The sequence below is a fragment of the Carettochelys insculpta genome, chromosome 3 (assembly GCF_033958435.1).
Source record: "Carettochelys insculpta isolate YL-2023 chromosome 3, ASM3395843v1, whole genome shotgun sequence".
In the NCBI taxonomy this organism is placed as follows: Eukaryota; Metazoa; Chordata; order Testudines; family Carettochelyidae; genus Carettochelys; species Carettochelys insculpta.
In genome coordinates this window covers 116,917,425-117,161,217 of record NC_134139.1, presented here as the reverse complement: position 1 = coordinate 117,161,217, position 243,793 = coordinate 116,917,425, and the positions used below count along the sequence as shown (strand labels likewise).

The 243,793-nt window shown below is 42.0% G+C and overlaps 1 protein-coding gene and 1 long non-coding RNA gene across 2 annotated transcripts; both read right to left on the bottom strand.

The window, feature by feature from the left end:
• Window positions 1–221: 221 nt before the first annotated feature.
• Window positions 222–193,423, bottom strand: MAN1A1 (mannosidase alpha class 1A member 1). Its single transcript, XM_074990664.1, has 12 exons — window positions 192,592–193,423; window positions 142,283–142,379; window positions 110,303–110,418; window positions 96,765–96,845; window positions 75,048–75,142; window positions 41,226–41,349; window positions 38,021–38,114; window positions 31,645–31,760; window positions 15,571–15,790; window positions 14,168–14,340; window positions 8,109–8,224; window positions 222–3,620 (listed from the first exon to the last, which is right to left on the bottom strand). The coding sequence occupies exons 1-12, from the start codon at window positions 193,168–193,170 to the stop codon at window positions 3,494–3,496; spliced, it is 1,938 nt and encodes a 645-aa protein (XP_074846765.1). The 5' UTR covers window positions 193,171–193,423; the 3' UTR covers window positions 222–3,493.
• Window positions 93,015–94,332, bottom strand: LOC142011346 (uncharacterized). The gene is made up of 3 exons (XR_012645057.1): window positions 94,198–94,332; window positions 93,595–93,704; window positions 93,015–93,041 (listed from the first exon to the last, which is right to left on the bottom strand). It is a non-coding gene; the product is annotated as an uncharacterized LOC142011346 (long non-coding RNA).
• Window positions 193,424–243,793: the final 50,370 nt, after the last annotated feature.

Sequence of the window (243,793 nt, the reverse complement as noted above, 5' to 3'; positions counted from 1 at the left end):
TTACAGAACCTTAACAAGTTATTAACAGTATTCTCCATTGATCGGAGCTACTGATCAGGATTCAGTGGAACAGTGTCCCAGTCAGGACTCTGAAGCATATTGCTTCATCTACTCCTGCACCTATTGCAGGTTGTTCAAATACTTATTGTAATTCTTTCAATATAGAGCACCTTCAGTCATTTAGTAAAACAAGGAATAAACTGTAACAAAATGAACCCATATATTAAAAGACTTTATTCACCATAGAGAAATGTTTACAAATATAGTTCTTAAAAATTTTGCATTTTCATCTGTGGTGTCCTATTACTTCAGAGATTTATATAAAGGTAGAACAGACTAAATGTACAAATAAAAAAAACAATTTTATGCACAGAAATGGATAATACATATGATGAAGTCACCATAGAAACAGTGAATCATTGGGTATTGTAGAACTGTCATACAACAAACATATGCAATATTTATTTCACAAAGTATCAAAACTGTTGTTTCTGCAACTTAAGTGCTATTTAAATTATTCACTGTTTAGAATTTAACATGTAAACTGAACTGAACAGTTATATGGTGAAAAGAGAGAGAGTTTAGGCAATGTCATCACAAACATATTTGTATACTGTTTACATTTTTTTCAAAATTCAGCAGTTTCCTTTCTATATGAATTATCAATTACATATACAGCGGTCTCTAAATCAGCAGTTTCCACACAGCAGATTTCGTATTGTAAGCACTAGCTATGTGGCAACTGTTGGTAAAAGCAGATTGATTAAATGGCACTCACTAGAAGGTTTCACACTTTGGTGTTTTGGGGTTCTTTTAGAAAAATCAATATTCCTCAATTTACAAAAAAGGGGTTTCTTACAGTTGGCAGATTCTACATGTTGTACAATCTTCTTGTCTACTTACATAGTTTACAAATAGTACAGTACAGTGTGTACACCTGAATACACTTTGTCAATAACAGAATCGCATCTCAACTTTGTGCTCTTCTGAATCATAATTCCCAAACCAGAAAAATTACACTCTTCAAAATTTCTCCAAGAAAATCAACATGAAAATTAAATATCTGAACACTTAGGATCCAATTAATACACCATTTTGCATTCTTTATTTTAATTTGCTTGGAGTAAAGGAAATTTGTATGTACAACAAATTCCACTCCCCCAATGTCCCAAGCTCCGTAGGACATAGTGGACACTGATCAAGAAAATGTAAAAACCAGGTTTATAAAACATATATCTCCAGAACACCATTTTTCTGACTTTACTGGTTATCTGACTCACAGAAATGAGACCCACAGAAGCGCGCACTCAGGCAGCTCAAGATGTTTATGGACTTCAAAGAACTGGATAAAATTCAATATTGCCTTTTTTGGAGTGGAGGGAAATGAAAAAAAAATCCTCAAATGGTACTGATCCTGGCCCACTGAAATCAAAAGGAGATTTACCACCGATTTTAATGGAGCCAGGGTTATCTAAGACAAGGTATGAAAATGTGGATACCTTGTCACCAATATTCGTTAAATGAACTAATACACATATGGATAATGAAGACTCAGATCCTGAGGATAGCACTGATTAAGAGTAGCCAGCCTGGACACTAGGCAGATGTATGTGTAGGCCACAAACTTCCTCATATACCCAAGCTTGCATGGCCCCCAGCAAGTGTTTTCTGTAGGCTTAGCCCAATGATGCATATCTTCACAAAGCCTGTATACTCCCATCGAACCCCAAAGATCCATCAGTCTTGCCTCCTCCATGAAGTACACAGGCTGCTTGTGTGTGATACACACCCTTTTCTGTAGCCAGTGGAATACCACGTGTGGCTGCAGAGGGAAGGATACTGATTTACTACCATTATGCCCTGCATTTTGGAGCAAGTTTCCTCTGTCCTTAACTTTTACCTGAAAATAAATCTAGATTGCAGCACTTCCAGTAAGAAGGGAACATAATCTTTTTCTTTAGAGAAAGATTTATACCTAATTACAGCTATGGAATCAAACTGCCCAAATATGCCTAAGCAAGACATTTGAGTCATCATATGAACTTTTTTAAAAGAAATGAGAATTACTGTTCTAAACCATATTGACTTCTTTGTAGTCACATCACCTAATAGTGTGCTTTTTCATGCTGGGAAGCTAGTGATCATATCCTACTCTGAACATACCACACAGTAACACTGTCTGCAAATCAAGTGTCTCTAATATCCATATCAATTACTCATGTAAACTATTCTAAAATACATTTAAATAGAAAAGTAATTGTGCCTGATTTCTTCCTTTGGTGGCTTCATTAAAATATATTTTCTTGGCTAAAGAATACATTTAAACATTATGTATTTTTGTAACTTTGGTCATCCTTGGAGGAAACTGTTCTGGTTCTTCCAAAATGTATTAGTTCTGGTCAATTTACATCTTCTAATGCAAACAATGATTTTTTTTTAAATGACAAGTATCCTTTGAACTATACAGAAGTCTTGTTCTAATTATATTAAATTACTTTGTTAAAGCTGAATGTCTTAGGCCACAATCTAAACCAAATGGAATTGGTGAAAAATAAGATAAAAATTCATTAAAAATCATCTCTCATTCTCTGACGGGAATAATTTGCAGCTTAACTACAGAAAGAATTTTGTAACATCTAATATATCAGACATCCAGCCAAATGAAAAAGCCAACAGATCATGTAAATAGGTATAAACAAGATATGATTCCATTTTTAAGAATTCAGTAATGCCAGTTTTGCTCATATCAAACTGATATAGAAGTGATTGTAATGCTGGTTAGAAAATGGAAGAAACAATTCAGTTTGCAGTGATGATAAAAACTAAGATCTGTCCATCAGCTAATATAATGGATTTGTATGAATGTTTAGGTTCATTTTGAAAGCACACTGCAGTTTTAAAACAGAATTGTGTCTGCGTGAGATGAAACTATTCCTACGTAGACTTCACTGATAATGAAAAAAATTAGGAGATATTTTACCAACGAACGATAGACCCGCATAAGAAGAGGCTGTCACAGTTACAAGATTTGTCTCAGATAACATACAGATAAAACAAATTAACAGAATGAAAAAGAAAAAAAGCTCTTCATACTTAATTCATTATGGCTTTTTGCAACATGGCAAAATATTACGGCTTTAAGCAGACATCTCCTCACAGAGGAGGAAAGAATTTTGCAGTCAAATCAAAAGTATAATAGGAAACAAGTAACATGCAGACCTCTCTATTCTATTTGGCAAAGATGACACTGCAGTTTAATGAAATCTAGAGATGTCAGAATTCTTAAAAAAAGTGGTTCAACTGGAAAAAAGTTAAAAGTTTTGCTGATATGAATTTAGGTTCATTTACAAATATTGACTGGCAAACACAACAGACTGCAAAACAGTTGACTTAAAACTTAAAATAACTCAGGAAACTAAGTAAAACTGCATTGTGTGCCCAATACTGGAAAGAAGCTTCTAAGGAATGAAACAAAACAAGATCTAACATTGTTTTATTTGTGTTTTTCTTCTTTCTTCTCATCATCTCTATGAAGAACTGGTAGAGGGTGAGCCTCGGTGTTGAAGACCCAATGTTCAAATGGAAGAAGATCATCTTCAGAAAACAATAAGTATAAGTACCTGACAAGAGAAAGCAGATAACATGGCAGCACCATTAAAATATTTTGGGTTCAAAAAAGAGAAGGATGGAATTAATTCTCTTTCACAGATGAATATTAATGCCCCCTTTCTACCAGTGATAATATTAGGTAGTAGAGCTAATGCAAAAATATTATCAATCAGTGACAATTACTAATGTTTTGGAACGAAGCATTGGGACTACTTAATAAAAATTGGCTTCAAGGATTGACAGTAGCAGGTGGCAATGTAAAAATGCCTCTTTTGATAAATAACCATGTGTAGGTTCTTAAAGTTAAATAGGACTTCCTTATGTGTTTCATCATTCATTATACATTTATTTCAGAAATAGAGTCAGAACAAGCTTTTTCTAAATGACCACATGGATCAAAAGAAAACTGATTACATATACTGCAGTTAAATCTTGTTTGCCTTACTCATGAGAGCATGTTTTAGTCCAAGTCATGATATCTGAATAAAAGAGAGATTGGAAAAATATCTTGGATAAAGGTTTACTAAATAGGACTATATTAATAGCAATATATTCATCACCATTAGCAAACATTTAGGACCTGTTACGCATAGATATTGGAGACAATATAGAACATTTGTAAATTTGTACAGTCCAACTCAAATACCTCTGCCTGGGAACTGGTAGAAAATGCTGATTAGTTTTTAATCATTACCATTCTTATTAACCTTTTAAAGTCCTTTTTTTCAAATTGCAAATTAGCTAGTTCTATAGCAAAATATAATCACAATAGTTTGTAGGCATCCCTGTGTCTTTCTTCACCCTTGTCATTCAGTGCATAGCACAGATACCATACTGGATGTGCCTACAGTAGTGTTTGGCTGAAAAAGTTTTCCAGGGTTAACACAGGTATAACTTCCCTGATGACAGGAACAGCATACACAAGGATGGCAAGGACCAAAAGGATCAGCGTAGAGTACTTGAAAACTGTTGGGTATGTTGTCTCATTTTAAAGCTTCTGGTTAAATAAACCAATGACTCTGTTTAGGTAAACAAAACCTTAAAAATGCATTACAAAACATTGGAATAGTTTTGGAACATTCTGATTTCAGTAACTTTCTAATAAAATGGAAAATTTATTCCCTTCTTGTCTGCAGTTTCTAGAGGCAACTCAAAGCTGTAGGATAGTCTGTGTTAGCCATGCCCCTTTCTCCAGCCTGCTGCCAGAGGATTCATTCCAAAGCTGTGTTTAAAAAAAAAAAGTTAAAATTCATTCCCATTCTAAAAAGTAAGTAGGTGCAGCAAGCCCTTTGTTATACTGCAACTATTCAAATAAAACTCACTTGGAGTCCATCCATGGTGAATAGAATGTGGGAGACACTGATAGCAGTGAAAAAAAAAAGATCAAGTTAAAAAAAAAATCCAGTTTTCAGCCCAGAATCTCACACTGTTCTGTTTTTTTGGCCAGTTTGTCTACTCTGAGAAACTTGGATAACTGAAGGTTTCTGCCAGAGTGACCAAGTGTCCTGCAAACAGTACATTTCTGAGGACTAACACATGGGCTGGTGTGAAGTCCCTTATCAATGCCTTCTTGAAGGATGTCCAGAATAACTGGAATCTCAGAATTACTTGCATTTTCTTCTATGCTTGACACCAAACTCTAGAAGAATAGGCTTTTAGTGAGGAAGCCCTCTTGGATGACAGCAGAGTATCTACCACTTTCGAAGGTAGAGAAATGTTAGCCACACTTGGCTTTTCAACAGCTATGCTGTCAGATGAAGACTGCCCAGGTGTGGAGGGAGAGAAGGCCCTGGTTAAAGGGTCTTTGGTCTCTGGTATTCACAGCGGTGGTTTCAACTTTAGTTCTCTTAGTCTGTAGAACCAGGGTCTCCTGAGCCACTAGCGTGCTCGTTTTGTCTCATGTGACCTTTTGGATCAGTATGCCTATGAGAGGGAACAGTGGGATATGCAAACAGCATGCCTTGAGGTCATCTGTGTGACAGAGCACCTGTCCCCATAGATTTGGGGTCTGCTACCCTGGTGAAGTATGTGGCCGCTTTGCCTTCTTGCGATGGACTGGCAATCACGACCGAAGGTAGACAAAGTTTGTGTAGTCAGATTGTAAATTCTTGTTTTTGGCACCGTTCTAAGTTTTTGACATCATAATGGCCAGTATATGTTTTAGTTCAGCTGCTCCCTTCTATGGACCATCTCCAGGAAAGGCTGTCTTTTCTGCCCCTTCTGTTATTTTCAATGCCTCTGAATGCAGAGCTTCATGTCTTGTCTCTCCTTGGGTGTTTTATGCCTGCCTCTGCTGTGCTGACTGGCTGGACCAGGGTGTGGTTCTCTTCCAGGTAACTCTGGATCTCAGAAGATTTAATTTGCTTGAAACTCCAAGACATTGATGATATGACATTTGCAAAACCGTACTTTGGCTTCTGCAGCTTGTAATAGCTGAGAACGTATCTGTTAACATGTTTATCCTTTTCAGAAGATTCCCCCTCTCCTAGATTACCCCCTCAAAGGATGCATGTAGGGGAATTGCTGCCTAAGATGATGATTTGGTAAGGAGGTATTTGCTCTAATGGTTGAAGGCAAGCTCAGGTTGAAACTGAATAATGGGATACAATCCTTTTTGCACAAGGCTTCAAACTTCTCAGTGGCCTGTGTGTGTGTTAAAACAGCTGCCTTTTTTTTTTTTGTGTGTGTGTGTCCAACTCCTAACCCCAGAGTCTGAAAATAGCTCTTCTTCCTCGACAAAGGTGGTTGTGTTTGGAATAAATACCTATTTATTTTTTGTAATTTTCTTTACCCTTTGATTTCTTTTGAATATATTTTTGATGGGCTTTGCAGGCACGGCTAGCAGGCTATACTCTGGATAGAGTCTTTTGTGGCTAGCCTTGTGCAGGGCCTTGAGTCTTCCAGAAATTTATCCCTTGGAGTCCTCCCATGTAGACTCACCCCCAGGTCAAGGGGTGGGTACAAGCTGAGAAGACTTGCCCTCTTTGCCATCTGAATGAAGTCCTCCTCATCCTTATGACCTCCTGCTATTCTTCCTTGTCTACCCTGTTCAGTCTTGTCTCTGGTGGAGTTGGATTCTCAAGGAGATGGGGTACTAACATGGTTGTCTGACTCAAAGCTGTGTGCCCTAGCAGCCGTAGGGCTGGCTGGCTGAATCAGAAGAGGAAAGGCATAACTTGCCCCTGTAAAACCTGTTCAAACTGTCTCATAAATGGAGCACTGTTTAGACTTAATCCCATACATGTGTCCTCTCTTTCAGGTATGGCACACCAGCCACCAGGTGGCTTTAGCCATGCACCACTACCTGGTTTGAGAAAAGGAGTGGAGAAAAGAACAAAGAAGAAGAGTTGTTGTTACAGCCCCAAAACAAAACTAAACAAAACAAAAAAACCTCAAAGGCAACGTCAGGAGGAAAGAGAACCTCCACTGACTGCTGTTGTGGAGGCAGATCTGACAGAAGGGCAGAAGGGTATATGGTTAGCACAGGCAGCAATGCAGCTTTGAACTGACTCCAGAGACAGGAAGAGAAGAGCTAGAGCCCTGCAAATCCAGGGCTCATTTTTGTGGACATGGATGCAGATGTAAATTTTGTATCTGCACAGGGCTCTAGGAATAACTCCCAGAAAGGAAAATTGTGTGTGATGCTGGACTTCAGAAAAAGTTGTTATCAGTCTCTTCCCTATGCATAGCACTGTCAAAAAGAGAGTTTACTGTTAAGTGTTTTCTTTGTGTTTTAATTCTTTCGCAAAAGCGTTTTGGAGCATGGTTTCAGGCTGGGTTATTACAACCACTGTAATCAGAACGCTGCTGGCTCAGTGACAGAATCTCCAAGAAGCCAACAATTTTGCCTAGTCAAAATCCTTACATGCTTGACTTGAGGCATTATATCATAGTGGCAGAATACTAATTTGTACACTGTTCTCTTATAAAAAAAAATCTCACATTAATAGATACAAAATTAAAAACCCACTAGGGAAATACACTTTCAGCAGAAACTGCATGAGTTCCTTGTTGCACAAGATGGAGTTGCAAAAAAAAGACTGATACAATATTTCCTTTATTTCGCTGAAAGCTGAGAAGAGACTGAACCCCCCCCTATTTTTGTTCCCTTCTCAAGGCTGTGTGAGTTTACCATAAAAGTTAGTTCCTTTCCTTTTGTTCCAAAACTGACTTGAATAGCATTCTGTACAGGAGGACAGTGTAGTAAAACAGAGGTGTTGGTATTGGCATGTATAACTAGAACTCGATCAAAGCTTTGAAATGTAATTTCTTAACAGTTAGTATCAATGTCTTTAACAGAGGTAAAGATAGTTCAAAAAGTCACAGAATTCAATTTATTTATAAAAACGCAACCTGTCTTCCTGCCATACAACAAAAGCTGCATACCGTTCCAGTCAGATTTTACATTACCTGAATGTCAACCCTAATGGTAAGTACTCATCTGTAAAGGAGATCTGTACAGGTTCATTAATAAAAACTGTGTCGCCTTGCTCACTTACTTGAGGGTCTCTGAAAGGAAGAAACTCTGCTGTACATCATCATGAGTTTGATGGCTGCTATAAACATCTCTAATTCCAGAATAGCCACCATCTACTCTGCAATGTTGTTCCAGGGCCTGAAATCAGGAGAGACAAAAAGAAGTTTAAGAAAATTAATCATCTGTCAAATTTTACTGTTAGTGTGCCAAATCCAATTATACTGCAGCTAAATGAGAGGAACCCTTTTGTCACAGTGTCCTTGGGAAAGATCTGAATTAGGGAAACTAGATAAACACATACAGAATTCCTGTATTTTTTACTTTTAATGTAGTGCATATATTGGCATAATTATACAATGAAGGGAAAAAATGCAGAAATGGAGGTTACTTACCCATACCAAGGGATTCTTTGAAATGGGTGGCCTCTATCTGTTTTACTTATGGGTACACATGTGCACTAGGTACCTGAGGCTAGGGCACCTTGCTTCACCTTGTCTGTGGATATAGAAGAGGGGCGTCTTGTCTGACTTTATCTAGACACACTGGGAATCATATGAATGGTAGGAATGTATTGCAGGCTGTGTTCCCTGTAAGCTGAACACTTCGCCACCCAGGAGGCATTCAAATGCCGCACAGCTGATTAGCAGAGGACCCACAGCCAGGAGCATGTGTTTCTAGTCGTGGCATGCACCTGCATGTGCCTCAGTGTGCATAAAATATATCTTGGATATGGATGGAAAAAGTTAGACAGAACACTGATGGCAGGCCTGTCTGACTGCCCTTAGTTTCAAGAGACTGATATCTGTTTTGGCCTTGGGAGGTGTCCACGTATTTTCTGACTGCTCATGTGGGCTCCCTGACCTGATGGAGGAATGCATCTGCGATTGTCATGTCTGGTTGGGGAGGCAAGAAAGGGACTCCAACACATGTTCCAGGATTGGCCTAAAGGCAAATGGGGCACTGATGATGATGAAAATTGCTGCTACCGTGTTTGTGCCATGTCTGCCTGGTGTAAATACTACCCAAAGCTGCGCTTGCCGACTGCAAAGATGTAGCCTGGTGAACAAAGATATTTAAGTGCATAAGGCCATGTGGCTTGGCAAAAAAGATGGACATGGACTGTTGTTCCAGGTTTGTCAGTGGACTTGCTTTTAAACAAGCTGCTCCTGATATGGAATTGGCCTGTGGTGAGGTAGGTCCTCACTGTGGTAGACTGCAGGGGTGACCCTATACATTTTCTGAGATGCTTGAGAATCAGAGTAGACTTCTTCATGTTTAGGCATGTACCCAAGGATGCCAGGAAGTGGAGCAAGGACAAGGTTGCCAACAACTTCCAGACTGGACATGTGTACTAGAAGCCAGTTGTTCAGATACAGAAAGATGTTGTAGTCATTCATCACATTTGTGCTGCCACCACATCTTCACATCGTCTTTGGGTACTGCTGCTAGCACAAATGGGAGTATTCTGAACTGTCATGTTCCTGTGCTATCAGAAAACTGATGAACCTTCAATGGGATGGATGAAAGCACCTTTCACATCAAGGGCTGCACACCACGTACCTTTCTCCAAGGAAGGAATTACTGATGCCAGCATAACCTTGCAGAACTTTAATTTTGGGGGAAAAAGAGTAACTGACATGGATTAAAAATGGGTTTCCATTCTCCTTTGGTCTTGGGAACTATGAAATAGTTGCATAAAACCCTTTTCTTTATACAGAGGTGGAACTTTTTCTATATCTCCATGAACAAGGAGAGAATCTACCTTCTGGTGGAATTGCTCTTTGTAAGAGTGGTCCTTGAAGAGGGGGTGGGAAGAGAGTTTTGTAGAAGGCAGGGAAAGAAACAATGGTGTAGCCAAAGTGGCTGATGCCTAGAGCAGTGGAGATGGAAGCGGCCAGAGCTGACAACCATGGGGCAATGCTGAATACATATGGGACACCTCTGGAAGCCAATAAATATCGACGTAAATAATTGCCATTTGCGCACTAGCATTAATCTGACCTTTTAAAGTTGGAATTATGCAGTTTTGCTTTGTGGATGTAATAATATCTACCCTAGGGCTCCCTAAAATCAACCTAATGGTATTCACAGGGTGTGTCTACACTAGGAGCTACCTTCAAAGTTAAGTGCTACATTAAAATAGCCAGCAGAGAGTCTACACGCAGTTTCCCTTACTTTGAAGTTAAAGGGAGCCCAACTTTGAAGTCCTTACTCCGTTCCCGGCAATGAAGCAGTGCCCCTACTTTGAAGTAAGGGTGTGTGTAGATGCTCTACTTCAAAGTAAGCAACTCTGTGAAGTTATTTTTGTCATGTAGACATAGCCACAGTAAGGACAGCAACATTGTAAAGTTGAGCTATTTGCCTTAACATTGACTTTATGACATAGTGGAGACATAGCCATATTGAGGAGAGCAATAAAAATGATTAATGGGTTTAGAAAAACATGAGCTCCAAGGAAAGAGTGCAGGGAAAAAAAAGGTTTGTTCAGTCTGGAGATGAGAAGACAGACGCAACAAGATCAGTATTCATGTACGTAGAGGATTGTTGTAATGGAAAGGGTGATACATTGTTCTTTACTACTGAGGACAGAAAAATAAGCAATGGGCTTAAAATGCAGCACAAAATGTTTAGGTTCAACTTCAGGAACATTAAACTTCCCAACTGTCAGAATACTTAAGAACTGGAACAATATTCCCCCGCCTTTTTTCACATCAGTGCTAAAAATTCCACAGACTGCTTATAGTGTGTGCATATGTATATATATTTACATAGAGAAAGCTGTTCCATTTGAAGTCACATACTCTGAAAAACAGAGGAAATACATTTGGCATGTCAACTAGTGAGCTGACAGAAGGAGCATTTCCAAGTGAGATATGTGAGTAAAAAAATCTGTCACTATTACCACAATATGTGTCCCCTCTACTCACTTCAGAGGTTGTTTAAGATCAATCTGTGTTTTGCTGCATGCGTGTAGGTCATAACTTATTTTTGTTAGAAATCCAAGCAAGCTATCTGCATATTGTTTTAGCTTATAAGTCATGCTCACACCATTTCATACCACAGTGCAAGATTATTTGTAGATTTAGAAAACACAGCAATGTATTTAAAATGAACAGTTAACCAGAAGAAAAATGTTGTAATGTAAACCTCAGCACACACCTATTTATATGTGTGTTTTTAATATATGACTTTTTTTCTGGCCAGTTTTCTATTTTGTGCATTGTTCCCTATCTACTTCAACCAGTAGTTAATTCAAAAATTAAGCTACATATGCCTGGACTTCCAATGCTGAAATTTTAATGCTAAAACATGATATTATGGCTTACAGGCCATAGTAGGAGAATCTGAATTGTGAGACACTAGGCTGTGATTCATGGGAACATCTGCATTAACATGGCAATTCAGAATACAAGCAGATCAATTTTTTTAAGTGTTCCTATTTCACAGTTGTTATTTCCCTCTTTAAGAGCAAGCATTATCACCAGTTTCAGCCCCACAAGGAAATTCTCACGAGTGCATCTCAAAATAGCTTATAATTCTGTCACTTGATAAACAGAATGGAGAAAGCCAAATTTGAGATAAGCAGTAGATGGGATTACTTAAAAAAAACCATGATGGTGATGAGATGCATTAAATTATGAAAAAGCTGGGTAACTGAGTGGTCTCAAAGTGTAAATGTAAATGAGGCATGCTCAGTACACAATAGGTCTTTTTGTAGTGGGGTCCTGCAGTGATTGGTTTTTGGTGCTATGCTTTTTATCATCGTCATCAATCTGGAAAACAAATAACATCAATACTGATAAAATTTGCAAAGGACACTAAAACTGGGTAAATAATGAAGAAGACAGTCACTGACAGAGCAATCTGGGGGTAAACAAACTATATGCATTTTAATAAGGCCAAAAGTAAACGTCTACAGCCAGAAATGAAAAATGTTGACCGTACTTATAAAATGAGGGACTCTACCCTGGGAAGCAGTGACTCTGACAAAGGTTGGAGACCAAGGGGGAAAATTACCTGAATGTGAGCTTTCACAGTGCAGTGATGTGGAAAAAAGAGCTAACATGATCCTTGCATATGTCAGCAGGGAGAGCACTGACCAGAGGAAGAGAGGTTATATATTACCTCTGTATTTGTTTTTTGTTACAACTCTTACTGGAATACTGGATCTAGTTCTCTTGTCCTCAAATCAAGGAGAGTATTTACAACTCTGAGGAGGAGCAAAAAACAACATGAATGATTAAAGGACTCGAAAACATGTCTTACAGGGAAAGACTTAAAAAGAATGCTAAGAAATGACTTCACAGCCTAGCATGGCTTTCTCTCTCTGTTACTACGAGAACTTAGATGGACAAATCTGTAGGAAGAAATATTGGATAACACAGGACTCTTCAGTCTAGAAGATGAAGCTAGAATGAGTTACAATGGTTGGAAGTTGAAGCTATACAACTTCAGAACAGAAATAAAATGTATTTTTTTTTAACCAGTGAAGGCAAATAACCATTGGAACTCTTACCAAAGGTTGTGATGGGTTCTTGCTGTCTTCAAAAAGACATGCTATAGTTCAAACAAGAATTAATTCAGGGAAGCCCAGTGACCTGTGTCCCACACAAGGTCAGGCCTGAAGATCAGCTTTGGGTGCTAGGAAACTGTAACTTATAGTGAATTTGTAACAAAGACAAGGAGAGCTTCTCCATATAGTGAGCTGGTAAGACTTCAAATTGTAAGACTCATCAAATTCATTTCAGTCATGACAGAATAAAGTGAACGCTACACCATCACTGCTACTAGATGAAGACAATAGCTAGGGAAGGAAGTTCTCAAAAAGAACATGGATAAGAAAGTGCAGGTGGTCAGTCAAACTTTGAGCAGCACTGAAAAGAAAATGTAAAAAACTCACATGCTGCATATATCTTGAGCTTCTGAAAGCTGTGAGAAAGTTGAAATCTATTTCCCAGTGACAAAAATGGTAAAAAAATAAAATCTAACAACTCATTCCTGCCCAGTGTCAGAGAGAGCTAGAGGTAAACACTGAAAATAAGTCAACACATTTGCGGGAGGAGATGTGAAATGGAGTCTTCAGACCCTTTCTTCTAATTTTCAGGGAACAATTTTCTAGGGTACTTGTACAAAGCTCCCCTCATCCTCAAATGCACCCCAGAGCTCAGAGTTTGAGAAGAGACCTCATTATATATTACAAATACTTTTTTGGGGACAACATAACAGGTACTAAATCTAGCTGATTTAACATGATGTAACAAGAATCAAAGGTGGAAAACTGAAACCAGACAAGTCATATAAGACATAAGGCACAAACTTAAACGAGTCTCTTGATGTCTTCAAATCAAGACTGGATGCCTTGCTGGAAGAGATACTTTAGCCCAACTCAAATTATGGTCAATAGTTATTTGACTTTAGTACACTGGTAACAAACACAGTGCCAGAAGTAAGACTAAATGATCTAATGGTTACTTTTGGCCTTACAAATATGAATTAAGACTATTTCTGAAGTGACTTCAGTTTTGAGACTCCTAAAACTCTGACCAAAATCTTCAGGCACTTTTGAAGTCTTGGTCAAAAATTACTTTCAGAAAGATCAAAAGAAACTTATACACTGTGTCATCAAAGTGCAATAATCAGATATTACTGACACAAAAGCTTTTGCTAAAACCTTTAATAATAAATTTTCCATGTAAAATCATTTTACTACATATTTTTGGTCATGCATTTGACTCTGATCAGATTTCCTCAATAAACCCTGCTTATGCATTCAAAACCAACTTGCAGAATTTCTGGCCTAAAAGGCAACTGAGAAAATGTGCGAGGTTTGTTTCTCATGTATATCACTGGCATGACTGGGTTTAGTGAAGCCAAAATTATCTGATTTCATCTAAACCTCTGGAGAGTATTTTACTGCATCACCTAGTGTTTTAGAAAAATAAATCACAAATTGAACATGTATTCCATTATAGAACAGTAGCAAAGTAAATTATTTATCCAGATGTTCAGTTGTAATAGTAAAAAAATCTCACAAAACAAAACGGAACAAAACCCCACTACACATTCCCACAAAACTGTTACCTCTACTGCTTCCCATCCCCACTGTCTGTACTTCGGATCATGAGTGAACCTCCACATATACATATAGGTCTCTATAACTTCAGGTCGCAAGATATAATATTTCTCATTTTGCCTTGTAGCAATGGCCTCTACACCGCCATCAAATCTGAAAGCTTCTGGTCCCAGTTTCATACCTAGACAGTAAAAATTAAAGGTGTAAACATGTTAGAGATGATTTTACATGCAGGATTTTAACTGGACATCTTCCAATGGTTTTAATATTTTTCTGCAGTAAATACAAATCACAACAGCTTATGTAAATTACTAACCATTAATCATACTGTCAGATTAACTTAATGATACTGTACCATATTGTCTACGCTTTAGCCATGGGTTTCCAAACTCCTAACAACTGTTATACTTTGGAAATTTCAATGCTCATGCAAAAAGAATATGCTGCTTCAATGCTTTAAACTGCAATTCTTCTCCAAAGAGTATCAGAGACGTAGCTGAGTTAGTCTGTATCTTCAAAAACAACAAGAAGTCCTGTGGCACCTTATAGACTAACAGATATTTTGGAGCTTAAGCTTTTGTGGGCAAAGACCCGCTTTGTCAGATGTGTCTCCAAAGAGTGACTATGAAACTTGCTGTGTGAGATATTTCATGTGTATTACCAATGAAGGGTCCTGTGGCACCTTATAGACTAACAGAAAAGTTTTGAGCATGAGCTCTCGCGAGCACAGACTCACTTCATGCAGCATCTGATGAAGTGAGTCTGTGCTCACGAAAGCTCATGCTCAAAACTTTTCTGTTAGTCTATAAGGTGCCACAGGACCCTTCGTTGCTGTTACAGATCCAGACTAACAGGGCTACCCCTCCGATACTTGACTTCATGTGTATTGTGGTTCTATGATTTTTTTTTTCCCAGTTCGCTCTACTGAAGTTGGATTCTTTTACCTTCTCATTTCTGCAAGTTCAAAAATGATCTCTAAGGACAAATTGCACACTCAGGCATCTTTATAACCCTACCGTGTAAATGTTACATAGGAGGAACTCTGAGCAAAATTTGTCTGCGTATTTAGAACTTCATTAGTAGATGAACGCACAAATAGTATATATATTCTCAAATTAACAGAATCCATCTCATTTGTGGTGCGCTCAACAAAACTGGAGGAGCATACCTTTGACACTAATGAAAGCAAATATGATGCAATAAACACAGACAGCATGTTGCTTGACAAAGGAGGACCCATTTTTAGAGCCGCTATCAGAGCAAAGCAGTTTAAAGGAAGGAACAAAAAAGTATTCTATGTTCATTTTATAGAACCCAGGCAATGCCTTCTGCACCTGTTTTGACTAGGACAGAACTACAGATCCAGATTAAAGCACAACTAATCTCTCAAAATTCATAATGCAGTACTTACTTGTTCGATCATAAGATTCATGACATGTGCGAGCAATTTCAGCAGCAAGTTCAATATGATGCCCTATTTTATCATTCGGTGCCCCATCTGCACCTAGGGCAAACATGCCTCCAGCAAAACAGGTCAGATGTCCCATTTTATGTTCGAGCAGGCCGCCCTTCCACTCAGCAATGTACGTCAGACCGCCACTAGATTTTCGGATCAGATGGGTTTCTATGGACTGCAGAAGGGCACATTTTCACATCAAATTTACTATTTAGTAAACCAGTGTGTGGAAAACACAGGCAAAATTGTACAAAATAGAAAAGTAATAATTACACAGCTATCCAACTTTTTGGTTTTCAGTTTTATCTTCAGTATAGCTTTTGCCTTGATTTTATTTGAGAATAATAATGCTAATTAACATCAAACCCAAAGAAAATGCAACTCTTCTTTACCAGCATGAATTGACATCCAATAAGATAATTTGCTGAGACTGCCTGTACCCTACTTGTTAAATTTTTCTAAAAAAATTGAAATAATTTAAAAGGTAAGAAAATACCATTTTATTATTAATTTCCACGTCAATTTTATGACAAACTTATTTTATGTACACAGGATATATTTTTAATGGCTTCAGTGATTTAGCTTAGAAATCTTCCATTTTACTCAAAGGACAGTTTTTGTATCAGACATAATTGTGCAGTAACAGCTAATATCAAGGAATTAACTGGGATACTCAGAAAACTGCTTCCTTCATCCTTAACTTTTTTTTATTAGTGCACATCTTCTCCTGCTGTTCGTTATATAGTTGAATGAACCAGCAGCAGGTCCCCAGACTGTACAATATAATTAAGGGTGTTTCTTGTGTGCTGAATGGGTCTCGTCACAAAACTAGCAACAAGGAAGAACATTAAAATGTTAATTCATGGCAAAACTGAGGAGTGTAATTCAGGAAATTAAGAGTGGCAGCATTATATTGAAAGAGAGGGCCACTACTTTCTCGCAAATGAAATTACTGATAAGCACAAAACAGAAAGCAATTTTCCACTGTGTCAGATAGTAAAACCCACTCTATTAAGGAGTTTGTTACAATCTCAGAAATCAAACGTAAAAGTTTAAATGACCTTCAAAAGATTTATCAGAGTATTACACACCAAACTCAACCATTATTAATGGTGAATAGTTACAGAGAGGTAGCCCTGTTAGTCTGTACGTTCACAAAATAAATCAGCAGTCCTGTAGCACATTAACGACTAATAAAATAATGTTTCAGATGATGAGCTTTCATGGGACACACCCACTTCTTCAGAATTTTCCAGAGTTAAATACAGTGGGTTCAGCAACTGTAATGAAGTAGTCTACCAACATGACAGTGAAAACAGGAGTGCGCCTCAGTGCCTACTGTGGAGGACCCATTGAGCAGGTAGGTACTGTGCTCATTCCTATAAAATATAAAATCCAAAAGAAAAAGTTACCAGCCCTAGTGGTCAAGGGACAAAGGCAAAACATGGGAGGCTGAGACTGGTTCCAAGAATTAAAACTAACTTTAGAAGAACTTTTCAAATGCGACTCTAGAAAAACACCATCATCCAAGGAAATCCTGGATTCTCACCCATCCACTTTTAAAGAAAAGTTAGGAACCCTGTATGGTGGAGAGGCCAGGATTTATATCCACGAAAGGATCATACCAAATACTTCAAGTACCATTCCTTAAGGTTTCAGAGACAAGACCAAAATGGAGTTACACACACTGGAAAAGAAAGTAATCATGTTACCAGTGTCGTTTCCTGAATGGGTCTCACCTACAGTGCCTGTGGTTAAACCCAAGACTGTTCACATCCATGGGAATTACAAAGTCAGGTTTGTCTAGTTTCCAGGTTAGACCACTACCACATTCCATGCACAGAGAACTTGCTAGCAGTGTATGGTGGAAGTTCAAAAATACAAAAAGGTGAACGTATTGCAAGATTCACTCTATGACTGACAAACTCATGTCAAATTTATAGTCCCCAGCCATTCAGAACACAACTGAGTTACAAACACACTTTGGTGCTGACAGAGGTACTTGAATGATACCCTGGTATTGCACACATGAAATCTTTGGCTTGCTGCTAGGCGTGGAGGCCAAAAATGGATGACGATCCAGAAAATAATAGTGACGGAATGTCAACCAAGGTCACATACACTAGCAGTCCGAGAGTCCTGGCTCTAGCAGCCTCTCACCTATGGGAATGGTCAGGACCCCAACAGCTTTGTGTACATCTAAACTTTGCAGGTCCATGCCTGGTAAAAATATTTCTAACTAAAATAGATGTGCATATGACTACCACATAACATCCACTGTTACCCGTGAAAAGATCAGACAGACCTTTATAAAGGTCAATAAAACTTCTCACAGGCAATGGAACACATTTATGAGAACAGAATTTAAAGACTTTGGCTGTATCTACACTAGTCCAAAACTGCGAAATGGCCATGCAAATGGCCATTTCGAAGTTTACTAATGAAGCCCTGAAATACATATTCAGCGCCTCATTAGAAAGCTGGAAGCCGTGGCACTTTGAAATTGACGCAGCTTGCCCAGACGGGGCTCCTTTTCGAAAGGACCCCGGCTACTTCGAAATCCCCTTATTCCTAATAGCAGATAGGAACAAGGGGATTTCTAAGTAGCCGAGGTCCTTTTGAAAAGGAGCCCTGTCTGGACGAGCTGTGCGGTGGCGAGTCGCGTCAATTTCGAAGTGCCGTGGCTGCCGGCGTTCTAATGAGGCACTGAACATGTATTTCAGGGCTTCATTAGTAAACTTCGAAATGGCCATTTGCACGGCCATTTCGAAGTTTTGGGCTAGTGTAGACACAGCTTTCATGTTTAATTCTATATTTGCTCAGTTACTAAATTGCCCCATATCATCCACCTTCCAATACTCTGCCAGAAAGAGCTATGAGGACTTTTGAAGACAGGATGGAAAAAAATGATTACCAGAAGCTTGGAAATAAAGCTGTCTTAATTTCTTCTGAAACACAGAACTAGTCCTTAAACTATGATGGACATAAGCCTGGTCCATAAGCCAGCTGTTGATGGAAGGAAGATGAAAACTCATTTGGACTTAAAATGTCCCATCATGGAGGAGGAGAAAAGTTAAGGACACTAGCTTCTCAAAAAAAACAATACAGGACTATCAAGCTAAAGACCAAGTTAAGCACATCAGAGCTACTCTATCAAGTTTCACTACTCACTACCATATGGATTCTGGATACTAACTCAGAGCAAAATGGACTCTTGTCTTATAATATCTATTTAAGTAGTGGTGGAATCACAAAACATCTTCAGGATTAGGCTCATGTCATGACCCTGGAGGTGGCCCCAGCTGTCAAAGAGAGGCATTATCCCATGAGAAAGATCGGTAGGCATAAAAAAAAATCTGAAAATGTAAGATGCCTTAGAAAAGCACAATCTCAGAGAATGTGATCCATGTGCTCTTGAAAGGGACTAAAGATGAATCACATTATTATATATTCAGTTGTCCAGCAAATGCTTGGCTTAGTCCATCATAATAATAAAATCAAAAAAGATGTCTGGAAGATAAATTAAAGTGAACAGAAACTTGATACTGTACACTACCCCCGCTTAAAAAAATAGCACAAGGAATCATTAGAGATGAAGAAAAAAGCAAAACTGAGCCATACATAGGAATTACTGATCATCGTTATTTGCTCCCTTTTAAATGCCTGGGTTGTTTTCAGTAGCCATAAAAGTCTTCAGTACCCTGTAATATCAGCAGAAGAATTCTTGATTAACTTTTACTGCATCTATCCATCTAGGTACTTATGCTGTGCTAGCTGAGCATCTTAAAAATATAACCAACAAATTCTGAAAACTAATTTTGCTCTCTCTCTCTTACGCCCAAGAACTTACCCAGTGACACTATTTGTCTATTTTTCTGGAATCATTTAGGCTACATCTACATACACTATGAGAAAAATCTGAATTTAAGGCAATTAGCTCAATATTACCATGTGACTGTCTTCATTGTAAATACCATGAGCTCTATTTAAGGAGCACTAATATCGAGATTACAATATCGTTGGTACTTGCTGGGTGTAGCATCAAGTTTGAATTCAAAAGGTTGATTAAATGCCAGTGTGGAAGCACCATTTCTTAAAATTGAATGTATTAGCTTCCAGACTCATCCCATATGTAACCCACAATGCCCATCGGTGCTCCACTCTGGTCGCTTCTCTCTAGGTGCACAGGGATTAGGTAATAGGAAGACTGTTAATTTCAAACAGGGACCAGGAAGCCTGTGGCTGTGGGGTCATGTTTGTATGAGAGCCTGAGAAATGTCTTTTTTTCTTTGCTATTAGCACTGTGAGTGCATCCACCCATTATAAATAGCCCCAGCACGGAGTTTGTGGTTCTGTCTATACACTTAGTATTTTTTTCTCCACTGCCTGGTGCCAGCCGCTGCCCTGCCACACCACATGGCAGAAAGACTGTTGTGGGGGTTGTGCTTGCATAAGAGGCCGAGAAACTTCTTCTCAGTGGATTACATTTGTGCATGCTCCCCCGTTGCCCCACAGGTGCCATGCAGTCGGGGTCTTTCCCATACTCAACCACATCAGGTGGCTAGCTCCTGGTCTAATAAAAGGATGAGCCTGCCGTTCAGTGCTGACCATGCTGTCACGCAGCACCACGTTCTGGCTTGCACTCAGTTAAGGCTCCAAGGGTGGGAAAGATTTTTGGAGGCTATCTGCCACTTGGGGGTGAAGTCTCCCCCAGCAGCTAAGATTTTTGAGGGCTTGCTGCTGCATGGGAGGCTACTTCAACTGTCCCCCCCGCACTGAAACCCTCCATGCCCCCTGCCCCAGCGAGGACCTAGAGGGTTTTCTGCCACCAGGGGGGAGTCTACCCTGGTAGCTAAGATTTTTGGCGGGCGGCTGACATCCACTGTGTTGGCAATGTCTATGTAGTGAAGAGGGAAGACAAATCTTTTTTCCTAGCTTTTTCTATCCTCCTTCTTCTAACTCCATCCCTTGATGCAGGGAAGAGTGAGTGGAGGGCCAACTGAGACTACAGACTGTGCACAGAAGCTGTATAATGAACAGGGAAGCCAAATACCCTCCCCTTCAGCAACTCTCTCTTTTCAACAACTTTACTATCAACTCTTTATTAGTACTTTTTATTGTCTCATTGTTATTTTCGGGGATCAGATGCAATCAAGGGAGGTGGGACAGTCAGTGGAGGGCCAGTTGAGAAGACGCACACTTGTTGACTTTTAATGAACTCTTTGATAATTCAGTTACAGAAACAAAAAGAGATTTCTGTTAACTTTCCCATCTTTGTTGATGCCCTACTTTTCCTTCCTTCCAACAGGAAAAATGGATGTTTGCTTACCATGGGAGTGGAATGAGGGCAATGCAATGTGGGAAGATGATATCAAAGACCAGTGAACATACCCAGAATGCTACAGGGATGAGGGAACTCTGGTGTAGGTTCTCAGTCACTGTTTGCTGATTGAGCATGGCAGGGCCTCTGACTTAGGAACTTTCGCAGTCCATTATTTCTCTTTTGTATTCCTTTGAATTCCCCTAGCCACTCTGGTTTCAGGCAATTCAGTTTCCCTCACAGGATACAGACCTTTGCTAAAAAACTACAACTGGTTAAAAACCTCTCATGTGCTGAGGAGAAGTGTGGCTTGGGAGCTGAAAATGTGGTGGGGTTTGGCAGATGAAAACTTCACCCCCTTTCACATGCCCCAACCCTCTGCCCCATACCTGACCCCACCCTCCCACTGTCCGAACCCCTTGATCCCAAGTCAGAACAACCTCCTGCACCTAAAACCCCTCATCCCTGGTGGTGCCCTGGAACCTGAAACCCCAGCGCAGAGCCTGTACCAATCTCCCACACATCAACAATTTCCCTCAGCCTGGAGGCCCCTCCTGCATCCCGAAATACAAAATTTCTGGGCCTGTCCCAGAGACCTCTCCCTCACCCTCTCCCACAATGCAGACCCCTGAGCCAGCCCAGTGAAAATAAATGAGGATGCGGAAAGCAAGTGATGGGAGCTGGGAATGGGGAAATGGCAAGAGCAGGGGCTGGGCCTTGGAGAAGGGGCAGGGCATGTCTGTTCAGTTTTGTGAGTAGAAAGTTAGCAGCCCTAATTTTAAGAACAAAATGACAGCTAATGTAAGACTGCAGTGATAGATGAAGAGAATATATGAACATACAGTTTTTGCCAGCCTTATTCAGAAAGTGAAATAAAATGCTCATAGGAATAAGGGGACTTCGAAGTAGGCAGGGTCCTTTCGAAAAGGAGCCCTGTCTGGACAAGCCACCTCAATTTCAAAGTGCTGCGGCTGCCCGCATGCTAACGAGGCGCTGAATATATATGTCAGAGCTTCATTAGTAAACTTCAAAATGGACATTTGCATGGCCGTTTTGAAGTTTTTGGCTAGTGCAGACATAGTCCTTGTATGCAGAGGAAGCTGTGGGTTAGAAGGCAGCTTAGAGTTGTCTCCTGTCTGTTCTTTCAAACTTCTCCACATTGATCTAACTTTTTGGAGAGCCAAAGGGAAGTAGCTCTTCTATGGCCCCCAACCGAAATAACTGTTGTGCCTCATGCATGAGCAGCAACTTGTGAGAGGGGTCCCTGAAAAGGGACGGGGAAAGGGAGTAGAGTTGGGGCTTGGAGGTAAACCAGATCACATAACCTGTCCGCACAATCTCCAGGACACATTGGTCATTCGTATGGCTCACCATGCAGGGAAGAATGCTGCTAGCCTTGAGCCGAAGATGGTGTGAGGCTCCATCTGGGGCCCATGATTTAAGGGGGCTGTCCAACTCTCAAACAAAACTTCAAAATGACTGGCATGAAGGGGCCTGGTGAGTCAGGGACTGGGTTGAAGACTGCCTCCTCCCAGGTTGTTTCTGGTGTCGCATATTATTGAACTGCCTGTTATTAAAGGCCGGTGCCCTGTATCTGCAGTTGGATTGTCTGTTTTGAGGGCACTCTGAGGTGCTCAAATGGAAGCCCAGAGTACGCAAGGTTACCCTTGATTCCTTGACTTAGTACAAAGTCTCATTAGTACTCTCGGCAAAGAGGTGAGACATCTCAAAGGGCAGGCTTCCCACTGCGGTCTGGACCTCTTTGGTGAACCCACACAGTTGTAGCCCGGACACTCGCCTCATGATTACTGCAAAAGCTAGGGACCAGGCTGCAGCATCTGCTGAGTCTAATGCAGAGTGCAGGGCTGCTTTTGCTTTTAGATAGCCTTTGCTCATGAATGCCTTGGTTGGCAGGGCCATATAACTTGCTCATTCAAAATGGCAGGCTGGATAAGGAATATGCTTTTTCTTTCCCATTGTGTCCAGTCTTTGTCCCCAAGGCTGACCCTGTAATTGTGTTGCCTTCCCCTCTGATTGACTGCATCCACTCTCAATGAGTTGCAGTGCAGGTGAGAGAAAAGAAATTCTGCACCTGAGGGGGCAACGTAGTATTTGTGCTCTAGCTTCTTTGAGGTAGGCAAAATCGAGGCTGGGGTATTCCAAAGGAGTATGGCTGGCTCGAGCAGAGCCTCATTAATTGGAATTGCCAGTCTGTTATGTATAGATGCCTGGCTTTTTTTTTTTTTCCTTTAGGTAAGGAGGGTTTGGACCTCTCCTTCTCTCCCACCTTGGGTGAGGACACCTGGGCTGCCCCCTGAACTGCAGGGAGGCTGGCAGTGTGGTGTTTTGAGGCAGTCCCTTGCGCTCTCGGGGGGACAGAGCCTGACAAGGCATATGACCTGTTCATGCCTCAGGGGATTTCCCCCTCTTTGTAGGGCTTGCCAGTGTCAGAGCCCTGTCAGTGCTCTCAACCCCAATGGGCTGCACCTGAGGGGGGAGTCCGTTTGCTCTGCAGGAGGCAAAACCTGCTCCATAAGCAAGATGTGGAGCTTCTGCTCTCTGCTTCTGCGGGATCGTTTTGAAAGGCTCCTGCAGTGAGGACAGCCTTCGGTTCTGTGCTGGTGTCCCAAGCACCGGACACAGCGAGAGGGGCCGTCTGACAGAGGAATTGAGATGGCAGAGGCAGAGCACTTTTTAAAGTCCGGGAAATGGGGCACGAGTAAGTGGCTGGCTGCCCTGTAAAGTGGAGCTGGCAAACGGCAGGGGCCTTTAAAGTAGAAGCTGCTTTAGCGGCTCTCCTTGTTGCCAGTTTTTCTTTCTTTCTTTTAAAGCTTTCGAAGTCTGTTTGATGTTCACTGACTATTTAAAGACTCTTCTTCTTATCTTAATGGATAGTTTGTCTGTTTGTTTTTCAGGTCTGAGGGTAAGAAAGTATAATGTGACGGGAGCCAGTGGCGAGAACAGAAGAACTGATATGACAGGCTGCCCACACATGCACAGTAGCTGTCACAGGTGTCTTAAGCCTGTGCTCTGTGCACGTGGGCAGCCAGCTGAGGGGCACTGCTAAGAAAATCTTTGGCCTCTGAGCACAGCGGTGCTGACACACCTTAGGTGAAGCAACCGCGGGGACTCTCAAAGAAGCAGTGGGGTTCCCGTGGCAGGGGCTGCAGGCGGGGTTCTGTGTCCTGCATAAGCATTTTGAAAATCTGGCAACCTTAGTCAGTATGAATGAAACAAAAGATTTTCAGAATCCACAAAAGAATTGTCCTTTTTCAAAATGGCCACCATAACCAACTGCTGTCAATAGGATGGAGGTCATAAGCTGTGCTTAGTGAAGATGGCCTTTGCCTCCTTTGGTTCCTAATGGGGGGGAAGCCCACCTTTCCTCTGTGAAGTAGACCTACACAGAGTCAGGGTACAAACGGGAATACTGCTAGGAGCAGCAAAGGGAGATGACCACCATATGCGCTGAAGGACGACCTGTGCCATCTTTCCACTGCCAATAAGAAGAAACAACAACTATTTTAAAAGAAGGCCTTTATTTTATGGGCCAATACTGAAGAATGAAGTTCAGTTCTGAATCATAAGATCAAAAAGTAACTTAACACTAAAAAGTAGCCTATGCACAAGATTTCAATGAATTAACTCCGTAGAAGGTTTGAAGACTATGCATTAGCAAGATATTTTTTGCATGTGGGAGAGGAAAGATGTCAAGAATGATACCATACATTTTAAAGAATCAATTTGAAATTAATTTCAAATTTAATTAATGTATTCACTAGTGAATTCTCATACCTAAAAGATTTTTAATTCCTGGCTTACATGCAAAACTCAATCCATCCTTACCTTATGAGATGCATGTGGCAGCTCCATATTGCTAGAACTCCCTATGCCAACCACGGCAAAAAAGTTCATTCTTGAATTAAAAAAACTGCATGTTAAATTAACAAAAATAATTAAATTATATCCTAATCAGCCACCAAGTTTCATTTAAAACATCTAAATTGAAATCTATGCACACTTGTCTGAGTCATTGAGACATGCTTATAGTGAATACATACTGCTACATTTCCTGAATGTCGGTTGACACTTATCTGGTCCCATACCATGAACCCTATGTCAAGCTTGAGACTGATGCGAAATAAGTTTTTTTTTTGTTTGTTTGTTTGTTTTTTTTAGCAGAGTTACATGGTTGTTTACAACAAAAGTACTGACATGCCTTTAAAAGATGATGTATAATAAATGACTGTTATTAAACTAAGTGATAAAGGCAGAAGCTATGTTTTTCTTACTTAGGAAAAGCAGCAATTTATTTTAGCCTAAAAATTAATTTATATTCTTCAGTAGAGCCCAGTAGCTGCCCACCAGAGCACTACCATAAGTAAGTTTATTAGCACCATGCATAAAATCATTAGTGGAATGCTATGGCAGAGACCTTCAGAGAGTAAAGTTAAGTACATCTACCATGAAGGGCTACTTCATGTTAAATGTACATTGATACAGATAACAATTTGGGCAACTGCCTTTGAGAGAGAATTAGCTCTATCTGGTGCATTATCAACCACAGCTGATCGATCTATCGCATATTAATGGTTTTGTCCTCAGCACAAGATGTGTTCCAGACCCCTCCCCTCACTACTATCTTGGTAGAACATCAGAAAGGAATAATGCTTAGTTGGGGGTAGAAATAGTGAACCCATGACTGAAAAGGGGAGGTACTGTGAGACCTTAATTTGTGACTTAGATCATCTGCATACGCAGCTTGACAAATGCAGAAAAGATATAGGATAGCTTAGTAAAAACTAATTTGCATATTGTTTTCTAAAATTTCCACAAATTTCAGCTGTCTCTGTCTTATGACTTGTCTTGTCACAAAGGTTGAACATTTTACTTTGGCATCTCCCATAACTTTTGTAAATTTTTTCTAAGTATGGCAGTTGGTTGTTGGTCAGCATAAGAGTTTGTGTAATCAAAATATAAGGCACATTTACACCATTAAAACAAAATACCCTATTATTCTCAATTAAGCTGATAGTCTCACGTTGTTGCTTGTCTTCATCAACCCATCCTTACTCTGGTATAAGAAGGTTTTTTTTTTAAGCTCATGTCACTTGGGAACATGTTTAAACTAAACCAAATGAAGTACCTTGCATGTAGATTAGTAACAGAGAAAAAGCCGTGCTAGTCCATATACTATGAAAAAAAAAGCAGTAAAGTAGCATTTTAAAGACTAACAAAATAATTTATTAGGTGAGCTTTGATTACTATTTTTGGTTCTCTATGCCTTAAATATTGTGTCTGTTCTGGTATGGCTATGGTCTGAAGAAGTGGGTCTGTTCCACGAAAGCCCACCTAATAAATTATGTTGTTAGTCTTTAAAGTGCTACTTTACTGCTTTTTTGTTTTTAAACCAAATGAAGCCACTTTTGTACCTGAACAAGTGTGGACACACTGGGGTTAAACTTGTATAACTACCTCAGTTTACCCAAACCAATATAACTATACTGACGTAGCTAGTTACACTTTCCTGTGTAGACAAGCTTTTGTTCAATACTTATGTAAGGCATGGGGAGACTGAAAGATGCTGTAAATTACAGGATCATTTCTATGCTAACTAATAGCTCTGCTTCACCATCTAGCACAGATGATGCCAGCTCCCCGTTACAATATCAGGAGCAAACAGAAATGTAAATGAAAAACAATTGCCTCATGCTCAGCTCAGAAGAAAATGGAAGTTAAATTGGTAGACAAAAGGAAACCTATTGAAAGATTAGAAGTATCTGAACCATAGCAAAAGCAGATGTGAAAACTAGGCTAGACCATATTTAGATCTGAAACAGAAGGACAGTGTCCTTGAATATCAACAAATCGACTGGCAGCTATTGTAAAGCATGGAGTAAATCGTGGTGCGTTTGTCAGCTTGTCTCACTATGGTTTCCTTTCTGAATCAGCTAGAGGCCAGAACTCCACTAGAAACTTTTGCTGGTAAATATTGTTGGTTTAGGGTGAGATTTTTTATATAGTTTTTCTCTAGGCAAAACTCCTAGTGTACTCAGTTACATTGGTAAAAAAAAAAAAGGCCTTTTGCCAATATAGCTTATTTTGTTATGGGTACTGGTATAAACTGTACTGATAAACATCAGAGAGGTAGCCATGTTAGTCTGTAGCTTTGAGAACAACAAGAAATCTTGTGGCACACCTTACAGACTAACAGATATTTTGGAGCATAAGCTTTCATGGGCAAAGACCCGCTTCATCAGATGCATGAGTCGGGGGCGGGGGGGTGGTTTCAGAGGGGCAGACTCTGACAAAGGCTCACATCTCCCTGTCTGATCTGACTTGTGTTTTACTCTTTTGATAAGCACTATTGATACTGGGCCATTTCCACCTTGCTGAATAGACCTTGTTAGCTCTGGCTCTCCCTCTTACTGGGACCCCACTCTTTAAATACCCCTCTGAAACGCCCCCCCGCATTCATGCATCTGATGAAGCAGGTGTTTGCCCACGAAAGCTTATGCTCCAAAATATCTGTTAGTCTGTAAGGTGCCACAAGACTTCTTGTTGTACTGATAAAAGCACACTTCTGTTGCTTGCGGACGTGTCTAAACTAGAAGGGCTTAGTTATACCTGTATACCCATACGGGCATTCCATGTCCAGTGAAGACTAGATCCTTGTCACTAAATGATTTTCAGAGTCAATCCCCAAATGTGGAATACATTGCAGTAACACACAATGAAGTGGCCATGACAACTGCATCTACGATCACATCCAGGAGAAAAACCATATACGTGCATAGCAAAACAGATCAATACATTCTAGCCACCAATGAAAGAGCCAGAGACTGCTCACCATCTGGATGAAAACAGTAGAACAAACGATTCTACATCCCGGCAGGAATGAGGCCTGAGGCAGGATCGTGTACTGCATGCAGAACTCCCTGAGCACTAGGTTTTTCTGGCAGAGGGGAGAACAACGACCACCACCCCCATCTACTGATATAAAACATGGTCATTGTGTTGCCCATTCGGCTTTGTACACATTTGCCCCTGAGGTGTTGCAGGAACACCTGGCATGCCACATGGACTTCCCGGAGTGCCTGCACATTGATGTGCAATGACTTTGCCTCCCTGGATCATAGGCCTTGGTATGCATGTCAAGTATGTGTCCAAGGCATCCATTATAAGAGTGACTGCCAGCTGTGGGACAGAGAAGGGAATCACCCCCCACAAGCCACCTGGGGCGGGAGCCACCAATGGAGACAGGCAGGCATCCCCATTGGGATCATCAGCACCCAGTCTGACTGGTCCCAGGATGGCCTGGACACTGACACTAGCTATGCCTGAAGTGGGTGGAGGTGAGGGTGGATGTGGTACCGTACCAGTGTGCAGGCCACCATACGCCTGAGTAGCCTCATTCAATTGTGTGCCATCATCACCATGCAGCACTGTAGGTCCTGTACGTGATTGTCCTTGGCAAGGAAGCGGGCCCTCTGGAGGGAGCCTGTCACCGATGGCAAGTCGAGCAGGGCCCCTATGAACTCTATTCTTTGCATTGGGATGAGGATGGATTTAGGTACAATGAGGATAAGGTTAAGCTGGGAGAAAGTAGCCATTGTGAAGTCCACATGATGAAGTATCTACTCCCTGGAATCACCCATAATTAGCCAGTTACCCAGCTAGGGGAATACTTGGATGTGCTGCCGGCATAAGAATGCTGCTACCACCACCACGCACTTTGTGAATATCCTGGGGGCTGTGGCCATCCCAAAGGGGAGTACCCTGAACTGATAACAGCTAAGCGGAGGACACACCTGTGGGCTGGGAATAAAGGAAATATGAAAGTATGTATCCTTAAGATGGAGGGTGGCAAAACTAGCCCATAGATCCAGGGAGGGGATAATAAGGGCCAGCAAGACCATCACAAAACGCAGCTTCTTTATAAACTCGTTGAGATTCTGAAGGTCTACGATGGGGTGGGAGGCCTCCTTTGGCCTTGGGTATAATGAAGTATCTGGAGTAGAACCCACTGCCTCAGAGTTTTTGAGAACTTCGTCTCTAGCCACGAGAGCGAGAAGGGACTGCACCTCCTGCAGGAGGAGCTGCTCTTGGGAGGGGTCTCTGAAGAGAGAAAGGGAGTGTGTTGGTAAGTAGGGAGGGCACAGAACTGGATGAAATATCCTCCCGTACTCAAGACCCTTCCACTCCTTCCATACTCAAGACCCAACCCTCTGAGGTAATATGGCTGCAAGAATGGACGGGAAGGCTCCCCGGCTGAGTCTGGTGCTCAGTCTATGGGCACACCCTCAGAAGTTCAGTTTAGGCCCTGGGGGCTGCTTGCCTTGGTGCTGCTGAGAGGAAAAGTGTTTATGGGTGCTTCTCCTATTATTATTTCTTGTGTCCCATGGTAGTCCTGGTCCTCCCTAAGCCTGAGAGTACCTAGGCAGCAGTAGCCAGTATTGCCATCACTGTGGGGCAGGAGTGTGAACTCCCAAGGACTTAAGAGTGACCATCAGCTGGATGGTCTGGAAAGAAAAGCTTGTCAGGTCAGATCCAGCCCCCAGGGCTGATTTTGCCCACCCTTGTTTGAGGAGCTCTCTCCAACACCGAGACGGAAAGAGAGTAAGGATAGCTAGAAGGGACAGCAAGACTTTGGAAGCAAGTTTTTGGAAGTGTCAGAATATGAACAGGAAGAGAGGACTGGTTGAGCACTAAGACCCAGGGAAGGCATTGCCTCCTCTTGCCTCTCAGACACGCAGCCCATCCATGGTTCTACAGCAGGATTTTTCAACAGAGGGCTCTTGGTTGTGGAATTCACTACCAAGAGCATCCAGACCACGTTTAGAGCATCATGAATGCTGCTGCTCTCTTGTTAAGCCTTCTGCTAAGAACTGTGTTAGAAATTAGCCTAACGGTGTGCTCAAGATAAAGTGAAGATTTATTCTTCTGAAAGATACAGCTCCTCTGTAGTAGGAAGTGAAGGGAACAGTGTTCCTCTTCATTGAGAGTTTCATACTTTTCCAAATTTGTGTAATAACAACCCACACATTACTGGGATACATGTATTATGACAGTAAAATCCCGAGTTATGCAGGGGTTGCATTCTTCGCAACCTTCGTGTAACTCAAATTTCGCATAAGTTGGGAGAGGTGGACCCCTCCTTGCCCCTGGGAGCCTGGACTGAGGTGCAGCAGCACCTGGTCATTTTCCAGGCTCCCGTGCCTTGTCAGTTTCCCAGCTCCCCGCTGCTTGCAGGAGCGGGGAAACTGATCAGGTGCTCCTGCACCTGCCTCCCGGCTCTCAAAAGGCTGAGTGCCTCCTCCCTCGCCTTCCTCCCCGCTCCCCTCCGAGCCCCCAGAAGCCAGGTGCAGCAGTGCCTGGTCAGTTTCTCCCCGCTCAGGAGCCAGGAAACTGACCAGGCGCTACTGTGCCTGGCTCCCAGCTCCCTGGGGGCTGGAAAGAGGAGAGGAGGGAAGCAGCGGAAAAGCACCTCAGCCCCAGGAAGCAGGGAGCCAGGTGCAGCAGTGCCTAGTCAGTTTCCTGGCTTCGCGCTACTTGCGAGAGCCAGGATCCTGACTAGGCGCTGCTGTACCTGGCTGCTGGCTCCGTGGTGCTGAGTGGCTTCCCCTGCTCCCTCCTCCCAGCAGTGGCATCCTCTGGCTTCCTCCAGTTGGGGTAAGCCAGGGGAAGCCATGAGGCTGCTCTTTTCAGGCCTTCACTACCAGCTCCAAGTGCTGTGCCTCCCCAGGCTCCAGCTGCCAGTGTCCCCCAGATGGGGCTGCAGGCAGCTGGCCCCTGGGATTTTGACATTCACATTAACAGAATCAATGCATATGTTGAAATTGTGTAAAACGGGGATTTACTGTACTTACTGACCATTAGAGACCCAGGCTACATAGGCATTGCGTACGTATACATATGCACAGTCAGAGAGAGTTCATGCCCAAAGAGCTCGTAATAATAAATATAAAAGGCACACAAAGGACTGACGAACAGATGCAGTGTTATTTCTATTTGACAGAGAGGAAACTGAGGCACAAAGAAATCAAATGCTTTGCCCAGGAACAGACACACATCTTATAGCAAAGATATGGAAAATTACACTTGTGCTCTAAGCACAAGACCACCCTTCCTTCCACATAAGGAATACTATCGGTTATCAAGCTACCAAATGAATACACAATCTAAGTAATGTGCTTATAAAACACTAATCCAATACTACAACTTCACCTATAATTATCCACAAACTGATTATATATTAAGACACTATTATGCCCATGTTCTCAATATTCTAGCACATTAAATATATGTTTGGGAATTAACACACATAGTAGAGGGTCTTTTTGTATCATAAACACAAATAAATGGATGGAAAAGCATCTAATTTATGTTATTGTGAGAAAAATTGGAATCCTAGTTGACACTGCTTGTAGATAAAGTTTTTTTTTAATTACATATTAATGCATACTTAATACACACTTAAATATTCAATAAATACTGTTATTTCAGTTCAGTTTTACATTCCCACACAGCACCTGCACTATTCTAAGATTTATATCTGATAAAGTCTGATAAAACAACTAGTTTTTTAAAAAAAACTTGTTCATTGTGGTAGCAAACGCATAAATCCCTCATTCTCCCCAGAGCCTGTTTCTTTAGGAATGTTATAGATTAGATTATGATGGCAAGGAAGATTTAAATATCTCATTTACCTGAACAGCATCATAATACATTTTCTTGCCTTCTTCATCTGTCTTGTCTGACATCATCCATGCCTTGAGCAAATACTCATAAAAACTATCTCCAAGCCCTCCAACAGAGACGTGATCTGAAAAGTGAGCAAGAGGATTCAACAAGAATTCTATCTTTAATCTGATCACTGTGAAACACACTGTTTGAAATGGTAATAAATAAAATTTCAGTATACTTCTCTATTACAATCATGTAATCAATATAACCCAAAGCCTCAGAAAAACAATTTGCACAGCATCATTGCAGTTCATGGTACTTTTCAGAAACGAAAAAAGTCAAGATCTCTTCACCAAATAAGTCCTTAAAGTATAAGCTAAAAAAAAGAGAAGTACCTGTTACAAGTGGTAACTTAAAACAAACAAATAAAAACAAAAAAACCAAAACCAAAACCAACCAACCAACCAAAAACAGAAAAATGCCCTGAATTCAATCTCACAAATGTGTTCCTCATCCTGCTGGAATTAGTAGTCAAGTATTTTGGGGTGAATATTTTACAACTGAGTTAAGGTGCACAGGTCCCATTGAATTTCACTAGGATTTCTGCTGCTAAATCTGTTCAGCACATTTGAAGATAGCTAATATTTTTAAATGTTAAAATGGCAATTTTAAAAGAATTACAACTTACCTTCAAGTATAAGGGGGTAGCCGTGTTAGTCTGGATCTGTAGCAGCAACGAAGGGTCCTGTGGCACCTTATAGACTAACAGAAAAGTTTAGAGCATGAGCTTTCGTGAGTTAACTCACTTCTTCAGATGCTGGTCTGAAGACACCAGCATCTGAAGAAGTGAGTTAACTCACGAAAGCTCATGCTCTAAACTTTTCTGTTAGTCTATAAGGTGCCACAGGACCCTTTGTTGCTGCTAACTTACCTTCAGGCATTTCTAAAATGGTTTCAGACGTAATTGTTCTGACCCTTAAAAATTTGCCAACTTCATCCAATGTATATACTTAGAATTAGCTCAGTACTTGCAATGTTCCTTTGTATTGTCACATACCTATGCCTTGATAAGATAAATACTGTGGCTGTCTAGCTATAAATACTTAAGATTTTGAGCATTTTTGCGATATGACTAATTTTACTCATGGGAATTTATCCTCTTGAAGGCAACTGGACTACTCACATGAATAAAGCTACTGACAATTCAGTTTGCAGGATCAGAGCCATATACAGTTATCTAAATTAACAGGTGAATTTTTAGAAGACCACCACTTCAGTTTAATGTATGCCTACTAAATAAATATTAAAATATCAAATATTTCTATAAAACAAAATTTCCTGTCAATTTTCCTTCCTAGTACACTTAAAAACAAGAGCACCAGATAGCGTTTTTTCTTTCACAAATAGTATTTTGTAATAAAACTACCATTATTCCCATTAGCAGTGAGGATTTCAAAGTGCTTTACAGATACTAATGAATTAAACCCAGCTAGGTTCACAGATTTGGGAATTGAGGTATACAGGAAGTCTGTGGTAGAGAGTCAATGAGTTAGACAGCCAATGGCTTGTTTACACCAGCCCCCCTGCTTCGAAGGGGGCATGTAAACGAGCCCGCTCAGTGAATAGCAAAGAGCTGCTGTGCTGTATATGCAGCACCTCATTAACCTAATTCCTGCCGCGCAAACTTTGAAGTTAGCTAGTTCGAAGCGCTGTCAAGCCATGTAGCTGCGGGCACTTTGAAGTACCTGTGCAACTTCAAAGTGCCCTTACTTGGGAGTGAGGGCACTTCAAAGTTCCACGGGTACTTCAAAGTGCCCATGGCTACATGGTGCATCGAAGTTGCTAACTTCAAAGCATATGCAGTGCAGCACCTCATTTCTGTTGCCTGATTTGGCTTGTTTACATGCCCCCTTGGAAGGAGGGGGCTACTGTAAACAACCCCAATGAGTCCCAAGTCCTTTTGCTTGGTCTTGACTCCCAGGCTACACTTCTTGATGCAACTGAACACAGCATTTTGAATTTTTTAAGAAATTACTAAATTCTATCCCCCATGATCACAAAATTCATACTTTTGCCCGCTTTGGGTATTGAAAAGCCATGCAAACACAGAATCTATATGTATTTACATTGTTACGCTGAAATTTTAATGTCTTTTCTCCATTGGCCTGTGACCTCCAGGGTCCCATTTAGGTCTCCAAAATGTTTCCTACTATCCCATCCCAAACAAATGTACTATGATGATGGCAAATCAGAATTATGAAGAGTGTTTAAAAAAATCAGACCTTTTAATTTTTGAAGAAAATATACCATATAATTAGCATTGAGGATCTAAAAAGGAAAAAAAAGGATTTAAAAAACAAACAAAGGGCAGTTTTTCTAAGATGGAGGACTTAGCAGTATTTAAGTGACCTTCACAGTTTCCTAAATAAAATTACCATAGAAACCCCTGACAATTGCAAACTAAATAGCACAAGCATAATCTCATCAATAATAAGTCTTATTATTATATACATTATTGTAAGAGACAAATTCAATTGATGAACATTGCAGCAAATCACTGTATGGTTACTGTCAAAATAAAAAGGACTAAATGAATTTACAAGAACAATGGCAGTGAACCAAGAACGTCCTTCAGAGATACAGCATTGTAAATAAAACACTAACATTCAAACGCTGGTTTATTTTTCCTTGGCTGATGTTGGAGAGATGAATACTTCTTAGTTGTTGCAATTAGTTTTTCATATTAGGCACTGGAAAAAAACTCAAAACATCCTTTTCTGATTTATTATATTTTGTTTTCATCCACTGTAAAAAAACCTGTGTTTGCAAACAAAAAGCATGGAATTGGAACAGAGGAAACATACGCAGATTTTATTTGCTGCGGCTTTTTCAACTTGCCCTCAATCGAACTGCATCAACAATTTTATTAATGGTCTGTATGGATAAGAAGTTAATTTCCATGTACAAATCATAAGCTACTGATAAGGAAAGATGGCTTTATAAACTATAAGCTCCTGGATACGTACCAGCGATTTGATACCAAAGAAGTTTCTATTATGTAAACATGAGAAACATCAAAAGCCCAAACAGCAGAATCAGAATTTGATTCACTTTTATGGATAGACAATGAAAGCACAAGATGGTGGCAGCTTTTAAACTGGGTGAGCGTAAGCACTTCTTTATTAGCTTGCAATTGTAGTTAAGTAAGTTCAATGCCAGAATAGTGATGCTTTAGTTTAGTCATATTTCTCATTCACTTTATCACCTCTCTTTCTGTACCTTTGGCAGTAAATATTATTCTTGTTTTAGTCAAGGGCAATTGTGTTTGAAGATGAATTCAGGGCAGCTGATAAACCCCAGATTATATGGGGCTGATAAATGTGAACAGGCAGAGGAGCAGGAATTATAATAGCTAAGCATAGGGTCACAGGCATGGAGAAGACCTGGTTACCCAACCATGCCCACTCTTTTAAAGTGTACATAGAGATAGATAGATGTAAGTCTTCTGCATGAATGTATGTGTGTGCATATTGCTGAGATTTAAAAAGCCCTGTAGTGCCAATGCATGTATACAATTACAAAAGCTTGTTGTTACCTTCACTTATACTTCGTAACAGAGGTTTTTCAACCCTTTTTTCATGTGCAGATTCATAAAATGTATCAAATGGATGTGTGGACCTCTTTGGAAATGTTAGTAATAAGTCTGTGGACCACAAGTTGAAAACTACTGTTTTATAATATCACTGATAAACGGTGGTACAAAAAGGGAATCAGAGGAATGCTATGCAATGAGTTTGTTCAGGCTAAAGCCTGGTATTAAAGAATCTTCCAAGAACTCTTATGAATTTACAAACTGCCACAACAACTGACTGGAAAGTTATTAAAATGGAGAGCTATTCCTACATTTAGAGGGTTTTTTAAACTAAAGACAAGTGTTAAGGGTATAATTAGGGTCCTCAAACTTTGGGCTTCCATTATTCAACAAAACAGTCTCTTCTTTTGCCTTTGAGGACATGTCTCCAATATATCCATGCTGTAAACAGAGCCGGGGTGGGGGGGTGGGGGGGGTTCCTGTTTGCTTAACTGACTGCATGCTCGTCAAGCTTTGACATTAACTGAGCTGCCTGATATAGTCAACATGATGGTAGAAGACAGAATAAGTAACCTGTTCCTCAGTTTAAAGACAAAAGGGTGGGGGGAGGGGAGAGAAGAAAAGAAAAAAGTGAAAGGATGAAAGATGACGAGATCATGCCAGCTCAGTGTTATGCTAGACTGAGAAAGAACGTGGGTGTCCAGAGAATAAAACCTATATGCTCATGCTGACTTGAAATTTTTCCTATTTTCCTTTTGTCCTTTAGTGTGCATGTAGGTCACTCATTTCAAAAGCAGAACCTTATTTTTGTTAGAGTGAAGTAAATATTAAATAGTTTATTTAAACATATTAACAGAGAGTTAGCCGTCTTAGTCTGTACTCCAAGAAAACAAAGCAGCAGAAATGTTGCACTTTAGAGACTAACAAAATGATTTGTTCAGTGATGAGCTTTCGTGGGACAGACCCACAAAAGCTCATCACTGAATAAATCATTTTGTTGGTCTTTAAAAAGTGCTACATTTCTGTATTTTATTTTCTTTAAAAATGCCGTTTCAAACTGGCAAGCGATTTTCTAAACCATGTCTCATTCCTTCTAAAATACTTTAAACATATTTTAAAAACAAAATGTTCCCCAAACAATTATTATTCCTTTCTATTCTATGGACTGGCACCTCAGAGGACAGTTTAGGTGCTGCAATGCCTAACTTTTATTCACCCTGAAAATCACTAGAATCCACAAGCTTGGGTCAGGGACTAAGGCTCCATATATGATGGATGTGCAGAGATGGGCACCTAAAAATCTGATTTATGAAAGCCAGCATAGTAGGTGGGTAGCTGCCTAAAATAGCCAATGGAAGGTCATTTCTTTAGATATGTAATTAGAGAGTCAACACAGCAGAGGGACTGGTAGCTGAGTCTCCGAATCTACAAGAGGTATCGCTAACCAATAGGGCAGAGAGCTGTTTTCAGTCACTCTTTCTGGCTCAATGACTATTTCAGCATCTATTCCAAGTGGCACAGTTTCAACAGGAGAGACAGAGACCCCCAGATTAGAATATCCCAAAATCCAGGGGGTTAGGACTCTATGCTTACAAAGGAATTGTACCCTTCTCCCTATCAGTCAGAGAGAAGAACTGAACCCAGATCTGGGATGAGTACTCTACATACTGGGCTTAAATTATATGGAGAGGCTTCACTATATCTCCCTCATTCTGCCATATTTTGAATGGGCCCCAATCCAGTAAAGATGCTCGGAGCATGCCTGATACTTCTGGTCCAGCAGGTGAGAAGGGCAGGGGAAAGCCTATCTTCACCAGGCTTGATTATCCAGCTAGGGCTCATGCATGACATAGGTACCTTTGAGGAGCACAGCATAAATATTTTTGTAAGTTCTATTTTGTTTCTTTTCAGTGGATGTATGGACTCAACTGTTCAGAAGAATTTCTATGATGGGATTGCAACACTAAAAGCAAACCCAAGTCCCTTTTATGTAAAAAACACACAAAACACAGCTATTTAATATTGTAACAGTATTAAAAAAGGGACTCTAGTAATTTCTAGTTCAACAACCCATGTCTTCAACATTCTATAGAAGTGCAAGAAACAGTGTGTGTGTGTGTGTGTGTGTGTGTGTGTGTATATATATGTAAAAAGCCCATGTCTCTGGAATGAAAGCCTGAGATACATATACCTAGCCTATGTCTACATGGGCAGTCTTTATCGACAAAACTGGGTTTTTGTCGACAAAGCTCGCCAAGCGTTTACGCAGTTCGAGCATTCTGTTGAGAATTTGTTGAGAAAACTCAGGTGTTCAGCCAGCAGTGTTATACCCCTCCCCAGTCAGGTACAACATGTCTATCAACAGTGCTTTGCTGACACAGTGTCTGTGTAGATACTTGTGTCAACGAAGAGGGCTTCTGGTTCCCTGGGCAGCCCTGTTTGCGTAGCTTCCAGATAGCTGGTCTGTCAAGAGAGGGCAGAGGAGTCCACCTGCTCTCTGCCAATGGAGTGTCTTGCTCTTTGGAGCACCTTTTATGTGTTGACGTGATCTGTCGACAAAGGTACTGCCAAGGTTTCTCTGTCGACAGAGGCTGCCTGTGTAGATGTAGCTTTAGACACATTCAAAAGCTTTCAACTAACAAATAAGCTAGAGGTCAGAGAAAAATATATAAACATACATGAGGTAGGCAGAAAAAATAAGTAAACGAGTCATCTCAGGTTTGTCCACTGGTAACAGTGAAAGAAACAATCAAGAGATTTTTTTTTCCTACAAGTTGTATGCAAAAATAGTTAACTGCCATACTTACGTTGACCCCATTGACCACTACTGGGATTCAGGTAATTAGGATAAAGCCCTTCTGGTTTATCAAGCCTGTTTAGAACTTTTCGAATGTTCATGACCTGTTACAGTATGAAGACAAGCAAACAATGAGCTCTTGATCTAGCCTTAAATTCCCATTAAATGCAAGTAACATCAGTGCATCCTTCTTTTATCAATATGCGTAAATATTCTAATGTAAAAATATTTATTCAACCTAGACAATGTCCCTATGAAAAGACCTCTATGCATAGATATATATTCATTTAAAAATGTGCCTAAGACTCCACAGAACAAACAGAGCTTCTCCAGTCAACTTCTCCCCCACAAAAGGTTCAAGGTAAAGAGATTTGCAGTACACCACTTAACTGATTTTGCTCTGTAGAACAAAAGAGGGAGACAAAATGGCGGAAATGAATTACAGAAAAAAGCCTTCCGCTGAAGCTGTTTTCCCACCCAGCCCACCAGATGTTCAGATCTTTGGCATGTGGGCACTTCTGTTAAACTGAGCCATTGTGGCATGACAGGAAGCTAGGCAGTTTCTCAGTCACCTGAATCATAAAGAGCTTTACACATTAAAACCAGTAATTTAAATTGTAGCCAGGAATTAACTTCAAGTTTGAACAGTTAATAGAGCATTGATGTAATGGATTGTATGTAAGAAGTCTCCAGTCTCCATCCAATAGTAAGCTGCACAGAGCTCTACTGGTATGGAGTTCCCTGCAGAACCACAAGACAGCAGCTATAGTCTACATTTGCTGAAGTCTGAGTGACCCTAAAGCATGGCTTATTGCAGACAGAGCACTTTTTAAATGGAATTTTAATGAAAGACACCAGATTAACTGCCTTGAAGAAAGATGATCATGATTTAGCCACAGAACAGAAAGAGCAAGGCAGGAACACTGGCAGCTTCTCCCTAAAACATTGTCAGTATGTCTCCAGATCTGATTTGGAGTTTCTACCTCTAGGATACAGAAAGTAGTTCCATTGAAAGGTTATTAAATCTTTGGCTTCTTTTCCAAGCTTATCAAATTGTACACTTTGATTAGATTTTTCTTTGTTCCTAATATTAGCTGAACTATCAATTTTTGAATGGTGTGGGGGGCGGGACTTAGGGAATTCTGATTTATTTGAAACTGCCATTAATGAATCTGTTTTTGCTGTGCATTTCACAGGTTAAAATAATTGTGTACCCTTTAACAAACTGTGTGAGCTTTAGAGTTTACAGCTTCCTTTGGATTTGTTATTAAGGAACCACAATTTAAACACAGAAGAGCCATTTTTAAATATGTATATTGTTGTACACGTCTTGCATATTTCTAATTCATAAACCACATTAAGTATGTAAACTAAGTTAATACAATATTCTTGTTGACATCTAAAATATTTCAAAACTCAGGAAATTAAAATATTATAACATCTATAATTTTACTTCATACACAGCAATATATATGAAACGTATTTACATGAAATGTTAAATGTAGATGAACTGCAGTTCTTTAGGAACCATCAATAATTTGATTTTAAGCACAGATTTGCAGTTTTTTGTGGTTAGTAATTCTGTTAAAAATAAAAATTTTGTTGAACACATTTAACACATCTACTTATATAAGATCCACACCACCATTTAATTTCCCTCTTTATCCCAAGAGAACCAAATATATAGACTTTCTGAGTATGCTGTGGGTCTCTTTAAATAGGCCTTTAAGGGAGATGTTTAATACACATAGTCTGGTTTGTGTGTGGAGTATCTTACTTCATATATTTTATCTGCACATTTGCAAAGAAGTTATAAGACAGGCACATTTTGAAAGAATAATCTGTTATTAAAATATACTTATGCTTATGGATAAAGAAACAATACACAGGGAACATTTTTATACATAACCAAGGTAATATTATAATTATTATAGTACATTTATTCAAATATTTAACTATTCTAATAAATACACCTGCATTAATTCATTGTAAATCTGAGTCAATAAATGGAACTGTGTATCTTAGTGTATTGGTAAAAACCTCAATAGAAAAAACCATATGCATCATAGGCTTTTTTAGAATGCGAAAAAACATTATTTCTGTGATGTTTTTCAAATATGTAAAAAAATCAAGTAAAAATTGAAGTTTTTAAAAGACTGTATATGTAGTTACCTAAATGTGAATACAGGGCTACCCACTACAATTTCTGAAGCCTGAACATATTATATTTTAAAGATAAAAATAATCGACAAGCAGAGGTTTACCAAGCTTGGAAACACACACAACTTTGGGCTGTGAACAAGTCTGTGAAATGTTGTATTAAAAGAGTACTTTTCTCAAAAAAAGTTATGAACACTTGACAGAGAGGAATATGGCATGGAAAAGAATCCTAATCCCTCATTTATAGTAGTGACACCCTGCATTTTAGAAACAATGCACTACTGTGATTCTAGAAGGCACAGTGCTTTGTGCTTCTGCATGAATACAGTATGGCCGTTTCTACATGGTAATACATGGCCCGAAATATGCTAATGAGGCATGGATGCAAATTCTCCACACATCATTAGCATACAGTCACGTGATTTGGAGTCCAGAAGGCTGTTCTTCCGGACTCCAAAACGCTGTGTAGAAGCGTGGCCACAGGGGAGCTTCCAGAAAGAAGTCCTTCTTCCGGAGGCCCCTTCTTCACGAAAATTTTTGGGAAGAAGGGGCCTCCAGAAGGACTTCCTTCCGGAAAACCCCCAGGGGGCTGTGCTTCTAAACGGTGTTTTGGAGTACAGAAGAACAGTGTTCCAGACTACAAATCACATGACCGTATGCTAATGAGGGGGCAGGGAATTTGCATCCATGCCTCATTAGCATATTTCGGGCCGTGTACTACGATGCCACTAGAAACGGCCTATATGATTTGAATATAAAATTCCTTTGTGGTTTTCATCCTAAAGAAACTTACATCAATTAAAATACATTGTGTTACAAATGTCCAATCTTCATTAATTTACCAATTAACCAAACTTCCAAATATTTTGTGGCCAGTAAGATCTTCAATAATTTTATATCAATGACAAAATGGATCTGTTCATTCAGCCATGTGCTTAGTGTTTATTGATATGGATTCTCCCAGAAATTATTCACCTACCTACTGTGGCATACAAACTACAGAAATTCCAATCTGTCAGACATTTTGAAAGGAATATTTTATGAAAGACTCTAACCTTCTCAGCAAACACTGGATTTCCAGATAAATGGCTCAAATGTATGAACTCCAGATGCAGAGTTCCAAATTCTGCCAGAATACTGCTTCCTCCAGAAGCCCAGGGCCAGTTTCGACCAATCCCACTAAAATGGAGGGAAAAGCCAGGAAAGGTCATTAGCGTCTATAAAGAAGTGCCAATAAAATATACCGCATAACTGGTATCTCCTCTCCAATGCATCTGACGAAGTGGGTCTTTGCCCACAAAAACTTATGCTCCAAAAAAATCTGTTGGTCTATAAATTGCCACAGGACATCTCGTTGTTTTTAACAGGTATAACAGGTAAATTGTAGCTACCAGAAGAGAAGTAATTTCAAAGCTTTTTAAGTGATAAAACAATAAAACTTGTGCAAGTAACGTCCTTACAAAGGCCACTCTCTTTTTATGAGATCATCCCAGAGTCATCCTTGTACGTTTGAGCACAATCTACTCTACTATTATTAAAACATTCCCTCTTTAAGCAAGTCAGTCACTGATGGACAACTTAAAGATTTATTGGTATTTATGTTTACATTACTACTGTTTATTCCTAAAATTAAATTATAAATCCTTTGGGGATTCATGGGTACTTGCTTGATGCTTAGCACAATGGGCTCCGATTCTGATTTGGATTCCCTGGGTTCTACTGTAATTTAAGTAAATTTATAAAGTGTCATTAAAAGATTTCACAAGACTTTATAAATCTGACCTAATACTGTAACATGCCTTGTCTTTGTGGCTGCTCTTTAAAGATGACGAACACTTTCAAAATAAATTCAGAGCTAAAGACACTTGACAAAATAAAATTTAATCTCTACAGACTGGAGCCTGAGCTCTGGGACTCTTCCACTTTACAGGCTGCAGCCTGAGTCTGAATGTCCACATTGCAATTAAATAGCTTCTGAATTGGAGCCCTGCTCGCCAAAATCAGCTGGCATGGGCCAGATGTGGGTGTTCAATTGCAGTTTAAACACACTCAAAGGAAGAAATGCCACCTTTTTACTATTCTCTGACCTGAGGCACTGGAGACATTTTTAACAGCTTCTCAATTGGTTTCATCGAGGAGTTTAAACACTGGATTATACTTTGCAAGAGGTGCTCACTGGTAAACTGAATTCCACTCAACTTTCCCCATCCGCTCCCCCCGGCCCCTGCTCACTCCCCCAGGGAGAAAAAAATTACCTCAGAATGGGACGAACAGCCAAAAAATCAATGTTTTTTTTCATGGAAGTTAAATTCTGCAATGTTGTGTTTAGGTAACACTGACCTATCTCTAGAGTGGGAACATTTTAGTGTGCCTGAAATAAAATATGGCCCACAACCTCAGTCCCCTAGGAACTTGAAGCCTTGGGAGCCCATAACTTCAGCAAACACACTGGGGAGCTGCTAAGGAGTCAACTAGAGCCGATGACAGGAAACCAAGTAGATTTCTATTGAAAGTTTCTGCAAAATAGTCACAGTCCCATGGAAGATTTCAAGTGTGACAAAGACATTTCTGACAGAAAATTTCCACTCAGCTTCATTGGCAAGGTTTCTAACACGTTGTGAATGATTCTTTAACACTGACAGGAGTATTGCAGATTTTAGGGAGCCTGACAGACCTTCCTTATCCAAGATTACATTACAAGGGCACAGGTCTCTACTTCTCCTCTACTAAAAGTAAATATCCAACTTCCAGACTTCAGATAGTATTCTTCCCCAAGAGCTCTTCTAAAGATCCTGGGAGAGTTGTATTTTTTGTTTCACAAAAGGAGGGAACAACAGCCACCAAAACTACACTTGATGGCTGTGTCTACACGTGCCCCAAACTTCGAAATGGCCATGCAAATGGCCATTTTGAAGTTCACTAATGAAGCGCTGAAATGCATATTCAGCGCTTCATTAGCATGCGGGCGGCAGCGGCGCTTCGAAATTGACGAGCCTTGCCGCCGCGCGGCGTGTCCAGACGGGGCTCCTTTTCGAAAGGGCCCCGCCTACTTCGAAGTCCCCTTATTCCCATGAGCTCATTTTAGTGAGCTCATTTGCATGGCCATTTCGAAGTTTGGGGCACGTGTAGACACAGCCATCAAGTGTAGTTTTGGTGGCTGTTGTTCCCTCCTTTTGTGAAACAAAAAATACAACTCTCCCAGGATCTTTAGAAGAGCTCTTGGGGAAGAATACTATCTGAAGTCTGGAAGTTGGATATTTACTTTTAGTAGAGGAGAAGTAGAGACCTGTGCCCTTGTAATGTAATCTTGGATAAGGAAGGTCTGTCAGGCTCCCTAAAATCTGCAATACTCCTGTCAGTGTTAAAGAATCATTCACAACGTGTTAGAAACCTTGCCTCACATTTTAGTGAGCTCATGGGAATAAGGGGACTTCGAAGTAGGCGGGGCCCTTTCGAAAAGGAGCCCCGTCTGGACACACTGCGCGGCGGCAAGGCTCGTCAATTTCGAAGCGCCGCTGCCGCCCGCATGCTAACGAAGCGCTGAATATGCATTTCAGCGCTTCATTAGTAAACTTCAAAATGGCCATTTGCATGGCCATTTCGAAGTTTGGGGCACGTGTAAACACAGCCAATGTGTCCTTTTGTCGGCTTGATCAAAAGAGTCTCTTAAAATAAGCACAGATGTATTTTTTCAACTATGCAAAGTAATTAAAAATAGCGTTTATCTGAAACACTACCTAGTTCTGGTTTTCATAGATGTCATGGGTCAAAACTGGCAAGTCTGTGCCAGCAGGTGGTACACCTGAAATTCAAACCAACTTTGGTATCTTCAGCAAATTGGCCAGATGGCATCTGTACTCATTCTGCTGCAGATACCGGACTTTGCCCACCTCTCCCCTCATATCATCTTCTTTCACAACAAAACCACCATATTCTTTCTATCCATTCAGATATTCAGGAACATCGACAACTTGCTGTCTCTAGTATTCAGCAGTACAATGCTGGTTTTAGTGAAATCTATCATTACTTCATCTAACTGAGGGGGAGAAAAACATGGATTCCAGAATGTATCACAGCTGAGAGTCAGTTGCATGAGAAGCAAGGGTTATCGGCTTTACAACACAAAAGTGGAAAATGTGGTATTGAAAGCAAAATTGCTGTGAGGAGCAGTTGATAGTGACAGTTTCCAAAAAGATAAAATAAATTTTTGGAAATTGTTGAAATACCCCTTTTCAATATTTTCTAAATGAAAATTTTTGGTTTATAAAAAAAGCCCAAACATTTCCATTTAAATTGTATAGTAAAAATTGGTTAAATGATTTTTTTCCTCTTTCCAGCTCAGGAAAATTTTCAAGATTTTCACTTTGTCTTGATTTGGGACTGAATAATTGTTCAAAATACCCAACGCTGTCAGATAAGAAAAGAGTTTTCTAATCAGTTGTATTTTGTGGTTCAAACTCGTCATCTTACTTTTAAAAATTCCATGTAAACAAACTGCTCAGGTTAATTAGAATGCTCTGATCTGTTGGTCCCAATACAAATTATCTGAAATTAAGGGCTTGTGCATATGGCTTCACAATTTGGGATGCAGGATGTTAATTGTAGGGAGCGCTAATTTCATAGCTATAAAGGCACCTACTCCATGATTACTTAGTGCTGTTTAACAAGCACTATGTGTAAGCAAAGTAAGTATTCGTTAGTTTGTTGTGTACACCATCCATATACAATTCACTGTCTCCATTGTTCAAACTATGGGGATGGTTTGAGAGACAGATAGGAGAGACATTTTTTCTTCTTTTAAAATCTCAGACTAAGTTTATTTAGATTGGTTTTGTTTTGCAAATAAAACTTGCAATAACGTTCATTATAATTTACCTGTATTGCTGTAGTGCCTAAGAGCTGGACCTATGGACTAGGACTTCACTGTGGTAGCTGCTCACGTAGTACTTACAACGTATGGTTTTTTAAAACAGTGAATCTTATGTGACTAACTAGTTACAGCTAGGCAGATGGTACAATACATTGCTCATTATAATGTTCTCTGTCTATGTTTCAAAAGTTAACATGATACATTATGAATGTGAAGTGCCACTATTACAAGTTAAATGTATTAGTTATCTTCCCTTATGTCTCTGTCCACAGGGAGAGGGTGGGGGGATCTCCATGGGTACTTTCCATTTAGTTTAAACTGACTGCTACCTCCATACAGGGATCTTCAGTATTGCAGAAAAAAGAGGTGCTGGTACTCAGCCAGCTCCCCACCCCCACTTTCAGCCAATCCCGTGGCTGGGGCTGCTCAGGCGCCAGCACTCAGTACTGGCAAATACTGGCAAAAGAAAAGCATTGTTTATGAGTCAATTCATAATGGCAATGCTAAAAAATAGCGCTCATACACTGTGTAAAAGTTCTCAAGGCTAGCTCTTGCCTGACGCAACCACTTTTTCAGGACAATATTTTATTAAGTGTAGTTCCTTAGCAGCCGTGAAAAAGGTTAACACTAATATAGGTCTTTGTATGTTCAATGCCCACCTCTTACATTTTAAAAAACTCACACCTGCCATATAACCAGATGGCATAAAACAAGCTAGTATTATAAACAGAACAACCATTTTAAACATTTTTATCAAATAAATGAAAGGAATCAATAGGGAACAAAAAGCATGTTCTAAACATTCATCGACACATATGCTGATACAAAAATATCTGTGAAGAAAATTCTCCCAAATGTGCTCTCTAGCTCAGTGGCTCCCAACCTTTTCAGTAACATGACACACTTCAATGAGACAATTGCACGGTATACCCAGCTGAACCAATTGCTCTTAAACATCACATTTACTTACATTTACTATGGTTACAGTCTTACTAGATATGCATTGCTATGCTGCAAACCTACAACAAGCTAAACAAGGATCAAATGCATTCATGTTTCAAAGCCACCACGGAATACACTGTCTTAGACACTCAGCACAGACACATTTGCAAACTCCGCTCAATGCCATGCTAGGGCTACTGAGTAAATGAGTACCTGTGAAAGCAGGTTCCTTTCTCCGACAGCCTGCTGGAGCCAGGCCATGGCATTTAAATTGTGTTCCAGCTCCAACAAACTCCTACCATTACTCCTTCCCCTTTGCCACAGCAGGGAGTGGGGTGGGCTCCCTGCCAGCTTGCTCATTTCAGCTGCCTTCCTGACACATACAAGGTCCTGCAGGGTTGGCATTTCCTCTCCCAGTGGCTGTGCAAATAGCCACTGGCTGGTGGGGGAGAGGGATTGAGGTGGGGGTGGGGGTGGGGAATTGATGAGCTCCAGCTGGTGTGGGGTTAATTTCCCTCCAGGGTGGCTCTACGAAGAGCCACAGCAAGGGGAAATTGATGAAGTTTCATGGCACAGGGCACACTGGTTGGAAAACATTGCTCTCGCTAACCATAAACATTCTGTTGGCCAGAGGCCTCCTGACAGACAACCAGTGACATGTCTGTATTAGGTTTGTTCACTTCACATATGACTGGAATGACTTAGTGGGGATTGATCCTGCTTGAAGGAGAGGGCTAGACTAGATGACCTCCTGAGGTCCCTTCCAGACCTATGACTCCATGTATTAGAGCATATTGCACAGTACCACCTCAGAAATGCTTCTGAGAGCATTTTAACCTCCCTGGGATCACAGGCTTGAAAGCTGCCATTCTGAAGCAAAAACACCTTCAAAAACAGCCTGCAATGTGAAACTGCTGAGCTGGAATTCATATGCAAATTTGAAATCATAGTGGGTCTAAACAGGAACTGGGGATAGCTCTCATTACAATAAGTAAATTAGGTTCTCTCAGTTTTCCTACCCACCCCCACCCCGACTGAACTAACTCTGGTATAACACCCCCATCTCTCTGTCCCAACCATCTGTTTCTTTTTTCCCCCTCCACTTCATTCATCTGATGAAATCAGCTACAATTCACAAAAGTTTATGACATAATGTAATTGTTAAGTCTTTAAGGTGCCACTAGATTCCTTGCCATATTATCAGGGCAACACAATACGCTCACTGGGCCACTCCTCGAGCAGTGCTGTTTAGGATTTTGGGGCCCCTTTTGAACACCTGGGTTTGGCAATACTGCACCTATTGATGCTGGTTAACTTTGAGGTTACTAATTAAAATAGCCAATATACACTCTTAATTAGGCTTAATTTTTTATCTCCATTCAGGTTGTTTATCCTTCTATTCCCTGTTAACCCTTTCTAGTCTTCCCTCATTGTTCAGAAGGGAACAATGTGAAAGTAGTACAGTAAAAACTTGATCATCTGGCGTCCCTGGGAAACAGGGATTGCTGGATAATCAAATTTGCTGGTTAGTCGAGTGGGGCCATTGGTCCTGCTTGGCTGACCCTGGGTTGGGGTGCACTGGTTGCAAGAACTAGTACGTGCAGTCGAGGGGAGGCAGCCCCCCATGTCAGCAGGCCCCAGCCTGGGGTAGTCAGTCCTGCTTAGCTGGCCCTGGCTCAGGGTGTGAGGGAGCCTCACTGCAGCAGCCAGCCCCATTTAGTTAGCCAGCCCCATTTAGTTGTTCCAGGCCGGGGTCAGCTCCATAGCAGCTGGTCCTGGCATGGCAGCCAGCCCTGGACAGCTGCCCTGAGTGCTGGTTATTTGTGTTCCGGATAACATGGCTTTTACTGTACATCTATTCATACTCAAGTGGACATTATTTTATACTTCCTTCATCTGGTTCTCTGTCCTAATACGATGACAATAGTAGTATCCTGAGGCCGGAGGACTAGAGGCCAGGAAGCACAAAGTACTCAACTAAAGCAGCATATTTAGATGTAAGCCTGTGCATGCGCATAGCAGAAAGAGACACACTCAAAAAGACAGACACATACAGGATAATGGGGTAGTACACAAAATTTAAACATTACTATTAGAAACAATAAGGTTTTGAAAGCAATTTGTCAAGGTTACAATTGAAAAACTACTCTAACATGTATTCATTAAAATTATTTTTAATAAAAATTAATCAATTTCACCACAGGTCTTAAATATGTTTCCTGTAATACACCAATGAATAAGCTAAACAGATAATGTTTCCTGTTATTTTATGCAATGATGATTTAATTAATCAATTTCCAAGAGCTAAAAAAGCAGTAGGGAATAGAATACATCAGAAAAGGGATAGCAGCAATACACGGTAGTGGGAATTACTTTCAATAGAATCCCCTAAAGAAAGGTGAACAGAAAATCAAAAATCATTAACAGGATTCTACAGTAATGCCACCCACTGAATAATAAGAAAGTCTGTAAAAGAAACAGCTATTAGAATAAAACTTGCTACTGTAACAACCTGTACAATTTGAGATGCTGAGTAGAGTCAGTATCAATACAGAAAAAAGTCTCAAAAACCAATGAAAACACCCTCTGAATTGAAAACTGACAAAAATTAATAAGAGTTTTGACAGTATCTATTAAAAAAATTCAAGCACACTCACACAAAATACAGATCAGTTACAGGGAGGTAGCTGTGTTAGTCTGTATCCTCACAAAAAGAGAACAGCAGTCATGTAGCACTTTACCTAATACATTATTTTGTTAGTCTTTAATGAGCTTTTGTAGGGCACACCCAGATCTGAAGTGGGTCTGTCCCACCAAAGCTCATCACCTAATAAATTGTTATATCCTACAGTACTCAGAGTAAATTAAATCTATTTGTCTTAGGCTGAAAAGCACCTCTGAACATCACGGTTAGTGCTTCAAAAGCACCACACTATGCCCTAGGCTGAATAAGATATGAATAATCAGGTTGGGTGCCACTTACATGTTCTTACAGGACTACTGTGGGTTCACTCTCTGCAGGGGGAATAAAAGGATACTAATCACATAATCACATTTCAGCAATCCGAGCAGGTGAAGTGGTTTTCCCCGCTCTGCTTCCACCATAAAAAGCCTGTTATTCACTCAATTATACATTGAGAAGCAGCATATTCTCTCTGGCAGTATCTTTTTGTGGTTGCTCTTCAGACAGAAGAAAGCAATCTAAGCCCTGCTCCTTTCAAGATATGATTCTACTATGAGAGAAGGATTACACACAAAAAAATTCAAACTACTTTATGGCCTCCTGCAAAGTCTGCACAGGAACGTGTTCAGGATTTACAAGGGAAACAAAAACATGAAAATATTCTGGGCTAATTATGCAGTTGAACTCATTTTATCAATTAAGAAGAGGACTCTTGATAGAAAACTGCCTCTAGTAACCTTATGTACATAAATGCTACTTAATTTATTCCCTCCATCCCCTCACCTAACGTTTGTTACGTTTGCTTGTTGTGCCTTCACTTAAATTACACAGAAGGCAATTTGAGGCAAAAAAATATATTTTCCTATGCATGAATGCAGCACCTACAACCGTTAACACTTCATTTCTGATCTGGGGTTTTGGGCACAACTACAGTCCAAGTATGATAATTTATGAAGTCCCACAGAAAGATCGTTTTACTCAGTGGTTGCTTTGTTATATCTAAAAGCTACAGGTATATGAGAGGCATTTATATGTGCCTTTTTTTTTTTTTGCCAGAAGCAGGCATTTGCTGAAACTAGCAATGCTGCCAAAAGGATTGTGGACTGGACTACTGGCTACTCTGAAGACTACAAAAGAGCACCTCCTTCAACTTGTCTAGTTCTTCTGGGCTGGACCGAGGGAGAAACTGATGCTTCTAAGAATTGGATGGCATATACCAGAGATGGGCAGGATACAGATCCAGCACACAGACTGCCTCAGGCACAGAACAGCCAAATGCTGCTTACACAGTGCTTCCTACTCCATGTAGCTCTCTGCTCCAAATGCTTGGGGGGGAGGGTGTGGGGGGCAGAAGGTTTGAGCACTGCCTCCCCCCACAAAAAAAAAAACCTCTCTCATCTCCTATTGGACAGTTTCTGGCCAATAGAAGCTGCAAGATTTTGCTGGGCAGGGAGGAGGCAGAGCACAAAGCCCTCCCTTCTCCTCATCGTCCTCAGCGCTAGCAGCAGTTTTCAGCTGAGACTGCAGCAAGCAGACACCCTGGCCTAAGAATCTTGCGGGGCTGCTGGCCAGGAGCTACCTAGGTAAGTTTCCTGACCAGAGTGTGCCTCTGGCACCCCACACCCTTCCTTCCTATAGTATTTTGCTCTTCCACCCTTGCACTCATATCCATTCCCAGACTCTGTCTCCTGTCACAGCCCCAACCCTCTGAGCCCCTCTGGCACCCCAGTCCTCTGCCCTACATTACAACTCTCACCTATCCTAGGTCACAGGCCAAACGCCTGAACATCAGTTCACTGCCCCAGGTCACAGCCCAAACCCTGCATCTCCTCCAGCATCCATGACCACCACCCCAGGTCACAACTGCCTCCTTCATCTAAAGTGCTTCTCAGACCCTGCACACCCTCCTGCCCCCCAATTGCTTATATAACCCATGTACCTAATAGTGAGCTCTTTTGTAAAGAGACCCCTGTGCGGAGAGATAAGTGTGTTACTGTTGCTGGGCAAATTTACCACTCCACCCAGAAGTTTCTGGAGTCGGGCCCAGTAGTTTGGGGTCAGATTTCATGAGCAAGCTGGCACGGCAGAAGCTTCTCGGAGGCCTGTGAGAGTGGGGAAGATGAGTCACAGCAGAAAGCAGACTGTTCCTCCTTCTGCAGCAGGGTTCCTTTAAGCCTGCTCACTTGTGAGTTAACTGACTAGTATAATCAGCGAACTGGCTGCCTAGCAGTGATTGACAGCAGAGGAAAAGGCTGCCCCGACTTCAGCTGAGGATTCCCTACAAGCAAGTGGAGAGACGGTTCAGACAGCATATGGTACGGTTCTGATGATCAGCAGCACAGACTGAGGACTGGTGAACTAGATCTCAGCTCTTGGGACCTCTGCCTTTTCTTACCGAGTTTGTGTGGACTCAACAGTTCAAATTTTACTTTTGGGTCACCCCCTGCACTCTTTTTTTTTTAAACTTATGTTTATTGTAATTCTGGATATTATCTCTGGGCTGTAAACTAGCTGTGTTCTGTTTTCAGAATTGAATTTGTTTCTTCATTAGATTTTATAAAGTTAATCAATTAATTTCTTTAGATTCTTCTGGAACTTCAATGTAGCAAGGCTGACACTGGGCAATCCTTGCTGGAATTCCCTACAGACCGAACTCTGGGTCTCCAGTACTGTATGGCTGTGGGAGTGGCGCTTTTTTTTTTTTTTAAAGCACTGGAAAAGGACAGTGAAGTCTAGCCCACCCAAGGTTACACTTACTCCAAGTTTCCTTCTGTACTCAACCTCCATCCCAGGCCCTGCGCCTCCTCCATTAAAATCATAGATTGTGAAATTATTTGCACAACGTGATAAATGATGGCATTCACACAATTGTCAGTGATGTTGTGGGGTCACCCTAAGAATTTGGAAAGTGGTCAAAGGCCAGTCTTATAAAGCACCATACCATAACCTTATAAAATTAAGATTTAACAGCCAAATTTAAGATGATTACTTTTATATTCTTTAAAGCATGTTTATTGTTTTTCACATGGGCATTTTGAATGTGGATTTTTATCCTTCATTTTTCTGAACTCATTTCATCATCTTGTGAGTCTCTCCTTAATCCTAATAAAAAAAAGCATATCAAAATATACTAAATTGATACCTCTGGAAGTTACAAATAATTAATGTCTTAAAATGATTCAACTATAATTCACATTTATTTTTCTTGGTATTTCACGACATGATTCATTTTTTGTTCTAGGAATTAAATTATTCTAACTGTGTAGTGCATTATTAAAACACATGGCACAAAGAAAGCTTTGAAAAATTATTTTAACACTTAGGGCAATCGTATTTTAACACTTAGGGCAAACAATCATATCAAGATGTACGCACCATCGTCATTTTGACCAACAACTGTTTTATTTCTTTTTAGACATAGCAACTATTTTCAGCCAAGGAGTTACTTGCAACTGTGACATGCATTATGGCATTAGTTTGTAAATGCCTTACCTTGTTTATTTTCATTATGCACACATTCATAAATATGAATATATAATTTAAACATGCCTAACATACAAGGGGCCTTTCTAATCCCCATTTTCTGAGATTCTAGGACACTTACATAAAGTAGTATTAAATGGAGAGTTTTAAAATCTTTTACTTTGCCATATTTTAAAATGTTTTGAGAAGTTAACATATTTATATAGACATATTCAAATACATTGACAAAGACAACACATCAGGAATACAGATTAAACAAATATTTACAGCTAAACTGTCCTGGGTGTAAAACAATTCCCTAACAGTCACACAGCTTTCCAGAAAAGGGGAGAAAGCAAAATGTTTTAAGAAAAATATGAAGTGTCCATTTCTCTCAGCCTGTCCCAATCTTCCTTTCCTCCTCCTACCCTTATTTTTCTTCCATAAACACATTTATCCTTGGATCATATGATTTTTGCTTTCAATTAGCAATTCTCATCAGCCATAATCCTGTGCTCAAAGTAAATGGTAAAGCTCACACTGACTATAATGGAGAAAGATCAGGCATTAACTGTTCCTTTGGTTAGCACTGAACATATTAATAGATAGGTAGCACAGAATGCCTTTCCTCAGGAAATTCCAAGTATACGAAAAATGGCGCAGAGATGGCTGCAGGGAAGAGGACAAACTGGGTATAAAGATAAAAATGGAAGTTTGTCATGTTTTTCAGACCAACCTGGATAAGCAGAGAGATACAGAGTTACACAGAGCCCTTAGGAGAGGTAAGATGCCTGAACCTGATGTGGTAGAAAAGGGGAAGAAAATAAAAGGGGTGTGTGTCAAAGCCCCTGATTCAGCAGAACACTTACTCATGGGATAAAGCACTTTGCTTTGCTGCACTAGAGCATTCAGTGCTAAAGATTAGAGTATTTCTAGTTAACTGTAAAAAAAAAAAAAAAAAAAAAAAAAAGGAACATAGCATTGCAAGGTCTTACACTGCAAAATTGTATAGGTTGACTACAACATAAAACTGTCACTGTATAAATATCTTGCATTAAGGCTGCTTGGGTTTGAGAAATAACTCTTTATAGCTATCAATAATACTTCATAAAAAATTAAGAATTTTGGTTCCTCTCCCCTCTACAGAGTATGTTTATACATTATGACTTTATCCTTCATTACCTACGTCTATTTCCTGATCAAGACGAAAATCAAAATCCTGTTAAAATGCATATTAACACACTTTTTACAGGCTCTCTTTTCCCACTACATACATTTTGAGCAGTATACTATTATCCAATAGAACCCAGTCAATTTACTGATAGATATTTTGCTTTTCAGAAGAGACATTTATAAGTGAAACCCTTCTGATATGCTGGAAGACACCCACGCTATTTATACTGGAAGAGATCTATGTTAATTGTGATTTTCTTTTTATTGTTGTTATTATTATTATTATTATTAGTGCTCTGCTTGTGCCTCCTGATACAGTATGGTACAAACTAACATACATTGACGGTGGGGGAATGATGCAATTTCACTGGGCTACAAGTTTATAAATGAAATTACCACACAATCCTAGAGACAAACAAAAATAAACAATAATGCCTGGCCTATGGCAAATTTTATTAATTAGCACTAGTTTAATTACACTTCACTAGAAATTAAACAGGAATATTTCTTTATTTATGTCGAGGGTACAGACTGAAAAGTGGCACATTTGTGAATAATGTGTGGCATGAGCCTGTCTTTCCCTCAGGTTTTACACATTTGGGCTTTGATAGAGTAATCTTATAAAGACACTGCAGTTTTCCCCAGGTACAAGACTTACAACCTATCATTTATGTTCTAGTGACCCTCTTCCCCACTCCCCCAACTATTTATGATTACTTTGTGGCAACCAACATTTTCACATAATGGGTAGCCACTTGACAGATGGCCAAAAGGTACTTTAAAAGAATCTAACTGAAACGTGATATACTAATTGTCTGAGGCAGTAAAGCTGCACCATGTTGTGACTCACTGGCTCCCATGTATTATAAAAGTTATAATCCATCACATTCTTCATCTGATTTTAGTGTAACTCACAAGTTTGTCTAAAACTTCCCAAGTATCCCTTTAAGATTAGGGTAATCCAAAGATGTTAAAAATCCCACCAACAAGCATACTGTGTCATAAAACATCTACTGCTAAGAGGATAGTTAAAATAATTATTTTGCCATTCATCAGTTACTACTGTTAATTAAGCTAGCTACATTAAAATTAAATTTGTTTAGCAGTCTTTTTGCAGTAATCTGTGATGTAAATTAGAAAATTAAACTCTGAAGCTGGAAATAGTCTAAGGAATTTTTTCCCTCCCTTTAAATTTAACCATCAGATGATTCACGAGAGCCAAAACAGGCAGAAAGGGCTACATCTCCACAGCATCGCAGAAAATAGGAGTATTTAAATAACATGTTGTAGAATTACCCTTTAACATGAACTCATTGAATTAACTCATTTAACTCACTGAATTACTTAAACTCTCGCACTCTGAGTGGAGCACAGGTCATCTACAAGTCCCCTCCACTTCACTGTTTCTAGACAAAACTTCTAGTTGACTCCACGAGTACCCCAGTTGCGGTCCTGCAATCTCAGTAGATCTTCTCCATGTTGTCCAAGGTCTTCCTCTTTTGCCTTTTCCTTGTAGGTTTCATGCGAGAGCTTGATAGACGATGCTGGTTTTCTGAAAGCACGGCCTAGCCATCCCCACTTTCTTCTCTTGAATGTTAAGTGGGTCTTGTCTTGCTCGGTTTCAAAGCTCCTCATTTGTGACAAACTATTCGCCATTTGATGCGAAGGATGTTTATGAATGTCTGTATCAATACCAGGATAACGAAAGCAACAGATGCATTTAAGACTCTTCATGCCATAGGAGTTCACAAATAAAAACTGGGAAGACAAAACTGCGGATCTTCAACACAAATGTGAAGTGTGGCTCTTGCATGGATGCGAGACCTGGCGTACTAAAAAAAATCTTCAAATCACAGGCTACAGACATTCATAAACAGATGCCTGAGGTACAATTCTCATTGCATGTATTAATATTTCTATTACTTCAGTTTATAAGGTTTTTAATTGATAACTGTTTAAAATAAACTAATAAACGTTAAATAAACTGTCGTCATCAAGTTTTAGATGAATTCTCTTATTAAAAGTGATTTTAATATGACATGAGAATTATATATACTCAATACAAAATACAGCATGCTCTCTGAACAATTTAGAGCAAATGATCAATCTTCTTCGAATCTGACCAGATTCAATACATACAATTTCCACACTGAGGACATATTAATATGCTACCTCTAATCAAACAATGCCATGTGTGTTTAACATATTAGCATCTGGTGTTTTTTTTTCTTTTTTTCTAGTGTTGATATAATCAGAGCTATAGTTTTTAAAATAGTTTATAACTAAGATTTTAATTTGCTACCAAACTAACTACACAGTATTTACAACTTCCAAGCCAGCAATTTTATACCTTTTTGGCTCCATTTTCCCAGCTGTAACAAGGTGCAAAATGAGCAGCTGCAGTTGTCTCACTTGACTGGTCATGCTGGTTCAACCCTAATTTGAATGACAACATACAGGGCTGAAAGATAGTTCGATCTTCATGTGTTTATCATGACATACTGAATATGGGTGCCAACCATGACAGCTGTTTCGGCAGCATGGCCAGCAGTCTTTGGGAAATGAGCCTGACCACCAATTCATTTCACATAAGCCATTAAACAGCTATCAAAAATTAGTTAAGACGATTCAGTGCAAGGCTCCAAAAATTCCAGCATCAAACCTTTAAAGTTTTGCAGACCTACTGCATGGGATCAGCTCATAATTCAAACACAGAAATTACAGTTGGTAAAAACTAAGCATCTGCTGTTTCATCAGTGTAGTGTCACTGCCTTTGCACTGCTGGAGTCTGTACCACCACAGGAGACCAACAATGGTCTAACTAATTACCTAGCCACCAAACACAAAGGAGATAGATCAATGGGTTTTAAGAAGTCACTGATCTTGTGATGCAAAAAAAGGTACTTCAACAAAGTCACAGGCAGTAAGAGGAAACTGAGGGGGGTGTTCGGCTGGTAACACCTAATATATCAATGTATGAGCAGGGCATTCAAGGGGACACTGCAGTCAACCCTACAGATACTGCTAAGGCAAACAGTCTCTGACAACTGTGCACAAAGGTGCGTGCACACACATGAACACACACAGACCTAGAATGGAACCAACATGAGCAAGTGGTTGAAGAACTATTTATACTTTATTATCTAGGCAGAAAATAATCATAGTCCCAGAGTTTGCCTCTCTCAGAAGTAAACCAGGGTGTATCTACCACTTGGATTAAAACCTTGGCTATCAGTCAAGCTTTATCACAATACATTAAGCACTGAAAAGAGTTCAAAGACTCAGAGAGCTGCCCAAGAGCCACATTTCACAAGGTGCAGTTTAAAACTATGAATCCATGTAAGCCAACACACTTATAAAGTCAGACAGGGGACTCAACAGACCAAACAGTTTCTGTACCAGATCTGCTAAACTCTCAAATGTGTTGTGTAGTTTGCTGAATGTACATTTGAAGATTTGCATCCCTCTGAAATATAACCAAAAATCAACTTAGGCGTGTTCTTTAAGGGGGCGTACTTCATGTTCTGTGTGCCCCAGTGTGCTGCACACCCTACAGAGTATGAAAAAACTGAAACGGACATCCAGAGAGACTGAGCAGAAGCCTGCCTGATGTATGGGTCTCTTTGAATAAGTTTTCCTTGGGGGCGGGGGGGAAGGTATTTAATAGGCACACATACCAAGATTATATACTCAATTAAAAGTCATCTACAACAAGGAGACTTTGACAGACTAATAATAAGAATGCCCTCTTTGCTATAGAGTGTAGAAATCACTTAAGGGCAAACATCAACACTAACCGCTTTATTGGGGGTACATTTATAAATGACTACCATTAAAATCCAATTATAATAAATATTTTCCACACTTATTCAATTATAATCCACTCTGGAGAAACACTGCAATAGTGTTTCAAAGGCATCAATGAGAAATAGTAGTCTTTCATTCTATTTGCTGAGGGACGATCTGCTTCTTCTGATTTGCTTCTCTCTAAGGAGGAGTTAACTTTCTAAAATAAATAACAATATAACTTTTTAACGTAAATTTAAACCTATGCAGAATAAATTCTGGAATAAACACAACTGTTTGAATGTCTTACCTGCCAGTATCAGTTATTCTATGAATGTCTCAATTTTCTTTTTAATCACTTTTAAATTGTCCTTCAGTTGCGCAGTTTCATTTCGTCCTTCCCTCTGGTGTCCCAGATGATGACTTATATTAGTGCCTCAACCATAGCTGCTAGTGGAATTCTATTACTGTTTGCCTTGCTGAGGGTGTATCATTTATCACTAAATGAATTAACTTTTGGAATATTAAGATAATTTAGCAACACTGACATGAAAAGACTATTCTCCTTCCCCAAACCTCTCAGGACAGAATAGGAGAAAGGACTCTTGGTGACACAGCCTTCGGTATTAGCATATGAGACACACCATGACTTCCTGCTCCATATTAGGCTTTCAAATGATATCCCTGAGGGGGCAAAAAAATCATGACGTACAATCCAGCTATTTCCAGTAATTGACCACACAGACTATTGATGAATAATAGGGAAAGATGACTTGCTGGTGGACACCCCATCTGGATCAGTTCACCTAGAGAACCAATCTGTAATGTCCCTGTGAGTTTTATGCCTTGCTCTGAAGTGACATGGCAGTTCTGGGAAAATGCATAGAGCTCAGAAGTACGGAGGCTGGTAGAACTCAGAACAAATCCTTCTTCCTCTTTATGAAGCCAATCGTATGCGATAAGGGAAATGTGTAACAGGCTGGATCGCTCAGGTCCCGCTCTGCTGGTCATGCCACTCACCACCACCCTGCAACCTGCCCGCTGGCCACACCACCCCATCCTACTGAGCCAAGCAACAGAGCTGTGGTAACAGCTCCCAGCAGAGCAACACAGGTGCTGAACCAGCTTAACTCTTGGAGGGCTCAGCTCTAAGTCCAATGATCGCACTCAGGCACACAGCCCAAAAGGGGACCGAAACACCAAATAAATCTGTTTTACTCTGTATGCAAATTTTCTCCAAAGAAAGCTTATACACTATGATTGCTTCCCTGGACCCTGGTAACAATTATTTACACAGGACTTAACAATAAACCAAGTGTTTTTATTCAGTATAAAAAGTAGGATTTAACTGACTGCAAGTGAAAAAGTAAGTTACTAAGCAAAAATGAACAAAACATGCCATTTAGTATCAACATACTATGAGAAATTGTTTCAAAGTATGTTCCTCCTCCCTTTTCCTTGGTTAGGGTAGAATCTTTCAAGATAGAGTTGCTCTTTCTGCCTGGCCTAGCTTGGCCTGGCCTGGACTACAGCTTTTGTAGAGTTCTCGAGAGTTCTTTGTTTTCAGGTTTCTTCATGTATCCTCTTAAAGTGGAGAGCATGGCCACATGACTTTCTGATACCAATCACGGCTTGGGCTTACAACCTCCCCCCTCCAATTTACAGATTGTTACCATGAGTACTGAGCCATTATGTTTCCTGAGTATCACTAATGGCCCAGATTAGCACATTTAGAATTAGAAACAGATTAACTCTTCACATTTCTAACTTCATATTTAAGAATGACACATGAAGAAAAATAGATTAGCAGATCATAACTTTAAAGTTTTTACACAATGCATTTTGTCTAAAGCATCGTCAAGTGACACATATTTTATAAGTTAATTTTCAAGAAGCATGGGGAAGGACATGACAGCATGTCCACTTGAAACTTTCTCACACTAGCTCAACTTTAAGCAGGGTCATTTCTCCGATCCCATTACTGGGGGAGAACAGAGGGTATTCTTAGGCTTCAGGATGTCACTAGTTAAAAACACAACCTTCTATGAGTCCAAGGGCTAGGTTGATCCTTGGGTAAACTTCACATTTTAAAGTGTGGTTAAAAAATGTAAAGTTGACTACTGTGTCAGTTATTTATATAAGGGTAATGACTATACATACTGCACATACATCCTGAAAAGAGATAAAAGTCCTTGAAGATCATCATGGGTGGGGGGCAAATGTCTCCTGGTTTTGCCTTCACATGAATATGAAGTTATAGAGAAACATGATCTCTGCAGACAGAACTGTTGGCAACAGATAATGGGAACAGTGGCTCAGAGAGTTAATCCTGAACTGTCTGATCAGATGTGGATTCTTTGGCAAGTGTGATTTCCTATCTAACAAGAGACTTCCCAGATCTAATCATAAATTTCTCTCCCTTAAGAATATGAAGAATCCTCAATATTATGCCAGCATTCCTACAACAGAAACCCAATAATATGGCACAATCTGGGGATATATTTCACAGTTATTTAAATTATTGGAAAAATAAAACAGGGCTAAGTAAAACTACACAACCCAGATGAAGTTCTTAAAAAAAAAAAGTCAACTGAAACTGACAATTCAGGCAAGCCTTGCTTTACTGGAAACAAAAATTCCAAATCTTTAAGGTACATTTTAATTGTGTTAAAAAGAAAAAAAGAAATGAACAACACCTGTGATAAGAATACATGGCTCACTCTCCTTTTGAATAACATCTTGTTTCGTATGAGCCATTTCAGTACTGAAACCACACACTGCAGCTGCACAGTTATGACTGAATTACAGCCTAGGAAATCATTTCAGACAATACATTATACAATATGACTCAGTCATCATTTTGTAACGTATAGTCAGTGTTAATCATCTTTCTATAGGATTTTGCAGTACATGAAAGTATCCTATGAAAATACTGCTGACGTAAGAGATGAAAGACAGAGTACAGTAGAAGATTAAGCAGAATAAAACAATTTTCTACATTACGGAAAAAGAAAGAATTTGGACAAGTTCTTTGGGGTCTTTTTGAAAATTCTTGGCTGTTTTTCACTTCAGAGGTAATTTACTCTATTTTTAATTCACCCTTGAATCAACATTTGTGGAAGCAAAGGTTTATTAGGATGAATGTTCAGGGTAACTGGTCACTCATACTACATTCTCTGCAATGGGTAATTTGATCAGTTGTAAAAATGAATACACATGACTGAAGTATGTAGGCATTTAAATGATACAGAATATCAACTAATCTACTAGAGAACCTTTAATGAAAATGTAAGGCAAAGTCACCTATGTATACAATTTAAGATTTAATTTGTAGGACTACATGAAATACCACCTGGCACCCTAATATCCCAGAATACAACCATAAGTTGGCTGTGAAGTGGCCTACTTGTAAGAGAACTAAGATTGTGCGTTCACAGAAATAGCCATATAAACCTCAAAGAGTTCCGCATTCATATTTACATACATTACTGTCTTAATACCGAAAGGTGCTCATACAGGAAGTGAAAACATCATAAGCTCTGCCCCTCTCCTAGTATTTTTTCCACTAAGTTAAAAAGTTCTCTTCCCTGACCCCAAGTGAGTTCCCCTGTGAAATTCCAAGTTACAGTGAGTAAAGCTTCAGGAAGTTCCTTTTAAAGCAAACAGAGAATAACCAAAGTTTTCATTTTGGTTTAAAGACTTGGGTTTGCTAATATGTATTTGTGCCTCCACCGTGTAGAGCAGCGCTAGTACTGGATGAAGATGCCTTTGTACAAGGCGCTATATGCGGAACAACAACATGGTCCTCTGCACCAAAGATCTCTAGTCAGACTATGACAGTAGTGTCTGTCTATTCCATCGGTGAGTGTGGCCTATAAAGCCTTGTTGTGCCTGCCAGCTGCAGCCATCAAGAATACATGGGATCTACTTCTTTTTAAATAAACACAATAAAATTATAACAAATAATAAAAGGGAAACATTACTTTGATTCTCAACAAACTCAGAAGTTAAGTTGATCCGATATGTGTTTTAATTAGAATTGGTTATTACATTTTTGGGGTTTTTCAGATGTTTCCAGGAGATCCAGTTTCTGCACATGGCGCACCACCTGACAGCGTTCTTTATGGATTTGCAGAAGTCCAGTCTGAGTTAATTCGGGTGGAAATTTTGATGAACCCCTTAAGATAGGAGTAGATGGTAGTATTTTGCCTTTACTGGAGGTTTTCATATTTCAAATCCCCCTTCCCCCCCTTTTTCTTTTTTTAAATATAATTTTGTTTTGGCCATCTGCAGTTTCTTGAAAAACACTACCATCAGCCAGTTACCTCATAGCTAGCAATCCTTTAAGCATTTGCAGGAAGCTTTGTGTGGTTAAGTAACCAACTTCAGACTTTTGAAGATTTGGGGTTATTTCAAACAGAACATATTTTACACAGTTGATACTATTAAGCTGCTAAATATAGTAGTGCCTCCTATGCTACTCTTGATTAGAAACGAGTTTAAACAGAGCAAACAACATTCAGTGTTATTACCTCTCACTCCTTAATGTGTCTTGTTGATTTTTTTGTGTCAATAAAGCAGTACCTTTATAATACTAGATCACTGCAACACTAAATTATTTTAGAATTATGGCACACAGTGTTCAGAGACTGATTTCAACAAATCCAAATCTAATACAACTAAGTAGTTTTTATTTTCTCCTTCTGGGGCAGAAAAAACAGGTCTATAGCTAAACTATGAAAAATGCATGTTGATAAAACCATTATAGTAATTGCATTGGTTGCATTTACTAATTTGTCAAAATTAAGTCAATAAGAGCTTTAGTAACAACCTTATATTACTTGATTAGTTTTGAAAGTGATTATCTGAAGAACTTTATTTAATTGGAAGCCTCTTGATTTACAAGGAACATTAAACTCTAAGTAGCATTTTAAAATTATTCAACATATGTAGGTCAATTACCAGTAATCACTGTTTTATACAAATGTTCTATAAAAACTACAGTGTGACACTGACAAAGAGGAAAAAAGAAAGTGCTTTAATTAATGCTGCTGAGCTTCAATTGACATTTTCAGAATGAATGGGCATCTCTAACTCCTTTACACATAAAGCTTTCCTGAAACTGATGCAGTTGCAAAATTCAGTAAAGATTAAAAAAAAAAAAAAAAATCCAACTCTTCCTTAAAACAGATGAAGATAATTTGTCATGACTGCTAAGTCACAAAACTGCACTAACTGTACTCATGCCCAGCTGCACTTTAATTTCCAGATTAGAAAATTACAATTAATTTCCTTAAATATTGCTATGCCACATTTCTTCTTCTAGTTAATAAAAATAGATTGCAATCAATCATTATTAACCCATGTTGCAGAACAGAAGTGCTGTACTTATTTCCTTATAAGACACTCTCTGGGAGCTTCATTTTATTTCTTCATTTCTTTACTTATTTTTAGCATTGTAAGAAAGTGTTAATAAGGGAAATAAAAATCCCTTGCTATGAAGTTGACTGTTTTTCTCAACAATTACTTTAAATCCAATTATAATTTAAGAGCCTTATAAGGGTGGAATGTGTCACTGAGGACCACAAAGTATTTTAACCCCTATTTCAGCTATATTTTGAGCATCTTTTTTAATTGGAATATGTTAAACGACTTAAGTACACTGCCAGGAATAATTAAAGACAGTATTCCTTTCTGAGATGATTTTTCTGGTATAGTAAGAAACTATTAAAATTATTCATTACCTGTCTGACTGTCAGTGCATGAACGGTGAAATTTACAAGAACTGAACTGAAGTGGTAAGGGGAGGAAATTGCTTTTTTAAAGATACAGACTAATGGTTTTGAACGCTTTGAGGAATTTCATTTAGAAATATTTTCAAGTGAATTGGAACAATGTTTCACTGCACAGCTTCTTCATGTGAGTCTGCATTAATATCAAAAGAAAGTTTTTATGGGAGGATATAGCGCATGGGAGTGGAGAGAAATAAGCAAAATGAAGTTATAGGCAATCTGAAAAAAAATGAAATGAGTCTCTGCCTTTTATTTATTTATAAATGCATAATGAAGTCCTGAAAAGATCTTGCTTCTACTTCTTTATTCAGCAGAAATTTCTTTCTTGTCTATCTTATTTTCTGCTGGAAGAGGAAGGATGTCTGGTGAGGTAGTAAGTATGTGACATTACAGTTTCCAAAGAAGAGGCATTTGATTGTCAGTGGAAGTGATTAATTTAGAACTCAACATATTCTCAGATATCTGAGAAATTGAGAGATTCAAAAACTATTAATAGCCGAGAAAGTTACCAGCATACTTAGATTTGGAAGGAGAGGTTACTCACCCTACGCAGTAACTGGAGTTCTTTGAGATGGTTGTCTCCATGGGTGCTTCACCTTAGGTGTGTCAGCACCACTGCGCTCACGAGCCAAAGACTTTCTTAGCAGTGCCCCTCAACTGGCTGCCTACATGCACAGAGCACAGGCTCGAGACACCTGTGACAGCTACTGCACATGCGTGGGCAGCCTGTCACCTTAGTTCTTCTCTGATCTGGACACCTAGATAAAAATCCAAAGCAGAGGGGAGATGGGTGGGTGGTGAAGCACCTACGGGGACAACCATCTCGAAGAACTCCAGTTACTGTGCAGGGTGAGTAACCTCTCCTTCAAGGGTCCCGCGGGTGCTCCACCTTAGGTGACTACAGAGCCGTTTCAAGGTTTGGAGGTGGGAGTTTAGGATCTCGTGTCAGCCGATAATAGTATGGAGAGGCCGAACTTGGTTTGAGAGTTTAGAGTAAGTCTGTATGGCATAGTGACATGTAAAAGGATGTGCAGAAGCCCAAACTGCTGCTCTGCATTTGTCTTCTGTGCATACGCACTGGTGAAAGGCGGTAGATGTGGCCATTGCCCGTGAGGAATGTGCCCGAAGATTTGCAGAAGGCTGTTTATTCGCGTTAGCATAGGTGAGTCTTATACATCCAGAAATCCAATTAGAGCATCTCTGCTTGAAAATGGGCATGCCATGGCACCTGTTTGCCATGGAAATGAACCATTGAGTTGTCTTACAGAAATCTTGTGCTCTTTGCAGGTAAAAGGCCAGTGCTTGCCATACCTTCAGGGTGTGCAGGAACCTGTGCTCGTCACTGGCATGTGGTTTGGGGAAGAATACCGGAAGACAGACTGGCTCATTACAATGGACGGAGGTGAGCACTTCCAGGAGGAATTTAGGGAGCATACATAGTACCCCTTTGTCTTTGTAAAAGGCTGCGTAGGGAGAGTGCTGATCTCTGCCACCCTGCGTGCTGATGTTATTGCCACAAGGAAAGCTACCTTAATGGAGAGATGTAGCAGGGAGCAGGTGGCCAATGGGTCAAAGGGTTTCCCCATGAGAGATGTGAGAACTAAACTGATGTTCCTAGCTGGTAAGGGTTCCTTAATGGGAGAAACAGGTTTTGAAGACCCCGACATATTGTTTGACTGAAGGGTGAGTAAAGACTGAATGGTCCTGAATTGGTGGGTGGAATGCTGATATGGCAGCTAGGTGGACCCTGAGGGTACTTATTGATAGGTTCATTTGTTACACAGGTGGGTCAGTTAGGTGAGTATTTGTGGAACCCCTGATTACATTGGGTCGCATGATTGTGATTGGCACCATGGTGTAAAATGCTGCCACTTGTGAGAATATGTCTTTCTTGTTGTCAGTCTTCTGCTGTTTTCCAGGATCATCTGAACCTGCACTGGGCATAGGAGCTCCAGACCCATCATCCAACCAGGTAGCATGCGTGCAGGTGGAGACGGTCAATGGCTAGGTGGCACACTGAGCCATTCTGCTGAGCGAGGAGCACTGGAACAGGAAGAAAGCAATAACAGAGACGCCTGGAGAAAAGCAGCAGGTCAGAGAACCTGGTTTGTCTGGGCCATCTGGGTGCTAGGAGGATGATCTGAATTCTATCCCACATTATCTTGACCATCACACCCTGAGTGAGGGGCATCAGTGGGAATGCATACATTAAAAGTACATTCCATGTGATGTTGAATGCATCCCCCAGAGAGTTGTGGCCTAATCCAAATCTGGAGCAAAATAGGGGGCAGAGTGTTGATAGCTGTGGCAAACGGGTCCATCATCAGGAAGCTCCACTTGTGGAAAACGTGGTGGACGGAGGACTTATTGATTTCCCACTCATGGTCTGTTGAGAAAATGCAACTGATATTGTTTGTCAGTATGTTGTTCTTGCCCGGGATGTAAGCTGCAACCATCTGGAGCTGCCAGAGGACACAGCACTCCAAGAGTAGTACTGTTTCCTGGCACAGTTGTTTTGAGTGTACCCCGCCCTGCTTGTTTATATAATGCATGGCTGTCACATTGTCTGTTAGTACGCATACTGTTGCGTTAGACATCTGGGCAGAGAAGTGCATGCACACATATCAAACTGCTCTCAACTCTAGGAGACTGATGTGTTGCAGTTGCTCGCTTGGGGAACATGTACCCTGGACTACTTGGTCCCTGAGATGAGCACGCCATTCCATGAGGGAGGCATCTGGTGTGATTACGCACATGGGAGGGGTCTCTGGAAAGGCACCCCTATGCACACATTGCTGGGTTGTGTCCACCACGTGAGAGAGCTCCTGACCTTGGCTTGGATGCTCAGTGTCTTGTTCAGCAGGTGTACGTGGGACCTGAATACTGCTCTGAACCATGCCTGCATGGGTCTCATTCGTAAACATGCGTGTGGAACCACCAATATCGCTGGTGCCATGTGACCTAGTAGGCACAGGCATTGTCTGGCAGGTACGGTGGGTGAAAGCTGCTAACCAGTGACAAGGTCTTGTATTGCCTTCAGCCTGCATGATGGGAGTGAGGCTGCAGTAGCTTGGCAGTCTAGGGGTGCCCCTATGAATTCGAGTCTTGGGGTTGTTGTATGGGTGCACTTTTGAAGGTTTATGCCTAGGCTGAGGTTGTAGAAAAGAATCCTGGTGAACGACATTGCTTGCTCTTTTTGCACCCGGTATTGACCCCTTCTCAGGCAATTGTCTAGATAGGGAGAGATGGTTCCTCCCTTTTTTCTCAGGAAAGGGGACACCACTGCCAGGACCTTTGAAAAGATCCTCAGTGCTGTACAGAGGCCAAAGGGAAGCACCCCGTATTGGTAATGTTGATTTGCTATGGTGAACCTGAAGACTTCCTGTATGCTGGGTGACTAGATATATGGAAGTATACACCTTGTAGGTCCCGAGCGGACAGCCAGTCCCCTCTTTGCAGGGCGGGGATAATAGTGGCTAGCGTCACCATCTTGACTTTTTGATATCGAATGTGCCGATTTGGGTATACGAGGTCTAATATTGGTCTCCAGCCTGCTGACTTCTTCTCCATGAGGAAGTAACTTGAATAGAGTCCCATTCCCTTGTTCTCGGTGGGTACCTCTTCTATGGCCCCCAAGCAAAGTAATTGTTGTGCCCCATGCACGAGCAGCAACTCTTGAGAGAGGTCCCTGAAAAGGGACGGGGAAGGGGGATACAGTTGGGGGTTGGAGGTAAAACGGGGTCACATAACCTGTCTGCACAATCTCCATGACCCACTGGTTGTTCGTGATGGTTTGCCACGTAGAGAAGAATGCTGCTAGCCTTGAGCCGAGATGGTGTGCTGGTCTGGGGGGTCTGCCCCTCAGCACCAGGAATGGTTGTGGCAGGTACCGTGACCAAGGCTGTCGTCTGAATGCCCCCCACGGGTCCCAATAAAGCCAGCTGGGTGGTATAGGTGGGGGCATCCACTGCTGTTGCCAGTGTTGTGGCTGTGGTAGGTAAGCATGCCTCTGTGTGTGTTTCTCAGGAGGAATGTTTTCCTCTGAATCTGAGCAACTAGAAAAAACAGTTGCTGGGGTGTCACAACAGGAGAACCTCGGGCTATGTAAAGAGCTCTCAATTAGCAGAGGAATGGAGGAGGTAATAAACAGCTCCTCTGTCAAAGTCTAAGGAATAAGGCGGTGGAGGGAAATCAGTACCCCCTGCACTCTTAGTACCAAGAGGCACTTCCTTGGTACCGGCTTCCAGCGCTTCTCCCTGCAGGCTCTAGAGAAGTGAAAGCAGACGCAGGTGTGCTCTGGTCAATTACTGGCTTAAGTCTGCTGAACTGAGGCAGACTCGTCAGAGTCTCACCGCTCTAGGTAAGGAGGGTTTGGGCCTCTCCTCCTCTCCCCTCTTGGGTGAGGACACCTGGGCTGCCCCCTGAACTGCAGGGAGGCTGGCAATGTGGTGTTTTGAGGCAGTCCCTTGTGCTCTCGGGGACACAGAGCCTGACAAGGCATATGACCTGTTCATGCCTCAGGGGATTTCCCCCTCTTTGTAGGGCTTGCCAGTGTCAGAGCCCTGTCAGTGCTCTCAACCCCCTATGGGCTGCACCTGAGGGGGGAGTCCGTTTGCTCTGCAAGAGGCAAAACCTGCTCCATAAGCAAGATGGGGAGCTTCTGCTCTGCTTCTGCGGGATCGTTCTGAAAGGCTGCTGCAGTGAGGACAGCCTTCTGTTGTCAGTTTGTTTCTTTTTTTTAAACTTTCAAAGTCTGATGTTTACTGTTTAAAGACTGTTCTTCTTATCTTAATTGTTTGTCTGTTTTTCAGGTCTGAGGGCCCAAAAGTAAAATGCGATCAGAGCCAGTGGCGAGAAGAGGTGACAGGCTGCCTGCACATGCCCCATAGCATCTCAAGCCTGTGCTCTGTGCACGCGGGCAGCCAGCTGAGGGGCACTGCTAAGAAAATCTTCGGCCCATGAGCACAGTGGTGCTGATACACTTAAGGTGGAGCACTCATGGGGACCCTCGAAGAAGCAGCATGAGATTTTTATAAATGAATGTTGAATTCACCACCCATGTACACACTAATTGAAAAATACTTCTATTGTGTTAGATATTGTGTTCAGGTGAAGTAAGCTGAACAGTGCCTGGTGACTGTTACAGGTTAAGTATACTTACTTTGTATAATTTAATGCAATATTGACTGCTTTTATATTTGTAAAGTTTTTTGAATCTCAGCGTCTACTGACATTACATAAATCTCTTGCTTAACCCATAAATTTCCCCACCAACTGACTATTTAGCCTAGCCCAGTTAAGCCAACCCAGCAGTCAGTGTAGGTAAACCATCTCCTCAAGAGGTGGCAGCTAGGTCAATAGCAGATTTCCTACATAGAGTTAGCACTGCCTATACTAGGGATATGGTTTAACTATGCTGAGGTTAGGCACGGGTGTGGATTTTTCATCTCTCTGAGCAAAAGCTATTAATTTTCTAGCACAGACCAGGCATTATCTTGTCTTTCTGACAGTTGGACTCTTAGCGCTCCTACTGTTATACTCTCAACTAGTTCCAGCATTGCTATTGCTTTTAAATGAGGTGTTTGTCCTAGAATTCAGCAAGTAGGCAAAATAAATGTCCAGCTTTGGATGGGCTTTTTTAGGAATTTCATGCAGCTACTGAATAACTATGCACAACTTCCAAAATTAGGCAATAAGATAAAAGGACAAGTTTCATAAATGCATAACCCCCATATGGTCAGCAATAATAGTCTGAGTCGAAATTATGTGGCTGATGCTCTCAATACATGGGTCGCAATTAAATTTGTTAAGGGTCACCAGCAGCTCAGAGCTGCATGTGGCTCTTAAAGGAGCCATCTGTAGCTCCTTAACGCTGGCATGTCCAGCAGCTCTCTCTATCAATAGAGAAGCATTTATGCATTACAAAGAGAGCACCTCCACCTTTGCTATCCATAGCCATCCCAGGCAAGCCACTTAAAAGACTCTTGCAGTAAGTAATTTTCACCACACCACCTCCACCCTTCCCCGCCTTTTGCCCCCTTCTGTTCTATGTCGCTGATTTGTCAGTTTTCATTTTTGATTTGTATCTCCCCAGAGCCGGAGTGTAACTCCTCCAGCCTGGGTGTGACTTCCTCATAACTCCAACCCTGAATGTGAACTCCCCAGCCCATGAGTGTGATTCTCCCTCTCCCCCAGGCCCTCCAGACTGAGTGTGGAGTTTAAGCTGGGGGAGGGACGTTTGGAGCGGAGGGCCTTTCCCCCACCACAACTCAAATAAATTATAATAATAAAATAACAATTAACTATAATAAATGTATTATTAATGTATTTCCCCCTTTTCTATGAAATAACTACTATGAATATATAAACGTGAGGCTGAGGGGGTGGGATTTTGTATTCTTGCCTCAGGTACAAAATTAGCTAGTTGCAGCACTGCTCCCCCTGCCCCATTTTTGAGTTGGCTTGGGTCATTAAGTCCTCAAGTCTTCCTGAATTGTCAAAAAGGGTCCCCCTCTGGAAGAAGTTGGGAACTGCTGTTTAAGGTATGTACAATTAGAGGTTTTGTACAGTCAGCTAAACTAAACCAATTTCCCTTGAAATCTGTAGTTACCAGATTTTCTTTTGAAGTTTCTCTAGCAGTTAACACAATCCAGTTTCTGCAAATTTTATTTACTTCATTCTGAACTGGATGCTGTTTCACCAATTTCTAGCCGTCCATTTCTGAAATTCTTTGAACAATTTTCAGTGATGAACTGCTTGAGTCAACGAATAAGTTCAAAATGATTAAATCACTAACATAGATCCAGATAAAGAACAGTATATTCCATAGCAAGTGTGAGGCTTTGGAAAATGTTGTAAAGTCGTGCAACATTCATGCTTTCGGTATTCTGGATAATAAGTGAAATTGAGCCAACAAGGTTTCTGACTTACTGACTTCTCTCACTTTGATCCTCTTTCATATTTTTAAACTTGTTCTTACTCCCATTTATTCTTTAAATACTTGAACTATATGTAGATTCCCAAAAACGATGAATGTTTCTTTAAGATGAACAACATTTTTAAAGATTTCATTAAAGATTAAACATTTAAATTTAAATTAAATTTAAAGATTAAACATTTCACCTAATGAACTATTCTGCTAGCCTTTAAAGTGCTACTTGACTGCTTTTTGTTTTGATAGTGTATAGACTAGCACGGCTTCCTCTCTGTTACTATTCAACATTTTTAAAGGAATTTTGAATAAGTCAAGAAACAAAATGGGAAACATTTTAAATGCTAAAACCTACATCCTTCCTCAAGTAAGTAGAATGACAACTGAGAAAGACAAGGAGTCCAATTTCCAAAAACACCTAGGTCACTTTCTCTCCCTACCCACCCCAAAGTGATTGAACTTAAAAACTGGGTCTTCAGAACACTTGAAAATTTTACTCAAGGTAATTTAAGATCAGAATTCCAAACTTTTAGTTTCCATTCATTAGTTATATTCCTACTAAACTTGCCTTTAAAAGCACAAGGATTGATTTATGACCATGACCAAGGCGAGGATTTTGTGACCCTCCAAAACTGTATATAATTGACACCTTGCTTTTGTAGATTAAGATTAGGAAGTGAGCACATATAAAGTATCATTATATGAATCATCTGACTTTCGCTTTATCAATTTAAACTACATGATCTGTCATTACCATGATCTAAATCAGAGATTCTCAAGCTCCCCCCCATCACCTCCACTCTTCTCCCCCTTTCGCCCTCCCTTCTGTTCTACGTAGCTGATCTGTCAGTTTTAATTTTTTGTTTGTATCTCCCCCAGCCCGATTGTGACTCACCTAGCCCCTCCAGCCTCTGAATGACCCTCACCCCACACCCTGAGTGTGACTCTCCCCAGCCCGAGTGTGACCCCCCCAAGCCCCTCCAGCCCAAGTTTAATCCTCCCATCCTCCAGTCCATGCGTGTGGCTCCCCCCTCCCCAGTCCCTCCAGCTTCTGAGTTTAGGGTTTAAGATGGGGGAGCATTGGGGGGAACAGTTTAGGGATTAGGGTCTTTTCCTCACCACAACTCAGATCAATTATAATAAAATAATTAACTATAATAAACAGTGTTAGTTTATCATTAGTGTATTTTCCCTACTTCTATTAAATAAAGACTGAAGATATAAACATGAGGGGACGCAATTTTATGTTCTTGCCTCAGGCTCAAAATTTGCTAGTTATCGCACTGCCTCCCTCTCTTCCCCTCATTTTTGAATTGTTTTGGATCACCAAGTCTTCCTGAACTATCAAAATGGGTCCCTGTCTGGAAAAGGTTGGGAACTGCTGTAGTACTACAGTAGAAGCTTGATTATCTGGAATCCCTGGGGAACAGGGGTTGCCGGATAACCAAATTTTCAGGTTAGTTGAGCAGGGTTACTAGTCCCAATTGGCTGGCCCTGGCAGCGGGGCCGGCCCCTCTTCCGATGACTGGTGTGACACCCCATTGCTGCCAGTCCCATGGCAGCTGGCCCCAGCTAGGAAGCTGGCCCCTGGTTGGGCAGCTGTACCGATTGTCAGTTAATAGAATGTGCTCATTCATTCAGTGCCGGATAACATGGCTTTTACTGTATTAGTTGGAAGACTATGTTGCATGAGGACTTTTTTCAACTCGTTTTTGCTCTTGTAGACTGAGGAGGGAATTTATATAGTTTATGCTCTTAGTTTGGGATTTTGTGCTGTGCTTCCTATAGGAATATTGGCTATATGGGCCTTCTGTGTGCTCTCTTAACTCTGTGCTGCTTCAGGGATCGGACAGACCCGCAGCTGAGCTCAGACAGCCATGCTATACCGTATATGCTACTTAATGAAATATCAAAGACTACCTGCTATAAAAACATTATGGACACAGATGTTCACAATGCTCAAACAGCAGAAATGGTGTTTTAAGGGCACTTGCTTCCTCATTCAAAAAAAAAAAAATAGTCAGGTTTAGTCTTGAGAAAATACAACTGAGGCAGAGACCTGATAACAGTCTTCAAATATGCTATCAAGTAAGGACAGTAGATCAACTACCTGTTCCAGCTATAAAGATAAAGTAGTATTGGAACAGGTTACCCAGAAAGGTTGTGGAATCCCCGTCATTGGAGGCTTTAATGAATAATTAAGAAAAAAAATTGGCACAGGAGGTCTAGATATACTTGGTCCTAGCTCAGCACAGGGAGATGGAATAAATGACCTCTCAAGGTCCTTTCCACTCCTAGAATTCTATGATTTGAATACCTATTGTATCCACTTTGTTCACAGATAATTCAACCAGTCAAGTATTTGCTTTGTGGAGCAGAGAACTGAGAGTTCAGTTTAACTCCACTTCTAACTTGTGACAGATGTGAAAATGTAAAAATAAAGACATAACCGAATCTATTGTGCCCAGATGGTGTTTTCAACCTGCACTCAAAACACAGTCTATGTAGTGCCCTTTCCTGACATTTGAGTTTATTAAAAGAAAATTATACAACATACAGCTCAAATTTTGCTCTTATGGTTCTCATCTCTGGATTGTTCATCCCATCTCTTACACTCTTTCCTTAGTGCCCTGATATCCCTGATCGGTAATGAGTTCATGGAACTTAGACAACATTCACTCACAGGACAGACACTTGCTAGCAGCGTGGTGGATAGTTGGGGGTGAGTGTGAGGGGGCTTCTAACAAACACTGACAGCCTGTGCTAACTACCCAAGTGAAAATTGTATTTCGGCTTTTAAGTTTAGCTGAAAATTTTATTCATCTTAGGCTTTTAAGTTTACTTTCCCTGTGTTTTAAAATGTTACCATGTAATGAATTACACACAGTGAATTCATGTTACCATGTAGTGAATTACACAGCTAGTCAGGATGTTAACCATAATGTTACTCTAATTGGGAACAACTCAGTGGACTAGCAGTAATGTTACCTACTAACAAGTAGGTTCTTAAATAACCTCCAGAATTGCTTTCTCCAGACACAGTGGAGGCTGTGGAATCCCCATCATTGGAGGCTTTAATGAATAATTAAGAAAAAAAATTGGCATGGGAGGTCTAGATATACTTGGTCCTAGTGCAGCACAGGGGGATGGACTTCTAACTTGTAACAGATGTGAAAATGTAAAAAGACCAGACATTTCATGGAACTACAGATGTCTCACACCCTTTACTTCAGACAGGTGAAAATAATACTGGGATGTTTATGGAACAGTGGTAACATTGGCTTCATGGGAATAATACTGACAAAAATATCCAACCGAACTCGAATAAAGAGGAGGCCTGGGTCAGACTTTTGGAGACAATCAACATCCAAAAGAGAAAAGTATTGTATAGGAATCTGTCTCCAGGGACAGAGATTTACCCAACAGGACAAAGGTGACCCAAACTTCTTTTTACGCGTCATAGTTTGCTTCTTGCCCAAAAGCGTCAGTCCCATTCACAATCTCCCTTTCAAATGTTATAAACACTCATCTTCTTTGAAGCAAAGAAGGTAAAGGAGATCGTGTCTACTTATGCTACAGCTGTGCAGTCCACTGATTTTTCTGTTTGGCTAGCAAGAGAGTGCAGTTCTGACAACATTCAGAATTGGTCAAATCTGGGGGAATGGAAGGCACCAGACAACTTGGTGCTGAATCCACTGAATCCTTTATGCACTAGCCCAGGAATCAGATTGATTTTCAATACCCAAGACAGTATCAGAATCTGAGCACCGTGCTTCCTCAGAGCTCCAGTGGTAGATAAATTGATGCTATCAGCCCTTCCAGAACCCAATTAGTTCGTAACAGCACAGCATGCTTCTTCCTCAGCAACAGCAGCTACTACGAGCAAATCTAACAGGTCCTCAGCTTCTATGCTGGCTTCTCATACAGAGTCAAACTGAAGGTCCTGACGGCAGCAGATTGTTTATTACTCTGACCCAGGCTATCACCTACAGCTCTAGGACAAGAATGGGCAACCATGAATAGTGGTGGTGGTGGGGCAGCGAGTGGCCCTTCATCTCATTGGGTTGTACCAGCCCACAGCTCACTGGGGTTCCACCTGCATGGTCCCCCTGTCCACCCTCCGACCTTCCCCACATACCTCCTGCACAATGGGGCACTGAAGCCGTGCACTTAGCTGCCCCTCTCCTGCTCTTCCAGCACTTTGCCCCCTCCTCCCTCTCCCTCCCAGGGCTGGAATGCCATGAATCAGCTCTTTTCAGGGTTCCAGCTCTGGGAAGGAAGAGGAGGATGGGAAACAGCAGAGAATCAGGTGATTTTGTGCTCCAAAAGTGCTGGGAGGGAGGAGGGTGGCACAGGAAGTGTGGTGCTGAAGTGCACATAGTATGTGGGGAAGGAGTGCTGTCAGGGGGTCCAAGGGCAGCAGGTTGCGCACCACTGTTCTAGGATTAGGACTAGAATTGACAATCCTACCCTTGGATAAAACAGAACTGTCTACAATAAGGGCAAAGCTCATCTGTGCAGGAGACAGAGCTTCTTCAAGCTGGTCCCTTTCCCAGAGAAACTAAGGACCTTCCTTTCCTACTTTCTACCCCAACTGCAAGACACACTTCCTTTGACCTGCTGTCAACCACATATGGTGGAACCTGAAGCAAAAAGCAGTAGTAAACCAGAACAGTGCATTACATCCAGTGGGGACCAGCAGAGGGAAAATCTCAGCATTACATGCCTATTTTGATAACTTTTTTTTTTTTTTTTTTATTATTACTCTCATGCACAGGATAGATGACTAGCAGCACAGTAACCGGCAAAAAGGCAATGAGAAGCAGACTTAGTAGTTCACATATGTTCTCTTTTTATTTTTAATTTATTTCAGTTTAGAACTGCAAAATGTAATACCTTATAGGAATTTTTCCCCAGTGAGCACCTAGGAACACTTACATTTTCTAGATTGTTAAAGTGTGACCAAGTTCAGTACCGGTAGCCAAGTTCAGAATGAACAAAATCCATACCGCTCTCCCTCCATTCTGCAACTGGCATGCCTGGAAGGACTGAGTGGACATAATTATTCTCATTGGTCAGAGATGATCCCTCAGGAACAAAGTATACTGTACCTTCCTAGGTTTACAGGCTGAATATGCTGCTACCTGTGTTTATAACTATTCTGTGGGTGAAGATGGGGTTCAGCTTCAACTGAACTAAATGCAGCCCCTTAAACTCCCCCCAAAATAGGGTTTTTACCTCTTAATATTAAGCAATGCCCAAGGTATTCCAGTGGGAGTGTTAAATGCGGGGAGCAACTTTTCTCCAAGTTCCACGGCTTTCTTTCGAAATATCTGAAAAATAAAAAACAAGCCTAATATTAAACATGCTTTAGATAAAATATACACAAGGCACTAGGAAATCACTTTACTACTAGTACTGGTAGTGTTTTACAAAGCATACTGTAAGGCTAAACAGTAGAGTATCCTGGGGTTTGTGCAGAAATTCTGAAAAAAAGGAAAATGCAATACTTTAGATCTGAAGGAAAATTACACCTGGCATTCTACTTACAAGATCTGGAAGTACCTCAAGATGCCTAATTATCAAACAGGAGACAAAAGCTAGCATTGTATTGTTAGGGAAAAAGTATCAAGCTATAACAATACTGCAAATATGGCTTTAGCCTCCAATTGCCATGTCAGCTTAGGCTGGACTAAACTAACTGCTTGAAGGCTCTCTTGAGCACTCTCATCTCTTCAGGAAGTTTTCTAATACAAAGAAACTTTTCCAATTTAATATAGAAACCTATTTATGGACAGCAATTACAATAGTTGGATGCTCAAGTAATGTTATCTGCTTTGAATCAAACGGGGATTTTGTAGGACATCCAAAAAGGAATTTCCCCAGGTGCATTAAAATTTCTAAGTCACCGTTGATGATTTTCTTTCCAACAGTGCCTCCTCCTTCCACTCATTTTTTCTCATGAATATATTTAGAATACATGTTAAAGTATCAAATCTGAGTTTGACATATATCACAATTCAAACTGGCATTCTAGGACTTTTTTTCCCCCCGAACAGGAAGAAAAATGCGTATGCCATCATTGTATCCATGTGTTTGTGCATATAAATAGCTACATTTGCTAGTGGTCTGGAGCAAGAGAAGAGGGGGACAGACTCAAATAAAAGCATACAATAGCATACTTTCCAAAAGCCGCTTTTAGAATTTGTAAATGAAGTGGGTGTTTATTTAATCAGAAGATCTCTCACTTTTTGGTGTGATTTCTGTTGCTGGGTTTAGTATGTGGTGGTGCTGGTGATCATGGTCCTTCTGGTCTCTGACCTTGTATATAGTGTTGGTTTCCCATGTAACCATTGTTTCCTATTGTGTCCCATATCTTATCATCCTTATGACTACAAATGATTGTGGGGTTAGAGGTGCCACAAATGTGTTGGATTTTGGATGGATTCCCAAGTGGAAAATGGATTAGCTGCATTTTTGAACTGGAGAAGGTAATTGCATGGAACTGGAGCCACACCCACCCACGCACAGCAAGTCAGGTCTAACAGAGATTTGACAAAGGGGAAAATAAGCAGTTTGTTTGGGATGCTTTTGATATCCAGTTTGTTTATGAATATTCAAAGTAGTCTATTATATATTTTCTTCATGTGAATTTTGCAACAAATTATATCTGTCTTCGAGACTGCTTTATTATAATGTAGTATACCTGGGATTCACGTACAGGTAGGGACCTCGCACTTTGACAGACATGAACAACATGTTATGGACCCTTCCCCGTGAACTCTGACGTCTCATTGTTCCTAGGAGTGCCCCACAAAGGGCACTTCCTAGCTCTGAGTGGGCAGTGAAAGGACAGGACTTCACCATCTCCTAAGCAGCTGTTGAGGGTGAGGAGAGACCAGACACATTCACCTCTGGGTTCCTCCCTCTACTGTAGGATGTCCTCTCGGACTAGGCAGCAGCCTAAGGATGCTGCAGCTGAATGTGGGTTAGAGGGTGGGGAGAGAGAGAGAGAGAGAGAGAGAGAGAGAGAACACATGCACGTACTGTCTCTCCAAAGCTGGCCATGACTAGCAGCTAGGAGCCCTTGGCTAGGATGCTCCCAGCAGCACACCAGAGAAGAGACCCACTTTCACCTCTTGGAACCTTCCGCGGCCATAAGAAAAACTCTGTGGTTGCTGCATTCACAGTCCAGCTCTGAAGGCAGCACAGAAGTGAGGGTGGCAATCCCATGACCTCCCTACGACAGGTTTATAATCACGTCCCAGTCTCCTTTTGGGTTGGGTCCTCACAGTTACAACACTGAAATTTCAGGTCTCAACAGCTGAAAATGTGAAATTTACCAATTTTCAAATCCCATGGCTGGGAAATTGGCCATAATGGACCATAAATTTGGTAGGGCCCTATGTATAGAAGTGACAGCTAGGGCAGAATGCAACTTATTTTCTGCTTGGAGGCATTAGGTATAGGCAGGCGTGCCAAAGGCAGGGGAGTGGTGTTTCAAAGGAGCCCAGAGTTGTGGCTACTGCTGCCTGAGCTCTGGGCCCCTTTGAAACACTACCACAGTGCTGTTCTGACTTTGTGCGACTGTGAGGGAGTGTGTGTCTGCGGGCAAGGGTAGCACTGCGATCCAGGCACTTCTCAGAGCTTACTGCTCTTGGCTCTGCCCCTTCCAGGGCATGGCATTGGGCCCCCCTCCCACCTTGCCCTGGGGTCTGTGGCGTCTGTCGGTGCCATTGCCTAGAGGGAATGTGTTACGGTAAGCCTATAAAGACTGCACCAGTCTTCCATTTCTTGCTGTCTGCAATTCAAGTTGTTCAGATTGATTTATAATACCAATATTGTCTTCTGCTTAGCTACATGAGACTCCAATCTCTTTTTCTAGTATGAGAGCATGACAGTAGGGGTCAATTGGACAACACATGCTAGAAGTCCCTTTATTTAAAAGCAACCTGTATGGTACATATAGCTGTAAACCCCACCTCACTCTAGAATGTATGTTCTCTACTAATTCAACAGAGACCAACTTTGTTGACCGTAAGGACACCGTATGAGAGAATCTCTTTTATAGGGCTTCTGCCTGAACACGGAGTGTGGGAGTATATATTTTCTTGAACAGGAGTCAAGGCTGATGATTGTCCGTGTTTCATGGATATTATTTTTTAAGACATCTGATCTGGGATAGTCTGAGTTGTACTTTATAAATTAAAATAGATATTTAAATATATTATGAGATACAAGGGCATGAGCATGATTTTATAATTGTGGCACATGATTGGCTGTATTTATCATTATTAAGTAACCTACACACACAAGCACAGCAAATGATGTACTCTGCTTTTGTCCAGAAGCAGCTACTGTAGGATTTTATCTAGTTTAATATCAAGGTTTTAATGTTGCAGTAATGAATTTCAAATTGTTCACAACTCTTTTAGTAATAAATCTTCCATGATTCAATCTTGCTCTATTTTATGTTTATATACCTGTATTTCCATGAAACTTGGTTTGTCTATTTTTGAGAGAGACAAGGATATGTTAGCCAAAACTAATGGTTCTAACAAGTATTACAGAAATACTTTCCAACTTTTAGACAAGGCAAGACATAAGGCACTTAAATATAACAACTTTAATCCCACCGCTTAAAAATCAAGCCTATTGAGGTTAGGAAGTTAATTGGAACACCCTTTTAAAAATTAGTTAGAAGTATAGGAATTGAAAATCAAAAGGAACAGCCATTAAGAAAACACAGGACCACAATAATTTTTAAACTGAATTAACCTTTTAGAAGACTGAGCATTAAAAAACACTTGTCACTTTCAACAAAGATTTTAATAAATTACTCAGTGGATGTTAATAAATCTGCCTCTTTCCCAAAATTCAAAGTTTGAACTAGAATTAAGAACTATAACCATTTCTTAATTTTATCTCTGGTTATAATTTAACATGTCTGTGCTACTGACTACCAGGGAACTATCTAATGTGTAAACTAGCACTGGCAACTGTAATATCAAGCAGACAATAACACTGCCTGAATGGCTGAACATAATTAATTGGATTGTGATGCAGCAAAAATCCCCATCCTTGAACAGACAGACAAAAAGCTAATAGCTAAAGCCACTTTTTATTAATTTAATTGATACCTTCAATACAGTTCAGCAACACTAAGCAGAAAAACCAACTGTAGCTGCAATTAATTAGTTCAGTCTGTATCAGAACATTTTTCTTTTGCAGATCATAAATCTTCTAACGTGCAAGAAAAAACATTATGCAAGAGCACATGAGAGGTACTTGATTTGGACAAACTGAGGAAAAAAATAAGTTGAAACTTTGTTCTTTAAAGACAGCCACGTGCCAATATAGATGTTAGCCACTGTTTATCAAACTTGACTCTACATTCTGTCAAAAGATTTTAAACATTTATTCCATCCTCAACTTGACTGGCATTTTACTTATGCAATAAACAAAACATAATAAAACTGTTAATTTATTAATCTGCCTCTACAAATCAGCTTAACTTTAAAAATTAAGTAGATATATGCTTCATGAGAGATTCTAGATGGATAGTTCTGCAAAATACAATGTTGTATCTATAGGATACACAAGCACTCAGGAGGAAAGCCTTGGTATAACAGAATGCCTATGCATATTGTACCTACTATTAATAATAAGTTATTTGGAGTAATTGATTTTAATTCTTGCTCGTCCACATTAACCCTTGCTACAACTATTACCTGTAAAAGATCAAGAAAACAACCACATCTTCATGAACTATTTTCAACAGGAAACTTACTACAATAGTTTTTGTAATAATTTATTAATCTCTCAAATTGTGGCAGACACAGAAAGCCATTCATTTTCAACAGAAAACTTAATTGGTGTGCTCTGATGAACTGTGAACTTGGATACTAACTTTGAACACTATGTGTGGAGAATGTAAGTGAATAAGTTTTTAAAAGTCTATTTATGAGAGATTGTTCTCATTCACCATGCAATTATGTGACATGCAGAAGCAGTGAATGTACTCGCATGACTTTTTGTTTATTTACGTTTTTGAACTGGATTGATCCTTGTGGATTCAAATAAAAGCCACATTTTCAAGACAGTACACCAACTTGTCATAACTTAATAATGCAACCTAAGAAACAAACTCCAAGCTCGCAATCAAATCCATGGTGGCAGACCCTAATGCTCTCACGGAACAACGTGCAGAAAGGTCTACTTGCTTGGGTCCAATTGATGGACTGAGGCCCAAGTTATCTAATGCATTGGGAATGAGCTCTCCAACAATCCAAGTATAGGTTATTCCTCCTGAATGAAACAGGCATACATAAATCTCTCTCAAAGTAAAACGATCGCCTCTACTTGGATTGACAAATCTCTATGAAAGTCAAATTAGCCAAATACTATCCCTAATGAAATAATGAGGAAAAAGGGAAAACGAAACAAGAATAAATGCCTCCTACTAATTTTAAACATAACGCATAGACAAGGATTTTGAATTTTTGTAAGTTAAAGGGCATTTAAGTCCATCAAAATATATTAGCCTTCACCAGAAGTGTCAGTGTACTTTTATATTATCATTCAGCTCCAAACTGATTTCTGCACTGTGGTATAAGATTGAATAAAAATAGTTTTAAAAAAAATAGACCCCTGCAAGAATTCTCTGCAGAATGACGACACAAAGCTAAACTTTAAAAAATTGTTTCACTTTTTTGGCATTACATTTACTGATAGAAACAGACAGGGCACTGACTAAGATGCACTGGTTTCTGTATAGCTACTGACTGCTTTTCCCAGAGGACTAGTCCAAGTATCTCACAATTCAAAAAACTAAAATAAAACTACAAACAAGGATACAAGAATGACACTATACAAGAATGAACAAGTTCAACTGGCTTTGTTTTCCCTCAAGTAATTTAATTTTTACCACCACAAGTACTGATTTAAGTTTAAAATGATCTGCTACAAGACATCTCTGGTTTGAAAAGCTCTCTCTGATACTTTTTATTCTATAAAGCCACCCACTAAGAGATGTTTTTTCTCAAAGAAATTCAGAAACTACACATAGAAATTCTATTTCCCACTTTGAATATTGTTATGTTCTTTAGCATGAAACGGCACTTCGAAATAGGGAGTACTTTAAATGTCACATTATTTGAAGCAATTCCTATAACCTGGTGTTCCTGGTCTTTATGATCTATCTGAAGGTTATCCAGATGTTTTCACCAATTCAACAGCACATCCTTTACTTGCAGGTAAGCTTTATAAATTGCCATTGAATAGTAACAAGTTATTTTGAGAGTTGGCTATGTTAAACTCTATGCTACACTATTTCCTTAAAAATGCAATGGACCAAACTTAAAGCACAGTTTTAAGAAAGGGTGAAATAACAAAATACCTATTAGTACCAATGCGATGATAATTGTAAAACCAAACAATTACAAGGGAAGACTGTTCCTGAATTTGTCAGCAATTGAATAACTTGCTAAGTGACTAGAAGGCAATCATCATAAACATGGTGACGTGAAAATAATTCCTTACGACTGAACTGCTCCACTATAGGTCACTAAATGGAAACAGATACAGAAGACAAAAAGAACTTTCTAAATGTGTCATATACATTAAACTCTTTATGTTAGCATATTGCTGAAAATGTAATTCTCTTCCCTACCACAAAAAAAAAGCAAATGAGATGTGAAAAATGAGAGAAAAATGGGAAGATACAGATCCTATAAGGAAAGCCCCTGTTATATTAAAGGCTATGAAACATGCAAATTCGCTGTATCAAAACTTGAATATTCCAGACCAGATTTTCAAAAAACGAAAGTTAAGAGTATGTAGCACTTCTGAAAAAATCAAGTTCCCTGTTTTGATACCTTAGCAAATACAGAGTTAGAAGCTTAACTGTAGGCTCCAAATTTTGAAACAATCTTAATCTTACTTTACTGAGTATTAAAATAAACATTAAAACATGTAACAATATTCCTATAGCACCTAGGAAGTTATGGTCATGAGAAATTCAGAAGTGAATAAATAAGTGTTCCAGTAATAGTAAGGTGGGTATTTCACATCTACACTGGAAATTTGACTCCAGCCTAATATGTGTAGTAATCTATAAAACACTTCCATATACAGACTCCGGTGGCACAACGTTCTAAAAATTCTGCTTGTGTTACACTACACTCCCAGAATATACACAACATTGGTCAGTGTTTAGTTGTTTAACAGAGATTACAGTACCTAATTACTATTATTTTAGGTCTTCTGCTTAGCTTAACACATTGTGTCTAGCTCTTATCTGTTTATTCATAAGGTGGCAAATTCCTAAGCATGAGACCAGAGAATTTCTTAACTTCTGCAAATGTGTAACCCCATACTGTATTGTATTGCATGTCTTTTAATGATTGGAGGGAGAGCATGGAATACACCCATCATTTTACAAGGCAGTTAAACTTTAAGACAAACTGCTGTTGGTACTACATGGCTCAATGACTAGGACGAATGAAGTTGTTTTATAAGTGATTTCAATTTAGAAACAAAATGTTACCTAAAGTGACAAAAAAAGTGGTGCCACACTTTTTAACAAATTAGTTTTGGCTGTTTTATGGTACCATGAACCACAGGAAAAATAAAATTACCCCTCTATTTTTAAAATAATCATCATACAAAAAACCACCATGCCTCAGAGTTACCCTTGCCAGAAAAGGGATAGGAGAACTTAATCAGAATGAAATAATTGGAGTAGTGAGTGCTTGCCAGGTTTAATCCAAATATACATCGTAAACATTGAACAATTAATTGATCATACTTGCTAATCAAACACATGTAAGGATTTTTTGAACAATGGAACTAACGTGTAGCTCTACTGCGCTCTGAAATCTTGTTTGACAGAAGACAGCAATGCCCAGCACAAACTACTAAAAAACTTGGATAACCATATAAGATCAAAAGTAAGAGATGAATGAGAAACTGGAGTATAATAATTTGAACTTAGATGTATGCTTGAAGCTGGCATCGATGCAAGTAAGAGCATAACATTAGGCTCAAATCAAAATCCATACATAAAACAAGACACAGGGTTTTGTTTTAATTATATTCAGCCAGGTCATTTGGTTATGTGTCTGTGCTTATGTAGCCATTAAATGCAAAACGCAGTCTTAACAGCTATGAGGAAGGCCCTTAATCTGGAGGCGAGAGGCAGCAATTGCTAACGTGAGCAATATTTATTGCAAGGGTATTACTAATTTCTTTAGGGTTTATGTTTATTGGTACAGTTAAAAGTGAAGTCAGAGGAACATACAAATGTATACATTTCTCAGCTCGAGTGGGGTTTGAAAAAGCTATATGAATAATTGTCCATCAGTCACAGTGCCATAGGGCTGGATGGGACCTGAAATGTCACCTCATTTCTCCCTCCTTTTGTGAAGGTAGGACCACATATACGTAGACCATCTCTGACAGGTTTTTATTAAACCTGGTCTTAAAGCTCCTTTAAAACGGCCATAATTCCCCTTGGTAACCTATTTCAGTACTGTATTTAACTAATTCTGAAAGCTTTCAAGTTTTTTTTTATTACCTAACAAATATCCCTTGCCACAGATTAACCTGATTACTTCTTGTTCCACCTGCAGGGGAAATAGAGGAACACTTGACCATTGTCCCTCTTTGTAAGAGAGTCCTAGGCACATTCAAAGTACTTTACCAGGTCTTCCTATAGTCTTAACACTACACATGCCCAGATTAATTTTTATTAAAACTTTCCCCAGAACAGGTTTAGAAAACCTGACTCATTTTATTGCTCTGCTCTGGACTCTCCAATGTGTCCAGGCCTTTCTTAAATCATGGCACTTCAAGGTGGAAACAACACTTGATGAGGGCTCACCGCTAAGAAGCTGGGCTGAACAACTACTTCTTGCTTCTTACCTACGGCACTCTCATTAATACATCCCAGAATATTAGCTTTTCATCACAATTGCTTTGTATGGTCATAACTAGTTCTTAGGCAACTGATGAACAAAAAAAAGAAGGGGACCAGATCTGCCAAATTAGTTATTTGTAATGAGCAGTTGGCTCTACCTCTAGTATAAAGTATGAAATTTTCTAAAAGAAGTTATGCAATAGCTTCTCAGGTTCAATCAGTAACAGAGTTCTGGAGGTACCATTGCAACATGCCAGGAGCACGTAATGGATATTTGTTTTTAATTACTTTAAAACCTGGAATCCCAAGATGGTGCTTGGTCCTGCCATGAATGCAAGGAATTGGACTTGGTGATCTCTTGAGGATTCTTCCAGTTCTAATACTCTATGAGTAAAACTGTCAGTGGTCCACGACTACATACTGATCCTAGATCTCTGAGCAGGACAAGCTTCAAATCCCTGCTTTGGTATTATCACATTACTTATCATTTGTGCTGTGATAGTGTCCGAAGGACTCAATCAGGATTCTGGCTCACACAGTGCTAGGCATTGTAGAGACATGAACCACAGGTAGACTCTCCATACCCCCCACAGAACTCAGATTTTTTTTTAAATTAATCACTGTTGGAAGGCTGCTCAAAGAAATGGAACTTCACTTGTCAACTTCCCTCCTCTCTGATAAACAGTAGGTAAGGATTCCAAGAGTGCAACATGAAAACATTTCTTAGTTCTGTTTCCTCCATAGCTAAGGAAGAAAGGGATCTAACAAAGGGGTCTTGGTTTTGACAATATCTTTCATGTGGTATAAATTAAAACATTTATATAAACAATACAGTATGTGGCACAGGGACATACCACAACATACTGTGAAGAGACACAGTACACATCTAGCTGTCATTAGAGAGATTTGGGTTTTTCCTGATTAAGGAAACAGCTGTCCCACTATAACTGCTTCACATCTACCAGTAATGATAAGCATCTTTAAAGCACAGCTCCTCTGTTAAGCCACAACCATCTGTTTCCTAATTTTCTGTTTATTTAGCCTTATGTACCAAACCCTAGTGCTACAACAGCGAATTCAAACACTTCATTTTACATTTTGTGATCAAGCAATGGATAGCACTTTGCATACAAAATTCTCTTTTCACCTAGCTGATTGTTGAGAGTTTATTCACAGCCGAGCTTTGTATGTTGGGGTGGGTGCCTAATAGATGCTGTGTTGCAAATCAATTACATTCTCCAAGAACTCAGCTCCTTTGGAACCAGAATACAATCACGCATCAGAGACAACTCTCCCCACGAAATATTGGGCAGCACACTGTTTAATCAAAAGGGAATGTTTTTAAAAAAGATTTGTTTAAGTAAGGAAATTGGGAAATTGTTTCTATGTTTAATTTAAATTAAAGATGGCTGAAAGTCACATTTTTCTTCTACATACTAAAGTTTCAAAGCTATAAGGTATGGTTGAAAACTTTTGAAAGATCATAACATTTCGTTTTGAGTTACAAATATTTCAGAATTTCAAAACATCTCCAATGCCAACATGTTCACAATTCTGAGGTTTTACTGTATACTTCATGTTTAAAGTGATTCTATAGTTATAAACCTAGCATTGAATCTGGATTTGGAATTACCAGCTCTTACTGAAAATTTTGATACTGGAAGTATCATATATTAGTAATATGACTACTAGAAGAGGGCAATACAGGACAACCGTAATTATACTAAAGTTGTAGTGTCTATCACTGACAAGCAGCCATTTTAATAAAGAGATTCCTCATCTGCTGTTGCCTTCCAGCACCTGAGAGAGACTATATACCTTTCACTATGGATAACTGAAGCAGTTCCACTGATTGATTATGCAATGAGTTTTGTTTACACTTGGGTAGATGAGGTTCAAGATGATATACATCTTATGGGGTAATAATCAAATAATAAATACATCTTGGGGTAATAAATTACAGTAGATGGCAAAACTATTTAAATTGTGTTCCTCCTATGAATACAAGGACAGACAGCTTTGAAACCCAAGATTGTGACTATGTGCCGTGTTTCTGTGGGTCCAGTTTCAAGGGTGGTTCTAACCTGACTATCAGCTATGTAAAACTTGGTAATTGAGAGCTTGCCATGTATCTTCAGAGCTGTATCTGCTTAAGCACGTGACAATAAAGTTTAATACTTTTCACTCCTCAAAGCCTGTAGAGACTTAACTGCATTTTTTTTAACTGAGCAAAATCAAAGTTCTAGTAATGTCCAGGCAACTCCATTAAAGGAATGGATGTGAGGTGTCGCTGATGGCCAAAAATCAGCCAGTAAATCCTTTACCGGCTATTACCGAAGTGGTAAAACAAGAAACTGGCAGTTAGAAAAAAAAATCTCTTTTTAATGCAATACTGAAATTACTGATTGGCATGCCTGGAACCCTACTGATGTCCTTTTTACACAGAACAGACTTTCAGGTGAGGTAACAGCTAAAGGTTGGGACAATCAGTATATTTCTCTAGATCCTTAGAAAACCCTGGCCATTGCCCTAATGCATATTACAAAACACAAAATTAACGTCTTCTCTTGCAGAATAGGAAAGGATGGTCACCATTTCCAGAATGACTGATTTCTTAATTACTACTAAGGAGTCTTTCAAAAAGAGATAGACTATTACTGCCCAGAAACCATTTGACTGGTAAAACCTACCATTTAAGCCTTTTGCCTTGAGCCTCCCCAAAGCGTCTGACTAATACTAAGGGACAGCACCCATTACTGAATTTATTATGGCAATTGTGTAGTCTTCTGCAATTTGTGTACACAAACAAACATTAAGAAAGGAGGGCTAATTGAGAATAAGTTTCTAAATCATGTCCTGACATGTGGACTCTCTACTCAGACCCTATGCCACCAGCTTGCCCAGCGGTCTTCAAGATACCACCGATTTCTTTAGGAAACTACAATTCATTTGTGACTTTCCTGAAAACACCATCCTGGCAACCATGAAGATGGGCTTCAAGTTGTTACAAACATTATCCCCGATGATGCTGAGGTGCAAATGGTGGTGGAGCTTTGTGACTTTGTTCTCACTCACAATTATTTCAGATGTGAAGACAATTTATACCTTCCAATCAGTGACACTGCTATGGGCACACCCATGACCCCACAGTATGCCAACATTTTTATGGCTGACCTGAAACAACGCGTCCTCAGCTCTCATCCCCTAGCTCTCCTCCTCTACCTGTGCTATATTGATGACATCATCATCTGGACCTATGGGAAGGAGCTCTTAAGAGTTCCACTGTGATTTCAACAGTTTCTGCCCCACCATCAACCTCAGCCTGGACCAGTCCACACAAGAGATCCACTTCCTAGACACTACTGTGCAAACAAGCAATGGTCACATAAATACCATCTTATGCTGGAAACCCACAGACTGCTACGCTTACCTACATGCCTCCAGCTTCCACCAAGGGCACACAACATGATCCCTTGTATACAGCCAAGCATTAAGGTACAATCGCATTTGATCCAATTCCTCGGACAGATGTGAACACCTACAAGACCTTGACCAAGCTTCCTGAAACTACGATACCCAACTAACGAAGTGAAGAAACAGATTGACAGAGCCAGACATGTACCCAGAAGCCATTTGCTACAAGAGAGGCCCAACAAGGAAAACAAGAGAACACCACTGGCTATCACATACAGCCCCCAGCTAAAACATCTCCAGTGCATCATCAGTGATCTACAACCCATTCTGGACAATGATCCTTCACTCTCACACACCCTGGGAGGCAGGCCTGTCCTCGCCTACAGACAGCCTGCCAACCTTAAACAACTTCTCACCAGCACCTATAGACCACCCCACAGTAACTCGAAACCTCTACCCCTCTGATACTAAATCATGAGGGAGATTCTTTTTGCTAGTGTAAGGATATCACATAAGTTAAGTTTTAGGACTTGCTCAGTAACAAGTTATAAAGGGAAAGAATACAAGATGTGAAGAGATAACTGCCGTCCAAATTTTTACTCAGACTTTGAAATGAATGTACTAAGTGAAGTGCAGCTAAAATGCAGTCAATTTATGAGCAATTCTGAAGGGCTCTCTGAATTCTCCAATTATGTAAAAAACATACCCACTGATCAGTTTAAAACTCTTATGTATTTTAATCAATGCCTTAAAAAAAAAAAAAAAAGGAGGAGCCAGTACTCAGCAACCTCCCCATCCTGCCATTCCCAGCCAATCCCACAGCTAGGGGAGGTGCCAGTACTTAGTACTGGAGGGGGAGGGGAAGAGAAGAGAAAGCAAACCACTGATTTTAGTTAAAACCATAACATTCTAATTCTTCTCCAGCTGAAAAATGAGATTATTGCTGAATTATTTTCATATTTGGAAGACCAGAAACGATAGCCAGAGGTGTCTAAAAAGCCCAGTTATCACAGATAATATGAGTTCTCTGTAACTTCCCCTCCCCATTCAGGTCAATTTCTTAGCTTCCTCCAGCTGCTCCACAGTTGCTTCCAATCACCGTCTGCTTACAACAGTGAAGATTTCAAAACACTGATTCACATCACCTCTTACCACCTTTCTGATTAGCTGAAACAGGAACAATGTCTCTACAAATTACAGAAAGAGTACATTAAAGACTGTTTGTTCTTTGCATTAAACAATGGTAGCAATGTCTAAAAACTGTTCTGCACTGTCTTGAACCTTCTGCACATGTTTATATTGCAAAACATCTTGTTAACTGAAGGAGATGTAAGCAGAGAATTTTAGAGAGACATTATTGTTCAGGAGCAAAGGGACAATTAAGGTATTACGTTTAGGATAATAACTACATATCACATCTTGTATTTCATTCAATTCTTCTGTAATACTATACTAGTATAAGTATATTCTGGAAAACTCAAGCTTCACTCGGATGCAATATTTTCAAGACTACCTTGTCTTAGCACTAGTGTTTTATCCCATTAATTACACTGTTTAGGTGGACAAACCAAGACAGCCTTCATTAAATCTTCTGTTACTCATCTTTTGGAGAAAAGTGTGCTGGTATAAAACTTAATTCCAAGTAGTGAATTTTAATAGGCAAGTTATTGGCCAAGTGTTCCATTATTTCTGAAGGCAAAACCATAAATTTAAATCAATGTATTTTGGCACCAATCTGTTTTAACTCTTCTTTCTAGTACCTGAGGTCGATGTGTTTCTTGCAACTTCATGACTAGTTTTTTTTAAAAAGGCTTTTACGAGTAAGGTGGTATCCACAATATCATACTCAGCTCTCAAGCTTTGAGCCTATTAGCCAGAGCATAGCAAGTTGCCAGCAATTCTCTATGGAAATCAAGAGAAGCAGATGGAATATTACATTGAAGTGCACCTCCCCAGCTGTGTGGAAAGACAGTTGCCAAAACCACAGCTACCGGTAACAAGTTGGCAGTGTTTCTTGGGAAGATGATCAGAAGATGCTGATCCTGTACAGAAAGTGGTGTCAGTGGAGTCAGACACGTGACTGGTTTCTGTACTTGGCTATAAAAAAGAGATAGGTGCAACTCTCTGGAAAGAGAAGATCTAGGATGCAGGATGAGTTATTTCCTGAGGAAGTTAACCGAGAACAATGGTCCATAAGTTTTTTTTTTCTTCCTGTTATGTCCCATCCTGCCTGTAACGAAACTTGTCCACACTGCCCCCTCTGTCCTGGCAACTGCAGTTTAGAGCAAGACAGCAGCCAGGTGCCAACACAGGGGCTGCTGCCAGAGCTGTGATCATGAGTGAAGCCATGGCTGGGACTCAAGGCCAGGGCTTCAGCTGGAGATGTGGCTGGGAGTCTGAGCTGCAGATGGAGAGGAGTAGAGCTGGGGGATCAGGCAGAGTGGGGATGGGTACTGCTCCCTCCTGCGGCAGCTGGCCTGCCCTGCACGTTACTCCATGCTCCACCAAGTGGAATGTACCCCACAGGTTGGGAAATATTGTTCTATAAGATGCCTGAGTGAGAATATGTGTGTTTCAAGTTTTTAAAGTTTATAGGGGAAAGGGTCAAGAGTGTCTAACTAGAGACTATAGCCCATTAGATGAACTTCAGAACTAATTTATTTGCAAAGGTACCTAGCCATACCTGCAAAATTCAAACAAATGGTCTCTCAAGCAACGAAAAGCTACTACAGGTTGAACCTCTCTTATCTGGAACTCTGTCATCTCACAACATCTGTAATCTGGTATGATTTTAGTTAGCTAGATGACTGCTTATTATGGGTGTGGCCAACTTTCCTCTGGTCCCACGAAGTTTGTTTACAGCCACCAGTCCTGGCTCTCAGTGTTCTATGCTTTGGCTGGACTGTTTTATTTGATAGGGCTGTCCTTCAGATTCATGACCTAGAACTAATCTTTCAATGCAGCAATCCTAGAGGGCAGTGGCTCTAAAGAACATTCTGCCAGAAGCAAAGCACTGGACCTCATCGTAGAATAATTTTAGCTCTCACTGCACTTATAGTGAAATATGACAGGATAGCTTTAGAAGATACTTCATTTTGGCACATGGCAGTTTATTCTTGTAACTGTCAGAACAGCAAGTGCTTAGTCATTAATTTGCTTTAATGGTAGTTGTTACCCTCACAGTTTGGACCTTTAGAAGGAAAATTAAGGGTAAATCTTAATTTAGCAGCAAAATCTCCAGCTCAATGTTTTAGCCATAATGCTTACTTTGCACTGATGTTTAGCACTGCTTAAAACAAAATGACTGGCATTGATAGCAGTCAGCAAAAATCTGGTCTATAGATTAAAGCAGTTTTCCTCTCCCCATGTATATTGGGATTTGAATTTTATAACTTTCCAGATTCCTTCCAACAAATGAATTGAAAGCAGACAGAATGGGTAGACAGTGAAGGTCCCAGCTAAAACTGATCATCACTGTGATGGGCTGAATTAGTCTCTGTGCCCAAAGGATCCTTGAAATAAAGTCTGATAGAACAGACAGCTCTCAACATGTCATTCATTAGTGAATATATTTAGGGAGCATCCTCAAGCTTGCAGGCTAAAATGAGGAACATTAGTGCCTATGAAAGGAAATGCCAAGACTCCTTTAGAGTATATGGTAAAAAGCCTGCTTTCATTTTACTCTTGACTGGGAAGAGTTCACTTACTCTTTGAATATTGTCCAACCTGTGTTACCCAGCATGCATTGGGGAATGGGGGTACGCAGTACTGTAATTTACTGCTCCTCTATTGCCTCAGGACCATCAAACAAATGCAACTTCTGCAAACGCTGAAAAATGATATCAAGTTTTTTCTGGTTAACTGAGGAGGGAATTTTACTGCTGTGTGTGGCAGATGCTGGTTAACTGAGTTTTCCAGATATTGAAGTGCCAGATTACAAAGGTTATACAGTAGTAATGGGAAATGGGACTGGGTTTTCTTAAACTTACATTATTTGTGAAAATACACATCTAGAATACAAGATAGTTTTCCTATTCCTTCTTGTTATCAAACTTAGCTAGAGAATGAACTTTTACTACCATTTTTAACTGGGTATAACCCTTAGTTGGCTTATAAGCATAGCAAACAAGAGGAACCTTCATAGCTAAGCTGTGCCCTGGACAGTGTGCCATAGCTGGAGCAGAGGAACACTTCTTAGCATCCTTTTTGTGGTAAGACAGACAATTCTTGGTATTTTTGATGACTTACAGAGCAGCACTAGAACACTAGTTAGTATTCTAGTTATAACATACACACAAGCATAGCACATCTTTTTGTTCCTATTTATATTCCAAGGCTGCGTCTACACTACAACATAAATTTAACATTTACTAACCTTGAACTTTTAACTTCAGTCTTATGAATTCAAACTTGTGTGTCTACAAACTTTCAGGAAAAATTGAGCCATCATTTCTCTGCGTCAAGTTTCCTTATCCCCATTGCCTTTTCCAAGTTCAACTATGTGAGCAATGCACTGTGGGTACCTATCCCACAGTGCCTTAGCCCCAGTTGCTTGTGGGTGTTTCATGTCAGAATCCCAGAATGCAAAGCAGTCCCAGAGTTCAGAGCATCTGGTAACCACATGAAAAAGGAACCGAAGATTGAGCTATTTTCTACAGCACAGCTCTAGCGCAAGCATGGATCCCCAATTGTTTCAAGTCATTGCACGCACCATTGTGGCAACTTTCCAGACTGTCACGCAATTTTGCTTTCTACTACAAAGTGCAGTGATGGTTCAGTATGACGACGACAGTGGTTTTGAAGAGCAAATCTCCCAACTGAGGTCCAAGAACTCTCAAATGCTGGCTGCCCCGCATGCCTTGCTGACAATAGAGCAGCAATTTTGGACTTGTGCGACCAATGCACACTGGTGAGATCACGTCATTTTGGAGTCCTAGGACGACCAGCAGTGGGTGCAGAACTTTCACAAGTGCAAGCCCACTTTTATGGAATTTTGTGATGTGCTTGCGCCCTCCTGGAGACACAGCGACACAAGAATGAGGGTGGCTTTAATGGTTCCGAATTGAGAAGCAATTGCTCTGTGGAAGTTTGAAGTACCTGACAGTTAGCAGTCAGTCTGGGGTGGGCAGATTTACAGTGGAGTCTGTGGTGACACAGGTGGCCCATGCAATCGTCTGTCTTACTGAAAAGAATGCTTTTATTTGGTGGGAGGGGGTTAAGTTGCAGGAAGTAGAATGGACGTGGAGGGACTTGTGCTTTCAGCCCTCTACTTGCCCCTGCCCACACTGTTCCATCTGCCCCAAGTCCTCTGTGGACTTTACTTTAGCCGTGGGCAGCTGTACTATTAGCCCTCTCCACCCCTGTCCAGTTCCCCATAATGATTTGTGCACCCTACCACTCGTGCATGCCAAAAAAACCACAACAAGCTCAAAAGAATAAGTTTACTGGGGGGGAGCAGTTTACATGGCAGAGGAAAAAAGCATTGTCAAAGGTGCTGGAATAGTCTTTTGCACTATCCCTGGGGGCTAGAGCTGCAGGCTGTCCTTGCCCTCCCTCCCTGTGTTAGCGAACCATGACGAGGAGGGGTGGGCGACCTGTCTTCAAGGGACTTCACGTAACAGTGAGCAGAGCTTTCAGTGTTGCCTTGGGACTCCCTCTGCAGCTGCAGCATGGAGCACAGGATTTCAATTTGGTCGCTCACTGCCTTTCCGAGCTTTGCTGCTTGCTCTTGCTGGACCTCAAGCATTTTCTGCTGCCACTCAGCTGTAGTCTGCTGCCACGAGCTGCGTCCCTTGTCGTCTTACTGGTTTCTGCCTCAGACCACCCCATGTGCTGCAGGATCAGATGCTGCTTGCACCTTTTTCGCCTCTTAATCCTGTCGCCTGCGCTGAGGATGGCAGCTGGAAAGTGATGGTCAAAACCAAGACACAATTCACAAAAAGCACTTCCTCGTGGAATGAACAGGTTTCCGTCTCTCCTACCAGGGGAAGTTTCTTTTTGCAAGGTCGTTTCAGGCTTATTAAGGACAGCATTCAAGGTGTGGATTGCACAAGCCACCATTTACCATCTTTTACCCAGAACATTTCGTTGTGAACATAGTAAGCTACTGCCTGCTTTTTGGGGGAAGGTGGAGGGCTGCAAACCAGCCTGGTGTCCTGGGCCAGGCAAAAAAACAACAACTTTTTTTGGCCATTCCTGGAGCAATCCTCTGCAATGAGCAAGAAACACAGAGCCTGGCAGCCATGTGGCGAGAGGGGATGGTGGGGAAGGATTCCATCCCAGCTGCATGAACGGCTTGGTGTGCGGGGATTCTTAAAGTAAAAAAACACTGAGTGGGAGGGAAGGGGAGGAGATTTGCCTGCCATCTTCTGGGGCAGGGGGAAAGTGTTTTCAGCACTCACTGGACTAGCCCTCATCAGGGAAAAAAGGCCATGTAAAGGAGAATAAACCCACCTGTGCTGCACATGCTGGTTGGCGGTAGGAGGGTCCGCAGAGCCTGGCAGCTGCATGGTGAGGGGAAAGTTTGATTCCAACCACATGGATGGCTGGGCAGGGAGGGATCCCTGTAAAGGAAAAATAAATGCTGGGAGGAAAGGGACACGAGAGGGCAGAAGGCCCAGAGAGTCTGCAACTGGCATGGGGTGAGGGGATAGGAAACAGAGCTTCTTTAGGTTGCCAGAGCAGACATCAGCCTCCTAAAACCAACAAAATCAATAAAGAACAGCTGCTCATCTTGTGTGACCAGAAGCCTGGAAAATCTGCAAAAATGCTGTGTGGAGCCATGATACCAGATCACTACCTGGTTGCCTGGTGTGGCAAGGTGTGCTACTCCAGAAGCTGCAATACATCAGGCCTGCCCAAAAACTTTGAGCAAAAAAATACCAAGAGTGCCTGGATGAGGCCTTTGAGGAGATCTCCAAAAAGGAGAAGTGCTCCATCTCCAGATATATTAACACACTGTTTGAGGGGCACAGATCCATAGAAAACCTGTATCCCTACCTGCACCTATACCTGCCTACAATCCTCTTCTAGCATTTAGGAAAAAAAAATACTCACAAGAACAGCTTGGTCCCAGGACTGGTGTAGAGGGGATCTGTTCCAGCTCTAGGGTGAAGAGATCCGGACTGTCAGGAAGAACTTCCTCGGGCCTCTGCTTGTTGCCCCCTTCCTCCCAGATCACCCTGGACTCCAGACCAGGGCCTTCACAAATGTTCTAATTAAGACCAGGCTCTGTGGTGGGGTCATCCCCCCCTCACCTCCAAGCATGTGCAGATGTTCATGATAGTGGAAGGTCTTTGGAGATGACCTGGACCACTGGTTGGCTTCCTGGTCTCCGTGACAGGCCTGCCAGATGTCTTTCACCTTCATCTGATATTGCATAGAGTCCCATGTGTAACCCTCCGGGGGTCATCTCACAGGACAGGCGTTCATAAATTATCGCATTTCTCTTGGGCCACCTTAGGTCTCCTTGCCACTGATTTGTCTCCCCAAACTGCAGGAAGATCCTGAATCTCTTGATGGGTCCATACGGGAGCTCTCTTGTGAGCCTGAGAACTACTAGGCAGATCACTATACTGAGTGCTCATGAGTGCAGGAGAGGGCTACTGATGCAACTGCTACCAATGCGGTGTGATGCGACAGGTAAAGGAATTTTTTCATTGTGTGCACCCTTTATATTTGCACACCTGGGTGCTGATGAATTCACATTTTAAATTAAATTTAAAATGTCATGTTCTTCCTGCACAACTGGATGGAGAGCAGTGGAAAAGGAGCAGTCATACATGGAGGGTAATCATGTAGCTTTGGGGGATACACAAAGGATATTCCTGGAAGCTAATAAATTTGATTTAAATGCATGGCACTGTCACAGCGGCCTTTATTCAAAATTTTAAATTCGAACTTGACCCTATGCCCACCTGATTCCAACGATATTATATCAGTATTAGTGCTAGTCTTCCCTAAATCGAGCTAAATGGTATTGACAGTGAAGACAGTGACATTTTAATATTGAGTTAACTGCCTTAAATTCAAATTCATCTTGTAATGTAGACGCAGCCTAAATTATCCATTAAATGGTGATACAGTATATATAAGCTTTGAGGGGTAAAGAAAGTATACTGAACATATAGGCCTTTTCTCCTTCCAGTTAGTATACATGTATATAATTTTGAGAGGCATATAACAAATTAAAACAGAATAAAGTATCCATAAATAGTATGTGCTTATGTATAATCTCACAAGATCATTCATTTTCATTGTGCATGTTTATATGTTGGTTTATAATGGACCCAATACCTGGCAGATCAAATATTTCTTGGAAGTGAATTACTAGTTGAGTTCATCACCCTTACTTCCTCTAGTTGGTCATTAACTGCTAAAAAAGGCTGTCCACATCCAATACTACTGCTTAATTAAATTTTAATAGGTTAAATTTAGAAAAACTTTGTAAACAGCAGCGGTTTTAGTGGAAGGAGTTATTGGTGAAGCTCAAGTATTAATCAGACAAAACAAATATTTTTATTTCTAAAGATGCATTAGCTACGCTCATTTCTGGGTCACTAGGTCACTGTACAATGATGGCCGATTTCCTTCAAGTGTCGGACGAAGCATTTCAGTTAAAACGTACAATATATACTAAACATAGAAAAGCTGGTTTGTCCCAACTTCTGAATTTCCTATCAGTAATAACCTCATTTGGAGCAACTCATATGTGCGAGTATAAACTACTTCAGAGACCCTGAACAGGCAAGTTCAAACATAGTACCTTTAGAATTTTAGTTGTAAAGCCAATGCCTTCTGCATAACTGCTAGCATGAAGTGCATCACGAGGAATACTTGCTTGCTGAAGAAGAAATTACTAGTGGCAGCTTTTAAAGGTTTCTGGAATAGTTGCCAGCACTAGAAATTGTTTTTAGGAAAACAACTGTCTCTGTGGTTCCAGAGGCCTCCAGACTAACAACAAGAAAGAAGATGGATGGACACCACTGACTGACAGAGATTAAAGTTCAATCTCTGCACAGCACAAACTTTACAGAGATCATTGTTCTCCTCTTGCAGAGGGCCAGATGGATTACCAAAGGGAGCCTGCTCTCCCAATGTCATAGCAAATCACTTAAGATCCACTGAGCAGTGGTATTATGGGTCTCTTTTGGGGTCTGTAAACCACTTATTCTCCACTCCCCCTCCAACCAATCTCCAGTCATACCTTGGGTAAATAATTAGCCCTGTCACAGTTGTAAATTGTTTGGAGTGGGTGACAACACGTTCCAAACCCGCCTGTGAGAAGCATGTCACCCAAACGCACCTCCAGCAGTATCAGCAAATTTCACAGCTCTGTAGTTGAGTGCAACACTTGTCAGTATTCATTGATTACAATTTTAGAATTGAGACACTTTTCCCACTCATTCCACTAACACAAAACAATAACCCAGAGAGGGGAAAAAAGCAAGAGTCCTCAGCCAGACTTTCCCATTGGACACAGTCATCATTTTCAAGCATCATGGCAACAATAGGAGAGACGCCTTTTAAATTTAACAATGAGAATGGAAAGGGAAAGGATATATTCTAACATTCCAATAAACTGGATGACTGGAGTTTTAGATTGACAATGCAGATAATCTTACCTCTTCTCCAGAAAGATAATAGGCTGAAAGAAGTCCACCAACAAAACGGATGTTCACTTCAAAAACCGAAATTTCTGCATTCTAGGGAAATAAATATATACATAAAGTTATAGCTTGTGCTTCAGTTTTCTAAATAAAAAACATAGTGTTCGTTTTCTAAGGAAATAATGGTGTGTTACTTCATGCTATATACAGTATATATCCAGCAGCCTTGGCACTGGAAGGTTGCCAGATATTCATATATTCTGGATAATAGAGACGTATACCTAGCAATGTAAAACACTAAAGAAAGACAAGATTAGATATTAAGAAAAAAAAACCAAAAACATATGCAGAGTATTTTATTTACCAACAGTAGTGCTGTACACTGTAAACTTATACTGTATTTATTTGTATTGACTTTCACTATACTGTACTTACAGAAAATGTAAATATGGTTAGGTATATGCTAGCTGCAGAAGATCAAATCTGGACCACCTTGAGATCAGCAAGGGTTCAGGAATGTTGGAGGAAGGAGTGCTCTTGTCGACATTTTCCAGGGGGACAGGGACCAGTTTTGAGGGCTGCAAACATCCATTTTAGGTACCTCTTCTCCCCATGCAATTGTGTCCAGAGCTTTCCACATCTCTGTATGTATGTATTTTTCTCCTACAAATGATTCAGTATCTGTGCATAGAATATGCTGCCAGACCAAAAGCATTTTTGTTGGATTTCCCCTTGACAAATGTTTCCTCCCTTAATCTACAAGATTGTGCTGTTTTTATTCCTATTTTATAATGATTACATCCACTATGGGCAGTTTCTCTTTTAAACAATCTTTCACATTTCTATGTTAGTTGTTTCTTGGACGCTGTTGGTGCAGTGTACTTTTACCAATGAATGTTACATAAAAGTTTTCATGGAACAAACTTGCTTTAATGGGGGGGCGGGGGGGGGAGAAAAATCAGTGAATTCATGTCTGCTCTTCTGAAATGTATAACCACTGACATAATTTTATAATTGCATTTCAATGAGAGATATACAATTTCTGAATACCAAAATATCTTAACTTGATTCCTCTCAACATATTCTGCTCAAATGCTGCATTTTGCAGAGCTGAACTTAGCTGACAGTTCAGTTAAAATATCAGAGTAGTTAGCTCATTAATACGAATAGTTGTCATTCACTTAGCACAAGGACTGCTTAAGATTACAGTGACTTTGTATCAGTCTCAGTGGGGAATCCACATGTCTATCTTCACAAAACAAGAAAGCAAAAACCAGCCCTATAGCATTTTAGAGACTAACAATTTATTAGGTAATCAGCTTTCACAGGACACACACAGTTCTTCAGCTCATTAACTTATAAATTATATTAGTCTTTAAAGTGTTACATGATTCTTTTTTTTGGTGGGAGGAGTGGCTTTTTTTGGTAGAAGATGAACAAACTGAACTTTGGAACAAGGCAAAGACTAATAGGGGAAGGATGGCTGTCAATTGCTAGATTGGTTAAAAACTACTATGAAGTTGGTGAGTTTCCCAATTCGCAACAACCATATTTTTGTACTGTGCTACTGTACAAAGAATTGGTTGCAGAATAAATAGGCTATGCTAAATAAACAGCTGCAGCTTCTGGAAGATATACAAGTTCAAGACACTGTATAAACAACATAGGATTAAAATCATGACACAGGAGAATAAAAGATGAAATGCTTCATAATACAGACTGGGTTTAAGAGTTTATTTTAGAGGCTGTTCCAAATTGGTTATGTGAAAGAATGGCCAAAATTCACCTAAAGTCCAGTAACTTGGATGTGGCTCATCATCCATCTATTCCCAAGAATTGCCCATCTTCCGGATATGAAAAACTACTTTCCACTGTATCCCTCCCTTTGCTCATTCTTATGTTTTAAAATTAGGCTATACAGAGGAAGAGAGTGGATTATGCAGTTATGGCTTCACACGCCAGTGATTTGGTCAGATGTTGGATTTTTAAAAAAAGACTTAAGGATGGTGATCGGTCCTGCTGTCAGCATAGGGGATTGGACTCAATGACCTCTTAAGGTCCCTTCCAGTTCTAAGAGATAAGTATATGATGAGTTTGACAAGGGAAGCACTGAGTGAGCCTGCAAGGAGGCCAGCACTTAAAAAAAAAAAAAAAAAAAGCGCAAACCATGGGGGTAGACAGGATAATTTTGGGAGCCTGGGGGAGGGAAGTGCTAACACAGGATATGCATAACCATAGACCTGAAGTAGAGATGGCTGCTGTGATATATCTGACACAGGCTCTGATAGATGTTTGGCAGCTTGACCAGGGACTGGATTCAGGCAGAAGATGGGTACTTGGCTTAATGGATGTGAAGTGAATTTCTGCTAAATCACTTGTGTTCCCCATGGGCAGTGCAAATCAAGTGTAAAGGGCCATTTTGCAAAGGTAAATGAGGCCCAGGATTACTCAGTTGGACCTCACACTCAATGGAGCCACAGGGAGCACTTCAAGTCTCAGACCTGAGATTTCCCAACCCCCAATCTTCTGGTCTCGGTCACTCTACCCCACCCCTACATGGTTCCACGCAAGAACCAATTAATGCCTGATATGAGAGCACCAGGGTCAAGAAGTGTCGAACCCCTCCCTGTTTTATAACTAGTGATGTTGCAGCCTGCTATTGAAGACCATTCCATCTGTCCATCAATCATTCACCTACTTGTGCTCGTCACCAAGTGCCTTCAAAAAATTTCTTGCCAACACTTTAAAAAACTTGGCTCATAAGCTACATTGGCAATGTCTCACCATTCCCACAAACCCAACAGAAGTCTACTAGTACTCCAGCAGTTTATAGGTGAATCAGAAAACAGAAGTCTGGATGCTATTTCTAGCTCCACAATTGGTTTGAGACTGATGTTTGTAAGTGCTCTCACCTCCCGGGAGGTGTGCTGCCTCCTGCTTGGTGCCCACAGTTAACACGTTACAAAGGGACTCGTGACAATCATCCAGACCTCTGAGTGCTATCCCATGCTACACAATCACCCATGTGAGCATTAATGACAGTGTGAAGTATAACCCTAAGCAGCAGAAGCAGATTTTATAATGTCACCTGAAAGAACCCCTTATTTCTAACTCTTCCTCCAAGGGGAAAAAAAAAAAAAAAAAAAAGACATTCCAAAAAGAGAGCAGGCTACTGATATACGCCAGCCATAGTAATTTTGATACTACAGTATTTAAAATGTAAAGTCCTACCTATTGATTTTCCTTCCATTATGTTCGCCCTACTCATTTAGCATTTGTTGAAAGGATGCATATAAGGCAAATGCAAAGCTATTTTGTTTGACTATCAGATCCAGTTGCAGATTAAGAGGCATATCAGGAAAAACTTGTAAACAGCATCAAACAATTGTAAGACACACTACCAGAGGGATAGCTCAGTGGTTTGAGCCTTGGCCTGTTAAACCTAAGGTTATGAGTTCAATCCTTAAAGGGGCCATTTAGGGATTGGGAGGGGACTGGACTCAATGACCTCCCAGGGTCTCTTCCAGCTCTGTGAGATGTGTATGAGTTTGCTTACTTTTCCTTTTATTTCATCCCCCAAGAAAAGATGCTCTTTGGTTATGGCTCACCCCTCCCCCTCCTTTGTTTTTGACAGCGCCAAGAGGCTGACTAATTTTTAGTGCTCAGATCATGTGTACTTGTCTTCCTTCCTCTTTCAAACTGCCCAATGATCACTAAAAAGAACACCTGAAAAGTCATTCAATTTATTATACCGTCCTGTGAGAATCCCTGAGGAGAAGCAGGTGAATTTTTACTTGTTTCTTTTCTTAGGAAGAAAACAATCCCATTTAGGGTCAGAGGAAATTGATCCTCAATGTTTCCTGTATAAAACTATGTAAAGCAGTGGCTACATTTCTCTCATTGGCACACATGAAGTTATTTCTCCCAAATTCACTGTGTTATACGAGTCTATTCTATTCCTTACCCTCAACAGCCTGGTGTAGAATGTAGCAGCATGTGCCTTGTTGACTGGCTAAAGAAATCCTGGGAAAAGGCTTTCATTCTAAACAAAAATGTCAATAAAAAGAGTGACACTTTTTTGCTAAACTTGTGTTAAAATGCCATTTTCAGCAGACCTTACTCGCACTGGAAGGACTAGTCTTAATTCCCTCTGGATCTGTTTAATGCTTTGTGAAACAGCATCAAAACACTGTAGAAACTATGCAGATTCAGGAAGACATCATATCTGTTTATTAAATTAATATGTTTTCATTCTTCAGGGCAAAGTGAAATAAATAGAAAGCAAATATGATAAAAAGTAAATTGTCCTGTTCACTCCTTTTCATGAAAGCAAAGCGCATTCCCTTCCCAAACACTCATACAGTTAAAAATATTAGCACCTCCACAAAGTTCCTCTCAGCTACAACTTAACACACAATGGCACATTTCTGACACCGCTGCTACTATCTGCTTACTATCTCTTTACTCTTGTAACCACCCCACCAGGCAGACAAACTTCAGGCCTCTGGAGCTGAGCCTGTCTACAGTTTGAGCTAAAAGCCAGCTGGCTCTCTGCCAAGGTTGTGGAGGAGACTCATTCTCTCTCTGTGTAAGGGCTCTAGGTGTCACTGCAGAGCACAGTGAACTAAACACGCAGCAGATGCATGAGTTACACTAGATGAGAAAGCACCTCGCAGGCCCTTGGCACATTTGCACTGCAGTGATTGTACTCAGAGTAAGGTGGGAGGCTGAGACAGGCCACAGAAAAGCGAATGGAGTGAAACACTGACTGATGGAATCTTGCCACATTTGTCTGTGAAGTGCTTGTTAATTTTAGCATAAAACAAAATCCACAAGCTTTTAGGATCTTTACGTACTAGTCTATTGCCATCACTCCATGTTGCCCTGCTGTTGCCAGATATTGTACAGTGCAGCCCACTGTGCAAAGTAAGAGAATATGAAAGCAAAGTAAGTGAGTGAAGGTCTTCACCATTTGTACTTATATCACAAAGAGTCAGACCATAAAGGACAAAAACAAGTCACCATGTTGAAAAAGCTCTCAAAAATATGTTCTGCAAGGAGATTCTGAATGCGACATAGTGAAATCCTAACAAAAAGCAATAAATTGTAACATCTTTAGTGCTTTACATAGGTACATCAAGTTCCAAGTAATAAAAGAATGAATATATTTTGAAGGTAAGTACAATGTCCATAAAGGTCTTTTTCAACTAAAATAAAAACCATGTATAACACTGCAAGCAAACTCTTTGTAAAAAAGAAGCCAACCAATTTAGCATAAATAGCAGGTAAGTAGGAATATTTTATCAGTTATCTTCACAATATGTCAATCTTTATTTAATGTTAACCATTAACCTGTCAGAAAAGTAGAAAAATAGATGCAATATTTACAATTGTCAGCGTGGCTTCGGTTCTGCTCCCTTATGTATGCATCCTTTGGACTAAATGAGACAGCGTCCTCTCAGAAAATACAATATATATGTAATAGAAGACTATCACAATGAACATACAGAAGACACAAAACGGGTTTATGGTTATACAGGCATTTCCCAGCTTCTGAGATGTTCATTTTGCAGTTTAAAAAAAAAAACCTGTCAATCCCTGAAACTTCAGCTCCAGAGCACAGACAGTTTATTTCCTGAAAACAGTTAAAAGGCCGTTGTCCCAGAGGAGAAGGAACACTGCATACAGGTGCCGGGGATGTCAGTGGTGGGCAGGAAGTCAAGGCCAGCCCAGACCAAGGGCATTTTCCCTCTGACAAACGACTAAGGTTTGTTGTAAACATAGGCAAGAGATCCCAAAAAATGTGCAGGAATCCTTTAAAATGGAAAATATTGGTTAGGGAGCAGTTCTGAAAGGTACCACTGTAGAATGAGCAGAGATTCTTATCTGAATTGTGTAGCAGTGATTTAGGAAGTACAGAACCACTCTCATGTGTTTCACATTAGACTAATATGGATGGGTTCCTGCTAATCTGGATGGAATCTACTGCATTGGTCTATCAAGGTGAGCACCCACATCTTAGGCAAGAAAGTATGAGTTTCAGTTGTAGCATTTGCCATTTAATCATGCACATTAGTGTCCCACCAATTTTCAGTTCCTTAGTCTTTCCTTTAAAAAACTGCACACTCTCTCCCCTAACTTTGGCCTGCCAAAACCACAGATCTCACTCCTCTCTCTGCACCTCTTTGATGAAATATCCTTCATCTTCTTTGCTGACCTCATTCACATGCATCCCACTGTCCTTTCAGATATTGATGGGCTTTTATTAAAGACCAGGGGGAGGGGGGATAATTATTTCAAGAAGTAATTACAACAGCAGATACACCTAGAAGTCGCTCTCATCACCATCTAGGCTTTGTTTTAATATACTGGATCGTCCATCCTCCACCTGCTTGTCTATGTAAATCGGTGGCATCCAACATGTAAACCAAGGCTAGGGCACTTGGGGCTTCTGAGACCATACAATATGGCTCTCAAGGCCCCCTCTGTTAGTGGCACCACTTCCCTAACGGAGCACTGCTTCCCCATATTCCCAAGAATAGCTCTGATCAGTCTGGACTGGCTCAGAGTACCCATCATTGCTGTTCAGCTTCAGTTCTTCCCACTGTCCTCCAGCTGCATTGTAAGGGTAGAGAGAACGGGTCTCGTTGAGAGGTCCCCTGGGAGAAAAGGAGTTTCTCCGACTCTTGCTCAACCTGGCAGAATGCCTAGCAAAGGCTGACTTCTGTGCCTTAAACAGCAGACAGCCCAGGCAATGGGGTTAAAAACCAGAATCAGCAATCAGTTATGGTTCACCAATTCTTTCACAAGGCCCCTGTCTAAGTCAGAGCAGCCACGGAATCATGTAACTGCCAAGATACAGCCAACAGTTCTGCATGTTCTTGACCTCATTCCTCCAACACCATCCCTGGGCAAAAGACTGCGGAATCATAGGAGCCAGTTAAGGACAGTGATCCAAAACCTTACCACAGATTCTTGCAACCTTTCAGGAAAAAGAATCACATATATTGACAACATTTAAAATAATGTTAATTTGAACAGGTGTTCTGATAGTCCAGTAAGTAAACTGTAGCTGGCTTAAAAAAACAAAAAACCAGCTAATTAGTGACAGAGACAGCCGTCAATTAGCCTGGGGCTACATAAAAGACTGGGAGGAAAGGGGAAGAGCAGAAGATGAGTAATAGCTCTTCCTTTCTGAGTGCAGACCCTAGAACCCAAGCTATGTGTGGTGAAAGGGTAACAGGAGCACAACTTGTGAATAAACAGCAGGCGTGGTTGTTGAACTTCAGGCTCTCTGACTCTGTCAACACAGCAGGGGCAGGAGCCAAGAGGGGCCTAAAGCACCCTGTTAGTGTACTTAACATCCAACCATCAAGGTTGCATAACTTTTCTTGGAAGCCTATTCCAGCATTTAACCAACATTACAGTTAGAAAGTTTTTGCTACTGGAAGTCACCCAGGCTGTAGATTATGCCCATCACTTGTTCTACCTACTCTCATAGGTCAGGTTTTCTAAAACTTGTAACACTTGTCTTGATTTCATCTGTACTCTTTCCAATTTGTTCACATTTGTTCTTCCTCAAGTGTGGAGACCAAAACTGGTTATAGTATTCCTGTTACAACCTCACCACTGCCAAAGTGGAATAGTTACCATCCCTCTCTCTTTCACACAACACTCCAATTCTATACCCCAGAATTATTTTAGCTTTTTTTTCCCCCATTTTTGCTGTCGTACCGCTGTTGGCACCTTACAGACTAACAGATTTATCAGAGCATAAGCTCACGTGGGCCACTTCGCCAGATGCAAATGCTCTCAATTTCAATTGTGGATCAATTTGTGATCCACTATAACCCCCAGATCCATTCAATTTCTTCCCCTTCCTGAGCGTAGTACTTAAAGTGTAAAAACACTATTACTGTCACTTTGTTGAATTTGGAGCAACTCTTCCAATTATGAATTCTAATGCTATCCTCCCATGTGCTTGCAATCCTCCCAGTTGGTGTTATCTGCAGATTTTAAATGCACTTTCTCCATGCTGTTATCTAAGTAATTATTGAAAATCACTGGACACAGCACAGACTCCTGTGATACCCCACATTGTGTCCTCCAAGTAGGACAGCAAGCCATTGGTAACTATTCTATGGTTAATTGCCCTCATGGTTCCAACTGCAAATCAGGCTTGAATATTTTTTAGTTTAATCAGATTTTGTCTTCCAGTCCTCCTCCTAAATCTAATGGAAACCTTTGGTACCTCATATTTGCTCCTCAGGACAGTACATAAACACTGTATCTCTACATAAGCCACCTTAAAATCTGTACAATAAAGCTAAACAAACTGAACTCCAAGTCTCTCATCAGAAGGCATTTTCCCCACATTATTTATGCTTCTTTTCTGTACCTTCATCTTTTTAAAACCATGAACATCAGAATGGTACACAATATTCCAATACTTGTCTAACCAATGCTGCATATTTGAGGTACAGTCACCTCCCTACTAGAGGTTTCTTTTTTTGCACATTGGCCTTTTATATCAGAGCATCACCCTGGGAGATAACGTTGAGTTGCCTGTCCACTTTAATCTCAAACTATTTCAGACACTACCTCCTGCACAGACCACAATTCTGCAGGAATGGCCCTCACCTCTTGCTTCTAGATGGAGAGTTTTTCCATTTAGTGACATTAAAATGTTGTTTGAACCAGCCCAGACTAACAAGTGAAATAGATCACACTGATGACCATGTTCTGATTAGTTACCATTCTCGAAGTCTGCGTAATCTGCAAATTGTGAGGTACAGTAGTTTAATTTTACTTTTTCAAAGTTATTTTTGTAGTGCAGACACAGCCTGGAAGTCTAGTGGTCACAGTGTTATTGTGAATGACAGCCTGACATTAACCTTGTTCCAGATTGGTAGGAGCCAGTAACTGCAGTCAAAACATGTTTAGGGCCTCTGAGAAGGGGCATATAATACTGCTCCTCTCATTAACCACTCTGAATGACTGAAAAGAGCTATGCCTCACACAGCCTTCTCCCGTCAGCCTGAGTAATTGAGAAGGATGGATTTGAAGAGGTAGGGAAGGATTTACCAGGGAAAAGGCCCCTTGTTAGAAAGGCTATGACAAAAACAGCTCGCCCACCCCTTTAATTCTAGATCACTCATTAAAACTGCACTAAATAGCTATGGCTACTATAAAAATAAAAGTATCACGGGGCAGCCCTGTTATGCTGTATCTTCAAAAACAACATGAAGTCCTGTGACACCTGATAGACTAATAGATATTTTGGAGCATAAACATTCTTGGGCAAAGACCCACTTCGTCAGATGCATGAGTGAGTCCAGAAGACAGTCTAATTACATAGGACCATGAAAAGGAGGCAGTCCCAGTCAAGAGGAGGGCCAGGATTGACAAGGTCAGTTCAGTCAGGGAGGATATGGCCCATTATCAGTAGCTAATGTGGAAGTGTGAACGTCAAGAGAGAAGAAACTGGTTTTGTAATTGTCCGGCCACTCCCAGTCTCTGTTGACACCTTGGTTGATGGTGCCAAATTTGCAAATCGATTGCAGCTCTGCAGTTTCTCTTTCCAGTCTGTTTTTGAACTTTTGTTGTTGTTGTTGTTGTTGCAGGATGGCTACTTTAAAATCTGTTACTGAGTGTCCAGGGAGACTGAAGTGCTCTCCTACAGGTTTTTGTATGTTACTATTCCTGATATCTGATTTGCGTCCATTTATTCTTTTATATAGAGACTGTCCACTTTGGCCAATGTATATTGCAGTGGGGCATTGCTGGCATATATGGTATATATTGTATTAGTAGATGTGCAGGTGAATGAGACCCTGATGGTGTGGCTGATATGGTTAGGTTCCGTGACGACGTCGCTGGTGTAGATACAGGAGCCGAGTTGGCAGCAAGGTTTGTTGCAGGGATTGGTTCCAGGTTTAGGGTTGCTGTAGTGTGGTGTTGTCTGTAGTTGCTGGCGAGAATTTGTTTAAGGTTGCCAGGCTGTCGTCTGTAGGCGAGGACAGGCCTGCCTCCCAAGGTTTGTGAGAGTGAAGGATCATTGTCCAGAAGGGGTTGTATATCACTGATGATGCGCTGGAGAGGTTTTAGCTGGGGGCTGTATGTGATGTGACAAAATATCAATAGGTGCCACAGGACTTCTTGTTTGTAACAATAAAACTGATTGTGACAGACTGCTGCTTACACTTAAGCAGCTTGCCATATTTTAAATCAAATACCAATAATTATGTAAATAAAACCTTATTCATACTTCAATTACTACAATTAAAAATGACAGGTTTTTCTGTATTACTGAAAGTATTTTACACCTGCAATGTAACTGACACATTGGATATTGTACCGACTTACTAGTCTTACAACACCCGTTTACTCAGAATGGTCCAAACCCCACTGGGCACATTTAGAATGTCGAAGCCATTCATATTTTATTTGCATGTGTTCCTTCCGATAGACTGACTGGAGATTTATTATACCCAAGGATAACTGTACCCTTAGGCTCTCCCCTGACCTTTCAAGAAAATTTTTTTTTTTAATTTCTGTTCATCCTCAAACTAAAATCAAGTGAGACATTTAAAATAAACCAACCTAAGTCTATCTTGGCAAACTACTAAAAATAAAGACATTTTCAGCTTGTAGTTTAACTAGACTTCAGCACAGAGCTCATTGTCAATTTAATTATCACCAAATAAAAAGCATCCCCTACTTTTAAAGGAAGCAGTTTTACTGCAGATTACTATATTACTGAGAAAACTAGAAGATGGTGCTGCTAAAAATGCTAACAGGGCAAGTCATAACAATAACAAAGACATAAACCACAAAACTATACTGAGAAAGTCAGTATTCACGATAGGAGCCAAATCCATAGAGAATTCAATAACTGACCTTCTCAGAAGCCTGAAAGTGTATTTTGTAGAATAAAAATAAACTATACTTGACAAATATCTTTAGTTTTAACCTTGCATTTGTAGCACCACTAATCAATCAAAACCAGCCAAAATAAAACCAACAAACACCCTTATTTTTACAAGATTTTAGAAAGCATAATTTAATTAAGCTGGGTTGCAATATTCTGATTGGGGTCATATAGATACCTAGACAGAAAGATTAAGAGTTTTGCTCAGGGAACCATTTTAAGTGCTATACCTTTCTTCATTTTACCTTTATTTACTTGCTTGCTGAATGTGAAGAAAACAAAACTTGATAGCGTGGAAAGTGAAATAGAGTTCTACAACTAAATTTTTTACACACAGTCCAGGTGTTCAAGTACACGTTTTAAAAACAGGTAGCAGACTGTTTAACAACAAACTTTCAGATTAGTTTCACATAACCTACATCTATATACCCTCCATGGAACACTAAATATTAGTAGATCTTTTGCATGGCTAAAAAAATTACTAAAATGTCAAAAATTTAATACATAAACAAAAATAAGAAATTGCAATAAAATGCTAACTACTGCAGGATGATATAACATTTCAGCGGAGACATACAGACATATGACAAAGAAGGCAGCCTGTCCTTTTTTATACTCATTGTAAATTGATGAGCCTTAAGTAGTATTTGTATCTAACCTACCAAAATACGTTTAGTAACTGAAAAAAGATTTTTGTAATGCCACTAAACTCATAGTTAACTCAGCCACCACTCTTACAAAAAATATCCCTACTGGTCAACAAAGGTTTACAATACTTTTATAGATACCATACTAAAAGGCTACATCTAGATTATGGGGATTTGTCGACAGAAAATTTTGCCGGAAGATATCTTTTGCCAAAATTTTGTCATCTTCTGACAAAATTTCTGTCGACAGATTGTGGACAAACTGCCAAGCAGATCACAAGAGTAATCTCCTCTGTCGACAGAGAGACTAGCCTTCCTGGCCATTCTGTTGGTAAAAAAAGCCAACTGGAAGCACAGCACACAGGGCTGCCCAGTGCCTGGAAGTCCTGTCTGTCGACAGGGGAGCCCCCTGAAACATTCAGACCAGCTTTCTGGTGACAGATCTCTGTCGACACAATCATTGTTTGATGTGGGGAGTGGGGTACAGCAGTTGACAAAAGGAACTGTGTTCTGTTGACTTACTGTTTTGCCAAAAACAAAACAAAAAAAACAAAACAAAACAAAAAACCTCCAGTGCAGACAGAGTGGCTTCAAGTGATATAGAAAAACTGAACTCCAAGAAGTGGGATAGACTCCATGAGAGATGCTAGCTTGCAGCAGCTGAGCTGTGGCATTTCTATGAAGATGTGTCCTTAAATTCTAGTTTGTTCAGTTTCACAACCTTGTCTTATTATCTATAGAAGTGCCGAATGTACACTGTAAGTATCAGTGCTGGTTACTGCAAAGACAGGTAACGTTATTGTAGATCATCTTGTGTCCTGTACAGAAAGACTAAAATTTTCAAATTTGGGCATCTAAAGTTAGCACCCAAGTGACAGCGGAATATTTTCAAAGATTCCCAGTAGCCCTAATTCCTACGACAGTATAGTTAGTATGACTGATAAGCAATCAGCCCTTTGATTAAAAAAAGAAAAATGTCTACACTTACCCCTTCAGGATCCATCTTGGAGAGTCTGATTTTATGCATCTACTAACGACACACAAAATTGATCTCTCTGGGGTGCACAGTCAACTCTCTGTACTCCTCCTCTCATAAGGAGTGAGGGAGGTTGACAGAAGAAATGCTCCCATTAGCCTCCCTCAGTGAGGGCAGACCTTGCAGTCAACTGCAGATATGCAATTCTAGCTATGGCAATTGCACAGCTAGAATTGATGTATCTGCTGTGGACTGTAAGGTCTAGTATAGACCACACCTTTATTTTAGGAATCACTTTTAAGTACCATTTTGGCTTAAAACTGTATTTTTAGTCAACTAAAAAGTTCTGTTTGAATGTACTTGATTTTTTCCCCCATATCAGTGACGAAGCTTTGAACAGTATGTTACATATTCATTTTTCCAAATACTGACATGTTACAATAAATCACTCAGGCAAGTGAAGTAAGTTCAGAGTATAAATGGGAGTTTGCCTCAGCAGCTACTGATGCATCATGGTTGGCGGGGGCGGGGGGTGGAAATGCGAGGGCCTAAAATAGTGTAGGAATAAGTCCTCCACTACCTGTTCTGGGGCAGTAGAACTCCTCCACAGATCCACATTAACACAGAGCAAAAAAAGCATTTCCAGGGAGCTAGCTCTGGGGGGAAATTAAATGCTCACACTAGCAAGAGAATCTCCCTGCACAAAAGCAGTGAGAGCAAAATGTTTCCTTTGCCCTTCATTTGGCTAGTTCTCTCCTAATACATGCCCACTCAAATACCTCACCCCTCAAGATTGTGGCACTAACTTGCCATTTGCTCACCACTCTCTTCATTCTGATGATAGGTTACGTCTTTGTCTCCTATGTTGTGTTGTCTGTTTAAAGTGTCTCATGTGGTGGTGGCTATTTATTAGCCGTTTTGAACTGTGCCAAATGCCATACAGCCATGTTTGCAAATGAACATTAGGCACTAAAAATAATAAAATAATCCCAATACTCACCACATTGAAATCTAAGTTTTTTTCTACCCATTCCTTGGCTTCCTTGAATTCATCTTTCATCTCCATGATATACAGTGTATCCAAGGCATCTACTATTGTTGCTCCTTGAATGTTACCTGAAAATACATGGAAATAATTATATAGTCTCTACTGGCAATTTAAAAAAAATGGTTAAAAATCATCTCACATATGAACAGGACAACTACTTTCTAGTCAGTTAATTTTGATTCCCATGCTGGAGCAAAAACACTGGATGTACGAGCATATTTATGTTTCATTGACTTTTCTACCAGAGGGCAGGAGGATTGGTGTTTTAGATCTTGGATTGCAAGGATTGATTTTCAAGTGGTAAAGATCATGTCAGCAAATGTCAATTTCCTTGTATATGGAGAAGCTGATGAACATTTCCACAGATTGCAGAAAGTGGCAAAATAAGAAACATACTGCTTGAGAGCTTAGAGTGGTTTAAGGATATTTGCTTTTCACACTTTTACATGTGGTGCTGACAATATTTTACTTTAAGTTACAAAAATAATTTTGCGTATCAGTGTCTAATGTTATTTAAATTGTCTGACTTCTCCCCCATGCTTTCCTTCCACTATGAAATATTAAATTTAATAAAAATCTTAAAAATGCTTATGAACATGTATTCTCCATTGTCATTATACAAAATTACATTCTGCCAGGTCTACTTATATTTCACACACTAAAATTTCAGTCCAATGTAACTGATAACATCCCTTCAAGAAGTAACAAAAAAGCTTTAATATATTTTTACCTTTAAAAGGTCAACAAAACCGCACAACTAAGTTGTACTACAAATGTAATACCAATTAATGAAATGTGGTTAAAATTTCAGAGTCCTTTTTGAGGTATCATTCAATCAGTGGCTTTGTCTTGCATATTCACTGCATAATACCAAAAAAACATCCACCGAAAGGATCTTGTGAATGAAGTGTTTCAATGCATTACATTTCACAACAATTAAGGAATACTACTGTCATATGGGTGTGTGACAGAACATGGAATAGACCCTTGAACTCATTTTCAAATCATGCACTGTAATCAAAAGAACATCCTTTCTCCATGTGAATATTGTTTATATTCTACGTGGCCCTTCCTGGATCTCAAGTAACCTCACCTACTATTGTTGTTATTACTACTATTATTTGTATATTACCACTAGGTGCCCTACTCCTGGACCAGGCCAATTGTACACTGTACAAATGGAACACAGACTGGCCCCTGTCCCACAGGGCTATCAATCTAAATAGATCAGACAACAGATGGACATGTACAGTTACCTTCCAATTCAATTCCAGAACAGGTAGCATAGGCTGAACCTCTGAAATCTAGGGCTCTCTGGTTTGGCATCATCCATTGTTCTGCCAGACCACAGCTGTTGCTGGACCAGAGAGTCCCTGCAGCTGGGAGTGAGGGCCAGGCTGAAGTCTAGTGGCCAGGAGCTCTGGACAGCAGCAGGGAAGACTGGCAGGAACTGGGAAGCTGGTGGCAGACAGAACTGAAGCCAGGGTTGAGCTGGAGGAGATGAGAAAACTGGCAGCAGCTGGGGAGCTGCAGCCAGGGCCAGGCCAGCCAGGGTCAGGAAGCCAGTGGCGGCTGGGGAGCCACAGCCAAAAGGTCCTGGCCAGGGCTGGGAAGCCACAGACAGGCCAGTGGTAGGAGGGCCAGTGGCTAGGAGTCCTGCTGGACCTGGAACAGAGGCTCAGTGGCCAGGGCTGGTAGTTAAGAGAAGGATGATGACCTGGAGGGAAGGCCAAGTGGGAGCAGGGACTGCAGGACAGCAGGGGAGCATTGACCTCTCCTGGTCCGTCAAAATCCCTGGTTTGGGACTGCTCAGGTCACAAGGGTGCTGGACCAGGGAGATCCAACCTGTAGATATTATTTTTAGATCTAGTTCTTGTGACTCATGAAGGCTGCACTTTTCCTTCTCGATTCTGTGGATTTACAGAAGTCAGTTTGCCACAGCTTTCGATTTGAAAAAGTGTCTATGCTGTGTTGTGAAACACCACATCACTAGTGTTTAAAAATCTGCCACTGACTTTCTCCTGTAGATCCATGAACCAAATTACACTGGTGTGGAGCAGGTGAGGAAGACTCTTAGTTTTAGGCCGTCTCAAGCTTCCAGCAAATTGGGGATACAGTACTGAATAAATGTGGTGACAGCGACAGTCCACAGACTGAGGATACTACAATGGCACGGCTGGTGACAGGCTAGCCAGCCCACAGTTTCACGTGCAAAACATCTGTTCACAGGGGTATGGGGAAAATTATCAAGATACTATGAAAGCAGTGATATGGCAACCGAGCAATGTATAAACACATGGATCAACAGAAGGCCCAACCTAAGAAGAAAAACCCTTTTTTTTTTTTAATTTGCATATGAAAAATTAAGACTTGCAGTATCACTGATCCAACTGCCAAGTCCAGAGTACATAAATACTGTTCTTCAGCAAGATTTTATGATGGGCAGGAATTTTGGCAGGAGCCCAGTACCCATAAAGCAAAAATTACAAGGTCAGGGCTGCTATCACAGCAGGCTTGTCACACAAGCACACAGTTCAGGGAGAACTAATGTACTACTGCTGTTATGGAACTTCTGTTTTTAGAGTTCTCTGCTTTTAAAATGATTAATTCAATAAAAGCAGAGATAGAGCAGGACTTTGTGATAAGCATAAACACACACAAGACCAAATCAGAGATGCTAAAGAACATGAAAATGGCCATACTGGGTAAGCCCAAGGGCCATCTAGCCCAGCATCCTGTCTTCTGACAGCAACCAACGTCAGGAGCCCCAAAGGGAATGAACAGAGCTGGTAATCATCCAGTGATCCATCCCATTTGTCCATTCCCAACTTTTGATAAACAGAGGCTAGCGACACTTACCCTGCCTATCCTGGCCAATAGCCATTGATGGACCTATCCTTTCATGAGCCTACCTAGTTCTTTTTTGTACCTGTTATTGTTGGCCTTCACAAAACCCTCTGGTAAGGAGTTCTACAGGTTGACTCTGCATTGTCTTCCTTTTGTTTTAAACCTGCTGCCTATTAAAAGGCTCAGTGACAAAAGTACTTCTAGAATAGAACAGTACTGGCAACTATTAAAATACTTACAGAAAGCAAGCAAAAAAAACCCCAGAATTAGCAAGCATTTCCAAGTGGAGGCACAGAATGTAAAAAAAGTTTTAACAGATTGAAAAAGCCCTAACTTTATAAAGGCTAGTGACTATCTTTGTGTTCTGTGTTGGTAAAGTGCCCGTTGCAAAGAGAGACTTCTCCAGGATTAAGAGCGGATAGCCGTGTTAGTTTGTATCTTCGAGAACAATATTAGATTCTGACAATGGGCCACATACCTCCCCCGTGTGATCTGACTTGTTTTCTCCTCTTTTGATACATACTACTGATAGCCAGCCCTTTCCACTGTGAGGGAATAGACCTTGTCAGCTCTGTCCCTCCCTTTTACTGGGACCCCACTCTTTAAAAATCCCTCTGAACACCCACTTCCGCCACTCATGCATCTGATGAAGTGGATCTTTGCCCACGAAAGCTTATGCTCCAAAAATATCAGCTAGTCTATAAGGTGCCACAGGACTTCTTGTTGGTCCAGGATCATGAATCTTAGCTCTTAGGATACTAAAAGTAATAGTAAAAGCAGCTTTTTATATTCTAACCCTCTAGTTATACTGCTAACATTCTTAAAATGTTACCTTGATTATGTGCTTGTTCTTATCCCAAAGAATTTTAGTCAATACAGTAAACCCACAAGATACACTCATTTGATATGCGCATCTCTCACATTAGCATGATTTGAAGGCCCCCCTGCTCCCGCAAGCTCCAGTCAGAGGCAGCCGCCTCAGGGGCGAAGCAGGGAGGAAATCCGCCTGTCAAAATGGAATCTTCCCGAGTGCCATGGCTGGTGGCGGGGTCAGGGGATCCTCCTGTTACAAGGCTGCTGGTTAGGGGAGCTAGCGCAGCCACAGTTGGCAGCTGCCACCACACAGGAGAGTGGAGAGGAGATTCCCCTGCCAAAGGGGAACACATCTTCCCCCTGAGTGGGCTGGGGGGCAGGTATCAGAAGGGTCAGGGGAGCCTGACTCCAACCCCTACCAGCAGTGGCACTCTGGGGAAGAGCTGGCTGTGCCAGCTCTGCTCCCTTCTGATGGGGGATCTCCTCCCCGCTAGCCTGTGCGGTGGCTTTGCTCCACCAGCCAGCAGCCTTTTAATGGGGGGATACTGGTTAACAAGGGGCCTCTCCAAGTCCCCCATTCCCCTCCATGACAGCACTGAGGGCACCCCAGGCCAGGTATGATCCTCCTTCACAGGGGGATAGCCTCCCCCGCACCAACCTGGTGGCTGCAGCTGCTGCAGCTAAGCTGGCTGTCAGCCAGCCAATCTGTTAACACAGGGATCCCCCCACCTCCCCATTGGCAGCACCCCAGGGCAGAGCAGGCTGAGCAAAGGGCTCTGTCAGCTCTCTCCCCTCTTAACAGGAGAATCACTTGCTCCCAGCTGTGGCAACGGCTGCTGGTGCTGAGCTGGTGGCCCATCCCCTCCACTTGCATGAATTTCGAGCTACACCTGGTTTTCCAGGAATGTTAACTCTTACACAAATCAAGGGCCTACTATACTAAGCACACCTGATGAGTAGTCAGATTTACTCACTTCTATGTTTGTTTTCAATTTATTTTAGTTTACGTGTGTGATCCACTTGTGTTTTTCGTGTAGCAGAACCTTGATGTAATAATTAACTTTTGGTAATAGGTTTGCCTGTAAATTTATCTAGCTGAGTCAACAAGAGGTAAATGAACTTTAGAAATATGTTTAGTTGCCAGCATAACTTTACCACTGTCACACTGTTTTAAAATGTTTTAGCAGCATAGAAAATAAATCAGCAATGTGGGTTTGTACTACAACTACAAAGAAGTACCATTTTTCTGTTCTGAATGGCAGCACTAATTGCTGTTTGGGTTGCCAGTTTTACAATTTAGAGCTTCCAGGTATTCTGCTTATTTGTTAAACAGATAAACAATTTAACTCATTGTACAGAAAAGACACGGCCGCTGGTTTTTTTGCTTTTGTTTATTTTTGGTATAAGCCTTGTTTAAAGGACATGCTACCATTAAGTAAGTTGAAATATTTTTCGAGCTCTCTGCATTTGTCAGAACTGTGCATTTACCTCTTACACTGTGACCTTGATTGACAACTGCTTATCTACTCCACTTCACTCTAATGGTCTCTTGCAACATTATGTCTACATCTTAGAAGCTCCACCCTTTTAGTCAACTGTGACACACTACCCTTCCCTGGAAAAAACAATAACTGTTCTTTCACAAATAGAAGTTGGACCAAGAAAAAATATTACTTGACATGTACCTTGCCTCTCCAATATTCCAAAACTAGGATTGCTACAAGACATCAAATACCCCACACCAGGCACTAGCATAGACTTCGTTTTTGTGCTCCACTCAGACAGCTCATTTTCACTTAGCCCCAGGGCCTGTAAAAGTATGTTTGCCAGTACAAGCAACGAGGGGTCCTGTGGCACCTTGTAGACTAACAGAAATGTATGAGCATAAGCTTTTGTGGGCAAAGACCCACTTTATCAGATGCAGGTAGTGGAAATTTGCAGAGGCAGGTATGAATAGTCTGGTTTTAAATTTTTTTTGCTGTAGGATAGCTACTTTTAAATCTGTCACTGTGTGTCCTGGGAGATTGACGTGGTATTGCAGTACCTCTCTCTTGTGTTCAATGTATTGTAATACAGCTATTTCTGAAGTGGTGGTTTTCAGCCTCCTCTCTCTCATGGATCCCTAAAATTCTTAGAATGGAGGTCCACACCCCTTTGGAAATTTTAGTCTGTGCCCTCCCCCCCACAGGAGCCTATAGGTTAAAAAACACTGAAGAGTTAAGCAGTACGTTCTTTGGTGTCACCTAACCCACCCTCTGCATTGTTTTCTGTCATGTTGAAATTTGGAGTCATTCACAACCACAGGTGTTTCCTGCTAGCTGATCTGAGCAGTTGTAGAAAGGATGTGGTCTTCCTGGGCACACCTACGCAGCAGCTGCCAGTGAACTGTGCAGCCTAAGACGACAGTTCGTGGACCCAAAGGGCGGGGTGGCTCCTAACTCAAGTGGCTAGCCAAAATCTTGGCATGGAATCAGATATATAGAAGAGGAAGGAACCTCAGGAGATCATCAAGCCCAGTCACATGCACCCATGGCAGGATCAAGCACCATCCAGACCATCCCTGATAGGTGCATGTCTAACCTGCCCTTAAACATTTCCAATGATAGAGATTGCCTATGGCAATTGTGCATTTTATCCCAGTGATAAATCACCCTCACATTTCCTAATGTCCCACTTAAACAGCTCTTGTGGCAATTTAAGCCTATTGCTTTTTTGCCCTAACATCAAATGTTAAGGATAATCATTTTTCTTCCCTCCTCTTCATCCCACACTGTTGTTTGAGCATGCTAGCTCAAGCTCTGTTAGCAGGAATGTCTACCTGAGCTGGGAAGCTCACTACCATCTGTAGTTCAGCTGTGCCCCCAATGGCTTGCTCAGGCATGCGTGTTCTTTCTATATCCCTATCACACATAATACACTCCCTGCAGTGGTGTGAAGTGAGTCCAGCTAGCTCAGCTTAAGTTAATATGGAGAGAGAGTCTGAGACAGACTTCCCTGTATTTACAGGATAATCTGGCTGTCATGATGTTAAAAAAAAATTAGTATTTGTTTTTTCCCAAAGCACACCCTTACATTTTGAACAACGACGCACCCTGATTCTGTACCATGGGAACTGAAGTCCTTCAGCTTCTAGACACGCCAACACACAATCGTTTCCTGTTCGATGTATTTTGACATATATTGATTTCTTCTTAGTACATACAATATGCTGAGATCTCAAAAAAGCAGGTACAGTGGGTAATGAATATTTTAGAAACAAAACATACACAAGTCGCAGCTCAGTCCTAAATAGGGAGCTATGATTGGTGTCTCTACAGTCCTGAGCATAGGACTAGACAAAAATATAAAAAGATTAGCTTAAAATTCCGAAACAGGGAAGAAAACAACAAGATACAATTGTCATCTCATTATCTTGTTTGTAATTCACAAGGCTCCAGCTCCTGGAATCCAGTGGCTATACAAAAACCTACCCCGCTTAAGTAGCCAAATCAAAACCACAATGTCACCACCCCATACCAAAATAGGTATGAAACCATAAGGCCAATACAAAGAATCTACAATGTATTTTTATTTGTATAGTTTTGAGGCTTGACTCAAATATTGAGCACAAGATGTTGGAAAATAATGTCTAACTGAAAAGGGATTCTTTACTGTTTTCTCAACTATTCTGGGAATGATACAGACCAGTCTGGAAGAAAATTACTTGAGGAACTATCACACACTTAGAGATGAGTACTACAAGTTAGAGAAACTGGGCTGAAATTCTTAAAATATGGCAAATTTAATTTAGGTCATAGTGGCAAATGTATAAGTTTACTGAGTAGGCAGTAGTACCAGAAAACACTCAAGAAGTGTAATTTTAAAATATGGTAAAAAAAAAAAAAGAAAGAAAAATCACAAAAGAGGCAAATGCCAGTTGATGTTCTATTTTAATTATATATTTTAAGCAATAAAAATAGCTTGTGTTTTTTCTTTCCCATATAATTAGGGTAGAAACAAAAGTAAGTGGGCAGGCAATATAGCACACACTAAATGGATTAAGATTTACTAATTAAACAGATACTAAAAAGGCAGTCATTGGAGAATTACTGCTAGTGGGTTCCATAGGGAACACCACTAGACCTGACACGATTTGACATTTTCATCAGTGATCAAGTAGTAAGTTGTCTGATAAAATTGGTGGATGGTAGAGTGGCAGAATGGTAAACGAGGAGCAGACAGGAAAGTCATGAAAAGCAACCAAGATCACTTGGTAACCTGTGTGCAATTTAAAAAAATAGTCTTTTAAGTCTGCCCAATGCAATCCAGGAACAGGGAATGGAGGTTATACCAACCAAGTGAGAATATGGATAGCAGAGAGCAATGATTCTGAAAAGGATTATAGGTTGATAGTCAAACAATTCAACATGATTTCCTTGAATGATACTGTGGCAAAATAGCCTAATGTGAACTGTGGACATCTAAACAGGGGACTTAAAGCTATTTTAACACATTGGTATGATCGACAATAAAACTCAACCTACAAGTTTGGTGCCTGTAGTTTTAAAAGTATGTTGAAAAAAAATGGAGAATGTTCAGTAGATAGATCCAAGAATTGTTCAAGAGTTGGAGAAAATTCTTTACAATGCCTGTTAGCCTTCCTTTGTGACAAGTTAAAGAGGTGATTGATTATAGCATATAAGTATTTTCACAAGGAAAAAATATGAGGTAATTGTGTAGCGAACAAATGCATAATAAGTATCATGGTCTGCAAGCTGAAGCCAGCCAATTCCAATAGGAATTGGGCATATTCTTAACAGAATGATCTCACTGTTAAAACAAACTACAAATGGCAACAGTAGAGTTGCCAGCCTTTGTCGTCAACTGAAAGCCTTTCTAGAAGGTACATTTTAATAAAACTCAAGTTATGATTGAGTAAAACAAGTTCAATGAACAGGTAACTGGGTGAAGGGAAACGTAACGGACTGCAATATACAGGAGATCTGATTAGATTACTGCACTCTTCGGACCCAATCCTTGAACAAATTATAATCTGCTGACTTTTAAAAACGGTAACCACTGAGCTGAATATGACTTCATTTGGGTGGGACAGCCTTTGCGTGGGAAATAAATACAAAGGAGGCAGAATTAATGAGGCGATTAAAAAAAGTTGTGAAAAAAGTTGAAAGAATTAAGGGAGTCATATGTCAGTAGCAGCTGTTGTCAAACTCTGGTATCAAGATGTAACTTTATCATATGATCTTACTGCCAACTGTTGGGGGCTGGGGAAAGACAGAGACAAATACCATAAATATTTTTCTATTACGGATTGAACATCTCTAATCTGGCACCCCTGGGACCTGATCAGTGCTAGATGAGAGAATTTGCTGGACCACAGAGACCACCACTGTCTAGCAGCATTACCAACACTTCCACTGCTTACAGGGTGCTAAGAAGACATTTAGGGGTAAATTTCAGCTAAATAACAGTACAGAACACTGACAGCCAGGACTGCTGGCTGGAAACAAACTTTTTGGGACCACGAGAAACTTGAGTTAAAATCATGCCAGACTATGGATGTTGCTGGACAAGAGTTCCAGATCAGTGAGGTTCAACCTGTTCTAATTTTCCATTTAAAAAAAACTGCTAGAGCTCATATTGTGAAGTTATGAAATTATGAACAGATGACCAAAATCACGAATGGTCCATGTTTTCCACTGCAGTGTGGTCCATGAAGTAATGAATTCAAAAACATGTTGTTCCCTCTGTAATTTTGCGTATCCCTGGACTAGAGAATTGAGTGGTTATTGGCTGCAAATCTGAAATAGATTACAGCCATCAGGTTGTCGGTGAGAAAAATTAAGTCCAATAGTGAATAATGCCACACAAAATTAGTAAACTGAATGAAAAAAAGTTTACTGCTCCAAAACAGCTTGTCAGCTATCAAAGTAAGATGCACTACTTGTCTATAGCAATAATGTAAAAATCAAGGAAGTAAACAGCAAGACTTTCAGGCAGGTCATATGTGGATCTGCATGCTCAAACCTCAAGTTGAAAAACAAGACTGAAGGCATGAGAACAAAGTGCAAGTCAAGTAAAGATCCCTCTCTGCTCCACTCTGCTGCTCTGCAGCACCTCCCTTCCTGCTCTAGCAGCACTGTACTCAGCAAGAATGGAAAGAAATCAGCTGCCTCAATCTCACAACACAGTGCAAAACAAACTGGGAGAGAAGCAAAGAGAAGACTGAGAATCACTATCCAGAACAGCTGCAGCAGGGTCCTTGGACAAGATGGGTGGGGGGCGGGGGCAGCTCTACACCCTGAGAGAGGGCAGGGCCAAGAGCGGTCAGCTCTCAGCTCTGCCCAAACTGTGGAGGTTGCCCTTCCACTCCCACACAGCCATACACAGCTGGAGCACTGTGTTTCAAAGTGGCCCAGAGTTGCATCCAAAGCGCCAGGTCTTGGTGCAACTGCCTTCCTTGCCCCCCACCCATCAGTGGACTTGTCCAGAATCAACAACACTTTCCAACACAATATCACTCAAACACCTTGTACCCTATTTTGAACCATACACCACTCAACCTAGCATCCCAAAGTAGGTCCCAATCTTCTGATCCTTTGTGTCCACAAAAGAACACTATGATGAGATAAATCAAGAAATCATGTCTGTCTTTTTTCTGGTGGAGAAGGGGTCTTCACAGAAAGAAGTTTTAACATGTAGGACATTTGGCACACACCAACAGCCTTTCTAAAAGCAGTGCAAATGTCCTCTTCTACAATTTTATAAGTCTAATATTTTAAGACTATATTTTCCATTACTTCCATAATCAAGAATGATGTAAGTAGCTGAGACAATGACAAAGTTTACAAAGAAGTGAAAGAAGCTCAATCAATTTACATAGAGAACAAAGGGCAAAGAACACTGTAGTACTTTAAATCACCACAACTGCACATTTTATTGAAACATTACACTCAGACGTGCTACTAGTCTGTATCTGTATGATGGCCAGATCAAAAGATGGCTGCCTATACCTTTCATCTAGCTATCAACAGCAGGCACAACTCTTCTTCAGTATGAGAAAAATATACCAATCCAATTACATATCATAAGAAGTTGTCCTGAGCTTAGCCTTAGACTTACGTCCGCTGGTGCATCTGGGCACATTAGGCAACAAGTGCTTGCCTGCGATTTTGGTCAGCTGCAAATAATTCTGCCTCCTGCCACGATGTACCAATGTTTAATAAGTCTTCCTTAAATGTGGCGTGCCAGGTCTTGAGTGGCCTGCCTCTCTTCCTTCTTCCCTCTGCCGGTATCCATCTCCTTGCAGTCTTTGGGTGCAGTTGATCTGGCAGACACAGAATGTGTCCAGCAAACCGCACTCTGTGCTCTGTCACGATATCCTGCAGTGCCCGTGACCCGCATCTTTGTAGTATCTCCTCATTGGTAACGCAATCGCAGTAGGCAATACCCAGGATCTTTCGTAAGCAACGCTGGTGGAATACATTGAGCTTGCGTGCTACGCTTGACATTATTTTCCATGTTTCGCTAGCATAAATGGTGACTGGCATGACGATGGTGTTATACAGTCAAACTTTTGTTGCAGTGTCGATTGTTGGTGCAGACCAAATTGGGCGCAGTCTTTGGAACACTGCTGATGCCTTACTGATTCTGCAGTTAACATCTGCCTCGACACCTTCGTCGTCAGACAGAGTGCTGCCAAGATAGGTGAACCGCTGTACTTCTATGGGTTGGTGTCCGACCACTAGTGGTGTGTTCGTCTGAGTGTTCCCAACCCGCATCAACTTTGTTTTATCACTATTTATCCTCAGCCCAATTTTGCCGGCTTCTGCTTCCAAATTTGTCATCATGCCTTGCAAGCATTTGCTCGTTTCTGCTAGCAGTGCAATATCGCCTGCAAAGTCCAGATCTGTGAGTTGATGCTGATCTTTCCATGAGATGCCTAGATGTGTGTCGCTTATTGCCTTTCTCATGATGAAGTCCAGCGCCAGAAGGAACAAGAATGGAGACAGGACACACCCTTGACACACTCCGGAGTCAATGTTGAAGAAATCTGTCATCCCATTATCGGTCCTCACGCAGCAACTAGAGTTTAGATAAAGATTTCGGAAGATGTTGATGTAGTGTTGTGGGATGCCACATGTTTGCACTATGTTCCATAATGATTCTCTATGAACACTGTCAAACGCCTTTTTAAAGTCGATGTAGTTAATTAACAACAGCCGTTGGAACTTGATACTCTGTTCGATGATGTTGCGCAACGTGAAGATCTGTTCACTACACGATCATCCACAGTGAAATCCGGCTTGCTCTTCATTGGTGGGAGCCAGGAAACTGACCTGTGATGTGCTGGTCAGTTTTCTGGCTCCCATCAGCGAAGGGGAGCCGCAAGCCAGGCTGCCAACTCCTCCCAACTTGCATGAAATTTGAGTAATGCAAGGTTGCCCAGGAACACAAACTTCACTCAACTGCAATACAGAACAATGAATATAGTGCTCACTTCATTTTCATTACATGTTCTTGCACTGTAAAAGTAAGAGCAATAGTATTTTTCAATATTCTAATACAGGTTTTGTAGTGCAATCTCTATTAGGATAGTTGAGCTTAGAAATCTAGAATTAGGTACAAAAATACCTGCATTCAGAAATAAAACACTGTGAAACTTTAATGCCTGTAAGCCCACTCAGTCCTATTTCTTGCTCAGCCAATTGTTCAGACAAACAAGTTTGGTTACATTTGCAGGAAATAATGCTGTCTGCTTCTTGTTCACAAGGTCACATGAAAGTGACAACAAAATATTTACATGCCACATGTAATAAAGATTCATACATCCCTTTATGCTTCAGCCACCATTCCTGAGGAAATTCTTCCATCCTGATGATGGATTCCACTTGATAAGTAAACAAAGCAGCGTGGACTGATCTGTTCATCATCTGAAGACTGATTTTCTTTTTTGGTGGTTTGGCTTCTGTAATTTCTTCAGTGTTCTTGTGAGACTCCTGAAAACATGCTGCACACTCGTGTCTCAGGTTTTGGATGCAATTTAGATGCAAGTGCTATAGCTACTTTTAAAAACCTCACATTGGTACCGTCATTGTGTTTTGTCACATCTGCTGTGAAAGTGTTCACCAAAACGAACGGTATGTGCTGGGTCATCTGAGACTGCTGTAATGTAACACGAAATATATAGCAGAATGCAGGCAAAATATAACAGGAGACATAACCTCGAGGCAGTCACGTATTAACTCATGCATTTTTTTAAACAAGTGTTATCAGCTGGAAGCATATCCTCTGGATTGGTTGCCAAAACATGAAGAGATGCAAATATTGAGCATACCTGGCATGTAAATTCCTTGCAATGCCGACTACAAACATGTCGCGCAAATTAATGCCTGTTCACTTTCAGATGACATTGTAAATAAGAAGCCAGAAGTATTATCTGCCATCAATATAAATAAACTTATTTGTCTTAGTGATTGGCTGAACAAAAAACACAGGAAGCAGTGGACTTGTAAGCTGCAAAGGTTTATATTATTTTTGTTACATACCAGCACTCAATAAAACAATCTATATTTGTAAACTGCATTTTCAGGATAAAGATATTGCATGATTGTGCTTGTATGAGGTGAACTAAACATTATTTCATTCATTTTTTTAAAGTGCAAATATTTCTTTTTTAAAAACTCAGAAATGCACATTTTTGTACTCTATTGTAATAGAAATCAATACATGTGAAAATGTTCAAAAATATCTAAAATTATATCTCAATTGGTATTCTGTTCCTTAAGTGTCATTGAAGCTGATTAATTGTGAATAAATCACTATTAGTTTTGAGTTAATCAGACTAGTTAAGTGAAACTAGCTTTAGACTGTCTATTAGCAGGAGTCACCTGCAAGTTTTTTTTTTAAGTACACAACAGTGCTCCAAAACCACACTGACTTACGTAACTATACAAAAAAAATTCAAATATCTGACTCAAACCTGATATTTCTGTACATCTACAGCTGTTATTAATGTGCTGAGGTAAAGCTGACTCTTAAGAAGCTGGCTTTCTAGATTTAAAATTCAGTGAAATAGTTATTTTAATTGATGGCACTCTATTACAGTAAAGTCTTAATATCCGGCAGCCCAGGGACCAGGAGGTTGCTGGATATTCAAATATTCTGGATAATAGAGAGGTATATCTAGCAATGCATAATACTAAAGAAAAAAATAAGATTAGATATTAACAAACAAGTGTGAGCAGAATACTTTATAGCAACAGCAGTACTGTACACTGTAAACTTACACTGTATTTGTATTTACTTTCACTATACTGAACTTATGGAAAACATAACTAAAATTTACTTATGGTTAAAATGCCAGTTATCTGAGTGTTCTGGATGACAGAATGCTGGATATGAAAGAATTTACTGTATATTGTTAGTGATTAACATCACTGAGAATGATTAATTTGAAAAATGCACTGAAGTTTCCAAAGCCTTAGTTAACTCTAGCTAATCCCTTCCAGTCCTGGAGTGTTGTCAGATTGACACTTTAGATTCCATTTTAATCCATTCCATTGGTAATAGCGGAAAATAAACAGAACGCTTGCAGTCCAGCAAGTTCTTATTAGACTTTTCAGGGGACTCTAGCCTATAGGAATTGGGTCTAGATCTTTAAACAGTGTGTGGCTACTCTGGTGGGTATCTGTCTTCTCCCGAAAAAGCCATCTAAATCTACCTAGTCATCCTTGAAAAAATGCTCATATAGTTGCATACAGTTAAAGGGAACTCAGCTGTGTCCATGCCATTTTCCAATGTTCTGGATATTGCTTAGGCTACAGCCACATTACTGCAGAAGATCAACCTACTCAAGGTCAATGTGGAGTTTCATCTTGCATATATATGAAATGATACTCAGGAGGTCAAAGTCAACCCCTGAACTCCTCACTAGAAGTGAGGAATAAGGAAGATCGAAGGGAGAAACGTGCCCATTGATATTCCATCGTGTAGCCAGACACAGAAGCCAACTGCAGATAAATCAATTTTAGCTACACAATTGGCTTAGCTAAAATTGCATATTTACAGTCAACGTCTATGTCTCGTGCAGCTATATCTTTAAAGACCAGACACAAGGACCTATGTGAGTAGGCAGACTTCTTAAAATGCCATCTGTAGTATTTAAGAACATAAAAGATTCAGGCACCACTTAACAGCAACCTAATGGAGGTGGTCAGATAAAGTGTAGCAGAATTCTACTTTACCTTGGGGGGAAGTGTCCTAAAATGAGGGTTATTCATTACAGCAAAGTAAGCAAACCAATATCCCACCCCATGCAAACTCAGTACATATATGTTGAATGTAGTCCAACACAAAGCCAAAAGCAAACAAAAAGTGACTTGCACCTTGCTGGGGGGTTTTACTTCATTGTAAACTTAAATAAACCCGAGGCTGAGTTTTGCCTTGTATGTTTAGCTCCCTCTGCCTTGGGAAAAGTTGAAGTAGTGTTGGAAGGGTATACACTAACTTCTCTTTGGAATTACTTAATACTCCTCTCCTGTTATGAGGCTTGGGGGGGGGGGGGGCAGTATCAGATGAAGTGGAATACTGGATAACCAAGGGTAGGATAATCGTGGATGTACTGTGATTCGATTCTCACCCTCATATTTAGCGGACCTCTCTGTACATTCAAACCCAATTACCAAAGTCAACCAGCAGTCTTTCTGGCTCATTTATCAACATTAAGACTTTACAACCAGAATTTAATGTTTATGCTCTCCCATAGTTGTATTTGCTCTGTAAATGCCAAGAGAAGTAAAAATTCCAAGCCAGTAAATTTAGACTGACAATAAATAAAAATATAAATCAAAGGAGTACAGCTGTATTTGAGTGCCCAACACTGCAGAAGTTGCATTGAGCCCCTCCTCTCTTCCTTCTAAAATCAGTTACAAAAACATAGCAGGAAAACCTTTATATTCTTTCCTCCCGCACCTCATCCCAACCTTCACTGAACTCTGCCACCTCCCAAATTATGTTCTAATAGATTTATTTGAAAACAGTGGCCATGGGAGCAATTTTGTATGAAAGATCAGAGCAAAAATGAGTAAGTCTTCCTCAGCCCCTACTTAAAACATGCCCACCCCTCAAAACCCAGCACTGAATATGTTTTGGAAAAACTCACTAAAGTATCTCATAAGGGTTTTATGAGGTTTGCTGTCAGCTGTAGAGCTAGTTCTTATATTTGCACAACAATACTATTAGGATACTGCAGAAGCACTAAAGACACAGTCCCCTTAGGGATCCAGGTGAGATGGGATAAAAGGAAGAGTAAAGATTTACATGAACACCTCTAGCAGTAGAGCCATGCTGGTCACTTTTCCTGTTCAGACAAGCTGTTAAAGTTCTAATTTGTCACTCCTACACCCAAACACAGAAGACTGCACTGTTGTGCTCTTCCTATGTGGAGTCAGTGCCTTCCTCAGGGCCAAGCAGTAGCCATGGAGTGGAACTTACAAGGGTTGTGTCATGGATAAACTAGCACGATGACTTAGATGTATTATAGCAGCACAGAAGTCCCAGTCAAGACTGGGACACCAGTGTACTTTGCACTGTTATAAAAAACACATACGGAGAGTCCCAAAGAAGTTGTAGTCTGTATAAGAGGAGAGAAGAGCGAAATAAAGATACAGACGAGTAATGTGACTTTCCTAAGCTATGCAGGTCAGTCACTGCCAGGAACAGAGCCCAGGTCTGATTCCTAGGCCAATTCATTAGAGCGTTGGTGCAAAAAGTGGGGTGGGTGGGTGGGCCAGGAGTGATATTTTCTAAGGGGAGTGCAGCATGGTTAGTTGCTGGGGCTCAGGCTCATCCACCTCATTAAGATTTTTGAAATATGCTACTGGTTTTATGCATATTCACATTTATATACCATTTTGCAGAAAAGGATCTGGAGTTGTAGTGGATGAGAAGCTGGACGTGACTCAGTGTGCTGCTGTAGCCAAGAAAGCTAATGGCATACTAGGCTGCATCAAGAGGGGTGTTGCCAGTAGATCCAGAGAAGTGATTATTCCTGTTCATCCGGCTTTGGTGAGGCCGCATCTGAAGTACTGTATCCAGTTCTGGGCCCCCATTTATAGGAAGGATGTGGATACACTGGAGAGGGTCCAGCGGAGGGTGATCAAAATAATTAGGGGGCTGGATCATATGATTTATGAAGAAAGGTTGAGGGAATTGGGACTGTTTAGTCTGCAGAAGAGAAGACTGAGGGGGGACTCGATAACAGCCTTCAACTTACTGAAGGGAAGCTGCAAAGAAGCTGGAGAGAGGCTGTTCACAGTGGTCACGGATGACAGAACACGGAACAATGGTCTCAAGTTGTGGTTGGAAAGGTCCAGGTTGAACATGAGGAAAAATTTATTCAATAGGAGGGTGGTGAAGCGTTGGAATGGTCTACCCAGGGAAGTAGTGGAGTCTCCATCCCTGGAGGTGTTTAAGTCTCATCTTGACAAAGCCCTGGTGGGGCTGATCTGATGGGTTTGGTCCTGCTTAGAGTAGGGGGCTGGACTCGATGGCTTTTTTAGGTCTCTTCCAGCTCTATTGTTCTATGAATAAAGTTTTTACATTCTACGTATTTATTTTCTTACATGTGCCCAACCATTTTTATCATATGAACATAACCAAAATGTTCCTTGGTTTGTATTACTTCAGACAGGTTGGGATGCCCTGCTAATTGCAGGGATGAAAAGTGGGGCTGGATGGCAAAAAGCTTGCTCCCCCCGCCCACCCCAAAGGTATAGCATATTATTTTAATTAGTGAAGAATTGGTTTCCAGCATGACTGGTTCATTTCCTGCAACACCTCTGATTACAACATGAAACAATTGTCTGCTTGGCCTAAAATTTCTTAAGACTAAAATGGAAAGACGTGTGTTAGCATGATTTCAAAGTAGCAGTTCTACCCCTACAAGGCTGCAGTCACTAGTCTTACCAAAACAGGGTAATGAAGAACTTGAAATTTTCTTTCCAAAACCAACACATTTCAGTATTAAAAAAACCCCCAAAGATTTCAACATTTTATTTGCTTTGCCATTACCATGTTTACCACTGACTGCAATCAAGTTCTCTTCTCCCACCCCCACACCTTTTTTTTTTTTTGAATTACTAACTTCTTGAAAGTTCGAGATTTTGAAAAGTCAGGATAGTAAGAAAAAAAAAAAACAGTCACAAAAAATGAAAAAAAATGCCCCACACATAATTCATTAGGTACATTTACTGGCAGAATTTAGAGGAACCCTGGTATTTTTAGTTTTTCTGAAATGTTAGATGCTTTCAGAATCCAGAAACTTTGCAAAAAAGCTTCCAGTTTCAAAGAAAGAGCTCTAAAAACAGCTCTCCAAAATTATGAAAAGTTTTGCCCCATACTCTTTGTACATCTCAGCACTCACAGAAATAGAATTGAGCTGCAGCATCAACTCAGAACAAGAGGGATGGGCTCTCCAGAATAAGCATATAATTTTTTTTTTGGGGGGGGGGACTATAAAAGAACCCCCAAAATTTTCCCACGTCAAGAGAGTTTGCCACAGGTTGAACCTCTCTCATGCAGCACACTTGGGACCTGACTGCTTCTGGATGAGAGAATTTGCCAGACAACGGTAGGTCAATATTTCCTAGCACATTACCAACACTTCCACTGCCTACTGGGCTCAGACATTTAGGGGTAAATTACAGCTAAATATCAGCACAGAACACTGAGAGCCAGGACTGGTGGCTGTAAACAAATTTTATGGACCACAGGAAGCTTGGCCACAGCCATGATAAATGGTCATCCAGCTAAATTTACGTGACAAATTATGGAGTTTGCCAGACAAGAGAGTTTCAGATTAGACAGGTTCAGCCTATACTACGCCAAACTAATTTTCACCAGTGCCCCCCCAAAATTTTTGTATTGAAAAATCCATTAATTAGGAGATTAACAATCCCTCCTCTCCTCACAGACCTACAAACTTAAGCCAAGCCTACACAAACCTTTGCCAGTATAGATGATGTTTTAAAAATCCTAAATGACACTTGTATGCCAGCAAAAACCCTAGCATAGATGCAGCTATATCAGAATAAAGTTCTTTTGCTGATATAGGTTGAACTTTTCTAGTTTAGCACTCTCTGGTGTAATGACATCCATACTCTGGCATTTTAGTTAGCCAGAAGTCGTCTTATCATAGGTGTGGCCAAGTTTCCCATAATGCTTGTTTACAGCCACAAGTCTTGGCTCTCAGTGTTCTGTGCTGTTATTTAGCTCTAATTCACCCCCAGATGTCTTCTAAGAGGCTACAGTTACACTAGCAAGTTTCATACACACAACACGGTTTTGTCAACAAAATGCTTGGAGCATCTAGCCACAAAATGCTCCAAAAAGGTATACAGATGCTCCGGAGGGCCCTTTTGTCAACAAAGCAGATCACAAGCTTTATCTGCTTTTGTGCAGACACAATCTTTCAACATATGTTTTGTCCAAACATCTTTTCTGACAGTATCTACTGTAGACAAATAGCTGTGGTGTAACCATAGCCAGAGCCCAGTAAGCACTGGGCATGTTGATAACTCTACTAGACAACATTAACCTCCCATCGTTTTGGCACTGATCAGGCCTCAAAGGTGGCGGATTAGAGAGATATAGCCTATTTTGATCAGGGAACCTGTACCAAAATGTAGCAAGAAGAGTACCCTTGTCAGTATAAGCAGCTGTAAAGATTTAATACTAGACAGTCTCATCTCTCATATGTACATGTAGGGCTCAATCAAATTCTAAGTCCTTTTTGGTCAATTTCATAGACATAGAATCTTAATGGTCAATTTCACAATTTTAGTGATTTAAACCTGAAACGGTAATCAGCTCCCTTGCCACAAAACACACCTCCTGCTTGCCCAGGGCTTGCAGCTGGGGGGAGGACAGGAAGTGCTGCCTGCTCAGTCCCCCAAACTCAACCATGTCATGTTAAAGGGGCATAGCCCTCTGTTGTCCCCAGTTCTAGCATCAATGGCTGAGAAAGCCCTTGCCAGGGCCTACTATTGTGCATCATGCTCCAGATGCCAGCTGGGCTGGGAAGGGACAGGACTTCCTCTTCTCCTGCAAATGCTACTCCTGGGACCAGGTCAAACCTACCTCTGGGAATGTCCTCTGGACGCAAGAAGCTCCTTGGCTGCTCCTGGTACCCAAGTCCTTCACCCATGGCTGAGCAGAGACGTGGCCAGGAAAGAAGTGGGCTCTGAAGCTTCTTGCAGCCAGAGGGGATCCCAGCAGGTACATCTGACCCAGCTCTGTGCCCCTGCAGAAGACAAGAGGAAGCTCTATCCTTTTCCAGGCCTGACAGGACTTGTAGCTGGAGCCCAGCACGCGGTGAGAGCATTTCCTAGGGCAGTCCCCAGCCCTAATCAGTTTTTGCAGGAGACATCAGATTTCAGTGCCGGATGCATTTTTCAAGGCCATAAATTTGTTTGGGCTCTAGCTACATGGTAGAGCCTGAAAGCAATTGTATATGGCTATAGAACACAAATGGCATAAAAATACAGCCTGAAAGGGTTAAGACTCGCACAAAACCTTTTTCAGAATAGAATGTGGTGCAACTGAAGACAGATTCAGTTGTTCCCATTTAGCTACATTACGCTATAAACAACATAATTAGTAAGTATGTCACTATGTAATACAGTTTGCACCTCCAAAAACTGGCACTCTGTGGTCCAGCAACATCCTTGTCTGACAGGACCACACGTGTTCCTGGACAAGAGAGCCCGGGGAGCAGAAGGGTGGTCTGTCAGCTGAAAGGGAGTGGACAACCTGGGGCCAGAGTCCTATTGCAGCCCACAGCAGCAAGAGGCCAGGGCCAGAGGCCCCACAGGTTTTAGGGAGGAAGCCAAAGCCCACAAGAGGCTGAAGTTGAGTCCCAGAGGGGCTGGAGCCCTGGGATGCCAGAGGAGTCACACTGCGGCCAGGGGCCGGAGCCTAATGGCAGCCCAGGGGAGTGCGGTCCAGAGCTGGAGCCTCTGGAGTGCAGGGCAGATCAGAGCCCTGCCAAGGCTGAACCCCTGTGCCAGCACGGGCTGGCGTGAGCCCTCCAGGTAGGCCAGGACCAGGGCTGGAGCCCTACTGCATCCCTGGGCTGGGACTGGAGCTTTGCACGTGAGGCTGGCCAGAACTCCACTGCAACTCCAGGGATCCCATTCCCCTTGCCCTGCATGTGAGGCTGGCCAGAGCCCCATGGTAACAGGGCAGGGACTGAGGCTGGGGTTAGAGCTCCTCAGCAGCATGGGGGAGTCTTGTTACAAGGCTGAAGCCCTGGGAGTGCTGGGCAGACCGCAGCCCCATGGCAATGTGGGCCAACTGGAGCCCTCCTGCAGCCCAGGGATCCCAGGACTGGGGATAAGAGCTGCAGCCCTGTGAGGATAGGGATGGACCAGAACCCCATGACAGCAAAATAAGGTCTGGGGCCAGAGCCCTCTAGCATCATGGGCCTCAAAGCCCTGTCACAGCATGGGCCAGAACAACAGGGAGCCCCACTGCATTCACCCAAGGAGATGGAGGAAGAGCTGAAGAACATGCGTGGAGGCCCAGGTCAGGGGACATCCCCTGGTCCTCCAAATTCTCTCATTTGGGACCAGTCAAAGAGGTGCAACCTGTGCACACATCTGAACTACTGAATTCCCACAGAGAATTCTAAAGTCACCACTAAAAACTTTTACAATTTTGCCTTTTCAATGGACTTTTTTGCAATTACCTTCATACTGTGGAAATACAAAGGATCCACAGTAAAATTAGTTACTTGTAAAAAACAAAATAAGGATTTTGATAAGTAAAGAAGGAAATCCATATTTTCTAATATAGAAGACTCATGATAGTCACACAGCACAAAGTTCAGCATCATTTTCAACCACAAATATTTTGAGTTAATATTTCCTAAAACTTAGTTTAACTACTTTTCTCACAGATTGAGTACTCAATCCTCCCTTAGTTACTCTGCATACTTCTAACACACACTGAGTAAGTCTTCAAGCTAAGTAGAAAATGGCCTGAATCAAGTATATTTAAGAGACGATCTAAAGCTCCAGGAGTAGAGCCATGGTTGGCAACCTAGCTCCTAAACCACATAGGAACCATAGCAATGAAGCACGTCTGTGCAGAAGACAATGTTCTAAAGTGGCTATATGAGCCTCTGCAATCAACTCTCACAGGGCAATCACAAAACTCATCCTTTCTGTTCCAAGAGCACATCAGCAAAGCACTTCTTTGAGCCCGTCTAACACACACAATCTTAAAAAGCAACTCTACTAAAACATTCTATTGCATACACATCCTTGCCGACAAGTGACAATTTACGTGACAGACTGTGATACTGCTTAAATGAGCTAATGAAAGATGTTTAAAATACCAGATTGTGAGAGGTGGTTTAAAAAGGAGTACAACACAGAATGGTTTAAAGGAACAGATGAACTATACACAGCAGTAATCACAAATTTGGCACTACAGCTACTGAACTGTTTTTAAGGCACAACACCACAGAAGAGACGATGGTTTACAGAACCGCAAGACAAATTAGTGGAGAGGTACTACTATTTACTCAATTTTACAACTAAGATTTTTTTCAAAGAAATCGCAGAAATCTTGAATTTGAATAGAGTCTGAAATCTTAAAAATGGATGTAAAAAAATTCATTTAATTATGTCTCCCCCAAAGGAAGCAGTGTTGTAACTCGGATCACAAGGTCACAGTGCACCACCCAGGTTGGTCCCATCGTCCTGTTCCGTAGACTGAGACATGGGCCCAACTGGAGGGGTGCTGCAATCTCATATGCTAAGTTGCACTATGTGGAGAAGACCGATAGGCACTGTCCTGAGGGACAAGGGCTGCTGCTGTAGGTTGAACTTGCACTCCAAATCATACCCTCAAGCTTCATCCTTCAGCCCTTGTGTATGTTGATATAACTAAAACTACATATGGTGGCCAACCTATGCCATAATCTTGCTTGCCATATCTGCCATCTTACTTTTATATTTTGCTGAACAAAAAATTTAACTTAAAACGATAATTTGAAGTAAAGGAGGAGTATTCACAGGTCACATTAAGAGTCTCACTAACATCCGTGTGCAACTTCACTTCTTAAAAAGTATTTTTTTTATTTTCCCTCTCAAAAGGCTCCAGGACAGGCACAAGTGAAGATTTGCAGGTGGCTTGACATTTCAGAGGAGACCGCCATACTCTCAAGTCAGCTTTTGTACATCCAAAATTAAGTTTTGAAGGTGAAATGTGACTTGCATAGGCTTCTTCTGTATCATCTCTGCTTATCTGGATGGACTGCTATATGGTCTCTGTTTGTCATTACGCCTGCGGAAGCTGGCACAAATCAGGATCTGAAGTCCAATCTGTTCCACAGCAGACACTGTTTATGTTGACTAAAATAGAACTTAATTGCACCATTTAAGATAGAGACAGATACAGTTCAAAATTAACCAGCTGGTTAATAAATTATACTTGGACTTCAACTTCGAGCCACCGATGCAATTAAGATGTAGAAATCTTGTGAGAAGATGCAAAAGCCAGAAAGAAGAAGGTTTAGTACTCCAAGTAAACACACCTTACTGCAAATTGAAGTGACAGGGGCCTGAATTTAGGATGGATTTGTTTTGTTGGGGAAGACTGTCTGGAAAAGTCTTAGGTTTACTCATAGGAATACATTCTTAAACCCCCTCCCCTCAAAACACACACACACACACACACACACACACACACACACACAAACAAAAAACCCTCAAAGGGTTACATTCTTGACCAACTCCATTTTGAATTTTTTTCCAGCAATCAACTGACTAACGTATTTGTAACCTAACCTTGAGTTTATCTCTAGGTTCTTTTTTTTAAAAAAAGAGGATAAGCACGTGCGTCTAAACTACATTTATACCTAGCGTGCATTTATACGTATACATAATGTTTAAAAGATTATTTTGCACTTGCCTTCAGAATCAAGCTTTTTACTATTTTATGATTCCAAAATATTGTCAGGGAGGGAAAGATCTAGACGGGAGGCTCTGGAATCTGAAGTTACATGTACTATCTATATGAGGACACCATTAGAAATAGTTCCATGATTTCTTCCCACTAAAGACCCCCAAAGATTTCAGAAAAAAAAAAGAAAGAAAGATTTTAGTAGATTTGGTGTTTTCTGGTATTGTAAGAAGCAATTAGACAAATGAAAGCCAGCATTTTACTCTACTTCCTTTGATTCTGAGCCATGGTGGATGTAGATGAGATAGCTAAAGGAATTACTTTCTTCAGAAATAGTGCCAAGATGCTCCAGTATAAGAAATTTATCACTGCAATGACAAAGGAAGCTTTGGTGCCTGCAGGCATCCTCTGGGTCTGACTTAGGACACTTCAAAAGAAATGTCTGCCTTACAGAGGCCAGAGAAGCAGTAGAATTAAACCACAGTGCTTCACCCTAAATTCCTGATCAGTTGGCGATCATACTTATATATCATTAGTATATAAAAGCAGCAACCAGTTTACAATGCATAAACCCCAAATCCTACATAAAGCTTTTCATCCCTAACAAGGCCTGAAATATTTTAAAAACAACACAGATATCCACAACTCATTTCAATGGTAAGGTCTTTCAGATACGCTTGTAATATGTCCTAGTGACTGCTTTGAACCACATTGGTTTATTTTCTTGATGAACAAAGACCACACAATCATTGGGTAACACATTATCTGTGCCATGAATTCTTCAGTGCTCATATATATGTCTGAAATTTTCCCTAGTGTTAGAGCCCCATTTTGGGTACCTGGCTTATCTCATTCTGTTTTATTGTTGCCAAAATTGATTAAAAGGACTACATTTCAGATGGATTCACTTACCTCCAGAGGCTAAAATGGCTACCACAAAATTTTAAAGGGAGATTTTTTTTTTCTTTTGCTTATTAATCTCAAGAGTACTTTGTACCTGTGAGTCAGATCTAAATTTTGAACTAGAATATCCACAAGCATAATTAGCCAAATGATCTGTCCATCACTGTCGAACTTCAACAACAATAGAGCCATTATTCTTCCTTGACACACAAAAGTAAAGGTTAAGCAGAACACATCACTTGTTCTACAGTGAAGAATGTCTAGCATGACCTTTTTTAATGCTATAACCACAGAGCTAGGCTAAGAAATATTTCACAGTAGAGTACGTCTTTAGCCATTTTCATGCATATCTATCTAATATCACGAAGGATTACAATCTCTACTAAGACATCTTGTTTTTTTATGATTTTATGGCTATTACTTATTAAAATGCTGGTCTCTTGCTTTCAGATGACAATTTATACTATCTGAACACTGGAGAAGCTTATCCTGAATGCCAAATTACAACAGAAGGTAAATTACATTTTAGGCCCTTATCAGAATTTACAGAAAAGGGATTCACCCTTAATTAATTAGTGAAGGTGAAATTTCACTTCTGCTTTGTGGGAATATCAAAAACTGGGGCTTTGCAATTAGAGTAGGTAATACTTTAACCCATTTTATTAAACTATTTTAATCAAATCAACCATTAAACCTTTCATAAAGCCATTTACTGAAACAAGAGAAAAATTACTGCAATAATATTCCCCCATACTTACGAAAGCCAAAGACTTTCCCCCAGGAAATGGAAACAAATCATGCCCATCTGGAAACATTGTGCATTTCCAGAGAAATATTCAAAAACTAGTTTTCATAATGGTAATTTGCCTCTTCTTACATGCTTTGATAAGCAGCGAAATAGTTAACTGTTGAAATTTAAATTTGACATCTGAACTAGCTACCACACAAATGAGTGAGTTCATACCTCAGCTATTGTTTCAGACTCTCTGCAAACACAATATATGCCTTCACAACACAGCACACTTACAAGATCAATATCCAGCTGTGAGCACTCTGGTTCGCTGACTGGGCATGAGCATTCCCGCAGCAAAGTCTTACCTCTTTCCCTGTGTTCTCACTGGTTCTACACTCACCTACATGTGTGTCTGGGAGCATCTCTCATGGTTCTTCATGCTGAGACACTAGGGCTGCATCTACATGAAGCCATGCTACCAGCACCGTGATGCAAGGGGGGGGCGTGTCTTGAAAATGCAAATGGATATTAATTTGTATATTAACATGGCTAATTTGCACAGTCACACAAGATTGCCCTGCCAGCAGAAAATAATCCATGCAGACCTGTTTCTGCTGGCGAAAACCCACTTTGCAGCAGCCCCTTATGCCTGACTTTTTCCAGACATAAAGGAATGCCGACAAAGTGAGTTTTCACCAGCAGAGCCCCGTCTACACAGCCTATTTTCTGCTGGCAGGGTGATCTCACGTTAACATGCAAATGAGTGTCGATTTGCATTTTCAAGACCCCTCCTTTGCATCATGCTGCTGGCAGCATGGCTTCTTGTAGATGCAGCCCAAGACTTTCATAGTCAGTATAGTCAATTACAGAAAAACTTGACTGTCCTTCAGGAATAGCAATAAAGCACCATCATAATGAGTTATTGTCTATGTCCTCATTAGAAAATGGGTATTTTTTTAGTTGAGGTTTAAAAGAAACTCCAAACGTAGATAGAATATATAGATAGGGTTGACTCTAAATTCACCTGCAATGAAAATATACTCAGATACTGGTGCACAGCTTACACTTGGATATTTTCAAACTTCCCTTTGCATTCAGATTTTAAAGATACAAAAGCTGAGAATGTAAGAATTAAAAAGTCATTTATACAGTTTTGGGCAAGCGGCACATGTTTGCACTTAGTGCTAACATCTCATGGCCCTGAAAGCCTATGTATGGGTTCTTGTGGCCAGAGCACCTGAACTTCAGGAACTAAGACAGAGGTAGACAGACAAGGCTTTCTGGGACACAGGAGCACTCTGATACCAATTTTGACAGCCTCTGTGTGTGGCTGCAGAGCAAGTTCTCCTTCCCGGAGACTAGTGAAGTGGAGCAGAGGAAAATGATCCCATACTTGGGACCCTGTTTCCAGGTGCAGTCATAGTATCCTTTCACAGTGAGGGCACTTCCCTGGATGAGCAGACCCCAATTATTAGGAAGGGACAAGTAATACTAACGGGGAATTGTTCAGAACAAGTAGCTGTGTTTGTATCACCCACACAACCATGTGGTAAATTACTTGTCGGAGCAGAGGCTGATCTCTCAAGACATGGAGTCCAAATTTAGGTTGCTAAGTAAGAGATTGAAGCCTAGGACCTGTACAGTAACATTCCCTGAATGCTTCCAGGTACAGTTAGCAGACCTTAACGTGGTTTAAGCAATGATATAGAGAGATGGTTTTTATCATTAGGAACTGAAGAACATTTTGAGAAGAGAGGAGCCAGTACACAAAGGTAGGCTCCACCTAAACCAAAAGAGAAGCAGAAACAGCCAGCATGGAAAAATTAAAAAGGTCACAGAAGAGTATTTTAAAAACTAAGTAGGGAACATAAGCTGGACAGACACCTCTCAAGATGGACCTAGCAGAAGGGATTCTCTAAATCTGAATAAAAAGGAGAGGATATAAAGTACACTTAGGAGTTGAAGAGAAACAGACAAATCAAAAAGTAATATTCAATTACGTCACAAGAAGACAGACCACTGTATATTGACAAATTTTGTAATGGCTTCTATGCAAAAGCTAGATGTCTAAATAGTAAGACGGGTGAATTTGAGTGCATGATATTAAACAGAGATACTGATGGATAAAAGGCAGACATCACAGAAACTGGATGGTATGATAATTGGATACAATATAAAGTAATGACAGCCATTTGGGCAGGAGGAGAGTGGCACTATACATGAAAGTTTAGTCAAATTTATTAAAAATCTTAAATGACTCAAACTGTACCAGAGCATCTCTACGGACAGAAATTCCATGCTTGAATAATAATACAATAGCAGAATATACTAGCAACAACCAGATTAGGATAGCAATAGAAATTATGAAATGCAGCGAGATTAGAAGTGACAACAATATAAAAATTCAATAATAATGGAGGATTTCAACTGTCTCCATACTGACTGGGTACAAATCAGCTCAGGATGGGATACACAGACAAAATAAAGAATGTCAGTGACTGCTTCTTGGAGTAGCTAGTGCTGGAACTCAGAAGTAGTCAATTTTTGACTTAGTCCTAAGAGGCACAAAAGAGGTTAATATAGACGAACCACTCAGTAACAGTGACAATAACGTAATTAAGTGTAATCAAATTTAATATCTTTGTAAGGTGGAATATATCAAAACAGCTCCCACTGTAGCATTTAATTTAGAAGAGGGAAACTATACAATGTCGATTTTAGTTAAAAGCACAAATTAAGAGAAAGGAGCCCCACATGAAATGCTTCTAAAGCTTCATGAAAACTTATACCCTAACAGAGGCTCAAATTAAATATATACCCCAAATTAAGCAAAGTAAAAGCCCAAAAAAATAAATAAAAAATAAAAAAGGCTAAACAAAGAAGAGGAAGCTACCAAAAAAAGAGAGAGAAACATTGGAAGTCAAATACCAGTGAAGAAAGCAACATTAAAATCTGACAAGTGTAATTAGAAAGGTCAAAGAATTTAAAGAAAAAACCCTAACCAGAAGAAAAAAAACCTAACCAGCAGAAAAATACTTCAATTATATCAGAAACAGGAAACTCTCCCCCACCACACACCCCCATCCTAAAATGGGAATGAGGCTGCTGAATGATTGAGGTTCCAGAGAAGCACCTATCACTGAAGTCAGCCTCTGCAGCAGATAGTTGAAAGATACTTAATGCAAATGTCAAATTTTGAAAAAGGCTCCAGAGGCCATCAGGCAATCACAAGCCTGTAAGCTTCATTTCCAGGCAAACAGGTTAAAGTTACAGTAAAAAAAAAAAAATCAAATGGATTAACATTATTTGTTGGCAAATTGTCAACATTACTCTTGTTAAGGGAAATCATGCTTAAATAGGAATTCTTTGAGTGTGTCAAAGGTGACAATGTCATACAGGGTCAAAGATTTTCTGAAAGTCCAAGTATGAAGTTCTTCACTAAAGACTATCTAGCAAAATAAGTTGTCATGGGATAAGAGGAAAGGTCCACTGACGGACCAGTAAATGGTTAAAAGACAAGAAACGGGGTAGGAACAAATGCTCAGTTTTCAGAATGGTAGTAGTGCCTTCTGGGGTCTGTACTGGAATCTGTGCTATTCGACATTCGTAAATGATCTGGAAAAGTGGTAAACAATGAGATGGCAAAATCTACTGGTGATACTAAACTGCCCAAGATAGTTAAGTCCAAAGCAGACTATGAAGCATTGCAAAGGTTCTCACAAAAGAGATGACTGGTTAATAAAAAAAAAAAAAAAAAAACAGATGAAATTCAATGTTAATAAATGTAACGTAATGCACATTGGAAAACAATCTGAACTAGATGTACAAAATGTTTGGGTTTGAATTAGCTGCTACGACTTGAACAAGAGGTCTTGGAGTCAGTGTGGATAGTTCTCTGAAAAGATCCACTCAATGTTCAGTGGTAATTAAAAAAAAAGCTAACAATGTTAGGAACCATTAACAAACAGATAAGACAAAAATATCATGTCACTATATAAATCCATGGTATACCCACACCTCGAATACTGCTTGCAATTCTGGGTGTTCCATCTAAAAAAAAGACATTAGAAACTGAATAGATAAACAGAAGGGCAATAAAAATTATTAGGTTATGGAATAGCTTTCAGATGAGCAGAAATCCCAAAAACCAAGGACAGTCATCTCTTTTCCAAAGGTGAACAAAGGGAAGATGTGACAGATGTCCACAAAGCCATAAACTGTGTCTAGAAAGTGAATGAATAGGGAAGTGTTGTTTACCTCTTCACATTACAGAAAAGTAGTATGTCTTCACATAGACAACCTCTGAACTCATCGCCACAGGATGTTATGATGGCCAGAAATACAATAGAGCTCAAAGAAGAATTAGAGAAGTTCAAGGAGAAATCTTTCAATGGTGATTTATTAAGAGAGAGTGTCAGGGGTGCAACCTCATGCTCTGTGGTCCTCTGACTGTCAGATGCCGGGAATGGACACCACAATATGGATCATTCAGTATTGCCCTCTGTTCATCCCCTGTGAAGCACTGACCACTGTCAGAAAGAAAGCATAATTGGCTAGCTGGACCATTGACTTAAACCCTTGTACTCCATCTGGAGAATAGGTTATCTACAAGTCTCTTCCACTTCGCTCTGTCTCAGGACAAAAACCTTCTCACCGACCCCAGGAGTATCCCAGCTGTCCTTCAAGCTTAGCAGATCTCCATGTTGTCTGAGGTCTTCCTTTTTTGCATTTTCCTTGCAGATTCCATGTGAGTGCTTGACGGACTATGCTGGATGATGGTTTTCTGAGAGTGTGGCCTAGCCACCCCCACTTTCTTCTCTTGATTTGAATGTCAAGTGGTTCTTGTCCTGATCTGTTCCAAAAGTCCACCACTTGTGACAAAGTTTTGCCGAATGGCTGTAGCCTGTGATCTGAAGACTATTTAGTATGCCAGGTCTCGCATCCATACAAGAGACTTCACATTTGTGTTGAAAATCTGCAGTTTCGTCTTCACAGATACTACCTGTGAACTCCATGAGACGGAGAGTCTTGAATGCAGCTGTTGTTTTCCCTGTCCTGGTACCAATATCCTTGTCTGTTCCTCCATCTATGCCCATAATACTCCCCAACCAGGTGAACTTCTCCACATCCTCCAGCTCATCCCCTATCATTGTGATGGTGGTGTTGCTGGACTGGCTGATCCTCATGGTCTTGGTGTTTCCCTTGTTAATGCTTAGTCCAGTCACGGAGGCAGTTTTGTCTAGTGTTGGTACCTTTTCTTTCACGCTTTCATGTCAGCGTGAAAGGAGGGCGACATCATCAGCAAACTCAATGTCCTCTAACTGCTTGAAAAGTGTCCATTGAATGCCCCGTTGATGGCCATCTGCTGTCCTGCTCATTCCTGACCTATTACAGACATTTTTTATGTTTTTACTCACTGCTCCCCACCCCCAATCACAACAACTGTTGAATTCCGAGAGGAGTAAAATCTTAACTTCTGGAAACGCTGCACTAAAATACTTAATTCTTGCGGATTTGCTAAATGCTGCACTTCGGGTGTTTTAGGATGGTCATCCAAAGAATTTTTCAGCTCTGCTCCCATTTCAAGCAAGATATAAATCCCCTCTTTATTTTTTAACTATATATGGTGTTACATGCTATTGTATCCTTCTAATAAATCAAAGCTACGCACCATCATACAGGAATAAAAGAAATTCAATTTTAGTATTTCCAGAATAATGAAGACTGACAAGTTTCTTTATCCTAATAAGCAATTTTCAGTTTTCTTTCCCCTCTTCTACAAGGTTTAAGGCAACACTAATCTGGCGAACACCACTTCTCCATCCATCTCAAACTCTCTTTTAGCTAAACAAAACAGCAGAAAATGTGGCACTTTAAAGACTAACAAAGTGATTTATACAGTGACTATTACTCAGTCATTTTGTTAGTCTTTCAAGTGCTACATTTCTGTTTTGTTTTATTAGAATACAGACTCACATGGCTACCTCTCTGTTCCTACTCTCCTTCAGCTGTTGTTCTACATCATTTCTAAATTTAAAAAGGTATTTCTAAAACATACTACCCCAGTTTCAGTTCAAACTTCTTTCAGTAAACCTGTAAATTTTTCAAGCTTATTTTGGGCTGAAGAAGTTTCTGATATAGTTATAAAGTATTGTTCTCTCTTCCAACATTCTGATTCTTAAGAAGGGAAACCACAGAGAATTTCTCCATTTCAAGTCAATTAACAGGCCACTCATGCCTCACCAGAAGATGTTGTGAAAGCTCCGGGGGGGCGGGGGGGGAGGGGGGAGAGGATTACATTTTTGCACCCACACAGAATGGAAAATGGTGGCCATGTCCCTGGTAGAGTATTTAATTTTTATTTTATGTTTTTACTGGTTGTAGAGACAAAGATTTGGATGAGAGTAGGTATTAATACATCGCTACTATCCACATATGCTAAGAGCACCGATATGCTTCATTATCTTCATTTGGAAGAGCCAGGTGATGCACCGTGTGATAAGGGAATACAAGTGGTCACTTTAGTCCTAATTTATCTACACAATATAGCATGTAAAAAACAGCCTCAGACCAGATGGAAAGTGCATGTGTGTCACCACTGTAATCTCTTCAGCTGACTTACCATCCTCACATTCATGTTACTAAGTACAAAAGCACAAACTACTCACCAAATAAATTGCTTGAATGTCCTTGTTTAGACAGGGGTTTCAGTTCATTTAATCCCCAAGCATAACGTTTATAATTATCCCAGGAATGTTTCATCATCTGGAGAGAAATGAAGGCAGGATTACAATGTTAATTTAACAAGAAGCCATCACAGTAAATACCGATTGAGACTGTACTGTATTTTCCAGATGTGTTTAATTCAATGCTTAAACAAACTCAGGTTGCACATGTCAGAAGTGCAAAATATTTCAGCACAAACACAATTTAAACAGCACTGTGTCACTATGTGATACTATGGTTAAAACTAGAGGCTTCATTTCGGTTCAAGCCATTCTCAATTAATTCTCATCAAGATGAAATTTGGTACACAGTATATTAACTGAGTTAAGATTTTTCCTCAACACGTAAGCTGATAGAACCATGGCAAGAAAATGGCAAGAACCATGGCTTTGAAGACAGTGACATTTATTAACGTGAATCAAGACAGGGCAATTTTTAGGACATCAAAACAGGCAGAGATTTAGAGCATGTTCAGTATCTGGGAAAAATTGTGAACTGGATACAGACTAGTTTCGTCAGGCAAGACAAGCAGATGAGGCTGCTTGAGGGTATCTCAACTGCTAGAACTAGGCTGATTGCTAGTCTCGCTCCCCTAGTTCTATAGTACCTACCACTGAGCGGTTATCCTTCTCTGCTGGGGAGACCAAGCAAGGATTTTGCAAGAGAGAGCAGAAGGCTAGACCCTGGGAGTACTGTCCCCCTTGATGGGCAGCATCTTCTCCTGCACAGACCTTAAAGAGAGGCCCCATCTACCCAAGTCTCTGGACAGGCGAGGACCCATCATCACTCTCTGATTAGGCTGGGTCACTCTGCTCATCCCACTTATCTGAAGACCCATCTTCCTTCTTGGAAGACAACTCCTATATAACTGGAGTAGAAGATCCGGGGGTGCGGGGCCAGTAGGGTGACAATGACCTATGGAATGGTGGCCAAAGCCAAAACGGACAAAGGAATGTTTAGCACATCTGCCACAGTTCTCATTTTCTGGGGAGGTAAATAAAAAGTGGGCTGCATTCTTTCAAATGTAAACAAACTTGTTAGCAACTGGCTGAACAAGAAGTGCATTTATAGGCTAGAGTTTTAGATTATTTTGTTTGAGTGGAGTTACGTAAAAAAAATCTGTATTTGTAAATTACACTCTTTCTTGATGAGGTAATTACACTACAATACTTGTATAAGGTAAATTGAAAACTCTTTCCTAATGAAACAGGGAAGAATCAGCATACTTAAAATATGACTGGACTCTAAGGAATGGTCTTTTTGCCAGCACTGCGAGCTAGGTTCAGATAGTGGTTGAGAAGAGAGCCCAGCTTGTGTCTCCCCCTCACCTTCCCTCTAGCTACTTCCTGTATCTCCCTGATGTTCAGCCAGCATGTGCTAGTGGCGATGACATAGGTGTGACCTAGGCCTCTGGAGAAACCTGCGCTACCATTTAATAAGAAAAGCAAGCAAAAGAAAGGAAATAGCCATTTAAAAAAAAAAAACCCACTCTACCTCAGCAAAATTTGAATGAAATGTTGCAGAGAAAGAAAAGGTCACTTCTGTAGTCTCAGGCCATTTTGAATATAGAACTTGCATATTTATGTGGTTTCTTAATTTTTTTTTTTAATAGAGAACAAAAGACAAGAACAGTAGATTAACAGACTGGTTTCAATTTAACACTACATGTTGGACGGTCAAAAAAATCAGTCTAATTTGTTCAGTAATTAAAAATTCTTGTGCACTTGTTTTGCCTTAAATCATTGTGGTATATTTTCTTATTAATGTCCGTGACACACTGAGGCTTATAAGCTGCAAGTGGCTCTTTAATGTGTCTCTTGTGGCTCCTTGCAGCACATGATATTAATCCTGTTCACCAACATACATTATTAATCAATCAGGATGTGTTTACTATGTTAACCAATTCTACTTGATAAAATTACATAATAAAAAACAAATATTTTCCCAGCATACTCCAAGTATTAACATATGGTTGTATAGTAAATTAGACAATGAATTCACACTACTGAAGCTCTTTTGGAAATGCCAATTTGAGCTAATTTGATTCCTGAATCACTGAAGTCTAAGTATCACTGAATTAATGTTCTAAAGTAGAACTTCTTCCAAGATACGTTAAACAAAAAGGTGACCAAAAGTCTCACTATCTTAGTTGTTGACAGTCACATAAAGTCTTTGTTTAGGCAATGCTTCTGGTACGGACATTACAAATGGAATTTTATCAAATATCTTTTTGCTCAACAATCCTCTGGTTACAATTTGATATTTCATTTGCAAGATGCTCTCCATTCCCCACTCTCACTTAGCACTTCTTAAATACAATAATTCACTTATTAATAGGCCAGAGAGAATCACTGTGATCATTTAGTCTGAACATAAACATAAGAACATAAGAATGGCCATACTGGGTCAGACCAAAGGTCCATCAAGCCCAGCATCCCATCTGCCGACGGTGGCCAATGCCAGGTGCCCCAGAGAAGGAGAACAGAAGACAATGATCAAGTGATTTATCTCCTGCCATCCATCTCCTGCCCTTGTTATGAAGGCTAGGGCACCATACTTTATCCCTGGCTAATAGCCATTTATGGACCTAACCCGCAAAAATTTATCAAGATCTTTTTTAAACCCTAATAGAGTCCTGGCCTTCACAGCCTCCTCGGGCAAGGAGTTCCACAGGTTGACTGTGCGCTGTGTGAAGAAAAATTTCCTTTTATTAGTTTTGAACCTACTACCCATCAATTTCATTTGGTGTCCCCTAGTTCTTGTATTATGGGAAAAGGTAAATAATTTTTCTATATTCACTTTCTCCACACCATTCATGATTTTATATACCTCTATCATATCGCCCCTCAATCGCCTTTTTTCCAAACTGAAAAGTCCCAGTCTCTCTAGCCTCTCCCCATATGGGACCCGTTCCAAGCCCCTAATCATCTTAGTCGCCCTTTTCTGAACCTTTTCTAATGCCAATATATCTTTTTTGAGGTGAGGAGACCACATCTGCACGCAGTACTCGAGATGTGGGCGTACCATAGTTTTATATAGGGGAAGTATGATATCTTTTGTCTTATTATCGATCCCTTTTTTAATAATTCCTAACATCCTATTTGCCTTACTAACTGCCGCTGCACACTGCGTGGATGTCTTCAGAGAACTATCCACTATAACTCCAAGATCCCTTTCCTGATCTGTCGTAGCTAAATTTGACCCCATCATGTAGTACGTGTAATTTGGGTTATTTTTTCCAACATGCATTACCTTACACTTACCCACATTAAATTTCATTTGCCATTTTGCTGCCCAATCACTCAGTTTGCTGAGACCTTTTTGTAGTTCTTCACAATCCCTTTTGCTTTTGACTGTCCTGAACAACTTGGTGTCATCTGCAAACTTTGCCACCTCACTGCTTACCTCATTTTCTAGATCATTGATGAACAAGTTGAACAGGATCGGTCCCAGGACTGACCCCTGGGGAACACCACTAGTTACCCCCCTCCATTGTGAAAATTTACCATTTATTCCAACCCTTTGTTTTCTGTCTTTTAACCAATTCCCGATCCATGAAAGGACCTTTCCTCCTATCCCATGACCACCTAATTTACATAAAAGCCTTTGGTGTGGGACCGTGTCAAAGGCTTTCTGGAAATCTAAGTATATTATGTCCACTGGGTGCCCCTTGTCCGCATGTTTATTAACCCCTTCAAAGAATTCTAATAGATTAGACAGACACGACTTCCCTCTGCAGAAACCATGCTGACTTTTGCCCAACAATTCGTGCTCTTCTATGTGCCTTGCAATTTTACTCTTTACTAGTGTTTCTACTAATTTGCCTGGTACTGATGTCTGACTGTGCTTCCCCGATTTATTCCTTTTTGAACTAGAACACACCTTTTAGAACATTCATTCCTGAATTAACAGTTCTTGTAACAGACAATCCATAACCTTAGTAAGTTGTTCCAATGGTTAATTGCCAACATGGTTAAAATATGGGCCTTATTTCCTACTCTGAATTTGTCTAGCTTCAACTTCTAGCCATTGGGTTTCGTTATATATTTGCCTGCTAGACTGACAACCACTGTTATTAAATTTCTGTCCTCCCATGTAAATACTTCTGGGCTGAGATCAAACACCTCTTTATATCCACTTTTGACAGAACAGGTTACGGTATGTTTTTCAATCTTTTAATCACTCCTATGGCTCTTCTCTGAGCCTCCAATCAACACTGTCCACAATTCAAGAAAGGTCACTATCAGGATGGCTAGAAACAATATGGGTTAGTTTAAACCAGGGTGCTGAACTCTGTGCATTAAATAGCAAACTACACTGTGACTACCCCAAAATGATTGGGATTTGCACAATTATCAATACCAACTCAAAGCAGCAGTGTTTTGAGTTAACTTCTGAAGATGCTTCAGCCCCCTAAATCTGGAATTGCTTTACCCAAAGTCAGATTCAAACTTAACATTGCTGCCTCATTTACTACACTATTCAAAGGCAACATGCGATTTTATTTCACACTGACTTGAAAAAAGGAATTAATGCTTTCAGTTCTGTCTATCCAATCAACCAACAATCAGTTACAAGATGACAGGGAAGGGAGAACTCACCCTTAGCCATTTCTGTGTCTTGGGCAAACTAGTATGAAGACAGCATTAGCAAGAATTTAACACAACTTATATTCCCCACCACTCAAGCATTAGGAACACTTATTCTAATCCTCTTTTCCAAACATTACTGTTACAGATAATCCTATATCGTACGTTATATTTATACAAAGAAAAAAAACCCCATCACACACACTTGTAAACCTCATAATCCAAATCTGGTCTGCTCAATTTAAAAATTATGCTTTATCCCTAGATTTAAAAGACAGCATTTAAAACTAAATCCTTCACTGATCTAATCTCAGCAAAATCCACAAGCAAACGTAATCATTTCTCCCAACTCCCAGACTGAAGATTCTTACTTTTACAACATAGACTATACTATTGTTAATTAACTGGCTGGGAGTCATGTCAGACAACCTTGGAATGTGACTTAATCAAAGCAAATAGAAAATGGCAGATGATATGAGCCCTCTGACTGGGTGTGCACGTGGAAGGAGTGTGCTATTTGCCAGTGTTTACAGAAGTTCAAAACTAGGGGGTGATTAGAGTCTCAAATGGACTATAATATGGTTATTCGCAAGTGACCAGGCATGCTCTTCATTCTCCTCTACACAGTAACTTTGACCCATTCATCTCAGATTTTGACATTGCCACCATCACCCATGCCTTTGTTATCTCCTGGTTAGAGACCTCAGATGAATTCCACCTCAGTCCACATCTTGACATCAGACTGAAATAGGGGCAGAAAGCAGCAGGTGGCACAGTAAGCAGTTTACCCCAATGGCAGTGTAAGAGATTGGCTGCCTATTCAATCTTCAGAGGGAGTTCTGGGTGTTTTGTCCTTGGCCATTTAAAGCCACCACAGATTGTGTCGGTCCTCATTTCTTGCTACCCCAGTTGATGTCAGCAGAGGGAGGGGCTTAGGTTTTAACTTCCTCCCTACAAGAGAAATGAGGGTGTGGACAGAACTTTCTCTACGGAGGGTCCACTGGTGTTGGAGTTCCACAAGGAAAAGCTTGTACAAGCCAGGATTTATAGTTTTTTCAATTCACTCAACACTAGCAAACAAGAAACATTTTGTTTCTTGGAAGGAGAAACTAAGATATTTACTACAATACGCTATAAGAGACAAAAGATCTAGATGAAGAGATTATTACTACACGAAGTAGTGTGTAACACCATTTTCCAAGCTTCTTTATACAACATTCTATAGGGAACAGGGAGAGAAACCACTTTAATTTACAACAGAGCATATACTTACATAAACAAGAGCACAGGAAAGAGCTCAAGTATGAAAGGCTGACAGAAAACAAGACATGTTTAATCAACGCAACAAATGTTGTGTTCATATGGAAGTCACCGTGCAACAGTTAGAGTTCAAGATGGTAGGAGAGATGTCCTGCAGGCCAATTTTAGGTTGCTAGGAAAGAGTCTGAAATCGAGGACCTCTAAGGTGGCATTCTCAGAAATGCTTCCTGTTCCACGCACAGGGCCAGGTAGGCAGGCAGAACTTCAGAGTCTCAATGCATGGATGAGACGATGGTGTAGGGAGGAGGGTTTTAGATTTATTAGGAAGTGGGGACACTTTTGGAAGAGGAGGAACCTATACAGGAATAATGGGCTCCACCTAAATCCTAGCACTATACATTAAAAAGTTTAAAAACTGCTCTATGAACTAAGAGATTGGGGAAAGCCAATTGGTGCAGAGGAGCAATGTGGATGGACAGAAACTCCTCTTAGGAGGAGGACCCATCAACAGATACTCTAGGCTTTATTAAAAAAGGAGAGGAGGGGAGATATCAAACAATCACTCACATGTAAAAGAATCTAATACATCTGGGATGGGAAGCCAAATAAGCAGAGGCAAATCTTTAAAATGCTTCTACACAAATGCTATAAGTCCAACTAATAAGATGGGTGAACAAGAGTACCTTGTATTAAAAGGAGGAAACTGACAACAGACATCACTGAAACCTGGTGGAATGAAGATAATGTATGGGACACAATCATACCAGGATATAAAATATATTGGAAGGATAGAATGGACCATGTGGGTAGTGGAGTGGTACTGTATGTGAAAGATAATGTAGAATCAAATGAAATAAGAATTTTAAATGAATCAAAACATTCCCTAGAATCACTGTGGATAGTAATTCCAAGCTCTACTAAGAATACAGCAGTAGGGATATATTATCGACTGCCTGATAGGACAGTGATAGTGATGTGTAAATGCTAAGGGAGATTAGAGAGGCTATCAAAATAAAAACACTCAATAGTAATGGGGGATTTCAATTACCCCCATATTGACTGGGTACATGTCACATCAGGACAAGATGCAGAAATAAGATTTATTGATGCCATTAATGACTTTCTTGGAGCAGCTGATATGGGAACCCACAAGGGGAGGGACAATTCTCGATTTAGTACTCAGTGGAGCGCAGGATCTGGTCCACAAGGTCACTATTACAGGACCGCTTGGGAACAGTGATCATAATGTACTAACATTTAATATTCCTGTGGTGGGAAGAACACCTCAGCAGTCCAACACTCCAGCATTTAATTTCAAAAGGGGGGAATTATGCAAAAATGAGGAGGTTAGCTAAACAAATTAAAACCCTGCAAGCTTCATGGAAGCTTTTCAAAGACACTGTAAGAGAGGCCCAACTTAAATGTATACCCCAAATTAAAAAACACATACTAAGAGACCGAAAAAAAGAGCCACCATGGGTTAACACCCATGTAAAACAAGCAGTGAGGGATTAAAAAGGCATCTTGCAAAAGGTGGAAGGCAAATCCTAGTGTGGTGAATAGAAAGGAACAAACACTACCAAATTAACTGTAATAAGGAAAGCCAAAAAAAGACTTTAATGAACACCTAGCCAAAAGCTCAAAAAGTAATGACAAAATGTTTTTAAATACACAAGAAGCAAGAAGCCTGCTTAAGAACCAGTGGGTCCCCTAGACAATACAAATACAAAAGGAGCAATCAAGGACAACGAAGCCATTGCGAAGAGACTACAGTCTTCCCCTGCCTTACGAGGGTAATTTGTTCCTGAAAAAACCCTCTTAGGGCAAATTCTTGTAAGTCAAAAACATAATTACCATTAATTTCAACGTGAAAAATGTTATGCATTCCTGAGCCCCAAAATTTACACTCATTTATACTAAAACACCACCAAATCCCATTAAAATGAACACAATTACTTCAAAAGTTAATATTAGTTATCATACCAACCTAACAAGGCATTTTCCCTTCATTAATTATAATATGGCTGTTTACCTGCTTTTGGGGGGCTGTCCCAAGTGCAGAGACAGGGATGCGAGGGGAACGGAAATCGAAGAGTGCCTGGGAGGGTGACACAAAGCTGGGTAGCTGCCCATGGCTGCAGAAGAGAGGCCAGTGCAAGGGGTGGGCAGAGCAGAGCAGGAAATGGGGAGGCAGCCCGGCCTGAGCACAGCTTAGGTTAAGCGGGGAGGGGGCAGTGCCAGGGGCTGGCCAAGTGGAGAGCTAGACAGGCACAGGGGCCCCCGGCTGGTGAGGGGTGATGCCTTGCTCATACAGGGCTCCGCGGCGAAGAGGCCCCACCAGCAGCAGCCAAGGCGGCAGTGGCAGGTGAGCCAGGTGCTAAATGGGACTGAATGTCACAGGCGGCAAGTGGTGCCCAGAGGCACAGCTGTGCAGGGCGGCGGTGGCCCCCTAAGCTGCCGGGGGTGGGGGGCGAGCAGCAACGGCAGGGCTGAGATGGGCTGCGCACCCAGCATCCACGTCTTGCAGAGCAGCCTGATCTACTGCCAGGATTCAGACAAGCCTACCTCCCTGCACTGCATCACTACCCACCCCAGATGGCCTCTTCATCAAGACTGATGCAGCTAACTCCATCCCCTCAGTGCTCGCCTACCAGAGCCGCCAGCCTCCGCCCCGGCCCCAGCACATGCCACCAGAAGTGCAGGGAGCCTGTGGCTGCTGGCCAAGCTGGGATGCACTGCTGCTGCAGCGCTGAGGTGGAGACCCAGACCAGCCACAGCAGTGTCAAGGTAAAGGCAGGGGTGGGCCGAGGGGCCCATGGCAGTGGCTCTGCGGATGGGTGCTATCCCTCCTCTCCTGGCTCCGGAGGTGGGCACCCGCTGTGGCCAGCTGGGGGCTCTGAGAAACCGCTGCTGGGCACTGCAGAGAGATGCGCCGGGAAGGCAGCCATTGCCTGAAGCTGCGGCCTGTCTCCCGCAGCAGGGAGGCCACGTCCCGCTGTGACGCGCGAAATCCAAATCAGTCCTCGTAAATGCAAAGAAATGCCTCATAAGCCAATGTAGGGGTATTAAATGAAACTCCTTGTGAAGTCGAATTCTCGTAACCCGAATGGGCATATCTCGGGGTATGACTAAATGATTTCATTGCTTCAGTCTTCACGGCTGAGAATGTTGGGGAGATTCCCCTACCCGCACCATTTTTTTTTGTGGGAAATAAAACTGAGGAACTGTCCCGAAGTGAAGTGTCATTAGAGGAGGTTTTGGAACAAATAGATAAAGTTAGCAAATCACCAGGACCGGATGACATTCATCCAAGGGTTCTGAAAGAACTCAAATGGGATATTGCACAACTATCAACACTAGTTTGTAACCTGTCCTTTGGATCAGCTTCCAAACCTAGTGACTGAAAGATAGCTAATGTGACACCAATAATTAAAAAGGGCTCTAGAGGTGACCCCTGGCAATTACAGATAGGTAATTTTAATGTCAGTTCTGGGCTAATTAGTTGAAACAATAGTAAAGAATAAAATTGTCAGGCACATTGAACATAATTTGATGGGCAAAGTCAACATGGTTTTCTTCAGGGGGAAATCATGTCTTACTAATCTGTTAGTTCTCTGAAGGGGTTAAACATGCAGACAGGGGAGATCCAGTGGATATAGTATACTTAGATTTCCAGAAAACCTTTGACAAGGTACCTCAAAGGCTCTTATGTAAATTAAGCTGTCATGGGATAAGAGGAAAGGTCCTTTCATGGATTGAGAACTGGTTAAAAGACAGGAAACAGGGCAGGCATAAATGGTAAATTTTCTGAATGGAGAGGGGTAACTAGTGGTGTCCCCCAAGGGTCAGTCCTAGAACCAATTCTGTTCAACTTATTCATAAATGATCTGGAGAAGAGGGAGAGCAGTGAAGTGGCAAAGTTTGCACATGACACTAAACTGTTCAAAATAGTCAAGACAAAGGCAGACTGTGAAGAACTTTAAAAAGATCTCATCAAACTGACTGATTGGGCAACAAAATGGCAAAGGAAATTTAATGTGGATAAGTGTAAGGTAATGCACACTGGAAAAAAATAACCCCAACTATACTTACAATATGATAGGGGCTAATTTAGCAATAGCTAATAAGGAAGAAGATCTTGGAGTTATTGTGGATAGTTCCTTGAAAACATCCACACAGTGTGCAGAGGCTGCCAAAAAGGCAAATAGGATGTTAGGTATTATTAAAAAAGGGATAGAGAATACAACAAGGAGTATCTTCCTGCCCCTATATAAATCTATGGTATGCCTGCATCTTGAATACTGTGTACAGATGTGTCTCCTCGCCTAAAAATAGAAAATCTTGGCACTGGAAAAGGTTCAGAAAAGGGCAACTAAAATGATTAGGGGCTTAGAACAGGTCCCGTATGAGCAGAGGCAAAAAAAAGACTGGGACCGTTCAGTTTAGAAAAGAGGAGACTCGGGGTGGGGGGGGGGACACGATAGAGGAATGTAAGATTATGACAGCTGTGGAAAGGATGAATAAGGAGAAGTTATTTACTTGTGCCCATAATACAAGAACTAGAGGACAGAAAATTAAATTAACGAGTAGCAGGTTTAAAACTAATAAAAGGAAGTTCTTCACTCAGCAAGCACACAGTTAACCAGTGGAACTCCTTGCCAGAGGAGACTGTGAAGGCCAGGACTGTAACGGGTTAAAGAAAGAGAGAGAGAGAGAGAGAGAGAGATAAAGATAAATTTGTGGAGGTTAGGTCCATAAAAGGCTATTAGCCCAGGGTAGGAATGGGGTCCCTGGCCTCTGATTGTCAAAGGCTGGAGATGGATGGCAGGAGACAAATCACTTGATCATTGTCTTCGGTCCACCCACCTCTGGGACACGACACTGGCCACTGGGCTGGATCGACCTTTGGTCTGACCCAATATGGCCGTTCTTATGGTAAAGAGTAACTTGATGTCTCAGCTAAACCCTTATGTTAGGCAGAAACAATTGAAAAAAAAAAACATTAAGTAGTATTTTCAGGACAAACAAAGGATGTAGAAACAGCAACACTAAGACAGTGGCTGGGAACTTATTGCCTGCAGGCCACATTCACCTATGGCTTGCCTGGATCTCGCCCACAACGTTTGGCTCAGACCCCACCATCATGGCTGGTGTGCTGGCATCAGCTGGCTAAAGCTGCTGTAAGGGTGCACTGAGCCTCACAGGTCCCATTCAGACAAGCTGTGACATGCAAGGAGTGGCTCCAAGTGCTCCAGGGAAACGCTTTTTGAAAGCCCCACCTTCCATCGCTTCCACTGTCTGAAGCATGGCCAAGGAGAGACGGGATTCAGTGCCAACGTCTGTCTTCCCTGCAGCATGTACAGTCATGTGATACAATGTGCGCGCCTCACCCCCTCAGAGCTGGGCCAGGCGGGTGCCCTCACCCCACCCTTAGAGACCTCATCCACACTCCCTTCAGCAGCCCCCCCCGACCTTGCACCCCAACCCACTCCCACACCCCACACCCCTAGCCCACTCCTGCACCCTACCCTATATCCCCACCCCAACCTACTCCCAGACATGGAACCCCTCATTTTGGGCCCCAACCTAGAGCTTTGGGGGCCCACATCATCTACTAGCTCCACTTCCTCCAGGTACTGAGGTGGAGTTTGGGAGTAGTGACGTGAATGTCTTATTCCTACTTCTTAGCTGGGGGCCACAACTGTGAGTGAGGGTTTTTTCTCTGCTTCTCACCTACCTGTTGCCCCCCCCTAGTGATTTTTCCATGGGTCAGTGGCCTCCAACCCCAATAAAGGCTTCCCACCCTGCTGTGAGAAAAGATTTTTCATCCAGAAGACAGTACGTTCAGTAAGTGCCATCCAGTCTGCAGTCCTGTCATTTACCAAGCTCACATCATGTGAAGTAGGTGGAGAAGACACAGAATGATGGGAATGGTGCAAGCTAGACAAAACAGATGACTAACGTGTAATAGGAAGCATAACTTTCCTCATGTTCATTCCCCGCCCCCATATTCCTACCCACTTCACTCACCCACAAGATCCCAGAACTGTCACACTGAGTGGGGAGTTCTTTTGTGTAGAGTATTACCAGCTTGAATCATTACTGGGGTTTGCTATCTATTGCCATCCAATTTTTGAATTCTTGGCCATTTTGACTTTATGAACTACACCCTCATGGGGTACTGCACAGCTGTAGTAAGGACACATACCTTTGCAAAAGATCCTATGCTGTTACATTGGAGTTAATTCAGCCAATCACCACTTTTACTCTGATTGCTATGGCTGTTTGTGAGGATATTCATAAGGTTGGGAGGTTGTCTGTAGGAGAGAACAGGCCTGTCACCTAGGGCCTTCTGGAGTTTGGCATCCTGATTAAGGATAGATTGTAGGTCTTTAATAATTCATTGCAGTGGTTTGAGTTGGGGACAATAGGTAATGACCAGTGGTGTTCTGTTCTTGGCTTGTTTAGGCTTATCTTGGAGTAGCTGGTTTCTGGGTATTTGTCTGGCCCTGTCGATTTGTTTTTATTTCTCCAAGATTGGCCCAAAAGAGCCAAGAACAGAACACCACTGGTCATCATCTACAGACCCCAACTCAAACCACTGCAACACATTAAAGACCTACAACCTATCCCTAATCAGGATGCCACACTCCAGAAGGCCCTAGGTGAAAGGCCTGTTCTCTCCTACAGACAACCTCCCAACCTCATGAGGATCCTCACTAACAGCCACAGTCTATACCCCAGGAATACCACTCCTGGAACCTTTCCTTGCAACAAAGCCCGCTGCCAGCTTTGTCCACTTATCTTCTCTGGAAATACCATCACTGGACCTAACCAGGTTACTCACAGAATTACAGGCACTTTCTCATGCTCCTCTACTAACATCATATGTGCCATCATGTGCCAAAAACACTCAAATTCTTTGTATATTGGACAGACTTAACTCCCTCAGACAAAGGGTTAATGGGCACCTAACAGACATCAAAACACTCCAGATCCACAAACCAGTTAGTCAACATTTTAATGGAATGGGGCATTCTATTAATGACTTAAGGGTATGTGAGTTACTGAAAAAAAATTTCGCACGGCTATTCAAAGAGAAACAGCCCAGCTGACTTTTATATTCAAATTCGGCACATTAACATGTGGATTGAACCCGGATGGGAATTTTCTGAGTCACTATTGGGGCTCGCCTGCATACTTGGCTTAATCTAATTCTTGACCTTCCCCACCCCCCCCACTTTCCAATTTGCTCCCCTTGATCATTTTTTTCTGATTTGTCCTCCTTGATTACTGTTCTTGGTTCTCTGTGCCTTAAAAATATTGAGTCTGTCCTGGTACGCCTATGGTCTGAAAAAGTGGGTCTGTCCCACAAAAGCTCACCTAATAAATTATTTTGCTTGTCTTTAAAGTGCTACTTGACTGCTTTTTGTTTTGATAGTATATAGACTAGCACGGCTCCCTATCTGTTAATAATTTCACTGTTTGTATGAGGGACACTGCTTTCAGGTGCTAGTGTTCAATAACTCGTCTCATTGTTTACATTAATAGACTTGAATTATTTTCACTTTTTTATGTTTGTGTCCTTCAGCTTGTCACTAGTACCATGCAATAATGAAATGCCCAGAACTAGAAAGAAAGCTCCAGATGCAGTTGCTGCAGAAGCATGAAGGAACATTACCTTCCTGCTAGCATGTGCCCAACAGCCATTTTTGCTACTATATCTTGATAGGCTTTCCTTACTTAGTCCACTATCATCCTTACTCTCTTTGTTTACAACTAGAATTTAACACAGATCATTCAAATCAAGTATTTTGGATGTGTCATTTTTTATGCTGTTCATACATTTGCGTTATAGTAGAAAATTTTGGATGAAAAGCAAAGCATGCTAATGTAGTTACTGCAACAGCAGTTTGCGAATACTCATACTTCTCATGGGATATCTATAAGGAATAAGATTAGTATTTTTAAACCATTTCAGACTGTTAGTGACATTTGCTTGTAAGTAGTTTGTTTCATAAATTCAAACTGGGACTTCAATAAAAAGGCACAATTTATGTCAAGATAGTTTGTGTCATCTTGACTGGATTACAAAATGCAGGCTTACTAGAAATTTATATACAAGATTCAAAGTATCTGTTCATTGAAATAAAGTCCATATTGGAACAGAATACACCCAAATTAACAGTGATTATCAATAGATAATCCTTTAAGCCATACATGGTTTACATTAAGTAGGCTAATACTTTTTAATCTTAAAGCAGCAGAGATTCAACATCTTAAAAGGACTCTCTTTTTCATTTAACTGAAGTTCCTCTCTTTGAGTTTCAGAGAAGTTTAAATTTATATACACATTAGATACAAAATGGAACATTTTGTTGGAGTTACCATTAGTAAAAAACATTTTAAATGGATAGAAAACATCCCACGTCACCTAGGGAAATATACAGATGCTCTGATCTGAGAGCGCAGTCATAATTACAAGTGTGAGCTCAGCAGATTCACATTGTTAATAGCCTAATTTCCTAATAGCATTATACTGAGCAAACTGGCTTCTTTGCATTACTCAGATAAAAGGTCAATGTTTCTAAATCAGTAGGGTGATGTTACATATGTTCTGAAGTATATTTATGTTATAGTTCCAGTAAGTAACCTCCTGCGTAGACTAATTCAAGTGTAATAAACCAAAAAGGTTTATTTTAAAAAAATACATTTAAAGAATAATTTCCATTCAAGGTTTCAGAAGAGGGATAAGATGATACTTTCCAGAAGCATTTAATTAAGATATGCACTCAAGTCTAACAGCCTTTCAGTAAGATTTGGGCTTCTATGCAGGTCTGAAAAATTCTACCCAAAGCATTAGATACCAGAAGTGTTAGAAAAGCTTTTAGAACTACTCAAAACCTTGATGAAGGGTCCTGTGACACCTTATAGACTAACAGAAAAGTTTTGAGCATGAGCTTTCGTGAGCACAGACTCACTTGTCTGTGCTCACGAAAGCTCATGCTCAAAACTTTTCTGTTAGTCTATAAGGTGTCACAGGACCCTTCGTTGCTGTTACAGATCCAGATTAACATGGCTACCCCTCTGATACTCAAAACCTTGAAAGTCTCATGAAGTGCCTACAAAAGATAGCCACACTGATTTCCAGGAACATCTTTAATCATTCATGCAACTCAATGTTGTGAAATATATAACTTGGTACAGGATTTAATGTTAGAGAAAAGTGACCAGATTATGGTTTGATCTTCAGAATTTAAAGTTATTCTTATGATTTGTTTGTAGCCTGCATTAAAGTCAAATGCAATGAAGTCTAGACAATAAAAGGAAGTAAGTACAGCAAAAAAAAAAATTAAGGGCTGTTAGGAGGATTAATTCATAAAGGAAAGCACTTTAAAATTCTCCAATGGAAGGCAAAATAGACATGTTAAGTAGTATTTCCTAATAGGTGTTGTGGCAAGTTCCTGATAAGCTACTATTCTGTATAGATACTTAAATCTCCCTCACCACTGTAGTTTGAGTACCTTCTAGTATGGCATTATGTGGTGCAACTAACATCTGTTACAGGTTGGATCTCTCCACACCTCCTTAGGGGGAGGACTGAGTGGCCTGTATGTAGTATTTAAGACATATATTGCTTTGTTTGAAAGAGGATAGCTAGCTACCTGTTAATTCTATAATGTGAACATTTCATTAAAAATTAATTAAGCAAAATGGAACTGAACAATTAAGGGAATGACTAGAGGCATACTTTTACTTACATTTCATATACACACTTAAAATGAAGTGAGGTTTATGAATGTAGAAACAAAGAAACAAGAAAAAAAAAACTCTAACCCGTCTACATAATCACAAAACTTTATTCATGTAAGAATTGTTGTAATTTTATCAAGTCACTCAATTAATACCTGAATATAGTTTTGATTATATGTAAAATGCACTTTATATAACAGTACATTTTAAACATGAATATTCTGTGTATGCATCTAATATCTCAATGTAACAGAAAACCCACAACCCCTAGATTTCCCTGTTACCATGAGTCAGACTGAAACAGCCAGATCCTTGGATATCACTGTAGCTAATAGAGCACAAGTTAAAAGCTGGGAAAGGCTGGTGGTACAAAGGAAGGTTACACTTCACCTTACCACTCCTGATCCCAATGCTGCTCAGACCTAAAGGTATGTGTGTTACAGAAAAGGAATTATCGCACCCTTTTGGAAAGGGAAACCTCTGAGCTAGCTTTTATATTCAAATTTGGCACATTAACACATGGTTTAAATCGTGATGGGAACTTTGAGTCACTATAGGGGCTTGTCTGCATACTTGGCTCAATCTAATTCTTGACCTTCCCCCCCACCCCTCCACTCTCTGATTTGCTCACCTTGATTATCTTTTTCTGATTTGTCCTCCTTGCTTACTGTTTTTGGTTCTCTGTGCCTTAAATACTGAGTCTGTTCTAGTCTGGCTATGGTCTGAAGAAGTGGGTCTGTCCCACGAAAGCTCACCTAATAAACCATTTTGCTAGTCTTTAAAGTGCTACTTGACTGCTTTTTGTTTTGATAGTGTATAGACTAGCACGGCTTCCTCTTTGTTACCATCACAGGGTCAGTGTCCCTTTATCAGGTGAGAGCAGCCAAAAGGCCGCTGTAACTTGTGTGGCAGTGGCCATGTACATAATGCATGAGTATCCTAATCATGATCTTTTCCTCAAGGCCATCCACTCTCACTGTTAAAGAAGAAAGAAAGGGGAGCAGCATGTGAATGGCTCCATCAGCTATACACCTTGCACTTGGTGATCATCTTAAGGCTGTATTAGCCGTTTTCAGGGCCAAATTATACTCATATGACAGTTCAAAGAGTACACAACCAGGAAATCTTACCCACACTTACCTGTAACCACAGGGGAAAAAATTTATAAAATGAACGTTAACAAAAAGCAAGCATTAAGCTTCTGTGTTCATTTCCATTCTTTTAATGCTTGAGCTTTTAAAATTATGCTATTTTCATGTAAGTTGTAAGAGTTGGCAAAAAGAGTTGGTTTACTGATCCTGAAAATATCTGCTGTAGCTGACATGTTAAGGTATCTTCAGTAATTTTGATTGCCATCAAGCTTCCTGTGCCTCCAATTCTCATTTTTAATGAAGGGAACACAGTTATACAAGAACAGTTATACAACAGCAAGAGTTACATCAGTAGGAAAGGCAACACAGACCTGATATTCCAGCATAGCATTCAACGGTTAGCTGGGCACAGCCCCACATCAGATTTAATAGGCCCCAGTTTTCAGATAACTATTTCAATTCCCATTTAAATTACAAACAAACAGGTGTTGCCACCTGAACCATTCCAGTTAGATTATAGCCTTAAGACAAAAAGACAAAAAACTTGCCCCAAACAGTCCAAACATTCATTTTCTAGCTTTGTTACTGTTGCCATGATCTGGATTAAAACAGAGCACTTAAGAGCTTTAACTTCCCTCATTCTTCACCTGTCCACTTCCATCTAGTTACCCTTTACCTTTAACCAAGAGCTGAAAGAGCCAAATAAGGGTAGAGGAACCAGCTCCATATTGAGAAAAGAAGTTGGGTGTTACTTGCCACCACTCCTACTCCCCAAACCCCACTCTCGCCCCCACGAACATTTTTACTAGAATTTGAGTTGCTTATCACACAGGCTACATGCATGTGAAAGTGAAGGAGAAGATGGGGGAAAAAAATCCAAAGTAATGGTTAAATGCAGAAGATGCCCTGAGGGCAATTCTATAGCTTTATATTCCCAAACAAGTCACTAAAAGTGAATTCAAAACATTAGATTTGTTTAGTGTAAGAAGAAAGTATTTGGACTGAAGACGAATGTGCCTGAAGAGGAAAGTTTAGAGGGCAAGAACTCAGGTTGGACGTTAATTCTGAATGACAAGGACAGAATGAAAAATTCAATATCTACATCTAAGCATATAAAAATAGCTGCATTTCACTAGAGACTGTACAAAAATAACTGGTATGTTACTTTGGTATTAGAGAATTATCATTTTCTATAGTAGGCCTTTACATTTTGTTCATAGCTCCACTGGTGTAGCTAGAAATGTGATTTGTAAAAGTTTTAGCACCACACATATATTATCCTACCTCTCAAAGCTTTATTCAGACCCACATATATACTGTTACAGTTTTCAATAACTTTGAATCAGGCATTACACAGCTAGCTTATGTAGCTCTGAAATAATCATATCTGTCATCTGTTTCCCCTTCCTATTGTTATTCCCGGGCATTTGCTGAGTCTTCTTTCCAATTAGATTGTAAATTATTTGGAAGGAGTACTCTGTCCTGTGTATTTATAAAGTGCCTAGCAACAAAGTCCTGTTCCTAACAATACAATACAAATAATTCAAATAGAGCACCACCAAGCAAAACGTACCATTTTGTAGTTGCAAAAAAGGCTAACATTCTGAGTATTTAATAGAACGCTCATATTTTGCATGGAATAATTGTCCCTTTCTACTCAGCAGTAGTGAGGACTCACAGTTGGAGTCTTCTTTTAATTCGGGACTCCTAACTTTCGGAGGAGATGGTGAAGTTGGACAAAGTCCAGAGCAGAGCTACAAAGTGAGAAGAGGTTTAGAAAACCTGACCTGCGAGAGATTAAAAACTGGCATGTTTAGTTTTGTTTTTTTGTTTTTTGTTTTTTTTTTTTATATAAAGACCAAGTACAGACCTGATAACTGTCTTCCAGGGCTGTCGACTAGGAGGCAGGGGGAAGATGTGTCGAAGGTGGTTGACCCTAGGCCTGGCATTTCAAAGGAGCCCAGAGTTCCAGCTGTCACTACTGATAAAGTTGCAGAGGTGGCAGCTGGAGATCTGGGCCCTTTGAAATGCCACAGAGCACTGTGCCACTGCTCCACTTGCAGCTCTGAGTGAGGGAAAGGAGGGGGTGCGCCCAGCACTGAGTGCCCCAAATCATGCCCCTTCTGCCCTTGTCCCTGCCCCTTCTAGAGGTAGGGAACCAGGGTCTCCCTACTCCCACTTTGACTATGGGCTCTCCCGCTGCAGTCTTCAAATATGTTAAGGGATGTTGTAACAAGAACGATCATCAATTTTTCCTCAGGTCCACTAAAAGATAGGGAAAGCAATGGACTTAATCTTCAGCAAAGGAGATTTAGCTTAGACACTACTTGGGAGAATTCTGTCCTATTGTGTGTGCGCGCGTAATTCATGAGCCCTGCAGACTTAATTTTTTGTGTAGAAAAAAAAAAAATCTGCTGCTGAAATGTTGCTGCAGTTCCACCTTTTTCCCCTCATTAGAAGATACCACCAAGCTAAAACACAGCAGATACTCCCAGGCAACTAAGGAAAAGAAAGAGCATGCCTGCTTCACAGCATTTGTCAGGCCAGGACAGGAGACAGAAGCTATGGGAGACAGACAGTGGGGGGCTATTAGGGGATCAGACAGAGCTCGTAAGGGCTGGAGTCAGGCGAGAGAAATTAAGGGCTACATCGGTGTGCAAGAACACATGGGGACAGGGACAGAGGTCCTGACTGAAGCTCCTGAACAATCCCTCTCCACACCCCAAAACACTGTTCTGTGCTTTTCCCATTCCTACCCAACAACCCTCCAAGTTCACACAGTCTCCTTCCCAGCAATATACTTCACTAGCAAAGTCAGGACAACTACAATTTTATACCGAAAGTGACTTGTTTACGCTGCTCCACATACTATACACTGAAAATATAACATACACTCCAACTGATTCACTTTATAATTGTATCTTAAACATGAGAAAGTAAGCAATGTTTCTGTATGTAATATGCTTCAATGTTTCTGTATTTTTAGGTCTGATTTTGTAAGCGAACAGCTTTTAAGTGAGGTGAAACTTAAGGCACACATGGCAAATAAGACTCCTGAATAGTGTACAATGGTTTGGAAAAAGACTGAAAGCTACTGGTCTAGTTTACTTGGTCCTGCCTCCAAGCAGAGGGCTTGAATTGATGACTTTGATGTCTCTTCCAGCCTTACATTACTATCATTATGTGAAAATGTACTAAAAAAATACAATTACTTACACATCTAAGCTAAGAAGTGTTTTCCAGCTCTGACAGGAAACAATATACAACCGATATCAAAATGTTGTAAAATAAAAACAAAAAAAAAAAACTGCATTATTTTCACTTTGTTTGAACTAAATCCATATCGGTTTCAGAACTGTCTGCGTAAGAGTGGTAGGGTACAGTATCTATGTAGAAATGTCACAAGGACGTACCAGAATACTTATTACTTTATACATTTAAGCTTAGCATTTTGACCTAGGTCATTTATTTTCTGAAATATAACCAGGTGTATTTACTCTGCCAACATGGAAAGGTATGGACCAGAAACAGGCTTTAATAACTTCTATACTTAAACAAAATGTCACAGTCTACCAGTTACTTCCCTCAATGGTCCTCTAAACACTCAGTCGCTTTCTGAAGTAACAGAAGGCTGTACATTCCCAGATTACTGGTGCATATTTCAGTTGAGGCAGAAGGCCAAAGAAAGTGCGCACTGGCCGAGAAGTATGTTCGCTTTCTTCTTCAAATTTGTCTCTTTTTTTGGATTAAAGTCCTCGTGGAAAGAGTGGTAGAGCCTAGACAATGGAATCCTATTTATCCCACAGCTTGCTTTGTTCTGAGTGTCATCATGATCCGAGAAGTCCACATCCAAAGGCGAGGGACTTCGGTGTCAATTGAGTCGTTAGCAGCACAAGGTTGATAAAGTCGTCAACTAAAAGCTGGACAGAGACCAACTCTTCCCATGTGCCAATGAACAGGCATCATAATACAAATGAAACCAATTCTGACAAGTGATTATACCAAGTGTCAGCAACCTTTCTGAGGCAGAATGACTAAATTTGACCTTTAGACCTCTATGTACAGTCTGAGTGCCAGCGATACTTTTTAAAGCCACTAACAGTCCTACTTACAACAGCCTTGTTAATAAATGAAGACGCTGCGCTTTACCATTTAGTAACAGAGAGAAAGCCGTGCTAGCCTGTATACTATCAAAACAAAAAAGCAGTAAAGTAGCACTTTATAGACTAATAAAATAATTAGGTGAGCTTTTGTGGGACAGATACACTTCTTCAGACCATAGCCATACCAGAACAGACTCAATATTTATGGCACAGAGAACCAACAATAGTAATCGAAGTTGACAAATGAGAAAAAAAATCATCAAGGTGAGCAAAGCGGATAGTAGAGGAGTGGGGCAGGGGGGAAGTCAAGAATTAGATTAAGCCAAGTATGCAAAAAAGCCCCTATAAAGGGCCCAGAAAATTCACATCCCAGTTCAAACCACGTGTTCGTGTGTCGAATTTGAATATAAAAGTGTTCAGCAGCCTCTTTCAAGACTGTTGTGAAAATTTGACTTCAGTAAGACACAGATTTTTAAGTCATTAACAGAATGGTCCACTCCATTAAAATGTTGGCTGACTGGTTTGTGGCTCAGGAGTGTTTTCGTGTTTCAGGGATAAAGAGAAACACGAAGGTTTTTTATAAATATATTAGAAACAAGAGGAAGACCAGGGACAGGGTAGGGCTATTGCTCAGTGAGGAGGGAAAAACAGTAACAGGGAACTTGGAAATGGCAGAGATGCTCAATGACTTTGTTTCGGTCTTCACTGAGAAGTCTGATGGAAAAAATGCCCAACATAGTGAATGCTAGAGGGAAAGGGGTAGGGTTAGAAGCTGAAATAAAAAAAGAACAAGTTAAAAATCACTGAGGAAAATTAGATGTCTCAAGTCACCAGGGCCTGATGAAATGCACACTAGAATATTCAAGGAGCTGATAGAGGAGGTATCTGAGCCTTTAGCTATCATCTTTGGAAAATCATGGGACACAGGAGAGATTCCAGAAGACTGCAAAAGGGCAAATATATTGCCCATCTACAAAAAGGGAAGAAAGAATAACCCAGGAAACTACAGGCCAGTCAGCTTAACTTCAGTGCCAGGAAAGATAATGGAGCAGGTAATTAAAGAAATCATCTGCAAGCACTTGGAAGGTGGTAAGGTAATAGGAAACAGCCAGCATGGATTTGTAAAGAATAAATCTTGTCAAACTAATCTGATAGCTTTCTTTGATAGGGTAACGAGCCTTGTGGATAGGGGAGAAGCGGTAGATGTGGTCTACCTAGACTTTAGTAAAGCATTTGATACGGTCTCATGATATTCTTATAAAAAAACTAGGCAAATACAATTTAGATGAGGCTACTATAAGGTGGGTGCATAACTGGCTGGATAACCTAACCGCACCCCGAGAGTAGTTCTTAATGGTTCTCTATCCTGCTGGAAAAGTATAAGAAGTGGGGTTGTGCAGGGGTCTGTGTTAGGACCGGTTCTGTTCAATGTCTTCATCAATGATTTAGATATTGGCATAGAAAGTAGGCTTAAGTTTGCAGATGATACCAAGTTGGGAGGGGTTGCGACTACTTTGGAGGATAGGGTCATAATTCAAAATGATCTGGATAAATTGGAGAAATGGGCTGAGGTAAACAGGATGAAGTTTAATAAGGACAAATACAAAGTGCTCCACTTGGGAAGGAACAATCAGTTTCACACATACAGAATGGGGACAGACTGTCTAGGAATGACTACAGCAGAAAGGGATCTAGGGATTATAGTGGACCACAAGCTAAATATGAGTCAACAGTGTGATGCTGTTGCAAAAAAAGCAAACATGATTCTGGGATGCATTAACAGGTGTGTTGTGAACAAGACACGAGAAGTCATTCTTCCACCCAACTCTGTGCTGATTAGGCCTCAGCTTGAGTATTGTGTCCAGTTCTGGGCACCGCAGTTCAAAAAAGATGTGGAGAAACTAGAGAGGGTCCAGAGAAGAGCGACAAGAATGATTAAAGGTCTAGAGAATGTGACCTATGAAAAAAGGTTGAAAGAATTGGGCTTGTTTAGTTTGGAAAAGAGATGATTGAGGGGAGACATGATAGCGGTCTTCAGGTATCTAAAAGGGAGTCATAAGGAGGAAGGAGAAAATTTGTTCTTCTTGGCCTCTGAGGATAGATCAAGAGGCAATGGGCTTAAACTGCAGCAAGGGAGGTTTAGGTTGGACATTAGGAAAAAGTTCCTAACTCTCAGGGCGGTCAAAGAGTGGAATAAATTGCTAAGGGAGGTTGTGGAATCTCCATCTCTAGAGTTATTTAAGAGCAGGTTAGATAAATGTCTATCAGGGATGGTCTAGACAGTACTTTGGTCCTGCCATGAGGGCAGGGGGCTGGACTCGATGACCTCTCAAGGTCCCTTCCAGTCCTAGCATTCTATGATCCTATGTCTGTTTTAGCAACGAAGGGTCCTGTAGCACCTTATAGACTACCAGAAAAGTTTTGAGCACGAGCTTTTGTGAGCACAGACTTACTTCAGATGCTGGTCTTGGAAATCTGCAGGGCCAGGTATAAATAAGCCAGAGCAGATTTCCAAGACCAGCATCTGAAGAAGTGAGTCTGTGCTCACAAAAGCTCATGCTCAAAACTTTTCTGCTAGTCTATAAGGTGCCACAGGACCCTTAGTTGCTGTTACAGATCCAGACTAACACAGCTACCCTTCCAATACTATGTCTGTTTTGTGCCCATTAACTCTTTGTCTAAGACTTGACTGTCTTGATTCTCCGCCCCTCTGCTCTATGATTTGCTCACCTTCATGATTTTTTCTGATTTGTCAACCTTGATTACTATTTTTGGTTCTCTGTGCCTTAAATATTGAGTCTGTTCTGGTACGGCTGAAGAAGTGGGTCTGTCCCACGAAAGCTCACCTAATAAATTATTTTTGTGTTAGTCTTTAAAGTGCTACTTTACTGCTTTTTTGTTTTACCATTTACATGGTGGATGGTAGCATTAGCAGGTCTTTTGTTAATCCACAGGTGGCATGGCTCTGAGCAAGTTCCTGGCTGCATGGAGGAAGAGGGGAAGGGCTAAGCACAGGCCTCGCATGCCAATGAAAATCAGCTTGTGTGTTGCTCTTGGCACCTGTGCAGGGGGGTTGGTGACCCCAGGATTATACCCACCATATTTCCTCAACTGTAAATTACTTTTCCAGATAGACAGAGATAATAGGGACAGTATTAAAATGATCATTGTTCTTTCACCACTAACCAGACTCTACCAACTGAAGATTTTTCAGGCTATCGCCCTAAGCCTGGCAACCTTTACAGGCAGCTAGAGAAATCTTAACTTTTGCATTCATTTGAGCAAACAAACTGACTTTTTTTTTTTTTTTTTTTTTTTTTTTTTTTTTTAAAAAGGGAAAAATAAATGTAACCCAGAGTGACAGAACTCAGAAAGGACCCGGTAGTTTCCTTTGAAGTTCAGCACACAGCACTTCACAAATGGCTGAATTTCAAAGAGTACTGCTGCATTTCCCTTCCAGCCCAGTTGCAGCGGCTCAGCAGTATTTCAAAGATACAAGGACTTCTTTAAAATTCAGCCTTTTTAGTACAAGCTCAATGTGAGTCTATCACTCCCAATTCAGTTTTTCTTAAGCAAGTATAAACTCTAACAACTTAGCTGCCTTCAAAGTCATTGCAGCTCTGTTAGAAGGAATGAGGGGAAGAAAGTAAGGCCTCAGCAGCTAAAATGTGTATGGTTTTATCATAAGATGGTACACAGGTATAGGAACAAAGCTCATTACCAATTAAACACAAGAGCAAATATTAACAAATCATCATCATATGCCCACTGACTTACTGGAGTGGGTGCATGCTTGTTGCTTCCCCCCGCCAAAGAAATATCCAGCCACCCAGTGGAAACAAATTGGAGAATTTCTGCTCGAACCTCTAGTACAAACTCTACTTCCTCCTGTGGCTCAGTAAGTCAAAAAGAGTTAAAGCCTCAATATGCTATATGACGAAAGGGTTAGAAATGAGTGTTTAAAAAAACAAAACAAAACACACCAATACTTACCTTCTACTACCGAAGCATAATGAGCTTCTATAAAGATAAACATTTAAGGTTTTAGGACAGGGGATTATTTCTGTTAACTTTATCACTCTAGTAAATGAGCCTCCATAATGATTAAGAAGCAATAAAGTAAAAATCTATCACCGAGAGTCTCACTATAGCTTGTAAAGTATGTGTGGCTGTACTACTTCACCACTCATCTGATATTGAGCCTAATCCCCAAACTACTTAGCTCATTAAGTTGGAAAGATTTCTCTGTTTATGGTCTCAAATCATCTTTTGCTTGGAGAAAAGATCCCCTGTAAAAAACACTAGTAAAGGACTATTCGAGTTATTGTTTAGTTACAACAAAAGTTGATGTTCTTAAAAGTGCCCAGTATAGGACTGGCTCAAAAATGTATGGCTACAGCCAGAAGGAAAAGAGCTAAGAGGAAATATGGGACATATGTTCCATCTCAAAATAGTTTCTCCCCACCTCAATTAGTTTTATTTCTAGTTCTACAGTAAACTCATATCCAGCAGCCCCAGGACTGGGAGGTTGCCAGACAGTCAAATATTCTGGATAATAGATGGGTATAGCTAGCAATACATAACAGTAAAGAAAAACAAGACCAGATATTAACAAACACACACAAATGTATGCAGAGTACTTCATTTACCAACAGTAGTATTGTACACTGTAAACATACCGTATTTGCATTTACTTTCACTATACTGTACTTATATAAAAAGACATAACTGAAATTTACTTATGGTTAAAATGCCAGTTACTTGAGAGTTCCAGACAACAGAATGCCTGTTAAGATAGTTCTCTGTATTTCCATCAATTTTATTTTTAAATTATTTTCCCTGTTAACCAATAGTAATGAATAGGAAGTTACTTTTCTGCAGCATTAAGATTTGAATTTAGTCAGAATACTAAGCTCAGTTCTCCCCATTACTCTAACCCTGGATAGCAGTGGTGCGCAAAGTGGGGCGGTAGCCCCCGTGGAAGCAGCATGAAATATCCTAAGGCAGGGGGCACAACACAATCGGATGCTGAGTCTCAGACTCATCCATCTCATTAAAAATGTTGAAATATGTTACTGTTTTTATGCATGTGTATCCACATTTATATACTGATTATTGAAGTTTTTACATTCTACAGGTTCTCTCATGCGTGTCGAAAGGGGTTGTTTTTATATGAGCATAAAAATTCCCATTGGTTTGGATTATATTAAACAGGTTGGGAGCCCCTTGTTAACTGAAAGGGAGAAAAGCAGGGAAAAGAATTCAAAAGTTAAAGCACCAGAATCCAAGGTTAACCTAGAAAATGGGTAGCCAGTGTTTCCCAAAATGTTGGGCATGGAAAGTTACACTTGCCCATGGACTATCAAAAATATTGACACAGGATCAGGCAAGTGGCTCATCTTAACTGATTTTTTTCTTTCACCCAGCCAAATGAAAAACTATTTGTTCAATATGGTTAAATATTAATGATCAAGTCAAGAGAAGCACAAGGCCTTCAATACAAGTATTATAATTATGATTGTTTGGTAAAAATGCCCTTTCAGAATTTAAAGGAAGAACCTGATTCTGCTGAAACTGTTCAGCTAAATTAAACATATGTATGACAGTTGATCCATGCAACCAACAAGGCTGTAGTGTTACCACTGTGGCGAGAAAACAAATCTCAACTCTAACAGCATGAAATTGGAGTAAGTGACCTGGGCTCTTTCCAAACTGCTGAAAAATATCATTTACATTAGAGGTTAATCCCAGTTAATCACAATACTTGGGAAGAAGCAGATAACGTCAGCTCACCACCATTAGATTCAAGAAGGGTCACAAATGCACTCATAAATCTTTCCAAACAGAACAAACATTAAAACACTGCTGTGACTCAGATTCTCGTTCCCAAACAGTATCAGTTGCAAATGTGCATTTTTAGAGAACTGAAAATTCAGCTCTAAAGTGTTTTATGGTCATCTGTCAGTTTTGGGAAATGTTTCAAAACCTATAAAACCCCCTCACCTTTAGATACAGAGCATTATAGATCTACTTCTAATGGATCAGCCGCTCTTCACTGGTATCCTCTCTCCCTCATTTCCCTCAGCCTCCATCTCATTTTGTACCAAGCCATTAACTGACTTGCAGCCCCTTGGAGGAAATTAAGCCAAACGGTGAATATATTGCCCAAGACAAAGGAACAAACCCAGGGCTGGGTTCAAAACTGTCAGCTGGATCAACACACAGTTGTGAAGTGCTGCCATTTTTGAGCCCCTCTGTTCCCAAAAGCATCTCTGTGCTGGGGTATTTCTGTGCATGGTTTCTTGTTCAATAAAGGCCAAGTATAAGAATGATATTTATACTTAGCTAGGTGTACGGGGTCCAGGGAGGGGTAGCAACATTGGTGTGGGGACTTGTCTCTTTGGGGGCAGTTCATGCACCTTTGGTCCCCACCTGGCACCCAGATCTCACCTGTGGTTCCAAGAAGCTGTAGCATACAGAAGCCACACCCTGATAAATCGTTTCGACAGGCGGGCTAAACCAGATGAGGGTAGCTGGCATGTCTGAAACCTGCGGTGAGATAGGGAATTGCCTAACCCAGCATGCCAAGTCAGCCCCAGCAGATTGGATGGATGAGATCAACAGCAAGATTCAATGACCAGAAAGGCGGTTCTGCAATGCTCTGTGGAGAGCAAAGAGCATGACAAGGCACCAAAGATGGCATGGCCGTCCACTGAAGCCTAGAAAATCCCAGCCGTGACAACTTGTCATACCACCGGAACCAGGCTTTCGAGGTCGAGAGAGTGGAACTACCCCTGTGCAACAGCTTTTCCACTTTAAACATTCTCCCACACAGGTTTTTTGTGCACATTCTCATCACTTCTGTCTACCTCAAAGTCCTGCTGCGATGGTGGAGGGGCAAAGCGACAGGTGGAGGTGACCACTGGGAGTTGTAGCTCCAAACCTGCACGTAGGCAGCCTGTGGACTTTGGTCACTCATCTCTGACCCCAAGATGACAGAGAAGTTTGGCAACAGCCCAGGCAACTGAGCAGGCCTTTTTAGGAACAGCACTGCTCACCCTCAAAATGAGGGAGGGAACTAGAAAAGGTGTCCCAAAAATTGCTTGTCCCAACCAAAATGGCCAGCATGCCGCAGCTGGCAATTTTACCCTCACAGCGGTCAAAAAACAGTGAAAAGAAAGATGATATTTGCAGCATGGAACGTTTCCACCCTCTTGAACAGGGAGAATGCTATGAGACCAGAGAGAAGAATGGCCCTCATAGCAAGAGAGCTGGCACATTATAACATTGACATAGCTGCCCTAAGCAAGACCAGACTGGCAGAGGAAGGATCCATCTCTGAACCAAAAGGAGGTTACACCTTCTTCTGGAAAGGCAGGACAGAAAATGAAGACAGAATCCACGGAGTGGGACTTGCCATCAAGACATCACTTCTGCACCAGCTTCCTGACCTACCAACTTGCATCAGTGAGTGTCTGATCAAGCTCCGCTTCCCCCTCAACACCTCTCGCCATGTTACAGTCATCAGCGCTTACGCCCCCACACTGACTAGCAGCAACGAAACAAAAGAAAGTTTCTATGAGGACCCTGACCATCTTGTGAAAGCAACTCCTTCTAGTGACAAGCTTCTCCTGTTGCGTGACTTAATACCAGGATTGGCAAGGACTGTAGGACCTGGAAAGGGGTGATGGGGCATCATGGTGTTGCTAACATGAATGCCAATGGTCACCTTCTGCTGAGTTTGTGTGCAGAAAATGACCTAATTACCAACACTCTCTTCAGGCAAGCCGATAAATACAAGACCACACGGATGCACCTGTGATCAAAACAGGGGCACCTGATTCCTATGTCATCCGTTGCAGGCGGGATATTCAAGATGTTACGATCACCAGGGCCACACAGCGAGCTAAGTGCTGGACTGATCACAGACCTGTCAGATCAGTCCTTATGCTGCACATCACACCACTGCACCTCAAGCAGCTTAAGGTTGTCAGGCTCTCCTTCAACATCGGGAAGCTGCAACATACCGGTCATCATGAGACATTTGCAGCCTGGCTTGATGACGTGCTGACATTCCATGGACCTCTGACTGGAGATCCAACACAAAACTGGGACCAGTTCAAAACCCTGGTGACGGAGTCAGCCAAGTCAACACTAGGACTGAAAAAGAGTTCACCAGGACTGGTTTGATGAAAATGACAAGGTCATCATGAACATGTTAGAGGAAAAACAGAATGCATTTTTGCTATGGCAAAATGATCAGTCCTCAATCTCCAAACATGATTGTTTCAAACACCTTCAGAGCCAGGTGCAAACGGCACTCTGCAAAATGCAAGATGAGTGGTGGGAGAGTAAAGCTGATGAAGTCCAATACTACGCTGACACCAAGAACTCCAACATGTTCTTCAGTGCTATCAAAGCTATATATGGAACTTCAAAGCCAAGTACTACACTTCTCCTGTCTGCAGATGGCATAACCCTTCTGAGGGAGGAGAACAGCAACCATAGGTGGAGAGCGTACTTCAGCAACATTCTCAACAGACCCTGCGGCCCTAGACCAGATCCCTCAGAAACCCACAATAGACAGTCTTGACCTGTCCCCTACAATGGATGAAGTCAAAAAGGCAAATCAGCCAGACCAGCTCTGGCAAAGACCCTGGGACGGACAGTATCCCTGCTGAAATTTTCAAAGCGGCAGGACCAGTGTCACTTGAAGCCTTTCACAACATTTTGATCAGCATCTGGGAAGACGACGACATGCCCAAAGACTTTAAGGATGCCACAATCATCTCACTCTTCAAGAACAAGGGCAACAAACCTGATTGTGGAAGTTACCAGGGCATCTCCCTTCTCTGTACTGCTGGAAAGACCTTGGCTCGAGTCATCCTCAACCGTCTGATCGCCAGCATCTCAGAGGAGAACCTACCAGAGGCAGTGTGGTTTTCACTCAGGCCGCAGCACCATTGACATGATCTTTGCTATACATCAGGTCCAGGAAAAGTGCAGAGAGAGAAGAACTTGGATCTGTACGCTGTCTTTATAGACCTGGCCAAGGCGTTTGACACCGTCAGAGAAGCCCTGTGGATTATTCTGTCAAAACTTGGCTGGCCGAAAAGATTCGTTCTTTCAAATGGCGAGTCCTCAGATCCATTTGAGATACCCAATGGTGTGAAGCAAGGGTGCGTGCTGGCCCCCATGTTAAACCTCTTTTTCACATGCATCCTCAGCTACGCAGTTAGGGACCTGGACCATGGAGTCCACATAAAATACAGACTTGATGGATCGCCTTTCGACCTTCGTCATCTGAATGTTAAAACCAAGACACTTGAGATGCGCATTCTTGATGCCCTTTTTGCTGACTGTGCACTTATGGCACACAAGGAATCTGATCTCCAGCACATCGTCAAAAAGTTTGCCGATGCCACTCGCCTCTTTGGTTTGACCATCAACCTAGGAAAGACCAAGGTACTGTTTCAACCTAATCCAGGATCTGCTGTTCTCCCCGCTTCAATCTTTACTGAAGGAAGAGTTAAAAACAGTAGAGGAGTTCAAGTACCTTGCAGTTTGATAGCCAATGATGGCTCCCTTGACAAAGAAATCAATCAATGCTAGAATCTGCCAGGCCAGCTGGGCACTAGGATGTCTGAGAGCGTCAGTGTTGAATCAGCACAATATCTGGCAGTCCACAAAACTGAAAGAGTACAAGGCTGTAGTCCTGACCAGTCTCCTGTACGGCTGTGAAACCTGGACCTTGTACAGAAAGCATATAAAACTGCTGGAGCGCTTCCACACATGCAGCCCAAGATCAATACTGCACATTTGATGGCAAGACAGAGTTACAAACCTGGAAGTCCTGGACAGAGCAGGAACCACAAGCATCGAAGCCATGATTCTGAAAGCCCAGCGCAGGGCACGTCATACGAATGGAGAAGTCGAGAATCCCTAAACAACTCCTCTACGGTGAATTCTCCCAGGGCAAAAAGGAATCAAGGCAGGCCTCACAAGAGGTATAAAGACTGCTTGAAGGCCAACATTGCTCATGCTGGCTTAAAACCAGATCAGCTAGAGCAGCATGCAAAAGACCGAACAGGCTGGCGTGCTCTCGTACGACACATGTATGACAACTTTGAAGAGCAGCAACACATACACCTCATTGATGCTCATGAGAGGAAGAGACAGCCGCAGCCGCACCAACAGAGCCAGGACAATTCCCTTGCCCCCACTGTGAATGCCCAAGCCATTCAAAGCTTGGACTCCTCAGCCACATGCCAGTCCACAACCAATGAGTCCGTGCAAGCTCAAGACGTCATCGTTGGACACGACAGACTACGCACACTTCTACAGCCTATAAAACAAATCTATAAAGATTCAAAGAAAAACAGACAAGGTTAAGTTTTCTTTTTCACATTAGTCATTGTCTGCATGCATATGGGTTTTGTTACACTCTAGTCAAAGAAAAGCACTATTGTCTCACATCTTTTGTATTTTCACTAACAGCTGTTTGTAAGATCATTAAAACTGGGAAGTAGCAAGGGGGTTTCACATTCATTTACCTTCACCATATATCTAACACACACACACGCACTTGAACTTTAAGTGTATGATCTGTTGTTCTCAAGTATTTTGGTATTTCATGGTCAATAGTGCTCAGTACTGATAGCTCTAACACATTACTATTATACCTAAAGTTTTCATGACACAAAGGTAGATGTATAATTACGATATCCATTATATTATAGGTTTTACACAGTATCAAACCAGTTTTGCATGTTGTATTAATATTCTGATTCAACCACCGTATTACCAGAGAAAACAATATGGGACTGCTCCATAATTAACGGCAACTATTTCCTTCATTCCACCAAAGTAAGTTCCACAGCAGTTTTGTAATGAAGTTTTCATTATAAAAAGTGTGTTTTCATTTGACCCCCTTTGTGAGGGATACTTCATGGATTGCAGCTAGGCCTTGGATAAATTTCTTAAGTCTTGGTGTTGTCCTACTTTAAAATGGTTTATCTTCAAGAGTCACTGGATACTTGAATGAATGCAGGAGTTCCATAGCATGGCATCTTAGATTGACACTGTGATTTAGAGAACAAACAATAGCAGGACAAGACAGAAATATACAAAGCAAGCTATATATAGACAATAAATTGTAAGCTCCAAGTCAGTCAATTAAACTGAATGCCAAATTTAAAACTGGTGAAAAAGAGGCTTTTATAAAAAACAAAAAACAAACAAACAAAACCACAAAATATTTAATCATTGCCACAAGATACAATTGTAACTAAGCTTATCAAATCAAAAACCATAATAGATTACATATACATAAGATAGTCATCACAGTTCTGAGCCAGTATTGCACTTCCCATGTTCCTGATCAAAGCACTGCCCTATCTGTAACAAAGAGTCAGCAACAAGGAACTCTGGCAAACACCCCAAAACCTTCATGCTTCACTTGGATTTTCAATGCTCTCTGCAGTGCCTGCAACTTTCTTTGATAATGTCATCCTGACCTTTGCATGCTACAGTGTTATGCAAAGCAGCATGGAGTTCTAATATTGCCTGAAAGGGCAGAAATTATTTTCTTCCAACAAATACTGTTCTTAGTGTGTGACAATTCCTATGGGCCACAAGCAGGGATCAGTCATGCAAGACTCTGTAGCAACAAATGGGTATTCCCTGTCTCAAACTTAACTATAGCAATAACAAAATAATCTTAATCTGCCTTTGGACATATCACTGCTTTCCTTTAACAGTACCAAAATAAATAATATTTATGATCAAGTGGCCTTTGCTAAAGTGAACACATCAGCTTTTGGGGAAATGTAATGTACGTTATTTTCTCCGCCCACAAAAGCCAAAGACATTTTTCATATCAATACAAGATGGCAGGACAGACACACAAGGAACTTCATAAACATATTATTCCCACCCCCCAAAACCACATCTATGATGCTGGTCTTTCCATAATACTTAAGAAGTACCTGGCCTCACTTCACATAATAGAATATATATTTAAAAAAAAAAAAAAGTCAGCCTTTGTTTCGTTCTTGAAAGTTCTTGCTACTCTTCCTATGCAAAATTGTCAGTTATCGGCAGAACTTCTAACATCCACGAATAATCCTTTCAGACTGCCTGCCACTAAGTTCATACTCAGCAGTTTGGAGTCCTGTGGTGTAAGGCACTGAGGTATTTTAATATTCAATTTATCCCGCAGCAGCTCAACTTAATACTAAGGAAAGAATAATGAGATATTTAAGTGTTATTAAATGGCGAAACCTGTACAAGAATTGGTCTGAATAAGGGACAAAAACATATTTCTTATCAGATAAATGGCATGACACAGAACTTCAGCAACTTACTGTCCACTAGGCACAGACTTAATTTAGAAGCCAAATCTTAGGAAGAAATTGGAGCATGTAATACTTGTATTTCCCTTCCCCTCCTCCAACAATATTATAGAAGTGATGTATTTTTTTAAAATAATTCTCTTTCATTCAAAAAGTGAAAGCCAAAAAAACTGGTTGTATTATTTGCACTGGTATAGGCAGCCATTGCTGTGATTCAATAGAGACTGGAAAAAATTCAACCACCATCACTATTTGGGGGAGGGAACGAATGAACAAAGTAAAGAAAATCAGATTCAATATATTTCCTGCTCTTACTATAACACGAAAGTATCTAGTCCACTTGTAACAGCCTATTTAGCCTCAGCTACTCTTCCAGAAAACAGTAAAACACACCTCCTGAGACAGAAAAATAATGGACACTTCAGAGAGACGCTGCCCACCACCAGATCTTATCAACCAGGACAAAACTGCTTATTGCTGATATTAGCGCCTGACCTACTTTGACAAACAGTTTTGTCAAAATTAACAGTGCTGGATTTTAATCACAAAATTATATTGACTCAGATGGCTCTCGGGATCCTAATGCTACTGGAATTGGATACAGAACCACTTAAATCATGGTCAACCTTAGTGCTGATTAACTGTGGTAAACCTGTTCCAGTTTAATGGTGTTATACCTTCAGCATAAGACTGTTGACATGCATGGATCCACGGACTGAACACAATTTAAAATTTGCACTGCACTACTTCATCAAGTAGTACACAACCCAATGGTGCCAAAGTGATGGCACCAGATTCTAATGGTGGTGGGAACATCAATGCTGTGTGTAATGGGCATACAGCCACTCCTGCCAACAGTTCACTAGGGTCTGTGGACCTTCGGTACCGAACTGCTAACCTGGATCAATGTGGGCATATCTACTGTGCCAGTGGCCTTGGCATTGGGCAAGCCTGGTAAGTGTGAGGACTGGACAGTACTTAAACATGCCACAGCACCACTTCTACTATCTAACCTCTGTAAACCCATATTACGAATATATATTATCTGACAGTGGACTGGGCTTGAGCAGCTTTCCCTATCAAAAGGGTTGGAGGAGCTAAACCTCCTGCTTCATATAGGTCCAGATGTTCCACGATCACTAGGTACCATTCCTCTGGTCTTCTAAAGAAGAACTAAAAAACAAGAGTTAATCCTTGAAAGAAGAGAGGAGATAAAGAGACTAAGGGAAAAAACTAAGAGGCTGCATACAATTCACAATTCACTGTACCTTTTAGTTAAAGGAAATAGAGTATCCTGGCTCCTTTGCTCTGTTTATCTTTGGGATCTGCTGCAAGGGAATGAGGGGGCAGAGAGAGATCAGATGAGGAGCTCAAGAGGTAACTGGAGCCAGGAGTCCACAGCAGTGAGAACAGCATTTACTTGAAGCGGCTAAATCAAGGTCTGGATGGAAGTGATCAGACTTAGGGGCAATAGGCAGAAGAGTCTGGGCCCTCTAGGAAACAAATTCTCTCCTCAGGTGTTTGGAAGGGAACCTAATATCACAGAATCTTACTATTGCCTCTGCAGTCAAACGTCTGTGAAATTCCCTTGCCAAATTTTCCACTCCCTTCTCGCAAAGGGCCAGAGAGACTGACTACAACTATCAGTTATCCCTGTAAATTCAAATGGCAGAGATCTGTAGTGGGTCAAAAGGTTCCAAACCCTCCGATAATCCATTTAGATTTCACGATGCCACATGATTAAAACAAGCAGGTTGGAGAATAATTTTAAAAGACCTAGGAAGTTACATACATATAATTAAGATTTCCAAGTCAATCACTCAAAAGTCAGGAAATACTAGAACTGAAGTTGCCTCTGCAACTTGAATTCACCCCCTTTCTGTGTACACATTGTAAGAGAGTGTTCAATTCTGTGATCACATACGACTTTCTCCACAAGACCACTGTTTTATAAAGTGCACAACTGGACTTAATTTGCGGATGACTCATGGCTGTGTAGTATAGATTCTTACCCCTCATATGTTGTGGAACTTGGACAGTAGGTAACAAGCGAGGCAGGAGACAACAGAATACAAAGAGTGGTTTCATAGTTGAGGCAGCCAAATTCTGTCTTGAAGAACTGGAATCTATCCCTGTGCTAGCCACAGAGTTTGTACGCTAGGAAAGTTCCTTAAATCCAACTTTTCACAGCTGGTCTCTATTCACATGTTCCTCATTTTCTAAGCATTAGACTTGAGGCCCTGGAGTCTGATCCTAAGGAGTGCCCACCACTCAGTCAATGAGAGCTGAGCTTTGAACATATAAAGTGCTACAGAATGCTAAAAAACTCAGGGGAGTGGGGAAATAAAGGTGCTAGGCATCTAAAACTGAGCACCCAAAATTTTGAGTTTTTATCTCTGTGACCCATCCATAAAACAGAGATACCATCATCCCTGTCACCTCATGGGGATACTGTAATAAATTCATTTATCACATTCAGATACTATAGCAACGAGTGTCACAGAAAAATCGTGAAGATCAGGGTTTAAATACGTATGCAGAAATAAGACAACTGGCCACAAACTGAATTATAACCTTAATTCTATTATTTCCAAACTTTTAAGCTGTTGCCTTTGTAAAAAACTTTTATGGTAATGTCCAAAGCTAAGTACTTTACTGATGAATCACCACCAAGACATCCATGCCCTCTGTTCCCCTTCCTTCTATTAATATGGCTGTCAACTCTTATCCCTCTCCACTTCTCCCCACAAGGCCCACACAGCCCTGGCTCAGCCTTACCATCTGCTTCTTCCAGTCCTGCTCTTATTTTTAAGTAGTAATAACCAGAGCAGATCCCCACACTAGAATCACATGCTGAAATAATGAAAGAAAGGCAATGAATCAAAATGAAGGATGGTCTGAAAAAGCAGGGCAAGGTGAAAACGATCAAAAGCATTCAAGCCCAACCTCACCTGAAATTTCTGAATGCTGTCAACAAAATAGAACAACAAGAGTCTTGTGGCACCTTATAGACTAACAGATATTTTGGAGCATAAGCTTTTGTGAGCAAAGAGAAACTCAAGTTTACATTGAACACAATTATCTGACAAAATGCTCTGAAAACTCACTTAAAATTTATGCTTGTAGTCTAGTGGTTTTCTAACTAATTTTAACGAGAGTTCTCAACCTGATTTCTGTTTTCTGAAGGAAAATATCAGTCTTTCTGGAGACAGCTTTACTTCCTTTGTTACTTGAAGATATGGTCATTTTAAAATGTATATTTTGCAGTTCATGTTCAGTTAACTGAAGTTGTTTTTTTTTTTTGTTTGTTTTTTTAAAAAAGTGAGATTTTTATGACAAACCTTCAGGACACCACTCTAAATTCATTGTAGGAGCATTACCCAGCCAGGGCCACATCAATAGAAAAACAACAGTGGGCTAATTCCATGCTCAAAGTTCTCTGTTGGTGGCCGACTAATTCTGCTCTAAAGTTTTCTTGTGGGAGAAAGATATTTAGTAATCTATTGTTCAACAGTGCTTTTTTTTTTTTTTTTTTTTTTTTTTTTTTACCACACAAAAAAACAAAACAAAACAGGAAGCATGATTTCAGCATTGAAGTAACTTGGCATCTACCCAAGTTCTGAAGCAACTTCTAGAGAAAACAAGTGCTTACTGCATCATCAGTGCTTCAAACCAAACACATTATCTAAGTGTTCCATAATCTGCACCAAGTCCCAATTGATTTTGGCCTCTACAGTCTTAAATGCGTCTACCTTCCAGTAATTCTTTCATGCAAGTGTTTGTGCACTGATTTTTGGAGGAGGGTGTCGGGGGGGGGCAGGAAAAGGAGCAGAAGGCAACTGGTGGAAAAGTGTTCTTCTCAGGAAGAATTAATTTCCACACTTATGTGACAGAGCAATGATTGCTTAGATTTTAGGGTGAATTGCCAAGGTTACTTTAGGTGTGAGGGAATTTATTTTGATGCGGGTAAATATCTTTGCCCAAGTAAGTCTTGTACAGGCAGGTAGTTTAATATTTTTACCACCACGCTGTACATGTATTATTTTCAGCATTTCACCACAGGTTGAACCTCTCCAATCTGGAACTCTCATTGGGCAACATCTGTAACCTGATATTATTTCAGTTAGCTAGATCAGGCGTGAGCAAAGCGGGGAGTGGGCCTCCTCAGGGAGGAGGTGAGAAATTTCGTAAGGAGGGGTGCAGCACAATTGGCTGCTAGGTCTCAGGGTTATTCATCTCATTAAAAATTTTGAAACATGTTAGTTTCTATGTATGTGTATTCACATTTATGTACAGATTAACAAAGTTTTTGTGTTCTACGTACTTGTTTTCTTACACATGCCGAAAGGGCTTTCCACCACCCCCTCACATATGAGCATAACCAAAATTTCCATCGGTTTGGATTACATTAGAGAGGTTGCAATGTAAGAAAGCCAATACACATTAGTAAAATACAAGTTAACAATACTATGGGAGTGACTGGAGTAGTTGCAATTGATTGTGCACCTGGGAAGAATTTAGAAAGCTCAAGACTTCTCATAATTACTTTAATTTGTTTTGTAGCAAAGCCAGATCTATAAACTCACACACTATTACACTTTAAAATAAGGTTACCGGCAATAATGAGGAAGTACTTGTATTAGCTTTTATTCGGCAGCAAACATTGTGCATTGGAAGTATGTTTTAGAGTGGCCTAGAAAGGAATATTTTATTTGCGTGCTTTTTCTGCTTCTTTACTGTTTTTAAAGAAGGCTCAAAAGACTTAGCTCCTTTCCTGTCTGCTTTTTAATTAAGAATTCAGGTTCCATCTGCTATGACTGGAGAACTAGTGGAATGACATGAGCCAAGGGAATGAATGCTCAGTGGCAGAAGAGGATTCCTTGTCAACCTATTTTCTGTTTCATGTGTTTGATATCTTCAGTGGACTAATATTTTGATTAAATGAAGCTTTTTTTTTTTTGGTTTGTTAAAATATTTAACATTGAAAAGATGGCAATTTTAAAACTCACACAGAGGCACCCACAGGGTCCTATGAAAGCATTAGGGAAGACTAATCTGAATCTAGTACTTCTAAGACAAGAAAAATTTAGATTTTTAAAAGTTTCAGGACCTAAACATATACAAAAGTAGCACCATACCAGAGGACTCTCTCCCTTTTAAAAATCCTTAAAGATATGCAGAATAGCAACAGTTCAAATGACAAGTCAACTGTACAGTGAATGTCTACATCTGTCTTCTATTACCAAACTCAGTCTGAAATATTGACAAAAACATTACAAATTTTAGTCAAAAATATTTGTCAGCTTCTGAGATTAAGTACATTCAAAGCCTCTAGCCTTATGTTTAATTCAATAGTATTTGCAGGTTAAGAGATTTCTCTATGCCACACTATCACTTTCATAGAAGCATAAGGCTGGAAAGGATCTCAAAGTCTTCATAGTTCAGCTCCCCACATCCTGAGATGGAACCAAATAAACCTAAACCATCCCTGACAGGTGTCCGTCAAACCTCTTCCAAGAACTTGCACTGACAGGAATTTCACAACACCCACTGGAAGTATATTCCAGAGCTTAGGTACCCTTATGTTTAGGAACCTTTTCCCAACATTAACCTAAATCTCTCTTGGTCTGGGTCTACAAACTTTGAAGGGGGCACATTAAATCAGGGCAATGGGAGATTACTAATGAAGTGCTGTGGTGAATACGTAGCACTTCATTAGGCTAATTCTCCTGTGTGGCAACTTCAAAGCCTTGAACTTCGCAGTGCCAGCATACATGTAGCCGTGGGCACTTCGAAGTGCCTTTACTCCTCAAAATTCTGGGGAAAAAAGGCACTTCGATGTGCCCACAGCTACATGCATGCCAGCACTTCGAAGTTTGATGTTTCAAAGTTGCTGCAGGGGAGCATTAACCTAATGAAGCGCTGCATATTCACTGCAGCACTTCATTAGTATTCTCCCATTGCCCTGATTAACATGCCCCCTTTGAAGTTGGGGGCAAGTGTAGACAAGCCCTTTCTGTTGATTAAAATCATACCTACTTCTGCCATCTTCAGTGGACGTGAAGAACAACTGGTTACCATCCTCTTGGTAAATTTTATTTATTCAATTAAATTATAATCATATAACTGTATATGAAGAGCAATAAATTAAAATTGCACCTCTGAACAAACTTACATCTGGATGATAGTTTCTATGTTCTTTTTGTATTTGCAAAATATATTGGCATACTATAAGATTAAAGTTCATATTTATGATGATAACTTCAAATTAGTTCCACTGAAATGCAGTTGGAATGGCAAAATACCAAGGTAGAAATACTTACTACTTAAGTATGGTTTTCCAATATCTGTATTTTACTCAAGTAATTTGTAACTCAAGTCGTTTAGAAAATATTGTACTTTTCACTCCACTACCATTTCCCGAAGCACTTAGTTATTTGCTACTTTCATCACCCCACTGACACTTCAATGAAGGTTGACATTCAGTGAAGGACAAATACAAAGTACTCCTCTTTGGGAAGAACCATCAGTTTCACACATACAGGCTGTGCCTACACTAGCATTCCTCTTTCGAAAGAGGCATGCAAATAAGAGAAATATAAATGCAAGTATGGCACAGATTTACTTATTTGGCACCTCATTTGCATATTCTTTCACAAGAAAAGCAGTGTAGACACGGCTCCCTTGCAAGTAAATCCCATCTTCGAAAGAACCCATCTTCCTAAAATAAAATCATCATCACAGGAGAGCAACAATGGTCTTATAAGCTTTGCACTTTGTCAGGTGTTCAATGGGTCCCAGAAGCCTTGGCATGACCTGGTACCCAGTCTGGCAGTTTCATGCTAGATATGCAAATATTAGTGGATATACAGTTTGTGTTGACAACCTCATCAGAATTGTGGATGTCTGAAAAGAACCACTTCAATAAAACAAGGAAGTGTTAAAACATTCCAGGGCAGAGCTACTTCTCCCCTACTGTCTGAATAGCTGTTAGGGTTTCTGTTACACGACAATGAAACTTATAATGAGCAGTGTAATTTATCTGCATCTATTTCTACTCCTTTAGGTTTTTTTTTTCCCTTCATTTTAGTATTTAAAATGATTACATGGGTCCAACACAGAATTTGGAATGCAATTCTCAGAATCACAGATGGGTGGAGAACTTCAACCACAGTAACAAGGAGCAGGTTTCCAGCAGTACTGGCAAAACTGCATTTTAGGGACTCAGTAGGCACAATTATCGATGTTAGTGCTGAAAAACAGCACAAATGTGCATCAGCATGAATATGCACATTTTAGTCAACTGTAGGAATACCAATTCCTTAACCAGCACAATTTTGCTCAGCAATATTCTTCTTACCATACTAAAAACACCCTTGGCCTGGGTGAAAGAATGACTATTTCTTTGAAAGAAAGCAGATTTTAACCAGGGAGGAATTCAAAAGGTATAGGGTTCTTTGTATAACACCCTCTGATAGTGTGTAAAAAGCCTGCAAAATTGTTTTTCTTTGAAGAGAACAATTCAGCACTGCCAAACACAAATTAAAGAAACAACTTTCATTTGTTTAATGTTGGACGACTTTTTGCTACATTTTAAAACAACGCTGAAATCTAAGACCAGAGGTTGGAGCTCAGTGACAAGTTCCAAGTTGCTGCACAGTAAAAGCATCCCTGGACACAGCAGACACACTACCCAGGTAAGACAAGAGAAGAGCGAAAGAAAAGGATAACAAGTACTAGACAGCGATTTCCCTGTTCCCTTCTTCCTTTTCATTTTGTTAACAGATAAAAGTTACTGTGTCTGTAGTAAATAAAGACAGAAGATATATCTTCTCATTTGACTGGGAATAACATAAAAACATGCATTTTCCTTATTGTAACTTTTCCACCCAGGTTCAAAGGAAAAGTTTGCTTTTCTAAATATCAGAAAAATAATCCAGTCTTTTTAATAGCTAAATGATGTTCTGAATAATCCCACCCTTTGTAGAGCATCTCTTTTTGGCTATTCAAACATTTTATTTAGCCAGTCTTTTGAGTCATGTGCTATTTCTTAATACCGTATGTAAACAGATTTAAGAAAATTTTAGTTAGACTTAATTCACTTGCTGCATTCCTTAGATGATTAAAAATCCAAGATCTAAAGATACTTTAGGAACATAGATTTTGAATACATCATTGCCTACAAGCAGCATTCCATCAAGTGTCATGTGCGCTTAACTAATTGTTAACAGACTAACTGGATGAGCACATAGCTGGCTGTTAATATGTCAGCAAAGGCTTTAGAACTCAAAGCATCAGAGTGTGCAATAACCATACCTTACTCAACACCAGCTAATCAAATCTAGTACATTTGCTAAGGCCAAATTTATCAATTTTCTGTACAAACTAATGAGACCAACGGAAGTGTTTTTTTGTTACAGCAGAACTCAAACTGCAGAGGAGATGACAGGAGGGAAAAAGAAGATGCTGAAAAAAATATTGGCACATCCTACCATTTTCTTACCTCTCAATTAGAGTACTGACCACACAGTGTACCTCTTTCAGGCTCATTTAAATATTTGGACCTATTGGTCAGTGTGTGTATATATATTTGAGGGCAAGAATCAGACCCACATAACCTTGCAGTGGACATTCACTACCATAACTATTGCTCATAACTATCTTACATTGAGGCCAGATTCCAAAAGTATAACTTACACTAGCCTGCATGTGGCTAATTCCCTGAGAAGCAGAAGCTCAACTTAACAGTTGCAGGATATTACCCTTAGGCTGTGTCCACACTACAATCCTCTTTCGAAAGGGGAATGCCAATGAGGCAAATTGGAAATGCAAATGAAGTGTTAATTTACATCATGCTTAATTTGCATAATTGTATATTCTAAATAAAAACAGCAGTGTAGATGGGCTTCTTTCTAAATAAAACCCCATTTTTGAAAGCACCCTTCTTCCTAATTTTTTTCAGGAAGAAGGGTGCTTTCAAAAATGGGGTTTATTTTGAAAGAACCCTGTCTACACTACTGTTTTTCTTTCAATAGACTCCTTCAAAAATGCAATTATGCAAACAAAACATGAGATATATAAATCAGCACTTCATTTGCATTCCCCTTTCAAAAGGGGACCGTAGTGTAGACACAGCTTTAGTGTTCAGTAACACTGCAACATGGCATGGTTTACAGTACAAAGCAGGTGACTGAGGGCAATTATCTACAGCTGACCTACTGTGTGACCTCCACTGAGCCACCTGAACTCAGTTTCCCTATTGTAGAAGAACAATATTTCACCTCCATAGACTGCTTTGAGAAAAGCAGTTAAGTATTTTATTACAAAAGCAACAAGCATTCCAGAAGGCATTTCAATTTATCTATTTCAGTCAATGATCCTTCTATGCCTGAGCTGACAATTTTTGTAACACCTAACACCTGAATTAAGCACAGCAGAAGGGAAAGATTATAAATACAGAAGAACAGCCATACCGGGTCAGACCAAAGGTCCCTCTGGCCCAGCATCCTATCTTCCAAGGGTGGCCAAAGCCAGGTGCACCAGAGGGGATGAACAGAACAGGTAATCAAGTGATCTGTCTCCCGACAATTTCCCGGCTTCTGACAAACACAGCAGAAGGACACCATTTGGACATTGTTTCATTTACAGGCCAATCTATGACATTCCTCCTTTCAAGCTTACAACCCCAGAAATAGTAGTTAGAAGAATCAAGTATTAGAGAATAGGCAGCCAATTACCCCAAGGTACATTAAGGCACTCCACTGCTGTCAGTTCATGAGCAATAAGGCAAATAGGATTTTTTTGGATAACTAGCTTAAGTGCATTTTCTGAAAATTACTGTCAACCTACAATTTACTGCCAAAGAAACAGCGTATTACAATATAGTTAGCTATGCCACAGAACGCTACAGCATACTCCCTCTTAAAAACCAAACTCAGGCACTTCTTGTAATTGGCAGAGTAAAGTAAACAAACCAAGACTTTAGATGTATCTCTCATTTTTGATTGTATTGTGTATATTCAGTATCTAAAGGGATGAATAAACAATTTTCTAAAACATTTTACACATGTAAGATAAAAATGGCAGCTCTTTTGCTTTTTGTAGCTTTCCCTGCCAGCGGGGGAGATCCCACGACTCAATCTTCCCAGAAACACAGATTACCAAAACTTCATGGCAATATTTTCAAGGCTTTTTAAACAGTTTGTTATTTACACAGAATAAGTGTTTCTAATAGAGTTAGCTCGCATGAGAAATAGTGTCAGAAATTCAGACTAGCAGTGATCAGTTTTTCACAGAAGATATTAACTCCATTCAGACCCTGCACTGAATGCACTGAAGCCCATCCTGTCTTTCTCCCATGACAGATATATTTATTACTTTGCATATTTTAAAGTAAATTTCTGCTTTAAAGCAAGTTCTGCTTTTCTGCCTTCAGTATACACAAAGTACTGAATTCTAGCATGCCACAGCTTCATTCTAATACTATGATTTACTCCATTCCTTCATGCTGCATGAATGCCACAGGCTGCTAAATGAACTATACAATATGAAGTTACCATTATGAGCTCATAATCTTTGCCAAAACACAGAAAATATTCCATTTTAAGTTTTATTCCTCCCAGCCTTATGTAACTTTCACCAATACAAAGCAAAAAAAACAGCAAACAAACCTCATCCTTTCTGCTTCAAATTTATGTTTAGTCTTTACCATGGTTGTGGTGGTGACAAACTAAAGAAATTCACACAAGGCCTCTATGTGGAAATTTTTTTGTTGTGTTTTGTTTGGGGGCAGAGACAGAGCATTAACATCTTTTAGCCTTCCCATAACTCTCAAGATCCAATTATCTGGGTGGTCAAGCTGGTCTTGCGCTTGATCTTCAATAAACAATTCTGACATGTTTGAATGTATCAGATGAAGAAAAAGTATGACATTACAACAGACTTCAGTTTGCAGCTGCATTACAATTCAAGAGTCAAAACACACACATGCTTCAAATCCCTGTCTTTTCCAGTCTAAATAACCTCCTATTCAGAATTTCAAAACTAAGCTGGTTTGGACATGGTTAATACTTGAACAGTCAAGAATCACAGACATAAGCTTAATATTTTTAAGGGACCATTCAAGATGAATTACTATGCTAAACAACCTGTTCCACCTCATATTAACCTGTAATACTACAAGTACATTTCCCAGCCTGTAAGAAGAGCTCTGTCAGCTCAAAAGCTTGCCTCCCAACCATCTTTTTTTTTTAAAATAACTTTGGCATTTAAAGCTTATATTCATAAGCAGTGTGCAAACTTCTTGGCCCTCATATCTGTATCCATTTTGATACACTTTTTGAACATATGGTCATGCATCATAACCCCATCCCACAAATCCTGCCTCATTAAATGCAAATGAAGGGCATTTAGGGCATGAGTCAGGGCTTATTGGCAACACTCCCTTTAATTTTTTCCATCCATGTGCAGATATTTTCCATTTATGTGCGGAATACTTTTATCTGTACTGAGACGTGTGCGAGTGTGTGCCACCATCAGAAACAAACACCTATCTGCAGGCACTCTGATAACCAGTGGGGTGGTATCTGACTCTCTCCTGAGTTGCTGCACAAGTGTACAGCTTACAGAGAACAATGTTGATTGGTGAAACAAGGCCACTGGCAATAGAAAATTTGCTTATCTGACTGCAGCAACACATGTGGGTAAGGAAAGAGGCAGGTCACTGCAGGAAAAGAGAGCATGGTCTCCGGTCTTGGGCAGTGGAAGTCACCCTGGAGAATCTGATTCTATCTATGCACATTACAGTGACACTCAAGGAGCCCAATTTATTTAGCTTAAACAGAAAGGGTGACAATTACAGTTTGAAAGCATCTTTACAGGGAAGAAATATTTATACACCTTTATCAGCTAGACTGAAGAGCCCATTATTAACTATCTGATGGGTTTTCCAATCTACCAGAGAAAGTTTTAACATGATCCAACACATGAAGTTAAACTTAGGCAAATGTAAACTAAAAATAAACCCTGCGCTCTTAACAGGGTGTAATTAACCACCAGACAATTTACGAGTGACTGTACATGTAAGGGCAACAGACATAAGTCATTGGCAGGTGAGACTGAACCTGCGACCTTAGGGGCTAAAGCCATGAGCCTCTACTACATGAGTTAAAAGTTAATTGGTTCTTAACCAAGGCTGTAGAGCAGACTTCATTCTTCCTTGCTAGTGGTCCCAGTGTCTCAAGGTTACATACAGATTGTCTATCACTGAGTTTTTAAATCAAGATTGGATGTCTGAAAGATGTGCTCCAGCAGTTATTTCGGGTAAGTTCTGTGGCCTGTGTTTTACTAGAGGTCAGAGTGGATGATAACATGTGTCTCTTCTGGGCTCAGAACTTACGAAACCTGTTGTGACACTTGGGGATTTCACTCAGACCAGTAAGGTTGGGTCACTGCCTGCTCTGCTATTCTGGATGACTCAACTACTTTGTACTGTAGCCTACAACCCTAACACCAAAGCCAGTCTTATAAGCATACTCATCACTTGCTCCCTTACACTGCCCATTTACTTTTTGCAGTCACATTCCTCTCCAACATCCTCTCAGTCCCAGATTTCCCCCAATCGGCTGTCAAAATAACAGTATACTGAGTTGATTACTGCCTCTCCCTCAGTAAGAGCGTTGCTATTACTAGCTGTGTGGCAACTCCCCGACATACCCACCACATGTTTTTCTTCGCAGCAAACTTTCCAGGACCCTACCAGTCCCAACCTGGCTTTGCAAGTTACAGGTAGCAAACACAATGTTCCCCCAACTTCTCACAGAACCATCCAGTGTTCTTCTGCAACACTCATGTAAGTTTGCTGCTCCTTGAAAGAGAGTCACAGATGCTAATTAACTGGACTGAATACTTAGTCGCATGAGAGTGCTGATTTTTTTAAGTAACAGCAAAACAAGCTTATTTAGCAAAATGACATAGGATTAAGTGACAGCAAGTATAAGCAATTAGAATAAAAAGGGTTACAAGCCAACAAAAGCAAAACAGTTCTAAGACTAAAACTTGTTTTTAGCATATTACTATCTTTTCCTAAGCAGGCTTCTCACCCAGTCTGTTCCCAAACACTTCAGCCCCTCGGACTTCAAGCTAAACTTTTTCTCTGCTGGGTTGTAGACAGCATGCTATACTCCCAAAGTTGACTGAACCTACTTCAAGGGGTAATAAGGCTTCCCTGCTGTTCTTCCTGTCTTGCTGACTTCCAAACACTCTGCTAAATTCATATGTAAAATGGGGCTACTGTGGTTTTGATTCCACACTGCTTAATTTACACCAGAGACAGGTCAGCAGCTACCATCCCTCCTGTCCAGGAGAAAATATGCTTTAAAACCTGCCCAAACAAAGGAAGAAACATATCCGTGAGTACCCTTAACATACACATTTCACAGTGTAGTCACCAGTGCACCACAGACTTTTATAGAAGTCCATACTTGGTACGCTTTTGTAATATAGCCATCCTTGTATACAGACAGTTCTATTGACTAATACAAAGGTCAAATCCCACCTTTATAGTTCAGAAGTGGCCGTCCCTATTCACTAGGCTGAAGGTTTTGTTTACCTTTTATGTAAATGTATCTCCATTGTATTTGACTCAGGACACAGATGATCAGACAAATGCCATTGTCTAAAAAGGGAGACTTAGACACAGCTTGCCAAACATACACACGCCCAGTGTGTACACCTAGCAACAGTATTAATGATTAGTGAGTTATCAGGTTTTCCCTGATAGCTTACTGGCTACCTTTAACATATACATATTACCACGCTGTCAAAGGTATTAAGCTGCTGACAGTAGAGAATCACTCACAGACCTTCTGCATCACACATGCCTCTGACAGAGAGAACCATTATGATGCGCAGCAACATCACTTAAGACAGATTTCAGAGATGGCCGCTCATTGTTTTCCAGGTGCCTAATTTGTGATATCCAGGTTCTAATTTGCTGGCATACAACTGCAACTGTGAATGCTCAAAATGGGAGATCTTATTTGAATATATGAACTGCCATATATTGCTGAGTACTGTGGAAAAATATGTTCCAGCCATTTCACACTGGACACCCAAATTAGAGGACACTTGACAAGTTGGTCTTAATTTGCATCTAAGAAAGAAGATCACCTCACTACGGTTCTGAGAAAATAAACTGACCATTCGTAGAATCGCTCAGATATGATCATGTACAGCTTATAAGGAAACTAATTCTGCATTAAGAGCAGGCTTTAAGGTGTATAGTAAATTAAGTATAGAAGCACTCCTTGAATTGAGAGAATAGAAAGAAATAGAGAAATTCTAGCCATACAGTGAGAACTATCTATTCTATGCATTGAATGACGCAGGGAAACATGAAATCACATAATTATAATGAAAATGTACACTGGGGACTCAGTTGAAGGTTGCAAGGGATATATTAAATCTGCAGTTCCTAACTTTCAAGTACTTGATTTCGCAATTTTAATATAATTTTGCATGTTTGTAAAAAGTGTAAACTGAAAACTAGTTCTCTTGTGGAGTCATACTGACCACACCTGGGTTAACATTAAACTAAAACATTAAACTAAAGCTGGTTGAAAACAGCAACATTTACAAGAGTAAATATTTTTCATTTTGTTTTGAATGTCCCAGAATAAATTTGTTTCAGTGAAAAATTAAATGAAAAGGTATTACTATTTTCATCAAGAAAACTCTTTTCCCATATTTTTCCTCCTAAAAAAAGGAAAAAATTGGGAATGTCCCTACAAAGAGTTTTAGTCTGAGGTATTCACCTTTTTAAAGCTTTCTGAATGATAGTCTGAAAACATAAGATTTTTAAGGAGTTCAAATGTGTATTATTGGTCAAACATTTCATTTAGTTACATGCTATAAAGTTTTTCTAATTTTCAAGACAAACTTAACAGCAACTAAACAGATTGGCCAAGGTTACAACACACAAATTTGCAAGTCAAAGTATTGCAATGTATGTGCAATACACAAGAGATGGAGTGTCTAATCTCCCATCATTAAAGCAGCTCTTTTACATTAGACACAAAATATAGAACCCATCCTACCACAATACTAGAACTTTTATATAGTGTTACAGATGTTGCCGGATTTGAGATGTTCAGCCTATAGTATATCCAGTTCTGTTCGCTTGCCATTTGTGCTTTATCTCCCATGGACAAGAGTCTCAGAGGGGTAGCCGTGTTAGTTTGTGCCTTCCCCCTGCAACTCCCACCCCCCCAAAAAAGGGCAGTCTTGTAACACCTATAAACAGATTTGGGTATGGCCAAGTTTCCCCAAGATCCCATAAAGTTTGTTTATAATGCTCAGGCTATGTCTACACTAGAAAATTCCTTTGAAAGGGGGATGCTAATGAGACACTTCAGGATATGCTAATGAGGTACTGCAAGGAATATGTAGTGCCTCATTAGCATAATGGCAGCCGCAGCACTTCAAAAGTGCTGATTTCGCTTGCTAGCAGCTTGTCTACATGGGGTCCTTTTCAAAAGGACCCCACAACTGAAAGTGGCACTTCTGAAGTGCTGTGGCCACCATTATGCTAATGAGGCAATGCATATTAATTGAATCACCTCATTAGCATATCCAGAAGTGTCTCATTAGCATCCCCTTTCAAAACGGGGGGGGGGGGCGATAGTGTAGACACAGCCTCAGTGTTCTGTGTTAGTTAGCTCTAATTTAATCTCTGAATGTCTTCTAAGAGCCCAATAAGCAAGGGAAGTGTTGGTAATGCTTCTAAACAACATTAGCCTCCAATGCTGTGGCAAATTCTGTCATTCAGCATCAGTTACATCCTGAGGGTGCTGGACCAGAGAGATTCAACACCTTGTTTGCTCTATGGATCCAATGAATGTCTGCCTGACACACTTTGTTTACTTTACACGCTTTTTATATCCACAGCTGATTATGATTAGTAAACATTGTTCACAGGGGTTCCTATCCATAACTCTAGACATGATGCTTTAGTGAACCACACAGTAATAAGAGCAGGAACAGCACAAGGAAAGCTGGTAATATCGGAAAGCAGGGCATCAAAACCTGACCAAATATGCTTGGAGTTCGCTCGAAGACGACACAAGGCAGAGAATGTTATCCCCAAACAGCTTCCTTAAGTACAGAGTGGCAAAAAGAATACAAGATGAGGGTAAGAAAAAGATCAATGTGCAAGGAGAGATAACTGCATAGAGACAGGAAATTCACCAGAGAAGAAAAAAGTGGCATAGGGAAAGAGAAGAAAACTGACAACTGTTTACCGGCACATTAAGGAATTACTAATGCACCCAAAAAGAGCAACTCAACAAACAGTCGCAGAGAGGTATTCATACTGTATGAAAAAGTGATTCTTAAAGCCAACTTAACAACACGCTTTTACAAACTTGTTGCTGAACAGGACATAAGCGCTGCCTTTCCTATTTTCCCCATGTTTTGCTCAGAAGCCTCCACAACATTGAACGTCCCCTCGCCCAAAGGGGCTGCCAAGGCAGTTGCTCCGGGGCTTACAGACGGATGTAAAGCAGCAGCTCCAGCGAGTCAGGATACCTCCTCGCACGGAGTAGTGGCGCTGCTCTCACAGACACCGATTTGAAACACCCGGCCACCCCAGCCCACAGAGCACCGCTCCCTCAGCTCTGAAGTTTAAACACTCCACTTTACAGCTCGGCGCGCTCGCCCCCGGCCTCGGAGTAGTGTTTGGAAGGAAGCGAGTTGCCAAGAGCTTCCCCGGGAATTTGCTTGCAGCAGGCACTGCCCTCCACCCGCCCCGACGACACATGGGCGGCCACGCTGCATTCGGATCTCCACCGATGTCAACACCGGCACCGATTCCCGTGAGACGCTCTCGCAGATCCCAGACACCGGGGTGTCCCTGCGGGGCCGATCCCCCCATTCCTGCCCTTGCAGCAGCAGCAGCAGCAGCGTCACGCCCTCAACGCACTTCGGCAAGTTGTAAATGAGCCCCGGGGCGGGGGCACTAGCAATGAGAACTGGCTGGCGAAGGGGCAAGGCGCGGGGGGCCCGCAGCGAGCGCGGACACACACCCCTCACCCGCAACTACTCACCTCTTTGATCTTGGCTCGTTTCTGCCGGACGCCGGGGTCCGCCGGCTCCCGCCCCACGGCCCCGACCGGCTCGCGGAAGCGCAGACTGGGCAGCCCGGCGACCCCCGCCTCCTTCCTGCCGCGCCGGTCCTGGAGAAGTTTCTCCTTGTCCTGGCGGATGTCCTGCCGGATCTCCTCGGGCAGCTTCTGCAGCGTCTCCTTGGCCTCGCGCAGGGCCCGCTCGTGGTCCTCGCGGATCTTGGCCAAGTTCTCCGCCGCCGCCGCGGCCGCCGCCTGCCCGGCGCTGCTGCTGCTGCTGCTCGCGGGGCCGGCTCCGGGCGGCGGCGGCGGCTGCAGGGCGGCGGAGTGGAACAAGACGCCGCTGAGCAGTTTGGAGGAGTCGGGCAGGAAGAAGATGGCCCCGAAGCAGAGGGTGATGAAGGCGCTGAACACCAGCAGCAGCACAAACTTCTCGGTCAGCCGAAACGCGCTGGGGCCCGACGCCTTCCTGCCGCCACCCGGGCCGCCGCCCAGCGGGCCGCCCAGCGCGCCGGGCCCCGCCGGGCTGCCGAAGAGCGGCAACAGGCTGACGGCGGGCATCGCTCAGCGCCCCTCGCCAGCGGCCGCTGCAACTTTTCCGCTCCGCTTTCCCCGGCGCCTCCGGCCACGGCGGGGCGGGGCGGGGCGAGCGGCGCAGCGCGGCGCTGCTGCCTGTCAGCTGCTGCCCATGCCGCCGGCCCCGGCACCCGCACGAGAGCGCCCCGGCCCCTGCTTCTCGCGCTTCCTTCCCCGCCCGCCTGCCACCGACTGCTGGACTCGGCCTGCCACTGCTGGGGAGAGCGGCGCCGCCCGGCCAATCAGCTCGTGGGCGGAGGGGAGTAGGCGGGGCGGGGCGGGGCGTGCGCGCGGGTAGCGGAGAGAGAAGCACACGCACTGGGGCGGGAGACGGAGGTGAAGGGCAGTGACTTCGGTTCGCTCAAGCGGCCGGGGGCTCCCTGGTAGCAGCCGCCGCCGCCGCCGCCGCCGCCGCGTGTGCGGGGCACTAACCCCGTTCGGAGGGGTAGCCCTGCTAGTCTGTAGCGGCGCTCAAATCCCAGCAGTCCTGTAGCACCTTAAAGACTAACCCCCTTTATTTATCAGAGGGGTGGCCCTGTTACTCTGTATCTGCAAAAACAAGAAGTCCTGTGACCCCTTACAGACTGACAGATATTTTGGAGCATAAACTCTCATGGGCAAAGACCCGCTTCATCAGATGCATCTTCTGCTCCAAAATAACTGTTAGTCTGTAAAGTGCCACAGGACGTCTTGTTATTTTTATTTATTTGCTTTCCAGTGAAGTGAGTCTTAGCAACAAAAGCTCATTACCAATTAAAATTGGTAATCTCTAAGGTGCTACCAGAGGCTTTTTTTTTCCTTTGTAACACCGTTTAATAAAGGCCCAGCCGTGTCTTTAATGGGAGTTGGTGTAATCTGTGTGTAGCATGCTCCCCTCTCCCTTTGCTGTGGCTGCATTTGTTGTTTGCCATGGCAGTGGGTGTTTAATCTGTCCCGTTTGACAGCCACAAAAAAGGAAAATTGCCAAGGTTCAAATGACATTACCATAGAGGTCTCCTATTAATTTGCCAGGTTAATTAGTCGTATGAGTGGGTTGGTGGCCTTTGGACCACTTGACTTTTTATTTATTAAATACTTCAGTAGTGATCTATGATAAGAATTTTGGGGGCGGGGGCAGGAAGAGTAGAGGCACTTGCAAATGTTTCATCTGGCTACAACTGTTTAGTAATAGTGTCCATGAGTGTAGTGTTAACGATCTCAAAGCAGGGGTTCCAGATTCATAAACACGGAGAGACAACTGTCTGGATTTCAATACAAATTGTTCGTCTTTTCATGAACATCACTAGGAACCAAATGTAAGTGGGAACTGTAAGAGTGGCACTTTTGCCATTACATTTTCAGTGTATACATTTATATAATTGAGATTGGTCCTGCTTTGAGCAGCGGGCTGGACTAGATGATCTCCTGAGGTCTCTTCCATGCCCAGTCTTCTATGACTTCTTAAGTATTAGAGATTGCTGTCCTCCCTACCCTCAGCTCTTCAAGAGTTCCCCTACCAATGCTACAGTTTCTGCCAGGCAGAGTACCTCCACCTGGTATATCACAATTGAACTTTTCTTTTGAGGAAGAAAAGCTGAAAAGCTGCATCGTGATAGACCTTTCCCTTTATATCATGCCAGACATTCTCTGCAGCTCAATTCATTCTTAGGAGCTGCTTTCTCCCCTTCTGAGAGTTCAGTTCTCTTAATCTGGGTATTCATAATTTGGGAGAACCTGTGGGTTTTCTCACTCACATCCTTCTATACCAGTAAGTGCTGTCATTTCTTATCTTTCTTTTCCTGTATCCTCAATTTTTGGGTTGACCCAGGGTCCATTGAGGAGCTTATTTCCTCTAGCTCCTCCAAGGATACTGCTTCATGAAGTGCCATAGCTCACGGAGTTGTACCACAATTTGTGCCTTACGCTTGTGGGCCACAATAACCTTATCTTCAAACTCTCTCTAACCCCTTAAAGACTGAGTTTGTTAAGTAGCTCTACTGTCATTAACTGCAGCATCTCTAGATGTCATACCTTTTGTATGACCACCAATACTAAGGCCTTCACTAATGAATCAGTTTCCTGGTACCATCTTGTCTGATGCTTCCAGGATCATTTCCTGGGACATTGACCCACTCTTGTGGGGGAAACACAAGCCCTTTGGTAAACAGGTGCCAAGTTTGCTATCTGAACATGTATGTTTGTGCCCTCTTCACACAGCCCTGCTCTCTTTTTCACCACCATTTCAAGTCCTTTTCCTTCACTTGTTTCAAGAAGTGGCTGTTGGCTCAGAAGACTATTTGCAGTGGGACATCCTGTTTTCCCACAAGTATCTCCTTCTGACTCCTCTGCCATTGCTCCAGGTTGAGCACTGTATTGTGGTCCCTGAACACACTCAGCTCTGAGATCTTTGATATCTGGATCTGTTCCTGAGGGACTTGCAGAGCTCTCTTGTGTTCCTTCTGCTGGCTCTGCAGCTGTTCGCATATCCCAGAGTAACTCTGCGTGGCAGCCTGTAGATCTTGTTGTTTCTGGTTGCAGAGCAGCGCAGAGTTCAACGTCTTGTCCTTTTTCTGCTGAACCATCTTAAATACAGTCCCACAGTCTTTGTAAAGAGCTTCCTTCTCTATCTGAAGCTGCAGCAAATGTTTACTTCCTCGTTTGTTTTTCAGTGAGCTTGTTCAGGTCTTCCCGAAGCCAGGAGGCCTAGGCCTGTTTCACTCACTTCAGACTGCGGGCTTGCCTACACTGTAAACTAATGTCAACTTAAGCTGACCCAAAGCCACCACATTAATTAAACCAGTGACTCATATCTACACATGCTCCTTCTGTCCGGTGGTGCAGTTCTCACCAGATGAAGTGATGCAATGTGAGATACTGACAAATGGAGCCTGGCTGCTCTGGGGCTAGCAGTCTCAGCTCTAGCTGTAGGGCTTAGAGCTGCCCCCTCCCACAGCTGTCAGCTGGGTTCTGGGCTCACAGCTGTGCTCTCCCCTTCCCCTGCACTGACAGCCAGGCACTACGTTCACAGCTGTCAGTGTGTAGGCAGGATGGTTAGGGCTCCAACTGCCAACCCCATTTAGGACTGACAGCCAACAGAGATATAAGCAGTGTCTACCCAGACACTGCAGGCCACTTACTTTGGAAGAATCTGCATTGTAGTGGACAATGGCGTAATTAGGTCAATGTAAGCTGCCTTATATCAACTTAACTCTACAGTATGGATCAAGCTTGTGTTATTGCTCTTTCAGCAGCTCCTTCTATTCTTTCTCCCTCTCTCGTTTTCTCTACAGTTCAGACAGCAGCTGCCTGGGCTGGGAGGGAGTGGTCTCTTGCAGTTGGCCATGATTTCTCACCACTGTCCCCAGGGCTTGTCTGCTCATTTCTGCTGCGGGTGCATCTGCTGCTCCAAATCTTTCAGCAGGCTGCTGAGTTTCTGCTCTAGTTCACACTGCCCATCCACACTCCATTACAACTCCTGTCTCAGCTAGTTCCTCGGGTGTGTCAGCCACATCAGTCATGTCTGACTGCCTTTTCCGAAGGGGCTTTAGCAGGAGCTGTACTGCTTGATCAGGTTCTTTCTGTTTCAGCTCCTGCTCTGTTGATTTGCGTGTTGTATTAATTAAGGTGGAATAAAGGGCCCAAGGAGTCAAAGATGGTAACATGGCCCTGAAACTCTTCCACATTAAATACATTTAAACAAGGTTTGGGGTTTAGGATAAAGAGATCTCAGACTGCTTAATACCCTGCCACACACACCATTAAAACGTTTTTAAAAGATGAAAAATGCTTAAAGCTGTTGAAATGTAAAGTATTATATAAGGCTTTCATTTTAATAACATCCATTTCCCTTTAGCTGGAGACAGGTTTTAAAAGGAAACTTCATTTCATCTGTCAGTCTCTTAGATGATATCAAGGATGGTAATAATGGCCTTTTTGGGGGGCAGAGAGGAAATTGGTTGACATGGACTAGAACTTCTGTTGTTCTTATTGTTCTGAAGTCCAGTCCTGTTTCCCAGGAGGCAAAAATGGCAAATGTACACAAAAATGAAGAGAGAAAAACAAAAACAGAAAATACAGCTTCCATCTCTGATACTGGTGCTCACTTGCAACCACTTCTAGAGAAATGCAGGAACAACTCATGATCTGATTACCAGCTCCAAGGCCTGGCAAACTTCTACCAGCATCCAGCTGTCTAGGGCATTAGTTTTATCTGCCTTTCTGGTCACAGACTTATAGCAGTATTGCAAAATATGTGGTCTCGATTGGCTAAGCCAGATTTTAGTTAGAAGAAAAAAAGGAGAGAGAAGAGAAAAAAATAAGGTAGGAAAGAAAAAGAATTAATGGGCAGGGGGTGGCTGGGAATGGGATGGCAAAGTCTCATGTGCCTGGTAGTGTCCAGTGTTCAGGCAGATCTGGAAGAGGTGGCAACATCATCTGCGTCTTAATCCTGGGCCCCATCTTGTCAGGGTCAGGATGACGAACGCCCGAGGTCTGGGGACACAAGGAGTGGAAGCCATGATGTTGAAACTCTCTCTTGTACCCAGTGTTTTCTTCCATAGTCTGCTTAAGAAGACACCAAAAAGAAGCAAGGAGTGGAATTGTCCATTCCCTCATTATTTTGTTCACCAATTAGTGCTTATATCTGACACATTTAGGTCATTGAAATCTAGTCCCTTGTTTCTTATTTACAAAGCAAGATCTGAACATCATCTTAGAGTTATATCATCAGGCCTTTTTTGTTTGGACTAATTCTGCTTTTCCATCTCCCTTTGGCAACTTTTCCCATTAACATTTGTTATTGGCTATTGCGAGACTTCATAAACTTTCACTCACTTTTCACAGTTGAACTCAGAATTAGGATCAATTTGGAGGCCCACATTTCACAACTGCTCCTTCTCCATCTCAGTTGTCCGGTGGCCTTCATTCTGATGTTTCTTGGACACCAAATTCTATCAATGTTCGAGCTGTGTGATTTACACTTCTAAGTTTATAAAGGTAGATCTGTACTCAGATATTATTGTGCTTCTATTAGTTGCAATTTAGCCCTTAGGTCTGGACCTGCTCTTGTGAACCAGTTGTTTCCTGCTGTGGTTTTGCTTTGGTCTTCCTCAGGTTGAGCTATTTGGGTTTCTGGGCATTAATTCTGTTCTAGGACCAGGGCTCCCAGACTTTGTGTATTGGCCACCACCACAATTGCACACCGTCCCCCCAGTCATGTGGTGTCTGGCATTTGGCATCTTGATCAAGTGTAAATTTTAACTTGTGCTTGGAGAAGCTTAGACTCATTTTGCTGGAGTTGGCACTGAAGCTCGATCCTTAAACATTGTTGTTCTGCCTGAAGAATGCTGCATTCATTTCTAAGCATGCCAATTTGCCACTTAGTTTTAGTCAAGACTAAGACTGCACCTACACTATGAGATAAATTTTGAATTTAAGGCAGTTAGCTCGATATTACCACGTGACTGTCTTTGCTGTAAATACCATTAGCTTGACTTAGGGAGCACTAATATCGATATCACAATATCATTGGTACCTGATGGGTGCAATATCAAACTTGAATTCAAAAGTTCGATTAAAGGCCAGTGTGGAAGTGCCACATATTAAAATAAAATTTATTAGTTTCCTGAAGTGTACCGTATGTAACCCACAATGCTGCTCAGTGCTCTGCTCTGGCCACTGCTCTCCAGCTGCGCAGGAATTAGGTAACAGGAAGACTGTGAATTTCAATTCAGGACCAGGAAGCCCATGACTGTGGGGTCATGTTTGTATGAGAGGCTAAAAAAGGTCTTCCTTTCTTTGCTATTTGTGCTGGGAGTGCAGCTACCCATTTGTTTGTGGTTCTGTCTCTACACTTGTTATTTTTTTCTGCACTGCCTGGCACCAGTGGCTGCTCCACCGCACCATGTTTCAGTAAGGCTGTTGTGGGGGGTCATGCTTGTTGTAGGAACAGAAGCGATCTGTATGTCTAGAAAGCTTGTTACACCTCCCCACTCCTGTCTCTCACTGAGTGCCTGGGATATGGCTGTCCCTCCACCCTCTCCTGGAATGTGTTCTTGGAAGGAATGGGCTGTCTGAGCAGCTGGGAAATCAGCAGCGCTCCCAGGTAGACAAAGCCTTTGGGACTCTGATCAGGCTGCAGTCACATGCCCCATGCATATACACTCCCTGAGGTGCGGTTTGACCAACCAGACATGGCCAAGTCATCTCTAGCCACAGACCAGAAGGAGCAGGTCCTTAAAAGGAGCCAGATGCTCAGGAGTGAGCTCACAAGATTGCACCTCCCAGGAAGGTCCTTTGCCTGGACTGCTTGGCCAGCGGTCTGCTGCTTTGCATTCCATCATGCCTCAGGAAGACATCTCCACTGCTCTGCCTGCCCTGACAGAATGCTGACATCTTCAGTGCCTGGGAGCATGAGTATGAATGTGTGAGTGTGAATGTGACTTCCTTCCCCACCCCTTTCTTAAGCGTAGTTTTCATTATAGTAAACGTGTTGCTTTCTGCCAAACTATGGTGAGTCATTAGTCCTCCCTAAGCTTAGTAGCTGGCCCAGTTTTACAATGCTTAACAATGCTTGCATAAGAAGCCAAGAAACTTCTCAGTGGTTTACATTTGTGCACAAACCCCACTTCCTCCCCCACGGGCACCACAAAGTAGGAGTCTTTCCTGCGCTCTTCCATATCACGTGGGTAGCCCCTGACCCAATAAAAGGATGTGTCTGCTGTTCTGTGCTGATCTTGCTGCCAGGCAGCACCATGTCCTAGCTTGCAGGTGATTAGGTTTCCAAGGGTGGGAAACATTTTTGGGGCTTGCTGCTGCAGGGGAGAAATTTCCCCCAGTGGCTACGATATTTGTGGGGGGGACTACTTCAACTAGTTCAACATTGCAACTGGCTCTGCAGCTGCAGACCACAGCCTCCCCCCACCCATCAAAATATTTTGGGGGCTTGCTGCCCATTGCAGACACTGCTTCTTTGATATTTCTGTTATAAAATCTTTTTCCTAACATTTCCTATCTTTCTTCATCCTTTGACTGGCTCCCACCCCCCAAAACACAGAGTGGAGGGCCAGTTGAGATTCTTGTTTCCATTATAAGTTTAGTGTATGAGATTTCACTGCCATCCCCTGTGTTGGCAATATCTGTATAGTGAAGAGGAAAGACAAAAAATCTTTTCTCCTAGACTTTTCTATCCTCTTTTTTTCTAACTTTGCACCCCTTCATGCAGGGAAGAGTGGGTGGAGGGCCAGTTGAGAATACAGTCTGTCCTGTGTTACTTTCAGGGAATGGATGCAATCATAGGTGAAGGGACAGTAAGTGGATGGCCAGTTGAGAACAGAGCCTGTGCACAGAAGCCTTATAGTGCAGTGGAAAGCCAAATACCTTCTCCTCAGCTTCTCTCTTTTTTCAAAAACTTTACCGTCATCTCTTTCTTCAAGCTTTTCAGAGTCCCTGGATTCTTTTTAGGGATCAGATGCAATCACAGGAGGGGGGACAGTCAGTGGATGGCCAGTTGAGAATTCAGTTACAGAAGAGATTTGTTAACTTTTTTTGCCATTTCTGTGGATGCCCTACTTTTTCTTCTTTCTTTGCCTTCCTTCTGACAGGAAAAATGGACATTTGGTCAACACAGGAGGGGAATGAGAAAAATGCAATGTGGGAAGATGATGTCAAACACCAGTGAGCATACCCAGAATGCTACAGGGATGAGGGGACTGCGGGATGGGTTCCCACAATGCACTGCTGCAACAGTCGATGTTTGCCAATTGAGTGTGACAGCAATAAGTCGACTTTGTGAGGAGCACGTGAGGATAGTAAAAATGGAATTTATAAATTCCAGAGTTACAAAATCGGTATTAATAAATTTGATTTATCTTGTAGTGTGGACTCAGCCTAAGTGTCTTCTCTTCCCCTCTGCTACTTGTCTTCTCAGCCTGGCAGGTACTCCAGCTTACTTCTCCTTACTTCCCCTGCTTGAACAGAGTATGGTTGCTGATCCAGTCTTGGAGCTGTTTGACAAAAATATGCCTGAGATACAGCATCCCTTCTCTCCCTCTGAAAAAAGAACTTTTTAAACATGGATATTTTCTACCAACAATAAACCTTTAATTTACTGCTATGGATCCCAAAGATACTTAAATGTAATTTGGTAAGGTTTCACAAACATATAGCAGGAAACTCTCCTGTCTCTCACCCTACTCAAGACAATTTATATCCCTAACTGATAGAAAGGAACTCCTCGCTACTGAACCCTGCCCTGGCTGCTGCTGGCTCCAGCTGGCAGAAGGGTTACATTAGCAAGAAAGATATGAAGTGTTAAGAGTGAAGAGAAAAGGAAGTGGGTTCACTTGGGAACCCACCTGCAGCAGCATGTCTTTTCCCCTACACTTGAATTATAAAAATAATTTCCTTAAAACACTCCAAACTCCCACAAAGCTATTAAACACATCTGAATCCAATCTCTGACTTTTGATCTCTTCTAAGGTCATGTAACTCACAAGCACTGAGTCATTATGTTTAACTCAGCTGCATTTTGTTTTTCATTATTTGCATGTAGGCTGTGCTGCTGTAGCATTTTAAGCATGGATAAGACCTGGGGCTTGCAGCCTTCCTCTTGTGTTTCCGTGCTTAGACCTGTCTGCCTCTCATGTCTGAACTCACTTCCATTTCTCTTCACTTAACACTTTACAACCTTCTTGTTAATATAACCCTTCCGCCAGCTGAAGCCAGGGTCAGATTCAATATCTCGGGATATCTTTTAATCCGACACAGACCTGTCTTGAGCCTCCACCCAGTATTCTGGGAAATTTACACACCACATAAATCTGAGAGTCAATACTTCCCCACATGCAAACACAGAGTCTGAGTATAGAAAAGAAGCTTTTAGTAAAAGAGAGGGGAGTAACTTAACACTAAATTGGGAAAACAATGCAGACAGGATTCATAAGCATCAACCATGAGTAAAAGTCCCACCTGAAGTAGGTGAGGCAGTGTCCTTTTCCCCTCAAGTTCTTAAATCTAGCAACCTAAATGTCTCTTCACATGCCCAGCCTTTCTCTGCACCCCATTCACCCATGTTTCCCTTCATCAGTGCAGACCCAGGTTCCAGAGGTGCATCTGGAGAGAATACCACCCAGCGTGGGTCAGGGGAGATAAGAGGCATTTTACTCACGCCGCTGGTTACTCACCGTCTGCTCATCATTCCTCTCTGGGGCTGCCCTGCTGGCCATCATTCACCATCTACCTCTTAGCTGTGACCTCTGCACATCAGTCTCTTAGTAATTTTGCAGGCTGGACATAAATATTGCCTTACCTCAAGTGATTTCAGCTCTAAGAGAGCCATAAATAAGAGGTTTCTAATGAAGCTTATTTAGCTTTACTCTTGAAACCATGGAGAGAATCAGGCTGAACCAGTCTTACAGCCAGACACCAGAGGGCATGCAATCTGCTGACTGAGAGTTCTGCTCTCTGCCTCTTCCTCTCACAAAACTGACAGTGGAGTTCTTGTCCATCCAAGGTTCTTAAACTGATATGTCTTCTTTCTTTGGGGCAAGGTAAGCACTGTGTGGTTCTTTTGCATCCCCACCATCATTACAAGCATTGGGGACCATATTCAACAATTCCTGCATTTAGCACTAACATTATTTGTGACCGGACAGAAGCCAAATTAATTGCAAAGAGCAAAACACCCTTCAGTCAGCTGAATAGCTAGCAAATCTAAGCAGACCAGGAACAACTGTATTTACATAAGCACACTTGTCTCTTCCCCTCTTCTCAGATAGCTGTCAGGGAAGCATTCATTCAGATCTGGATTGCCCTAATATGTTACAGGAAATAGCCTGTGTTAATTCTGAAAAGCTCTTTGCTGTATTCCTGTAGGGCTGTCACCTGATCCATCTTTAAAAATTATCCCCAGGAAATACTCTTGGGTCTAAGTCCAGAAAGGGGCTTAGGTGTCTAGAAGAGAAGAGACAACACAAGAGTGAACAATGATCAAACACTGGAACGAATTGCCAAGGGAGGTGGTAGAATCTCCATCACTGGAGATATTTAAGAAGAGGTTAGATAGATGGCTTTCAGGGATGGTCTAGAAAGTGCTTGGTCCTGCTGTGGGGGCAGGGGGCTGGACTCGATGGCCTCTCGAGGTCCCTTCCAGTCCTACTATTCTATGATTCTATGATTCTATTGTGTGGGATACATACGGGACATGTCTGGAGGCTAATGAATTCAATTTAAAGACATGTTGCTTCCTCACTATCTTTCATTCGAAATTTTAAGTTCAAACATAACACTACACTCGTCAGGTTACTCTGATATTATGATATCAATATTAAGTCTATTTTAGTGCGCCATAAATTGAGATAGTGGAATTTACAGTGAAGACAGGCACTTGGAAAAATTGGGCTAAATGACTTAAAATCAATATTATCTCATAATGTAGACGTAGCCTAAGGAACTTTGACAATGAAAATTTAGGTGCTGAGTGAGTTTATATACCTACAAGGATAAGCAGCAGCGGAAGAAATGTTTTGTGGATTGCAGTGGTGCTTAAGTCTCTTTGTGGATTTGGGCCTTTGTCTTTTGTGTTCATTCTGAAATAATTATTACCCAGCTGGGAACGTATCTGGCACTTTACGGGAGAGTGAGGTCCACGCAGATCCATGACTGGTCAACTACCTCCCATCTTGGCCTGATTAGCTAATTAAAAACTCAGTGAATGATTCATTTGGGGTTACTGCTTACAGGAAGAAGACTGGTTTCTGTGGTAGGTGCTGTAACAGGAAGACTTCTAATAGATTACCTTCATGAGGATTGGGTGTGGTATCCAGGAATGAAATTGAGGCCAAATGTGCTTGAAAGAGATCATTAATGATGCAGTTCCCAATTGTCTCGTAATATCAGAGGTGTCGGGCATCTCTTACTCAGATATACAGTCTGAAAAGCTAATGCTCTTGATGGAGGTACTGTTCCCCAAATTACACCTTCTTTTTCCATCTAAGGCTATGGTTACAATATAGCAATTTGGTGACAGAAGTCGCTGTTGGAAGAGATTTCCTGACACAACTTCTGTTGACAGAGTGTAGCCACACACAAAAGCCAATCGGAATAGCACTCTGCTCTGTCAAAAGAGCAGCCAGACTGCCTGGCAGCTCTGCTGACAAAACAGGTACCCGGAAGCACAGAAGACAGGGCTGTCCACTGTTCTGGATGCCCTGTCTGTTGAGAGAAGGCCCCCGCAGAGTGTCCTTATAGCTTTTTCTGTTGACGGAATCTGTCAACAGCAGTGTTATGCCTCAGGTTTGAGAGTCAGAACACTGCCGGCAAAAGTGATGACTTTTGTCGACAAAACACATTTTGTGCATGCACACTCCACAAGTTTTGTTGAGCAAACTGGGGTTTTGATGGCAAATCTCACTAGTGTAAATATAGCCTAAAACTTTAATAATAAGCATTGATAAAACAGCACTGATATTTTAAATATATTTTAAAATAAATGTATATTAAAGCCAAAAACTTATTATTATGTAGTAAAATCACTACAGTTAACCAAATAAAAAAAATGTTGAGCAATATGTTTGCTGATGTTATGAAGAAGTCAAAAGATGAAGCTGGTGAAATCAACTATCTAAGCAACTGAAATCAGTTCTAAAGCAGCTTTTGACTGCCCTACTTTAACGCAGGTGAAAGGAGAGCATTTTCTTCATTTTAGTTAATTAACGTAGCTCATTCAAAGCTAGGAAACTAATTGTGTGCTGAAAAATCTGGAAAGTTTGTTTCTCTATTCTAATGTATGAATAAAAACTACATGTGAGAGGCTGATATCTATTTGTTCTGAATACTGAAAATGCTGGTGTCCAGAATGGTCTCAATTCAATACTTATGAGATAATGCAGGTTGAAGCTCTCTTGTCCAGCACCCTTGGGACCAGCCAGTGCTGGATGAGAGAATTTGATGGACCACAGGAAGCCATTATTGTCTAGAATACTACCAACACTTCCACTGCTGACTGGGCTCTTAGAAGACATTTGGGGGTAAATTACAGCTAAATAACAGCACAGAACATTGACAGCCAGGACCACTTGATAAGTAGTTATATGGTTAACTAAAATCATGCCAGATTATACAAGTTGCTGGATGAGAGCGTTCTGGATTACAGAGATTCAACCTGTACTTCCTTTGTTTAATGAGTCAGTAGGTTTTAAATGGAAAACGTGTTTTGCTAAACCTTTTTTCCCCTTATCTATTCAGCATATTTAAAGCAGATTATAACTAATACAAATTAAAATGCTATTTTGTGTATTATAATTGAATTCCAATTCCCAGCCAAATGCAGTTCAGCAAAAATCAGTAGCAAAAGTTTCATCTAATAAACGAGAAATGAATCATTCATCATTTTCCATTATAATAATAATTAAGAATCTAAATAAATGTTAAGCTATATAATTGTTCATATATATATAAATATAGATGTACATTAATCTCCTGGTTAATAAAAAGAAACAACACTTTTTAGTGTACAGGCTATATTTAGTTGCAAATCAACATGTTTTAATGGTTACCAATGAGTAAAAATCAATCTTTCTCAGGAAAATGACGAGAAGATACACATGGGAAACAAGATTAAAATTGATTATTTAAATCAAGGTTTTCTGCTTTGCTTGCTGATTTAAAACGTGATGAAAAGTGGTGATTTAAATAACTTTGACTAAAATCAAGCCACGCTGATGACACTTGCACATCATTTGTATAACACACAATTCCAAGTAGGTACAACTAGCCTAGTAAATAAATTACTTAGCAATGCTCAGATAATCTCTGAGCCACTCTACTTTGCTGCTTGGACTTACAGGTGTCCGCTAAAATATCAGTATGAATCTGATCAGGAAGCAATGAGTCCTGTTCTGACAGTATAATGAAATGTTTGGTTATGCTGTGGTTGTTGCCTGAGTCCTCAGGCCAAAAGATATCTTCAGTACCTCTCACCTCCTCCCCTTCTGGTAGCAGAAGAAGGTGGTGTCTCCTTCAGTACATGTCCATCTAGAGTGCTAAACTTAGAAAATCACAGGGCAACCTCAGAGTTGTTTGTGACCAGTGGTTTCCATGATCAATGTGCCCTTCATCATGTTCATGAAATAACAGCTCCCTAAGCATCAAATCATAGCTTCTGTTTGTTTAGCTTTATCTATCTTGTCCTACATCTGCAAATCCCCACTTCCCTTACCTCAGCCTCTACCATCACAGACTTTCTAGTTCTCATATTTCTGTTAAATAAAATACCTGCAGCTGACAAACAATGTTTTGTGGTGCAAACCTATAATTTAAGAGAGCTAAATGTGGATCAGGGTCTGACACTGCAGCCTTTTTTTAATGATGGTTTATTATTTTAATGCCATTTTCCACCAACCTGTTGGATAGGGGATTAGAGGATTAGCAGTTAGATGTCTAAACCTAACCTTCACTGCAAACTGCTTAAATTCCTGGTTAATAAACTGAGTCCCATTGGCAGACATTTCTGTGTCCGGTATACCATATCTATTCACAGTAGATTTGATATATACTATCCCTTGTTAAACTGTAGTATCTTCAATTAAAACTGCCTGAGAGAAATGAGAATAATAGTGTAGGACAAGTACATAATTTTTTGCAGCAATAGTAAACAAGTCAATTCTTACTTTGCTCCAGGGGGTTGATTTTTCTTGTGCTGCCATCATGGGCTCTTTTGCTTGACACAGCCTGTATTTTTGGCATATGCGACAATTCTTAACAACATCCTCAATGTTATTGTTCATTTGAGGCCAGTATAAAGATATCTCTGGCCCTTTGCTTAGAGTTAGCAGTCCTTAAATAACCTTCATGCCTTGTTTTAAGCATATTTTTGGTAATGCAACCTGGTGCCTTTAAAAAAGAATCCATCAAGTACTGAGCTTCTTCATACTGATACTAAAGGCTCAGCTATGCTCTCCCGGCTGCCTTGTGCTAATAGCCTTAATGATGCTCTGCAGGGTCTCATCCTGAGCAGTAGGTCTGGAAGATGTCCTCAAACTTCCTTAATTGTGTTGATGTATTGCTCTTCCATAAATGAAGTCTCTTGACAAGACCAAGAGCATGACGCGTGGTAGTGAAAATTTAGCATTTTTAGTAGTTGGGATTAGGAGAAAATGTAATTGTATTAATGCATTTTCTGTTTTGTTAAATCCACCATTTTGGTCAGCAGAAAGGAACGGCCTGGTGTTGTTGGTAAAAACTCAACAGGCAGGCTGTTTGTGCCTGTCACCAATGTGAAGGCAGGAACAGACCAAAACAGTCCCTATGACACATTGTGGTCATCATTTTGTTTTAGAAGAAGTACTGTGAAATAAGTAATAGATGTTTTAAGTGAATACAGAATTGTCATGTTTGTACTATCCCTGTATTACAAAGAAATCCTGAATTCTACTGTAACAAGGTTTTGTGTGTGTGAGTGAGGATGCATGTGTTAGAAAGATAAGAATGAAGGCCATCTGAGCTTAGATGTACAAGGGAGGAGCTGGGTACTCAGAAGTACCGGAGGATTATTTGAATACAACCCTTGTGTGATGAAAGTATACCCACCATGATAAGAGCAGACTGATGACCCTCTAGATGAGGGAAGTAGCCTCCCAGGATCAGATAACAAATCCTTCCAAACCAGGAGGGCGCAACTCCCAAAGACTATAATCTGAAATGCTAATGAAGAATGATGATGGAAACAACCTTAAGTTAACAGAGAAGTAGCCATCTTAGTCTGTATCTTTGAGAACAACAAGAAGTCCTGTGTCACCTTATAGACTAACAGATATTTTGGAGCTAAGCTTTCGTGGGCAAAGACCAGTTTATGTTAAACTCTCATTGAGCATTGATTGCAGTATGACACAGTGAGATCCATAGATTAGAATGGCAACCCCCCCCAAAAAAAACCCCAAACCCTCCTTCAAAGATGGTATGGTTTGCCATGGAACTTCAGGTTCTCTCCTGCAAAGCTTCAGAGCATCGGACAGTGATCTACAATACCCAGCTCTGCCACTTGGGCACAGTCTTTCTGGACATTAGATTGGTCTGAGCTATGGACTGGTAACTATAATGAGGTTGGATGGCTGTGTGGCTGCATCTACACTACAGTGATCTGTCGAGAAAAGTTATTGTTGAAAGAGATCTTCTGGCAAAACTTCTGTTGACAGATCATGTCCACACACAAAAGTGGATCAAAAGAGCAATCCACTCTGTTGACAAAGAGTGGCCAGCCTGCCTGGCCACAATCTTGACAGAATGGCCAACCAAAAGCTTATCAAACTGGGCTGCCCGGAGAACCAGAGGCCCTGTCTGTCAATGAAAGGGCCCCCAGAGCGTCTACAAAGCTGTTTTTGTCAACAGAAAACTGCTGACAAAGGCGTTAGTCCTCAACGCGCAGGGGCATAATGCTGCCAGTGGATGTGCTGGCTTTTGTTAACAGTCTGTTGACAAAGTGCATTTTGCATGTAGATGCTCTGGGGGTGGGTTGGGGGTTGACAAAAGCCCTGTTTTGTCGGAAAAACCCTCTCACGTAGACGTAGCCTGTGTGCATGCGCACATTCGGATACGTATGCTGATTCTTGAATTGTTCTTTCAATAAATGTGGCACATTGCCTTATCCCCGAAAAAGATCTTGTATGCTTCCTATAAGCATAATAACATGTTTAACCTAACATTTATGCTCTTTTCCTGATACTATTACAAATAATACCTTTTCCACTTTATTCATCAATATATCTCATTTATATGTCCTATAATTGGGGATAAGCTCACCAGTGTAAACCCCAAGTTTTATGTGTTTACTTTCTATTACTTGTGTCATTTTGTTCATTATTAATAACAAGGTTTCTGGCAACATAGTGATTTATGCAACACTCTCAAACTTAATATGCTTTCAGGTTGATAGTCCAATTGTCTTCTTCTGAAACACTGTTCGTTGCTTTTATTGATAGGCTGACTATCCATCCTCTATTGGGTGGGATGGTCCTGTATTTGGGGTGCCAAAAAGGTGTCCCTGCTTATTTTTAAGAAGGGACTCACTTTTGCGTATTTGGGCCGTCCCGCCCCTCCTCACGTCCCTGAGCCTCGGGGAAGCAGGGGGAGCATGGGCAGCTGCCGCTTCCCCAGGGCTCAGGGAGTGCTGGGTGCTACAGCTTCCGCAGGGCTCCGGAGGATCTCTGAAAGAAGTGGCTTCCCTGGGCCTCTGGGGGAGAGCCAGCCACTGCTGCTTCCCTGAGACTCCCGGGGAGTGCTGGCAGCTGCCACCTCCTTCCCTGCTCCCTGGGACTTAGAGGAGCCCCCTCACCCATATCTCCCTGTCCCATATTTGGAACAGGGAGATACGGTTGCCCTGCTTATTGAGAATTTGTCAGAGGCAATGATTCTGCTGCTATGCTCTTTTTCCACATTGTGCACACTGCTCTCTGCATGCCTTTCTGCCTCTTTGTTATTTTTTGTGGTGTTTTGTATTCTGTTGTAGATTTTGAGATTCTAATCCACAAGAGACCTCTGCAATCTCCCAGCATGACCTCCAGCATAACTCTGGATATGGAACTTCTTGTCAGATGATTTTCCATATGATTTTTCAATTATTCTTGTCAGAGCATTTTCCATATGCTTCATTCTGGACTGGATGACTCCCTGTGCTTATGAAATTCCAGTTGTTTGGTCATGGGTTAATTCTGGGTCTCCCACTAATCACTCTTGAGTTTTTTGTTTTGGATTCCAATCACATTCTGATCTCTTCTCAGGGACTTAGTTCATTACCCAAAATTGCTAGATTGTGTCTGATCTCAGGTGCAAGAGTCAAACTTTTCTATAGTTTCACTTCAGGTAAAAACATCTCTCTCATGTTTCATATTTACAGGGAGCGTAGTACTGCTCAAAGTTTTGTACTGCAATTTCACAGTTCTCTTCCTCTGCCTGAGTGAATTGAAAAGTGTTAAGCATGTTAAGCGCATCAGTATCATAAAAAATAAGGCCACCTTCTGACTGTCTTCCTTTTCACTGACTCCCATTACTTGCACTTACAGAATGAAGCGTTGTTAAAATTCCATATTTCCAGGGAGTCTGAGAAATTTTAGTTGTTCCATTATTCAGTTCATGTTTTTTTTTCTTTAATTTCTGTTTACTTTCAGTACCTTGAGGTATTCAATAATCCCATTGGGCTCAAATTGCTTGAAAGAGATCCTCCAGTTCAGGGCTCAAAGAAGGGGTGGGGCCTTAGACAGAAGGGTTAGGGCTGGGGATAGCCTCTTCCAATCACCCTTTCAAAATTGCATAAGGTTCAGTGGCCATTTAAAAGGCCCAGAGCTCTCACCACGGTCGTTGTTGTAGTGGTGGCAACAGCTGGGAGCCCTGAGCCCTTTAAAACCACTGGGACCCAGGGCATCTGCTCACTTGTCCTCCTTGTTGACAGGCCTGGCAATACCCGTCACCCAGGCATATTGTCTGGAAAGCCAGCCCACCTCCAGGTACAGGTCCCACATAAGAATGACCATAAAAGTCCATTTAGCCCAATATCTTGTCATCTGACAGTGGCCAATGCCATGTATCCCACAGGGAATGAACAAAACAGGAAATCATCAAGTGATCCCACCTCTGTCACCCATTTCCAGCTTCTGATAAATGGAGGTCAGGACACCATTGCTGCACATCTTGGCTAATAGCCATTGGTGACCCTATCCGCCATGAATTTATCTTGTTAGTTTTGAACTCTCTTAATAGCCTAATCTTCGCAACATCCGCTAGCCATTTTTATTGCCCTTTTCTGAAGTTTTTCCAATGCCAAGACAACTGCTTTGAGATGAGGTGATACTTGCATACCATATTCAAGATGTGGATGTACCATGGCTTTATATAGAGGCAATAAGATATTCTGTCTTATACTCTATCCCTTTTTAAGTGATTCCTAAATTTCTATTTGGTTTTTTGACTGCTGCTTCACATTGAGTGGATGTTTTCAGAGAACTATCCACAATGACTCCAAGATCTCCCTCCTGAACAGTAATAGCTAATTTACTCCCCATCATTTTATACATACATGTGGGGATTATGTTTTCTAATGTGAATTACTTTGCACTTACCAACATCAAAATTCATCTCCCATTTTGTTGCCCAGTCACCTAGTTTTGTGAAATCCTTTTAAAGCTCTTCTCAGTCTTTTTTGGACTTAACTATCTTGAGCAGTTTAGTATCGTCAGCAAATTTCATCACCTCACTCTTTACCGCTTTCTCCAAATTATTTATAAATATGTTGAACAGGAGTGGTCCCAGTATGGTCCCCTGCAGGACACCACTAGTTACCCCTCTTCATTCTGAAAACTTACCATGCATTCCTATCCTTTGTTTCCTGCCTTTTAACCAGTTATCTTCCCTCTAAACTAATGACAGCTTACTTTACGTAAGAGTCTTTGGTGAGAGCACTTGTCAAAGTCTTCTTAGAAATCTAAGCTTGCTGTAGCCACTGGATCCCCCCAACCTCATACTTGTTGAACCCCTCAAAGAATTCTAGTAGATTAGTGAGACATGATTTCCCTTTACAGAAACCATGTTGACTTTTCCCCCAACAAACTGTGCCATCCATGTGTCTGACAATTCTGTTCTTTTCCATAGTTTCAATTAATTTGCCCAGCATTGACATTAGACTTACTGGTCTATAACTGATCACCTGTAGATCCCTTTTAAAAGATTGGTGTCACATTAGGTATCTTCCAGTCATTTGGATAGAAGATGATTTAAAGGATACATTACCAACTACAATTAGCAGCTCTGCAATTTCACATTTGAATTCTTTCAAACTCGTAAGTAAATGCCATCTGGTCCTGATGACTTATTACTGTTTAGTTTATCTATGTGTTCCAGAACCTCCTCTAATGACACCTCAGTCTTGGAAAATTCCTCAGATTTGTCAATTGAAAGAGTGGCTCGGGTTTGGGAAGCTCTCTAACATCCTCAGCCATGAAGACTGATGAAAAGAATTTATTTAGTTTCTCTGCAATGATCTTATTATCCTGGAGTGCTCCTTTAGCATCTCGAATGTCCAGTGGTCCTACTGCTTGTTTACTAAGTTTCCTGCTTCTGAGCTGTGTCTACACATGCACGCTACTTCGAAGTAGCGGCACTAACTTCGAAATAGCGCCCGTCGCGGCTACACGCGTCGGGCGCTATTTCGAAGTTAACTTCGACGTTAGGCGGCGAGATGTCGAAGTCGCTAATCTCATGAGGGGATCGGAATAGCGCCCTACTTCGACGTTCAACGTCGAAGTAGGGACCGTGTAGACGATCCGAGTCCCGCAACGTCGAAATTGCTGGGTCCTCCATGGCGGCCATCAGCTGGGGGGTTGAGAGATGCTCTCTCTCCAGCCCCTGCGGGGCTCTATGGTCACCGTGGGCAGCAGCCCTTAGCCCAGGGCTTCTGGCTGCTTCTGCGGCAGCTGGGGATCCATGCTGCAGGCACAGGGTCTGCAACCAGTTGTCAGCTCTGTGTATCTTGTGTTGTTTAGTGCAACTGTGTCTGGGAGGGGCCCTTTAAGGGAGCGGCTTGCTGTTGAGTCCGCCCTGTGACCCTGTCTGCAGCTGTGCCTGGCACCCTTATTTCGATGTGTGCTACTTTGGCGTGTAGACGTACCCTCGCAGCGCCTATTTCGATGTGGTGCCGCGCAACGTCGAAGTTGAACATCGACGTTGCCAGCCCTGGAGGACGTGTAGACGTTATTCATCGAAATAGCCTGTTTCGATGTTGGCTTCACGTGTAGACGTAGCCCTGATGTTCTTAAAAATGTTTGCTATTACTTTTTGAGTTTTGAAAACATAAAAGCAGTCCAGTAGCACTTTAAAGACTATTTTGTTAGTCTTTAAAGTGCTACTTTATTGCTTTTTTGTTTTCGTAGTGTATAGACTAGTACAGCTTTCTCTCTGTTGCTTTTTGAGTTTTGGCTAGCTGTTCTTCACATTCCTTTTTTGTACTTCATAATTACATTTTTACACTTTGTTTGACAGAGTTTATGCTCCTTTCTATTTTCTTCCCTAGGATTTAACTTCCACTTTTCAAATGATGCCTTGTATCTCTCACTTCTTCTTTTACTTGGCTGTTAAGCCATGGTGGCACTTTTTTGGTTCTCTGACTGTATTTTAATTTGGTGTATACCTTTAATTTGAGCCTCTATTATGATGTCTTTGAAAAGTTTCCATGCAGCTTGCAGGGATTTTGCTTTTGTTACTGTATCGTTTAATTTCGCAGAGGGGTAGCCATTAGTCTGTAACTTCAAAAAACAACAGCAGTCCTGTAGCACCTGAGAGACAAACAAATTTATTAGGCGATGAGTTGTCATAGGTGAAACCCACTTCTATTTAACTAACCTTTTATTTTAGTGTATTACCCCATTCTGTTTTTACTATTTATGTTTTTTTTAATTTGAATGGACTAAAGGGGACAGAAAAAAATTCCAAGCTAATCTGAACTGATTTGCACTTTAGATAAACCCACATGTATTTTAGGGTCCAGGTGTGATGTTATTGGGTTTTAAAATGAACATGTAAACCTTTATTGTAACCACTGTACTAGGTTTGTGCCAAATCTTCTGCCAAGTGGGCCAAGTAAGGTGTCTAATGAAAGCTGGTAATTTACTGAATCTGTTTATGCTGCTTATATGATTGTGTCATTTTTATATGTGGAGTTATAAATATTGGCTCTGTGCTTGTATTTGAAATGTTGGTTTCTAGGTGATCACAATAGGAGACATGGCACCAGGTAAAGCAACACTTGTCCCCAGTCCACATCTGAGGAATTTGGCTGTGGATGTGTAGTCTGGGAGACTGCCGTTGGCAGAATGCCCCCAAAAGGACACGAACAGGTAACCTGCTCATGGACAGGCTCCATTTTGGATGTGCTCTCACAAAAGTAGGAACAATAGATTTCCCTTCACATGGGCAAGGGGACCGTGAGGCTCCTCCACTTTGCCTTCAGTCTTTAATCTAGCTCATCAAATCAGGAATATCTCCATTGCTGACCCATCCTAACAAAGGATGTACTCCAGAGACTTTAAAGATAGCAATTTATTCCATCTGCTGCAAGCTTGTGTCAATAATTTTGTGATGATGTCTGTACTTTGAGAGCTTTAACAAGTTTATTCTCACCCTATTCTTTCTTCCTTTTTATTAATAAACTTTTAGGTTACATCTACACTAGAGCAATCCTTCGAAAGAAGTTATTCCAGAAGATCTCTTCCAAAAAAAAACTTCTTTCAAAAGATCACATCCCCACACAAAAGAGCAAATTGAAAAAATTCATCCACTCTTTTGGTAGAGAGCATCCACACGCTCTTCTGAAAGAATGGGCCAGGGATCAAAAAATCTAGTGCCACGAGGACTCCTTTTTAGAAAGAAGGGCCTGCAAAGTGTCTACACATGTTTTTTTTTCAAAAGAATCTTTTGAAAGAAGGCACTCTTCCTGATCCAGGAGCAGAAGAGGGCTTCCAGAAGAAGAGCTGTGTTCTTTCAATTTTAGATATTGTGTGTAGACACTCCGCATGTTCTTTCAAAAAAGGGCCAGATTTTCCGAAATAACTTGCTAGTGTAGACACAGCCATTGATTTTAGACTCTAAAGGTCTGGCACAGTGTGCTCTTTGGGGTAAGATCCTGAGGTATGCATTAATCTAGTGACGTGGCTGGTACTTTGGGACTGGAAGAACCTGTGTGGCTTTTGTGAAACTGGTTTACATAACCTCTCATTTGTATGAGAGAGGATACTGGTTGTGGCACAAGAGAAGCCTGGGTGTCTGAGGGAATTGATTGTTTGACTTTTTGCTGGCCAGACCGGCAACAGAGATACTCTTTGTGACTGGTTTGGTGGGCCTTACAGTGGAGGATTCCAGTCTGGGGCTGTAAACAGTCCTGTTTTAAGCAATTTGCCACGGTTTGGGATTCTCAGCTTTGCCCAGAAAAACCTTCTATATTACATCAGGTTAAGACTTTATTTTAAATTCAGAATGTGTCCATGTGGTCTGGGGCATCTGTCAGGCTCTGGACCTCAGTTTTCCCAACTGTAGAATGTAAGACTAATTTACTTTGCATGAAGATTGTTAGGTTTTTTAAAACTGTATTTTGACGCTCTCAGATGAAAGACCCTTTAGAGGTACAAAGTGTTTTTTTTAAATTTTTTATTTCATTCATATATATATATATGTATGTATGTATGTATAAAACACTCCTTTGTTTGGCTGCCAATTTCAAGATCCCCTCTCAACAGCCATTCCTCTTGAGCAATTCCTGTCCAGTCCGTTCTCCCAGCTGTCCCCCACTTCCCTGGATCAAAACTGGTTTCTAGCTCAGTTTTGCCCATCTACTCCACATACATATCCTCCCTTCTCCTTGGAGACATTTACACTAAATGACAATCCTATTGCAACCATAACAACATCTGATGCTCTGGTCCCTTGCCACAGCCTTGAACTTGCAGTAAATAATGCTTCCTTGCGTTTGAGGCATCTTAGAATGCTTTATACTCCTTGGGAAGCATCATACAGTATAGGATACAGTACAGAATTAATATAACAACAGCAGTGGACTGGAGCGGCAGGTGGGATAAGACTAGGATGATTTCTATTTAAGATCAGATTCAGAGTATTAGCCAAGGATGAGAAGATAAAATAATTGATTCAGTAGCAATGGGTTTCTTGGGAAAAGGATCATGGCACTGGGGAACTGACTGAGGACTAGAGAAAGGAGTGATGAATTCTGGATTTATTGTTATGGGACAGAGATATTGATGCATGCATAGGGTACCTGGAGAGATGAGAGAAGAAGTGAACATAAGGTATTATTTGGAAATTGAAGTAAGGCAGAATATGTTTTTGTTTCACAAAACACCAATTCAGATAAAGGTCAAAGTTTGTGGATGGCTGTTTGAGGGACAGTTATCCAACCTTTTTGTAACTTTGCATTTAAATGTTTGTCTGTTTCTGTGTTTACAAATGTTGACATTGACTTTAGGACTGGGTCTTTCATTGGTTTTTCCAAATAAAGCCACAGATTGACTGTAAATGTGTGAAGTGAATATCTGCACATTTCATAGCAGAAGTGACATTTTCTTAGCTATTACAGGCATTTTCTAAGCTATTATAATATCTAGCTCAAATATACAATGACGAGTATTTAGGGAAGTTATACAGTATTTATGTTGTCAAAAATAAATACCAAAGTAACACCTGTTCCATCAAATAAAGATTGTTTTCTGGTTCATCACTGGCATCTGCCATTTTTCTCAAGTGGAATAAACATTGGCATGATTTTTTCCTCCCAAGCCACCAGAAAGACAGCTGAAACAATGAAACAGAAGTGAATGGTTAGCTGTGCATGGACACCAGAAGGAGAAATTTAAATTGCAGCAGAAATAGGAAATGGATTCAGGTCATCTTCTGCCTAAAATCCATTACATCCCAGATTTACTTTGGTTTTCCTGTATTTCACCTTTGGTCTCCGGAAAGGTACATGTGGAAGCAGTTCTTCACAAACACCTTGCTAAGTATTTGATCTGTGTTTGGAATGAACTGATTTGATTACTTAAAACCAGTATTTTTTTTATGGGGTGAGTGTTTCCAGATTTCCAGCAAAGTAAACACATAACATTGAGGAAGCTATACATGATCTGTCCTGCTCTTTAACTGGAATGGAATGAACAATAAATCCCTTTTTCCTCATGTGCATGGGAAAAATATTTTTTCTATAACAGTTCTTGGTGATGCGTAGGTGAATTGGATGAGATAGAAAAGCCACTGCCCTTGGGAACAAAATGAAGAAGTTGTCTTTAAAGATTTTTATCAGGAATTTTTGAAAAATTCCTGAAAATTTCAGTTGCCTCCTTTTGAAAGGCTTTCTATTCCCTTTGCTCCATCTCCCCTCTTAGTTGCTCCTCTATTTTCAATTTTCCACCAGGAGGTTTGCTAATGCAGAGCACCTGTGATCAGTGTTCTCTGTAAGCTGAGCACTTGGGCATCCACCCAAGAGAGAGATTTAGGTGCCACCCAGCTGATTAGCAAAGTGCCAGCAGCCATGTGTTTCTATTAGCAGTGCACATCTGTACATGCCTTCGTGCACAAAACAAAATTTATTCCACCCATAGATGGAAAAAATTAGAGGGAACACTGCTGGTGACTGAAAAATTGTTGTAGTCAGGTGTATGAGTGTGAATTTGTCTGTACACAAATGCAAGAAACCTGGGAAACAAGCAGGAAGAACGGGAAGTCCTGTCGGTCAAGGAACTATGATGTGATTGGAATACTGGAGACTTGATGGAATGTCTCCCGTGACTGGAGCACTGTCATGGAAGGGTATAAACTGTTCAGGAAGGACAGGCAGGGAAGAAGTTGCACTGTATGTAAGATAGCAATATGATTGCTCAGAGCGCCAGTATGAAATGGGAGAAAAGCATGCTGAGAGTCTGGATTAAGTTTTGAGCCCAGAGCAACAAAGGTGATGTTGTTGTTGGTGTCTGCTATAGACCACCAGACCAGGTGGATGAGGTAGATGAGGCTTCCTTCAGACCACTAACAGAAGCTTCCATATCACAAGCCCTGGTTCTCCTGTGGGACTTCAGTCATCCTGAAGTCTGCTGAGAGACCAATATAGGAACAGAGAGACAGTCCAGGAAATTTTTGGAGAATGTCTGAGACAACTTCCTGGTGCAAGTGCTAAAGGAACCAACCAGGTGCCATGCTTGACCTGCTGCTCACAAGCAAGGAGGAATTGGCAGGGGAAGTAGATGTGGGTGGCAACCTGAGCAGCAGGGATCATGGCATGGCTGAGTTCAAGATTGTGGCCAAAGGAAGAAAGGAAAGCAGTAAAATACAGACCCTGGGCTTCGGAAAAGTAGACTTTGACTGCCTCAGGGAATGGATGGGCAGGGTCTGCTGGGATGCTAAGATGAAGAGGAAAGGAATTCTGGAGAGTTGGCTGCACTTTAAAGATACCTTATTAAAGGCACAGAACCACACCATCCCGATGTGTATTATAAATTGCAAACATGGTAGGCCTTCAACCTGGCTTAACAGAGAAATCTTTGATGAGCTTAAATGCAAAAACAAAGGTTGAAAGAAGTAGAAACTTGGACAGATGACTGGAGAAGAGTATAAATATCTTGCTTGGGCATGCAGAGGTGAAATTAGGAAGGCCAAAGTGCAGTTAGAGTTGCAGCTAGAAAGGGATGTGAAAGAGAACAAGAAAGGCTCCTGCAGGCATGTTAGCAATAAAAGGCTGGTCAGGGAAGGTGTCAAACCTTTATGGAATGAGGGAGGTAGCCTCATGTGGCAAAAGCTGAAGTACTCAAAGTTTTTTCTGCCTCTGTCTTCACAGACAAAGTCAGGTCCCAGAGTGCTGCACTAGACAGCACAGTATGGGAAGGAGGTAGGCAACCCTCAGTGCACAAAGAACAGTTAAGAACTATATGGAAAAGCTGGACATACACAAATCTATGGGGCTGGATTAAATGCATCCGAGGGTGCTGAGGTATTTGGCTGATGTGATTGCAGAGCCATTGGCCATTAGCTTTGAAAACCTGTGGTGGTTGGGGTAGGTTGGAAACCTGGGTGGTTGGAAAAATGCAAATATAGTGCCCATTTTTAAAAAAGAGAAAAAGGAGAATCTTGGGAACTATGGAACAGTCAGCCTCACCTCCATTCATGGAAAAATCATGGCAGGGGGAGATCCTGAAGGAATGCATTTTGAAGCACTTGGAGGAGATGAAAGTGATCAGGAATAGTTAACATGGATTCACCAAGGGCAAGTCATGGCTGACCAACCTGATTGCCTTGTAGGATGAGATATTTGGCTATGTGGATACAGAGGAGGAGTGGAGATAATATATCTTGAATTTAGCAAAGCTTGGCTGCGTCTACACGTGCACGCTACTTCGAAGTAGCGGCACCAACTTCGAAATAGCGCCCGTCATGTCTACACGCGTCGGGCGCTATTTCGAAGTTAACTTCGAAATTAGGCGGCGAGACGTCGAAGTCGCTAACCTAATGAGGAGATAGGAATAGCGCCCTACTTCGACGTTGAACGTCGAAGTAGGGACCGTGTAGACGATCCGCGTCCCGCAACGTCGAAATTGCTGGGTCCTCCATGGCGGCCATCAGCTGGGGGGTTGAGAGATGCTCTCTCTCCAGCCCCTGCGGGGCTCTATGGTCACCGTGGGCAGCAGCCCTTAGCCCAGGGCTTCTGGCTGCTTCTGCGGCAGCTGGGGATCTATGCTGCAGGCACAGGGTCTGCAACCAGTTGTCAGCTCTGTGTATCTTGTGTTGTTTAGTGCAACTGTGTCTGGGAGGGGCCCTTTAAGGGAGCGGCTTGCTGTTGAGTCCGCCCTGTGACCCTGTCTGCAGCTGTGCCTGGCATCCCTATTTCGATGTGTGCTACTTTGACGTGTAGACGTTCCCTCGCTGCGCCTATTTCGATGTTGGGCTGAGCAACGTCGAAGCTGAACATCGACGTTGCCGGCCCTGGAGGACATGTAGACGTTATTCATCGAAATAGACTATTTCGATGTTGGCTGCACGTGTAGACGTAGCCCTTTTGTTATGGTCTCCCGTGGTATCCTTGCTGGTAAATTAAAGAAGTATGGATTGGATAAATGGACTGTAAGATGGATAGAAAGCTGGCTAGATCACTGGGCTCAATGAGTAGTGATCAATGACTCTCTGTCTGGTTGGTGGCCAGTATTAAGTGGAATACCCCAAGGGTTGGTTCTCGTGCCTGATTGTGTCCAACACCTTTATTAAGGACCTGTATGATGAGACAGATTGCACCTTTAGCAAGTTTGCAGATGACACTAAGCTAGGGGGAGAGGTCGATATGCTGGAGGGTAGGAACAGGGTCCAGGGAGAATTAGACAAAATGTAGGACTGGGCCAAAGGAAATCTGATGAGGTTCAACAAGAACAAGTGCAGGACTCCCACGCACTGCTACCCTCTGGGAACCAACTGGCTGAGCAGCAGCGCAGCAGAAAAGGACCTGAGGATTACAATGGATGAGAAGCAGTGGGGCCCTTGGATGATAAAGATATAAAAGGAGCAATCAAGGAAGACAGTGCCATTGCGGAGCAATTAAATGATTTCTTTGCTTCAGTCTTCATGGCTGAGGATGTTACAGAAGTTCCTAAATCTGAGCCAGCCTTTTTAGGTGACAAATCTGAGGAACTCTCTCAGATTGAAGTGACATTAGAGGAGGTTTTGGAGTTAATTGATAAGCTGAATAGTAACAAGTCTTCAGGACCAGACGGTATTCACCCAAGGGTTCTGAAAGAACTCAAATGTGAAATTGCGGAGTTATTAACAGTGGTTTGTAACCTATCCTTTAAATCCACATTAGTACCAAATGACTGGAAGACGGCCAATATAACGCCAATATTTAAAAAAGGCTCTAGAGGAGACCCTGGCAATTATAGACCGATAAGTTTAACATCAGTACCAGGCAAATTAGTAGAAACACTAGTAAAGAATAAAATTGCAAGGCACGTAGAAGAGCACAAATTGTTGGGCAAAAGTCAGCATGGTTTCTGCAGAGGGAAGTCGTGTCTAACTAATCTATTAGAATTCTTTGAAGGGGTTAATAAACATGCGGACAAGGGGCACCCAGTGGACATAATATACCTAGATTTCCAGAAAGCCTTTGACACGGTCCCACACCAAAGGCTTTTATGTAAATTAGGCGGTCATGGGATAGGAGGAAAGATCCTTTCATGGATCGGGAATTGGTTAAAAGACAGAAAACAAAGGGTTGGAATAAATGGTAAATTTTCACAATGGAGGAGGGTAACTAGTGGTGTTCCCCAGGGGTCAGTCCTGGGACCAATCCTGTTCAACTTGTTCATCAATGATCTAGAAAATGAGATAAGCAGTGAGGTGGCAAAGTTTGCAGATGACACCAAGTTGTTCAGGACAGTCAAAACCAAAAGGGATTGTGAAGAACTACAAAAAGATCTCAGCAAACTGAGTGATTGGGCAGCAAAATGGCAAATGAAATTTAATGTGGGTAAGTGTAAGGTAATGCATGTTGGAAAAAATAACCCAAATTACACGTACAACATGATGGGGTCAAATTTAGCTACGACAGATCAGGAAAGGGATCTTGGAGTTATAGTAGATAGTTCTCTGAAGACATCCACGCAGTGTGCAGCGGCAGTTAGTAAAGCAAATAGGATGTTAGGAATTATTAAAAAAGGGATAGATAATAAGACAAAAGATATCATACTTCCCCTATATAAAACTATGGTATGCCCACATCTTGAGTACTGCGTGCAGATGTGGTCTCCTCACCTCAAAAAAGATATATTGGCATTAGAAAAGGTTCAGAAAAGGGCGACTAAGATGATTAGGGGCTTGGAACGGGTCCCATATGGGGAGAGGCTAGAGAGACTGGGACTTTTCAGTTTGGAAAAGAGGCGATTGAGGGGCGATATGATAGAGGTATATAAAATCATGAATGGTGTGGAGAAAGTGAATATAGAAAAATTATTTACCTTTTCCCATAATACAAGAACTAGGGGACACCAAATGAAATTGATGGGTAGTAGGTTCAAAACTAATAAAAGGACATTTTTCTTCACACAGCGCACAGTCAACCTGTGGAACTCCTTGCCCAAGGAGGCTGTGAAGGCCAGGACTCTATTAGGGTTTAAAAAAGAGCTTGATAAATTTTTGCAGGTTAGGTCCATAAATGGCTATTAGCCAGGGATAAAGTATGGTGCCCTGGCCTTCAGAACAAGGGCAGGAGATGGATGGCAGGAGATAAATCACTTGATCATTGTCTTCTGTTCTCCTTCTCTGGGGCACCTGGCATTGGCCACCGTCGGCAGATGGGATGCTGGGCTGGATGGACCTTTGGTGTGACCCAATATGGCCATTCTTATGTTCTTATGTAAGCTGGATATGAGCCAACAGTGTGCCCTTGTAGCCAAGAATGCCAGCAGCATGCTGGGGTGCATTAGTAGGAGCACTGCCAGGAGATTATTCCCTTTTATTTGGCACTGGTGAGGTCATATCTGGAGTACTGCATCCAATCTCGAGCCCCTCATTAAAGAGAGGATGTGGATGTGCTGAAGAGAGTCCAGTGGAGAATGATAAAATGATTAAGGGGCTGGAACACATGACTTATGAGAAGAGGCTGAGGGCTTTGGGCTTATTTAGTCTACAGAGCAGAAAAGTGAAGGGAAAATTTGATGGAAGCCTTCAACTACCTGAAGCGGGGTTCCAAAGAGGATGGAGAAAGGCTGTTGTCAGTTGTGACAGATGGCAGAATAAGGAACAATGGTCTCAGGTTACAATGGGGGATGTCTACGTTGGATATCAGGAAAAACTATTTCTCTTGTAATTGTGAATGGGTTACGTAGGGAGATGGTAGAATCTCCATCCCCAGAGATTTTTAAGTCCCATCTAGACAAAGTCCTGGCTGGGATGATTTAGTTGCGATTGGTTCTCCTTTGAGCAGTGGGTTGAACTCAATGACCTCCTGAGGTCTCTTCCAACCCTACTAGTCTATGATTCTATGAATTTCAGTGGGGAAACCTGCAAAATGCTACCCAAAAGTAATGATAATCACACAAGTTGTGTCTACACATGCACGAAAGGTCAAAATATGTGGCCCTCTTTCGAAAGAATGGGAGGAGCGTCTACATGTCCAACACCTTCTTTCGAAAGGAAATCTGAACCTTGATCCCGTATGAGTAATATCGTCCCCTTTCGAAAAAACTAAATTGAAAGAGTGCACGTGTAGATGCTCCACATCCCACTTTTTCAAAAGAGGGGTCTGCCATGGCACTGGTCAGCTGGAGTGCAAGGCTGCTCCAGCCAGTAGTGGGGCTCTATGATCCCTGTGTCTGGCTGCCTTAAAGCAGCATGCAAGCAGGAACCTCGTTGCAGGAAGCTGAGAGTGTGCTAGGAGCAGCCCCAGCATGAACTCCAGCAGCACACCTTCTACAAAGCCCGGGAGCAGCAGCAGCAGACAACCATGGGCAGCAGCCAGCCCCCATGGGAGCCCCAAAGCCCCACCTCTGAGCCCTCACAGGGATCCCAGTGTTCCGGGGGGGAGAAAACAAAATGGGCCCCTTGTGGACTGAGAGGAAGCTGAGGGACCTCCTCAGGCTGTGGAAGGAGGAGGAGGTCCTCCATGAAATGGGTGTTAAATGATGAAATGCTGCAGCATTTGCCTGCCTGGCCTGGGGCTTCCTGATGAGGGGCCACCCGGAGCATACAGCAGAGCAAGTACACTCCAAAGTAAAAGAACTCTGCCAGAGCTATGCCCGGGCCTGGGACCAGGCCAGCCACTCTGGGGCAGCCTGAGCTACTTGCCCCTGCTACCAGGAACTCTGCAGCATCCTGGGGCCTTGGGACAGCTCCCCCACAACCCCCGGTGGTCCTTGACACATCGGTGGATGAACCACAGCCAGGGCGGATGAACAGCCTGGACTGGGGACCCAGGAGGTCGAGCAAGGAGTGGGACGTTACAATCTACATACCTCCTGCTCATCCAGCTGGGTGACTGGGAACCAAGCAGCCCTGGATGTCACCGAGGGACCCTCTGGTATGTACACTGCAGGGTGCACACCTGCTCTGTGGGGTGAGGGTGATGCACTGGCCAACTGGCTGCACAAAGCACCAGTGGTCCTGGGTTGCACACATGCCCACCGTGGCACACAACACCCCATGGTGGCCCACTGGCGATGGCCAGCACCCGTCCCCAGTGGACAGTGCCACAAATCATATGCAGGGCAGTGACCGGTTGTGGCTGGACAGCACCCGGGGACCATGCACCTCAGGCTGGGAAGGCCCACCTGTCTGAGAAGCCCCCCTGGCTGCCGCACTGTCAGATGGAGTACCTGGTCTGGGAAGGGGCAGGTCCCCCTGTGGAGGTGAGTGCCCCGGAAGGTGGGGAGTGCACAGCCAGGCGCCCCCCGGGCCATAGTATATGACCAACATACTGTCCCTCTCTCCATACAGCTATACCATCTGGGGGATGGTAGACCCCTGCACCCTCCTTAGTCCCTGAGAGCCCCACAGCAGATGTTGAGGGTGGCCAGCCCCCACCCCATGCAGCGCGCCATCAGGGCTGTGGCTGAAGAGCCCTCTGGTGGGCAGAGGACGACCCAGCTAGCTGCCACCATGCTGAGGTGGTGGAGCAGCACCTGCAGCTGGCACAGGCTGACCTGGAATGGTGGAGGGTGGCATGGGACAAACTGCTGCCCACCCTGGAGGGCATTGCTACCATGCTCCAGGAGCATGCAGCCAATGTAACCTGCCTCCTGGCCCCCCCAGTTGTCCCCACGCTGAGCCTGCTGCCACCCCCCATCAAGGCCCCCCCCAGCCTTACCTGCCGGGGTTCCCTGTCCCCTCCCCGCCCCACTGGGGACACCGTACCAGGGGAGGCAGGAGATCCTGGGGCTGATGGGGCTTGCAGCTCACCACCCCGGCACTGGACTGAGCTCCTGCCCCCCTCCAGTTTCAGAACCCCCCCGCTCTCCTCCAGGTTTAGAGCCCCATGCCCCCCTCCGCACCATCTTTCCCCACATACATAGTTGCACATACCTTTCAGTTGTGCATAAATGTTTATTTTACATACACCCCCTCATGCTGTGCTCCTTGGGGAGGGATGGTGGGTGGCAGATGTGCGAGTGCAGTGCTGGTGGTGGTGGTGGTGGGGACGGTGGGTGGTGGATGTGCATGGGGGATGGGTGTGAGTGTGGGTAACAGGTGGCCATCCGCGAAGGCCTGCCTAAGGGCCCTCCTACTGCAGAGGCCATCCTGTTGGGCCTGGCGGATGCGGGGGGTGCCTGGCTGCTCATACCCGGGCCTATTGACACCCCCCAGACATAGGCAACCCCCTTCCCCTCCATAATGTTGTGGAGGACGCAACAGGCACCCACAACCTGGGGCTCGTGGAGGACCCTGACCTCCAACCTTGTGACCCATCCCTTTCAGGCTGCCCTTTCGTCCCTGAATGGTTGCCCTTTCGGTTCACATATTGGCTAGTGCTGTGTGCTGGGGTGTGGACAGGGATGTGCGTGCTATCCAGGGCAGGCCCAGGTCCTCGAAGCCTGTGATGGCGGACGACCCTGTATGGCAGCATCACATTGATGGCTCTGACAACCTGCATGGGAGGGAGGGGGGCATGTGCTTCTGTGAGGGCATGGAATGCCATCCGCCCTGGCCCCAGCCTGGCCCCCGCACCCACCCAGCCTGCACCTTCCTAGCCTGCCCCACTGGCCTGTCTCCTCCTAGCTGCCCCGCTCCCCTCTCAGCCTGCCCCCTGACCCCCACCCCCGACCTGCCTCCTGCCTGCCTGGCCCCGGCAGCTGGGAATTCCCCTCGCTCCAGCCCACCTACCTGCCTGTGTGGGGCGTGTGACCTGGGCCTTTCTTACCTCTGTAAGTATGGCCCTGATGGTGGCCTTGCCCACCTCAAACTGTTCTCCCTCGGAGCGGTAGGAGTCCAGGGTGGCCATTTTCCAGAAGGCGATTGTGACCCACTTCTCCAGGGACAGAGTGGGCCGTATGCAGGTGTCCTGGTGCCAGAGTGCAGGGATGAGCCAGTGGCAGGTTTTGTTGAAGGTCTGCCTCAACATGCAGAGTTTCTGCAGCCACCTCTTGTCATTCCACTCCCCCAACATCAGGCGCTTCCACCAGTCAGTGCTGCTGGTGTGGGTCCATAGATGACAGGGCAACTGGGGAGGAACCTAGTGGTGTCCTGGGTGGGGGGGGTGTCTCATGGCCCTGGGGGGCTGCTCAGCCACCTGAGTAGATGGGGGCAGCTGCAGCAATGGTCCAGAGCACTGACAGTAGGATCTCCTCCTGAGGGTGTCCTCCTGCAGGAGTTGCTGCTGTGCATCCATCCTGGAGCACAGGTGAGCTCTGCCAGGCTGGGGATAGCTGGGCAGCACTCAGCTCATGTGGGGTGGAGGGTGGAGGGAGGGGCCCTTTAAGGGAGCAGCTGCCTGTGGACCCAGAAGGGATTGTTGGTCATGGGACCCTGTCCATGGTATTTTCTGCCTCTCTCCTTTCGAAGGAGGAATTGGAGCCATGTGGACACTCCCATTCAAAAGACCGGGGTGGCCCTTTGAAAGGGCAGATCAATCCTTCGATCTGCTTTTAGCGTGTGGTCTCTCCCTTTCGACGGCCGCTATTTGGACCTTGCCACATCAATTTTTGTCCTTTTGATGGAGTGCTGGCGTGTAGACCTAGCTACACTTTCTAATGCACTGGTTACAGAATCCCAAGAACTGTGAATTTAATGGAAAGACAATTAAGCTATTAGAATCCCCTGAACTCCTGAGATATTCAAACAAAGCACATAGGCCAAACTGTGCTCGCAAATTAATGGTTCATGTTGAGTGAATTTACTGGACAGAATGGACTCATCTAATTGATAGTGGAATGTGGCCCATTTTGTACCAGAAAAGAGGTGGGCATTTGGAACAACCTAAAGACCTGAAATCCCAGTTCTACTACCGTCACTACTGTTGAGGAGTACCATACTCTGTCCTGCTTGAGATTACTTACTACAGTAAGGAATAATCAGTGTGAGTAGGGGTGGCAGCATATTTGGATACTGCTATGTGACCTCCTGGTCACTTCTTATGGCTTGTGCATATGGGATCATCTAGGAAAACTAATCCAAATTACATAAAAATGTGAATTTAAAGTGCATTACTTAATGTACCGTGTGGCCATTGTTATTCAGAATTAAAATGTCATTATGTTGGGTTAGTTTATTTCACTTCCAAACTGAATTAAACTAAGTCCACTTTGATTCTGAATGAGTGTTCACACACCCTTTAATGTGGTTTAACTAATTCACTTCAAACGTGCACCTTTACTTAATGTCAATTAGCTTTCTTGGATATATCCACATGCAAAAACCCTTGAAGTTCAGCCCAAAATAATAATTCAAACTGAGCAAACAGCAGAACCACATCAGGATTTTATTGGCAGAAAAGTTAGATGCCAAGTCCCCTCCTGCTGCTGGTTTTGTTATATTAAACCATTTTGCTTTGTCCTGAGTGAGAGTTATTTCCTCAGACAGGGACCCTTGTCTCCATCTGTAAGGAGCCACACCTGGGGAGTGCTGGTTGTGGTAGTGCCCAGAAACATTCACTCACCCAGCTAGTCTGTAACAGAAGCTTCACTAGTGTTCAATAAAAGTCTGCTCCTGTAGTGTAAAGTCACTCATACCTGTTTAGATGTTACACAGTCCAGGACTGTAGTGTTGTCTTCATGCTTGCCTGCAATGTGACTAGCAACATTCGCTTCATTTTTGTTTATTTGTTTTGTTTTCTATCTCTCTGTTATATGTTTGTCATGCCAGTTCATTTTCAGCACTATCTCCAGGTCAGAAGAAGTGGCTTTGCCCCACGAAAGCTGATCACCGAATAAATTATTTTGTTAGTCTTTAAAGTGCTACATGACTGATTTTTTGTTTTGTGACTGGTGACAATTAGTGCAATACACATAAATTATGTTGATAATGAAAAATGCATATGGAAAAATAAATACTGTGTACAGTTAAATAACCAGGGATAGAGACATATTTGTCTGAATTGGCCACCCCAATTCCATGTTCAAAACAGGATGGGTGGATATGGAAGCTGTATCTATGAATGGAAACTGCTGGGCTGTATCCTGTGTCAGGTCACTTTATCACCCCTTATCTCTAGCCAGAAGGATGTTCCATTTTGTTTTTAAATGAGGATATCTCATGCTGCCTATCAGTAGAGGACAGGCAACTTGACGTGATGACCAAAAGAAACTAAGCCTGAGGGAATGTGGGGAATAAACTAAACTAAACTAAAATAAAATAAAATAAATATTTACCATTGCTCCTTATTCTGCCATCTGTCATCATTGACAGCAGCCTCTCTCCATCCTCTTTGAAACCCCCCTTTAGCTAGTTGAAGGCTTCTATCAAATCTTTCCCTTACTTTTCTATTCTGTAGACTAAATAAGCCCAGCACCCTTTAAAATGAAAATAAAAAATATAAGCCACATGAAAAGACGATAATGATTTATTCTGAATAACTGATTATTATAAAGATAAAAATAACTTGAGGGCCTATTGCTAGCCTATCTGGACATGAAGTTTTGACTGAGGTTTACTATTTCATTGCCTCTAAATTGCCTTTATTGAAGCTATTTTTGATGAAGGACTCATGAACAGTCAACTGGCCAGGAGCTGATATTTATCTATCATACTAGCTGTACTGTACAAGCTGGCAGAGAGCATGAGTCCAGCTAAATGATTCCCATAGGAATGGGACAAAAGTAGTACAAAAGAACGTAGGTCCACAAATAAGCTATTTGCTCTATCTAAATAGATTTGAACGAGTTTTTGTTAAGTTTATTCTTTTTGTTAAAAAGGGTTCATGGGATAATAATATGCCTTGACTGACCTTAAATAAAGTACATAAGCTAGCCTGCTTCCCTTTGAGGGTATTGGCCTCTTGTAAAAATATCCTTTTTATAGACTTTTTTCACCCTCTTTCCCAGCCTATCAACACATATAATTTGCATTACCCAGTCAGAATCTGAAGCTTGATTTATTTCTGTTTTGTAATTTTCATGAAAATTAATTAACAAGTCGTTCTATGCCATACTTCAAAATGAAAATGGTTAGTCGTTGTGTAGCTGAAGACACCTTATAAGACAAACGCATGCAGCATCAGTAGACAAACAGATAGGGAAGCCTCTATGGCAAGCTTTTCCATTGCAGGGTGTGGTCGACAAAACCCATGGAGTGTCCAGATTCCAAAGACTGTTCTGTTCAAGGTAAGTCAACGGACCAGAGCAGTTTTGTCGACAGCTGTACCCTGCTCGCCATGAGGAAGAATACCTCTGTCAATAGACATCCCTTGTCAAAAGGCGGTGTGGACATTCCGGGGGGAGGGGGGCCTTCTGTGGACAGAAGAGGCCTCCGGGGCACCACACACCCTGTCCACAGCAGCCAGCACGCTATGGACACCCTGTCCACAGCAACCAGCACGCTATGGTTCCTGCCTCTAGGCCTTTTTCAGCATGCAGGGAGCCCGGCGAACCCTGTGGTAGGAAGCTGAGAGTGTGGAAGCAGCCATGCAGCATTCATCTGTCTCCAACGTACATCACAGCCGCACCTAGTGCAGAGATGGCAGAGCCACAGGCACCCCAAGACCCCCTGGGGCCCTTGAGGAAGCAGCCCCAGGGGTCCCAGGACCCTACCTGGAGCAGAAATCCAGGCCCTCCTGGATCTGTGGGCTGAGGAGGAGACTCTGCAAGACCCCAGGGCCAGGTGCTGGAACATGGACATTTATAGCCGCATAGCCAGCACCCCGGCTGAATGGGGGCCACCCCAGCTGCACCCTTGAGCAGGTCAGGGCCAAAGTAGAAGAACTGTGGCAGGGGTACCTTCAGGCCTGGGATGGTGCAGGAAGCTCTGGAACAGAACTGGCTACTTGCCCCTGTTACTGGGAGCTACACCAGATCCTGGCTGAAGCCTGGATTTGGGACATGATGCCCCCATCGTAACCCAGGAGGAAGGTGAGCCAGAGGCGGAGGGTGAGCCAGAAGAGGGGCAGCATTGGGACCCTGATGAGACTGGCAGCCTTGTGATCACCCCGAACCCAGTCCCAGGCAGCCAGGATGCCTCCCGGGCCTCCTCAGACATTTGGGAGGGTTTCTCAGGTGAGTGCCCTATTTGTCACACTCCCTAAGGGGAGGGAGGTGGGCGCAGAGGGGGCAGGGTGCAAGTGTTGCTTGGGTGGGACCCTGTGCTGTGGTCCCAGTGTGTGGAACCTTAGGCAGAAGAAGTGTGTACTGTCCGGATCCAGCAGACAGCCCCAGGGCATGGGTGGCATTCTGGTGCCAGGCTTGTGGGAAATCGGATGAGCATCAGGCCCCTCCCAGCACCGGGGAGGATCAGGTCGCTCCCAGCACTTGCCATGACAAGAAGAAGGTGGCTAGCCTCAAGGGCACCAGCTAGACCCTAGGCACCTCCAGCGGTGCTGCAACCAGCACATGGAAATGCCTGTCCAAGCATGGCACCACCTGCTTCTGAGAGCAGTGGTGTGAGCCTTGGGTGTATGACAGACTACACCTGGCTCCCCCACAACCCACGTGGGGAACCTTCTGTGGCTGGACAAACCCCTTGCCTGCTAGTCCATCAACTGGGTGTGGGGGGTGGCAGCGGCCAGTATGGTCCTGTAGGCACCTCTGAGTCCCCGTGTGGCAGGGACATCACCATCCCTGGGCCTTTGCTCTTGGGACATCCCTGCCCCAGGGCCTGAGGGGTGTTGGTCACTGCTTATGGTGGAGGGCATGGCCCCAGGGGCTGTGTTGTATGATGAATGACTGTCTCTCCCTCCTTGCGTTCTGTACAGCCAGACCAGCATTGACTGGGGGCTGGGCCACCCCCACGTTGCCACCACACCACCCCCAGAGCCAGAGGAAGAGGTTGCAGGTACAGGAGGACATTATGTGCCAGCATACGGTGGACCTAAAAGATATTCACCAAACACTCACCATGAGGATGTGGATTGGCAGTCGTGCCATCCCTCACAGGGGTAGGCAAGCCCACAGCAGGGGCAGGGGACGGCTGTCTGGAGGGGTCCCTTTAAGTATGCATCTCCACACAGCTCTGGCATTGGCTCCTGGAAAGAACTGGTGACCTGCAACCCTTGCTGACATGGTTCCGGGTGGCTGCTTTGCCAAGAGAGTGTCACATCCATCTCATCTCTCTCTGTAGGAAGAATGGATTGCTCTTTTGAGGCACTTTGGTGTCCGGATGTGCTCTGTTGTGGGAGGTTCTGTTAGACGATATCTTCTGACAAAAGCTTCTGTTGACAAAACCCTGCAAGCTAGATGTAGCTGATCAAAGCCCAGTCACTTACAGACATAGGCCTAATCCTTCAGAGACACGTGCTGGTGGGCTAAGACTACTATCGAGGACTAGAAAACTCACCTATCATGAGAGTAGCAGGGTGGGGCAGCTCAGTGGCTAGAGCACTGGCCTTGTAAACCCAGTGTTGTGAGCTCAGCCTTTGAGGGGATCTTTCAAGGGTCTCAGGAAGGTTAGTCCTTTTTTTAAAAAAAAAACAAAAAACAAAACTGTCAGGTATGGTGATAGATCCTGGTGTGAAAGCAGGGGACTGGACTTGATGATCTCTTGAGGGCCCTTAAAGTTCTATGATATAAACACCAGCAGTACAAAAAGGATTATTACCACTTTCAGAGGGAAAGAACAGCTCAGTGGTTTGCACCTTAGTTCCCTAAACCCAGGGTTGCGAGCTCAATCCTTGAGGGAGTCCTTTATGGATCTGGGGCAGATAGACTCTAGCGTTATGAACGTGTGCAGCTTTCTGTGCCTATTTCATCTGACCTGAGCCACAGAATGAATGGGCTTCTGACTGCTTAGGGCATGGGTGAGAATGAGTTACCTAAGATACATAAAGCTGGGGTAATTCTGAAAGACTAGGCAATGCAACTTCAAAAATTGGAAAGTTTAGCCCTTGGGTTACAGGGTGGGCCCACCATTAGCTCAGTTTGCACCAGCTGCATGTGTATATCCAATGTCAATGGTGGCCAAAAGCAATTTTCCAAATCTGCACTGGAAGATTTGTAGTCTGTTCTGAGGTGTGGACCTTCACCCAGGGATCTGTGTCTTTGCTCTTTTGTGATTGGATTGCTAGAATGCACTAAATGGGACCACTCAGAAAATCCAGCTGGCGTGGAGCACTGCTACAAATGTATCAAAGGGCATTTCTCATAGGGAGTATATTATAGCTGCTAACTGTGGTCTAAAATGGCTTCCACTTATTTCTGGATGATGTTTAAGTTGTTGTTTTTGACCTTTAAAACCCTTCATTGTTTGGATCCAGGGACTTGAGAAACCACCTGTCTCCTGGAGCGATACCAGAAGCAATTAAAATCAGCTGAGTGGCTTGAGCTCATAACTTCCTCATTTAGATAGGAAGACATGATTATAATTCAGGGGGCTTAAATGCCAAGTAACCTAGTACATATGAAAAGGAAATATTAACAGAAAGTCAGAGAGAGCAGAAAACAAGAGATAACTACTGTGGACAGTCAATCATTTGCTTCATTAGATGCTGGAATACTAAAAATGTTAAAATAACTCAAGCAGATAGCCAAGAGGGCACCACACCACACCATTATCACCTGTGCAGCAGACAGAAAGGAGTGGTGTGTTCTTCTCAAAGTTGTGGGAACACACAGGATATTTTATAACTTTGTCTGAACCTACACTGGAAAGAGATGACTTTATATAAACTCTGTCTAGGGAGATACTACCATCAAAAATGGGGCAGTCACCAGAGGTAGCACCAGCAGCTCCTAGATATTGTGTTTATAAAATATGAACTATTAGTGAAAACAATTCTCACAGTAATGCAAATCATAAATAATAGTTGAAGTCTGTGGACCTGATTCTCCACAACATGTGCATCCTTTCTCAAAACATGCATTCTGATCTGGTAGCATTTTTCATCTACTTTCCACTAGTCTTAAATTATTACACAAGATCTTAAGAACATCTCATCCAAAAGGTCAGTACTTTGCATGTTGTATCTCTTAAAGAACTGTTTTTTGCATAAATGTCCCACACAGCTGAATACACTCATTTTGTATCCTCGTAGACAGATAATGGGCTTGCATGTGTTTTCTGTTCTCTTGTGATTCACAAACATGCTTAACACAGCCTGATAAAAGCTGGGTCATCCTTGCTAAGAAGCTCAAGTATACCAAGAAAGTTTCTGTTTGTAGGGTCACCAGTATGCTGACTGGAAGCAAACAAAGCCAATCCCCCTTGGGAAAGAAAAAAAAATGACATTCAGTATGGGCTCAAGGAGTTTTTTCTGGTTACCAGTTTCTGTGTTTTTTTTCACTCAGAAGTAAGTTTTCAATTGAACTTGCAGCTAGTATTGCTCTACTAGCTGATTTCATGGAACATAATTATATTTAAGCAATACTGAAGTTTCATCTACAGGGGTCTTTCAATGTCCTCCAATCTCTACTGATGCTCCACTTGGATGGAGCAGACATTAATGAAGCATCTGAAGTATTATTGTTAGAACAGGGTACACAATACAGAGCTTGCTTTTCCATGTTCCAGCAGAGACAGTCTCTTGGGTAGATCTCTCCATTTGGAAGATTTATTGTCAGCAGATGAGTGGGACAAAGCATGATATTCAGCATCTTTTGGTATTTGACTTGGAATCTGAAAACAACTAACTTAGAGAAATGATGGCCTTTGGGCAACATTGCTCTGATCAAGAAGTACAAGATCAGATTCTGGTGCCACTGTTGTTACACTATGTCCTGTGCTAGTCATAAAGTCTTGCTCTTGCAGCACAGATCTCTGCGGTCCTCATTTTCTACCTGCACAGTCTCCAAAGTGAGCATAGATTCTGCATCTATCACTACTGTTGGCATTTCTGTGTCTTGATCAATCATCTCCTCATTTGGAGGCAATGACATTGAAATGTCATTTGCAGGTACTAGGTTTTCATCATCAGAACTGAAAGTGTCACCGTCAGAATGGTCACTGTCTAATGGCTGAGGTATCTTTTCTATTAGAAATGATGTTACTGGCTTTAAACTCTTAACTGCTGCTTCATTCTGTTGCGTTCATTAATTCTTACTTGCACCACTTTCAGATTTTCCCTTCATTCTCATAAAGAGGTTCTTTTAATACACAGTAATACACAATAAATTAATTTGCTAAAGGCTACTGATTATACTAAATTTTAATTGTATATACTTTATGATTAATGTTATATAATAATGGCTTGAGGTTGTTATTTACTACAGACTTTATAGCCTTATTTCAAAATCTTGAAATTTCTTCTGCTATCATGTTCCTTTTTTAAAATTCCTCTAATAACTGGTACATTATAATGAATATGAACATGGGGCAATTGTCAGATTAGAAATAAAGTTTATTAAACAACTAGTTTATTAAACAATAGTTTAATAGATTCTAGTTTAAACTAGAATTAAAAATTTATTATCACAAAAAAAGCCTTTAAAGGTGAATCCAAAGATGGATGAAGAGGTAGCTGAGCCTGATATTGTTGTTGTATATGAAGACACATAAGAAAAACAGGAATATGAAAATCTCCTATGCGGAGATAAACATCAAATTTAAAGGTTAAACTCATCTTCAGACTAAGCAAAATCACTTTAAACTAACAGAATTAATTGTGAGTCTCAAAACCTGTAAACTATGCAAAGTTTGAAATACACACTTAAAAACCGTACTGAATAGGATTGGATTTAACCATGTGCTTGAAATTAAATATGTAGTTAAGGGCCGTGCTGAATTAGGCATTTTATCAGGTTAAGTTTGTATCCAGTTAGGCTGTTTGACATATAACAGTATCAAGCACCTGGAGTGAATTAAGGCTGTATTGTTTTTTATCCTGTGTTTAAAGTTACTGTAAAAGCTGGGAAATAGAGTAGTAATATATGTGTTTGACCATTTGTAATAAGACATGTTAATAATAAACAGCCAGACATTTTTAAAATATAAAAAAGTATAATTCATCTTTATGAAATGTTTAAATGCACTGTCGTAAAGTAGCAATTGCAGACAAAACCTGAAATTGCATTCATTGAAATCAGAGGAAGAAGGTATCAGGATTGGACCTAAAACTGGAACTAGCAAATAAACACTCTCTTATATGAAGTAATAACGACAAAGCTCAGTTTTCAGTTTTCTGTCTGTCAGTGGAATAATTATTTAGGGAAACCTATTTGGAAGCAAAAATCAAACAATCCTTCTAACTGTTGTTTATTGTACTTATAAAATGATTTTGAGAGAGAAAAAAATATTTCTCTGATTTCTCTGGTCACTTATAAATCAAACATTATGCTCACAGCCTATGTAAACATGTACAGGTACAAAGTTCAATGACAGAACATACCTTTTTAGAAAAGCTTTATTAGTACTGTAATATTTTATGTTGTAGAATAAAGAGTCTATTCATAGCTAATGCATTCAAAAACCTAGCATTCAATTCTTAAAAAACAGGAAGAATTAGAGGGCCAAACATTTAAAAAAACATTAAAAACCCCCAAACCTCTCTTGTGTGTGGTTGTAATTATATTTTTGAAAAGTACCTGGATTTCAGTTTAATGTGTTTCAGTCATAAGGGAAATGCAGAGAGCTGGTTCAAGCAATCTGAGCTAATGTTTCAGGAGCAACTCTCTAATGCAGTGATTTTTTTAAAGGAAGGTATTATTCTGATTGGTTCGTCTTTTATCATTCAGCATATTCATTTGTTTCTTGATGGAAAATAACAGATTTTTAAAAAACCACTTTGAACAAACTTAGTATTTGAGAACTCAACTCTTTAATCTCTAAACTGTTTTAATTTGCAATTCATTGCCTTGCCATTCTCAATGAATAACAAGAACACTTGCTATTATCAAATTATTCTACAAAGACCCAGGTTGCTGATTTTTGGGTTAGGAAAAATGATTTCAGACAAAGCTTTGAAATTGTATATATATGTAAGGTGGAACTGACTTTGTGCCATAAGGCTAAATGTGGTCTTGAACAGCAAACGATCTTGTCACATATGGCAAATAAATAGACCCTCAGTGGGTAAATTGATGTAAAAAAAGACTAAACTCATTTTTACCATATAATTATAAAATGAGTCAGTTGGAACAGAAATATTTTACTTACATTTCAATGTATAGTATAGCATATAGAGCAGTATAAACATGTCATGGTATGAAATTTTAGTTTGTACTGACTTTGCTAGTGCTTTTTATGTAGCCTGTTGTAAAACTAAACAAAACAGCAGTCATGTAGCACTTTAAAGACTAACAAAATGACTAATATGGATAAAGTAGGCAAATATCTAGATAAATTGATGTCCCTCCCTTTCCCTCCTTCCCCCCAAAGACCTATGTATACCCCAGGGGTATATCCACAAGTGGGCTGTAGCCCATCCACTTAGCATGTAGGTCCACCTGCTCCCAAGCCATGATTCTGCTTGCACTGGGACGGAGGCCTTGCCTTTCTCCATTCAGTGCTCCAGCTGGGCTCAGGGACCAGGGATAGGGCTTTCTCTGCTCCACTCACCTAGCATTCCTGTCCGGGAGCGGGGGCCAGGGGCTTGGAAGTTCTTATGCCTTGCTCCTGCTCCCCAGCATGAGTGCCTGGAGAACAGAGTGGGGCAAGCCCCTGCTCCTCAGCTAGTGCACTGGGCAGGCAGGGAGGACTGGGCAAGCCCCCAGCTCCCAACCCCTGGCTATAGCATCAGGCAGGCAAGGAGGAGTAGGGCAAGCGCTTGCATCTTGACCTGCTTCCTGGCTGGTACATGGGGTGAGAGGAGCAGGGCAAGCCCCCATGCTCCAACCTGCTCCCCAGCTGGAACTCCCAGTGGGCAGAGGAGTGCAACACCCAACACCCTCCCCATCAAGAGTACCCAGCAGAAGGAGAGGGGCAAACTCCAAGCACCCAGGGAGAGTGGTGAAGTGGTTGGGGGATGTAGGGTGCACAGTTTTACAGGGGCCACTTGCCAAAGCATTTATTTCACCTCTTCCTCCCCAGCATCAGCTATGTCAGGGGGTGGAGGACACCATCGTTCCTACTCCCACCATTGCGCACCCGGCCGAAATCAGGGCTCACTCACCTGTCCTATCATAGCTATGCCACTGGCATATCATACGCTTACACAGGTGAGCTCACACAGGTGAAGAGTTGCATAGGGACAGCGGAGGAAGCCAAGGCATAGTGGGTTCAGGGTGTTTGCCTGCGTTCATGAATCTGGTCAAGGAGGTGATTGTGTCAGCATCCTCAAGTTGCTCTCTTGTCAGCTGTAGTACTCAGGAGCAGTCAGTGCCATCTCTCCTGGGGCAAGCGGGAGGATCCCAGGCAAGAGACTTTGAGATGGGGTGGGGGAGGCGTGAATGGTAGGAAGTGGCCCAGACAGACAGCCTCAGTTCACTCCAGGTGCTTGGTATTGTTGTATCTCAAAGGGCCATGGGTCAAAGCCTGCTGCAATGGAGGGCCCAGGCTCCCTTAGCAGCCAGTCTTGGGGAGTGGACATATAGACACTTAGACAAAAAAAGTAGAGGGTAAAGATACTGACAGCTCTAAGGGATGGGTGAGTCAACTATGGCGATCAGAAGATAGCCCCTGTTATGACACCATAGCTACGTCTACACGTGCACCCAACATCGAAATAGTCTATTTCGATGAATAACGTCTACATGTCCTCCAGGGCCGGCAACGTCGATGTTCAACTTCGACGTTGCTCAGCCCGACATCGAAATAGGCGCAGCGAGGGAACGTCTACACGTCAAAGTAGCACACATCGAAATAGGGATGCCAGGCACAGCTGCACACAGGGTCAACGGGCAGGCTAGCGCTTCCGGGGCAACAGCTAGCCGCTCCCTTAAAGGGCCCCTCCCACATACACTCAGCCTGCACAGCATGCGGTCTGACGAGCCATATAGGCACACAGACCCCGAGCGCCGCAGTCATGGACCCCCAGCAGCAGCAGCAGCAGCAGCTAGAGGTCCACCCAGCCCTCCTGGCAGGAGCAGGGCTTGCCCTGGCTCATGTCATGTTGGGGGCAGCTGAGCACCTTCTTGCCCCAGGGGAGGAGATGCCCCCAGGGCAGCAGGGCTCAGCCCCTACCCCTGCAGCACCCCGCCCCACCCCCCGCCTCACACACCGGCAGCTGTGGAGCTACCCCACCAGCACCGACTGGTGGGAGCGGCTGGTGCTTGGGGAGTGGGACGACGACCACTGGCTCCAGAACTTCAGGATGACCCGACAGACATTCCTGGAGCTGTGCCAGTGGCTCACCCCCGCACTCAGGCACCAGGACACTGCCATGCGGCATGCCCTCCCTGTGGAGAAACGGGTCGGCATCGCTGTCTGGAAGCTGGCCACTCCGGACAGCTACTGATCCGGGGGGCAGCAGTTTGGTGTCGGAAAGGCCACCGTCGGGGCTGTCTTCATGGAGGTAAGAGAACCCACAGGGGGAGGCCAGGCCAGGGCAGGGCAGGGCAGGGCAGGGGGGCCAGGGCACGGCAGGGCAGGGCAGGGCAGGGCACAGCAGGGCAGGGGGGCCAGGGCAGGGCACGGCAGGGCAGGGGGGCCAGGGCAGGGTAGGGCAGGGCACGGCAGGGCAGGGGGGCCAGGGCAGGGCAGGGCAGGGCACGGCAGGGCGGGGGGGCCAGGCCAGGGCAGGGCAGGGCCATGCACACCCTGCTCACCCCTCATTGGGGCTGTCCCATGTGCTTTCTCTGCAGGTCGTGCGTGCCATCAACTCCATGCTCCTGCACAGGCTCATGAGGCTGGGGGACCCACGTGCCACTGTCGCCGCCTTTGCCACCCTGGGCTTCCCCAACTGCTTCGGGGCTCTGGATGGGACTCACATCCCCATCCGCGCCCCGGACCACAGTGGAGGCCGATACGTCAATCGGAAGGGCTACCATTCAGTTGTCCTGCAGGCCTTGGTGGACAGCCGGGGACGGTTCCAGGACATTTACGTGGGCTGGCCTGGCAGCACCCACGACGCCCGGGTTTTCTGGAACTCGGGCCTGTGCCACCGGCTGAGGCGGGGACCTACATCCCCCAGAGGGAGATCCCTCTGGGGGACACCACCATGCCCTTCTGCATCATCGCGGATGCGGCCTACCCCCTCCGGCCGTGGCTCATGCGCCCCTACACGGGCCACCTCTCCGCCAGCCAGGAGCGCTTCAACGACCGCCTGAACCATGCGCGCCAGGTGGTGGAGCGCTCATTTGGCTGCCTCAAGGGACGCTGGTGATGTCTCCTCACCCGCCTGGATGCCAGCCCCAACCACATCCCCCAGATTGTGGGTGCCTGCTGCGCCCTGCACAACCTCGTGGAGAGCAAGGGGGAGAGCTTTCTGCAGGGCTGGGCCGCCGAGGCCAGTAGGGCACACATGCAGCCACCTGCTGCCCCCAGTCGGCAGGTGGACCCAGAGGGGACCCGGGTCTGGGAGGCCTTGTGGGCCCACTTCGATCAACAGGCCGCGGGGTGAACTCTGCCCAGGCCCCCAACTGCCCGCCCCTTCCTCCCCCACACTCCTGCCCCGACGCCCACACCACCATGGAGCACCCCGCCGCCCCCCCCACTTGTCCAGGAGAAATGACAGCACGAACTTGTGGGTGAACGTAAATGTTTTTTTTGTCTCAACGAATTTTTTTTTTTTTAAATAAAAAAATATATATATGTGAAACAGAAACCAAAGAGGAGGGACAAACATTCAACAAAACCAAGATGGGCACAAATAAAACTATGTACAACAACAAATGAAAGCACTGTGCGCCATCAAGCAAGAAAAACAAAAAGCAGGGAGGAGAACGGGGAGAACTATTTACAGGGGGGATGGGGCAAACAGGGGCAACACCCCCACCCCCCACCCAGTCCCCAAAGTCTGTCCAACAAGGGGGGGGGGCACGTCCCGGGCCCCTCGCCCCTACAGCCCAGCAGTGGGCGTGCCCGGCCGGGAGCTCCGGCAGGCCTGCAGTCTGGTGCGCGGCTGGGTGGGAGCGGGCTCCACTGGAAGGTAGCGGTGCCGGCGAGTCTCGGGTGGCTCCAGGGGTCCCTCGGCGCGGTGGCCCTCGCGGGGAGGTGGTGGGGCGACGGCGGACGGCCCGGCGACGGCTGGAGCAGCTGGTGGTGGGGCTGCAGGAGCAGGCATGGCGGGCGGTGGCGCGTCCGGCGCGGCATGGGGGGCCAGGTAATCAACCAGCCGGTTGATGGTGTCCATATAGGCCCCCCATGACTCTCTGCGCCAGGCCAGCGCCTGCTCCTGCAGCCGGAGGTGCTGCTCCGACACCTCCAGCTGCCGGCGGAGGATGGCCAGCAGCTGGGGGTCTGTGGCCGCCGCCGGTAGCAGGCGCGGGGTCCGCCGTCTGGCCCTCCGCGGGGCCGGTGGTTCCTCGGCCGAGGGGCTGCCCTGGAGCGAGGGTCCCGGAGGGCTCTCCGGGACAACCGATGCCTCGCCGGCGCTCTCTTCCGGTCTTTTGGATGGTGCAGGTGCAGGTGCAGGACACAGGAGAGGAGGGGGGAAAGAAGAATGGAGACAGGCGTTAGTGTGGGCCCCGAGCCGTGGCCTTTGTCCCCCCCGCCCTGTGCTGCAGGTTCCCCATCCCCGTCCCCGGGAGATGCTGCTGTGATGGATGGGGTTCAGGGGTCCCCCTGCCCTGCAGCCCGTCCCCTGGTGGGAGCGACTCTCACTTCACCCCGCAGGGTCTGACAGCAGGAGAGGTTTCTTAGGCCACAGATGGCCAGTTTCTGGCAGGAGTGACAGCACCAGCTGTCGGAAGAGACAGTCCTTCCAACCCGTCGTGGGGAGAAGACCCCAAGGGGGGCCCCTCTGGGATGCAGCTTTCCCTCTCCTCTGGCTGGCTGCCTACCAGCTCTCCCTTCCCCTAGCCTCTACCTGTGGCCCCCGCCCTCGCCCCTCAATTCCAAGCCAGCTCGGCTCCTCCCTCCTGTTTGTTCAGGGCAGAGGTGTCACCTGCCAGCTGTAGCGCCAGGATCCTCCTTTGGCCCTGGGAGCTCCTAGGCTCGGGTGGCTCATATGTAGGCTGAGTCTCCCTTTGGCACTCCCCCCACTCCATCGCATGCTGCTGCTGCGGGGTGTCCCACCCCCTCCGCCCGGGGGCCCCTCGAGGTTCCGCTCCCCCCTGGCCCGGGGATGGGGCATGGCACTGTCATGCAGGGTGGCGGGGGGCAGGGGCTGATGGCTGCAGTGCTGTGAGGGCCATGGCCCTGGTGTCCTTGGGGCCATGGCCATGTGAGCGTGTGGGGGGCCCTGGACACATCTCTGTTCCCCCCGCCCCTCAAGCCCCGGGGTGTCCACCAGAGACGGGTACCTACCTGTGGGTCCGCTCCCACGGTCCGGAGATCCCCAGGGGTCGGAGGCCCTGCTGCTGCTCCGGGATGGCAGGAGGAGGATCTGCAGGCTGGAATCGGTGGAGGAGGAGCCCCCTTCCTCCTCCTCCTCCTCCTCCTGCCGCGATGTCCCGGGGATGGCCTCCGGGGGGGGCCCCCGGTGTGCGGGGCTTACCTCCGGGGTGGACTCCGGCTGCAGGGCCTGCTCGGGCTCGTCAGCCGAGGTGTCAAGGGTGGCCGGAGGGGAGGAGGTGTGCCGGGAGCCCAGGATGTCCCTGAGCTCCCTGTAAAAGGGGCAAGTGACGGGGGCGGCCCCAGATCGGCTGGCCGCATCCCGGGCCCGGGCGTAACCCTGCCGCAGCTCCTTGACCTTACTCCGGACATGTTCCGGAGTGCGGGCAGGGTGACCCCGGGCAGCCAGGCCATCGGCCAGCCGAGCGAACGCATCCGCGTTCCGCCTCTTGCTCCCCATTACCTGGAGCACCTCCTCCTCGCTCCAGAGCCCCAGCAGGTCCCGCAGCTCGGCCTCCGTCCAAGAGGGGCCCCGCTGCCGCTTCCCAGACTGCTTGGTCCTCTGGCTGGGCTGGCTGCCCTGGCTCCCCTTGGGGAGGGTCCCCTGGGGGCGCTGGGGGCGCTGCTGGGCAGCCATGGCTGCTGTCAGGGGCTGAGGGCTGTGCAGGCTCGCCGCCGCGTGTGCAGGCAGGAGCCTGCACGTTGCCTCAGCCTCCTGCAGTCAGGGCGGGGGAGGGGACCTTTAAGGGGCCGCTCCACGCGGCCACCAGTGAGCTGAGGGGCTGGAGAGAGCGTCTCTCAACCCCCCAGCTGATGGCCGCCATGGAGGACCCGTCAATTTCGACGTTGCGGGACGCGGATCGTCTACACTGTCCCTACTTCGACGTCGAACGTCGAAGTAGGGCGCTATTCCTATCTCCTCATGAGGTTAGTGACTTCAACGTCTCGCCGCCTAACGTCGAAGTTAACTTCAAAATAGCGCCCGACGCGTGTAGACGTGACGGGCGCTATTTCGAATTTAGTGCCGCTACTTCGAAGTAGCGTGCACGTGTAGACGCAGCTCATGGGACTGTTATGTACTTCTTTGAACTCTGTTAGGAAGGGGGATAGCTATGTTGATGATCCAACTGCATAAGCAAGAGGTGCGTCATCACAGTAAACAACCAGTTTCTGGTGAGTGACAGGGGATACTGCGGAAGGAGGGGAGGAGTAGATGCCCAGTAAGCTAACCATTAGGCAACAACTGCACTAGAAAGCCCAGACCTTGTCATAGACATCTGGAATTTCTGTGTAGACTGATGTCTGTACAGCCTAATGTGCAAAAGAAAATACAATACTATTCAATCTTGAATAAAGAAAGACAGTAATCCTTTGAATTTTACCAGCTCTGGCCAGTTTTCTTTACAAATAATAATTGTGGGATCCTAGCCAATGTATCAGCATCCTTCTTAGAATTAGATACAATTAAATTGACTGAGATCTTATAGGCTTTGAAGAGCACTATTCCTGGAAGAGTATGACAAAAATTAACACTGAGGATGACTGGATCTCTTATTTGTGTCAGCTTCAATCAATGCTGTAAATACATTTGATTGTATCATTCTGAGGTTCTCAATCTTTGTTCAGTGGAATAATAGAAGAACATTACGTAGCACCTAATTAGTTCCAAAGAAGCCAACTTTTTTATTATAATTTCAAAAGACAGCATTGTCTTTTCTAGCCTTCATGGCGTCTCTGTAAATATAAAACCAGAAATGAGAAATCATCTCTGGAATTCCAAAGAATCTTAACAACTGGAAGTATGCAATAGTCAGAGGACAATTATTCCATTTTTTCACCCTGGGTAAGGCTGGCTCCCATATCAGTCATGGGTCTAATGACCATTTGTGATTTCTCTGCTTTACGCCTGCACACTTCTCCTCTTGATTCCCAATGTCATAACTCCATGTCTTTGGCTAAGGGCTGGAAAATACTTAGTTCAGAACAAATTATTTTTTTTTATTAACGCTAATGCTAAAATTATTCAATGCACAGATTAAGGAAAGAGTGTCTGTACACTTTGGTATAGTGCTTAGATTATACAAAAGTAAAAAATCTGGTTTAAAAGTAATAAAATACATGTAGTACATCATCTGCAGCTCAGTCTGCCAACAAGAGTGGGGAAAGAGGGGAGTTGACCTAGCACCTGGCAATTCAGAACGGCTCAGGTGGTGCAGGAAGGCTGCCTGGGTAAGGCCTAGTTTTTTCCTGGTGGAACTGAGGCTGCCTGGGGAGAGCTAGCCCCATCCCTGTCCCTTGTGTCCAAGGCCCCGCTTAGTCCAGATGCACAGACCTGGGGCCCCCTGCCTTGCCCGGGGCCTCAGCAAATCTGTCAGCTTCACTGTTTTTAGTAATCCAAATATAGGTGACTACATTGAATGATACAGTTTATATTAGAAGATGAATACTTGGATATATCAATCATGAAAAGTTATATGGCAAGTTGGTGGTAGAAAGCAAATACAGGAATGATTGTAGATTGTCCCTCAGTAGCTCAGCATACAGGATAGGCCATCCCTTGTTAGATATAATCCATCAAAGAAGTATTTCAGTTACTTTCCAATTTGGCTTTTGAGCTCTCTACAGGAAAACACTCTGAGCTTTGCAAACTACACCATCTTTTCCTGGGGTAGTG

Bases quoted from the DNA above. Each gene is read 5' to 3' on its own strand.
- MAN1A1 (XM_074990664.1), bottom strand. From the start codon at position 193,170: ATGCCCGCCGTCAGCCTGTTGCCGCTCTTCGGCAGCCCGGCGGGGCCC. The intron at 75,143-96,764 runs GTAAGATTATCT...TTTATTTTTCAG, and splicing joins ATTATCTTTCTGGAGAAGAG to ATATTTCGAAAGAAAGCCGT. The intron at 31,761-38,020 runs GTAAGTATGGCA...CTCACTTTTCAG, and splicing joins TAGTGGTCAATGGGGTCAAC to ATCACGTCTCTGTTGGAGGG.